The sequence below is a fragment of the Budorcas taxicolor genome, chromosome 17, assembly GCF_023091745.1.
Source record: "Budorcas taxicolor isolate Tak-1 chromosome 17, Takin1.1, whole genome shotgun sequence".
NCBI lineage: Eukaryota > Metazoa > Chordata > Mammalia > Artiodactyla > Bovidae > Budorcas > Budorcas taxicolor.
In genome coordinates, this window is record NC_068926.1 from 908157 (window position 1) to 1166234 (window position 258078).

At 39.5% G+C, this 258078-nt stretch overlaps 2 protein-coding genes across 2 annotated transcripts; both read left to right on the plus strand.

The window, feature by feature from the left end:
* The first annotated feature begins 35635 nt into the window (after positions 1–35635).
* KLHL2 (kelch like family member 2) lies at positions 35636–198928 on the plus strand. Its single transcript, XM_052654745.1, has 15 exons — positions 35636–35711; positions 49138–49263; positions 77179–77285; positions 100569–100690; positions 129649–129811; positions 168257–168366; positions 173939–174055; positions 175740–175889; positions 181552–181669; positions 192196–192393; positions 192789–192890; positions 194424–194552; positions 195175–195315; positions 197160–197303; positions 198638–198928. Exons 1-15 carry the CDS (start codon positions 35686–35688, stop codon positions 198664–198666), a joined length of 1782 nt encoding a protein of 593 aa, XP_052510705.1. The 5' UTR covers positions 35636–35685; the 3' UTR covers positions 198667–198928.
* Positions 198929–214016: 15088 nt separating this feature from the next.
* Positions 214017–226699, plus strand: MSMO1 (methylsterol monooxygenase 1). Its single transcript, XM_052654869.1, has 5 exons — positions 214017–214271; positions 219772–219920; positions 220825–220951; positions 222758–222912; positions 225769–226699. The coding sequence occupies exons 1-5, from the start codon at positions 214017–214019 to the stop codon at positions 225962–225964; spliced, it is 882 nt and encodes a 293-aa protein (XP_052510829.1). The 3' UTR covers positions 225965–226699.
* Positions 226700–258078: the final 31379 nt, after the last annotated feature.

Here is a 258078-nt window from a genome sequence, read left to right on the forward strand (position 1 = left end):
ATTCCTTTCCCAATTTGGAACCAGTCTGTTGTTCCACGTCCAGTTCTGACTGTTGCTTCTTGACCTGCATACAGGTTTCTCAGGAGACAAGCAAAGTGGTCTAGTAGTCCAATCTCTTTAAGAATGTTCCAGTTTATTGTGATCCACAATAAAGGTCAAAGGTTTTAGCACAGTCAATGAAGCAGAAGTAGGCGTTTTTCTGGAATTCTCTTGTTTTTCCTATGATCCAACGGATGTTGGCAATTTGATCTCAGGTTACTCTGCCTTTTCTAAATCCAGCTTGAAAGAAGTAAAAGTGTTAGTCACTCAGTTGTGCCTGATTATTGTGATCCCATGGACTGTAGCCTGCCAGGCTCCTCTATCCATGGGATTCTCCAGGTAAGAATACTGAAGTGGGTTGTCATTTCCTTCTCCAGGGGTTCTTCCCAACCCAGGAATGGAACTCAGATCTCCTGCATTGCAGGCAGATTCTTTACCTACTGAGCTATGAGGAAGGTCAATCTGGAAGTTCTCAGTTAACTTACTGTTGAAGCCTTGCTTGGAGAATTTTGAGCACTATTTTGCTAGCGTGTGAGATGAGTGCAATTGTGTGGTAGTTTGAACATTCCTTGTCATTGTCTTTCTTTGGGATTGGAATGAAAACTGACCTTTTCCAGTCCTGTGGTTACTGCTGAGTTTTCCAAATTTGCTGATATATTGAGTGCAGCACTTTAACAGTATCATCTTCTAAGATTTGAAATAGTTCAACTGGAATTCCATCACCTCCACTAGTTTTGTTTGTTGTGATGCTTCCTGAGCCCCACTTGACTTTGCACTCCAGAATCTCTGCCTCTAGGTGACTGATCACACAGTCGTGGTTATCTGGGTCATTAAGATCTCTTTTGTATAGTTCTTCTGTGTATTGTTGTCACCTCTTATTGATATCTTCTGCTTCTGTTAAGTCTATTCCATTTCTGTCCTCTATTGTGCCCATTTTGTGTGAAATGTTCCCTTGGTATCACTAATTTTCTTGAAGAGATCTCTAGTCTTTCCCATTCTATTGTTTTCCTCTATTTCTTTGCTTTGTCACTTCAGTTCAGTTCAGTAACTCAGTTGTGTCCAACTCTTTGCGACTCCATGGACTACAGCACACCAGGCTTCCCTGTCCATCACCACTCCTGGAGCTTGGTCAAACTCATGTCCATTGAGTCGGTGATGTCATCCAAACATCTCACCCTCTGTCGTCCCCTTCTCCTCCTACCTTCAGTCTTTCCCAGCATCAGGATCTTTTCAAATGAGTCAGCTCTTTGCATCAGGTGGCCAAAGCATTGGAGCTTCAGCTTCAGCATCAGTTCTTCCAATGAATATTCAGGACTGATTTCCTTTAGGATGAATTGGTTTGAACTCATTGCAGTCCAAGGAACTCTCAAGAGTCTTCTCCAACATCACAGTTCAAAAGCATCATTTCTTTAGCGCTCAGCTTTCTTTATGGGCCAACTCTCACATCCATATACGACTACTGGAAAAACCATAGAATTGACTAGATGGATCTTTGTCAGCAAAGTAACGTCTCTGCTTTTTAATATGCTGTCTAGGTTTGTCATAGATAAACTGCAGTCCATGGGGTTGCAAAGAGTCAGACACCATTGAGTGACTGAACTGAACTGAGGTTTGTCAGAGCTTTTCCTCCAAGGAGCAAGTGTCTTTTAATTTCAAGCCTGCAGTCACCATCTGCAGTGATTTTGGAGCCCAAGAAAATAAAGTCTGTCACTGTTTCCACTGTTTTCCCATCTATTTGCCATGAAGTGATGGGACTGGATGCCATGATCTTAGTTTTCTGAATGTTGAGCTTTAAGCCAGCTTTTTCACTCTTTCACTGTCATCAAGATTACTTAGGAAGGTTCTCTTATCTCTCCTTGCTATTCTTTGTAACTCTGCATTCAGATGGGTATATCTTTCCTTTTCTCCTTTGCCTTTCATTTCTCTTCTTTTCTCAGCTGTTTGTAAGGCCTCCTCAGACAAGGACATTGCCTTTTTTTCATTTCTTTTTCTTGGGGATAGTTTTGATCACCACCTCATGCATGGTGTTACAAACCTCCATCCATAGTTCTTCAGGCACTCTTTCTATCAGATCTAAACCTTGCATGTCCCTTGATGTCACATGTTTTCTCTGGGAATTTCTGTATATTTTAATTTTTTCTGTATATTTAAAAAAATTTTTTGTACATCTCTATCATGTTTGAATTTTGTTCATAATGAACATGTATCATATTTTTAAAAATGTAAGCTAATGTTTCATATTTTGACCATAAATGCAACTTCTTTCAGCATGGCATGCATGTGTTAGAAGTCTTCACAGGTATAGAAGCAGTGATTATATCCAAGCCATTTCTCTTTTAAAACACTCTTAGTCTAACATACACACTACCATGTGTAAAATAGATAGCTGCTGAGAAGTTGCTGTATAACACAAGGAACCCAGCCTAGTGCTCTGTGATGACCTAGAGGGGTGAGATGGTAGGGGTGGGAGGCTCAGCAGGGAGGTGATATAGGTATAATTATGGCCAAATTGCATTGTTGTATAGCAGTAATCAACACAACATTGTAAAGCAGTTTTCTCCCAATTAAAGAATAAATTTTTAAAAACACCTTTAGTCTAAAGAAAAGTATGAAAAAGCTCACAAGGTAGAAGAGATATTGGGAGGGATTTAGTACAGAGTGGTTTGTACCAAGTCCAACCCTGTATTCAACAGCATGGCTTCAGAGAGTTCACCTAGCATCTGTGTATCCCTTTAAAACAGTCTATCACCAAAATATCACATTTATTCTCAAAAGTGACATTCACTGTTCAAATTAAATCTCTTGAATTGGTACATATTTCTGTGATGAAATATCTAAAAACAAGGTCAGGAAAAGGATCACTGCCTCTCATGAAGGAAACTTAAATTTGCAGTCAGAGGACAAAGGTATCAGAGAACAAGGAAACAGTATCAGGAAATAGTATTGGGTGAGGTCAAATACATAGCACAACATTGCTAGAAACAAGATTTGGTAATGGAAGTATCAAATATATTTCAAGAGGGCATTATGTTCCAGAGGAAATAGAATAGATTTAGAAGTAGATTTGGTTTTCCCTTCCCTGACCTGAAGCATTTCTAAGCACTAAAAGCTGTTAGGTAAGATCTCCATAGTATTGGAAACAATAAATGATTTATGCTTTATGGTTCACACATATTTATTTGGGAATTTTTTCCATGTAATGATGCCAACAGGCATCCTCTAAGAAAATGTTGTGTTAAGCACCCTTGACACTATATAGATTGAGTTAAATTTTACTTTCTATTACAATCTTGAGAAGTTCTAGGTTCTTGCTGTTTTGATTTCTACTCCAGTTTCAGCACTTTTTCACTGATTAGTTTGGATATACTCTTATTTCTAGAACTTGGTCAGTCCAATTAAAAAATAAAAGAGAAAGCAAGAGAATTGCCTTACTCCACAGTTCAGTTCAGCTCAGTCGCTCAGTCGTGTCCAACTCTTTGCGACCCCATGAATCGCAGCACGCCAGGCCTCCCTGTCCATCACCAACTCCTGGAGTTCACTCAGACTCACGTCCATCGAGTCAGTGATGCCATCCAGCCATTTCATCCTCAGTCATCCCCTTCTCCTCCTGCCCCCAATCCCTCCCAGCATCAGAGTCTTTTCCAATGAGTCAACTCTTCACATGAGCTGGCCAAAGCACTGGAGCTTCAGCTTTAGCATCATTCCTTCCAAGGAAATCCCAGGGCTGATCTCCTTCAGAATGGACTGGTTGGATCTCCTTGCAGTCCAAGGGACTCTCAAGAGTCTTCTCCAACACCACAGTTCAAAAGCATCAATTCTTCGGCGCTCAGCTTTCTTCACAGTCCAACTCTCACATCCATACATGACCACTGATAAAACCATAGCCTTGACTAGAGGGACCTTTGTTGGCAAAGTAATATCTCTACTCTTCAACATGCTCTCTAGTTTGGTCATAACTTTCCTTCCAAGGAGTAAGCGTCTTTTAATTTCATGGCTGCAGTCACCATCTGCAATGATTTGAGAGCCCCCAAAAATAAAGTCTGACACTGTTTCCACTGTTTCCCCATCTATTTCGCATGAAGTGATTGGATCAGATGCCATGATCTTCGTTTCCTGAATATTGAGCTTTAAGGCAACTTTTCACTCTCCTCTTTCACTTTCATCAAGAGGCTTTTTAGTTCCTCTTCACTTTCTGCCATAAGGGAGGTGTCATCTGCATATCTGAAGATATTGATATTTCTCCCAGCAATCTTGATTCCAGCTTGTGCTTCTTCCAGCCCAGCGCTTCTCATGATGTACTTTCTTCAATTTAAGTCTGAATTTGTCAATAAGGAGTTCATGATCTGAGCCACAGTCAGCTCCTGGTCTCGTTTTTGTTGACTGAGTAGAGCTTCTCCATCTTTGGTTGCAAAGAATATAATCAATCTGATTTCGGTGTTGACCATCTGGTGATATCCATGTGTAGAGTCTTCTCTTGTGTTTTTGGAAGAGGGTGTTTGCTATGACCAGTGCATTTTCTTTCTCCACAGGAGGGCAGTAAGGGTTAATGACATAACTGATAATCATTTTTAGGAGAAAGGAGGAAAATGCTATGTATGTGCTTATTGCATATTGATAACTAAAAGGAAAAATATAGGCCCATAAACAAAAAGCCTGTGTAAACTTTAATACTTTCAATGTTTTGAATTCATAGACAAATTCAATTTATATGCTTTACCAAGGAAGGTGAGAAAAGAAAAAAATAATAATAATAACACCTCAGCTTTAGAAACACCAATGTTCCCAAGGTCACATGAATGCTAGGAAGGCAACCTTACCACTTTTTTTCAATATTGCTCAGTCTTATCCATTAGTCACTAACTTCTGGGTCTCACTTTTTTAGAAATGTGTATAAGCAGTTTACTATAAAAACTGAAATGCAGAACCACATATTTTGAAAAAGGGATTGAAAATAGAAAACTCATTTAGACTAACCAAAGAGCTCTCTAAATTCCATTTTGCTCTACTGGAAACACAAGGATTATTGTGAGTTGCTACTTTTTGTTACTTACAAAATTGAAAGTCATTACTGCAAGGTTCTAGTACCAACTGCAGAGCATCTAAGAAATCTGAACATTTTCCCCAGGGACCAACTAAGTTCCTAGTTTATTACCCCAACTCTTGGTTCAATGCAGTTTGAGGTGTCTACAACAATTTACTCCTTAGAATTTCTTTTCAGTTTCGGCAGATTTACTAATCAAGCTCCAGGGAGCAGCAGAGCGGCAGCAAGTGATCCTCAAAGAGGGCCATGTGGGAGGGTGTACAGTCAACCCCCACGTTCTTCACTCAGAGCTGGCTGAGAAGGTTTAGGTGTATCTAAGTGGGGGGAAATTCAATTATAATTTTATATCTAGGGAAAATACATCTACTCTTTAAATAAGACTAGAGAATGTAAGACTCTGGAAAAACTAGATGTATAGATTTTAGAAGTTTGAGAAGCATTAACAAATACTGAACATTATTTATTTATTTATATTTTTGACTGTGCAGGTTCTTCGTTGTGGGCTTTCTCATGAGGGCTTTCTCTAGTTGTGGTGAGCAGACGCTACTCTCTAGCTATGGTTTGAGGGCTTATTGTGGTGACTTCTCTTCTTACAGAGCCTAGGCTCTAAAGCCTGTGAGCCTGTGAGTTTCAGTAGTTGCAACATGCGGGCTCAGTAGTTGTGGTGCAGGGGCATAGTTGCCCCACAGCATGTGGAATCTTCCCAGAACAGGGATCAAACCTATGTGCACATTTGTAGGCAGTTTCACTGAACCACTACCGAAGTCCCAACAGTGAACAGTATTGTCAAAGAAAGAAGGTTTTAAAAGAACTGGTCATTTAGCCAGAATCTTAAGAAAACTTTCTTGTTAGAAGAGGTGACAGAGCAATGAGGAAATCTCCAGTACCCGGCGTTCCAGTTCCCTCCCCTCCCACGCCTGTCTGCTCACAGCAAGCTGTGAATTTGGAAGGCAGAACTGCAACTTGATTAGCTTCAATCAAGGCCAAGTTCAGTTGAAATCATGGCACTGTGCTTCAAAACCGAAACACAGAAACACAACCCTTGCCAAGTGGTCATTCCAAAAGGTTGAGGGTTTTAAATGTGCCTAAAGGTGACTGGGAAAGTAAAGATGACAAAATAAGGAGAGAGGGAGGGAGGGACAGACAGAGAAAGAGAAACAAAGAGAGGCAGAGAGAGAAGAGGTGGGAATGGGGAGAGCTGTGTGCAAGAGAACAATCAAGCTCAAGAAGAGAGGGAGAGAAAATTAAAAATTTGTATTGAATTTTACATTTATGAAGAAACAGAATCTCTAACAATAGATCATCATACAGTTAAGTGTATAGTAATCAATAAAAAATACTGTTCACTATAATGCAAAGAACTTTAGCACTTTAAGGTAACAAGTCTACAGCTGCCAGAAACTAGAATTACAAACAGTGTTCAAAAGCATGTATTATTTGGAGATAAGCAGAAGAGCAGGCACACACACATTTTCACGCTCTAACCACAGCAATTTCTCTGAACTGCTAGAGAAATACAGTCTTTGGAGAACAAACAGGGACTCTATGCATATACACCATGGAGGAACACACTCTGAGAGTCACTTCTAAAAGGAAAACCCTCATATTTTGGGGGATTCTCATGACCTTTCTTTGCAGGCTATGTGGTATAGCTAGGTCACTGTACAGTGATGCCTGTTGGGGATGACTTATTTAGGTTAAAATATGCTCCTTTAAAAATCACCCATAGGTGGGTAAAGTTACTTACTATCAGTTCAGTTCAGTCGCTCAGTCGTGTCCAACTCTTTGCGACCCCATGAATCGCAGCACGCCAGGCTTCCCTGTCCATCACCATCTCCCGGAGTTCACTCAGACTCACGTCCATAGAATCAGTGATGCCATCCAGCCATCTCATCCTCTGTCATCCCCTTCTCCTCCTGCCCCCAATCCCTCCCAGCATCAAAGTCTTTTCCGATGAGTCAACTCTTCACATGAAGTGGCCAAAGTACTGGAGTTTCAGCTTTAGCATCATTCCTCCCAAAGAAATCCCAAGGCTGATCTCCTTCAGAATGGACTGGTTGGATCTCCTTGCAGTCCAAGGGATTTCCACTATTGTATAGTACTGGGAACTTGACTCAATACTGTGTAATGACCTATATGGGAAAAGAATCTTAAAAAAAGTGGACATAGAATATGTATAACTGACTCACTTTGCTGTACACCTGAAACTAACACAACATTGTAAACCAACTATGCTTCAATAAACACTTTTTTACAGAGAAAAAAAAAAAAGAGTCTTCTCCAACATCACTGTTCAAAACCATCAATTCTTTGGTGCTCAGCCTTCTTCACAGTCCAACTCTCACATCCATACATGACCAGAGGAAAAACCATAGCCTTGATTAGACCGACCTTAGTCGACAAAGTAATGTCTCTGCTTTTGAATATGCCATAACTTTTCTTCCAAGGAGTAAGCATCTTTTAATTTCATGGCTGCAGTCACCATCTGCAGTGATTTTGGAGCCCCCAAAAATAAAGTCTGACCCTGCTTCCACTGTTTCCCCATCTATTTCGCATGAAGTGATGGGACCAGATGCTATGATCTTAGTTTTCTGAATGTTGAGTTTTAAGCCAACTTTTTCACTCTCCTCTTTCACTTTCATCAAGAGGCTTTTTAGTTCCTCTTCACTTTTTGCCATAAGAGTAGTGTCATCTGCATATTTGAGGTTATTGATATTTCTCCCGGCAATCTTGATTCCAGCTTGTGTTTCTTCCAGCCCAACGTTTCTCATGATGTACTCTGCATAGAAGTTAAATAAGCAGGGTGACAATATACAGCCTTGATGTACTCCTTTTCCTATTTGGAACCAGTCTGTTGTTCCATGTCCAGTTCTAATTGTTGTTTCCTAACCTGCATACAGATTTCTCAAGAGGCAGGTCAGGTGGTCTGGTATTCCCATCTCTTTCAGAATTTTCCACAGTTTATTGTGATCCACACAGTCAAAGGCTTTGGCATAGTCAATAAAACAGAAATCGATGTTTTTCTGGAACTCTCTTGCTTTTTCCATGATCCATTGGATGTTGGCAGTTTGATCTCTGGTTCCTCTGCCTTTTCTAAAACCAGCTTGAACATCAGGAAGTTCACAGTTCACGTATTGCTGAAGCCTGGCTTGGAGAATTTTGAGCATTACTTTAATAGCGTGTGAGATGGTTGCAATTGTGTGGTAGTTTGAGCATTCTTTGGCATTGCCTTTCTTTGGGATTGGAATGAAAACTGACCTTTTCCAGTCCTGTGGCCACTGCTGAGTGTTCCACATTTGCTGGCATATTGAGTGCAGCATTTTCACAGCATCATCTTTCAGGATTTGAAACAGCTCAACTGGAATTCCATCACCTCCACTAGCTTTGTTCGTACTGATGCTTTCTAAGGCCCACTTGACTTCACATTCCAGGATGTCTGGCTCTAGATGAATGATCACACCATTGTGATTATCTGGGTCATGAAGATCTTTTTTGTACAGTTCTTCTGTGTATTCTTGCCACCTCTTCTTAGTTATTCAGAAATGTTGTCTGGAAGACTCAGGTGAATCAAAGTCTGATTTACAAAGTTATTTTTGAGATCTACAAGTTTGTATTTTAAAGGTCCCCTGGAACATATGCTAATTTCCACAAAACTTCCAAGGAAGGTATTCTTGGGAATTTTTTTTAACACATAGATAAAAGTCATTTCAATTTGCTGTCATTTACATGCAAATAGTTGATGCTAAAGCTGAAACTCCAATACTTTGACCATTTCATGCGAAGAGTTGACTCATTGGAAAAGACCCTGATGCTGGGAGGGATTGGGGGCAGGAGGAAAAGGGGCAACAGAGAATGAGATGGCTGGATGACATCACCGACTTGATGCAGATGAGTTTGGGTGAACTCCGGGAGTTGGTGATGGACAGGGAGGCCTGGCGTGCTGTGATTCATAGGGTCGCAAAGAGTCAGACACGACTGAGTGACTGAACAAACTGAACTGAACATGCAAATAAGTGCTGCCACACAATATCAAGGGTGCTGCATCTTCTGAAAGAAGGCTAATAGTGCCCTCCAGAATTTTTTTCATTAATTTACTTAGCACACACTTTCTTCAGAAAAAGTAAAAAGCTTGTGGCCTTGCCATCGTTGAATTATTTCATCTTCTTTTTTTTTACTTTAATATTTATTTGTTTTAATTTTTATTTTTGCTTTATTTTACTTTACAATACTGTATTGGTTTTGTCATACATTGATATGAATCCACCACGGGTGTACATGCGTTCCCAAACATGAACCCCCCCTCCCACCTCCCTCCCCATAACATCTCTCTGGGTCATCCCCGTGCACCAGCCCCAAGCATCCTGTATCCTGCATCAGACATAGACTGGCGATTCGTTTCTTACATGATAGTATACATGTTTCAATGCCATTCTCCCAAATCATCCCACCCTCTCCCTCTCCTACAGAGCTCAAAAGTCCACTCTACACATCTGTGTCTCTTTTACTGTCTCACATACAGGGTTATCATTACCATCTTTCTAAATTCCATGTATATGTGTTAGTATACTGTACTGGTGTTTTTCTTTCTGGCTTACTTCACTCTGTATAATCGGCTCCAGTTTCATCCATCTCATTAGAACTGATTCAAATGTATTCTTTTTAATGGCTGAGTAATACTCCATTGTGTATATGTACCACAGCTTTCTTATCCATTCATCTGCTGATGGACATCTAGGTTGTTTCCATGTCCTGGCTATTATAAACAGTGCTGCGATTAACATTGAGGTACATGTGTCTCTTTCAATTCTTGTTTCCTTGGTGTGTATGCCCAGCAGTGGGATTGCTGGATCATAAGGCAGTTCTATTTGCAATTTTTAAAGGAATCTCCACACTGTTCTCCATAGTGGCTGTACTTTCATCTTCTTAAACACTAGATTTCTTTAAGGAGATATTACTGGTATCCTCTTTATTACCTTTATCACACAAGAATGGTAGTTGTGTCATGTCTACAAACCTGGTGGAAAGCAGTCCAAATGGCAGTTCCTTACAATTTGATTAGCTATTTCTAGAATATTCATTGAAACATTAAACAAGATTTGGGAAAACTTTGTGGGTTTATTTTGCTAATGTATATTTGCCCTTCTTCAGGGGATCTCCCAACCCAGGGATCAAACCCAGGTCTCCCACATTGCAGGCAGATTCTTTATCAGCTGAGCCACAAGGGAAGTCTTAATGAATATTTATCTGATTCTTTCTCCACATAAGCACTGTATTGAGAGATGGTGTAGACAAAGGTAAGAATCCAAAACGTTCTTTGGAAGTGATGAGAACAAAGTAAAGCTCAGTAAGGCTGGAGGGGGAACAGGACCCACCCAGCAAAGCACAGGCTTGAGCAATTCCCCCCACATACATTTACATAAGCTGTAATCATTTCATTATTAACGTAAAGAGGATAAATGGGAGCAAACGGAGGAAGACAAAATGTGGCATAAAATGGAAGGCAGGTGGGAAAAAGCACGGTTAGCTGTAATCTGAGGAAAAGGCAATGGCAACCCAGTCAGTACTCTTGCCTGGAAAATCCCACGGACGGAGGCTGCAGTCCATGGGGTCGCTAAGAGTCGGACACGACTAAGCGTCTTCACTTTCACTTTTCAGTTTCATGCATTGGAGAGGGAAATGGCAACCCACTCCAGTGTTCTTGCCTGGAAAATCCCAGGGACGGGAGACCTGGTGGGCTGCCATCTATGGGGTCGCACATAGTCGGACACGACTGAAGCGGCTTAGCAGCAGCAGCAGCAACAGCCGCAGCTGTAATCTGAATGGCACACTGGAACAAAAGCTGAGCTGAGGGAAACCTTCCATACTCTCCACTCCTCATTTTTATTTTATTTACTTACTTATCATTATTTTTAAGCATTTATTTATTTACTTGACTGTTGTCGGGTCTTAGTTGCAATGTGCAGGCTCTCTAGTTGTGTCCTGCTGGTTACAGAGCACTGAGTTCGTTTGTTGTGTTCCACGGAGCTTAGTTGCCCCTGCGGCATGTGGGGTATTCGTTCACTGACCAGGGGTTGAACCATGTCCCTGCACTGGAAGCCAGATTCCTTTTTTTCTTAAGAACTTTTTATTGAATGTGTTACTAAAGAGCTTTAGTCAAAAAGACCAAAGCCCATGTCATCATCAGACTCTTCAGATTCTTCTTTCTTTGCTTCCACATTTTTCTCCTCAGCTGGGGCAGCAGTGGTGGATAGGATATGTCCATCAGCCCCCACAATGCAGATGAGGCTTCTGATGTTGACATAGGCCAAAGCTCTTGCAAACAAGCCTGGCAGAAAAGCTCAGCGTTTACACCAGCTGCTTTAATGAGGGTATCGATCTTATTCTCCATGACCATCACCTCATTGTTGTGCAGAATGAGGGCCGAGTAGATGCAGGCGAGCCCCAAGACCTGGACCATAGTGCGAGTGAGGGCTAGGTGGGGGCTGCCAGGTGCAGTGCTACTCGCCAGTTGATGTGAGGACCTCGCCCCCAAACGATGGAAGCTTCCTTGGAAGGACTGAAGACCTTAGCAACAGCGGAAGAAAGCTGAAAAGTGGATTTTTCTTTACCAGTCGGCCACCAGGGAAGTCCCAGTCCTCATTTTTAAGAGTCATGATACTGGATCTTGGGGAGACAAGAGTCACAAGCTCACACCACAGCAGAAGGAGATCTTTATCTCTCACCATTCAACTCTGAGTGGAAACCCCACCCATCGTTCAAGGCTCAATTCAAAAACCATCCCTTCCTCCTTTCTCTTTCACCTCTGAATCTCCACAGATCACTGAACTCTGGCTCTAGAAGAGCAACAGTTTTGTGTTGCTTGTCCTGGAGTCCTGTTGTTTTTCCCCTTGTTCTGGGCTCTTCTCCCCTGAGGCCCACTGGTGCTGGAGGAGAAAACCTTACATCTCCTTCAGGACACTACTGATGTTTGTGCAGACAGGAAGGCTGTTCTACATAGAGAGCTGTCTTGCTCCAGAAAAATAATGAAATGTGTCTTGGCCCCATCCCTTTTTCCTTCTTTTCAGTAAATGACCTTCATAAATGTCTCTCTATTCCTATGAAGTTGGCTGGAAGCTTAAGGTTTTCCCTCAGAGGATCAAAAAAGGGAAAAAATAAAATGAAATCCCGGGATGTACGGGAGACCAGAAGCCAGATGCATTCAGCGCTTCTCTGGTTTCCCCTCTGAGTGACAGGCAGTCGCAGACATGTCACGACTGCTTGTGTCACAGGGCCACAGCAGTCATGTGTAGTGACTGACAGGGAATTTAAAGGTAATAAAGGAGCATCTATAATTTTTTTCCTATTATAATTATGCTAAAAAGAACTCATTATGAAATCATGTTTAAATAGAAGATGGCTTATACCTAAAGGAGGAATTAACAGCTCAAAAAACGAGATGTCTTCTCTTGTCACTGAGCCTTTGTGAATTTAGAAACCTTGACAAGTGAGTCACTGAAAAGTCCTAAGAGGTAACATTGTTAATCTGCCTCTTCTCCCGAGAAATTAGACATGAGAGACTAGAAATAAAAACTCAAGTCCACCACCTATTAAATTTCTGAAGAAACTAGTGTCAGAAGTGTAGGGTAAGGAAATTAGAGAAAGTGAGGTTCGGAGAAAGAACAAGTCCAAGACCAGCACTTTACAGGAACAGATCACCTTTAATGAGGGGAGAAGAGGCAGCAGTCAGATTAGTGAGCTGCTACACTAACCCAAGAAAAGAGGAAGTATATATGTGGAAATCTACTGTCTTAAGGGGGCCTGTTCTTCTCCAAGGTTGTTTGAATTAGTTATCTCTTGAACGGCTGGGGCAAGGAATTCTGGAGATTGGCCACAGGCTGGGACCGGCTGGGAGCTGGGCATAATCAACCTTAATGTCCATTTTTTTCCTTCAAGTGAGAAAGTTCTTTGTTTTGCATTGAATGGTGGGGAGGACCCCAAGGGGAGTTTTAACTCCAGGCTATTTTGAGCTGTGTAACTTTCCTTCAAGAAAAGTGACAGAGAAAAATGAAAATAAAACAAATGAGCAGATCTGATTCCAAGAAATAGTGCTTTAGTTGCTGCAAAGCCCTGGAAAGCAAAGTTGGATTATCACTTCCTTGAGGAAGAAGCTGTGTTCTGTTCACTGGTGAATTTCTTGTTTGCTAGGCAGCAGAGAGGAGGCACTCAGTAGATGTCTAATGCATCAGAATCTTTGAGGCACACTTGGTCTAGGAAAGGCTAGGACATGCCTGTGTTCTCTCCCATAGCGAGCATTTCTGAGTCTCTGCCAATCTTTTCTGTTCTGGGCACTTCACAGAAAAGCAGATGCCCTCAGTCTTTTGTACTATCTATTCTAAGCCTGGGTCTCACAGTAATTTATTTCCCTTCTTTTTCTGCAGTGAAAAAGTGACAACTTCTCTGGCAAGCAATGTCTTCATTGCCACTAATGATGACAAATCAAAAGGTCAGCAAGGCCCCTGTTTTTCAGGCCTACTATTGGGTTGACAATTTGGATTTAGTTGGTAAATTGCCTATTTACCAATTATTTAGTTGGTAAATAGTCTAACTACCATTGGTTAGACTACTATTGGTTAGAAGTGATTCTCAAGTTTAAGGGTTTTATTCTCAAACCTTGGAGCATCGGAAGTCAGGAAGAACCCTCTGATCCAAATGCTTATTCCTCCTGTTCCTGTTATGGATCTCTGCCTTTCACACCAGTAGAGCCAGGCAGCTCTGTCTAGAGAGCCTATTGCTTTTTTAAAAATAAGGTATCCATGATCAGAAAATCAACATATTTTATTGTTAATAGTGATGATAGAGAATTTTCTCATCCTGTTATCTATCCATTCACCTGAGGTCACAAAGAACACGTCTTGAGATATTTAGCAGATTATGACAGGGCCTGTGTTTGAAGGAAGAAAAACCTTGCATTCAAAATAATTTTGTTTTTAAGCCTTCCAATCATTCATCTTACAGCTATGCTAACCCTCACTGAGTACTCTAGAGGATCTTTAAGTGATGATGCCCTGCACAGCCATGTGGGGCACAGCCCACCCATGTACACTTGGTATTAATCTCCCCACCTTCTGGATCCCTGGAAGCGGGTGTGTGGTGTGGGCGTGTTTCGTGTGTTTGACATCTATAAATACACTCAGAGCTGCTCGGAGCTGCTCACTGGTATTTCAGCACATTCACTATTCCCAGTTTTTACATATACCCACACCCTCATAAAAAGGAGTAAAGCAGGATTTTATTTTTACTGTGATGGCCATGACTCCAGATAAATTGCTACAAAACCAGATGTCACTTTTATTTTATTTTTAAAAAATTAATTAATTTATTTTAAGTGGAGGCTAATTACTTTACAATATTGTAGTGGTTTTTGCCATACATTCACATGAATCAGCCATGGGTGTACATGTGTTCCCCATCCTGAACCCCCCCTCCACATCCCTCCCCAAAGTTGCAGGATATAAAATTAACAAACAGACATCACTTTTAAATGTACCCCTTTTGTCTGTAGAACGATGAGACACGTAAAGAACATTCAGCTCTCACTGTATTCCCTTCACCTTCCTTGGTGCTGGCTTCCATTTATGCCTCCACCTGCCTCTACAGTTGGGTTTGAGGTTTGTTCTTCTCTCAGTCTGTAACCCTGCTTCCATTTTTTGGCTAAAGCTTTATTCTCTCCTTTTTCTCAGGTATCCCACTTGCAAGCCCTCTGGTCATTGCAGCCCAGACCTCCATCACAGTCACACTGACCTGGAGAGTGTTCCAGGCCCATCACCCCCTGGACCCACTGCCTGGTTTCTCCTCAATCTCTGGAGCTAGACTGGGTCCAGACTTTGGCCTTGCTTTCTGTATGGGGTATACAACACATGTTGGCTTCAGTTTCCTCATTTGAAAAATGGATATATTAACAAGACATACCTCTTGGAGTTTTTAATAAAGACTGGTAGATCACTGTTCAGTTCAGTTCAGTTCAGTTGCTCAGTCATGTCTGACTCTTTGTGACCCCATGAATCACAGCATGCCAGGACTACCTGTCCATCATCAACTCCCAGAGTCCACCCAAACTCATGTCCATTGAGTCGGTAATGCCATCCAACCATCTCATCCTCTGCCGTCCCCACCTTCCTCCTGCCCTCAATCTTTCCCAGCATGAAGGTCTTTTCCAATGAGTCAGCTCTTTGCATCAGGCTGCCAAAGTATTGGAGTATCAGCTTCAGCATCAGTCCTTCCAATGAACACCCAGGACTGATTTCCTTTAGAATGGACTGGTTGGATCTCCTTGCAGTCCAAGGGACTCTCAAGAGTCTTCTCCAACACCACAGTTCAAAAGCATCGATTCTTGGTGCTGGTACTGCCAAACCTAGTGAGTCATGCCTCCCTGAACTCATGCCTTTGTGAGATCCCCTGTTATATTGATTTGGTTTCACCACGTGGCCTTTTTGGCCGAAGACAGAAGCAGAGGCTTGATCAGTATGTGTACATTGTGTTTTTACACTCTCTCGTTTGCTGCTTTTTTGAATTCAGCCACTGCTTGGAGAAGCCTGGGTAGACTTGCTGGTTGATGAGAGACAACTGTTCAGCTAACCCACCCCCATCCCACCTTCCCTTGGTCAACTACTAGACATATGAATGAGGCTATTTGGAACTAGTCAGTCTGGCTAACTTGCCAAGTGATTGTAAACACATGAATGCTTCCAGGTGACCCTATATGGAGCAGAGATGAATTTTACTGACTAAATCCGAATTGCCAACCCACAGAATCTTTAGCAATTAAGTGATGATTGAGTTATTCAGTTTTGGAGCAATTTCTTATGTAGTAATAGTTAGCTGATACAAAGATAAATGAGTTTTTCTATGGCACATAAAAGGTATTTAGAGAAGTGTGTGGGACAAGGTTTGTGCTTATGTCAGTAGTTAGCCATACTGGTGATCTTGGAGGCTTGTGAATGTGCTTAGCCTTGTTATATTCCTGTGCCTTTGCACATGACTAAAACTTTCATGTCTGCATTCATTGACTGCCTACTTCCTCCTGGTCCCTTGAGCAGAGGGATATTAAAAATGTTTAAGAATTGGTATGGTATGGGTAGCAAGCAATCAAATGTGAACCACTTGAATGTCAAGACTGTCTTTGAATCTCAGTTCAAACATCTTGCTGCCTGAGTTACTAGAGCACTTCATCAGATTCCCCTGTTTCTGCTGTCATGTTCCCCATCCAGTAGTTTGTTCTCAACAGAGTCATCTTTTAAAATGTAAATGATCCTTTAAAAAGATAAGTCAGATTATGTACCCCTCTCTCAAAACTGGGCAATGGTTCTTGGGTCTCTCCAAGTAAAATGTAAGGTCATTAAAATGTCTAAGCCCTCTGCTCTCGACCCTTACCTCCTGACATCCTCTCATCTGCCTGCGATGCTTACACTCTGCAGCAGCTACACTGGATGCCTTCTTCAAAGCTGCCTACATTAGGGACTTTGTTTTAGCAGTTCTTTCTTCCTGGAACCACTGTCGCAAAGGAACTATGCTTGCCTCTACCAAGTCTGCTCAAATCTTACTTTCTCAATGTAACCTAAGCTGAATCTCTTAATACTGCAACTTGCTCCTACGTATCAGGTTACACTCCCACTCACCCCTGTACCCTACCACCTTTCGTATCAGTCAGTGATCCACTAGTGGAGCAGAACCAGAAGGAGAAATATATCTAAGGAGCTGGCTTCTGCAACTGTGGGGGTTGGCTAGGCAAGTCTGAAATCCACAGGGCAGGCTGTCAGGAAGGGCAGGCTAAAACTTGTCCACATGAGCCAAAATTGCAATCCATTAGGGGAATTTCATGTTCTTAGGAACACCTCCGTTCTGCTCTCGTGGTCTTTCAGCTAATTGAATCAGCCCTACCCAGATTATCTAGGAAACCATATAACTAAGGACTACCCTAGCCAACTGTCCCATAATATTGACAAGCACACCTTCTAACACTGTATATAATTTTCTAATTTTTATGTCAATTGTCTGTCTTCTCTACTAAAAATAAATTCCATGAAGGTGAGAGGCCTTTGTTTTGCTTGCTGATGTATTCCACAGTAAATATTCAAAAGGTATTCATTCAATGAAATAACATCACACCCTTAGGAAGTCTTCTCTGACTACCTGCTGTCCATCCCTCCAGAGACACTCACATCCCCTAAATAAGGTGTGGTTTTTCTTCTCATTGACCTAAAGTTAGTTAAATCCATTCGCTTCAATCAGACCAGTCTAACCTCCATATAAGATAGAGCACCAGAAATAACTAAATATCTTATGGTTTTATTTATTTAACTTCTCTCTTTGCTCACATTGGTTTCTTATTTTCTATCTATTCCTTTAGCTTTCTTCTACTTCCTTTCCCTACTCTGCTTTGACAAACTGGGAAAAAATACAAAGAAGGATAGTTACAGTTAAATGTACATACATAAAGAATCCCTTGGACTTCCCTGGTGGTACTGCTGCTGTTGCTGCTGCTAAGTCACTTTAGTCGTGTCCGACTCTGTGTGACCCCATAGACAGCAACCCATCAGGCTCCGCCGCCCCTGGGATTCTCCAGGCAAGAACACTGGAGTGGGTTTCCATTTCCTTCTCCAATGCATGAAAGTGAAAAGTGAAAGTGAAGTCGCTCAGTCGTGTCCGACTCTTAGCGACCCCATGGGCTGGTGCCTACCAGGCTCCTCCGTCCATGGGATTTTCCATACAAGAGTACTGGAGTGGATTGCCATTGCCTTCTCCACCCTGGTGGTACAGTGGTTAAGAATTCACCTGCTAATGCAGGGGACATAGGTTCAGTCCTGGCCAGGGAAGATTCCCCATGCTGTGGAGCAAGTAAGCCTGTGTGCCTCAACTACTGAACCAGTATGCTGCAACTACTGAAGCCCATGTTCCTAGAGCCTGTGCTCTGAAATAAGAGAAGCCACTGCAATGAGAAGCCCATGCACTGCAAGTAAAGAAAGTCCACATGCAGCAATGAAGATTCAGGGCAACCGAAAATAAATAAATGAATAAATAATTTAGGAAAAACTAAAGAACCCTATGCACAAAGCCAAAGGCAGTGTTGAGTTGTTAGACACTTTCACCTGCAGAAATAGTTAGCAGCATGCATCCATAGTTTTACCAGCACTTATTAAGCACCAAATATATCAGACATTGTATAAAATATTGAGACCACAGAGGGATAAGTCAAGGTATCTGCCTTCAAGTTGTTTACAGACTTGTTCAGAATGATGAAGCAATATCCTAGAGACTGAATCTAGCCCTTATTCATTATTAGTTCAACTTACACATTGGTGGTCTATGTGGTATTTAATATTTAAATTAGTTATTAACATTGGAAAATTAGAGGATCTCACATAAAAATAAGAATTTGGGGCTTCCTTTGAAATGTGAGAGGATATAGAAACATTGGCAATAGCTGCTCAGATCCAAGGAGGAACTCCTTGAGTGCTCCATCTTTAGTTCTCCATCTTTCCTACCATTGTTATTCTACACCAAGGGCAGATGCCAGGTCCTATTATCTTGCTCTTGGCCTGATCTGGTCATTTAGGTTAACTTTCTGGCTGCCTGTGGGCATTTGTGTTTTAGATTGCTAGACCAGTGGGTTGCATTTGATTCAGTTCAGTTCAGTCACTCAGTCGTGTCTGACTCTTTGTGACCCCATAGACTACAGCACACCAGGCCTCCTTGTCCATCACCAACTCCTGGAGTTTGCTCAAACTCATGGTCATTGAGTCAGTGATGTCATCCAACCATCTCATCCTGTTTTCCCCTTCTCCTCCCACCCTCAATCTTTCCCAGAATCAGGGTCTTTTCCAATAAGTCAGTTCTTTGCATCAGGTGGCCAATGTATTGGAGTTTCAGCTTCAACATCAGTCCTTCCAGTGAATATTGAGGACTGATTACCTTTAGGATGGATTGGTTGGATCTCCTTGCTGTCCAATGGACTCTCAGGAGTCTTCTCCAATACCACAGTTCAAAAGCATCAGTTCTTTGGTGCTCAGCTTTCTTTATAGTCCAACTCTCACATACATACTTGACTTCTGGAAAAACCATAGCTTTGACTAGACGGACCTTTGTTGGCAAAGTAACATCTCTGCTTTCAATATGCTGTCTAGGTTGGTCATAACTTCTCTTCCAAGGAGCAAGCATCTTTTAATTCATGGCTGAAGTCACCATCTGCAGTGATTTTGGAGCCCAAAAAATAAAGTCTGTCATTGTTTCCATCTATTTGCCATGAATTGATGGGACCGGATGCCATGATCTTAGTTTTCTGAATGCTGAGTTTTAAGCCAACTTTTTCATTCTTCTCTTTCACTTTCATTAAGAGGCTCTTTAGTTCTTCTTCATTTTCTGCCATTGGGGTGGTGTCATCTGCATATCTGAGGCTATTGATAGTTCTGCCCACAATCTTGATTCCAGCCTGTGCTTCATCCAGCCCAGTGTTTCTCATGATGTACTCTGCATATAAGTTAAATAAGCAGAGTGACAATATACAGCCTTGACACACTTCTTTCCCTATTTGGAACAGTCTGTTGTTTCATGTCCAGCTCTAACTGTTGCTTTCTGACCTGCATACAGATTTCTCAGGAGGCAGGTCAGGTGGTCTGGTATTCCCATCTCTTTCAGAATTTTCCACAGTTTGTTGTGATCCACACAGCCAAAGGCTTTGGCATAGTCAGTAAAGCAAAAGTAGATGTTTTTCTGGAAGTTTCTTGCTTTTTCAATGATCCAACAGATGTTGGCAATTTGATGTCTGGTTCCTTTGCCTTTTCTAAATCTTGCCTGAACATCTGCAAGTTCATGGTTCATGTGCTGTTGAAGCCTCGCTTGGAGAGTTTTGAGCATTACTTTACTAGCGTGTGAGATGAATTAAATCATGCGGTAATTTGAGCATTATTTGGCATTGCCTTTCTTTGGAATTGGAATGAAAACTGACGTTTTCCGGTCCTGTGGCCACTGCTGAGTTTTCCAAATTTGCTGGCATATTGAACACTTTCACAGCATCATCTTTGAAGGTTTGAAATAGCTCAACTGGAATTCCATCACTTCCACTAGCTTTGTTCATAGTGATGCTTCCTAAACCCCACTTGACTTTGCATTCCAGGATGTTTGGCTCTAGGTTGGTGGTCGCACCATCATGATTATCTGGGTCGTGAAGATCTTTTTTGTATAGTTCTTGTGTATATTCTTGCCACCTCTTAATATCTTCTGCTTCTGTTAGGTCCATACCATTTCTGTCCTTTATTGTGCCCATCTTTGCATGAAAAGTTTCCTTGGTATTTCTAGTTTTCTTGAAGAGATCTCTAGTCTTTCCCATTCTGTTGTTTTCCTCTATTTCTTTGCATTGATCATTGAGGAAGGCTTTCTTATCTCTTCTTGCTATTCTTTGGAAGTCTGCATTCAAATGGGTATATCTTTCCTTTTCTCCTTTGCCTTTCACTCTCTTCTATTCACAGCTATTTGTAAAGCCTCTCAGACAGCCATTTTGCCTTTTTGTATTTCTTTTTCTTGGGGATGGTCTTGATCCCTGCCTCCTGTATAATGTCATGAGCATCCGTCCACAGTTCTTCAGGCACTTCATGTATCAGATCTAACCCCTTGAATCTGTTTCTCACTTCCATTGTATAATTGTAAGGGATTTGATTTAGGTCATACCTGAATGGCCTAGTGGTTTTCCCTTCTTTCTTCAGTTTAAGTCTAAATTTGGCATTTGATTATACACTATTAAACACTCTTTAACACTTCAAAATAATTCTGCTTCTAAGATATAATTTGATATTCATAACAAATCTCAGATATAGGTAGGCCAAGCATTGTTAGTTCCATTTTTCACAAGATGTAATGAAACATTGGAGAGGTTGATTTACTAGTCTGGGCTTTAAAGATGGTTCTAAAATTTAAATTTTCTGGTGAGTCATCTGAGGCATTTTACAAAGGTATCTCACCCCCTCCTCAACTTTCCTCCCTACAACACTTCAGACTGAAGTCGTTGAAGGTTGGGGAAGGAAGAAGGATTAACACAAAGTTAAAATTGGAATTTTGAATATTACTTAAGACTGAGCTGTGGCTTACTAGCACTATGATTGACTGAAGGATTTTTTATTTTCTAAGAGTGATGGGCCTATTTAATGCTTCATGTAATGGCAAGAAAAGATAATATCAATGAAAACATATTGAAAAGGACAAAAATTGCATTTTCCATATAATTAAAGTGCGTCATATTTTTTCAACTTACTCATTATGCACAGAGATGCATGCACAACACAACACACATGTGCACATTTTTCTCCTTGCACATGCCTAGAATCATTCTATACAGAATATTTTGTAACTTCTTTTTTCCTTCCAACAGTGTTGCTTTCTACAACATTAAATAGTCTTATCTTGTAACAATTTTAATAGTCCTATATAATATGGTGGTATTATAGTATTTGGCCAGTCACTCTTTGGTCAATTTAAATTTCCAATTTATTATTGTATGAAATACTGATTTAATATTCTGACAGATGACTTATTATGTGCATCTGTGATAACTTAAGAGTAGAACTGCCATCACAAGACACATCTATTTTTAAAATATTTTTGATACATGTGTAATATATATTCGACAAAGCCCTTCCTTCTAAAATCTCCCAACAAGTCTTTCCACTTCAGCTGAAAAAAATCTCACTAAAGTAATGCTTGCATGTTTAATTCCTTGTTAAACAGCCTCAGTGTCTTTTAGCTTATTAGATCAATTTTAAAACCAACCCAACTCAGGATTTGGGAAAACACCTTGCCTTGCCTGTCCAACCTCATCTCAGTTCAGTTCAGTCGCTCAGTCGTGTCCAATTCTTTGTGACCCCATTAATCGCAGCATGCCAGGCCTCCCTGTCCATCACCAACTCCCAGAGTTCACCCAAACTCATGTCCATCGAGTTGGTGGTGCCATCCAGCCATCTCATCCTCTGTCGTACCCTTCTCCTTCTGCCCCAGCATCAGAACATTTTCCAGTGACTCAACTCTTCACACGAGGTGGCCAAAGTACTGGAGTTTCAGCTTTAGCATCATTCCTTCCAATGAACACCCAGGACTGATTTCCTTTAGCATGGACTGGTTGGATCTCCTTGCAGTCCAAGGGACTCTCAAGAGTCTTCTCCAACACCACAGTTCAAAACCATCAATTCTTCAGCGCTCAGCTTTCTTCACAGTCCAACTCTCACATCTATACATGACCACAGAAAAAACCATAGCCTTGACTAGACAGACCTTTGTTGGCAAAGTAATGTCTCTGCTTTTTAATATGCTGCTGCTGCTGCTAAGTTGCTTCAGTAGTGTTTGACTCTATGCGACCCCATAGACGGCAGCCCACCAGGCTCCCCCGTCCCTGGGATTCTCCAGGCAAGAACACTGGAGTGGGTTGCCATTTCCTTCTCCAATGTATGAAACTGAAAAGTGAAAGTGAAGTCACTCAGTCCTGTCCGACTCTTAGCGACCCCATGGACTGCAGCCTACCAGGCTGCTCCGTCCATGGGGTTTTCCAGGCAAGAGTACTGGAGTGGAATGCCATTGACTTCTCCATTTAATATGCTATCTAGATTCAATTCCAGTTAGGGCAGATCTGTTATTTCTGCCAGATCCACCAACTGTTTTTTCTTTCCCTGTATGAGGAAACCGGGCTTCCCAGGTGGTGCTAGTGGTAAAGGACCCATCTGCCAGTGCAGGAGATGGAAGAGAGATGGGTTTGATCACTGAGTTGAAAGATCCCTGAAGTAGGAAATGGCACCCCACTCCAGTATTCCTGTCTAAACAATCCCATGGACAGAGGAGCCTGGCAGGCTACAGTCTACAGAGTCAAACACGACTGAAGTGACACAGCACATTTGGAAATTGCTTCCTTTCTTCTCCACTAATACAAATCCTATATGTCTCCCCAAACCCAGATCAAGTTATACATCTTCCAGAAAGTGATTCTGGGATAATTTCACCCCCAAATTATCTTTTCACTCATGAATCATATTCCCCTATAATTTTAGGTATGCATATCTCATTTCCTCAGGGTGGGCAAGTTATTCCCAGACAGGTTATTTTTTGAATATACCCCCAAAACAAACAAAGCTATGTGCTGAATCTTTAAAAGGACTATAAAAGTATAGAATAAGTTATTGGAGAAAATTCTGAAATATTGCCTGAATGCCATTCAATTTGATCATACTCCCATACGAAATTGGATGAATAAATCTGGTGAGTTTTCAAAATGGCTTCAGCTATCTTTTCCTAATAACATGACTATAACAAGTTTTTCAGGAAATATAAATAATTTTTAGCTAGTCATTTGAAGGACACTTTCACTTATTTGCAAAAGTTAATTGGCATTAAATTCAGTATAAGAGAAATCTCTCAATGATGATTTAATCACCACAATTACAAAGTAGTTAGTGGTGGCCATATGACATGGATTTTGAAAACCACATAAGTGAGATTCTATTGTACAAAGATGTTTTAATTCACAGATTATGATACAAAATAGAAATAATGAATTTTAAATTACTCTAGACAGTGAACATTAAAAAAACTTTAGTTCATTTAAAAATACATAGATTATTTTGATTCCACCTCCCCAAAGTATGGTACTTCACTGTTCCAAAAATACTACACATTCAAATAAACTGTAATTATGAACATATATAGCTTCTTACAGTTAGAATTTTAAAAGTAGATTGTGCTAAAAAAATGCAAGTTACTGCAACATTTAAATATGCTTTAAAGTAAACATTATAAATAGGCATGCTATTACTAGCGTTTTAGGGAAGTTTAATCAGAAACCAAAACACAAAAGAATAAAATTTCAGTGGCTCTTGACCAACATAAAATGAACAGATATTCACCAAATTCATCTCTTCAAGACCTTCCTCACATCCCGAATTTGAAAGCAAAAGCCTTCTTTTTAGATGATGTAACTGGGATGAAAAAATATGGAGAGAAAAATTACAGATTGAAACAAAAGATGTGAAAAAAGAAATAGTGAATCTAGAAACACTAAAGATTTCTGGAAATGTAAATCTAATTTTAAAAAACTAATTTTTACTGGGGAAGTAGTGATTTTGAATCTTGCTCCCTCAGGATTAAAGTAAAAATAAGATTTCCAAAAGAGTATGTTTGCTCTGGTGAGAGAAGACGAGAAAATTATCTGTGGCACTAAGATGCAATGGAGTGTTTATCTGGCAGGGTACTATTTGATTCATCAGCCAAACTTCTGATGTTCACAATCTTCCTATTCACTGATGCTTGAAATTAGCATCAGTTAAAATCCTGGATGCACGGGCAGCTGGCAGCTCAGCTCCCCCTGCCTGGGTCCTAAAGCTACAGCAAATTGGCAGTAAGGCTTCCTTAGCAGGTGCTAACAGGCTAAATGTTACCACACAGCATGATTCCATCTATGTGAAGCAAACAAATACAAACCCATGTATTTTTATATGTACCACACACATATGTAACTGTGTTGAAAAGTGTTTGAAAATATATATAAAATTGTTAATATGTGTAATCTCTGTTTACACAGAGGATTTGAGGAGAGGTAGATGGATACTTTCACTTTATGGTGTGAATTTTAACCATAAGAATGTAATCATGTATTATTTGCACAACTTTAAAACTTAAAAATTAAGAAAGCAACACTGGGATGCCAACCTATGTAGAGACATGACTGAGTGAGAATAGTTCTCACTTTCACTTTCCTTATTTCCAGGGAGAACTGATTTTATGCTTCCAAAAGTAAAAAGAAAACTAACACATACATGTAGTTTATAGCTGTTAAAATGCACATTGCATTAACTTGAGTTAAAATGTATATTTTTGGAGGTAAACTTTTTGGTTGGTATACACAACCATGCCAGTTTGTCCATCCAACAGTATTGCTGTGGGCATACTATTTGCAGTACTCTTCTAGGCCCTGTGGGTTTAGCAATGACTAAGAAGACAAAATCCATACTTTCATAGATATTACATTCCAAGGGAGAAGTTAGGCAATAAATGAAAAAATAAGTAGAACACATAGTTTGTCCAGTGGCAGTAACAGTTCTGGGGAAACATGAAACAAGAAAGGAATATAGGGAGTGCTGTGCAGAGGTAGCTGAAGTTTAAAACATGTCATCAGTATCTCCCCTGACTTGCATAGAAAGCAAGTTGATATAATACATAAGATTGCCTGAGTCATTTTGCCTCAGAAAATATGACTAGGAATATTTTTTTCTTGACTTAATTTTAGTTGGCTTTTAACAAAGACTTCAAACTGGCACCTTAGGTTCATTTTTAGTTCAATGAAGAATAGTTCTCATACACATGCAGTATGGATTCAATTCTATTCCTTGGGTTGGATCCTTACCAAAATCTTAAGAAGAAAAATGAAGAAATATGGATGCCTCAAGAATTGACTAACCACTTAGATCCTGCATTAAACATGCTTCTCTGCATCCAGAAGCTGACTAGTACCAGATTAAGAATGAGAAAGGATTTCTTGGCAAAGGATCTTTACTTGCAAAAATAATTCCAAGACTTGGGCTAAGCTCAAATTTTAGGATTTATGTGGAAACTCAAGACTTTTCTTTTCACATTACCATATGAACAAATTGAACAACAACAAAAAAAATACAAGCTCTTAGAGATTTGGTTTCAAAAGGTCTAGAGTTTAAGAAGAATATTTTTCCTCTCTCTCAGAGTGGTCCTTTATTAAACCATTCCTTTGATAATGTTATACAGAAATACCTCTATTAATGAAAAGGACATACACTTTACTGTCTAAAATGTTGTTATTGAAATAATGTAAAATGCACTGGAAAGCATTCTAGGAGGAATAAGACTAGGAGATAGGGTATAAACACATTATTTGGCTAAAATAATAGCAATATGATATGAAACAATACCAATATTACCCCCTTTGTGTTATAGTGTAATCCACTAATCATTCTAAGTGATACTAGATAACTTCGAAGTTTGGTTAGGGATGAAGAGAGTCCTGCAGATGGTGAGGGTCACAGGTGATAGATATATGGATGCCAAAAGGAAAAAAAAAAAGGGAACACTGGAGAAAAGGAGAATGGCAAAAATACCCCTTATTTCACAATTTAGCTTAGGGTCCATGCTATTAACAGTTGTAAGTGATGGACAAACAGAAACTGTGGGTAGAATAGTATGTGTGTGTGTATAACTTGAGATGAATGACACCAAGCTCATAATGCTTTGCATAATTTGTCAAGCGCTTTTACTTGCTTTTTCTTCTTCCAGCATTGTTGACTGTGTAGAAAGATGTTTGTGATGTTTCAGTTCAGTTCAGTTGATCAGTTGTGTCCGACTCTTTGCAACACCATGGACTGCAGCATGCCAGGCTTCCCTGTCCATCACCAACTCCCGGAGCTTTCTCAAACTCTTATCCATCGAGTCAGAGAACCCTTCCAATCATCTCATCCTCTGTTGTCCTCTTCTCCTCCTGCCTTCAGTCTTTCCCAGCATCAGGATCTTTTCCAACGAGTCAGTTCTTCGCATCAGGCGACCAAAGTATTGGAGCTTCAACTTCAGCATCAGTCCTTCCAATGAATATTCAGGACTGATTTCTTTTAAGATCAGGTTTGATCTTCTTGCTGTCCAAGGGACTTGCAAGTCTTCTCCAACACCACAGTTCAAAAGCATCAATTCTTCGGTGCTCAGCTTTATTTATGGTTCAACTTCACAACCATACATGACTACTGGAAAAACCATAGTTTTGACTAGATGGACCTTTATGATGTTTAGTCCTGGGTGATTATATAATGAGGTATTACATCACCAGAATACATAAATAGATACCATATAACTATATACAAGTAAAAATAGATTAAGCAAATTTCCTGTTCTTAAAAAAGTGCAGAGAAATTTCTTACCTGATATACATTAGTGTGAAGTCTATTTGGGGATATTTCCTGTGCCAGTTCTAACAGATTTCCAATTGAACTTTACAGCAAACAATTTGCTTTCATTTTTCCAGGAATGTCTGATACAGGATAATGGGCAGGTGTGTTGTGCTGGAAGTAACATTGATATCTTATAGATTACAAAAACAAGGAAGTAACATTTGTAGAATAAACTGGACTCATAGCAATGAAAGATTCCTTCAATTAAAGATTTTCTACTGGTCTCGAGCAGACTAACATTACCCCATTTAACACCACAAAGCCTGTAATAAATACCTTCATGTATTCAAAAATCCATTTGAAAAAAAGCAAAGTCTCACAAGAATAATTTGAAATGCCTCATAATATATTCTGTACACTAAGCTGCTTCCAAATCAAAAGAATAAAAGCAAAACCCTGATTTAAAATTAGAAAAGCAACTCAAGTAATGCATTTTAGACTAACCCTTTCGGATAAAAAATAAGACTTCTTAGAACATCTCCATCTTCTTTAATATGCCTTTTGTTTGTTTGTTTCTGTCCATGTGGCTTGGGGGATGTTGATTCCCTGACCAGGGACTAAACCCATTCCTAACCACTGGATCACCAAAGAATCTCCTAATATCAGTTTTGAATGAGTGATGCTTTTCATTTTGCTGCCTTTACACTGGTATTCCTACAAGGACTCTTACTGTTTTATATTCTTTGGTGAAATTAAGTCTTTACAGGAGCAATTCTTCGCTTCCAGATTCCGCTTCCAGATTCTTGCCATGTGACGTCTGTGCTTGCCAGATCATGTCATTAGTTCCACTGAACCGTCTGATTTGACTTAGCAGCTACTGTCGCAGACTTGTTCCTCTGCATGGTTGCATCTGTGGCTCAGCTGGTAAAGAATCCGCCTGCAGTGCAGGAGACCTGGGTTCGACCTCTGGGCTGGAAAGATCCCCTGGAGAAGGGAAAGGCTACCCACTCCAGTGTTCTGACCTGGAGAATTCCATGGATTATACAGCCAGCCTATGGGGTCACAGAGTCACACATGACTAAGCAACTTTTTCACTTTCACTTTCAGTTTAGTTCAGTTCAGTCACTCAGTCTTGTCCAACTCTTTGCCACCCCATGAATCGCAGCACGCCAGGCTTTCCTGTCCATCACCAACTCCCAAAGTTCACTCAAACTCACGTCCATCCAGTCGGTGATGCCATCCAGCCATCTTATCCTCTGTTGTCCCCTTCTCCTCCTGCCCCCAATCCCTCCCAGCATCAGGCTTTTTTCCAATGAGTCAACTCTTCACATGAGGTGGCCAAAGTACTGGAGTTTCAGCTTCAGCATCATTCCTTCCAAAGAACACCAGGCTTGATCTCCTTTAGAATGGACTGGTTGGATCTCCTTGTAGTCCAAGGGACTCTCAAGAGTCTTCTCCAACACCACAGTTGAAAACCATCAATTCTTTGGCTCTCAGCTTTCTTCACAGTCCAACTCTCACATCCATACACGACTATTGGAAAAACCATAGCCTTGACTAGACGGACCTTTGTTGACAAAGTGATGTCTCTGTTTTTGAATATGCTATCTAGGTTGGTCATAACTTTCCTTCCAAGCAGTAAGCGTCTTTTAATTTCATGGCTGCAGTCACCATCTGCCGTGATTTTGGAGCCCCCAAAATAAAGTCTGACACTGTTTCCCCTGTTTCCCTATCTATTTCCCATGAAGTGATGGGACCAGATGCCATGATCTTAGTTTTCTGAATGCTGAGATTTAAGCCAACTTTTCACTCTCCTCTTTCATTTTCATGATGAGGCTCTTTAGTTCTTCTTCCTTTTCTGCCATAATTGTGGTGTCATCTGCATATCTGAGGTTATTGATAGTTCTGCCCGCAATCTTGATTCCAGCCTGTGCTTCATCCAGCCCAGTGTTTCTCATGATGTACTCTGCATATAAGTTAAATAAGCAGGGTGGCAATATACAGCTTTGACACACTTCTTTCCCTATTTGGAACAGTCTGTTGTTCCATGTCCAGTTCTAACTATTGCTTCCTGACCTGCATACAGATTTCTCAGGAGGCAGGTCAGGTGGTCTGGTATTCCCATCTCTTTCAGAATTTTCCACAGTTTTTTGTGATCCACACAGTCAAAGGCTTCAGCATAGTCAATAAAGCAGAAATAGATGTTTTTCTGGAAGTTTCTTGCTTTTTCCATGATCCAGCGGATGTTGGCAGTTTGATCTCTGGTTCCTCTGCCTTTTCTAAAACCAGCTTGAACATCTGGAAGTTCACGTACTGCTGAAGCCTGGCTTGGAGAATTTTGAACATTACTTCACTAGTGTGTGAGATGAGTGCAATTGTGCGGTCGTTTGAGCATTCTTTGGCACTGCCTTTCTTTGGGATTGGAATGAAAACTGACCTCTTCCAGTCCTGTGGCCACTGCTGAGTTTTCCAAATTTGTTGGCATATTTACCAGTGGTATATTCTAATTACTTCCATTCACTTTAGGTAATGGTTACTAATATAGCACCTGTTCTATTTCAACAGTATAATAAGTGAATAGACTTCTATATTGATAAGATCTCATCCCTCTGTGGGGGAGTCAAGAGCTCATCTAAATAAAAACTGGTAGGTGGTTGGAGCTAATAACCTGAGAAGGGAGTCAAACACTTCATGCCAATGGAAATGGGGATAGGAAGTCTTTGGTGGTCTTGGCCTTTTTTAAAAAAATAAATTTTATGTTTTTATGGAATCATAATTGGTTTACAATTTTGTTTTCTGTCAAATCTCAATATGAATCAGCCATAGGTATACATGTCCCCTCCCTTTTGAGCCTCACTCCCATCTCCCTCCCCATGCCGCCCCTCTAGGTTGATACAGAGCCCCTGTTTGAGTTCCCTGAGACATGCAGCAAATTCCCGTTGGCTATCTATTTTACTTATGGTAATGTAGGTTTCCATGTTACTCTTCCCATACATCTCACCCTCTCCTCCCCTCTCCCCATGTCCATAAGTCTATTCTCTATGTCTGTTTCTCCATTGCCACCCTAAAAATAATTCTTCGGTACCATCTTTCTAGATTCTATATATGTGTTACTATATGATATTTATCTTTCTCTTTCTGACTTACTTCACTCTGTATAATAGGCTCTAGGTTCATCCACCTCATTAGAACTGACTCCCTTTTATGGATGAGTAATATTCCATTGTGTATACATACCACAACTTCCTTATCCACTCATCTGTCGATAGACATCTAGGTTGCTTCCATGTTCTAGCTATTGTAACTAGTCCTGAAATGAACATTGGGGTGCAAGTGTCTCTTTCAATTCTGGTTTCCTCAAGGTATATGCCTAGGAGTGGAATTGCTGGGTCATATGGTGGTTTTATTTCTAGTTTTCTAAGGAATATCCGTACTGTCTTCCATAGTGGCTGTGTCAGCTTACATTCCCACCAACAGTGCAAGAAGTTTCCCTTTCCTCCACACCCTTTCCAGCATTTATCATTTGTAAACTTTTTGGGGGTGGCCATTCTCACTGGTGTGAGATGATATCTCATTGTAGTTTTTATTTGCATTTCTCTAATAATGAGCAATGTTGAGCATCTTTTTATGTGTTTGTTAGCCATCTGTATGTCTTCTTTGGAGAAATGACTATTTAGGTCTTTTCCCCACTTTTTGATTGGGTTGTTTTTCTGGTATTGAGTTATATGAGCTGCTTGTATATTTTAGAAATTAATCCTTTGTCAGTTGTTTCATTTGCTATTATTTTCTCCCATTCTGAGGGTTGTCTTTTCACCTTGTTTATAGTTTCCTTTGCTGCACAAAAGTTTTATGTTTAGTTAGGTCCCACTTGTTTACTTTTGTTTTTATTTCCATTACTCTAGGAAGTTGATCATAGAGGATCTTGCTTTGATTTATGTCATCAAGTATTCTGCCTATATTTTCCTCTAAGAGTTTTATAGTTTCTTCCAAAGCATTTGGAAGTCTTTGGTGGCCTCATAATCTTTTACTTCAGAAAATGGTGAAACTGACATATAACGGAAAACATAATAAAAGTCTCCCCCCAACCCGCGACAGATGGATTTGTGCCCATCTTGCTGAGGTTTGTTTGTTTTTCTTGTGTTTGGTGAGATGAGGTTAACTGTTGAGACTGTATCTGTCCAAGGACCAGTTTTGTGCAGTTATTTGTCCCATACAAAGATGAAAATGGAAACTGGGCTCATAAATTGCTACTTCTCTTAAACATGTATGCTTATGTCTGAAAGTCAAAGGTCCCATCACTTTTGTCTTTTCAGAAAACAACAAAGGTTCGGTATAAACTAACAAATTTTCAAATTGCTTCAAGACTCACAGATGAGATATTGAGCTGTGGACCTGGTTCTTGCTCTTCTCTGCAGGGAGTGGAGTCAGGGCAGAGAACTGAATTAGGAAAATGGACCATCTTCAAATGCACAATGACCATCACACTAGGAATACTAGAGCATGTGGGCTGATGTTTAACTCTTAGCAAGCTTAAGAATAAAAAGAAAATACTCTTTCTCAGGCCTATGAATTTAGGGATGGGTGTGAAAGAGAAAAGGTTTGAGTAGACATTTCACATGCTAGCTGAACTGGATCCTTAAGAAGCAGAAAATTGTACTGGAAAAAACAGAATTGTACCAGACATAATTCAGGGGAGGATGTGAAACTGGCTATGGTTTGGAGTTGTGTGCTCACTTGTCAGATAGATATAGCCTCACTTTTCAGTATTTACTTGTACCTATAACATTATTTTGGTGGGAAGACACACAAGCATTAGAAGAATTTTATGTTTTTGTTTTGTCCTGAGAGAGCTCCTAAAATGGCTGATTGAACAGTCCTGTTCACTCTGCTTGCATGTAGAAGAAGAAAGTCAGACTAAAGGTTTGATCAAATCTAAGTTAGTATGTATCTCTTGGGTCTAGCACTTAACCTCAGTTCCCAACTGAATCAAGTATAACTGATAGTAATGTAAATGTGTAGAAATAATGATAGCAATGATAGCCAAAGAATGTTCAAACTAATACACAACTGCACTCATCTCACACACCAGCAAAGTAATGCTGAAAATTCTCTAAGATAGGCTTCAACAGTACATGAACTGAGAGATTCCAGATGTTCAAGCTGGATTTGGAAAAGGCAGAGGAACCAGACATCAAATTGTCAACATTTACTGGATCATAGAAAAAGCAAGAGAATTTCAGAAAAACATCTACTTCTGCTTTATTGATTAGGCCAAAGCCTTTGACTGTGTGGATCACAACAAACTGTGGAACATTCTTAAAGAGATGGGGATACCAGACCACCTGACCTGCCTCTTGAGAAATCTGTATGCAGGTCAGGAAGCAACAGTTAGAACTGGACATGGAACAACAGACTGGTTCCAAATTGGGAAAGGAGTACTTCAAGGCAGTATATTGTCACCCTGCTTATTTAACTTATATGCAGAGTATGTCATGTGAAATGCTGGCTGGATGAAGCACAAGCTGGAATCAAGACTGCCGGGAGAAATATCAATAACTTCAGATATGCAGATGACACCACCCTTATGGAGAGAGTGAAGAGGAACTAAAAAGCCTCTTGATGAAAGTGAAAGAGGAAAGTGAAAAAGCTGGCTTAAAACTCAATATTCAAAAAACTAAGATCATGGCATCTGGTCCCATTACTTCATGGCAAACAGATGGGGAAACAATGGAAACAGTGACAGACATTATTTTCTTGGGGTCCAAAATCACTGCAGATGGTGACTGCAGCCTTGAAATTAAATGATGCTTGCTCTTTGAAAGAAAAGCTATGACAAACCTAGACAGCGTATTTAATAGCAGAGACATTACTTTGCTGACATAGGTTCGTCTAGTCAAGGCTATGGTTTTTCCAGTAGTCATGTATGGATGTGAGAGTTGGACCATAAAGAAAGCTGAATAATGAAAAACTGATGCTTTTGAACTGTGGTGTTGGAAAAGACTCTTGAGAGTCCCTTGGACTGCAAGAAGATCCAACCAGTCCATCCTAAATCAGTCCTGAATATTCATAGGAACGACTGGTGCTAAAGCTGAAGCTCCAATGATTTGGCCACCTGATGTGAAGAACTGACTCCTTAGAAAAGACCGTGCTGCTGGGAAAGACTGAAGGTCGGAGGAGAAGGGGACGACAGAGGATGAGATGGTTGGATGGCATCACCAACTCAATGGACATGAGTTTGAGCAAGCTCCGGGAGTTGGTGACGGACAGGGAAGCCTGGCGTGCTGCAATACATGGGCTCCCAAAGAGTCAGACAGGACTGAGCAACTGAACTGAACTGAATGATATCAATGAAGATTTATGAAATGATTCCATTATACACAGTGCCATATACTTATAATAGATTATTTTAATTCTTACAATGACCTTATAAAGCAGGAAGTTTTTTTTGTTGTCGTTTTTATTTTTTTTACTTTACAGTATTGTATTGATTTTGCCATACATCAACATGAATCCGCCACGGGTGTACATGTGTCCCCAATCCTGAACCCCTCTCCCACCTCCCTCCCCATACCATCTCTCTGGGTCATCCCAGTGCACCAGCCCCAAGTATCCTGTATTGAACCTAGACTGGCCATTTGTTTATTATACATGTTTCAATGCCATTCTCCCAAATAATCCCACCCTCTCTCTCTCCCACAGAGTCCAAAAGACTGTTCTATACATCTGTGTCTCTTTTGCTGTCTCGCATACAGGGTTATCGTTACCATCTTTCTAAATTCCATATATATGCGTTAGTATACTGTACTGGTGTTTTTCTTTCTGGCTTAGTTCACTCCAGATATCTAAATGTCTACACCTATCCACACATGGATACTTAATGGACACCTCAGATTTAACTATGTTTAAATCAGAACTGACAAATACTCCCCTCTCCACATAAAATCTGTTTCTTCTTTATTTTCTCAATCTCAGTAAATGTCAACTCCACTCTCCTAAGAGCCCAGAACAAAACTTGAGATCATCTTTCACTCTGGTCTCTTATACTCATGTTTAATCTATCAGTAATTCTGATCTGCTTTATATTTTCTGAAAAAACAGAATCTATAAACTTCTATCACTTTGATCATCCCAGCAGGTAATTTTTTGTTTGCTTTCTTGGATCTGTGGCTCATATAGCAACAGAAGAATCAGCTTACACATAAATGACTAACCCTGTGCACTTATCACTCAGCAACAAAAATTAACATTTTTGCCATCTTCTTTCCTCCATTCCCTACCCTCCCTTTTTTGGTGGAGGATTTTAAAAAAAATCCCAGCAAAGTCATTCTTTTAGTGATCAGATCACCTTGCTCACAGCATTTGTTTCTCTTTCCAATAAAAGCTGAAATCTTTTCAAAGGCCTACCAGGGGGACTACACGCGGGACACCATCTCCTTCCACTGTCTCCTGTCCTGACTGCTCAGATGCCAGAGAGGTCCTTAAACCTTAGTATCCTCTGGAAGGCTTGTCACAGCACAGGCTGCTGGGCTTCATTCTCAGAACTTCTGATTCAGATCTGAAATGGGCCTCGAGAATTTGCCTTTCTAACAAGTTCCCAGATCCTACCACTGCCCAGCGGCATACTTGGGGGACCATCAGCTGCACTGTACTTTCATTTCTTCAAGGTCCAGGAGTCTTTGCACTGCTCTTCCCTCTTCCCTGAGGCACTCTGATTTACTCAAGATTCGCTTTCTTCCATCTCTTCTATATGACATATTTTGAGAGGCCTTTCCCTAGTGGCTCAGAAGGTAAAGCGTCTGCCTGCAATGAAGGAGACCTGGGTTCCATCCCTGGGTCAGGAATGATCCCCTGGAGAAGGAAATGGCAACCCACGCCAGTACTCTTGCCTGGAAAATCCCATGGACACAGAAGCTTGGTAGACTACAGTCCATGGGATCACAAAGAGTCGGACACGACTGAGCGACTTCACTCCTTGACCACCATTCAGCTTCCGGTCTCACCTGACTATTCGGTATTCTCATGGCAGGCAGGTGCGCGGGCACGGATACCTAATTTTTCTCTGCATCCCATTACAGTGCTGTAGATCTCTCCCAGTAAGTGCAACGAGGGGATCACAGCCTGAGAAGTGAGGCTCCAGTTCCTGCTTGGGACTCTGGACAGGCGAGCCATTTCTTCTTGCCTCAGTTTCACTATCTGTAAAGGAAGGATCGGCTACGCCCACTCCTCCCGCCTACCTGGCGGCAAACTGCGAGAGGACAAAACAAACGCGCCTGTGGAGTGGAGCAGTCAGGGAACGCCAAACGCCGGGACCACGCGCTTTCCGGCCGGACCCCGCCCTCACGTCTCCCGCTCGAGGGTTCGGGCAGGAGAACCCACCCTGGGAGCCCACTCTGCAGCGGCAGGAAGAGGCGGGGCGGGGTCTTGAGGGCGCGTCACACCCGGAAGTGCCCTCCTGCCGCTCCGCCCCCAGCATCGCCGGCAGGCGGAGAGCGCCCGTGAAGTGCGGCTGCAGAGCTGGGCCGGCAAGCGGGGCCGCTTCTGGAGCGGGTGCCGGTGCAGGCGCGGGTGCGGGGCGGCGGTGGGCTGGCGCCCGGGCGGATGGGACGCGGCGCGACGGGCGGGCGGGGCAGGCGTCCGCAGCTGGAATGGTGCTGGCGGCGGCGGGCGCCGTAGAGCTGAAGCCCGAGAGGAGCCGCCATGGAGACGCCGCCGCGGCCTCCCGCGTGAGTGAGCGGAAGGGCAGCGGGCGGGGCCGTAGCGGCCGGGCCGGGCGGCAGGCGGAACCCAGCTGACCCGCGGGCGGGGCGTCGCCGCGCGGGGCTGTAGGGAGGGTCCTCCGCTGGCTAGCTGGAGCCCAGTGAGGGCCGAGCATCGGCGGGATGGAGACACAGGATGCGCGCGAGGCCGTCGGAAAAGGAAGCTGCAAAGTACAGACACCGGTGCCGAGAGGAATTCCTTTCAGCTTGCCTGTTTCCCCCAGTTCCTAGCAAAATTCTGTACGAGGAGCTTGCACATCGCTCGGAAAAAGCTGAACCGTGGCTGTACAGGGCATGTGACCTCTTTTACCTGGCACAGCAGAAAATCATGTCCAGAAATCACAGCATCTTCTGTTTCTCTGGCACCTTGGGCGAATTAGTAATGTACGACCTGCCAGGCACAGGTGTCTTTTCCTTGGTACCCAAGTACATTCAAGACCTGCAACAAAATTGCTTCCAAAATAAGCTGAACAGTTACTTGGGAGACATTGAAGAAACTGCGTTATTCAATACAAGATTTTTCTTTTAGCATTTTGTTAAAAGTGGACTTATTAATCTCCAGGAATTTTGAACATTTCAAGTTTGATTTACTTTATTTAGTTTAATCTTTATAAAGGGACAAGAGCCCTTTGAATCTGAGGTTTCAAACCGCCAGCAGATTTCTTCTGAGGAACCATGTATCTTTTTATGACCGCTTATTCTTGGAGCTTTATCATTTTTCATTTAGATTTGGCCAGCTTCACTTCAGGGCAGTTGTACAACAGCAGCCTTTTATAGCTATTTGGCAGAATGCCAGCTAAATTTGTTTTGGGCTGAAAGTTTGTTTGATGTTGAGTCCTTTTAGGAGAGCTAATAGAATTCTGAAACTACAGTTTCTAAAAATGCCTTACAGAATTTTTAGCTTGAGTAGAACCAGGTCATGGGGATTAAGGAGTACCTGAGACTCTTGAATTCCTGGACTGGTAGGAACAAGAGCTCAGTTGCTTGATGATGGTTGTGGCTTTGAGGACTTTGTGATATGTTCATGTTGTTCAGCAGGTTTGGGAACACTCCTGAACCTCTAGGAAACATGATGGTGGTTGTTAGCATCAACAATGTGAGCATAGCGTCAGCACATGGGTTCTGCTCAGGCTCAGAGGCATAAAAGGAATTGCTACCTGACTGTAGACAACACATGGTATAAAGGATATCTTAAGTAGGGTATTATTTGCCATAAACCTGCCCCGTTTATATCAGTTCCCTGCAGACCCTGTTTTGCTTTGGTAGCAAAGTGAACTAAAGGAAAGAAAAAGGGTACCTTAGAATGCAGACGAGAAAAAGGTTTGGGAAAGCAGGCTCTGAAGGGAGGAAAAGAACATTACACATCATTTAAATATAAATAATGAAAAATGAAATAAATGTGTGCGTGCAAATACTGATAAACTGAATCTAATACAGATCAACTAAGCAGAATTTTGGTGTCCAGCATAGTTCTTTGCTATTAAGGCTTCATCAGTAGAGCTGCAACAATGAGAGGCTGAGATGTAATGGAAAACCAAGGGTGAAAAAAAGTTAAAACCAAAAAACTCCTTTCAGTCATTGGTGGCTTAAGTTGGTAGACTTTTATTTCTGTTCATTTAATGATAAATAGAAATAGGTTTTATTTTCATTTGGTCTATCTAGGAATACTATAATTCCAGAACTGGAGTGTTTTTTACCTTTCTGTACATCAAAAATAGTTTTTCTTCCCACCCTTGGCCTCTTTGCCTACGCTCCCAATAACTTTGTTTTTTCTTTGGCACTGACTCATGGGTGCTGGATTTGAGAAATGACAGTTCTTAGGGAAGGAACTTTGCTGGGCCTCGCTGTGCTAGAACTGGGCTAGGAGGCCAGTGTCGGTTATTGAGAGGGCTCAGCTTTTCATAAGGTTAGATTTTTAGCCTGAGCTTAAATGCAAAGAAAGTTGGTTGATGGGGACCTACGTGCTTTGGATGATGTGGTTGGAAGCGGGGACTCACATCCTCTTTGTATGAATGTCTTTTTATTTGTGCAAATATTTGTTTCTCCAAATATTTGAAATGCCTGTCTCTACCTGGTACTGAGTATTATACTTTTGCTTGTGATTTTTTTTAACAACCAGTTTTGCATCATTTTCAAATCCCACCTTGCTCCTTTTCAGTCTGTTACGTCTTGGAAGGTTGGAGGCGACTGTGTCCAGGTCTCTGGTTCTTTTAGATGGGCTTGTTGAGATTTAGGTTTTTTTTTTCTTCTCCTCTTTCTACTCCTTGCCTTCAAGCTCTTCTCATCCTTTTTGATTCTCATGTTGATTGTCATGGACTTTATATCTCTGTTTGTTGTTTTTTGCATCCTTGAGTATATGTGTCTTTTAGATTCTGTTATATTTTTGGGTCTGGGCAATATTAAAACCATGGGATATTTGCCTCTGATTGAACCTGAAAAGTGTTCAACTGAAATTTATATAGGTTAGCAAATGAGTCGTCTTAAGCAGTACTGAGATGTGTGAAAGGAAGTGTAAGCTGATCACCCCTGACCTCATGAGTGTTTTATACATTTCTAGCCTTTATAGTTATTTTTGTGAAGATTTTTATAATCACTAAGTTGAGGGAAGACTATGAGTATAGCACAGAATGCATCCCTTTGAACTAACTGAAAAGTTTTCTTGGCCTTCCTTTCTCTACTGACCCTCTTTCACAAGTTGGCTTTTTCCCTACAGGCTTTGTTTTTTTCGCTTTTTCTTCATGAAGCTAAGTAAACATGCCTCAGATATACAACTGTACCTTTTTTCAGTTGATTCCACATCCCTGAAAGCTCTTGAACATTAGAGATGTTCAGCATAGGCAGACTAACATCTTGTTGACTGTATTATGAGGGATTTGGGAAGCCAGAAAATCAGTTGAATTAGAGCAAAGGTTCTCATATTTTTGGACTTCACTGACTGAAATTTCTCAGATCCTAAAAGCAGATGATGTGAAAGTGCTGCATTCAATATGCCAGCAAATTTGGAAAACGCAACAGTGGCCACAGGACTGGAAAAAGTCAGTTTTCATTCCAGTCCCAAAGAAAGGCAGTGTCAAAGAATGCTCAAACTACTGCACAATTGCACTTGTCTCACACGCTAGTAAAGTAATGCTCAAAATTCTCTAAGCTGGGTTTCTACAGTATGTGAACCATGAACTTCCAGTTGTTCAAGCTGGATTTAGAAAAGGCAGAGGAACCAGACATCAAATTGCCAACATCAGTTGGATCATTGAAAAACAAGAGAGTTCCAGAAAAACATCTACTACTGCTATTGACTATGCCAAAGCCTTTGTGTGGATCACAACAGACTGTGGAACATTCTTAAAGAGATGGGAGTACCAGACCACCTTACCTACCTCCTGAGAAATCTTTATACAGGTCAGGAAGCAACAGTTAGAACTGGACATGGAGCAACAGACTGATTCCAAATTGGGAAAGGAGTATGTCAAGGCTGTATATTGTCACCCTGCTTATTTAACTTCTATGCAGAGTACATCATGAGAAATACTGCGCTGGATGAAGCAAAAGCCGAAATCAAGATTGCTGGGAGAAATATCAATAACCTCACATGTGCAGATGACACCACCTCTGCGGCAGAAAGTGAAGAAGAACAAAGAGGCTCTTGATGAAAGTGAAGAAGGAGAGTGAAAAAATTGGCTTAAAACTCAACATTCAGAAAACTAAGATCATGGCATCTGATCCCATCGCTTCACATCATGGCAAGTAGATGGGGAAACAGTGACAGAGTTTAATTTTGGGGGCTCAAAAGTGACTGCAGATGGTTACTGCAGCCATAAAATGCTCCTTGGAAGAAAAGTTATGACCAACCTAGACAGCATATTAAAAAGTATAGATGTTACTTTGCCAATAAAGGTCCATCAATCAAAGTTATTGTTTTTCCAGTAGTCATGTATGTATGTGACAGTTGGACTATAAAGAAAGATGGTGCTTTTGAACTGTGGTGTTAGAGAAGACTCTTGAGAGTCCCTTGGACTGCAAGGAGATCTAACCAGTCCATCCTAAAGGAAATCGGTCCTGAATATTCACTGGAAGGACTGATGCTGAAGCTGAAACTCCAGTACTTTGGCCACCTGATGCGAAGACCTGGCTAGTTGAAAAAGACCCTGATGCTGGGAAACATTGAGAGTGGGAGGAGAAGGGGATGACAGAGGATGAGATGGTTGGATGGCATCACCAGCTCAATGAACATGAGTTTGAGTAAACTCCGGGAGTTGGTGATAGACAGGGAGGTCTGGTGTGCTGCAGTCCATGGGGTCATAAAGAAAGAGTCAGACATGACCGAGCAACTGAACTGACTGAGAAATTTAAAAAAAAAAATTGGAGTCCGACATAGAATTGCTAAGTTTTTTGGTTTGTCAAGTTAAAAAAAAAGTTATAATTATCAACTATCATCTTTTTGTAAAAGAAAGGACGTTTTAGCACCTCTCCCCAAAGATAAAGAAGGACATAATCTCAGACTAAAGGATACCTCTTAAATTGAATACATGTAGTTTTATGACACTTCCCTGGTGGCTCAGTGGTAAAGAATCCACCTGCCAGTGGAGGTTTGATCCTTGGGTCGGGAAGATCCTCTGGAGAAGGAAATGTCAACCTCCTCCAGCATTCTTGCCTGGGAAATCCCACGGGCAGAGGAGCCTGGTGGGCTACCATCCATTGGGTTGCAAAGTCAAACATGACTTAGCGGCTAAACTACAACAACTTGAGGGAGGTTTTTTTTTTTTTTTTTTCTTTCCATATTTATTGGATGCCTTTGGTGACCAAGCACCCAGTGAATATTCCCAAAGAAATATCTCAGAAAACAAAACAGTCTTTTTCCTCATGGTTGAAACTGACAGTAAACAAATATATGATACAGTTGCTCCAGAGTGGGTGTCTGAGTACTTTGTGTTATGTGCTTTTCTCTCTCACATTACAGGCTGTGGGCATTTGCTACAGTATTGTTTTGACCACTGATCCTGTCTTGAAAAACAGGCCCTTGCTCCCTCTGACACTACTTTTTCTTGGTTTCCTGCTCTTGTTTTTAGGTTGTTAAATGAGATTTACTTAATTTTATTACTTTATTTCATTTAATCTTGACAGTAGCCTACCTTATTAAGTGTGGAAGTGAAGTGGAAGTGAAAGGTGCTCGGTCGTGTCCAACTCTTTGCGACCCCATGGACTATACAGCCCATGGAATTCTGCAGGATAGAGTACTGGAGTGGGCAGCCTTTCCCTTCTCCAGGGGATCTTCCCAACCCAGGGGATGAACCCAGGTCTCCCATGTTGCAGGAGGATTTTTTACTAAGTAGATCTCGTTACTTTTCAGGGGTTAAATTACATTCCTAAGCTTATCAAATAGAGGAGAGACTGTGACTCTTAATTTCTCTCTCATCACTTTTTTGGCTTACAAGGCTTCTGTTCATTGGCAGTAACTGTTTCTCACAGATACAGACCTTGGCCAGTTCTTCTTTTCAATCAACTATTTATCAGTAAGTTGTGGCTCTTTCTGTGTCTTAAGCCTGATCTATAGATCTGTGCCTCAGTTTTGAATTTTGAGGTTCTTACTGTACACTTATCCTTAGCACATACATCAGATTCAGCACGTCTAAAACTGAGTTTTCATAATCTTTTTCTCAAATTGACTTCCCTTTATAACATCTCCACTTACTCAATGGAATAAGCATTCTTTTGGTCCTGGATACCCAAAGCCTTGAAACGGTCTTTGATTTCTCTTTCTTTAATTATCCTCCACATTTTATCACCTCCCAGGAACTGAACATTATTGGTTTCAAGTGTCCATTCTGATTGCTTATACTCTGATGATACTCAGGATTTCATCCCTTGATACCTGGATTGTCTCTCATCTCCTTTGAGTTCACCTACTGTTTTGACTGCCTAACATCTAGAGTCAAGTCAAAGACTTTACAAAACCAGGTATTGTAAAGACTTGAGGTATTGTAAAGACTGAGGCCAGGAAGTCTCAGCCCTCCAACATTTTGGCTTATCTTATATATTCAAAATCATTTTGTGCCTTAACCTCCTAGAGTAAACTCTGCCTTATCATAGGCCAGAAGTTTGCAGCATTTTCCTTAGAAAAGCAACTTAGAAATCCCCTAAGTTGGGTGAACTCCAGTAGTTGATGATGGACAGGGAGGCCTGTCGTGCTGTGATTCATGGGGTCCCAAAGAGTCGGACACGACTGAGCGACTGAACTGAAGGCCCAGATGGAGTCCTGTCCTGTTTACTGTTTATAATTGGTAGCCCCTATGTTTTTGGGCTCCAAAATCACTGGAGATGGTGACTGCAGTCATGAAATTAAAAGACGCTTATTCCTTGGAAGAAAAGTTATGACCAACCTAGATAGCATATTCAAAAGCAGAGACGTTACTTTGCCAACAAAGGTCTGTCTAGTCAAGGCTATGGTTTTTCCTGTGGTCATGTATGGATGTGAGAGTTGGACTGTGAAGAAAGCTGAGCGCCGAAGAATTGATGGTTTTGAACTGTGGTGTTGGAGAAGACACTTGAGTCCCTTGGACTGCAAGGAGATCCAACCAGTCCATTCTAAAGGAGATCAGGCTTGGGTGTTCTTTGGAGGGAATGATGCTGAAGCTGAAACTCCAGTACTTTGGCCACCTCATGCAAAGAGTTGACTCATTGGAAAAGACTCTGATGCTGGGAGGGATTGGGAGCAGGAGGAGAAGGGGACGACAGAGGATGAGATGGCTGGATGGCATCACTGACTTGATGGATGTGAGTCTGAGTGAACTCTGGGAGTTGGTGATGGACAGGGAGGCCTGGCGTGCTGCAATTCATGGGGTGGCAGAGTCGGACACGACTGAGCGACTGAACTGAACTGAATCTTGCGCTTGTGTACTGACATCGTGCTGTTCCCTGGTGGTTTCTGAAGTGCCTCCTGGAGAAGGCATCTGTGTTTGGCATCTTTTGTATTCCTCACTCTGCCTAGTATAGGGCATTAGTGGGTGTCTAGGCAGTGCTTCCCTACTCGATTTATTAACAGTGGTGGTGTGGTTTGGAGTATTATCCGTAAGTTTTAATTTAGTGTTACAATTAAGAATGAGGAAGGCCAAGAAAATTCTTAAAAATATATCTCATGCTTAGTTTAGCTTCTAACCCCAACATTTTTTGTAACTATGTGTTTATTTTCACATAGTATTTAGTGTTTTTAAGGCTCCCTGAGGCTTGTAGGTGAGGTATTACTATCTTCGACTTCCATATGATGTTTATTAGACAGATTTGTAGAATATCAAAACCTTATTTTTTAAGTACAGAGTCTAAAGCCCAGAGAGGCGAAGTGACTAATCCAAGGTCACTTGGTTAGTATCTGGCACAGGCCAGGACTGTGGTTCATGTTTTCTAGCTGATGTTGCGCCTCTTCTAGTGCCTTTTCAGTCAAATGTTGGAAAATGTAGCCCAGTCAACTGAATTGCCAAGTCATATTGCTGCCCTCTTACCAACCAAGTGATGGTAATGGGAAAAATTGCAAAAGATAGGTCAGAAATATGAGTGATAAAAGACATGGAAATATTTGAAATGGATCATCAAATTCCTCCCAATTTTAGTATCTCACATATATCCCACTCTGACAGTAACTTTGTTAGTTGTTTTTAATACATTATTTAAAACAAGACTGATCTTGCAGAAGGCAGGGGTTTTTACCCTGGTCACTTTTCTGATAGTAGTCACTGTCAGGGACAGAAAGTGCTTGCTTGTTCTTTTGTTTGTCATGTAGGTAACAGAGAAAGTGGGAGAGGGAGCAAGGTTGAACTGACTGAAGCACAGCACTTTACAGCTCTTATTGTCGTTTGGTCTGAGAGCTTCCTTCACCTCTCCACCTAAGAGTCTGATTCACATCCTGTGGGTGTTTTGCACACCATATCCTGGGGGAGTACAGGGCAGTATGTAAGCCTCCATTCTGTCCTCCAGGAGGGTCAGCACTTTGCTTTAAGTGGTAAGCCGTTTTAGTAAAATTGGGCATTGTCAACTTTTCTGGACTTTTTCTTTCTCAGTCTGGGAAATTGGAAACATAACTTAGCAATGTATCTACTATGCTAATGTATTCAGTGCCTTTGTTACGATATCTGTAAGGTGTTCTGTGACTGCATGGGAGGTGTTTTTTAATCACATGATGCTTCATAATCAGTTCTAAAGGTCTCCGTCCTGAAGGTCTATCTCAAGTTCTTAGATGTCTGTAGGGCAGATGTTAACATTATTTGGTAATGTGAGGATATGTTCATAGATTACGGATAGTCTGCTGAGTGTGTACCTAATAAAAGTTTAAATTCTAAGCACTTGAAGGAAATTGGCAGAGTATGTTTTTTTGCCTGTACCTAATTGCAAAAACTGAAAGCACAACTCTACCACAAACCAAAATGTTTCCGGTGGAGAAAGCCTTCTTCCACTTTTACAGCCTCTAAGTAATATGGTGGTTATTTGGGTGAGGTGAAGGATGTGAAGGTATTTTGTTGGGAAACTATAGGTGGCATAACATATGTTAAAATGAGAGTTATGGTTGCGTCTCTACTTCTCATATCCTGAACTTGTTATGGGAGCAGTGTTCTTATGGTAATCAGCTTCTGAATGCAAGTGTACTTAGAAGACAGAGAAAATAGAAGAGCTATAAAGTAACGGACAAACTTCATAGCAGTACAGCATGGATGGTGACTTTGAAAACAACAGCTTCTGATGTGAACTTGGCAGAAATTTGTGAGTAATGGTGGGTGACACTGCAGGCAGGGGAATCTTGCAGCTTTTGAGGCGAACAGGCAAAGAAAAGAGCAAAGGTAGTGGCCACCTAGGAGCTGAGTGTTTGTCTTGAACGTGAAAATGTTTGGTCCACTGGTAAATTTTTCAGCTGCATCACTCACATGACTTACAGCATTATTCCCACCAAAAAAACCTTGAAAGCGTAAACAACCACTGTTTCCTAATGTGTTTGTTCTCAATCTGAGATGATTGACCTGTGGTGGGAGGTAAGTGGGTGGTGGAGCATATTACATCATTCCCCCCCACTTTTTTTTAATTATACATAGCTGCCTTTCACCTCTATTCCTGGAGATGCTGTCATTCTGGTATACTTAGACCTGTAAAAGGGACTTGCCTGAATCTTCACAGGAAGAAGGATGATTATGTGTAGTTTAGAAAAATTGCTTGGGTCATGTAGTCCTTCTATCCCCTCCATCCTCCATTGGAAAATGCTGCTGCTGCCACTAAGTTGCTTCAGTCATGTCCGATTCTGTGCGACCCTATGGACAAGAGCCCACCAGGCTCATCTGTCCATGGGATTCTCCAGGCAAAAATAGTGGAGTGGGTTGCCATTTCCTTCTCCCTGGAAAGTGCTATTCCAGAACAAATAAAATGCATCTAAGGAAACTATGTTATTTCACAGATTTCCTCAAAATTTTTGCAGTAGACTTAAACCATTGCTTGATTTTGGAATCCTGACTGTTTGAAGGAGACAACCCATATAAAAGTCTTTATTGGCCTCCTCTCTGAGAATCAGTTATTGGCAGTAGTATGCTTTTAAGCAGAGTTAGAAAGGTGGTCTGAGAAGCCAAGCTTGCCTACAACTGGGAGTTTGTAGAAGAGTTAGTCGTGGAAGTAAGGCTTCAGGATTGTCTGTTAGAAGTGTTCTGGGATCCAAACCCTTGAGAACTCAACAGTTGTAGAGTATGTATTGTAACAACAGGCTGCTGGGTAATTTTAACACTGGTTATGGGATGTGGATTTGGGGGAAAGTCTTAAAAGTGAAAGAACTTTGAAAAAGTATCTCCTTTAGACACTTTAAAGGTTTTCATAGTGAGGAGCTCTTCTGGAAAAGGTTAGCACTTTGCTTCTCAAGGGAAGCAAGGAGAAGGTGTAACTGCACTTCTGTGTGTGTATGCTCAGTTGTGTCCGATTCTTTGTTATCCCATTGACTTTATTTTTTTGGGCTCCAAAATCACTGCAGATGGTGACTGCAGCCATGAAATTAAAAGACGCTTACTCCTTGGAAGAAAAGTTATGACCAACCTAGATAGCATATTCAAAAGCAGGGACATTACTTTGCCAACAAAGGTGCGTCTAGTCAAGGCTATGGTTTTTCCAGTGGTCATGTATGGATGTGAGAGTTGGACTGTGAAGAAAGCTGAGCGCCAAAAAATTGATGCTTTTGAATTGTGGTGTTGGAAAAGACTCTTGAGAGTCCCTTGGACTGCAAGGAGATCCAACCAGTCCATTCTAAAGGAGATCAGCCCTGGGATTTCTTTGGAAGGAATGATGCTAAAGCTGAAACTCCAGTACTTTGGCCACCTCATGCGAAGAGTTGACTCATTGGAAAAGACTTAGATGCTGGGAGGGATTGGGAGCAGGAGGAGAAGGGGACGACAGAGGATGAGATGGCTGGATGGCATCACCGACTCGATGGACGTGAGTTTGAGTGAACTCCGGGAGTTGGTGATGGACAGGGAGCCCTGGCATGCTGCGATTCGTGGGGTGGCAAAGAGTCGGACACGACTGGGTGACTGAACTGAACTGACTGTAGCCTGCCAGGCTCCTCTGTCCATGGAAATTTTCCAGGCAAGATTACTGGAGTAGGTTGCTATTTCCTACTCCAACTGCACTTATAATGTAACTTAAAAGGTAAACCTTTCCCTCCTATTTGACTGCTTCCTAGTGGGTGTTCCTCTTCTATATTTGTAGTTTTAGACATGTTGTGTTGTTTTCTGTTACTCAGTTCTGCTTCTGAACCAGAGACCATGTGACACAAAATCGAACAGGAATTAGAAAATTGTGGACAGGAGTTTAGTGTCAGAAATGTAGACCTCTGGCAGGGTTCTGCATTTGAAAGGGACTTTCAATATAGACAACACTTAAAAGAAGCAGTGTTATTCCTTAGTTATTCCTTTAAGCTTTTGAATAAAATCTTTTCTTTGCAGAGTTTCTGGAGTACATTAGAAAAGCAAGAGCTAAAAATAGCTTTAAGAAAGCAGCAATATAGACATTGGTTGTTGAATGGTATCTGTCTTAAGGTGAATTCTTAAATGCAGTAAGTTTTAATTCCAATTTCTTAGCAAATATAAATACTCATGACTCTTAGTGATATTCTTTATAGGGCAGAGTTGCTTTTGTTTCCATTGTGAACATTGAAAGGCCTTATGTGATAGTTTTGCCAGTCCTCAATATTGTATTTTCCCTCTGTTGTAAGCTTAAGTAATTAAACTTGAAGCATATATAAATATCGTCAACTTGCTACATATGTGGGTATTCAGTGTTACATGGTAAGAAAGTTTGTGTAGGTTGGATGTATCTACACAATTTTCCCTTTTCCTACTGTTTTCTTAATACAGTAGTGGTAGAAATGGCATTATGAGAATATGTCTCATACTATTAGGAGTGTCCCCACTTTCCTCCGTCAGATCTAGATATTCTTTCTCTCTTGGCTTCTAGACTTCCTAGCTCTTTCTCTTAGGCCAGGTGTAATTCATCCTTCTGTGTGTTCACACACAAACATGAGGCCTCAGAGTAGACACACACACACACACACATATACGAGGCCTTGGAGTAGACACGCAATCAGCGCTCCATTCTCTAGCCCTGCTCTCACATGCTGGAACATGTGAGGTGCAGAGTGGCCTTTTTGCTCTAGTTATTTCTTCCATCTTGGCCATTTCCCACCTCCTGGTCCTTGTTCTAATCTCAGTTCTCAATTCAGCCTGCCCTGATCACCCTAATACTGTAAGTTCCATCACGCCCATATTACTGACTCTTTAACCGACATATTTTCTTTTTTCCATAGTTCTTATTTTCTAGCATGCTGTTTACTGGTCTGTTGTGTATATCATTACCACCCCCCACCCCCACCCCACCCCCCCCGCCCCCAACTACAAATTCCATGAAGCCTGGAATTTTTGTTCTGTTTATTGAAATGTTCCTAGGGCCTAGTGCCTAAAATAGTGCTTGGTACATAGTGCCAAAAATTAGATGCTGAAGTAATAAAATAATATTTAAAGAATGAATTATCGTTAGGAAAGGAAGTGGCATGAAGAGAAATGGTGCAATACTAATGATGTTTGCCTTTTGTTCTGTGTGTGATGTATATAGAAGAATGCATTTTTGGGGGCTTAATTTAGTATCCTAATATTTTTATTTAATAGCTTTATTAAGGTATAATTTGCATACCATAAAATTCAGCCATTATAATTGTCAGTAAATTTCTAGAACTGTGCAACCATCTCAAAGAGTTCCTTGTGTCTACTCATATGTGGTTAACCCTTCCCACAATGACATCCTGATTTGATTTGTTAATTTTTTGGTTCCCAGATCTTGAAATAATAATTTACACAGCCATACTAATAGCTTTCTCCTCTTAACAAATTCCATATAACTATGGAATTAACTATCCACTGCTTAATGCAGGAAATGGTATCTAACATTAGTGAAAAGAATGGACTTGAGAGTCAAACTGGCCACACTGTTATCCAGCTCTACCATTTATCAAGTTGCCCAGATTATTTTCTGCCTCAGTCTCTTTATGTTTTTTGGTGATAGTAATTAGCTTACAGAGTTATGAGGATTAAAGAAACAATGAAAAAAATATATAGTACAGAGGCTGCCTATAAGTTAATACTCAGTAAAGAATTAAAGTAGGTCTGAAATATATGTTGTAAATAACCTTGCAATAGAGAACCAAGTTCAGTTCAGATTCTAAGCTTCTGAAGTATGTACAAAATATGAACCAGTTCCTGTCTTGGTTTGTAAATAGGCCTACTGCAGAATGTAAAAAGCAGGTTAATTTCGAACAGGGAAGATCATTTCTCAGCGTTTCTTTTGAAGGTATCTGGAGAAGGCAATGGCACCCCACTCCAGTACTCTTGCCTGGAAAATCCCATGGACAGGGGAGCCTGGTAGGCTGCAGTCCATGAGGTTGCTAAGAGTCAGACATGACTGAGCGACTTCACTTTCACTTTTCACTTGCATGCATTGGAGAAGGAAATGGCAACCCACTCCAGTGTTCTTGCCTAGAAAATCTCAAGGATGGAGGAGCCTGGTGGGCTGCCGTCTATGGGGTCACACAGAGTTGGACACGACTGAAGCGACTTAGCTTAGCTGAACCATTTTACTGAATTTTCTGTGCTCATCTTTGAGAGAGTTTTGACACCAGGGAGGTAATTACCTACTTTTTTGGTTAAAATCACAGTGACCATCAGAAAGTGTTCTGAATTGTCGTTTAGTCCTATGTTGGAATATACTGTGAGACTTCCTCTAAGTAAGTGGGGGAGAGATGTGTTCATTGTATCTCTTGTAACCTGATAAGTCTGAACTAAACTGTCTTTAATAAGATCTTTTCCTGTGTTTTGTTATTTTCTCTTATGTACAGATGCACAAATCAGGGTCATCAGAAGCCTCTCGATTCAAAAGATGATAATACTGAAAAACACTGCCCGGTGACAGTGAATCCTTGGCATATGAAGAAAGCTTTTAAAGTCATGAATGAACTAAGAAGGTACTATTACTTTAACATATTTTTATTTTTCAGTTGTGTATAGGGGTACCCAGGTGGTGTTAGTAGTAAAGAACCTGCCTGCCATTGCAGGAGACTTAAGAGATGTGGGTTCAGTTCCTGGGTCAGAAAGATCCCCTGAATAAGGAAATGGCAACCCACTCCAGTATTCTCGTCTGGAGAATCCCATGGACAGATGAGCCTGGCAGTCTGCAGTTCATAGGATTGCACAGAATCAGACTGACTGAAGCGACTTAGCATATAGCACATGGTGAATATATTCCCTGTCCCTCATTATTGCTTTGTTTGCTACAGAGAACATTTAAAGCTTTTTCTGCAAGTTTTTAAAGGAAGGAAAAGAGCAAGTAATTTATCAGAAGTGTGAATGGTATAAGGCTGCTCTGTCCAATATGGTAGCCACTAGTCATATTTGGCTAGTCTGTTTGAGATGCTCTGTAAATGGAAAATACATAATGGATTTTCAAGACTTATTACCAAAAAAGTGTTAAATATAAGTTTTAAAAATATTACATTTAGAAATGATTTTTATTATTCTATAATATTGGATATTTTGGATTAAATAGAATTCTACTTCTATTAAATTAATTTCAGTTGTTTATTTTTAAATGGGATTACTAGAAAATTCTGACTTGTATTACATTTCTGTTGGACTGGCTAGTCTAGGGTTTCTAACTTATCATTGCAAAGCATATGAAAAAAACCTTAATTAAAATTTTTTAAATTGAATGGTTAATTTATAATGTTATTAGTTTCAGGTGTACAACATAGAGACTCAACAGTTTATAGTTTATACTCCATTTAAAGTCTACAGAGTAATGACTATATTTCCCTGTGCTGTACAATATGTAGGCTAGCCATTTTATACATACTAGTTTGTATTTCTCATCCCCTACCTCAGTCCCTTCTCTCCCCTCCTTTTCCCCACTGGTAACCACCAGTCTGTTCTCTATACCTGAGTCTGTTTTTGTTTTGCTATATTCACTAGTTTGTTTTCTTTTTTAGATTCCACATATAAGTTCAGTTCAGTTCAGTCGCTCAGTCGTGTCCAACTCTGTGACCCCATGAATCGCAGCACGCCAGGCCTCCCTGTCCATCACCAGCTCTGGAGTTCACTCAGACTCACGTCCATCGAGTCGGTGGTGCCATCCAGCCATCTCATCCTCTGTCATCCCCTTCTCCTCCTGCCCCCAACCCCTCCCAGCATCAGAGTCTTTTTCCAACCATGTAGAGTATTTTTCTTTGTCTGACTTACTTCCCTTAGCTTATATAATACCTTCTAGGTCCATCCATGTTGTTGTCAATGGCAAATCTCATTGTTTTGTATGACTGAGTAGTATTCCATTGTGGGGTCTTCCCTGGCGGCTCAGTAGTAAAGATTCCACCTGCAATGCAAAAGACATAGTTTGATCCCTGGGTTGGGAAGATCCCTGGAGGAGGAAATGGCAACCCTCTCCAGGATTCTTGCCGGGAATATCCCATGGACGGAGGAGCCTGGTGGGCTACAAAGAGGGTTGCAAAGAGTTGAACGTGACTGAGCACAGACATATATATCACCACCATCCAGTATTCCACTGTATAGATAAAACACATCTTCTTTATTCATTCAACTGTTACGGACACTTCAGTTGCTTCTGTGTCTTGGTTATTATGGGTAATACTGCTGTGTACATTCAAATGCATGCATTTTCAAATTAGTGTTTTCATTTTCTTCAGATGTGTACCCAGGAGTGGACTTGCTGGTAGTTCTATTTTCAAGTTTTTGAGAAACCTCCATATTGTTTTCTATAGTGACTGTATCAAGTTATATTCCTACCAACAGTGTAGGAATGTTTCCTTTTTTCCACATCTTTGCCAACAGTTGTTATTTGTAGACTTTTTGGTGGTAACCATTTTTACAGGTGTGAAATGATATCTCACTGTGGTTTTGCTTTGCTTTTCTATGAAAATTACAGATGTTTAGCATCTTTTCATGTGTCTTTTGACCATCTGTATATTGTCTTTGGAAAATGTCTATTCAGACTTTCTGCTCATTTTTCAATCAGGTTTTTGATATTGTATGAGCTGTTTATGTATTTATGTAAATGATAACAGCTTATCAGATGTATCATTTGCAAATATGTTCTCCCATTCAGCAGGTTGTCTTAGCATTATGTCAATGATTTCTTTTGCTGTGAAGTTTTTGAGTAAAATTAGATCCCATTTGTTTATTTTTGCTTTTGTTTCCTTTCCTTAGAAAACAGATCCAAAAAATATTTCTACAGTTTGTGTCAGAGCCTATGTTTTCTCCTAGGAGTTTTATGGTTTGGGGTCTCTATTTTTTAGTTTATTTTTGTGTGAAGTGTGAGAAACTGTTCTAATCTCATTCTCTTACATGTTAACTGTTCAGTTTTCCCAGCACCACTTGTGGAAAAGACTGGTTTTTATACTTTATGTATTCCTCCCTCCTTTGTTGTAGATTGACCACAGATGCACAACTTTATTTCTGGACTCTTTATTCTGTTCCATTGATCTATGTGTCTGATTTTGTGCCAGTACCATGCTGTTTTGATGATGATAGGCTTTTAGTCAGGGAGTGTGACACTTCCCGTTTTGTTCTTTTTTTTTTTCCTCAAGAGTGCTTTGGCTGTGCAGGGTCTTTTGTGGTTCCATGTAAATTTTAGGATTATATGCTCTAGTTCTATGAAAAATGTCATGAGTAACTTATAGATTGCTTTTGATGACGTGAACATTTTAATAATATTAATTCTTCAAAACTTACGTACATGGGATATCTTTTATTTCTTTATATCATCTATTTCTTTTTGTTTTGTCAGTATTTTATAATTTTCAGAGTATAACCTTTTTACCTCCTTAGTTAAGTTTATTCTTAGGCATTTTATATTTTTGGTGTGATTTAATTTAATTAGTTTATTTTTACCTTTAAAAATAAAGATAATTGCTTTACAATCTTGAGGTGGTTGTGCTACATCAACAAGATTTAGTCATATATATATATGTATATATATATATATATATACACACACACACATATATATGTGTACCCTCCCTCTTGAGCCTCTCTCAAACCTTCAGTCCAGCCTTCTAGATTCCCACTAGTTGTCGATTTAATGCGTAATACTCTATATATGTCAGTGCTGCTTTGCCAATTTGCCCTCTCTCCTTCTCCCACTGTGTCCACCAGTCTGTTCTCTACATCTGCATCTCCTTTTCTTCTCTGTAAATAGGTTCTTCATTGGTACTGTTTTTCTAGATTCCATATATATGTGTTGATATATGATATTTTTGTTTTTTCTTTCTGATGTAATTCACTCTGCATAACAGGCTCTAGGTTCATCCATCTCACTATGGCTGACTCAAATTTGTTTTTTTTATGGCTGAATACTGTTCCATTAAATATATGTACCATGTCTTATCTAGGTTGCTTCCATGTCCTGGCTACTGTAGATAGTGCTGCAGTGAACATTGGGGCACATGTGTCTTTTTGAATTATGATTTTCTCAGGGTATATGCCCAGTAGTGGTATTGATGGGTCATATGGTAGTTTTATTCCTAGTTTTACAGGAATCTTCATATTGCTCTCCATAGTGGCTGTGTCGATTTGCATTCCCACCAACAGTTCGAGACTTCCCTTTTCTCCACATCCTCTGCAGCATTTATTGTTTCTAGTTTTTTTTGATGATGGTCATTCAGATTGGTGTAAGGTAATGTAACCTCATTGTAGTTTTGATTTGCATTTTTCTAATAATGAGTGATGTTGAGCATCTTTTCAAGTGTTTATTGGCCATATATATGTCTTCTTTGTGAGATGGCTGGATGGCATCACTGACTCGATGGATGCGAGTCTGAGTGAACTCCGGGAGTTGGTGATGGACAGGGAGGCCTGGCGTGCTGGGATTCATGGGCTTGCAAAGAGTCGGACACGACTGAGTGACTGAACTGAACTGAACTGACTGATGTCTTCTTTGGAGAAATGTCTGTTTAGGCCTTCTGCCCACTTTTTGATTGGGCTGTTTGTTTTTCTGATAATGAGCTATATGAGCTGCTTATATATTTTAGAGATTACTCTTTTGTCAGTTGCTTCATTTGTAATTATTCTCTCCCATTCTGAGGGTTGATTTTAATCTTTTTTATTGTTTTCTTGGCTGTGCAAAAGGTTTTAAGTTTAATTAGGTCCCATTTGTTTATTTTTGTTTTTATTTCCATTACCCTAGGAGGTGGGTCAAAGAAGATACTGCTATAATTTATGTCAAAGCATGCACTGCCTATGTTTTCCTCTAAGAACTGTATAGTTTTTGACCTTACATTTAAGTCTTTAATCCATTTTGAGTTTATTTTTGTATATGGTATTAGGAAGTGTTCTAATTTTATATGTAGCTATTCAGTTTCCTCAGCACCACTTATTGAAGAAACTTTTAATTCATTGTTGTATTAATGCCATTTTTATCAAAGATTAGGTGCCCATAGGTGTGTAGCTTTATCTCTGGGCTATCTTGTTCCATTAGTTTGTATTTCTGTTTTTGTGCCAGTACCATACTGTCTTAATGGCTGTATCTTTGTAGTATAGGCTGAAGTCAGGAAGCTTGATTCCTCCAGCTCCATTTTTCTTTGGCAAGATTGCTTTGGCAATTTGGGGTCTTCTGTGTTCCATGTAAGTTGTGAAATTTTTTGCTTTAGTTCTGTGAAAAATACCATTGGCATTTTCATAGAGATTGCAGTGAATCTGGATTGCTTCAAGAAGTACAGTCATTTTCATAATATTGATTCTTCCAATCCAACAACATGATATATCTCTCCATCTGTTTGTATTATCTTTGATTTATTTCATCAGTGTCTTACAGTTTTCTGTATACGGATCTTTTGTCTCTTTAGGTAGATTTATTCCTAGATAGTTTACTCTTTTGTTGCAGTGGTGAATGAAATTGTTTCCTTAATTTCTCTTTCTGATTTTTCATTGTTAGTGTACAGAAATGCAAGGGATTTCTCTGTATTAGTTTTATATCCTGAGACTTTACTGCATTCATTGATTAGCTCTGGTAGTTTTCTGTTTGCAAACCTGGGGTTTTTCTATGTGTAGTGTCATGTCACATGCAAACAATGAGAGTTTTACTTCTTTTCCAATACAGATTCCCTTTATTTCTTTTTCCTCTCTGATTGCTGTGTCTAGGACTTTTCAAAACTATATTGAATAACACTGGTGAGAGTAGGCATCCTTGTCTTGTTCCTAATCTTAGAGGAAATGCTTTCAGTTTTTCACCAGTGAGAATAATGTTTTTGTGGATTTGCTTTATATGGTCTTTATTATATTGAGATAGGTTCCTTCTGTGCCAATTTTCTGAAGATTTTTTTTTTTAATCATAAATGCTGGTTGAATTTTGTCAAAAGCTTTTCCGACATGTATTGAGATGATCATGTGTTTTTTATCTTTCAGTTTGTTCATATGGTGTATCACATTGATTGATTTGTGTATATTGACAAATCCTTGGATGCATGGGATAAACTCCACTTAATCATGTTATATGATCCTTTTAACATGTTGTTGGATTCTGTTTGGAGGAATTTTGTTGAGGGTTTTTGCACCTATGTTCATCAGTGATGCTAGCCTATAATATTTTCATGGTATCTTTGTCTGGTTTTGGTCATCAGGATGATGGTGGCCTCATAGAATGAGTTTGGGAGTTTTCCTTCCTCTGTTATTTTCTGGGACAGTTTGAGCAGGGTACATGTTAGTTGTTTTCTAAATATTTGATGGAATTTACCTGTGAAGCTGTCTGGCCCTGGGCTTTTGTTTGTTGAAAGATTTTTGATCATAGATTCAATTTCAATGCTTGTGATTCATCTTTTCGTATTTTCTATTTCTTCCTGATTCAGTCTGGAGAAGGAAATGGCAACCTACTCCATTATTCTTGCCTGGAGAATCCCATGGAAAGAGGAACCTGGCAGGCTACTGTCCATGGGGTTGCAGAGTCGGACATGACTTAGCTGCTAAACCACCATGACCACCTGATTCAGTCTTGGAGGAATATACTTTTCTGATAATATGTCCATTTCTTCCATGTTGTCCATTTTATTGCTTGTAGTAGTCTCTTATGATCTTTTGTATTTCTGTGTTGTCTGTTGTAACTTCTTTTTAATTTTTAATTTTATTGATTTGAGTCTTCTTTTTTATTTTAATGAGTCTGGATAATAGATTGTCAGTTTTGTTTATCTCCTGAAAGAATCACATTTTAGTTTTAGTGACCTTTGGTATTGTCTCTTTCATTTCTTTTTCATTTATTTCTGCTCTGATGTTCATGATTTTTCCCCTTCTATTAAAAGGGAGTTTTTTATTTTTCTTGTTCCTGTAGGTGCGAGGCTAGGTTGTCTATTTGACATTTCTCTTGTTTCTTGAAGTAGGCCTATATTGCTGTGAACATCCCTCTCAGCACTGCCTTGATTCACATGTTTTCAGTTGTTACGGTTTCATGGTCATTTGTTTCCAGGTACTCTTTGATTTCCTCTGATGTCTTCAGTGATCTCTTGGTTATGTTATTCAGAAGTGTATTGTTTAGCCTCCATGTGTTTGTGTTTTACAGTTTATTTACTCTAGCTGATATTTAACCCTATAGCATTGTAGTCAGAAAAAATGCTGGATGTAATTTCAGCTTTTTTTAATTTAGCCAGACTTGATTTGTGATCCAAGATGTAATCTGTTCTGGAGAATGTTCCATGTGCACTTGAGAATAAAGTGAATTCTGTTATTCTCAGATGAAATTCTTGTAGATGTCAATTTGGTCTAACTGGTCCAATGTGTCATTTAATGTTTGTGTTCCCTTATTAATTTCCTGTCTGGATAATTTCCATTGGTGTGAGTGGGGCATTAAAGTCCCCTGGTATTACTGTGTTACTGTCTTACTTCCCCTTTTATAGTTGTTAGCATTTGTCTTAATGTATTGTGGTGCTCCTATTTCTTCTTTGCTTGATTGCTTGATGATTATGTAGTGTCCTTCCTTGTCTCTTGTAATGATCTTTGTTTACCTATTTTATCTGATGCACGTATTGATGCTACATTGTCTTTTGTTTTCCTTTTGCATGGAGTCTTTTCAGTCCCTCACTTTCAGTCTGTATGTGACCCCACCAGCTCTGAAGTGGGTCTCTTGTAGACAGCATATAGTTCTTGTTTTTGTTTCCATTCAGCCAGTCTGTCATTTGGTTGGAACATTTAATCTGTTTAAATTTAAGGTAATGATATATATGATCCTTTTACCTTTCACTATTGTTTTGGGTTGGTTTTCGTATTCTTTTTTTTTTCTTGTGTTTCCTCTCTAGAGAAGTTCCTTTAGCATTTGCTTTAAAGCTGGTGTGGTGGTGCTGAATTTTCTTAACTTTTGGTTATCTGTAAAACTTCTGATTTGTTCATCTAATCTTCATGAGATCATCGTTGGGTACAGTAATCTTGGCTGTAGATTTTTTTTCCCTCATCACTTTAAGTATATCCTATCACTTCATTTTGGCCTGCAGAGTTTGGTTGAAATATCTGCTGTCTTATGGGGATCTCCTTATATGTTATTTATTGCTTTTACTTTTCTGCTTTAATATTTTTTCTTTGTGTTTAGTTTTTGTGAGTTTGATTAATATATATCTTGGCGTGTTTCTCTTTGGGTTTATCCTGTATGGGACTCTGAGCTTCTTGGACTTGGGTGGCTATTTTCCTTTCCCATGTTAGGGACCTTTTAGACTGTTATCTCCTCAGATATATTTTTTCATTCTCTTTCTTTTTCTCTTCTTCTGGTATCCCTCTAGTTCAAATGTTGGTGCATGTAATGTTGTCCTAGAGGTTTCTGAGACTGTCCTCCTTTCTTTTCATTTGGTTTTCTTTATTCTGCTATGCTTCAGTTATTTACACTATTCTGTCTCCCAGATCACTTACTCATTCATTCACTTACTCATTCTTCTTCCTCACTTATTCTGCTTTTGTGAAGGTTTCCTGATTGAGTGAACTAGTTCCTGTGATCTAGTGCTTTGAGCTGGATACTGTCTCTCTGAAGGGCAGTGCTGTTTCCATTGTTGTGTTTTGGGATATCTGTGGGCTTGATATGTCTGTGGGAAGCCTATCTGCTAATGGGCAGGGTTGTGTTCCTGTTTTGGTAATGATTTGATGTGAGGCACCTGGCTTTGGAGCTTGCTGGCTGTTGGGTGGGCCATGGTCTTAGTGTTGAGATGGAAACCTTTGGGAGAGCTCTTGCCAATTAATATTCCACAGGGTTGGGAGTTCTCTGGCGGTCCAACATCCTGGATTTAGGTCTCTCACTTTCAACGTCCAGACCCAACGCCTTACTATAGCACCAAGACTCTGCAAGCTGCACAGCACAGAAGAGAAGAAGAAAGAAAGGGACTTAAAAAAAGAAAGAAGAAAAAAAGAAAAAAAAAAGGAAGCCAACAATCATACAAGGAACAGACAAAACCCTGTGAGAAATGGTCAAAGAAATAGCTAAATAAACTCACACACTCATAAACACACACTCACAAGGAGAACAGGGGAGAGAGAGAAAAAAGAATGGAAACAGGAACCAAAAAATGAAAGAGAACAGTTAAGTCAATAAATCCATAAGTGAAAACAAATACTTAAAATTAGACTAGCAAAAACACCAAACCAAAAACATGGGTAACAATGCAGTATCATGAGAGTACTGTAAAAATAGAAATAAAATGATTTTAAAATAGACACATTTAAAAGAGGAATACGTAAAACCAAAATTAAAGGAATAATGAAAAAGAAGTAACAATGGAACAGTATGAAGAAGAAAAATTATTTATGTATACAGGGAGAGAGTGGTAGTAAGAAAAATGTCCTCCGTTGTCCTCATCACACAGTGAGCTCCCTCCAATCTGCCGACTCAGGAAGCCTCCAGTGTTTCTAGGAAGCTCTCTGGACCTGCTGTACCTGCTGTGGGGTCACCTCAGACTCAGTTCTGGTCTTACGGCAGCTTGTAGTTGCTTCCAAAGTCTGCAGTTGGCCCCAAAGTCCACAGGCTCAAACTAATCGTGGAGATTTAATCTGCTGTACCTGTGGCTTCAGGAAGGAATTCCTTTCCTCTTAGATCACACAGCCCCTGGTGCTCAGCTTGGATTCTGGACCCGCCTCTGCTTGTAGGCTGCCCTCCTCTGTTTCCTGCACAAATGAGAAGGGCTGAAAGTTGCTACTTACTAGGGTTCAGTTGTTTACTTGGGCTGAGGAGATGGAGGGGTGCAAGACACACATTTGGGGTTTGTGGGGTGTGCCTGCTGTCCGCTGATTCCCGAGGGAGTTTGCCAGTCTGAGGCAGGTCATGTGCTCCCTCAGGGCAGTTGGCCCTGTGTCGTGGGTCCCTTGGCAGAGCATATCTTCATAGGCTCCCAGGAATGTGTGGATAATGACCTGTGCCTGCTCATAGCTTGGGTTTGGGACTGCAGTGGTGTCTTTTCCATTGGCCCTGGTACTCTTGGTGGTGGCCAAGTGGCCTGCATTCCTCCTCTGGGATTACAAATTGAAGTCATGGCTAGTCCTGCCTCTGGTGCTCGTTCCCTTCTTTGGTGGCAGCTAGTCAACATTTCTACCTCTGGGGTTGCAGTTCATAGCCATGGCTTCTCCCATCTATGACACTTGCCAAGACCAGGTCCTCCTGTCTTTGTGCTGGCAGAGCTATTGTGTCCCTGTGACAATGATCCCTTGCTTCTCCAGCAGGTTCAGGCTTTTCCCTGGATTCTCAGCTTTGCTGTACTACCCTCTTAAGAGTATCTTCACAGCAGTCAGCTCCAGTCCTCTTCCTGGAACCTGACCCCTGAAGCCTAACCCTCAGTACCCAGCCTCCTCTCACTAGTGGCCATGTAGACATATGTTTCAGGCTGGAAAGTGCTGGTCAGCACTGATGTCTGTGCTGAATTCTGTTTTGCCTTTTAAGCACCTGCTGTTGCACTCCCCTCTGAGGCTCTGAAGTTCTCCTAGTTTGTACTTGAGAGGGGGGTTTCCATGTGTGTGGAAACCTTTCCTTCTTTATGCTCCCTCCCCAAGGCCCAGGTCCTCGTCCCAAATTCCTTTGTCTCTTTTTCTTTTATCTTTTGCTGCTGCTGCTAAGTTGCTTCAGTCGTGTCCAACTCTGTGCAACCCCAGAGATGGCAGCCCACCGGGCTCCCCCATCCCTGGGACTCTCCAGGCAAGAATACTGGAGTGGGTTGCCATTTCCTTCTCCAGTGCATAAAAGTGAAAGTGAAGTCGCTCAGTCGTGTCCGACTCTTAGCGAGCCCATGGACTGCAGCCCACCAGGCTCCTCCGTCCATTGGATTTTCCAGGCAAGAGTACTGGGGTGGGGGGCCATTGCCTTCCCTGCTTTTATCTTTTACTCTGCCTCATTCTGTGAAGATGGGCTGTGAAGTCTGTGTTCTTCTGCCAGAGTTCAGAATGTGTTTTGAAGGAGTTGTTCATATGCAGATGTATTTTTGATGTGTTTGTCTGGAGGAAGGTGGTCTCATCTTACTCTTCTGCCATCTTGAAAGTACCCCCTCAACTGTATTTGGACTGGAGGTATGGCACTGTCTTGTGTTCAGGTGCCCCCCACCACACACACACACACACATGCATATGTTAACATCTTAATGCCCAGTACTTCAGAATGTGTTTGTTTAGAAACAGGAATGTGTTTGTTTAGAAACCAGTCATTCAGTATAACTGGTGTCCTTATTAAATGGAGACTGGTGTGATTTTAAATGAGTTTATTTTCTTACTTTCTCTGTCTGATAGTTCATTATTAGTGTATAGAAAAGCAGTAGAGATATCTTCTTTCCTGCAACTTGACTGAATTCATTTATTTTAATGTTTTATTGGTATTGAGACGTTAGGGTTTTCTATGTATAGTATCATGTCACCTGCAAGTAGTAACAGTTTTACCTCTTTCCTTCCAATTTGGAATCCTTTTATTTCTCTTTCTTGTCTAATTGCTGTGACTAGGATTTACTATGTTAAATAGAAGTAGCATGAGTGAACATTCTTGTCACTAATTTTAGAGAAGCTTTCAGCTTTAATCATTGGCTAAAGATTTATTGTAAATGGCCTTAATTATGTTGAGATATGCTTTTTTACCCACTTTGCTGAGTTTTTTTTTTATATTGAATGGATGTTGCATTTTGTCAAATACATTTTTTTTTGCATCTATTGAGGTGATCATGTGAATTTTATCCTTCCTTTTGTTAATGTAGTATATCGCATTGAGTTATGGATATTAAACCATCCTTGCATCCCTGGAATAAATTTCACTTAATCATGGTGTGTGATCCTATTTTTATTGTTGAATTTGATTTGCTAATACTTTGTGAGGATATTTTGCATCTATATTCATCAGAGATATTAGCTTATAATTTTCTTTTTTTGTAGTGTCTTTTTCTGGTTTTGTTATCAGGGTAATGGTGTCCTCATAGATTCAATTTGGGAGTGTTCCATTCTTTTCACTTTTTTGGAATAATTTGAGAAGCATAGATGTTAGCTGTTTCTTCTTGCTATATTTGGTAGAATTCTTCTGTGAAGCCATCATGTCTTGGATTTTTTTTTTTGCTGAAATTCTTTTTTTTTTTTTTTTTTTTTACAGATTCAGTTTCACTGTTGAAATTGTCTGATTTTTCTTAATTCAGTCTTTGAAGGTTGTATGTTTCTAGAAATTTGTCCATTCTACTGGGTTATCTAATTTGTTAGTATATAACTACTTTTAGTATTCTCTTAAGATCTTCTGATATCTCTGTGTTATGGATTGTTATTTCTCCTCTTTAATTTTTTATTTGGATTCTCTCTTGGTAGTGAGCCTGGCTGGAAGTTTCTCAATTTTATTTTCCTTTAACCAAAAAAAAAAACCCAAAACCAGCTTTTGGTTTCATTGGTTTGTGTGTGTGTGTGTGTGTTTGTCTCTGTTTTACTCAATATTTTCTCTGATCTTTACTATTTCTTTCCTTATGACTTTGGGCTTTGTAATTCTTTTTTTAATTCCTTTATGTGTAGATTAGGTTGTTTTCTTGAGTAAGGCCTGTATCACTATAAACTTCTTAAAACTGCTTTTACTGCCTTCTATAGATTTTGGGCCTGGCATGCTGTGAATCATGGGGTCGCAAAGAGTCGGACACAACTGAGCGACTGAACTGAACTGAACTGATAGATTTTGGGGAGTTGTGTTGTGTTGGTTTCTGCCAAGCATCGACATGAATCAGCCATAGATTTACCCATGTCCCCTCCCACTTGAATATACCTCCTACCTCCTTCCCCATGTAGTTGATTTCTTGTGTCTCACTATTCTGGTCAGAAAAATTGCTTGGTTGGGTTTGTATCTTGTCAGAGTTTTAAGACTTGTTTTGTGGCCTAGCATGTGATCTATCCTAGAGAACATTCTGAAGAATGTGCAATTTGGTGTTTTGGATGGGATGTCTTTCAGATACCGATTACATCCAATGTGGTATTTAAGACTGCTGTTCCCTTATTGATTTTTTGGTCTGGATGATCTGTCTACTGATGTCAATCGGGTGTTACTGTATATTATCATATCTCCCTTTGTGTCTGTTAATATTTGCTTTATATATTTAAGTGCTCCTGTATTAGGTGCATATATGTTAATGCGTATTACATCCTTTTCTTATAATGATTTCTTTATTATTATATAATGCCATCCTTTGTCTTTTATTATAGACTTTGTTCTGAAGTCTGTTTTGTCTGATATCAGTCTTTCTACCCCTGCTTACTTGTTTCCATTGCATGAAATATGGAAAAGTTTTTAGACAGAAAAATATAACTCTTTCGTTAATGATGGTCGTGGTAGTGTTAGTGATTTTAGGCAGTAGTGACCTGCCCATTGCTAAAGTATTTTCAAATACTTGAGTTGCTACAATGAAAAGAGTGACTTTAAGTGTTGAATGAAAAATGAGTAGCTTTTTTAATTAGAAGACTGAAGTATGAATGAACCATCTTGGTATTATTTTCCTAGCATTTTGTGAAAGGTATATATTTTCCCATCATTTCCTTTGTGAAAGCACCTATATTTGAAAGCTTGGGCTAAGAAGGGAGTGACTTAAACTTTCCTTTAATGTATGTGCTGTGTTTTGAAAGGCAATCCTTTCTTTTGTTCCATCATTTGTTAGCTTCTTCTTTAATTAAGTTCATGATTCAATGAATATTCATCTGCTGGGTGTTGGAGATAACAATGGTGAGCCAAAACAGACATGGCTGCTGCCTTCATGGGGCTTATGATTGATTATAAGCAGCAGGCATTAATGAAACAATCATACAGATAATTTACTGCAAATTTTAATGGCAATAACTGCTACAGTGAGGGCTGTGAAGATAGATAACAGTGGTCAGGGAAATATTCCCTGAGAGGATAAGAATAATTGTGCTGTGATCAGAAGGAAAAGAGAAATAAGGAAATGAAGTTAGGCATGCTAAGTCATTTCAGTCATGTCTGACTCTGCGACCCCACAGACGGCAGCCCAACAGGCTCCCCCTGTCCCTGGGATTCTCCAGGCAAGAGCACTGGAGTGGGTTGCCATTTCCTTCTCCAGTGCATGAAAGTGAAAAGTGAAAGTGAAGTCGCTTAGTCGTGTCCGACACTTCGCGACCCCATGGACTGCAGCCCACCAGGCTCCTCTGTCCATGGGATTTTCCAGGCAAGAGTACTGGAGTGGGGTGCCATCACCTTCTCAGGAAGTTAGGCATAGGGAATGGCAATATCCAAGTCTTGTGGTGGGAGAGAGCCAGGCTCCTGTGGGGCTAATGGGTAGCTGGAGTCAAATAGGTGGGGTATCATGGCAAGAGAGGAGGCTGGGTGGGTTCGTGAAGGCCAGCATTCTTAGAGCTTTCTGCATTTCTGTCTTTTATCAGGAGTTGCCATGGGAAGAGCCATTGTAGAGTTTTAAGCAGGGATGTGGCATGATCAGATTTGTATTTTGAACAAAACACACTGGCTGCTAGGTGGAGAGTGGATTGGAGAGAGAAAGATGAGGGAAAGTTATTGTATATTTGATTTGTTTCCTAGTGCTGCTCTGACGTCAGTTTCAATCAGTAAGTTTTCATTTAGTTTTAGGGTGAAAACATAGTTGGAATAATCCAGCAGGTCTGGCCCTGCTGTTTCAGTCAGTCTGGTTGGGAAAATAGTTACTGGGATATAAAATGTGGTAGTTATTAAATGACATTGAAATAAAAGTAAGAAAAATAGTGTGGTTATGTTGAGACATTTTTTTCTTTGAAAAGTCTATAAAGGTTGACTGTTAATAGGCCTATTCCTCTTACCTTTCCGCCAGCTCCTATGGAATTGGTAGCCTGGTTTTTCACTTACGTGTGTGTAGGCCCCTGTTGACGAAGGTCTGACTCACTTAACTACAGGGAAGGCCACACCTAGCTCACCTTCCCCTGAGGAAGATGACCCAAGTTTTGGGACAGTCTTTGGCCTTGCCAGTTGTTTTACCTCTTTGAGCCATAACTATATGAGGGGAGTGGATGGAATGTAGTCTCAGTTTCATTGCTTCCCTGACATTTTCTTACCCTGTGAGGTTTTTCTCCTGTTTCCCTGCAGGTTGTATGGTGCCCTTGTCTTGTTCAAGGATTGTTTAGCTTTACCCTTCATTCAGTTGTTTGTCCCATTTTGGCAGTGAACTGTGTGGCTGTGGACAGTATGCTTGTGTTCTTTGTGTTGTACCATTTCAGTAGCTAGCATATAAGTAGGGTAATAATTGGTACTGGTTTTCAGAAAGAAAGATAAGCTTTGAATAGCTGAATTTGACTGCCAGGTCCACAACAAGGATTGTTTAGATGAAATCACTGACCACTAGTGTTTTAAAAAATGAACTCTCTTTGTGGCTCATTAGAAATTTTTTTTTTTAAATGTCTTTCCCTTTTCTTTTACCCCTTATTGCCAATTTTATATAATTCTTTAAAAATTCAAGAGGTCTATTGCTTGTACAGCTGAAAATCTTTAGTTATTTCCTATTCTTGCATCAACTTCCTGCTGCCAGAAATGGGTAGCTGAGAGTAGTTTCCAGACATCTGGGAAGGGAGAGCTTCTTGTTCTCACCATTCTGCTTTTGGGCTGACACTTCTAATAGGTAGAATATCAGCTGTACACTGGGGTGTTTCTATGAACATTTGACTGATGAAAGTGAAGTTTTAGAAGTAAAACTCACCTCACTGTTCTTCCAGTTATACTTGGTGTAAGGTATGGTTGTAGAAATAGGAGGACCAGGAGTAAGTTATAGAATTTTAATTTAAGTTTAAGTTAAGAATTATAATTTAAGCTTATAAAAGTGAACTGTTACCTTTTCTTTAAACTAGTTTTTCATTTCTTTTACTTCAGAGGCCCAGATAGAGCCTTATGTCCTATCTCAATATGAGCTTGAATAACTCAAAATTATTTCATTTAAAAACCCTGTGGTCACTTCTAAACAGTGTATTCAATAAGTACTTATAGATATCTAGTTCTCCTTTGAAGTCAGCTAGCATGCCTGGAAGGCTTTGTGGGAGCCAGAAGAGCCAGTGTCTGACATTGCCCATGCCCCTTGTGCAGGAGATATAGAGAAGAGAATGAGGTGGTGGAAGATTGTGTGCAAAATGTGGGTTCTGAAGAGGGTTCTCACAAGAGAAATTCGCAGAAGTGATTTTGGCGGGGCCTGGTAGGGGTGCAGTAGGATTCATAAAAAGTACTGGAGAGGAAAGGCAGTTCCTGGTCTAGATAATTGCACAAACTAGGGTCGGGCCAGAGGTATCTTTTTTGGTAAAATGCATCAAAAAGAGTTCATGCTGGGGAGTCTGTAGAAAAGGTCAAAATTATGGCAGGCTTAAATGGTGATTTATTGGGACTTGATTCCAAGGGCAGTGGGAATCAGTGAAGGTTTCTGAGAAAGGGTGTCACATTGTAAAGCTAGTGATGTCAGAAGAACAGCCTCTCAGTGTAGTGAAAGTTGAGTCTGGTACAGTAACACATCTCTGGTGGGGAAGTCAGCTCTGTACATTTCCAGGACGTGGCTTGGCAATGGGAGGAGTTTTTCAAAGCACTAACACACTAACATTTTCGAAAGCAAAGCAGTAAACCTTTACAGAGTGCTTAACATACGCAGCAGAGTGTATTGGGCCTACAGAGTAGACAGAGACAAGCTGTATCCCCAGTATACCTTTACTCGAGGACATTACACTGTGAGCTTTTTGAGGTGACCAGAAGAGAACTCTTGGATTTAATGTTTTGCATTTAAAATAAAGAAAGCAAAAATGACTGTCTTCTGCTGCTGCTGCTGCTAAGTCGCTTCTGTTGTGTCCGACTCTGTGCAACCCCATAGGTGGCAGCCCACCAGGCTCCCATGTCTCTGGGATTCTCCAGGCAAGAACACTGGAGTGGGTTGCCATTTCCTTCTCCAATGCATGAAAGTGAAAAGTGAAAATGAAGCCGCTCAGTCATGTCTGACTCTCAGCGACCCCGTGGACTGCAGCCTACCAGGCTCCTCCGCCCATGGGATTTTCCAGGCAAGAGTACTGGAGTGGGCTGCCATTGCCTTCTCCTGACTGTCTTCTAGGATATGGGATTAGACTGGACTTGCATTTTAAAAGTTTCAAAGAGTATTAGTGGGAGCCAACCTATTACTGAGAAGGAAGTTAATATCCTTGGGCCTCTGTGGTGGCTCACTGGTAAAGAATCTGCCTGCTAAGCAGGAGATGTGTGTTTGATCCTTGAATCAAGAAGATCCATTGGAGGAGGAAATGGTAATATACTACAGTATTCTTGCCTGGGAAATCTCATGGACGGAAGAGCCAGGCGAGCTATAGTCCCTGGGGTCTCAAAAGAGTTGGACATGACTTGGCGACTGAATAACAGCAACAAATATTGATCCTTAAGTTACATTTAGGAGTTGAAACTTTTTAGTAAATCACTGGAGCAGTTTGAATGTTTGCCTGTATATCACACAGAAGTTGTAAATATTTAATTGTTCAGTTATAATAGCAGTTTTACATTCTAGAAGATAGGATAAACATTAAGAGCCTGAGGTCTCTCTTAAGGGATTGGTTATTGTAGTTTTCCCTTAGGACGTTAGACATCCTGGACACAGATCACTACTAAGATTGTATCTGTTTTGCTTCTATGAAAACACTCACTGAGTTGTGGCTCTTCTTTGGTTATTTGTACTTTGTTTCTTAGGTCAGAAGTGAATTAAACAGTAAACTGAAATGAGGCTGGCTTTCTTTCGCTTCATAGCTTTATATTGCGTATTACTGTTTTTTAAAAGGTTTTAGGAAATTGCACAGAGTGTGAATTTTTTTTATTCCTAACTTATATGTGTGTGTGTGTATATATATATATATATGTTTCTACAGTAAAACATTATCAGCTTCTTTTGTTTTCTTGTTGTACTAAAGTAGAATATAAAACATTCCTTAAAGGATAGAGTAGTTGGGAAGAGCCCTAACTCAAGCAAACTCATTTATTTAAGAAAATTTAACAGACATTTTGAAGCTAACAGTCTCAAGTTAGCTTATAATCTTCTACAATGTATCTTAAGCACATGTGATAGATTTCCTATTAGGTGGTATTTATTGACCATGATAGAATCATTAAACAATTCAAAGATGTGAAGAATGGATGGTAGTGAGTGAATTTGCTTTTGTTTTTGTCTTCTTTTTTGTGGCATTGCTGATTGCACACCAGCATGCTTCAGGGTTTGCCTTCAGATTCCCCTCCTAAGTCAGAAAACTGGAAGATCTTACCTTGATTGTTTCTCATTTGAATTATAGCTAAGAGTATCACCCCTTAGTGAAAGAGGAGAGTGAAAAAGTTGGCTTAAAACTCAACATTCAGAAAATGAAGATCATGGCATCCAGTCCCATCACTTCATGGGAAATAGATGGGGAAACAGTGGAAACAGTGTCAGACTTTATTTTTTGGGGGCTCCAAAATCACTGCAGATGGTGACTGCAGCCATGAAATTAAAAGACGCTTACTCCTTGGAAGGAAAGTTACGACCAACCTAGATAGCATATTGAAAAGCAGAGACATTACTTTGTCAACAAAGGTCCATCTAGTCAAGGCTATGGTTTTTCCAGTGGTCATGTATGGATGTGAGAGTTGGACTGTGAAGAAAGCTGTGTGCCGAAGAATTGATGCTTTTGAACTGTGGTGTTGGAAAAGACTCTTGAGAGTCCCTTGGATTGCAAGGAGATCCAACCAGTCCATTCTGAAGGAGATCAACCCTGGGATTTTTTTGGAAGGAATGATGCTAAAGCTGAAACTCCAGTACTTTGGCCACCTCATGCAAAGAGTTGACTCATTGGAAAAGACTCTGATGCTGGGAGGGATTGGGGGCAGGAGGAGAAGGGGATGACAGAGGATGAGAAGGCTAGATGTTATCACTGACTCGATGGACTTGAGTTTGAGTGAACTCGGAGTTCGTGATGGACAGGGAGGCCTGGCGTGCTGCGATTCATGGGGTCGTAAAGAGTTGGACAGGGCTGAGCAGCTGAACGGAACTGATCACCCCTTCATGGATCACAGCTTTGTTGTGGTGAAGGGGCTTATGTAAGTCAGTGAAGCTATGAGTCATGCTGTGCAGGGCTGCTACTGCTACTGCTGCTAAGTCGCTTCAGTCATGTCTGACTCTTTGCGACCCCATAGACGGCAGCCCACCAGGCTCCCCCATCCCTGGGATTCTCCTGGCAAGAACACGAGTGGGTTGCCATTTCCTTCTCCAATGCATGAAAGTGAAAAGTGAAAGTAAAGTTGCTCAGTCATGTCTGACTTGTAGCGATCCCATGGACTGCAGCCCACCAGGCTCCTCCATCCATGGGATTTTCCAGGCAAGAGTACTGAAGTGGGGTGCCAGGCTCCCTAAGATAAACGGGTCACAGTGAAGAGTTCTGACAAATCATGGTCCACTGGAGGAGGTAGTAGCAAAACACTCTTGGATTCTTACCAGGAGAACCCCATGAACAGTATGAAAAGACAAAAAGATATGACAGTGGAAGATGAGCCTCCCCAGGTCAGAAGGTGTGTGGTATGAGGAGGAAGGAAATGCCATGAAATGATGGGCCCGGATACGATGATCTTAGTTTTTTGAATGCTGAGCTTCAAGCCAGCTTTTTCACTCTCCTTTTTGTCCTTCATCAAGAGGTTCTTTAGTTTCGCTTCACTTTCTCCTTTTAGAGTGGTATCATCTGCCTATCTGAGATTGTTGATATTTCTCCTGGCAAACTTGACTCCAGCTTATGCTTCTTCCAGTCTTGGATTTCATGTAATGCATTCTGCATATAAGTTAAATAAGCAGGGTGACAATATGCAGTCTTCTCATACTCCTTTCCCGATTTTAAATCAGTCAGTGGTTCCATGTCTAGTTCCAACTGTTATTTTTTGTCCTACTACAGGTTTCTCGGGAGACAGGTAATTTGGTCTGGTACTCCCGTCTTTTTAAGAATGTCACACCGTTTGTTGTGATCCACACAGTCAAAGGCTTTGGCATAGTCAATAAAGCAGAAGCAGATGTTTTTCTGGAATTCCCTTGATTTCTCCATGATTCAACAGTTGTTGGCAGTTTAATCTCTAGTTCCTCTGCCTTTTCTAAACCCAGCTTGTTCATCTGGAATTTCTCATTTCAAGTACTGTTGAAGCTTAGCTTGAAAGATTTTGAACATAACCTTGCTAGCATGTGAAATGAGCACAGTTATACAGTAGTTGGAATATTCTTTGCCATTGTCCTTCTTTGTGATTGAAATGAAAACTGAACTTTTCCAGTCCTGAGGCCACTGCTGAGCTTTCCAAACCTGCTGCTATACTGAGTACAGCACTTTAGCAGTATCAACTTGGGATTTTAAATAGCTCAGCTGGAATTCTGTCACCTCCACTAGCTTTATAGTAATGCTTCCTAAGGCCCAACTTGACTTCATACTCCAGGATGTCCAGCTCTAGGTGAGTGACCACACTATAGTGGTTACCCATGTCATTAAGACATTTTTTGTATAGTTCTTCTGTGTATTCATCACCACTTCTTATTCTTTTCTGCTTCATAGTTCCCTTACTGTTTCTATCCTTTATTGTGCCCATTCTTATATGAATGTTCCCTTGATATTTCCAGTTTTCTTTAAGAGATCTGTTGTCTTCCGCACTCTGTTGTTTTCCTCTATTTCTTTGCATTGTTCTCTAAGGTCTTTTTATTTTTCCTTGCTTTTCTCTAGAATTCTGCATTCAGTTAGGAATATCCTTCCCTTTCTCCTTGACTTTCATTTTTTTTCTCAGCTATGTGTAAAGACTTCTCAGACAACCACTCTGCCTTCTTGCATTTCTTTTTCTTTGGGATGGTTTTGGACACTGCCTCCTGTACAATTATGAACCTCTGTCCACACTTCTTCAGGCACTCTGTCTACCAGATCTAATCCCTTGAATCTATTCATTAACTCTACTGTATAATCATAAGGGATTTGATTTAGGTCATATTTGAATACCCAAGTGGTTTTCCCAACTTTCTTCAACTTAAATCTGAATTTTGCAATAAGGAGCTCACGATCTGAGCCACAGTCAGCCCCAGGTCTTCTTTTTGCAGACTGTATAGAGGTTCTCCATCTTCAGCTGCAAAGAGTAGAGTCAATCTGATTTCAGTATTAACCATCTGGTGATGTCCATGTGTAGTCATCTCTTGAGTTGTTGGAAGAAGGTATTTTCTATGACCAACATGCTCTCTTAACAAAACTGTGTTAGCTTTTGCTTTGCTTCATTTTGTACTCTGAGGTCAAACTTGCCTGTTCTGGTTATCTCTTGACTTCCTACTTTTGTATACCAATCCCCTAAGATGCAAAGCACATATTTTTTGGTGTGAGTTCTAGAAGGCATTGTAGATCTTCATAGAACCAGTCAACTTCAGCTTCTTTGGCATCAGTGGTTGGGACACAGACTTGTATTACTATGATGCTGAATGATTGCCTTGGAAATGAACCAAGGTAATTCTGTCATTTTTGAGAGTGCACTCAAGTACTGCATTTCATACTCTCCTGTTGACTCCAAGGGCTACTCCATTTCTTGCTCCCAGTAGTAGATACAATGGTCATCTGAATTAAATTTGCCTTTTCCCATCCATTTCAGTTCACTGATTTCTAAGATGTCAACGTTCACTCTTGCCATTTCCTGTTTGACCATGTCCAATTTATGGACCTTGATTCATGGACCTAACATTCCAGGTTCTTATACAATATTGTTCTTTATAGCATCAACTTTCCTTTCACCACCAGGCCCATCCACAGCTGAACGTTATTTCTGCTTTGGCCCAGCTGCTTCGTCTTTTCTGGAGCTATTACTAATTGCTCTTCACTCCTCATTTTCCAATGAGGTGTACTCATTGGAAAAGACCCTGATGCTGGGGAATGTTGAAGGCCAAAGGAAAGGGGCAGCAGAGAACGAGAAGGTTAGATAGCATCACAGACTCAGTGAACAGGAATTTGAGCAAACTCCCAGAGATAATGGAGGATAGAGGAGCCTGGAGTGCTACAGTCTATGGGGTTGCAAAGAGTTGGGTACAGCTTAGTGACTGCATAGCAGCAACAGTAACAGCAGGAATATCTAGCTCATATTTTATTTCATCAGATTTTTAAAATAATTTTTAATGAAGATGTTCTCCTTGTACATATTTTCCTTTTTCTGCACGTAGTTTTTTCATCACACATGTTCAGAACTCACTTCTACCATTACTGTTTCGTCTCTGTAAAATCCTCATGTTTCCACTTTGCTTCATCCCTATTTTTCCTGTTGCTCATATCTTCTTTCACTTTATTTCCAATTATTGGTGTTTTTTTTTTTTCCACTCTTAACTGTGACCAAGTATTCTTAGACGTCCTTAAATCTGGATTCTTTACCTTCCTTTCTCTACAAATACTCAGTAATATGCTTCTTGCCACATCTTCCTGTGACTCTGTTTTATCTCTTTTCCCTGTCATTCTGCTCTCATGTTCCTCTGTGAAACTCTCTATTCTGGGATCCTTTTCATGTTTAAGGCACTTTCTAAATCACTGACCGTAGTTGGCCATCACCCTTTCTTATTTTGCTTTGAAATCTCAGCAGGTACAATCTCTGCTGTTTTTCAGGCCTCTGAATGTGGTGGTGAACCAGAAGCTAGGTTTTCCTTGTGCATCATTGCTACAGAAATTCCCATTCTAACCATCGTTGTTTTAAGGAGAAAAAGTTGATGGTGGTACCACTTGTTACGGAGTTGTGTTGCTCTTTAAGATTATTGACATTTTCGCTAGGTTGCATCTCACTTGTCTGTTGAACCACATTATCAGTTATAGGAGGTTTGGTTAAATATGACTAATTTAATTAAAACAGCTTGTTTTTCTATCTCACCTCCCCTCATGCTGAGCAGCCAGCATTTGATGAAGCAGCTGACCAGCTCTGAGTCTGGCTCATCCTGTGCACCTGAGAGAGAAAGGTGGACAGATGCTATGTAATCTCGCCACCATCCCCACCTCCAGTAGAAAGTAAATTCTTGTTTCCTGAAACTACCAATTATTTTAGATACCTCAGAGCCTAATGGCACATTCTAACTTTTAAGAAGATACACATTCAGTTCAGTTCAGTTCAGTTGCTCAGTTGTGTCCGACTCTTTGCGACCCCATGAATCGCAGCACGCCAGGCCTCCCTGTCCATCACCAACTCCCGGAGTTCACTCAGACTCACGTCCATCGAGTCAGTGTTGCCATCCAGCCATCTCATCCTCTGTCGTCCCCTTGTCCTCCTGCCCCCAATCCCTCCCAGCATCTAAGTCTTTTCCAATGAGTCGACTCTTTGCATGAGGTGGCCAAAGTACTGGAGTTTCAGCTTTAGCATCATTCCTTCCAAAGAAATCCCAGGGCTGATCTCCTTCCGAATGAACTGGTTGGATCTCCTTGCGGTCCAAGGGACTCTTAAGAGTCTTTTCCAGCATCACAGTTCAAAAGCATCAATTCTTTGGTGCTCAGCTTTCTTCACAGTCCAACTCTCACATCCATACATGACCACTGGAAAAACCATAGCCTTGACTAGACGGACCTTAGTCAGCAAAATAACGTCTCTGCTTTTCAATATGCTTTCTAGGTTGGTCATAACTTTTATTCCAAGGAGTAAGATACACATTAGTCCACTCTTATCCAAGGTTTCGGTTACCGTGGTCAAACTGTTCTGGTAGTGTGATGGTATTGTTCTGCCTGCTCCAGCTTGAGATGAGACTCACCCCTCTGCCCAGTGTGTCTCAGCCATTCGTCACTCAGCAGCTCTCTTGGTTGTTAGGTTGACTGTTGCAGTGCTTGTGTTCAAGTGACCCTTCTTTTACTTCATAATAGCCCCAAGTGCAGGAGAAGTGATGCTGGCAATTCAGAAATGCCAAGTATAAGCTGTAAAGTACTTCCTTTAAGTGAAAAGTGTAAATGTTCTTGACTTAAGAGAAGAAAAAAACATCATATGCTGAGGTTGCTAAGATCTGTGGTAAGAATGAACCTTCCATCTGTGAAATTGTGAAAAATGAAAAAGAAATTTGTGCTAATTTTGCTGTCACACCTCAGACTGTGAAAGTTATAGCCACAGGGCATGATAATTGTTCAGTTAAGATGGAAAACACACTAACTTTGTATAGTAAGGTATTTTGAGAGAGCTAGAGTACATTCACATAACTGTTATCACAGTATAGTTATTGTTTTATTATCACTCGTTAATCTCTTACTATGCTTAATTTGTCAATTAAACTTTATCATGGGTATGTATGTATGAGAAATAACAGTACATACAGGTTTCAGTGCTATCTGCGGTTTTAGGGATCCATTGGAGGTCTTGGAATGCCTTCCCGATGGTTAGGGAAGGCTTCTGTATATACAGAAATAATAGGATTTTCTAGTCTTAGGAATTCACTCCTTTGATACCTGAAAACCAAAGAGTGTGTTGATATATTTGGGTATGATTTATTTTCAAAGGAATTTTTTTCCTGAGAAGGACCATTTGTTACGATGTTTCACTTGGGAGATGAGTATCTATCTTTTTTCTGTGTCATTTGAGTTTTATATGAGGCCTGTGTAACCCTTGTTCTTCTCCAGACTTGAGCTTCGAAGTTATTCTCTTTCCAAAGCTTTCCTGGGCTTGGCTTGTGTTAGGGCTTGGCTTGTGTGCCGTGTACTCCAACCTCCAACACTTGCCCTAATAGCTGTCAATTCATTTTGTAAGTGTCTGTTGGCTTGTCTCTTTCCCATCCTCCAGGGTAGATTCCTTACTGTCATGGGCATTGTCTTATTTATTGTGGTAAACGTGTGGTAAATATGTTATTGCTGGAATTGAATACTAAAACTAACCATGTCTTTGATCTGTAATGTGGCATTACACTCCATGTGACCTATCCCAGGTTGTGACTTCATAATGGTTTGCCTTTGTTTTTATCTTATTAGTTAATTAACTGACATTGTCCTTGGTGCCCTGTATGCACTTTAGATATTTGATGAATGAGTGAATAAATGCAGATTTTACTAATTAGCGACTTTATTTATACCTTCATTCTGAAAGACTTTAATTTTTATAGTCAATTGCCTCATTAGATTTCACATAGTAGAAATATAAACTCACCATGTATGCTTTGGGTATGGGTGGCTAAAACAAATTTCTGTTATTTTTATTGCTGGATTTTATTTGTAGTTCTCTTCTCCTCATCCAAAGTCATTCAACTTCTTGTGAGCATGCACACTTGAAAGGAAAAGGTAAGGGCCACGTTCAGTAGACACAGATTGGCTGAATGATAGGAAGATTGGTCAAATCTCTCTTGTCTGCAAGTAATGTTTTAAAAATATGTTATTGCTGGAATTGAATACTAAAACTAAGCGTGTCTTTGATCTATAATGTGGCATTACACTCCATGTGACCTATCCCAGGGTGTGACTTCATACTGGTTTGCCTTTGTTTTTATCTTATTAGTTAATTAACATCAGCTAATAAGCTACTATTATACCTTGGTGGCTCTGATGGTAATGTATCTGCCTGCCATGCAGGAGACTCGGTTTGATCCCTGGGTCAGGAAGATCCCTGGAAAAGGGAATGGCTATCCACTGCAGTATTTTTTCCTGAAGAATTACATGGACAGGGGATCCTGGTGGGCTATACTCCTTTGGGTTGAAAAGTTGGACACAACTGAGCAACTAACTGATATTAATTACCTTACCAGTAGCCGGTAAGGCCAAGATAATTATATGATAAAAGGTTTGGATCAATGAATAATTATAATTGAAGCTGAATGTAATTATGTGATTTTGAGGTGTTCAGTATAATTCCATTTAAGTTCCATCTTGAAACTGGAGCACTAGGAAGGATTATTGACAAAAGGAAAAGAGACATAAAGATGAAGTTGGCTCACGTTTGAGCTGTGTGCAGATGGTCATGGTGGGAAACCTGGGTGGCTCTGCTCACCCCAGCATCACTCTTCTTCTCAAATGCTCTTTTTGTGCCACACTCCCCGTGTTACTTTGCTACTTCAGGTCTCCGTCCAGTAGCATCTGCTCTTCTCTCTGTGTGAGATTCTCTTTCTTCTCTCCATCCAGGTAACACTTATCTGTGATTAGAACTCAGCTAAGTGCAGTAGCTGCAGGGTGCCTTTTCTAACCCCAAGTCTGATTTAGATGACTCCCCTGTTCTAGTGTCTTCACTCTGGCACTTTCTACTTTGTTCTGTAATCCTTGCATCGTCAGACCTTTCTGCTAGTCTCCTTAAGGGCAGAGAAGATCTTGCAGTGCTTCGTTGAATTTGATTTCTAACTATTTTTGTAGTGGTAGTGCTAAAAACCTACTAAAACTGGGCCTTTTGTAAACTATATATTGAATTCTGCATCATATCTGGTGTACAGTATGTCTAATAAAAAATGGCTGTTGTTTATACTTTCTATTCCTTGTTTTATTCAAGCTTTAACAAGTCTTAAAATCACATAGGTTTAGATGATTTTGTAAACCAGACTCCTTAGATTTGAATCCTGGCATTGCCACTAGTGGTGACTTTAGACTGCTTATTCATCTTTACCTTGGTTTCCCCAGCTGTACATGTTAAGGGTAGAAATTACAATAACATGGACCTCATAAGACATTGATCGGAGAAGGCAATGGCAGCCCGCTCCAGTACTCTTGCCTGGAAAATCCCATGGAGAGGAGCCTGGTAGGCTGCAGTCCATGGGGTTGCTAAGAGTTGGACGCAACTTAGCAGCAGCAGCAGCATAAGATATTGATAGGGTCTAAGTGAAATTATACATGTGGATGGAGCTCCTGCATAACATCTTCCTGAAAAACCACTGACTTCCTCTTGCTTACTTGAGAACCCATGGAATTCATAGACTTGCAGAGTGGTTTCAACTGCTCAGAGTGTACTGTGGACTTTGTCAGTTTTCCACATTGATCTGGAGGAATTTCAGAGAGTGATGTGCCACCTCTGGAGCCTAACAGGCAACTTGCCTTGTGTCTCATTATAACCCATGCTTCAGTTTACAGGGCACAGTGAGCTTATCACTGGGATGCTGTCCTCACTGGGGCTGGGTTGGCCCCTTTTCTTACAGTTTCTTCTGTACTTGGAGGGAATGCAAGTACCGGTAGGATCTTCAGAAGTTTTGGTGTGAACTCGACAGAAATAGGGCTTCCCAGGTGTCTCAGTGGTAAAGAACCCACCTGCCAATTCAGGAACCGCAGGAGATGCAGGTTAGATCCCTGGATTGAAAAGATCCCCTGGAGGAGGAAATGGCAACCCACTCCACTGTTCTTGCTGAGATAATCCCATGGACAGAGGAGCCTGGTAGGCTACAGTCCATAGGGTTGCAAAGAGTTGAAAACGACTGAATCAACTGAGCTCACACAGCACAGCACAGAAAGAAGTTTGAAAGTGGTGTGGAAATGGATCACTCAAAGACTGGGTTAAGCTCCTGTGAAAATGTTTCTTGTAAGCTTCAGAAATTGCAGAAGCTGGTAGGTACCCTTGTGGGGAATGAATGGGGATAATTGAGCAGGAGGCCTAGTGTCACCTAGGTACACTATACTCATGAATTCAGTGTCAGGATATTTGAGGTGCAGAAAGGACTTTGGGCTCATCACACCTTGTTTCAGTCATCAACAACGTGATAGCCAGTAAGGTTGGTGGAGTCCTCTTCTTTTTTCTGAAATCAATGCCAGCAAAGATTTTTCTCAAAAAGATATTCTGTGATATTCTTAATTAGCTGGAGCATTTCATCTAGCAGCTTATATAGCTTGTGAAAAGTGTTTACTGCATGTTTTTGAATGCATTAGAATGCACATCCATTGAAATGGATGTTTTAGAACTGGAAGTGTAATTATATGTACTGAATAACTTTTAAGGTAACAAAATGCTTTTTAATTTTATGTGTGGTAATATTTTCTGACTTTAAAGAATGAGATGTTTTGTACTGGAAAATGTTCTGATTAAGTTAACCTTCAAATGCTCAAATGGCTTTGATGCAGCAAGTAGTTGAATATAACTTTACCTTTGCTTCATGACCCAGGACATTTCCTGTTTCTGTATAGTTTTGGTACTTTGACCCAATTTAGTTTCTATGTGTGTTTTATTTTGTCTAGTCTTAGTGTCATACCACCATCTGCCACTTCTGTTGATGCAGTTCTTAATATAAACAACTTTCCCTTCATACTCGATTGATAATTTGCTGCCAGTAACTTTCATTAGGTTGAGATAACAAAAGCAAAAATTCTGAGTGAGGGCAAAGGCATGTTGGCCTGTGTCATGGCTGTTTTATTTGTGCTTCATGTTTGGGAACTCCTTTTTAAGGATGGCAGTTTTTAGTTAAGTCTTCAGAAAATTGGGCTTTCACTGTAAAAGTTTTGCATAGGATGTTCAATACATTTACTGTTGTTATCATTTAAATTTTTTCTCTCTCTCTTGTAAACAGTCAGAATTTGCTGTGTGATGTCACAATTGTGGCCGAAGACATGGAAATTTCTGCTCATAGAGTGGTGCTGGCTGCCTGTAGTCCTTACTTTCACGCCATGTTTACAGGTATGAAATGTTTTGGTTATGGACGTTTATAAAATGTATACAGATTTGGGCTTTTCTTTCCACATTTTCTTTTTTCACTTATTTTTGGCTGCATGCAGTCTTCCTTGCTTCACGAGGGCTTTCTCTGGTTGTGGTGAGAAGGGGCTGCTCTCATTGCAGTGACGGGCGACTCATTGTGATGGATTCTCTGGTTGCAAAGGACAGGCTCTAGGCACCTGGGCTTCGGTAGTCGCGGCACACAGGCTCAGTGGGTGCAGCTCGCAGGCTCTAGAGCATAGGCTCAGTAGTTGTGGCACATGAACTTAGCTGCTCCATAACATGTGGCATCTTCCCGCACCAGGGATCAAACCCTTGTCCTCTGCATTGACAGGCAGATTCTTACCACTGTGCCACCAGGGAAGTCCCAGATTTTATTTTCTTATTAACATTTTATTGTTATGAAATTAATCATTGTAGTAGAAGAAAATGGTATTGTTTTGTTTTAAATTACTCTTCATCTTTGTTTTACATTATTATCATGTTGTGTACATAGCGTGTGTGCATTAGATACAAGTACAATTTTATGCTCAGCCTCCCCCTTTTGCATTTATATTTGCATATATTGGCTAAGTTTGCCTCCTTGCAGTTTATAAGAGCTTTTAGCACTTTCCTATTTTGACGAAAGTAAATTGCTTTTACTGTTCTGCATTTCTTCAAAGGATTTTCACATTTGCCTCACCACTGTTTATAGTGAACAAATAAATGTTTAGTAAATGCCTTTTGATTCAGCAATATAAGAAAATAGAGTGTATACTTAGTTACAAAAATACATAGAATAATTTTAGTATTTCGGACAAAAAAAGTAGTTTACTCATGCCACACTCGAAGCTGTTAAATTCATTTTTCTGTCTTCAAACCCTTTAAAAAAATACAGTTGATGTACAGTATTTTGTTTTAAGAGCACTGTTTAATGATTTGGCATTTGCATGCTTTATGAAATGGTCAGATGATCACTATATGAGCCTTTTAGCCACATATCCCCACACAGAATCACTATAGTATCACTGTCTTTATGTTGTGTATTACATCCCCATGACTTTATTCTTTTCATAATTATAGGTTTATATCACTTAACTATTCACCTAATTCTCCCCCTTTCCACCGTACTCACCTGTGTCAGTCTCCCGTTTGTTCTCTGTGTTTGTTGATTCTGTTTTCACTTTATTTTGTTTGTTTTGTTATCTTTGATTTCACATGAAATCATGTAGTATTTGTAGTCTCTGACTTATTTCACTTACATGATATCCTCTAGGTATATCCACGTTGCTGCAAATGGTAAGATTTCATTCTTTTTTATGCCTATTCGTATTTCATTGTATGTATACCATATATTCTTTATCCTTTTATCTATCAGTGGACAAAGGTTGCTTTTATATGGTCGCTATCGTAAGCAGTGCTGCAGTGAATGTAGAGGTGGACATATTTTTCCAGTTACTGTTTTTGTTTTCTTCAGGTGTGAAGAAGATGGAATTGGTGAATCATATGGTAGCTGTATTTTTAATTTTTTGAGGCACCTCCATACTGTTTTCCATAGTGGTTGTACTAGTTTACAATCCTGCAAACAGTGCACAAAGGTTTTTCTTTACATCTTCACCAATATTTCTTATTTGTTAACTTCTTCAAAATAGCCGTTCTGACAGGTATGATATAGATCTTCTTCTGATTTTGATTTGCATTTCCCTGGTTATTAGTGATGCTGACTACCTTTTCATATGTCTGTTGGCCATCTGTATGTCTTCTTTGGAGCCATGGCTATACAAGTACTCTGCCCATTTTTATTTTTATTTTTGATGTTCAGTTGTATGACTTTTTTGTTTATTTTGGATGGAAACTCCTTATTGGATGGTTCATTTGGAAATACTTTCTTTCACTTGGTAGGCTGCCTTCCTAGTTGTTGATAGTTTTCGCTGTGCAAAAGCTTCTTAGTTTCGTGTAGTCCCATGTGTTAATCTTTGCTTTTGTTGCCCTTCCCTGAGGAGAGAAATCCAATAAATATTGCTTTGATCATACTATCTTCTTTCCTCTAGGAATTTTATGGTTTCAGGTCTTACATTAAGTCTTTAATCCATTTTGAGTTTATTTTTGTGCATGATATTAGAAAGCAATCCAGTTGGATTCTTTTGTATGTAGCTGTCCACTTTTCCCAGCATCATTTGTTGAAAGACTGTCTACTCCCCATTGCCTTCTTTGTTGGAGATTAACTGACCATTTAAGTTTTGATTTATTTCCGTACTCTCTATTTAGTTACATTGACCCATGTATTTTTCCTTTTTTTGTACTAATACCAGACTATTTTGATTACTGTAGCTTTGTAATATAATTTAAAGTCAGGGAACATGATACCTCCCTCTTTGTTCTCCTTTCTTAAGATTGTTTTGGCTGTTTGGGGTGTTTGCAGACAAATTTTAGAATTATTTGTTCTAGTTCTGTGAAAAGTATCATGGGTATTTTGATAGGGATTGCATTGAATCTATAGATTACTTTAGGATTTATGATCATTTTAACCGTATTAATTCTTCAAACCCGTGAGCATAGTATTCTTTCCATTTGCTTTTGTTGTCTTTAGTTTCTTTCATCCATGTCTTATAGCTTCAAAGTACAAGTTTTTTGCCTCTTTGGTTGTATTTATTCCAAGGTATTTTATTCTTTTGGATGAAATTGTAAATGTGATCAGTTTCTCTTTCCGATAGTTTGCTATTAGTGTATAGAAACACAGCATGTTTCTGAATGTTACATTTTTATTCTAGATCTTTACCGAGTTTATGTATTAAATTAATTCTGATAGTTTTGGGTAGCATTATTAGGATTTTCTATATATGGTCATGTCCTCTGCAAACATTGACAGTTTTACTTCTTCTTTTCCAATTTAGATTCCTTTTATTTGTTTTTCTTCTCTGTTTGCTGTGGGTAGAACTTCCAAAACTATGTTGGATAAAAGTGGCAAGAGTGGACATCATTGTCTTGTTCCTGATTTTAGAAGAAATGCTCTCAGCTTTTCACCATTGAGTATGATAACTGTGGGCTTGTCATATATGGCCTTATTATATTGAGGTAGGTTCACAATATATATATTGTGCTCACTTTCTAGAGAGTTTTTTTTTAAATCATAAATGGATATTGAATTTTATCAATAGCTTTTTGTGCATCTGTTGATATGATCATATCATTTGTATTCAGTGTATTTAAGTGGTATATCTCATTGATTGGTTTGTGGAGTATTAAATCATCTCTAATCCTATGTCTCTAGGATAAAGTCCACTTGATACAGTGTATGATTCTTTTGGTGCATTGTTGATTTCGGTTTACTAATATTTTGAGAGTTTTTGCACCTGTGTTCATCAGTCATACTGGGCTGTAATTTTATTTTTGGGGTGGTGTTTTTGCCTGTTTTGGTAGGGTGATGCTGATCTTACAGAATGCATTCCAAAGTATTCCTTTGTCTTCAGTTTTTTGGCATAGTTTGAGTTGGTATTAACTCTTTAAGTGTTTGATAGAATATCACCTATTGGTCCTGGATTTTTTGTTGGTAATTTTCACAATTATTGGTTCAGTTTCATTACTGGTAACCAGTCTTCATATTTTATGTGTCTTCCTGATTGTCTTTGGAGATTGTATATTGCTTGGAATACATCTATTTTAAATTGCCCATTTTGTTGGTTCACAGTAATATCTAATGATCTTTTGTATTTTTGTGGTTTCACCTGTAATTTCTCAATTGTCTATTTGGGCCCTGTCTTATGAGTCTGGCTAAAGAGTTATTAATTTTGTGTATCTTTTCGAAGAACTAGCTCTTCCATTGATCTTTTCTGTTTTTTAGTCTTTATTTTTGCTCTGATATTAATTATTTCTTTCCCTCTACTAACTTTAGGTTTTGTTTATTTTAATTTTTCCAGTTCCTTTGGGTATAAGGTTAGATTGCTTTGAGATTTTTCTTATTTCCTGAAGTAGGCTTGTATGACTGCAAACTTTCCTCTTAGAACTGCTTTTGCTGTGTTCCATAGACTTTGGATTATTGTGTCATGTTTGGATTGTGTTTCATTTTAATTTGTCTCCAGATTTTTATTTCCTTTTGATTTCTTCAGTGTCCTGTTGGTTGTTCAGTGGCATATTGTTTAGACTGCATGTATTTGTGCTTTTTCATTTTTTTTCGTATTGATTTTTCTTCTCATAATACTGATATGATTTCTGTCATCTCAAATTTATTCAGATTTGTTTTGTGGCAACATATCCTGAAGAATGTTCTTTGTGCACTTGAATGAGTATTCTGCTGCTTTTTGCTTATGTTCTGATTGAGCCCAGGTCTCCTGTGTTACAGGCAGATTCTTCACCATCTGAGCTACCAGGGAAGCCCATATTCTGTATATACATAGAAAATTTATCTAGTCAAATGTGTTATTTAAGGCTAGTGTTTCCTTACTGATATTTTTTCTGGATGATCTGTCCGTAGATATAAATGGAGTGTTAAAAGTCCCCTACTGTTATTGTAATCCTGTTGGCTTAATTTATTTAGGTACTCCTGTGTTGGGTTTCCCAGGTGGCACTAGTGGTAAAGAAGCCAGTGCAGGAGACATTAGAGATGCACGTTCAATCCCTGGGTTGGGAAGATCCCCTGGAGAAGGGCGTGGCAACCCACTCCAGTATTCTTACCTGGAGAATCCCATGAACAAAGGAGCCTGGTGGGCTACAGTGCATAAGCTTGCACTGAGTCAAACACAACTGAAGTGACTTAGCATGCAGGCACGCATGTTGCGTGTGTATACATTTACAGTTACTATATCTTCTTGGGATTGATCCCTTGATCGTTAGGTAATGCCTGTCTTTGTGTCTTGATAACATCTTTGTTTTAAAGTCTGTCCTGTCTGATGTACATCTGCCACCCCAGCTTTCTTTTCATTTGCATTTATGTGGAGTATTTTTTCCATCTCTTCACTGTTAGTCTGGGTGTATCTTTAGATCTGAATTAAGTCTCTTGTAGGTAGCATATGTGTGTGGTAAGTTGCTTTAGTTGTGTCTGACTCTGTATGACCCTGTGGACTGCAGACTTCTTGGCTCCTCTGTCCATGGGGATTCTCCAGGCCAGAATACTGGAGTGGGTTGCCATGTCCTCCCCCAGGGGATCTTCCTGACCCAGGGATTGGACCCGCATCTCATGTCGCCTGCATTGGCAGGCAGGTTCTTTACCACTAGCATCACCTGGGAAACATACAGATAGGTTTTATTTTTTTAATCTATTCAGCCATTCTGTCTTTTGATTGGAGCAGTTTGTTTATTTTCATTTAAACTATTGATGTATATGTAGTTCTTGCCATTTTGTTAATTGTTTTCTGGTCATTTTTATGGTTCTCTTTTGTTCTTTTTCTTTAATATTCCTATTAAAAATATCATCTAATTAATTTTAAAATTTTATTTATTTGTTTGTTTCTTTGTTGTGGCTGTGGTTGGTCTTTTCTGCTGTGTGTACTTTTCTCTTGTTGCAGCGAGTGAGGTCTGCTCTTCATTACTGTGAAAGGTCTTCTTGGTTTCTCTTGTTGCAGGGCACGGGCTTTAGGGCATGAAGGATTCAGGTGTTGTGGCAAGTGGGCTTAGAAGTTGTGGCTCATGTGGGGTGGTTTTACAGCATATGAGGTCTCTTCCTGGCCCAGAGATCAAACCCATGTCTCTTTCATTGGCAGGCAGACTCTTTGCCACTAAGCTACCAGGAAATCCCTGATGATTCTCTTTTGTTATTACCATAAGGTTCATATATAACAACCTGTGCGTGTATATATGTGATTATTTTAAATTGAAGATCTCTGCAGTTCTAATGCATTGTAACTGCCCTGCATTTTTATTTCTACCTCCCTTTATTTAATGTTTTTTATGTCATATTTTACATCTTTTTGTTTGTATATCCCTTAACTATTTATTGTAGCTATAAATTATTTTACTGTTTTTGCCTTTTTACCTTCCTTCTAGCTTTTAAGTTGATTATCTACTACTTTTACTATTTGTTTGCCTTTACATGTGAGAATTTTCATGTTTCTGTTTGGAGTCTTTCTTTTTCACTTAGAGAAATTCCTTGAATTCATTTCTTATAAAGTTGGTTTGGTGGTACTGAGCTCTCTTAGCTTTTGCTCATTTGGAATACTCCTCCTCTTCCCCTTCAAATCTGAATGAGAGCCTTGCAGTTAGAACATTTGTGGTATAGATTTTACTGTTTCATTACTTGGAATATCATGGCACTCCTGGCCTGCTAAAGTTCCTGCTGAAGAGTCAGCTGACAGTCTGGGGTGTTCTCTTGCCGCTTTTTAAGATTTTCTCTTTCTCTTTAATTTTTGCCATTTTAATTACAATGTGTTGTGGTGTGGACCTTTTTAAGTTCCTCTTGTTTGGGATTCTTTGCTTCCTCTCACTGAATGTTCATTTCCTTCCCTAGGTTAAGTAAGTTTCACCTGTTATTTCTTCAAGTAACTTCTCTGCCCTTTTCTGTCTTTCCGGTATCCCATAATACGAGTGTTAGTATGCTTGATGTTGTCCCAGAAGTCTCTTAAACTACTCATTTTTTTCAAATTCTTTTTTTTTTCCTGTTCACCTTGGATGATTTCCACTACTCTGTCTTCCATGTTTCTATTATACTTCTCTGTATCATCTAAAATACTTTTTCTTCCAGTTTCTTTTTTATGGGTATTTAATCTTCACGTCTGTTTGGTTTATTTTTATATTTTCTAACTCTTAAAATTCTCACTGTGTTCATCTAATTATTCTCCCACATTCATGGAGCATCTTAATGATCATTAATGAGAACTCTTTATCAGGTAGGTTGCCTGCCTCCATTTCTTTTAGTTCTTTTTCTGAAGTTTTGTCTTATTCCTTTGTGTAGAGCATATTTTGCTCTCTCCTCATTTTGCCCAATTTTTTGTATTTATCAGGTAAGTTGGTTATATTTCTGGATCTTGGAGAAGTGGCCTTATATAATTGACATCCTATAGGGCCCAGTAGCTTGCTCCCCTCCTATTTCAGAGCTGTATGTTCTTAGGGTGCCCCCTATATGGACCATGTGACTCCTCCTTTTGTGGTGGGAAGAGTACTGTGGGCAGTCTGGTAGGCAAATTCCTGGTTCCTGGCCTGGGTGGCTGCAAGACTGTGCCCTGCATAGTGGCTGTAGTCAGGCTGGAGGTTGCATCGGCTTCCCATGAGGCTGTCTGCATGACCCTGGTTGGGCCACAGGGCTGCTGCCAGCTTGCTCGTGTGCAGATAAGCCCCTGGAGCAAATAGTCTATAGGGTGAATCCCAAAATGGCATTGCCAGCACCAGTGTCCTTGTGGTAGAATGACATCCCCAGAATGGTTGCCACCAGCATTGGTGCCCTCAGGGTGATCTCTTGCCTCTTGGGAGCCTCTCTAAGATCAGTATATAGGTCTAGCCCAGGCTTCTTTCAAACTACTGCGTCTGTCCTGGGTCTCTGAGTGTATGAGATTCTCCACATCCCTGAAGCAGCTGAGTCTGTTTCCTATAGCCTTCTTGCTCTCCTGCATTAAGGCCCTTCTGGCCTTCAAAACAGGATGTTGTAGTGGCTTGTCTTCTTGGTGTAGGATTCCTGAGCTGGGGACCCTGATGTGGGGCTTGGAACCCTTGCTCTTTGGGGAAAACCTCTGTAATTGTGATTATACTCTTGTTTGTGGGTTGATTATTCAGGTGAGTTAGATCTTGACTAGGTCTTGTCATTGTCCCTTCTACCCTTCTCATTGTGGTTCCTTCTCTATGTCTTTATGTGGGAGATATCTGCTAGTCTTCAGGTCATTGTCATTTATAGCTGCTCTGTGAGTAGTTGTAATTTGGTGTGTCTGTAGGAGCTGGTGAGCTCCAGGTCTTCCTACTCTGCCACCTGGCCACATCCTCCCTTAACTTCATTCTTAAGAAAATAAAAGCTAAACATCCAGTATAGTACTGTTCAAGAAAATGAAGTTATTATCTTTTCCAACAATTAGCTTATAATCTTAGATTATTAATAGAACAAAGAAATGCTTATAAATACATAGTTACACAAAAAAGCACAAATGTAAATCTATTCATACTTTAGAAACTTAAATATTTCCTATGCCTAACATTTTGCTAGATACTTTAAGGGGTAATAAACAAAATTAGCACACTTTTTGTACTGGTAATTTATTAATATCATTGGAGAAATAAGTTGTACACACTTTATTTTTATGTTTTTTTGCTTTTTGTCAAAGGGTGGTTTATTAGAATGGTCAAGGTGCAAGTGTTGAACAATCCAAGCAGACTAACAGCATGACATGTATTAACAGATGTGCACACTTTAAATACATAATAGTTTGTGGAAGATCTGTTCAGAGCAGTAATAATAGATAGTGAGGACTGTGATGAACAGCATTGAGAGATGGGGATCTGACATTTCCTGAAATGTAATGAGTACAAAGGGTTTATATGCATTTAAAAAAGTGCAGAGGCAATGTGGAGAGAATAGGCTTGGTGTTTTGAGAGTAGTGAGGACTCTGGAGACCACCTCACTTTTCAGCCTGTTAGATTTTGTTGTTCCTGAACTGAGTTAAATAATCAAGAATGTAAGAAAGGGGACTTCCCTGGTGGCCCGGTGGTTAAGATCTGCCTGCCAGTTCAGGGAACACGGGTTTGATCCCTGGTCTGGGAAGATTCTGTATGCTGCAGTGGTGCCTTAGCACCACAGCTCCCGAGCCCACACTCTAGGGCTCATGTGTGGCAGCGGCTGAGCCCATGCGCTGTGACTACTGAAGCCCACACACCTAGAGCCTGCGCTCTGCAACAAGAGGAGCCATCGCAACAAAGACCCAGTTCAGCCAAAATAAATAAATGAATAAAATGAATTAATTATAAAAGAGACAAACGTAGGAAAGACAGTAGAGGGGTTGTAAGCCATATTGGGCAAGTGATTTGGGGATGGTGCCTTTAACTGAGGCTGATTAGAAAAGTTAGAGAGGGACTAGTCACATTTTTATGTCCTAATTTCACTTCAGTGAACATCTTATTTATTACTCCTGGAGACTTTTTCCAAACAGAATTTCTAGGTTTGTAAAAGCAGTATTTGATCTGCACTGTGTTGGCCTAATTTAGGAGTTCCCTAGTAAAGTGCCTTCCTTCAAGTCCTTGTTAGAATTACTGAATCTGGGATCATTAGTCTCTTCTTCAGTTTTGGCCTCAATTTTCCCTTTTGGAAAATGAGGATAATAATATTACTTCCTAGGATTCTTATAAAGATTATATGAGATCATGTATGTTTGTCCTTTATTTGGCACATAGAAAATGTTCAATTAAGATTGGCATTTTCATGGTTATCATTATTATTTTTTACCCTTAATTCCTAAAGGTTGTTGTAAGGGTAAAAGATTGAAAATGTCTTAAAGTAGATGTCTTTTAATAAATATTTTATTTTCCAGTTACAAAATGTAATAATTAATTAATTAATTTTTTTTGTAATGATTAATTTAAAGTTACAAGATCAGAGTGAGTTAGTTTCCTTTCCCTTCAAAAGATGACATTTAAGAGTCTCCAAACTCCCTGAGCCTTTTGACATCCAGAGACATGGATGCTAGTGATGGGAGATCTCATTATGTCTCTGTTTTTCTTCCCGGTTTACTTTTTAATCTAAACTACATTTCAGCTTCCCTCATTTCTTTCTTTCTTCCATCCTTCCTTTTTTTTTAACTGAATGATTCTCACCTCTTCATATTTTAGTTGACATGTAATTTTTGAATTTTGCCTAATGATGAGGATGGGACCCTGAAGATGTTTTGATTCTATAAGTATTCCTAATGTCTGTCTCAGTTAACTGGTAGCTGGGTACTTCTTGCAGTTCAGCCTGTTTCTGCCTGAGAATACTTGGTCAAATCTTAGATTGCTATGCCAAGGTGCAAAATGGGAATACTGTGTTAATTTCTGGCACATATAAAATATGAATTGAGTACCTTGATTGTGACTTTTACCATTTTATTGAGGCATATTTTACATTGTAATTTTCAGTGATTTTTAATAAATTTACTCAGTAGTACTGCCATCACCATAAATCAACTTTATAGCTTTTTAGTCCCTACCTAATATTTTTGAGGCTCATCCATGTCATAGTATATATATCATCAGATTGTTCCTTTTTACTGCTAAGTAGATTCCACTGTATGAAAACAGCACATTTTGACTATATATTTACCAGCTGATGGACATTTAGATTGTTTCCAGTTTCTAGCAATTATGGCTCATGCTGCTATGAACATTCACATGTAGTTCTTTGGGTGGACACAAATTTTTATTTCTCATGGTGGTAGATACATATGTGTGGAATGGCTGGTTATGTGGTAAATTTATATTTAACTTTTTAAAAATTGCTATATTATTTCCCCAAGTGACTGCATCATTTTACATTCCTACATTATGTATAAGTGTTTCCATTATTCCACTTCCTTACCAACATTTGTTACTTTTTTTTTTTTTTTCCAGTTGTGGTCATTCTAATGGATGTCAAGTGGCATCTCTTATAGTTTCATTTGCACTTCCCTGATGACTAATGATGTTGAGCATCTTTTCATGTACTTGGTAGGCTAGAATTTTATGGTTCTTTGGTAGTAGATATTATTTACCTTTCTGGCAATCTTTGTTTATTTTCTTCTTTTGAATCCACTAAATAGCAGTTTGGCAGAGATTAGGTAAAATAAGACATGGAGATTTGGTCTGAGGGGTTTAGTGTACATATATTTAAGATTTGCTAGACTATGAACCCATTGTTTGTCTATTTTCCTATATGAAGTCTTACTGTATTTATATTATCTTTCATAAAAAGTATGAGGAGGCCCACAAGTAGACCTTGGCCTGCTTCCATGCTGTTACGCGCTGTGATGTTTGACTCCTCTGGCTGAGTGATCCGCTATACACAGACATGTCTGCAGTGGCACAGGGCTACCCTGTACTCCTCTTGTTCCTTGTGATTTGCCTGTTAGGAAATGGGGACTCTGCAGATACTCTTTTTGGCCCTTGTTTTTCATCTCCCTTAAACTCTCAGTAAAATTTTCATTCAAATTATATCACCTAAAAAAGAATTCTGTTGCTCTTCGTAGTTCCAAGTATTCTGGTAGAAGAAGGGAAGTGAAAAGTAATTCTGTGATGTATCATTGGTTTTTCTTTTGTGAAGTTTAGATTAAGGCCAGGTTGTTTGTTACTTGAAAAAGAATATATCAAATTGATTTCTTGTGTTTTTATTCATTTATGTATCTTTTTTTGCTTGTTTTGTTTCGGTTGGTGGCATGCAGGATCTTTATTCCATGACCAAGGATCGAACCCATGCCCACTGTAGTGAAAGTGAAGTCTTAACCACTAGACCACCAGGGAAATCCTGGGTTCTTGTGTTTTAAAATTACTAGCTTGTGTACAGATGTGGCATTTAGAATGCCCTTTTCCTTAACACATATATTTGAGGCTTCTTTTGTGCCACCACAGGCTAAAATATCTGAAATCTAGTGGGAAATAGGAAATTATTTTCATTCTTCTTTATGGGGGAGTGCTTTTTGATCATTTCTTTTGTCACATTGAACATCATTTAGCAAGGTAAATTAAAATAGGAAGAGAGATTATCATTTGTGTAAGATGTGAGTTTTTTTTTAAAGTTGCAAGCATGGTATACTTGTCTTAAGATTTGTGCTTTCCTTCATCAGTTCAGTTCAGTTCAGTCGCTCAGTCGTGTCCAACTATTTGTGGCCCCATGAATCGCAGCACACCAGGCCTTCCTGTCCATCACCATCTCCCGCAGTTCACTCAGACTCACGTCCATCGAGTCAGTGATGCCATCCAGCCATCTCATCCTCTGTCGTCCCCTCCTCCTCCTGCCCCCAATCCCTCCCAGCATCAGAGTATTTTCCAATGAGTCATCTCTTCACATGAGGTGGCCAGAGTACTGGAGTTTCAGCTTTAGCATCATTCCTTCCAAAGAAATCCCAGGGCTGATCTTCAGAATGGACTGGTTGGATCTCCTTGCAGTCCAAGGGACTCTCAAAAGTCTTCTGCAACACCACAGTTCAAAAGCATCAATTCTTCAGTGCTCAGCCTTCTTCACAGTCCAACTCTTACATCCGTACATGACCACTGCAAAAACCATAGCCTTGACTAGAGGGACCTTAGCCGGCAAAACATATCTCTGCTTTTGAATATGCTATCTAGGTTGGTCATAACTTTTCCTCCAAGGAGTAAGCGTCTTTTAATTTCATGGCTGCAATCACAATCTACAGTGATATGGAGCCCCCCAAAATAAAGTCTGACACTGCTTCCACTGTTTCCCCATCCATTTCCCATGAAGTGATGGGACCAGATGCCATGATATTCGTTTTCTGAATGTTGAGCTTTAGGCCAACTTTTTCACTCTCCTCTTTCACTTTCATCAGGAGGCTCTTTAGTTCCTCTTCACTTTCTGCCATAAGGGTGGTGTCATCTGCCTATCTGAGGTTATTGATATTTCTCCTGGCAATCTTGATTCCAGCTTGTGCTTCTTCCAGCCCAGTATTTCTCATGATGTACTCTGCACAGAAGTTAAATAAGCAGGGTGACAGTATACAGCCTTGACGTACTCCTTTTCCTATTTGGAACCAGTCTGTTGTTCCATGTCCAGTTCTAACTGTTGCTTCCTGACCTGCATATAGGTTTCTCAAGAGGCAGGTCAGGTGGTCTGGTATTCCCATCTCTCTCAGAATTTTCCAGTTTATTGTGATCCACACAGTCAAAGGCTTTGGCATAGTCAATAAAGCAGAAATAGATGTTTTTCTGGAACTCTCTTGCTTTTTCCATGATCCAGTGGATGTTGGCAATTTGATTTCTGGTTCCTCTGCCTTTTCTAAAACCAGCTTGAACATCAGGGGGTTCACAGTTCACGTATTGCTGAAGCCTGGCTTGGAGAATTTTGAGCATTACTTTACTAGCATGTGAGATGAGTGCAACTGTGTGGTAGTTTGAGCATTCTTTGGCATTGCCTTTCTTTGGGATTGGAATGAAAACTGAGCTTTTCCAATCCTGTGGCTGCTGCTGAGTTTTCCAAATTTGCTGGCATATTGAGTGCAGCACTTTCACAGCATCATCTTTCAGGATTTGAAATAGCTCTACTGGAATTCCCATCACCTCCACTAGCTTTGTTCGTAGGGATGCTTTCTAAGGCCCACTTGACTTCCACATTCCAGGATGTCTGGCTCTAGGTGAGTGATCACACACATCGTGATTATCTGGGTCGCGAAGATTTTTTTTGTACAGTTTCTTCCATGTATTCTTGCCACCTCTTCTTAATATCTTCTGCTTCTGTTATGTCCATACCATTTCTGTCCTTTATCGAGCCCATCTTTGAATGAAATGTTCCCTTGGTATCTCTAATTTTCTTTGAAGAGATCTCTAGTCTTTCCCATTCTGTTGTTTTCCTCAATTTCTTTGCATTGATTGCTGAAGAAGGCTTTCTTATCTCGTCTTGCTATTCTTTGCAACTCTGCATTCAGATGCTTATATGTTTCCTTTTCTCCTTTGCTTTTCGCTTCTCTTCTTTTCACAGCTATTTGGAGTACTCATTGAGCACCTTCTGTGTGCTGGGTGTTATCCTAGGCTTTGGGGAAAGGAAGAAGGGTTAGACAGAGAGTAAACAATGTTTCTTATATTGCTGACTGCTGTGAAGAACATTAAATAGGGTATTGCACATAAAGTGCATATGACTTTAGTCTGCATATGACAGAGAACTCCCCTTAAGGTGGTTTAAATAGCAAGGAAATACATTTTCTCATAACTAGAAAGTGAGCTGGTCACCAAGGATCCTCTTCTGTCTGTCTTATCACCAAGCTGTAGTCACTAAAAATTTTATCCTTTAATTGCTTCCCCCATGAATACAAGATGCCTACCAGAGTGGACCTAATATCTCAAGGAAGGAAAAGGGTTATCTCTTTCCTGTTTTCTTTTAGGAAGTAGGAGACCAGCAAACTAGAGCCAAATTGGCAGGGAAATGCAGGTACCATGTTTGCCTTAGATTAGTTGTAGAATTGGGGAATTTTGTACCATACCACCATAGCCAGTGCCTGGCAGGGGCATTCGGGTCATCTTGCTGGAAGGAAGATACCAATATGTTGGTAGTGTCTTTGTAACCTAAAAGTGAAAGAGCAATAATGATTGGAGGGGTTGACACATGTAACTTGAAGAGTAATGGATTTTATTTATTAAATGTGGCTGTAATTTGTCATTCGAGTCTTAGTGTTTCAGCATAGTATAAAGTCTGTATTATACTTTTACTATTTTCTCAATTTTTTGTGTGCTAAGCAGTAACTAATGTTGGACTCATATGCACTTTTTATTGATCCTAGGATTTGCCCTCTTAAATCTGTTCACTTCTTAGAACTTCAGAATGGGTAAACACATTTCTCAGTTTGTTCTGGGCTTCAAGAGTCCTGATTAAGGTCCTTGAGATGGAAATGTTTCCATCCATATGTATATCTGTAAATGTTTACAATTTGGAGATCTTCATTTCTTTTCTCAAGAAAAGTACAGTGTTCACTAGTGAAAGTGCTTAGCTCAACCTGTATAGTAACTTTTCAGTAAATATTTGATGCCTGAAATCCTTCAAAGCTAGAACACAGTAACTTTAGTGTTACTGGGTTGGCCAAAAACTTCCTTTGGTTTTTAAGTAAAAATACTGAATTGGCTAAAAAGTTGGTTTGGATTTTTCTGTTAAGATTTTATGGAAAAGCCTGAATGAACTTTCTGGCCAACACAGTAAAACACACATTTTTCATTTTTACCAAGATCTTTATGAACAACGTCATCACTGTTTTGTTCCATTGCTGTTGTTCAGTCGCTCAGTTGTGTCCGACTCTTTGTAACCCTGTGGACTACAGCACACCGGGCTTTGCTGACCTTTAGCATCTCCTGGAGTTTGCTCAAACTTGTGTCTGTTGAGTTGGTGGTGCCATCCAGCCATCTCATTCTCTGCTGTCCCCTTCTTCTGCCTTCAATCTTTCCCAGCATCAGGGTGTTTTCTAATGAGTCAGCTATTTGCATCAGGTGGCCAAAGTATTGGAGCTTCAGCATCAGTTCTTCCAGTGTATATTCAGAGTTGATTTCCTTTAGGATTGACTGGTTTCATCTTACAGTTCAATGAACTCTCAAGATTCTTCTCCAGTACCGCAGTTCAAAGACACTCAGCCTTTTTTATTGTCTGGTTTTCATGTCCATATCGGAGAAGGCAGTGGCACCCCACTCCAGTACTCTTGCCTGGAAAATCCCATGGACGGAGAAGCCTGGTGGGCTGCAGTCCATGGGGTCACGAAGAGTCGGACACGACTGAGTGACTTCACTTTCACTTTTCACGTTCATGCATTGGACAAAGAAATGGCAACCTACTCCAGTGTTCTTGCCTGGAGAACCCCAGGGACGGGGGATCCTGGTGGGCTGCCATCTATGGGGTCGCGTAGAGTTGGACACGAGTGAAGCGACTTAGCAGTAGCAGCATATCCATATAAGACTACTGGAAAAACCATACTTTTGAATAGATGGAACTTTGTAGGCAAAGTAATTTCTCTGCTTTTGAATATGCTATCTAGGTTTGTCATTGCTTTTCTTTCAAAGGATCAAGCGTCTTTTAATTTCAAGGCTGTGGTCACCATCTGCAGTGATTTTGGAGCCCAAGAAAATAAAGTCTTTCACTGTTTCCATTGTTTCCCCATCTATTTGCCATGAAGTGATGGGACCTGATGCCATGGTCTTAGTTTTCTGAGTGTTGAGTTTTAAGCCAGCTTTTCTCACTCTTCTCTTTCACTTTCATCAGGAAGCTCTTCAGTTCCTCTTGCTTTCTGCCATGAGGGTGGTGTCATCTGTATATTTGAGGTTATTGATATTTCTCCCAGCAATCTTGATTCCAGCTGTGCTTCATTCAGTCTGGCATTTCATATGATGTACTCTGCATATAAGTTAAATAAGCAAGGTGACAATTACAGCCTTGACATACTCCTTTCCCAATTTTGAACCAGTCTGTTCATGTCTGATTCTAACTGTTGCTTCTTGACCTGCATACAAGTTTCTCAGGAGACAGGTCAGGTGGTCTGGTATTCCCATCTCTTTAAGAATTTTCCACAGTTTGTTTTGGTCTGTACAGTCAAAGGCTTTAGCATAGTCAATGAAGTAGAAGTATGTTTTTCTATAATTTTCTTGCTTTTTCTATGATCTAGTGGATATTTGTAATTTGATCTCTGGTTCCTCTGCCTTTTCTAAACCCCGTTTGTACATCTGGAAGTTCTTGGTTCAAATACTTTTGAAAGATTTTGAACATTACTCTGCTAGCATATGAAATAAGTGCAATTGTGCGGTAGTTTGAGCATTCTTTGGCATTACCTTTCTTTGGGATTGGAATGAAAACTGACCTTTTCCAGTCCTGTGCTCACTGCTGAGTTTTCCAAATTTGCTGGCATATTGAGTGTAACACTTTAACAGCATCATCTTTTAGGATTTGAAATAGCTCAGCTGGAATTCCATTACCTCCACTAGCTTTGTTCGTACTGATGCTTCCTGTGGCCCACTTGACTTTGCATTCCAGGGTGTCTGGCTCTAAGTGAGTGTTCACACCGTCCTCGTTATCCGGGCCATCAAGATCTTTTTTGTATAGTTCTTCTGTGTATTCTTCCCACCTCTTCTTAATATCTTCTGCTTCTGTTAGGTTGATACTGTTTTTGTTCTTTATTGTGTTTACCTTTTCATGAAATGTTCTCTTGGTTGGTATTTCTAATTTTCTTAAAGATAGCTCTAGTCTTTCCCATTGTTTTGTTTTCATCTATTTCTTTGCATTTTTTGCTTAAAAAGGCTTTCTTATCTCTCCTTAATAGTCTCTGGAACTCTTTGTTCCATTATCCTCTGCCATTTCTCAGACAATTTCATAATTCCATCTTCAGGAAACTTTATCTTTTTGAGTGAAGAACTGTTCCAGATGCCTTTTACAGTCTTCCAGGGAATTGAAATTTTTTTAATTAAGAAAATTTTGTAAAGACTAAAATAAATGGACATCTGAAGATGCAGTATCTGATGAATATGGCAGATGAATCAGAAATTCTCAGCCAAGCTGTAACAGTTTTTGCCTGGTCATCAAAGAAACACACGCTTATGTATTATTATCCTAATGGGATATTATGCATTTTCTGTTGACTTAATTCCAAATGCTTTTCTTCAAGTGTTGCTTTCACTTTCCCGTCTAGTTGGAAACAGTACTTGTTGGAATTAATCATTTGGTTTTCTCCAAGGAGCTCATAATAGAGGATTCTCTTTCTATCCTACCGTATACACAGCATCACCTTCTTTGGATGAACATTGGCCTTTGGTGTGGTTAGTAGTGGTTCATTTCTCTTGCCCTATGATCTCTTCCATTCCACATTCTTGTACAGTATCCACTTTTCATCACTCATCACAATTTGTTTTAAAATTGGAATGTTTTTGTTACATTTCAGTAAGAGAATTGCAGTGGAAATATTGCCAAGAAGGGGTTTTTTTTCCACTTAACTATGTGGGACCCAGACATCAAAAAATTAATATAATGAAGCTGGTGCAAATGGTTTTCAGTGCTTAGGTTGGATATTTTTGACAATATTGATTATCTCCCATGTGATGTAACATTGATTATATTCAGTTAATGTCTCGATCAATTTCAACTGGTCTGCCCAACTGTGAGACATAGTCCAGCAAGCAATCTCCAGCACAAAACTTCATGAATCACTTTTGATAAACTTGCTGAGTCATAACACCTTCTCTATACATTGCAGAAATCTTTCCTTTTTTTTAGTTGAATTTCAGTTGCAATAATATGCTGAAAGTGTTCCTTTTTTCAGTATTAAAATGGCTATACAATAATTCACCAATTTTAATGGTTTTTAAAATGCATGCTGATATGATAGCACATATATAATACACAATACTATACTATACTGTATGTGCTTAGTCATGTCTGACTTTTGCAGCCCTGTAGACTGTAGCCTGCCAGGCTCCTCTGTCCATGGGATTCTCCAGGCAAGAATACTGGAGTGGGTCACAATACACAATACAAGCTAACAAAATTTTTCAAATGAAATTAAAGACAACTAAGTGCTACTAGAGCCAGCTTACTGAAAAAACTGGACAAACTTTTAGGCCAACCCAGTGCTAATTGTGTTGAAAGGTGCTACACTTCAAATTGGCACTTGTTTTACTTTTCACTTTTCTAGTCATTTATTTATCCAGCCATTATTTATTGGATATCTACCATAGGTCAGGTATTGTGGGATACAGAGGTAAGAAAGATTATTATCTGTACTCTCAAGAGGCTTAAGAATCCAGGTGGGGAGAAGCAGATATTAGTATGACAATGGATTTGTAGGAGGTAGCCTAGGGTAAGAGCCTAACCTAGCCTTGGGTCATCAGCGGATAAGCCTACTAGGAGAGGTTCCAGCTGAGTCTTGAAGACTCTGTGGGAGTTAGCCTGGGGAATGAGGGCATAGGGGAATGGATGATGAAGCTTGACAAAGACAGTAAGGTAGGAAGTTGCTGGATGTGTGTGGAGAACGATACAAAGTTCCTTCCTTATATAAATTAAGACTGGAAGTGGCAGAGAGAAGACTAGATGGTGAGGCAGGGGTGGAACGTGGACAGGGCCTCCATGGTTTAAACGGGAGGAGCTGGAGGCTTTGAGCATCACAGTCAGTGGTGTGGGGTGCGTCTTACAGCAACACCTTAAAAACTATAACATGAAAAATAGCTTGGCAGAGAACTGATAATTGTTTAGTCATACATATAAATTAAAGTCAAATTGGCTTTTGTCTCAATTGTGCCCAAGTCCTGAGAAATGAATTTACTCCTTGAGGACTAAGTACACGGCTTTATGCTTCTGTGACTCCAGGCCTTGTGGGCTTTTGCACATCGCCGGGGCCATAGAGGTGAATTAAGAGTGGCCTTTTGTTAAAGTCCAGGTAGGAATTAGGAAAGTATTCTCATGTTTGTCACAAAAGAACTTTTAGATGACACAAATCCTGTCTAGCTACAAGGTCCAGAGAGAGTAGGACAAAGGAAGATGCCTTATATGTAAGTTAAGAATTATGTTTCCGTATTCTTTGCTTTCCCCCTTTTCTGAAAAGGAAAAAGAAGTGCTGAGGCAGAGACACATAGCCCAATACCTTGTCTTCCTGCCATTTAGCATGTAACAGAAGCATATCATTAACTTTCTCTCTTCCTTTATAATACCACTGGATGTTTCACCCCAGGAGGTAGCATAGTAATTTTTCAGATATTTTAGCTCTTAGGAGAGTAGCTGTTTTTTGAGATCTTGTGAAAGGTAATCTCCAAGGAAGCAGGTAGTTAAATATGTGTACTGTGCTCAGTTGTGTCTGACCCTTTGCGACCCTATGGACTGTAGTCCGCCAGGCGTCTCTGTCTATGAAATTTTCAAGACAGTAACACTGAAGTGGGTTGCCATTTCCTTCTCCAGAGGATCTTCCTGACCCACAAATGGAACCTGGGTCTCCTGTGTCTCCTGCACTGGCAGGTGGATTCTTTACTACTGAGCCACCTGTCTCTTTCCAGTGTTTGAAGTCTGCAAAAGAATTTTGTATAATTACGGATTTCTCTAGGCTTTTATGATAGTTTATGGTACAGTATAAGCTCAGTTCAGTTGCTCAGTTGTGTCCGACTCTTTGCGACTCCATGAACTGCAGCATGCCAGGCTTTTCTGTCCGTCACCAACTCCCGGAGTTTACTCAAACTCATGTCCATTGAGTCGGTGATGCCATCCAACCATCTCATCCTCTGTTGTCCTCTTCTCCTACCTTCAATCTTTCCCAGCATCAAGGTCTTTTCAGATGAGTGAGTTCTTCACATCACATCAAGTATTGGAGTTTCATCTTCAGCATCAATCTCTCCAATGAATATTCAGGACTGTTATCATTTAGGATGGACTGGTTGGATCTCCTTGCAGTCCAAGGGACTCTCAGAGTCTTCTCTAACACCACAGTACAAAAGCATCAATTCTTCGGCGCTCAGCTTTTTTTACAGTCCAACCCTCACATCCATACAAGAGAACTGGAAAAACTATAGCTTTGAGTAGATGTAGGCAAAGATAGTACAGTATACTGTACCTGAAAAAGAAACAAATTTTCAAGAAATCTGGAAGCCATTGTGTTGTTTTTCTAACAGGCAAGGGATGATGGCACTGTTTTCATACTGCTTTTATCTTTGATGCTGAAAGCTTGGCTTCTCTGTACAGAGGTGCCAAATCAAATGTCAGAGTTTTGGGTGAAGTAGAGAAGAATTGCTTTATTGCTTTGCCAGCAAAGGATGACACAGTGGCCTCATGCCCACAAAACCACGTGTTGCTTCCTGGGAAAGAGAGAAATTCTGTAATAATTGTTCAAAGAGGGCATTATCAGTCCATGGACATTCTGATGGGTTGGTAGTGAGATTAGTAGGAGTCAGCATCATCAAACTTTAGGTTCAACTGGTCTGGGATCTCCATGCTTGTGGGCGGCATACCATCATTAATCATCTACTTCTCCCACCTGAAGGGAATTTCAGTATCTGCAAAATAGCTCAAAAATATTGTTGTGTGTATCCTTTGATGTGGAAACAGGACCTTGCCCCAAGGCTGCTCTTGACTGTTTGACCTCCCTTCCATAATTAACAACTGCTTGAATCTGCCCATTGGTACTCAGGGAAAGTCATGGAGGCTGTATAAAGGCTGTTTCTATAATGAAAGAAATGGGGAACAAAAAGGCCTTGTGACCAGGAGCCCCACAGGACCCTGCACGGTATCAAAACCTGATGAATGTAGAACTAAACGTTTTTGCCAAGGTGTCCCCTAGCGCTCAACACTATTTTTAGACTGTCTCGTTTTTGACTGAGTTTTCTTTCACCACTGCTTATGTCTTCGTATTCTTGGGCCATTATATGTCCATGCATGTGTGCCCAAGCCTGCTTCTAGCTCTTCATAAGTCCCCTGGGTTTAGAAGCAATCCCTTCTCTTTTCTCCTACTCCATTTCTTTCCATAAGAGAGCATCTTATTTATGATCCCTAAATGCTTAGCTAGTTCAGTGGGTAGTAGGAAGGAGGTCTTGTACTAAGTCTTTAGTGCAGTGATGTAGGAGGCATCTGGCTTTAGTAATAAATTGTTGTTGTTCAGTTGCTCAGTCATGTCCAACTCTCTATAACCCCATGGACGGCAGCATGCCAGGCTTCCCCGTCCTTCAGCATCTCCCGGAGCTGCTCACACTCATGTCCATCGAGTCGGCGATGGCATCCAAGCACCTCGTCCTCTGTGGTCCTCTTCTCCTGCCCTCAGTCTTTCCCAGCATCAGGGTCTTTTCCAATGAGTCAGCTCTTTGCATCAGGTGGCTAGTGTATTGGAGCCTCAGCTTGAGCATCCAGTGAATTCACTTCCGGTGAATATTCAGGCCTGATCTCCTTTAGGATGGACTGGTTGGACCTCCTTGCTGTCCAAGGGACTCTCAAGAGTCTTCTCCAACACCACAGTTCAAAAGCATCAATTCTGCAGTCCTCAGCCTTCTTTATGGTCCAGCTATCACATCCATACATGACAACTAGAAAAACCATAGCCTTGACTAGATAGACTTTTGTCGGCGCAGTAATGTCTCTGCTTTTTATTATGCTTTCTAGGTTTCTTCCAGGGAGCAAGTGTCTTAATTTCATGGCTGCAGTTACCATCTGCAGTGATTTTGGAGCCCAAGAAAATAAAGTCTGTCACTGTTTCCATTGTTTCCCCATCTATTTGCCATGAACTGATGGGACTGGGTACCATGCTCTTAGTTTTCTGAATGTTGAGCTTTAAGCCGGCTTTTTCACTCCTCTTTCACGTTCATCAAGAGGCTCTTTAATTCCTGTTCACTTTCTGCCATGAGGGTTATGTCATGTGCATATCTGAGGTTATTGATATTTCTCCTGTCAGTCTTATTCCAGCTTGTGCTTCATCCAGCCCAGCATTTCAGATGATGTACTCTGCATAGATTTTAAATAATCAGGGTGACAGTATAACACCCTTGACATACTCCTTTCCCAATTTTGAACCAGTCTGTTGTTCCATGTCTGGTTCTAACTATTATTTCTTCACCTGCATACAGGTTTCTCAAGAGGCAGGTAAGGTGGTCTGGTATTCTGTATCTTTAAGAATTTTCCACAGTTGTGATCCACACAGTCAAGGTGGTATGGAAATTACCTCAGGATTAAGTTGCTACGTATCACAAGCAGGAATGGATTTTGGGCTAGAATGCCCTTTGACAGTTGCCTTGGTTGACTCACCTCTTTAAAAATCCCTCTTTTGTCTTGCATTTCCTTGGCATTTTGTATAATTTGTGTTCTGATTGTGTCCTGCCTGAGAGGTGTGTCCTTCCTGAGGGCAGGGGCAGGCCCTGGAGTGCTTGTGAGTGAGTGCTGTGAACCTGGCGGTTAGCCTCAAGGGGTAACACTGTGTTCTAGTCATGAGTCGAAATTCAAAAGGGAAAGAAACTGCTTTAAAGCATTGTCAACTAAAAAAATGCACACATTAGAATTTGAAGATTCTGTTTTATTCATTGGACTTTTGGAGGACTTTTGGAGCCCAGGGAGTAGCCTCTCAGATTTTTCTGAGGGAATGATCTGAAGAAATAAGAGAGGAGCCAGGATATGGAGGAGTTTTTGCAAAAATAAAAAATAAAAGAAACAGGTAGTTGGAACACCTAAAGCTGAAAAACCAGACAAATCAATTTAGTGCTTTTCTGTGTATGGGAAGATACACGAGTCTGGGCTCATTGAAATAATTCCTTTATTATATATTAGTTTGCCTGTTTTTTTTTTTTTTCCCTCATTCTGAATTCCCTCATGGTGTACAGTCTGGGGTGGCCTGCAGTGACTGATGGCTGCAACATCCTTTGTTGACTGATACGGCAGATGACATTCTTTATCCGAATGGACCGAAAAATGGCATGGACAGATCAGGCTGTGAATCTGTAATGCCACAGGTGTTAAGAGTTCATGCAGTTGGACACGTGGCATGTTCATCACCATGATGTAATTTTCAGGTATAAGTGGTTAACAGAGGTACCTTGTATGGTTTGTTCAGGTAAGCTTTTACGGGAGGTTAGGGAATGTTGTAGGTTTGCTGAAGGGGCTGACCATTTTGCCTACTGAATACAGTGAGTGGCTGGCCATCTGCCTGGCCTTGGTCTTCCTGCTGGGTGTCTGGTGCAGTGTCAACAATGCTCCTTATGTTTTAGGTGAGATGAGTGAGAGCCGAGCAAAGAGAGTTCGCATCAAGGAGGTGGACGGCTGGACCCTGAGGATGCTGATTGACTATGTTTACACGGCAGAGATTCAGGTGACAGAAGAGAATGTACAGGTAAGGGTGACAGCTCATACCATTTGGTTCTTTACACAGGCCAGTTTTGTAATGCAAAAGAGCATACCTATACATAGATACTTTGTATTGTGAAGTGGACTGTCTCCTGCCATATCAGTAAACAAAGTGCCACAGCTATCTGAGATTCTGGCGCTCTAATGTGAATTTCTAAGCGATTCTGGCATGCAGCAGCCGTGAATTCCTGAGCTTCCTGATAAGCGGCCCCACTCCCTGCACAAGGAATTTAAGGATGTCAGTCATCAGCAATTACAGCCCTCCTGGGTGAACCAGAAGGCCCCAAGGGAATTCAAGAGAGAGAGAAAAAGATCTCAGTAAATATGCTGGATGCTGCCCCAGATAGCTGAGATGCATATGAAAGGCAAGACTTCAGTAATCCCAGACTCTTGCACCTTCCCTACATAGAAGAATGCTAAATTCCTTAACTTGATATCTGGTTTTTCTTACTTACCAATAATCTTTGATGTTCAGACTGCCTGCCCCTTTGTGGCAAACTTATAGATAGCCTGACTCTCTCCCTCCTGCCTCCTTGGAGCAGTCTCTCAGGGCTACTGAGACGCTGCCTCCTATATTCCAAGTCCTAAATATTCCCACCAAATAAAATAACTCTAAAATAACTCTACTTTGAGGTTCTGACTATATTTTGTAGTCAGCAGTACCAAAGTAACAGAATTTGTTGTTATAACTGTATTTTTAAGAGAATGATTATAGCTTTTTAATAATGTTTCTGATTTCAGTATCTTTACTTAAAGTTCTAAGACACGAAGCCTTTAGTTCACTGAATGACGCTTGTTCTTTTATGAAAACATGACATGTTCATTCATAAGTACTGGTCAGTGCTGCCCACATTTTCCATTATTTCCTGGAAGGTTAAGTCTGTAAAGGGTGTTTCTGATGCCCAAGAGCCTTCTTACTTCTTTGACAATTTCAGCATCCTCTGTTAGTGATGCTAGAATTCAGCTAAAATTTGACATTGCATCTCTCTTACTTTCTATAAAGAATGAATATTTTGTATGTATGATGCAAATGTTTAATACAGGTGTGTGTGGAGTAGAAAGTAAAAGTCCCTGTTTAAAACTATACTTCTCTTTGTACTTACCCATCCCACGCTCTGTGATTTACTTTCTTTCCCTAAAGGTTAGGCTCTGTTTGCTGTTAATCTTTAAGACTGTTTTCTGTGCAGTTACACACACACGCATATATAGGTTTCTTGACAAAAGTATATTTTTACTATACCTGCTGTTCTGAAACTTGCTCTTTCACTGAGCAAAGTGTCTTGAAATTCTTTGTGTCAATACATATGGGTCCAGCTCCTTTCTTTTGTGGGATGTCCCATGTGTTAGTTAGCATACATGATTTTTCACCTTTACAAAAAATGTTGCAGTGAATGAGCATTTTAATATTTGCATTAAATTTCATGGGATAGATTCTTCAACATATAATTTCTGGGATCAAAAAGTACATGCATATTTTGATTTCTGATAGATGTGCCAGACTGCCATCTAAAAGTTTGTATTTATTTATACTCCTTCCAATAGATTGACTGTGTTCTGAGGATAGCAAAAAGAACTAGGGCTAACTTCTTAAGAAATAATCTCTATAAATTCTACTTGCACAAATAGGAAATCTTTTGTTCTTTGTAATTTTGTTCCTATGTAATTATGGCATAAGAAATATGCCACAGAATATTTTAGTTGGGAAACTGAAAACTTTGCACTTTAACTTGTTAGGACATGGTGTTATTAAATTTTAAATATTGGCAGTGGTAAGGCCTCCTGGTAATCCTTCCTAGATAGCCTCAGTAAACCTCTGCTTGGAAGTCCCATTCATAAGGTAAAGCATTTGAAAAGCCTTGGTTGAGCCTGAAGTCATATATAAAGGTGTGAATCACATGCTCTGTCAACATTTTTTTAAACATGGAGGAAATGTTAGGTACATGTTATCTCATTCTGATCTTTTCTGTACCAGTAATGCTGTTTGCTGGATTCTGGGGCATTATTTCAACAAGAACCCTGATCTTGGGTTTCTTTTGTCCCTTCTTTTATTAGCTTGAGTGCGGAGTCTCATTGTGCCCTGTATCTGGCCTTCAGAAAATGAGTTACTGATTGGTTTCTTTGATTCACATAATGTGTCACCTGGGTAAAATTACAAAAGATGGTTTAGGCCTAGAAGACTGGACTGTGTGAATTCAGCCCTGAATGCTATTTGTAGTAATTCTTGCAGTAAAGACATTGGCGTGTGAGGAACTGGGAACACCTTTCATGTTTCTTTTAATAGCTGTCACGTTCCAGTCCTGCAGTGTTAGTCATCACATCTCTCAGAAAACCTCTTGTCCTGCTAATTTTCCTTTGTGTGTATTGCTGACTCTTAAAGGAATACGTTCAAAGAGTTGTATTTGTTGTATTGTTTTGTTGTTTTTTGGAAGAGGGATGTAGGGGTATCTTGGTATATAAAGCCTTATTTTACGTTCCATTGAAAAATACTTGTTTTGGAAAAGTCAGTTTGGAAATAAAGTTGGTTAAAATAAGCTACCTTTTCCGTAACAAGTATTCTTAAAAATAAAGTACAAAGTAAGGGCTTAACTATTGAGATATGCTAAACTGCTGTTTCCTCTGTTTTGTGTATTTTTGTCTGTCTGCACTTTGGAGATCTTTCTTCTAAATGCTTTTCACCTTAAGGAAAGAAACAATTCTGGGGAGGTATATGGTGTTCTTATTAATGTGAAGCTGGAGTTTTCAATGGTCCTAACTAGAAGCTCTGCTCTGAGTATATCTGCCTTGAAAGTGCTGGCAGTGGGGATAGAACTTTCTGTAATTCAAAGGTTTACTGTTGTGGATAGATTTTCTCATGAGACCTAGAATCATATCTTTTGTCAGGTAGGTAGGTAAACTTCCTTTTGTACATTTCTCTTTTAGTAATAAAGTATAGTCTTAGGATAGAAGGTTTCTTAGTATTCTACTTTGGGATTGCATGTTTCATATAGAATCATACCTAGTGCCATAGAATGCTGAGCAACTGACTCTTTACAGCTGTCTTTACAGAGTCTGCTGGTGACAGGGCAGGACCATAACCCTGGTTTCTGTGATTCCTACTTAAGGGTCACTCCTGTAATACCATACAGTCTCCTTATTATGCAAATTTAAAATATAAAAAAAAACTGTTTGAAGTGAAAGTTGTTAACTTTGAGTTGGAATGAGGAAATTAAGTAGTTTGAAAAACTAAGTGAGGAATAAATGTCACTTTATTATATAAGTATTAATAATAGGGTTTTAAATTTTGACTGTTTAAGGTTTCCTGATTTTTTTTTTTTTTTTGGTATTGCTGTTGCTTTTTAAGTTTTCAAATTTTGATTTTGACTTTGAGTAGTTGCTTTTGATTATTTTACTAATTTAAGTCAAGTGAATTTTTTTAAGAGAAATAAAAGGAGAATATTTTACCATGACCACAGTTTTAGTTGAACTTTTATTTGCTGTTGTTGCTGTTGAATAATTTAAATTACTTGTGTCTAGAGTATCCAATCAAATTTTATAAACTTTATAAATCTGGGAACAGAGAAAATGCAGCCAAAGGCTTTTAAACATTTTTGGGGTCATGGAATCTTTGAGAAGCTGATGAAAAACTGTGAACTTTTTCCCAAGTAAAGTTTACTAAAGCATATATGCACAGAGTTTTGCATACATGTTCAGAGAATTCTTATACTTTGTCTCCCCTTATCTCCTCCACTGAAAATACTTGACTCTGTGTGTGTGTGTGTGTGTGTGTGTGTGTGTGTGTGTGTATGAAGGGTTTTTACATGGGTTTATTTTCAGTTGTATGCTAGGCATTTTACATATGTCTTTGTTGATATTCATCAGCATAGTAGATAGGTATTACTACTCCATTTGTCAAATGAGGAAGCTCAGGAGGGTTAAGTAATTAGTTCAGCATCACACAACACCTATTAAGTTGCCATTAACTACTAGTGTTACTTTAAAAAGTTTGTGAATTCAAAAATAAAAGCACATTTATAACTGAAAAAAACCTTTTTGTATCCCCCAAATTATTGAAGGTTTTGTATTCTTCATTTGATGTGTTGATTAACATGTTGAAGAATCCTAAAGGATACTGACTTTTTAAAAGCATTCACTTCATTGCTAAATTTTTGGTTTTGTTACATGCATTTTTACTTCTCAGCTTTTGGGTATTTGTTTTGACTTGCTAAAGGTAGATAAGAGTTTTTCACTTGATTTAAGTGTGAAAAACTAAGGTAAGGCTCTTAATAGACAGTGCCAATGTAAGTAAATGATTTTGTTCCCAAATTAATATTATGAGAGTTTGTCTACATGTTTTGTCTACAATAAAACTTTTATCATACCAGAATTTAAGAAACATCTGATATAATTTTGAATGGATTGGTTTTAAACAGTTCATGAAACTTGTGTATTGCATAAACTGAAATTATTTGAGATAGAAAAGCTCATCCCTTTTCAAAAGGAACAGAATTTAAGCAAGAGTTTTTCAAGAGAAACACATTGGAATGTTTAACACAACCTCAGTACAATAGAGGGAGAAGGCAATGTCAACCTACTCCAGTATTCTCCCCTGGAAAATCCCATGGATGAAGGAGCCTGGTAGGCTGCAATCCATGGGGTCACTAAGAGTTGGACACAACTGAACAACTTCACTTTCACTTTTCCTTGCATGCATTGGAGAAGGAAATGGCTACCCACTCCAGTGTTCTTGCCTAGAGAATCCCAGGGACGGGAATTCCTGGTGGGCTGATGTCTATGGGGTCACACAGAGTCGGACACGACTGAAGCAAGTTAGCAGCAGCAGAAGCAGCAGCCGCAGTACAATAGAAAATTGAACATGGTTGTGTCCATTTTCTTGGTAGTGTAGACTAGGATGTCTGTTTGAGATCAGAAGTGTCAGTGGTGTGTCAGTATCGAGGCTTTTACTTGAGGGAGGGAGCCTTTTACTTCAGCCTTTTACTGAAAGGAGGGAATTACAGGAAGGGCTTCCACGGTAGGTAGGATGCCTGTTGATACAGTTGAGCACTTAATCAAAAAAAGGCTGTTGAAGTGGAGAAATTATTAAAGAGCACTTGTTTACCCTAAATATTTAACCCCAAACATGTTACTATGCAAATTATGCCAGTATTTTGTTGCAAAATTAAGTACAGCCAGCTGCTTGGAGAGACACATGCTTGTTCTTAAAGTACAGCAAGAACTGGGAAACTTGAGGGCTTCCCTGGTGGTCCACTGGTTAAGAATCTGCCTGCCAGTGCAGGGACACAGGTTCCGTCCCAGGCCCGAGAAGATTCCGCATACCATGAGGCAACTAAGCCCATGTACCACAACTACTGACCCTGCAGTCCAGAGCCTGTGAGCTGCAACTGCTGAGCCCACCTGCTGCAGTTACCAAAGCCCTCTCGCCCTCGAGCTTATGCCCTGCAACAGGATGTTGTTGTTGTCCAGTCGCTCAGCCGTGTCTGACTCTTTGCGACCCCATGGAGTTCAGCAGGCAAGGCTTCACTGTCCTTCTCCATCTCCTGGAGCCTGCTCAAACTCATATCCATTGAGTTGGCGATGCCATCCAACCATCTAGTCTGCTGTCATCCCCTTCTCCTCCTGCCTTCAACCTTGCCCAGCATAAGGGTCTTTTCTAATGAGTCGACTCTTCTCATCAGGTGGCCAAAGATTTGGAGCTTGAGCATCAATCCTTCCAGTGAGTATTCAGGACTGATCTCCTTTAGGATTGACTGGTTTGATCTACTTGAAGTCCAAGGGAATCTCAAGAGTCTTCTCCAGCACCATACTTCAGAAGCATCAATTCTTCGGTGCTCAACTTTCTTTATGGTCCAACTCTCACATCCATACATGACCACTGGAAAAAATATAGCTTTCCTTATATGGACTTTTGTTGAAAAAGTAATGTTTCTGCAAGAGGATAAGCCATGGCAATGATAAGCCCGTGCACTGCCCTCCACTCGCTGCAACTAGAGAAAGCCTGTTGACAGTAACAAAGACCTAGCATGGCCAAAAATAAATAAATAAAATAAAATTAAAGTTAGAAAAAGAACTGAGACACTTGAAAAGAAATTTCAGTGCAAAGTCATCTTCGGACTATAGACATCTCTGACATTCTTCACACGTCTAATTTTATTAAAATTTTTTTTTGTGGTAACGTATTGATCAAACCATTCTAAAGCAATCAAGTTAGATTTCACAGAAAAGCACTCTTTTTACACTCACATTTCATTGGATTACATACAGTTGTTTACATTATTTCAGTAACAAGTGCATATGTTCCAAACAGATCTAAGAACATGCATGTGTTGATGTGTTGTCAGCTGAGAGGAAAGGTAGAAGAAGTGTGCAAGCCTGTTCAAGTGCACAGAGGGCTGGAAGAGTTGGTCAGTCAGGCCACTAGTTAAGTGGGGGTTGGTAAAGGATACTCTTTCTATATTTCTGCATTGGATAGATGAACACTGAGATGAGATGCCTGTTGATGAAAATTTATTTTAAAATGGACATTGAAGATATTCTATCAGTTAAACAGACATTGACAGAATATCTGCTGAGTACTCTGGCCTGTGCTTATGGTCCTGATGCTACAAGAAATGAACAGGGAACAGAAAGCATAATAGAGTATAGACTTTAAGCTGGATTCGAATCTTGGGTTTACTATTTAAACACCATGTAACCTTGTTCAAAGTCCTTAACTTCTCTGACCCTGTCTGCAAAAAGGGGATGATTCTGTTCTTTCTTATGTAAGAGCTTGGGGAACACTGTGGTTAGATAACTGGTTTATATAGAGGTGAAACATGCTGGGACTTCATTAAAAGTCCAGTTTGGGTTGAGGTTTAAGCCAGAAATGAATGGAACTAGGAATAAGGGTGCTGATCCGGGGTGGCACAGGGGCAAGTACTCGATAAATATTTCTTCAAGTTGAGAGTGGTATGCATTCCAGATTGAAATGTTCAAGGTTGAGTGGTAAATTCAACTATGAATGAGACATCACAGGATGCATGGCAGTGGGGTCTTGTGGTGGTGATCCCTGCTGTTAGACTGATGACAGTGTCTTTGATCCAGAAAGAGCTGCCCTGAGTGAACAGTGATTCAAGCCTGCAGCTTCTGGGTTCTAGCTTGTCTGGAAAGAGGCTTAGTAAGGTCTAGGCATTTATTATGACCAGAGCTATGTAAGGGTGGTATTGTCATGTCCGTATTCCCATTAGGGAACAGACTGTAAACATAGAATCTGGGACTATGGTCAGTCTTATGGGGCTTTAGGGCCACACGTGGCTTAGTAAGCCTGAGGGTATGTTGGGGAGCCTTCTATATTTAGAACAGCAAGTTTAATGACAGACCATAATCACTGATTAGGTTACTAATAAATTTTGCAGTCTTGATCAGGATTAGTTTAGGATTGAAGTTGAAGATCTAAGCCTTTTACCATCTGCAGCTAGACCAGGCTAGTTCACATAAGGATTAATAAACCATTTTACTGCTGTTCATGCATGACTTGCTCTTTCCTTTTCATTCTTCTAAGGTGTTGAGCTTGCTTGTATTTTCCACTGCTGGCGTTGATTCTGATAAGTTTCAGTTTTCAATAATAGTTCATTAAAAATCTATGGAACATCTGTTTTATGCCAGATAATGTTCCAGGAATTGGCGATGCAATACCAAGCAAGACAGACAAGGCTCCTGTCCTGAGAACCTTAAACAACCTATTACTTTACAGCTAATTGGGTGTTTCTAGTGACTATAGATGTGTATAGTGTCCAGTGTACATCACTTCTAAGATCTAGGTCCCTAGCGATAGCATTAGTAATCAGAGGATTGTGTAGTTAATATGGAATCACAGAGAAGTCGCAGGGGGCAGCGGGGTTACTTCTGATCGCTAAGAGAGGGCTATAATGAATTGTCATCCCACTATCAAACATACATTTCTAGTAAGGAATATTGATTGAGTGCCATCAAGTCTAATGTATCTCCACCCTGTGTGGTATCCAGAAAAACTTCTCTTCAGATAACCCACTTCTGAACATTTGATATTCTAGTAGTTGTCTTTCCTACCCTCACACTCGAGAATGTGGCCAGTTTGGTATACCAGCCACAGTTCTTACTTAGGCCAAAATTGCAACCAGAGGGCAGAGGACTAGTATTTTTGATCTCTTATTTGTCACCAGATGGAAATTAAATAATGTTTCTACAATTAATGACATTGTAAGAATTGTTGGGAAAATTTATTCTTCATTCAGTCACTCAGTTGTGTCCGACTGTTTGCGACCACATGGATTGCAGCACGCCAGGCCTCCCTGTCCATCACCAACTCCCAGAGTTTACTCAAATTCATTTCCATTGAATCATTGATGCCATCCAACCATCTGATACTCTGTTGTCCCTTCTCCTCCTTTCTTCAGTCTTGCCCAGCATCAGGGTCTTTTCAAAAGAGTCAGCTCTTTGAATCAGGTAGCTAAAGTATTGGAGTTTCAGCTTCAACATCAGTCCTTCCAATGAATATTCAGGACTGATTTCCCTTAGAATGCACTGGTTGGATCTCCTTGCAGTCCAAGGGACTCTCCAAGAGTCTTCTCCAAAACCATAGTTCAAAAGCATCAATTCTTTGGCGCTCAGCTTTCTTTATGGTGCAACTCTCCCATCCATACATGACTGCTGGAAAAACCATAGCTTTGACTATATGGACCTTTGTTGGCAAAGTAATGTCCCTGCTTTTCAATATGCTGTCTAGGTTGGTCATAGCTTTTCTTCCAAGGAGTAAGCGTCTTTTAATTTCATGGCTGCAGTCACCATCTGCAGTGATTTTGGAGCCCCCCAAAATAAAGTCTGACACTGTTTCCCCATCTATTTCCCATGAAGTGATGGAACCAGATGCCATGATTTTAGTTTTCTGAATGTTGAGCTTTAAGCCAACTTGTTCATTCTCCTCTTTCACTTTCATCAAGAGGCTCTTTAGTTCTTCACTTTTGCCATAAGAGTGTATCATCTGCATATCTGAGGTTATTGATATTTCTCCCGGCAATCTTGATTCCAGCTTGTGCTTCATCCAGCCCAGCGTTTCTCATGATGTACTCTGCATATAGGTTAAATAAGCAGGGTGACAATATACAGCCTTGATGTACTCCTTTCCTTATTTGGAACCAGTCTGTTGTTCCATCCTAGATCTAACTGTTGCCTCCTGACCTGCACACAAATTTCTCAAGAGGCAAGTCAGGTGGTCTGGTATTCCCATCTCTGTAAGAATGTTCCAGTTTGTTGTAATCCACACAGTCAAAGGCTTTGGCATAATCAATAAAGGAGAAGTAGATGTTTTTCTGGAACTCTCTTGCTTTTTTGATGATCCAGTGGATGTTGGCAATTTGATCTCTGGTTCCTCTGCCTTTTCTAAAACCAGCTTGAACGTTTGGAAGTTAACAGTTCATGTACTGTTGAAGCCTGTCTTGGAGAATTTTGAGCATTACTTTACTAGCATGTGAAATGAGTGCAATTGTGTGGTAGTTGGAGCATTCTTTTGCATTGCCTTTCTTTGGTATTAGAATAAAAACTGACCTTTTTCAGTCCTGTGGCCACTGCTGCATTTTCCAAATTTGCTGGCATATTGAGTGCAGCACTTTTGACAGCATCATCTTTTAGAATTTGAAATAGCTCAACTGGAATGACATCACCTCCACTGGCTTTGTTTGTAGTGATGCTTCCTAAGGCCCACTTGACTTCACATTCCAGGATGTCTGACTTTAGGTTGGTGATCACATCACCGTGATTATCTGGGTCTTGAAGATAATTTTTGTATAGTTCTTCTGTGTATTCTTGCCATCTCTTCTTAATATCTTCTGCTTCTGTTAGGTCCATACCATTTCTGTCCTTTATTGAGCCCATCTTTGCATGAAATGTTCCCTTGGTGTCTCTAATTTTCTTGAAGAGGTCTCTAGTCTTTCCCATTCTGTTGTTTTCCTCTATTTCTTTGCACTGATCACTGAGGAAGGCTTTCCTATCTCTTCTTCCTATTCTTTGGAACTCTGCATTCAAATGGTTATATCATTCCTTTTCTCCTTGCCTCTTGCTCTCTTCTATTCACAGCTATTTGTAAGGCCTCCTCAGACAGCCATTTTGCTTTTTTGCATTTCTTTTCCTTGGGGATGGTCTTGGTCCCTGCTTCCTGTACAGTGTCACAAATCTCTATTCATAGTTCTTCAGGCACCCTGTGTATCAGATCTAATCCCTTGAATCTATTTTTCACTTCTACTGTATAATCGTAAGGGATTTGATTTAGGTCATACATGAATCGTCTAGTGGTTTTCCCTACTTTCTTCAATTTAAGTCTGAATTTGGCAATAATGAGTTCATGGTCTGTGCCACAGTCAGCTCCTGGCCTTTTTTTGGCTGACTGTCTAGAATTTCTCCATCTTTGGCTGCAGAGACTATAATCAATGTGATTTCCGTATTGACCATTTGATGATATCCATGTGTAGAGTCTTCTCTTGTGTTGTTAGAAGAGGGTGTTTGCTATGACCAGGGTGTTCTGTTGGCAAAACTCCTTTAGCCTTTGCCCTGCTTCAGTTGCTCAGTCGTGTCCGACTCTTTGTGACCCCATGGACTGTAGCTTATCAGGCTCCTCCGTCCATGGGATTTTCCAGGCAGGAGTGCTGGAGTGCGTTGCCATTTCCTTCTCCAGGGGATCTTCCTGACCCAGGAATCAAACCCGAGTCTCCCGCATTGCAGGCAGACAGTTTACCATCTGAGCCACCAGGGGATCCCTCATTCTCTACTGCAAGGCCAGATTTGCCTGTTACTCCAGGTATTTCTTGACTCCCTAGTTTTGCATTCCAGTCCCCTATAATTAAAAGAACATCTTTTTTGGGTGTTAGTTCTAGAAGGTCTTCTAGGTCTTCATAGAACCATTCAACTTCAGCTTCTTCAGCATTACTGGTTGGGGCATAGACTTAGCTTACCATGATATTGAATGATTTGTCTTGGAAATGAACAGAGATCATTCTGTCGTTATTGAGATTGCATCCAAGTACTGCATTTCAGACTCTTTTGTTGACTATGATGGCTACTCAATTTCTTCTAAGGGATTTTTGCCCACAGTAGTAGATATAATGGTCATCTGAGTTAAATTCACCCATTCGAGTCCATTTTAGTACACTGATTCCTAAAGTGTTGATGTTCATTCTTGCCATTCCCTGTTTGACCACTTCCAGTTTGCCTTGATTCAAGGACCTTACATTCCAGGTTCCTATGCAGTATTGCTGTTTACAGCATTGGACTTTACTTCTATCACCAGTCATATCCACAGCTGGGTGCTGTTTTTGCTTTGGCTCCATCTCTTCATTCTTTCTGGAGTTATCTCTCCACTGATCTCCAGTAGTATATTGGGCACCTACCGACCTGGGGAGTTCCTCTTTCAGTGTCCTATCTTTTTGCCTTTTCATACTGTTCATAAGCCTTATGTCAAAATAATTTATAAAATAATTTCCTCTGAGAGAGACTGTAACTATACTCATAACCATGGTGTACGCTTGGTTACAGTCATATTTGAGATCTGCCCTTAGTTATTTTGATTGATCATTTTCTATTCTCAGCCCCACATGTGGAAGTTGCCCAAATACTAAAGGAGTTTAGTAAAGGAAAGCTCATCTCCAAGGTGAAAAAACATCTACTGAATAGTTTACCAGATGTTAACAGTGGCATTTTAGCATAAAATTATTTAGTGAGTATATAATACTGCATATTTAAAATATCGTTGAACAACTTAGAAGATAATAAGGAACCTGTAGATTGACTCTCTGCTGGAAACTTCATGGGTCAATGGACTCTTGATAGTTTTCCTATTAGAATTCAAAGCTGAAATCTTGAACTCATTATCGACTTCAATAATGGCTTTGAGTAAGACGTTACGTTTTCAGTCTGATGTACAGCTATTAAATGAGGCTAATAATGATTCACTACCTCATAGACATGCTGTAAAATGTCACCGCTAACACTTCTAAAAATACTAAGATGCTCTATGATGTTAGTCAGGCTTCCTAGGTGGCTCAGTGGTAAAGAATCTGCTTGTTAATGTAGGAGACATGGTTTGGGAAGGTCTCGTGCTAAAGTAAATGGCAACCCACTGCAGTATTCTTGCCTGGGAAATCCCATGAACAGAGGAGCCTGACAGGCTACATACTAGACGTCTCAAAAGAGTCAGATAAGACTTAGTGACTAAACAACAACAATGGATGTTAGCCAGAAAATTCAACAGCAGTAAAAGGACTTGAGTCCTTGAGGAGAAACTCATTTGAGATTGTTTGGGATCACTGTACAAAAAGTGCTCATGTCATCTTTCCCTTACTCTTTATATTTTCACTCTTTATAATCAGCGTATATTTGTGATCCCCTCAAATAAAGATTCATAATTTACTATTGATTCTTCTCCACCCAACAAGTCTTGTATATTTGGATTAGTGTGGAGATAGCACTCTGGGGTGATTGCGGTACTGTTTTCTATCTTTGGTTTATAACAGCCTTTTCCATTGGTTTAACTGTGGTGGCTGGAGTTACTTATAGCAGAATCTATGGAATGCTTGCTGTTTTTCCATTCAAATTCTGTTTCTCTTAGGAAATAGAGAGTAAGTGCCTTGTGTCTAAAAGGATTTTTGGTAGATGATATGCTTGGAAAACATGATTAACACTTAAAAAATAGTAAAAATGTGTTGAATCAAACCTTTAGGGTTAGTGGTTGTTTATGGTATAGCAATGGAAGTCTTATGGGAGTGAATTTATCTGACATTCTAATACCTAGAAATCTGTTGACTTAGTATTTTATCACTTTACTGGAATAGTGATACTTTTAGTTTATTGTTATTATATAGAGGCAAAACATGGTGAATTTCTTTAACATTAAAAATTACTGTAAGGAATCTGCACACCGTTCTCCATAGTGGCTGTACTAGTTTGCATTCCCACCAACAGTGTAAGAGGGTTCCCTTTTCTCCACACCCTCTCCAGCATTTATTGCTTGTAGACTTTTGGATCGCAGCCATTCTGACTGGTGTGAAATGGTACCTCATTGTGGTCTTGAGTTGTATTTCTCTGATAATGAGTGATGTTGAGCATCTTTTGATGTGTTTGTTAGCCATCTGTATGTCTTCTTTGGAGAAATGTCTATTTAGTTCTTTGGCCATTTTTTGATTGGGTCATTTATTTTTCTGGAATTGAGCTGCATAAGTTCCTTGTATATTTTTGAGATTAGTTGTTTGTCAGTTGCTTCATTTGCTATTATTTTCTCCCATTCCAAAGGCTGTCTTTTCACCTTGCTTATAGTTTCCTTCTGCTGGGCATACACACCGAGGAAACCAGAATTGAAAGAGACATGTATACCCCAGTGTTCACCGCAGCACTGTTTATAATAGCCAGGACATAGAAGCAATCTAGATGTCCTTCAGCAGATGAATGGATAAGAAAGCTGTGGTACATATACACAATGGAGTATTACTCAGCCATTAAAAAGAATACATTTGAATCAGTTCTAACGAGGTGGATGAAACTGGAGCCGATTATACAGAGTGAAGTAAGCCAGAAAGAAAAACACCAGTACAGTATACTAACACATATATATGGAATTTAGAAAGATGGTAATGATAACCCTGTATGCGAGACAGCAAAAGAGACACAGATGTAGAGAACAGACTTTTGGACTCCATGGGAGAGGGAGAGGGTGGGATGATTTGGGAGAATGGCATTGAAACATGTATACTATCATGTAAGAAACGAATCGCCAGTCTAGGTTCGATACAGGATACAGCATGCTTGAGGCTGGTGCACTGGGATGACCCAGAGAGATGATATGGAGAAGGTGGTGGGAGGGGGTTCAGGATTGGGAACTCATGTACATCCATGGTGGATTCATGTCAATGTATGGCAAAACCAATACAGTATTGTAAAGTAAAAAATAAATAAATAAAAATAAAAATTACTGTAAAATTTTAAATTACTTACAGTTGAGTTTTGAGCTTATGTATTAGTTGCGTCCAACTCTTTGCATCCTATGGACTGTAGCCCACCAGGCTCCTCCATCCATGGGATGTTTTCAGGCATGAATACTGGAGCGGGTTGCCATTTCCTTCTCCAGGGGATCTTCCCAACCCAGGGATCGAACTCAGGTCTTCTGCATTGCAGGCAGACTCTTTACCATCTGAGTCACCAGGGAAACTTGAGTCTGATCTTAGTTGTATTTTGTTGTGTTTTTAGTTAGAACTCCATAAGCCTCATAATTTTAATCAAAATATTTGACTAGTGAGAACATCCAGTTTTTAGTTATGCCAGCTAAATTATGTTTTACTCTATATACGTTAAGATACAGAACAGATAAAGAACTTATTCAAAATTTAATAGGAAAAAAAATCACTGGGGTCAGCTAGCTTGAGAAAATCTAGAAGCTTTATTATAAGAACATCCTATAGAACTAGAGGGATATCACACTTGAAGTGGTTTGTTAAGTTCTTGTTTGGAGAAAAGCTAGTTACTCCAGAAGCATTAGTAATTATGTTATTTATTATAGCTTCATATCATTGAAATATATAATCTTTGAAGATTGTCAAAACAGTTGAATCATTGTGAAGATGTCAAAACAGTTAAATCATTTTGCAGTTCATGTTTCAAGAAGTTTCATGTGGTATATACGAGGTATATATCTTCATGAATAAAAAATAAGTCTACCCTGATTATGATTTAGCATCTTATAAACAATATTGAATAATTTGAGCAGGGATGAGATAAATTAGAAATAAGTCAAAATCCTTATCATGTGGGTTTTTTTTCCCTTGACCTTTGGCTCTTGTTTCGGTATGGAGCCTGCATGGGAGATAGCATGTTTGCATCAGGCATGTGGCAAGTGTGAGGGAAAGGTCTGTCTCACCAAACCAGTTTAGGTGCTTAGTCTGGAGTTCTTAATTTATCTATGTTTCTGGCGTATTTGGTTTGAGATAAGCCAAAGGTTTTATAAACCCTAGCATTATTTACATAAAATTTTTTACCTTTTGAACCTTGTTAGTAAAATTAATGTGCTCCTCTAGTTTAAGTGTACTTGTGCCTTCCCCTAGGACGTATAAGTTACAGTTGTTTTACTTTGTGTCACTAACATGTATTTATAAGCTGCTGTTTTAAATTAACTTTATAATAACTAGTGTAGAAATTTGGTCATGTAAATATGTTTGATTTTTGGAGAGGGGTTACATTCTTATTTTAGATTCTATCAGATAGGATTATTATTTTCCATTAAAAAATGTGTTTTATAATTTATAAAAACCTTCCATTGACCTTTGGTTAATCTCAGCATTTGCTTTAAGCAATCATTTTCCACCACTTCGTGGGCTATAGCTTACATTCCATGGATTTTAACTTTTCAGTTTGCTAAGTTTTAACAAATGCATATGCCACACCCAGATCAAGATATTGAGCATTTATAATTTCAAGCCTCTTCCCTGTAAATCCCTCACCCCAAATCTAGGGTGATATGATTTCTATTATAACATTAGTTTTGCCTATTGAACTTCATATAAATAGAGTCACACAGAATGTACTCTTTTGAGGGTGACATTTTTGGCAGAACATAACATTTGTGACAGTCACTTAATTAGCACACATTCCAGTAGTTTGTTTCTCTTTATAAATATGCCGAGTATTCTGTTGTCTGTATTTATCACAGTTTTCCATGTATACAGGTAAGGGCTTCCCTGGTGGTTCAGATGAAGAATCCACTTGCAGTGCAGGAGACCTGGGTTCCATCCCTTGGTCAGGAAGATCCCCTGCAGAAGACAGTGGCTACCCAGTCTAGTGTTCTTGCCTGGAGAATTCCATGGACTGAGGAGCCTGGTGAGCTACAGTCCATGGGGTTCCAAAGAGTTGAACATGACTGTGCAACTAACACTTTCACTTTCACCATGTTGATGAACATGTGTTTAAAGTTTTTTGGCTGTTATGAAGAAAACTTAAAGCATTCTGATAAGGAACAGTAACAATAATGCTACAATTTAAGTGCTATTTGGGGTCAGGTAGAAGCTATGATTAAGATGGATGGTGTTACTTAATTGCCTATTAAATATGTTTTTTTTTCCCCTTTGGTTTGCTTCACATGTGCTTTCTTATCATGTATTTTCTCCCTTTTCCTTCTCCAACAGTGATTTAATTTTATTTTAGAATCTCTTCTTATGTCTAGGCTTTGAGAAACAAAGTTGAGATATGATGTATGAATATTGATTGCAGACAGAGTTGAGAAGAGAGAGTATAGAATAATTTCTGATGAAAAATAACATGTACCTGAAAAGAGTTATTTATTTAAGGATTAAGAGTGTATTATGTGAGAGAGAGTTTTGATTTAGCATTATATTTAGCAAAAAAAAAAAAAAAAAATCTTTAATTAGCAATCTCTTCAGCGTTGAAAAAAAATCCCATTGAAATAAATTTGGTAGTTTTTGGATCTTCTGAATAATATAAAACAATTTAGAGAGATGATGGAAAAGTAATAGGCACAGACAAAAGGAGCAAGAAGGAGAGGAAGAGGAGGGTGTAGTGTGTAAGTGAGTCATGCTGTGCCATCGCATGACCCCGTTGCTTTTCTTTTAGGACAGAGATCTTGCTTAAGGCCTTACTTATTTTATTACACATGTGAAATTGCTCCCCATTAACTATTTTGTGGAACCTACTGAACAGTAATGGTTGGATAAAATACTTTCCCATTTTAATCAACATTACAGATTTTGGAACAAGGAAGAAATACTTGTTGGTGGAAAAATAATGAACCCTTGGTAAAGGACTTCTCAAATGGATCATATTGAGATTTTCATTTTTCACTTAAAATTTCCCGATTTTCAAGCACATTTGAGTGAAAGTTTAACCCAATCCTGTATTTATAATGCTTTGGATGATTGTTTGTTTGTAGGCCAGATGACTGACTCACAAAAGAGACAATGAATATAAACCGTTTTGACAGTTATATTTGGTAGTTAATTTGGTGATTATCATTCATAGTTGTAAATATATGCAGCACCTTTGAAAAGTCAGAATTTTCCTTAGTCCCCGATGTTAAGAGATAGTCTGTTCTTTGAGTTAACTGATAATCTTGGCCTTTTAAACTTGTTTCTATTTAATTACAAAAAAAATTTTTTTGAGGCCCACTGGTGGCACTTGTCAAATTCCTGTTTTCTTGTTTAGGTAGTGACTTGAGGCCTCAACCTCACAGCCATGATTTAACCAGCTTAAGTTCTGGTTTTGAAGGTAATTATTTGTAAAATTCTGAGGTTGTTGAAAGGAAGAATCTTGGAGGATCTGATGGAGATACAGAAGAGAATTTTGACCTATAGGAGTAAAACATACGTTCAGTTTTTCGAGAGATCAGCAGTCATGTTTTTTTGTTTGTGTTGGTTTTAGAGAGGAGAGACTAAAGGAGAGGAGATTAAAGTGGATTAATTCTGAGTAATGATAGGAAAACTGGAATGAAATATCCATTTTGGAAGAGGGGGTTACCTGCCTTCTGTGTTCCAGTTACTTTGCTAAATGTTGAAATGCTGACCTCATTTAGTTTTTGTAACATCCTGGACAGAGGGTTGTTTTTTTCTTTTTTTACACATCAAATAATTGCAACTTTAGTTTGACTTTCTAGGGTGACACAGTGAGTATGTTGCTCATACACCCTTCAAGGCCAGAGTTCTCTGACTCTGGAGCTTGTGAGTAGTTTCCATTCTCCATTCTTTTCATATAACTCCATTCTGCTCCTGAAGCTGTACAGGAACTCAGTAACAGATTGGGGATTAATATCTAGGGCTCCTAAATGCTGTCATACCTGTGAACTTTAGACTCGAGATCCAGAGACCACTGTGAAGGGGAGAAGAACTTGAGTGATGGAAACTCCACATGCCCCTTCTAAATGTAAGCACTCCCTTTTAGAATCCAGGTTCTAGGGTGGCTGATCACTTCCCAATCCCTGGAACTTAGACTAGTGATTGGTATTAATTAGAAGCTTGATAAACAACCATCAGATGAATAATGAGGGAATGCCTGTAAGATAGGTTGGCCCTGTGTGATAAATAGAGGCTGAGACAAGCAAGAAGTCCTGGCAGGACAGGAGGAAGGTACCTAGGAACAACCATTCTATATCTTCTGAGCACAATTTTAGTTTCTTGGAGAAGTAGTCAGTGCATCGTATTGTAGGGTCCACTGGGATAACAGCCCTAGATAGAGGCATCTAGGCATCACGTGAACTAGAACTGGGTCTGGACAGCGGAGCATCAGTGTCCAGGGCCACATCAGTGTGGGCAGAAATAAATGTCCAGTGGATTGAGCTGCTTAATTAGAGCTAAGACTTTCTCTGTGCTTAGATTCAGATCCAAAGCTGCCAATTTTGCAAATGATGGATGCAAGGGCAGGAAGGCAAGCTGGCATTGGAAGGCCCTCTTTATTTATTCCACTGTGTGTCAGGAAAAATGAATCATGTGGGAATGTTCAGTGTTTTGTTTGTTCAACACTGTCTTATGTTCCCTTGAGATCAAAGCAAATGTAATTGATGTCCATTAAACTCTTTCTAATGTGACTGTAGGTTAAAGCTGTAGATTCATTTACTTTTATAATAAGATTGTGAAAGTGAAGTCGCTCAGTCGTGTCTGACTCTTTGCGACCCCGTGGACTGTAGCCCACCAGGCTCCTCCGTCCATGGGATTCTCCAGGCAAGAATACTGGAGTGGGTTGCCATTTCTTTCTCCAGGGGATCTTCCCCTGGACCCAGAGATCGAACCCGGGTCTCCCGCATTGCAGGCAGACGCTTTAACCTCTGAGCCACCAGGGAAGCCCATAATATGATTGTATCTTATTGCAAATATTTTAGAAATATTAGTGTGTTCAACCATTATTAGTCTTCATTGTCATTGATTATAATATTTCATTACGTGAGTGTAGCCTAATTTAGCAAATTGCTGTACTATTAAACCTTTAGTTTTCCCCCCCATACTCTAATAAACAATGCTAAAGTAGAATTCATGGATATAGAGCCTATTTCTTTTTTTGAACTGTTTTCTCAGGGTAGAATCCCAGAACATACTTTCAGGGCCAAAGACTTTAAACTTTTATTTTTTTGGTAACTCTTGATAACTGTTCCCTATTTCCTTTCTTAAAGAACTGACTAGTTTACAGTGACAGCAGAAATGAGCTAAGGGCCAAGGCTTACTATACCTTGACTTGAATGTTTGATGTTAATCGTTTTTAATCAATAGTCATGAAATACTTTCATTTTAATTTATATTTATTTGATGGCTAGTGAGGTATCAAATATATTTCCTATTTTTGTATATTGTGTTGCTTTTCTCCAAATTGTCCCTGATTATATCTTTTACTTTTAGAATATTTGATATGAAAAGAAAGCAATTTTATGTCTATTGTGAATGATCTGGCATAGAATGTCATCTTGTGAGGGAGAATAAATTGTAGCATTTCGTTGTAATGGGACTGAATGTTCAAAGAACAGAAGCCTTGAATCAGCGCTAATGTGCTACTCCGGTCGTGTCAGGCAGTGTTGAATGGTTGACCAATTTTTTAAATTTTTTCAATAACTCTGCAGGCTGATGCTATCTTCATTGTAAATTTGAGCCAGCAGCCATGAAAAGGGTAGTATAAGAGGGACTTTCATTCTGTCTGAAAGCTGTATTGCTCCCATATTTTTTTTGTGTGTGTGCTCCCTTTGCCTTTCCCCCTCATTTATAATATCATTGGAAATGACATCAGTTACAAATATGTTCTGCATAAGAGTCAGCTGCTTGTAAAACTTTTACCTCTGGAAGAAATTTTTCCAGGAAGGTGATATGTTATTAACTCTAAGTAGGAATTAATAATAAGATGTTTTTTCTTTTGACCCTGCTGGCAGTAGCTCTCCCAAGGGATGAAGCTTGGGTATGGGATGTACTGGGAGGTGAGGTAGGTGTATTTAGAGAATGAAATGAAACACTTAGCAGGAAAGACAGATTGGGGTGTAAAATCTTAGCTGGGTGCACAGAGCAGAGAGCTGGCTGCCTGTGACCCAGCTTTAGGGCTTTGAGACATAGCAGTGCATATGAGGGGAAGCCCTGGTGGCTCAGTGGTAAAGAATCCACCTGCCCATGTAGGAGACGTAGGAGACGTGTGTTCGATCGCTGAGTGGGGAAGAACCCCTGGAGAAGGACATGGCAACCCAGTCCAGTATTCTTGCCTAGAGAATCTCATGGACAAAGGATCCTGGTGGGTTTCTGTCCAGGGGGTCACAAAGAGCTGGACACGACTGAGTTACTGAACACACACACAGCACAGTGCGAATGAGGTGGCAGGATGCCAGAGACAAACATTTCCTGTTTCAAAACTGTCCCCAGCCAGGCCTACATCCCACAAAGAGGAAGGAAACTTTCTTCTTCCTTCATTGCACCTACTGCCCCCTGAGGTCATAGCCATCAAGAAGTAATGTTCATTGCTATTGTGATTTGTAACTGTTTTTAATACTGTTTCTATGAATAAATGTGCAAGGTGTGTCACATAGCCAATTACAAAAATAAAGTTGTGGCATATGACTTACTTGTAACTTGGGGACTAAAGGGAGATTTTAATTTTTATTTTTTTTTTTAAATTCTAATATTAATTTTTCAGCTGTGCTGAGTCTTCATTTCTGCACATGGGCTTTCTCTTATTGCAGCCAGTGGGGTTTACTTTGTTACAATGCACAGGCTTCTCATTGTGGTGGCTTCTCTTGTTGCCGAGCATGGGCTCAAGGGCTCTAGGGTGCGTGGGCTTCAGTAGTTGTACCTCCTGGACGCTAGAGCACAGAATCAGTAGTTGCGGTGCTGCATGTGGAATCTCCCCAGACCGGGGATGGGACCCATGTCTATGTTATTGGCAAGCAGACTCTTAACCACTGGAAACAAAGTAAAAGTGAAGTTGCTCAGTTGTGTCCAACTCTTTGTGACCCCATGGACTGCAGCCAACTAGGCTTTTTGGTCCATGGAATTTTCCAGGCAAGAGTACTGGAGTGGGTTGCCATTTCCCTCTTCAGGGGATCTTCCCGACCCAGCGATCAAACCCGGGTCTCCCGCATTGCAGGCAGACAGACGCTTTACCTTCTGAGCCTCCAGGGGAACTGCCTTAACCACTACCTTAACTACTGGACAACCTGGGAAATCCCAGATTTTAGAAGAGGTATGCTAATGAAAGTTATAGGTTATATTTCTTAATGAGGCTTTTTTAGTCTAACAACATACAGCTTCTTTAACTTTGGGGATAATTTCTACCCTCTGCTCATGCCCTTTGGATAGCTGTTTTCCTTGTTTTCACATTATTCCTGGCATACAAGGCCCTGGCACTTTAAACAAACAGGTTCATCTGATATGGTTATAAGATGGTTGCAAAATTTATAAAAATTTGCTTTTTGGCAGTGCACTAACTGTAATGTTAACACTGACTGAGCTGTGAGCATCATATAAGCATCATTCTCAGACATCTGGAAATCTTACATCTATGGAATAATCAGACCCTGTGGTAGTGTCTTCTAAAAATCATCCCTTAAAGGCTCAGGATTTAAAAGATTTACTACATAAATTATTTCACTCTATAGAGTAGGTGCCCAAGCCAAAAATAAACTGCATATCCTAATACAAGCAGAAGGCGTGTACTTGTCTAAGCAAGACGTCTTATATGTAATTTGGCTTGTCAGATAATGTGAAGTAGGATGGAAGCTTCTTACTTTAAAATGTGCAGCTGGTGTAAGATGTCATATGGGTGCTAACTGTTTGGCTTGAGTGTGTTTAGTGTCTGATGTTCCACTTGTCTTCAGGAATCAGTGGTAGCTTTCCCCCTACTTTTGTTCGTTACAGAAAACATCTCCACAGTATAAGATGTTTAGGCTTTATGTGTCTCCATATATTGGAAATCAATATATCTAGATGGAAAAATTTTTTTCTGCTTAACAAAATGATAACATATGAAGTTAAGTTTATTTAATCAGCTATCATGTTCCTCTGAGCACTTATAGAGATGCTATTCATATGAACAAGAAGAGGAACGTGTAGAACCTCTTAAGGCCCTACAAAACACTAGCTTGAGAAAGACTAAAGGTCTTTTAACCTCACAGTACTCAGAGGACAGGCCAAACTGTGGTAGTCCCTAGTGAGTGTGGTAGTCACTAAATATGTAACAGCTCCCCTTACAATTGTGAGATTGGCTAGAATTCTAGAGATCCAGGAAGGCATTTCTTTCTTTGGCTGCATTGGGTCTTAGTTGTGGCAGGTAGGATCTTCATTGCTGTGTACAGGATTCTCTAGTTGCAACACGCAGGCATTTCTGTAGTTGTGACTCGCAGGCTCAGTTGTTGCTACGTGGCGTGTGGGACCTTAGTTCCCAGACCTGGGATTGAACCCATACCCTCTGCATTGGAAGGTGGATTCTTAACCACTGGACCACCAGGAAAGTTCCCAGAAAGGCATTTCTTTACTTGCTTCTCCCTGACTTTCATTAGAATGTGACTGTTTAAATGGTACAGATTTACTATTGAAATTTTAGAAAATAGAAATCAAAAGAAGAAAATAGAAAAGCCTCCATACTACTGTTAACCAGAGGTAATCCCAAATAACAGTTGTGGACTATTCCTCTAGTACTGTCTTTGTGATCATGTATATGTGTGCTTACAAAAAGGGGACTGTTTAAAAATTAGATTTTTTTACACTAAATATATTAGGAACAAATGTCCTAGTCATTAGCTGTTCATCTCTTTTAATTCAGTGGGCCCTCCATATCTTCAGGTTCCACATCTGCTGATTCAACCAACCACAAGTTAAAAATTTGAAAAAACACAACAAAACCAATTTCAGGAAGTTCTAAGAAGCTTTCTGCTGGCAGCTACTCACATAGCATTTCAGTGAGATGTTGTTGGCCTTTCAAGTGCCTGACATAGTAATTACTCAGTAAATGGAAGCAACTGCAAGAATGCAATTGAAGTGATTGTCATCTTTATTATTGTTGTGGTTGTGTCCTATACTTTTGCAGCACTATGGACTATAGTCTGCCAGGCTTCCCTGTCCATGGGATTTCCCAGGCAAGAATAATAGAATACATTGCCATTTCCTTCTTCAGGGGATTTTCCCAGTCCAAGGATCAAACCCACGTCCCCTGCATTGGCAGGCAGATTCTTTACCACTGAGCTACCAGGGAAGCCCTTCGTCTTTATTTTACAAAAAAGTGCAGTATTGCAGATTTAGAAATTAGACAAGCACTTCATACTTACAGATGGGTATGAAGGTAGTGGAAAGAACACTAGACCAAAGAGTTAGTGAATTTGAATATATCCCTATTCCCAGATGGCGCAGAGGTAGAGACCCTGTCTGCCAATGCAGGAGATGCAAGTTCGATTCCTGAGGTGGGAAGGTCCCCTGTAGGAGGAAATGGCAACTCACTCCAGTATTCTTGCCTGGAAAATCCCATTGACAAAGAAGACTGGCTGGCTACAGTCCATGGGATTACAAAGAGACATGATTTGGCGACTAAGCAATTATAGCACGCACTAGCTGTCTTCTGACAGGCTGTGGAACTTGGTCAGATCTTTTGGCCTCTCTAGGATTAAGATTCTTCATCAGACAAATTAGGAGGGTTGATTTGACTTGATCCCAAAGCATCCAGCTCAGAGACAGTCAGCTGTTTGATTCCCATTGTGGGTTATGGCATCTGTAAGTTGAGTGTGTTTTGTTTGGTTGGTTTTTTAGCTGGTCACTTTTCCTGTTTTCATCATAAGTGACTGATGGTCACCAGGGATCATGTTAGTAAACCTGAGCCAATTGTTATTAATAATTGTTTTTGAAGCTGTATATGATTAATTTAATAATTATGAGCTATTGAAATTTTAGTTGTCCAACTCTTTGCGACCCCATGCACCCCAGGCCTCCCTGTCCATCACCAACTCCCAGAGTCCGCTCAAACTCATGTCCATTGAGTCGGTGATGCCATGCAACCATCTCATCCTCTGTCATCCCCTTCCCTTCCCGCCTTCAGTCTTTCCCAGAATCAGGGTCTTTTCGAAAGAGTCGGCTCTTCGCATCAGATGCAGAAAGTATTGGAGTTTCAGGTTCAGCATCAGTCCTTCCCATGAATATTCATGACTGATTACCTTTAGGATGAACTGGTTGGATCTCTTTGCTGTCCAGCGGACTCCCAAGAGTCTTCTTCAAAACCATATTCAAAAGCATCAATTCATCGACACTCAGCTTTCTTTATAGTCCAACTCTCACATCCAAACATAACTACTGGAAAAACCATAGCCTTGACTAGATGGACCTTTGTTGGCAAAGTAATGTCCCTGCTTTTTAATATGCTGTCTAGGTTTGTCATAACTTTCCTTCCAAGGAGTAAGCGTCTTTTAATTTCATGGCTGCAGTCACCATCTGCAGTGATTTGGAGCCCCCCCAAAATAAAGTCCTGTCACTGTTTCCACTGTTTCCCCATCTATTTGCCATGAAGTGATGGAACCAAATGCCATGATCTTAGTTTTCTGAATGTTGAGCTTTAAGCCAACTTGTTCATTCTCCTCTTTCACTTTCATCAAGAGGCTCTTTAGTTCTTCACTTTTGCCATAACGGTGGTATCATCTGCATATCTGAGGTTATTGATATTTCTCCCGGCAATCTTGATTCCAGCTTTGCTTCATCCAGCCCAGCGTTTCTCATGATGTACTCTGCATATAAGTTAAAGAAGCAGGGTGACAGTATATAGCCTTGACATACTCCTTTTCTTATTTGGAACCAGTCTGTTGTTCCATGTCCAGTTCTAACTGTTGCTTCCTGTCCTGCATACAGGTTTCTCAAGAGGCAGGTCAGGTGGTCTGGTATTCCCATCTCTCTCAGAATTTTCCATGGTTTTTTGTGATCCACACGTCAAGTTTTGGCATAGTCAATAAAGCAGAAGTAAATATTTTTCTGGAACTCTCTTGCTTTTTTGATGATCCAGCAGATGTTGGCAATTTGGTCTCTGGTTCCTGCCTTTTCTAAAACCAGCTTGAACATCTGGAAGTTCAGGGTTCATGTACTGTTGAAGCCTGGCTTGGAGAATCTTGAGCATTACTTTACTAGCATGTGAAATGAGTACAATTGTGCAGTAGTTTGAGCATTCTTTGGCATTGCCTTTCTTTGGGGTTGGAATGAGAACTGACCTTTTCCAGTCCTATAGCCACTGCTGAGTTTTCCAAATTTGCTGGCATATTGAGTGCATATATTAAGTGATACTTTGACAGCATCATCTTTTAGGATTTGAAATAGCTCAACTGGAATGCCATCACCTCCACTAGCTTCATTCGTAGTAATGCTTCCTAAGGCCCACCTGACTTCACATTCCAGGATGTCTGGCTCTAGGTGAGTGATCATACCATCGTAATTATCTTGGTCGTGAAGATCTTTCTTGTACAGTTCTTCTGTATATTCTTGCCACCTCTTCTTAATATCTTCTGCTTCTGTTAGGTCCATACCATTTCTGTCCTTTATCGAGCCCATCTTTGCATGAAATGTTCCCTTGGTATCTCTAATTTTCTTGACGAGATCTCTAGTCTTTCCCATTCTGTTGTTTTCCTCAATTTCTTTGCATTGATCAATGAGGAAGGCTCACTTATCTCTCCTTGCTGTTCTTTGAAACTCTGCATTCAAATGGCTATATCTTTCCTTTTCTGCTTTGATTTTTGCTTCTCTATTGAAGTTTAGTCCTAGTAAAATTGTATCATAAAACTGAGGCAGTTTGAAGGATTTATTGATAAAAGGAAAATACATAAATTTATTTTCTACATTTTACTAACATTTATGGTGTGTATTGCCACCATAATAACTCCAAGTGAATTTCTAGCCATGTGGGCAACAATTAAGGTAACTTTTATATCCCTGGCCTACATTACTTATTATATCCTTTCCAGATCTGGAATTCAACAGTTTTATGAGTTTCAGTCTCCTGTTGGATAGGTCTAGACTTGGTAGTCATGAAGTTGAAATTAGGGAAGCAAAATAAGTTTTTAAAAGTCTACTATAGCTGCTTTTTTAATATAGATATATGTATAAATGTGAGTGAATATGTATAGGTTACCGTGTATGTTTGTGTGTTCAATTGCATCTGACTCTTTGCAAATCCATGAACTATAGCCTGCCAGGCTCCTCTCAGCATGGAATTTTCCCAGCAAGAATACTGGAGTGGATTGCCATTTCCTCTTCCAAGGGATCTTCCCAACCCAGGGATCCAACCTGCATCTCCTGCATTGGCAGCTGGATTCTTTACCACTGAGCCACCTGGGAAACATGTATGTTAGCATAATATCCACCAGTTGCTAATTTTTTTTCATGTAAGAATATATCTTAGAAATTGTCCTATTCATATAGCTTTCTGATGATTGTATACAGAGTGTTCCATCGAATGGATGAACACCAGTGTTTAACCAATCTCCTTATGGTGGGTATTTAGGCTTTTTTATAACTTCTGCTATTACCCATAATAATACTGTAATGAATGTTGTGTGTATGTGTGAGCTTTTGTGCTTATGTTAGTGGTTAGTGTATCTGTGCTTCCCTGGTGGCTCAGATGGTAAAGCGTCTGTCTGCAATGTGGGAGACCCGGGTTCGATCCCTGGGTCAGGAAGATCCCTGGAGAAGGAAATGACAACCCAATCCAGTACTCTTGCCTGGAAAATTCCATGGACAGACGGGGTCGCAAAGAGTTGGACACGACTGAGCAACTTCACTTTCTTTCTTCAGTGTATCTGTAGGTTAAATTGCTGTATTGGAGGATATGTGCATTTGTAATTTTGATTAAATATACAGATTGCTCTTCATGAAAATTGAACCAGTGTACACACTCACCAATAATGTGTGGGTGAACTTGCTTCTGCTTGCCTTCTCTCCCCCTCAAGGATTCCTGTCTTCTGTATTACAAAGCAATTTGCATTATACTATATTACACTATGTTGTCTCTGGGAAAATGCTGATTAGATGGGTGATCATTACCATTTTTACAGGTTTCACAGAGATTGAATTTTACACAGAAGACCACTTTCTTAATATATGTATTTGCTGAATTAAATGGCCGTGCAGTTAAGCATCATCTAATGTACTTTATGTTGCTTCAGAGCATAATTATACCAGTGTAGAAAAACTCCAGTTTGCAAATTGTCAGCCTTCCATGGAGATTTATTCCCATAACATAATGAAGCACACTATCCATATTATGGGAAAGATTTGAGTATAAACAAAGTTTTTGTACTTTATTTCTCCTATTCAGAAAGAAAAGGCGTTATCACCAGATACTGTTCTCATAATTTTCAGAGAAAAGTTATTTAGTTGGTGGAGGTGAAAAACACAAAAAGTCGTCCTCTTCATCCTTAATTCACGACTGTTTGACTGTATATGTGGACACACACACAGTTTTTAGCTCGGAGAGTTAAAGCTGCTATGGTTCCTTTAAGAAAATAAAGCAGTTTGTATTACAGAAAGACAGGGATGCACTTTTTCTCTTCTACATTTAGGACTTACTGCATACATTTAGGAAAATTTTGAAGAATATTTAAAACTACTCTCTTTTCTCATTTTCTTTTTGGGCTGCAGCTTGGAATATGTGAAAATCAGTTCCTGAAGGAACTTAGAGCTTACTTAATTTTTATGCTAATATGCCCAGGTTACCTTTTCTAAAATTGACTGTTGTTCTAATAGTGCCCCCCGCCCCCTACCTTTTTGGCTTTTATAGAAGGATTTGCCAGCTTCTTTTTTATGAAGTTTTCCAATTTGACTTTCCAGTTATGGTCCTTTACATAGCATTGTACTAATTTATGTACAAGTAAAAATATTTCCATTATTGGCCTATTTGAAAAGTAATTGTGTTGGATATCATATTTATAGTGAAGACACTGGCTAAATCCCAAAGAATAACCTAATTAATACAGAGTCTTATGGAGATACTGAAATAAAAATATTAATTAAAAAGTTATTAGATAATGACTCCTTTTGTTTTCTTTTTTAACACATGTATTTCAGAGAAGTTGCTTACATTTAGCCTGTTCAGTTTTAAATTGTTCTACCCCACTAAGGAAAGTAGTTTGTGGTGTTACTTAGTGGAATAACAAAAAGATGAAGCTTTGGTGTGGGCTTTCCTTGTGGCTCAGACAGTAAAGAATCTGCCTGCAATGTGGGAGATCTGGGTTCAATCCCTGGGTTAGGAAGACCCCCTGGAGGAGGACATGGCAAGCCACTCCAGTATTATTACGCTGTGCTCACCCCTTCACAAATCATTGAATCTCATGACTACTCACTCTAAGGGAAGAAAGTCATTTTCATGGAACCATAGCACCCCCTGCTGCTAAGTCGCTTCAGTCGTGTCCGACTCTGTGCGACCCCATAGACGGCAGCCCACCAGGCTCCACCGTCCCTGGGATTCTCCAAGCAAGAACACTGGAGTGGGTTGCCATTTTCTTCTCCAATGCATGAAAGTGAAAAGTGAAAGTGAAGTCGCTCAGTCGTGTCCGACTCTTAGCGAGCCCATGGACTGCAGCCTACCAGGCTCCTCCATCCATGGGATTTTCCAGGCAAGAGTACTGGAGTGGGTGCCATTGCCTTCTCCATAGCATCCCCTAGCAGCCTAATAATTTATGTTTTTAAAATTCAAAGGAACATTTGTTTAGATCTATGAAAAGAATTGTTAATCTAATATAATGTGATGTCTTTTATATTCTTGTGACCAAGAAGAGACCTTGAAAGATTCCATAGAAATTATGGGGATTGGAAGGAGGCATCATCCTTTTTGCAAATAATGGTTACATTACTTGTCTATGGGATGCTGGGGTCTGGGTGCAGATATTGAGCTGTGGCTGAATCCCTGAGCTCTCTGTAGACACAATGAAGAGTAAACTTCTAGCCAGTCAGCTAAGCATGCTCACTTGTGTTACAGGTACTTCTCCCAGCAGCTGGTCTGTTACAGTTACAGGATGTGAAGAAGACTTGCTGTGAATTTTTGGAATCTCAGCTTCACCCTGTCAACTGCTTAGGAATCCGGGCTTTCGCTGATATGCACGCATGCACAGACCTCCTAAACAAGGCCAACACCTATGCAGGCAAGTGGAATAAATCTTGACTGAATTTGAGACAGGAAGAATCTGAAACTCTTGATTTCTAATATGATTCTATAGTGATTTCTGGAAATTTGTCTCATGTTTTTGGATCTGCACATTAAAAAAATACATTTAAAATCTTTTACTGGTATTATAGCACTGCATAATTGAAGCATACTCATAGAGTTCTGAATTTTAAAGAAAAACATAAACTGTTCATGATATTAGGCCTAAATGATAGAGTAGATAATTTAATGCAAATATTGAATCCCTATGTTTTTCTTTCACACTGTCAAATTAATAGGGTTATAAAAAAGTATTTACATATGAAATTAAGTCATTTAATTCTCATTTTATCCCTGCTTTTTGCAAAGGATCCAAGAAAACAACTTGTGGCTTTTCTTGTATCCAGGAAAACAACTTGTGGCTTTAGTTCAGTTTAGTTCAGTTGCTCAGTCATGTCTGACTCTTTGCGACCCCATGAATCACAGCATGCCAGGCCTCCCTGTCCATCACCAACACCCGGAGTTCACCTAAACTCACATCCATCGAGTCGGTGATGCCATCCAGCCATGTCATCCTCTGTCGTCCCCTTCTCCTCCTGCTCCCAATCCCTCCCAGCATCAGAGTCTTTTCCAATGAGTCAACTCTTCACATAAGGTGGCCAGAGTATTGGAGTTTCAGCTTTAGCATCATTCCTTCCAAAGAACACCCAGGCCTGATCTCCTTTAGAATGGACTGGTTGGATCTCCTTGCAGTCCAAGGGACTCTCAAGAGTCTTCTCCAACACCACAGTTCAAACGCATCAATTCTTCGGCACTCAGCTTTCTTCACAGTCCAACTCTCATCCATATACGACTATTGGAAAACCCATAGCCTTGACTAGACGGACCTTTGTTGGCAAAATAACGTCTCTGGTTTTGAATATGCTGTCTAGGTTGGTCATAACTTTCCCTCCAAGGAGTAAGCATCTTTTAACTTCATGGCCGCAATCACCATCTGCAGTGATTTTGGCTTAAACATTTTCAAAGCAATGAAATCTACTTGACTGTGAGTAGAGGAGAAATGCTGACTCCAACTAGAGGCAGCCCTCTGCTTAGATTAAACGCTGGTTTTCAGGACCTCCTGGTGGCATCCTCTCCCTATAGTGGGCGGAGGCCTACGGCTGTCCAGTCACAGAGCAGATTATTGCCACAGCTTTGGGTGTAGCTAAAGTACATAGGAGTAACCTATAATTTATTTAGCTCTGAGTTTATAAACATTTAAAAAATTCATATTAAAAATGATTATTAAGTTTCTAATTAAAAAAAAGAAAAACATTTTTAGATGATAAACCTGGTGAAAGATACAGTCCACATCTCCACCCTGTATCTGTGAGACACAGTAGGAGCAAGTTACTAAAGAACCTTCCAAGACTGCTGCCCCTTAGTAAATTGTAGGGCCCCAACTTCCTGTACCCTTCAAATGCAAAAGCCCCTCATCTAAACTCTACTCCACTCTGCCTACTCTGATAACTAAGGAACATAGACACAGGCAAAGCAGAGTATCTGACAGGAGCTTTATTTTTAGAATCCCTATTGCATTTATCAAAGAAATAGTAGTACAAAGTGGTTAGTTGGGGAAAAAAAAAATTCTGCAGTAAACCATACCAGGTCCAGTAATTTTGAAATTTATAGAGTTCTCTGGTGTGGCCTGATTGGCTTAATTACCCTCTGTAAAATTGTTTCAGTGGGAAAATGTGATCTGAGTCCCGGAATCCTTAATTACAGATAAACTTTTAGAATATAAATTCTGTAAGTTGGAGAATACATATAACATGTAGCAATATTCATATAGTTATTTTGAGTGGGATGAGGTATTTTAAGAAAATCCAACACAAATTTGTATTTATTGATGTGTTCTCCAGTGCAGCCAATTCTGTTCTTCAGCTAAATAGAAATCCATTAGACCCGTTAATTGCTAGACATAATACACCTGTTCTAAGTGATTTATATTATGAAAGCCAAGGAGGCTTTGTGCATTTTTTTTTTGGGTAGTTTTTTCTACATAAAGCAATCTCTAGTTAATATCTTTCTTGGACTGCTAGTTGTCCTTCATACTTGATAAATGTTATTGAGTTTTAAGAGATAGAAAGAGAAGGAATAAAGTAAGATTAATGCAAAAAATTTCCATACATAGTTCTCATGCTGTGGTAGAGCTCTTAGTTTTACTTACATCAGAACCAACTCACTTAACTGTTTAAGAAGACAATAATATTTTATTATTTCTTTTCTCTTCTTTACAGTTTTAAATTTATTGTATGTAATTTATGACAGAATGTCAACAATTTTCTATTAGAATTACAACACCTCTACATCTTAGTATACAGACTCTTTCTACATAATTATGCCAAGAATTTTTTATGAAAAAGTTATCACTTTCAACAAAATTACAAATAAAATTTGATTTATCATATTTACACACTATAATTTTAATAAAAGTCTTATTTTAAAAGATGTGCTGATTTTCATACCATGCATCTGAATCTTAAAATTGTGCAAGTTTCTAAGTAACATTTTACAGCATCTTTTATTATGAAAAGTTGCAACCATGCAAAAATAGAGTAGTACTCACTACCCAACACAGAGTTGTCAATTCATGAATAATTTTATTTTAACTACACGCTTCTTGACTTCTCTCTCCTATGTTCTTATTTTTTATGTAAACTTTTTAGTGCAGACAAGTAAACATGTAAAGTATGCAAATTAGACATCTACAGCTTAATGAATTTTTGAATCCTTGTATTATTTTGGAGCAATTCAGTCATATTATTTCATCTACATATTTCTTATACTTTTAAAGAAATAAAATTGCGATGACCAATTTCATAAGGCAGAGGAACCAGAGATCAAATTGCCAACATCTGCTGGATCATGGAAAAAGCAAGAGAGTTCCAGAAAAACATCTATTTCTGCTTTATTGACTATGCCAAAGCCTTTGACTGTGTGGATCACAAGAAACTGTGGAAAATTCTGAAAGAGATGGGGATACCAGACCACCTAACCTGCCTCTTGGGAAATCTGTATGCAGGTCAGGAAGCAACAGTTAGAAGTGGACATGGAACAACAGACTGGTTCCAGATAGGAAAAGTTGTACGTCAAGGCTGTATATTGTCACCCTGCTTATTTAACTTATATGCAGACTACATCATGAGAAACGCTGGACTGGAAGAAACACAAGCTGGAATCAAGATTGCCGAGAGGATTATCAATAACCTCAGATATGCAGATGACACCACCCTTATGGCAGAAAGTAAAGAGGAGCTAAAAAGCCTCTTGATGAAAGTGAAAGTGGAGAGTAAAAAAGTTGGCTTAAAGCTCCACATTCAGAAAACGAAGATCATGGCATCCGGTCCCATTACTTCATGGGAAATAGATGGGGAAACAGTGTCAGACTTTATTTTTGGGGCTCCAAAATCACTGCAGATGGTGACTGCAGCCATGAAATTAAAAGACGTTTACTCCTTGGAAGAAAAGTTATGACCAACCTAGATAGCATATTCAAAAGCAGGGACATTACTTTGCCGACTAAGGTCCGTTTAGTCAAGGCTATGGTTTTTCCAGTAGTCATGTATGGATGTGAGAGTTGGACTGTGAAGAAGGCTGAGCGCCGAACTGTGGTATTGGAGAAGACTCTTGAGAGTCCCTTGGACTGCAAGGAGATCCAACCAGTCCATTCTGAAGGAGATCAACCCTGAGATTTCTTTGGAAGGAATGATGCTAAAGCTGAAACTCCAGTACTTTGGCCACCTCATGTGAAGAGTTGACTCATTGGAGAAGACTCTGAGGCTGGGAGGGACTGGGGGCAGGAGGAGAAGGGGACGACTGAGGATGAGATGGCTGGATGGCATCACGGACTCTATGGACGTGAGTCTGAGTGAACTCCAGGAGATGGTGATGAACAGGGAGGCCTGGCGTGCTGCGATTCATGGGGTGCAAAGAGTTGGACACGACTGAGCGACGGAACTGAACTGACCAATTTCATATAGTCAGGCTGTTTCCATAATTTTGGTGTTTTGATAACTAGCTGCAGGAAACTTTCTCAAGTAAATGTGCATGCGTACTCAGTCACTTCTGTCATGGCCAACTCTTTGCAACCCTGTGGACTATAGTCCATCAGGTTCCTCTGTCCATGGGATTCTCCAGGAAAGAATACTGGAATGGGTTGCCATGCCTTTCTCCAGGGGATCTTTCCAACCCAAAGATCGAATCTATGTCTTCTGCATTGCAGGCAGAATTCTTTACTCACTGAGCCACCCGGGATGCTCTTTCTACAATAAATAATCCAGTATAATACTAAACTGAAGTAGTTGTTCTTCATAGTGAAAAATCTGAATGTTGTTTTTATCTTAAGCAAACAGAAGGTAAAGAGTTAACACAGGAAAATGCCTAGAGTTCTCTTTTTCTGCCATAGTAATTGTTTTTCAATCCCTTCGTCATTTATTTTTACAATTCAAGTACTTATGTGTCCAGAAGGCCTACCCAGACACCTAAATTGCTTTCAGGTTCAAATTAGAACATGTGAATAGATCTAGGAGAGTGAAGGTATTTCCATAACGGTGGTAATAGATGGAAGTTAAAAAGTTAACTTTTTTCCCCCTCTCCTAGGCTTTTAAGTAGGGTCTGAGACATACAGGCAAGAAAGAAGGAAAGGAAGAAATAAAGAGCAATAGCAAGTTAATGCATATAGAAGTCCATACACACATGGAAAGAAGGAGGGGGCAAAAAGAAGGTTGAGAGAGAGGGTGGGAAAGTGAGGAAAGTTGCATGACCTCAGGCTACTTTCTGATCCAAGGTATCACTGTGTGTTGAGACTGAAGTATCCTTATCCTCTGAAAATTCACCAGGGCTCTGGGCACAAGATCTGCATCATTCCTTTCTCTTGGAGATTGGGAATGAGCTCTGTTGTATTCATTATAGTTAAATTGTGCAGGTATAATAGAAGAGTGAAGATATTCTATGGGAATCTCTGTGAATGGTGCTTGTTTTTCTTAGTATCAGCATCTTTAGAAAAAGGAAAAATGTGGGAAACCAGGTGGAGAAGGTAGGAGGTCTGAGCAGTGCAGGAGAGTCTGCTCTGCCCAGCCTGGTACCCACCCCCCTCCCTTAGTTTCAGTCCCAGCCCCACGCCCTGGCCCACGCTATTTCTAGGGTTGTGAACAGCCTCAAACCATGAACAATCAAGGGTCACCAGACCAGCCAGGCAAAATGACCTGCATATTGAAGCCTGGTGTTCTGGACTGTAATCAACCTTTGTTATGTTCTTGAGTGGTTGTTTTCTTAGCTAAAAAGCTGTATGAAATTATTTTTGCTGTATACCTAACAATGAAAACTTTCACATCTTCTTCAAGAGTGTGGACTTGTTTGGAGAATGCTGGTTTATGGACTCTTGTTTCTGATGTGTTTTGAGTGATGTCTATATTTAACTCATTCCCCAAATCATTAAGACTTTGAGCTTTTTTTGCTGGACTGAAAATATAGAGGAGACAAAAACTGAACTTACAACTTCAGGTGCATTTTAATAGTCTCAGTAAAAGATGGTTTTGGAAGTTAGATTTTAATTTGAAATACAAATTTTATTCAGCCTTTATTGCTGATAAACAAAAGTTACCAGTGGTTGAATTGTGAGAATTTCTAACAAATTTAAGGGAAGCAATAAATTCCAGATTCTTAGTCATTCCAACATCTCAACACTCACCACACTAAAAATCTGAGAAGCTGCTCAATATATATTCTAACTGACCTTTGGGGAAGTATTTACTATCATTTTCAAACCAGCTGAAACTCTGAGGAACCTGGCATTCCTCTGTAACAAAGCTGTCTGTGAAGAAGTCCCTTTCTCCTGTCTCTGACATGCTTTCAGTTTATTTCTCATTCTCCTTGCACTTAACCCTATTGTCTGTTTGTATATCCTAGGCCTGTCCATGAACCCCATACTGCCTTACTTTAGCCTTCCCACTGTGCTTGTGCGATGATCAAACATTTTTATATGCCAGCTGTTTTCATGTGTGCCCTCTCTCCCGTTATCTTAAATGAAGCTTTGCTTTTTCCCATACCTGTATGTTGGGGGCAGACTTCTTTAAGTGGCACTTCCCCTTAAAGAGAGTGACTCACCAGGAACGTGGGTAGGAGGGTAGACTTCCAGACTGTTCCTCTCTCACTGCCACCATCCTCAGTTCTGCACTGGCTCGCTGTCAGTCTGCAGCACTCTCTCTGCAGCCTGTTTTCTCTCTATGCCTTCAGGCCTCCATTGTTTCTTCCCTCTGCACTTCATTTCTCTTGCCGCCAGCAACTTCAAACTCTGTACTATTATCTCTACTGAGACTCCCTCTTCCTACCTCCTTGTGAATACTGTCTTTCTTCCATAAACCCATTTGCCACACAACTCTAGGGCATTTTGAACCTTGTTCCCATGTGGAGCTCCAGGGTGTCAGCCTTTGTGGTGACCACAAACTCTGACCGATGCTGACCATTTCCTGCCCTCATGCTCTTGCATTTCTTTATACATCTGTGTTCTCTGGCCCCAATTCTTCCAGTCATCTCTTGGCTGCTGAGCTTAGACCCAGTAGTCAGCCCTTTCAAAACTACCGTCTGTGTGCCTGGTATTGTCTGAACTGCTGTGGATGATAACAGGTTCAGTGTGATTTACCCTCTGATTCCAAGGAGTTTATTGGCCAGTAATAGTCAGCTCACACCCAACTTTAGTATATCCAGATTATGCTGTATTCTCTGTGAGAGCTGATCCCGTGACATTTTCTTCTGCTGTCAGTTTCCATTAGTCATTTTTCCATTTCTATAATTTAGCCTAGGAATCACTACTTGGGGTAAACATCGGTCAAAATAAACTCATGATTTTGGAAACAGCCCTCTTGAAATAAACTTGAGAGAGTGGTTCTAATAATAGTGTCACCAGCCTTGACTTTGTGATATGCATAATAAAGAGTAGATGGAGATTATTGAGAGTCTATTGCTATGTTAATGTACTCCTTGGAAGAAAAGTTATGACCAACCTGGATAGCATATTCAAAAACAGAGATATTACTTTACCGACTAAGGTCCATCTAGGCAAGGCTATGGTTTTTCCAGTAGTCATGTATGGATGTGAAAGTTGGACTGTGAAAAAGGCTGAGCGCAGAAGAATTGATGCATTTGAACTGTGGTGTTGGAGAAAACTCTTGAGAGTCCCTTGGACTGCAAGGAGATCCAACCAGTCCATTCTGAAGGAGATCAGCCCTGGGATTTCTTTGGAAGGAATGATGCTAAAGGTGAAGCTCCAGTACTTTGGCCACCTCGTGCGAAAAGTTGACTCATTGGAAAAGACTCGGATGCTGGTAGGGATTGGGGGCAGGAGGAGAAGGGGACGACCGAGGATGAGATGGCTGGATGGCATCACTGACTCGATGGACGTGAGTCTGAGTGAACTCCGGGAGTTGGTGATGGACAGGGAGGCCTGGCGTGCTGTGATTCATGGGGTCGCAAAGAGTCGGACACAACTGAGCGACTGAACTGAACTGAACTGAACTGAAAGAAAATTCTTCCTTTGGAAGATAATGAAAGCATTTGATGTGCACCACTGCTTGATTGTTTGCTGACTTAAATGACAGCTCTTAAAAGAATTAATCATTTTTATATTCTTAAATTCATTATAGTCCTCATTTATGTCCTAGTTAACTGCATGCAGTCTGTTTTGCTTTGTTGACAGTTTTTCTAGCTGAGATGAGTTAGTTGTTCTCAGGTTTCACCAAATTATGTGTTAATGGGAACTGCTGGAGATACATATATGGACTTTTTACCCCCTAGAAACTAATAGTATTCAGAATGTAAGACTCATGGAGCGCTAGCACTAGTTGGGAACTTAGCAGTTATCTAGTCTAACACTTTAATTGTATTAATTAAGAAAATGAAGACTAGAGATATCTTTATTTTCCCCAGAACACTTTCTCAGAGGTAAGCTGTATGTGGACTTAAAATACTGTTGTTATCCAGGCACTTAACCTCATTTTTCAGATAGGATTCTGCCCTGGATGGAATATAGAGGAATTATACGAACCCCTCGGAGAAGGCAATGGCACCCCACTCCAGTACTCTTGCCTGGAAAATCCCGACTGAGCGACTTCACTTTCACTTTTCACTTTCATGCATTGGAGAAGGAAATGGCATCCCACTCCAGTGTTCTTGCCTGGAGAATCCCAGGGACGGGGAAGCCTGGTGGGCTGCCGTCTGTGGGGTCGCACAGAGTTGGACACGACTGAAGCAACTTAGCAGCAGCAGCATATGAACCCCTCATGGCATTTAATTTTGATCAAAAGGTTCTTGTTGTGTAGAAATCAGGTATGAAGACTACTTTGTTTCTTATCAGAGGGTGCAAAACAAAAAGAACTTTGGGCTTGTATTGTAGACTTCATCAGCTTAATTTGGGATGAGTGACTTGAGCCTTTTAGACCTGGTGTAATAAATCCTGGTGACTATCTTCTCTCATTTCTTGACAAACTTATTTTATTTGTAGGAGGGAATCAAACAGGAAAGTTCAGTTGCTCTATAGAGTGAAGAGATTTCTTATATATAAGGAAGAATGCTTGTGTACATTAGATATGTATAATATATATGTTTAATATATATTGTATGGCTATAGCATAGTTAATACTGCTGGGAATCATGCTCATTTGAGAGAGAAGGAACTGATCATCAAATGGCAGTGTGGTTACTGGTTGGCTTTACTCAGTAGCAAAGGAAACTAGTAGAGGCAAATCACTAATACCACAATAAAAGCTCTGTGCTATAAACAGAATAATCTGTTAACATATGGGTGGGAGGACTGGAAAGAGTCAGTGAGGTTGGTAACAGAATTAGGGTAGTGAAGATAGAGAGAAGATTGTGGATCTTGGAACTGACCCTGGATATGAGTACAGGAAATAGACTAGACTCTGAAATGTTCTGCCCCTCAGCTTTACATTTAGGTAAAGCTTTGTAGATACATTTCAGTGTGTGCACATGTATTGCCAATGTGCAGTAGCTGCTCAATTTTACTATACCTTACTGAGATACAGAAATCTGAACAACAGTTCATTTAGTGAAAAAGAAGAATCTCTTACTTCAGCTTTATGACAAGTAAGGAAGGAAGGAAGTGAAGTTGCTCAGTTGAGTCTAACTCTTTGTGACCTCATGGACTGTAGTCAGCAAAGCTCCTCCGTCCATAAAATTCTCCAGGCAGGAATACTGGAGTCGGTTGCCATTTCCTTCTCCAGGGGAACTTCCTGACCAGGGATCGAATGTGGGTCTCTGGGTTTGTAGATTTCATGGTAAAGAGTTTGCAGGCAGACTCTACAATCTAAGCCACCAGGGAAGCCCTTTTGAAAAGTATTTGGCTTGTATTGCCCAAACCAATCCAAAGATATTAGGGTTTTCATTGATCGTGGATTCAATAGCAATCACAATAGCAATAGCAATAGTAATGTAATTGTATCTATAAAGATGTAAGGTGATTATCTCATTCTCTTCCAACCAGGTCAGATCATATCTATGAAATTGAGCTCATTTTCAATTGCATGTGTTAAGAGAGAGTGATGAACTGAAGCACTGAATTCAGAGCCAGGATGATGTTGAAGACCTGAAATTATGTTTTACAAGTAGTCAAAAGAATTTGTAAAATTCTGGAGAATATAATGTTCTCTGTAAAAGTTTGAGGGAATTTCATGAGAGAAAGAGCTTAACCTTGTTCTGTGGTAAGTATAAGTAGAATCAGTGTTAAAAATTAAGGAGAAAGATTTTAGTGCAACATAAAGATGCTTGTAATGAGTGCTCAAGGGTGATGTGGCTGCTTTGCTCTCTGCTGATGTCTGCAAACGATAGCCAGATAGCCATTGAATGTGAACCTTTTAGAGATTACTCTTTCATACGGAAGTTGTGGTCAGGTCCCTTGTGTCACTGAATCTTAAGGCATGACTTTCCAGAGTCACTATTGAGGATTCCCAGGATTTGAGAAGCAATTTATTTTAGAGGTTATAGAGAGGAAGGGATGGAGGAAGAGGAAGAGAATATTGGGTACACAGTTTTAGATTTTACAGTGTGAGCATACATAACACTGCTGAACTATATACATACTTAAACATGGGTAAGTATGACTATACAGCCAGCAAAAACAAGACCAGGAGCTGACTGTGGCTCAAATCATGAACACCTTATTGGCAAATTCAGACTTGAATTGAAAAAAGTGGGGAAAACCACTAGACCATTCAGGTATGACCTAAATCAAATCCCTTATAATTATAAAATGGAAGTGAGAACTAGATTTAAGGGACTAGATCTGATAGACAGAGTGCCTAATGAACTATGGACAGAGGTTCATGACATTGTACAGGAAACAGGGATCCCCAAGAAAAAGAAATGCAAAAAAGCAAAATGGCTGTCTGAGGAGGCCTTACAAGTAGCTGTCAAAAGAAGAGAAGTGAAAAGCAAAGGGCAAAAGGAAAGATATAAGCATCTGAATGCAGAGTTCCACAGAATAGCAAGGAGAGACAAGAAAGCCTTCCTCAGCGATCAATGCAAAGAAATTGAGGAAAAGAACAGAATGGGAAAGACTAGAGATCTCTTCAAGAAAATCAGAGATACCAAGGGAACATTTCATGCAAAGATGGGCTCGATAAAGGACAGAAATGGTATGGGCCTAACAGAAGCAGAAGACATTAAGAAGAGGTGGCAAGAATACAGAGAAGAACTGTACAAAGAAGATCTTCATGACCCAGATAATCACGATGGTGTGATCATTCACCTAGAGCCAGACATCCTGGAATGTGAAGTCAAGTGGGCCTTAGGAAGCATTACTACGAATGAAGCTAGTGGAAGTGATGGCATTCCAGTTGAGCTGTTTCAAATTCTAAAAGATAATGCTGTGAAAGTGCTGCACTCAATATGCCAGCAAATTTGGAAAACTCAGCAATGGCCACGAGATTGGAAAAGGTCAGTTCTCATTCCAACCCCAAAGAAAGGCAATGCAAAAGAATGATCAAACTACCACACAATTGTACTCACACGCTAGTAAAGTAATGCTCAAAATTCTCCAAGCCAGGCTTCAACAGTACATGAGCTGTGAACGCCCTGATGTTCAAGCTGGTTTTAGAAAAGGCAGAGGAACCAGAGATCAAATTGCCAACATCTGCTGGATCATCAAAAAAGCAAGAGAGTTTATTGACTATGCCAAAGCCTTTGACTGTGTGGATCACAACAAACTGGAAAATTCTGAAAGAGATGGAAATACCCGACCACCTGACCTACCTCTTGAGAAACCTGTATATAGGACAGGAAGCAACAGTTAGAACTGGACATGGAACAACAGACTGGTTCCAAATAGGAAAAGGAGTACGTCAAGGCTGTATATTGTCACCCTGCTTATTTAACTTATATGCAGGGTACATCATGAGACGCTGGACTGGATGAAGCACAAGCTGGAATCAAGATTGCCAGGAGAAATATCAATAACCTCAATATGCAGATGATACCACTCTTATGGCAGAAAGTGAAGAAAAACTAAAGAGCCTCTTGATAAAAGTTGGCTTAAAGCTCAACTTTCAGAAAACAAAGATCATGGCATGCAGTACCATCACTTCATGGAAAATAGATGGGGAAACAGTGGCAGACTTTATTTTGGGGGGCTCCAAAATCACTGCAGATGGTGATTGCAGCCATGAAATTAAAAGACGCTTACTCCTTGGAAGGAAAGTTATGACCAACCTAGGTAGCAGTTCATGGGGTTGCAAAGAGTGAGACACAACTGAGCGACTGGACTGGACTGAACTGAAAAATGGTTAAGGTGGTAAATTATCTTATGTTTTCACTACAATATAAAGAGGAGGGACTAGTGAGGAATCAACTGTGACTGAGACTATTTAGCCTTGGAGTCAGTGTGGGTAACAGAGCCATTGCTACCCGAAAGAAACACGAGAGGTCAGGCAGGTGTCTGGAGGAAGGTGTAGATGGGTTTTAGTCTTGATTGCTCAAGGGACAACCAGCAGTGAAATGTGTTATCAATTTAGAGGTTCTCACCCTTGGCAAGATTATTAGCAGTAGCCAAAGACAGCTTGGCCAGCAGAAGACCTTGATTTGTTTTGAGGGAGACAAATCAGTAGACTCAGCCAGAGCATCTTTGTTGAGCTTCAAGCCAAGAAGTGAAGCAGTGCCATCAATGGAAAGATGCATAATGATTAAAAAACACCACAGAACTCAAAACAGATGAAAATAAGTGATCTAAGGCAGTGAATAATGTGAATCTTACAAAACTGCTTTTATATGTTGCAGGTGCATGGTATAGGGGTGGATCTATTTGTTTAAAAGAGCCATGACAGTTAGACAGATCATATAGAGACTAAAGATAGCTGGAAATTCATTTATTGGGGTTTGGGAGAGAGGTTGAGTCTGTGAACAACCATACTGGGATGACAGTTGACAATAACTGGGACACACACAAATGTGGATGGAATGATTAAAGGAGATTGAACAGAAAATGAAAAGGGATGTCAGGGCAGGCAGGACCATAGGTAACATCTAGTTTTAGGGAACTGTTAGAGACAGACTGAGTAGTTAGAAAGCGTTATAAAATCCAGGCTAGGAGAGAGAGTTCTTAGGGTGGAACACTGCACAGGGGTTGAGACAGATTATACTAATCTCTATAAAAGAACTTCCAAAGAACAATTGGATGGGAAAGGGGGCTAGAGGTCGTATTACCACAGACAAAGGTGTGCATGCATCAGTATATAGAGGCGTCAGTACTAAGGTCTGCCTTAAAGAATTTTGGTGTGAAGGCCAGCAAGGTAGGGCAGTGGCCCAAGTAGGGGAGGATAGGAGATGTTTGTTCACTGAAGTGAACACAATAAAATGCATTAATTCCCTGTACCAACACTTTTCTTTCTCACTGGGCACAGAAAGTAGTTAGGCTTACTTTGGTGACTTTTTTTTCCTTTTGTTTTTAAAATTTCAATCAAAAGTATTTTCACATGGTTAAAAACATTTTTTAGTCATGAACATAACACATCCCTCATTCTTGTCTTCCCTCTCTATGCACCAAATATCCTGTATCCATTCACAAATGAAAATATTTCTGTGGCAGCTGTGGGATCCATCACCATACATTAAGGGACCCAGAAGGAGCCTTTCCCACTGTGCGTTAGGCAGTAGGAAGGCAGACCTTGGTCCTGGCTGTGGTTTCAAGTGATCTGTGAATCAGTTTTAGCCCCTCTTGACTGCAGTCTGGGGGCACCCAGAGAACACTGACCTAGACTGTTCCCCACAGATGAGGGAGCTTCTGTGGAAGCCTAGGTTTCCAGAGGAGACAATTTAGCATTCCAGTGGAGCAAAAACAATATCAACACATGTTTGGACATACTGAAGAGGCTGAAAAAGGCAGTTTGACTTCACCTGTGTCCCCTCACCGATGTGGCAGCACAGCTTAGTGCCAGGAGAAACCTTCCTTCTTTAGTCCATGATTCACAAATGAAGGAGAGATAAAGATTTTCTCAGACACAGAGGCTGAGGGAGTTCATCACCACTGGTTCTGCCATAAAAGAAGTGTTGAAAGGAGTTCTTGTAGCTGAAATAAGAGGATGCTAATTAATAAAATGAAAATGCATGAAAATATACATACAACTAACATAAAATGAAATAACATGAAAATATATAAAAGTATAAATACAACACACTGGTAAAGGTAAGTATATAATCAAATTAAAAATACTCTAGTTCTTTAAAATGATGGTATAAGATTAAAGAACAAGTGTATTAAAATTAACTGTAGCTACAATAATTTGTTAATGAATATAAAATATAAAAACAGGTAAACCATACATCAAAATACATTAAAGGTAGATGGGAGTAAAAGGATAGTTTTGGTATCTGATTAAATTTGTCATTAGCATAAAGTAGATCGTTACATCAATAAGGTGTTCTATGTAAGCCTGGAAACCACAAAGCAAAACAAAAACCTAAAGTAGATACACAAAAGATGCACCACTACAGAAAACCATCAGTTTACTAAGGAAGACAGTGAGAGAACAAAGCAACTGTAAAAACAGCCAGAAAACTGTAAGATGGAATTTGTAATATCTTATCTATCAATAATTTTGCTAAATATAAAAGGATTGAATTTTCCAGTCAAATGGCATAGAGTGGTGGGATGGATTTAAAAAATTAAACAAACAAAAAGTAATATATGGTACTTACCAGAGACTTACTTCAGCTTTGAGGACACACACATGGGCTCAAAGTGAAGAGATGAAAAAGATACTTCATACAAGTGAAAGCCAAAAGAGTACAGGGGTACCTATACTGATGTCAGATAAAATAGACGTTAAGCCAAAAATGGTAATTAGAGGCAGAAAAGGTCATTATATAATGATAAAGGGTTCAATTCATTGAGAAGATATAACAGTCATAAATAAATGTATACCCAACTTTTGAGCACTGAAATGTATTAAATGCTAAAAGGTCTGGAAAGAAACAGACAACAATAAAATAATCTTAAGGGACATCATTACCCCACCTTCAACAATGGGTAATATCTAGATTATCAACAAGGAAACTAGACTTCAACCAAGCTTTAAACCAAATGGACCTAAAAGATATATTCTTCTCAAGCACACACAGAATGTTCTCCAGCATGGACCATAGGCTAGATCATAAAGTGAGTCTTAACAGATTTAAGAAAATTAAAATCATACAAGTATTCTTTTTGACCATAGTGGTATAATACTAGAAATCAGTAACAGAAGGAAATTGAAAAATTCACAAATATGTGGAAATTAAACAACACAGTCCTGAACAACCAGTAGATCAAAAAAAGGAAATTTAAAGAAAACAGCTAAAGAAGGAGAAATCAAAAAGAAAATTGAAAAATATCTTGAAGCAAGCAAAAATGAAAATGTGCCATACCAAACTGTCATTTCAGTTCAGTGGCTTAGTTGTCCGACTCATTGTGACCCCATGGACTGCAACTCACCAGGATTCCCTGGCCGTCACCAACTCCTGGACCTTGCTCAAACTTATGTCCATTGAGTCAGTGATGCCATCTAGCCATCTTTTTCTCTGTCGACCCCTTTGCCTACCTTCAGTCTTTCCCAGCATCAGGGTCTTTTCCAATGAGTCAGTTCTTTGCATCAGGTGGCTGAAGTATTAGAGCTTCAGTTTCAATATCAGTCCTTCCAATGAATATTCAGGACTGGTTTCTTTTATGATTGACTGGTTTGATTTCCTTGTAGTCTAAGGAACTCTCAAGACTCTTCTCTAACACCAATTCAGCAGCCTCAGTTCTTTGGCTCTCAGCTTTCTTTATAGTCCAATTCTTACATCCATACATGACTACTGGAAAAACCATAACTTTGACTAGATGGACCTTTGCAGGCAAAGTAATATCTTTACTTTTTAGTATGCTGTCTAGGCTTGTCATAGCATTTCTCCCAAGGAGCAAGCATCTTTTAATTTCATGGCTGCAGTCACCATCCATAGTGATTTTGGAGCCCAAGAAAATAAAGTCTCTTACAGTTTCCATTGTTTCCCTATCAATTTGCCATGAAGGATATGGTTTTTCCAGTGGTCATATATGGATGTGAGAGTTGGACTGTGAAGAAAGCAGAGCACTGAAGAACTGATGCTTTTGAACTGTGGTGTTGGAGAAGACAGTTGAGAGTCCTTTGGACTGCAAGGAGATCCAACCAGTCCATCCTAAAGGAGATCAGTCCTGGGTGTTCATTGGAAGGAGTGATGTTGAAGCTGAAATTCCAATACTTAGGCCACCTCATGCAAAGAGTTGACTCATTGGAAAAGACCCTGATGCTGGGAGGGATTGGAGACAGGAGGAGAAGGGGACGACAGAGGATGAGATGGCTGGATGGCATCACTGCCTCGATGGACAAGAGTTTGAGTGAACTCTGGGAGTTGGTGATGGACAGGGCAGGGAGGCCTGACATGCTGTGATTCATGGGGTTACAAAGAGTCAGACACGACTGAGTGACTGAACTGAACTGATGGTACTGGATGCCATATTAGGTTTTTGAATCTTAAGTTTTAAGCCAGCTTTTTCACTGTTCTTTCACTTTCATCAAGAGGCTCTTTAGTTCCTCTTCACTTTGCCATAAGGGTGGTGTCATCTGCTTATCTGAGGTTATTGATATTTCTCCCGGCAGTCTTGAATCTAGCTTGTGCTTCATCCAGCCCGGCATTTCTCATCGTGTACTCTGCAGGGTGACAGTATACAGCCTTGACATACTCCTTTCCCAATTTGAAACCAGTCCATTGTTCTGTGTCCATTTCTAACTGTTTTTTCTTGATCTGCATTCAGGTTTCTTAGGCAGCAGGTAAGGTGCCTAATTCCCATCTCTTTTAAGAATTTTCCACGGTTTATTGTGATCCACACAGTCAAAGGCTTTAGTGTAGTCAATAAAGCAGAAGTAGATGTTTTTATGGAATTCTCATGCTTTTTCCATGATCCATTGGATCTTGGCAATTTGATCTCTGGTTCCTCTGCCTTTTCTAAAACCAGCTTGAAAATCTGGAAGTTCTCAGTTCAGGTACTCTTGAAGCCTAGCTTGGATAATTTTGAGCATTTCTTCGCTGGCACATGAAATGAGTGCAATTGTGCAGTTGTTTGAACATTCTTTGGCATTGCCTTTCTTTGGGATTGGAATGAAAACTGACCTTTTCCTGTCCTGTGGCCACTGCTGAGTTGTCCAAATTTGCTGGCATATTGAGTACAGCACTCTAACAGGATGATAGTGGCATAAATATAGACACGTGAACCAATGGAGCAGAATCGAGCACTTGGCAATAACTCCCTCATATATAGCCAACCAGTATTTGGCAAGGAAGGTGAGAATATTCAATGAGGGATGTAACATGTCTTCAGTAAATGGTGTTGGAAGAATTGGATACTTAATGAAATTGGACCCCTATCTTACATTACTTCAGGAAATTAAGTTAAATAGGTTATAGACTTATACATAAGACCTGAAACTGTAAAGCTCCTAGATGAAAACAGAGTTTTTGTGAAACACATTGGTGTTGATAGTGAGTTTTGAGATATGGCAAAAAAAAAGAAAAAATTACTACATAGAACTTTATAAAAACCAAAAAGCTTCTGCACAACAACAGAAACAATTAACAAAATGAAAAAGCAACCTACAAAGTAGGAGGAAGTATTTGCAAATCATGTATCTGTAAGGGATTGATATCTAAAATATAGGATGATCTCATACAATCCAGTAACAAAACATAATTACTATTGCCTTTTGAGTACATGAGATTTATTCTGTTAGCAGTTATCAACTGTGTAATGTCTTGTTGTTAATGGTAATCACCATTCTATATGTTAGATCCCCAGAACTTATTCACCTTATAGCTAGAAGGTTGTCCCCTTTGACCTAACCCCTTCAAGCCCTGTTAACTGCTCCAATCTACTGTTTTTATATTGCTTTGACTGTCTTAGCTTGCACATATAAGTGATATTTGTCTTCATGAGACTTATTTCACTTAGCATGATGCCCACAAGGTCCATCCAAGTTGTTACAAATGGCACAGTTTTCTTCTTTCTTCATAAGTTGTGTGTGTGTGTGTGAGTGTGTGTGTGTGTGTGTGTGTTTATCACATCCTTTTTCATTTGTTTGCTAATGGACTCTTCAGTTGTTTCCATATTCATTGGAAGACTGATGCTGAAGCTGAAGCTCCAGTACTTTGGCTACCTGATGCGATGAGCCAACTCACTGGAAAAGATCCTGCTGCTAGGAAAGACTGAGGGTAGGAGAAGGGGACAACAAGAATGAACTGGTTGGGTGGCATCACCGACTTGATGGACATGAGTTTGAGCAAACTGGGAGACAGGATAGGTCAGGGAAGCTTGGCCTACTGCAGTCCATGGTGTTGCAAAGAGTTGGACACGACTGAGCAACAACAGTATGTTCACTGTTGTGAATAACACCGCAGTGAACATGATAATATAGATATCTCTTCAAGTAGTGATTTCATTTCCTTCAAATATATACCAGCAGTGGGTTTGCTAGATCATATGGTAGTTCTATTTTTAATGTTTTAAGGAACCTCCATAGTGTTTTCCACAGTGGCTGTACCAGTTTACCATTTCCATCAGCAGTGCAGGAGGGTTCCCTTTTCTCCACATCTTCACCAGTACTTGTCTTTTTGATAGTAGTCATTCTAACAGTTGTCAAGTGATATCTCATTGTGGTTTTGATTTACATTTTCTGATGATTAATGATGTTGACCATCTTTTTCCTTTGCTTGTTCACCTTTTGTATATCTTCTTTGCAGAAACATCTGTGCAGATCCTCTGCCTATTTTTAAATCAGATTTTTGGTTTTTTTTGCTGTTCAGTTGTAGGAGTTATTTTTATATTCTTAATATATTACACCTAATCAGATATATGATCTGCAAGTATTTTTTCCCATTCCAGTAGGTTGCTTTTGCACGCTGATTATTGTGTCTTGATGCACAACATTTTTATGTTCAGTACAGTCCCATTTGTCTAGTTTTGTTTTGGTTTCCTGTTCTCTTGTTGTCATATCTAAGAAAAAATTGCTAAATTAAACATCATAAGGTTTTCACCTGTGTTCTGTTTTAGAGTTTTATAGTTTTGGGTCTTTAGGTTTAGGAACTTAATCCATTTTCAATTAATTTTGGGGTATGTTATAAGATTAGAGCCCACTCTCTTTCTTTTGCATGTGAGTATCCAGTTTTTCCCAACACTATTTTTGAAGAAACTGTTGTTTCTTCTTTCAGTGGTCTTGGTATCCTTATCAAAGATCATTTGGCAGTATACACAAGGGTATTGAAAGGTATACACTGAAGAGTACACTATGGAGGTTCCTTAAAAAAGTAAAAATAGAACTACCATATGATCTAGCAATCCCACTGCTGTCACCCTTGTCTGTCATCACCTTCACCCCCATCCCCTTGTAGAGGTAATTATTAGTATTAGTTTTTGAATTTTATGTTCTGTTTTGTGGAGATGAGGGAAGTTAGATAATCTATGTACATGGTTCGTATAACAATACAGCACACACCTTTCTTGCTCCCTAGCCATCTTTGTGGCTGCTCTTGGTTGGGGGCTTCCTGCTCCTAAGGTAGAAAGATGGAGGCCACAAAGAAGATGTAAAAGTCACTGGAGTCAATCAATGCTATGCTCCAGTTGGTTATGAAAAGTGGAATGTATGTAGTTAGGTACAAGCCGACTCTGAAAATGTTCAGAAAGCAAAACTGGTCATCCTTGGGCCAACAACTGCCCAGACTTGAGGAAATCTGAAATACAGTACTATGCCATGTTGGTCAAAACTGGTGTCCATTACTGCAGTGGCTGCCTCTTGAGAAACCTATATGCAGGTCAGGAAGCAACAGTTAGAACTGGACATGGAACAACAGACTGGTTCCAGATAGGAAAAGGAGTACGTCAAGGCTGTATATTGTCACCCTGCTTATTTAACTTATATGCAGAGTACACCATGAGAAGTGCTGGGCTGGAAGAAACACAAGCTGGAATCAAGATTGCCGGGAGAAATAGCAATAACCTCAGATATGCAGATGATACCACCCTTATGGCAGAAAGTGAAGAGGAACTAAAAAGCCTCTTGATGAAAGTGAAAGTGGAGAGTGAAAAAGTTGGCTTAAAGCTCAGCATTCAGAAAACGAAGATCATGGCATCCGGTCCCATCACTTCATGGGAAATAGATGGGGAAGCAGTGGAAACAGTGTCAGACTTTACTTTTTGGGGCTCCAAAATCACTGCAGATGGTGACTGCAGCCATGAAATTAAAAGACACTTACTCCTTGGAAGAAAAGTTATGACCAACCTAGATAGCATGTTGAAGAGCAGAGGCATTACTTTGCCAACAAAGGTCCGTCTAGTCAAGGCTATGGTTTTTCCAGTAGTCATGTATGGATGTGAGAGTTGGACTGTGAAGAAAACTGAGCGCCAAAGAATTGCTGCTTTTGAACTGTGGTGTTGGAGAAGACTCTTGAGAGTCCCCTGGACTGCAGGGAGATCCAACCAGTCCATTCTGAAGGAGATCAGCCCTGGAATTTCTTTGGAAGGAATGATGCTAAACCTGAAACTCCAGTATTTTAGCCACCTCATGCGAAGAGTTGACTCATTGGAAAAAACTCTGATGCTGGGAGGTATTGAGGGCAGGAGGAGAAGGGGACGACAGAGGATGAGATGGCTGGATGGCATCACGGACTCCATGGCTGTGAGTCTGAGTGATCTCCGGGAGTTGGTGATGGACAGGGAGGCCTGGCGTGCTGCGATTCATGGGGTCACAAAGAGTCGGACATGACTGAGCGACTGAACTGAACTGATATGTAAACAGTGAGTGGGAAGCTGCTATAAAGCACAGAAAGCTCCACCTGGGTGCTCTACAAGGACCTGGGAGGGGTGAGTGGGGGAGTGGGAGGTTCAAGAGGAAAGAGATAAATGTAAACATACAGCTTATTTACTTCATTGTAAAGAAGAAACTAACACAACAGTATGAAGGAATTGTATTTCAATAATTTTTTATTATTGAGTGCAGCACTTTCACAGCATCATCTTTCAGAATTTGAAACAGCTCAATTGGAATTCCATCACCTCCACTAGCTTTGTTCGTAGTGATGCTTTCTAAGGCCCACTTGACTTAACATTCCAAGATGTCTGGTTCTAGATTAGTGATCACATCATCATGACTATCTGGGTCGTTAAGATCTTTTTTGTATGGTTCTTCTGTGTATTTTTGCCACCTCTTCTTAATATCTTCTGCTTCTGTTAGGTCCATACCATTTCTGTCCTTTATTGAGCCCATCTTTGCATGAAATGTTCCCTTGGTATCTCTAATTTTCTTGAAGAGATCTCTAGTCTTTCCCAATCTGTTGTTTACATATGGTGATGTGTATATGTCAATCCCAACCTCCCACTTTGTCCTACTCTACCCTCCCTCCCCCAACCACATGTCATTTCTCTAGGTCTGTGTCTCTATTCCTGCCTTGGAAATAGGTTCATCTATACCATTTTTCTAGATTATATGTGAAAATGTTAGGTGCTCAGTTATGTCTGACTGTGGCCCCATGGGCTTAGCCCACCAGGCTCCTCTGTCCATGGGATTCTCTAGTCAAGAATACTGGAGTGGATTGCCATTCCCTTCTCCAGGAGATCTTCCTCACCCAGGGATTGAACCTGGGTCTTCCACATTGCAGGCAGATTCTTTACTGTCTGAGCCACCAAGGAATATATATCCATTAATATATGATACTTGTTTTTCTTTTTCTGGCTTACTTCACTCTGTATGACAGACTCTAGGTCCATTTATGTCTCTACAAATGACCCTATTTCTTTCCTTTGGTGGCTGAGTAATAGTCCATTGTGTTTATGTACCACAGTGTCTTTATCCATTCGTCTGTCATTGGACACTTAGGTAACTTCCATTTCTTGGCTATTGTAAATAGTGCTGCAGTGATTGGGGTACATGTGTCCTTTTGAGTTATTATTTTCTTGGGGTATATACCCACTAGTTGGATTGCTGGGTTATAGGGTAGTTCTGTGTTCAGTTTTTTAAGGAACCTCCATACTGTTCACAGTAGCTGTATCAGTTTGCCTTCTCATCAGTGGTGTAAGAGCATTCCCTTTTCTCCACACCCTCTATACCATTTATTGTTTGTAGACTTTTTGATGATGGCCATTCTGATCCATGTGAGGTGATACCTCATTGTAGTTTTGATTTGCATTTCTCTTATAATTTTTGATGTTGAGCATCTTTTCATATGTTTGTTGGTCATCTGTAAGTCTTCTTTGGAGAGATGTCTATTTAGGTCTTCTGCCCATTCTTTGACTGAGATGATTATTTTCTTGGTATTGAGCTCCATGGGCTATTTGTATATTTTAAAGATTAATCCTTTGTTTGTTGCTTGCTTTGCAAATATTGTCTCCCATTCTTAGGATTGTCTTTTCATCTTGTTTGTGTAGAGCTTGTGTGGGGAGCCTAATTCCTCCAGCTTTAGTTTTCTTTCTCAAGGTTACTTTGGCTATTTGGTGTCATTTGTGTTTCCATACAAATTTTAAAATTATTTATTTTTAATTGAATGAAAGATTCTTTAAATTCTGTCATGCTTTATAGTTTTCAGAAGTTTCCCTTCCATAACAAAATACCGTAGACTGGGTGACTTAAGCAATAGAAATTTTCTTCCTCATAGTTCTGTAGACTAGGAGTCAAAGATCAAGCTTCCAGTAGGGTTGGTTTCTGGTGAGACCTCTCATCCCAGCTTATAGATAGTCACCTTCTCACTGTGTCCCCACATAGCATTTTCTCTGTGCATGTCCCTCTTTTTATAGCAACACTAGTCCTATTCATTTAAGGCTCCCTTGTTACCTCATTTAAATTTAATTACCTCCTTGAAGGATATATCTCCAAATTTGAGGGGGGGGGGGCGGCACAGTTCATTTCACAGGAACAATCCATAATGTTCAACAATGAGCCAAGAGATATCCTAAAGTGATGGCAAATGAGTAGTTAGAGGGAAAACTGATTCAGTTAACCATCAGCTAAGTTTATTAAGTACAAATAGAGGTAGATCAAAGAAGTTGGTATAAAAATACAAAAATGTGTGTAATGGCTTTATAAGATGGGCTTGTTTTTTTACTGTTGTTATATGTCATATAAATGCTATACTGAAAGTAGATTTCCAGACAAATATATTTTGCTCTGAAAGAGCCTTGGGTAAAGGCCAGGTACAGCTTGTGTAGTAAAGATTTGAACCTCAGACAGAGAAATGTCTCTCCTTTGCCTCAGTTTCTAGGAGGTAATCTCTAGACCCTTGGAATGTTATGCTGATAGGAATGTCTCTGTTTACTCCAGGGCCTTGTGATAGTAATTATGTAATTAGATAGTCAGATAGTAATTTTGTGATTTTGCCTGGGGCCTCAGAGCCACACCCACAACTTAATGAAGGGTGTGGGCTTTCAGTCCTGCAGCTTGATTTCCTCAGGATTGGAAGCTGAGATGGTCAAATCAGCCCTGATGGGCAGGCAACTATGCATGCAAGATATTTAACGCTATTGACACCAAGGCTTGGTTGGGTTTCCTGTTTGGCAACAGTTCATGCTTTTTTCACACATCATTACCAGGAGAATCATGCTGTCTTGATTCTATGAAAAAGACAATTGGAAACTCTGAATTTTTAGCTTTCTGGACTCTTCCCTATATGCTTTTTCCTTTGGCTGATGTTAATCTCTATCCTAAAACTGTAAGTAACACACATGTGCACATTTACACACACATACAAAAAGTTTCCCACAAATGTTTTTATATAATAACCTTTTTCTCCCTACCCTTCCCCCGTTCTCTCTCCCCTCTGATAACCACTAGTTCTCTAAATCTGTGAGTCTGTTCCTTTTTGTTTTATTCACTAGTTCGTTGTATGTTTTAGATTCCACATATAAGTGATACCATACAAGATTTATCTTCCTTTGACTTACTTTACTAAGCATAATGCCTTTCAGGTCTATTCATTTTTCTGCAAATGGAAAATTTTTGTTCTTTTCTATAACTGAGTAAATTCCATTGTGTGTGTGTGTGTATACATACAAATATATAGATATATATATACACACCCCACATCTTCATCCACTCCTCTGTGGATGGACACTTAGGTCACTTCCATACCTTGGCAATTGTAAATAATGCACTCTTGAACATTGGGGTGCATAGATCTTTTCAAATGAGTGTTCTTGAGGTTTGTTTGTTTGTTTGTTTGTTTTTGGATATTTACCCAGAAGCAGAATTGCTAGGTCATATGGTAGTTCTGTTTTTAATTTTTTGCAAAACCTCCATACTGTTTTTCACAGTGGCTGCACCAATATACAATTTACATTCCACCAACAGTGAGCAAGGATTCCTTTATCTCTACACCTTTGCCAACATTTGTTATTTGTGTTTTTTTTAATGATACTCTTTCTGACTAGTGTGAGCTGATACTTCACTGTGGTTTTGATTTGCATTTCCTAATGATTAGCAGTGTTGGGTATTTTTAATGTGTTTATTGGCCATCTGTCTTTTTTGGAACAAAGTTCAGTTTTTATGCCCATTTTTAATTGGATTTGTCTTTTTGATGTTGACTTGTATCAACTGTTGATATATGTTGGATATTAACCCCTTATTGATCATATTATTTGCAAATGTTTTCTCCTACTCAGAAGGTTTTTAGTTTGTTGATGGTCTCATTTGCTGTCCAGAAGCTTTCAAGTTTAATTACGTCCCTTTTGTTTTAGCTTTTGCTTCCTTTGCTTTAGGAGATAGATCAAAAAAGAAATATTGCTGCCATTTATGTCAAAGAGTAATCTGCCTATTTTGTTTAAGTAGTTTTATAGTGTCATTTCTTACATTTAGATCTTTAATCTATTTTGAGTTTATTTTTGTATGTGGTGTTAGAGAGTGTTAATTTTATTCTTTTACACGTAGCTGTCTAATTTTCCCAGAACCACTTATTGAAGAGACGTTTTCTCCATTATTTATTCCTGCCTCTGTCATAGATTAATTGACCATCAATGTGTGGGTTTCTATGCTCTCTCTTCTGTTCCACTGATCTCTACGTGTTGTTGTGCCATAGCATACCATTTTGATTGCTATAGCTTTGTAGTGTAGTCTGAAACCAGGGAACATTATTCTTCCAGCTCTGTTCTTTTTTCTCAAGATGGTTTTGGCTATTTGGGGGTCTTTTGTGTTTCTATAGAAATTTTAAAATTATTTATTCTAGTTCTGTGAAAAATGCCCTTTTGCTTTAATAGGGATTACATTGAATCTGTGGACTGCCTTGGGTAGTATGGTCATTTTGGCACTATTCTTCCAATTCATGATCATGGCATATCTTTCATCTGTTTGTGTTGCCTTTCATTTATTTCATCTGTGTCTTATAGTTTTCCAAGTACAGATCTTTTATCTCCTTATCTTTTCTGACCTCAATACTATGATATTAGACATTAACTACAAGGGAAAAAACTGTAAAAAATGCAGACATATGGAGGCTAAATGGTAAGCTGCTAAACAATCAATGGATCAGTGAAGAAATCAAAGATGAAATAAAAAATATATATATCTGAAGATAAATGAAAATGAACACACAGTGATCCAGGACCTGTGGGATACAGAAAAAGCAATTCTGAAGGAAAGTTTATAGCAATACAAGCTTACCCAGGAAACAAGAAAAGTTTCAAATAAGCAATCCAATCTTACACCTAAAGGAACTAGAAAAAGACAAAATCCAAAGTTAGTAGAAGGAAAGAAATCATAAATGGTAGAGCAGAAATAAATAAAATAGAAGCTAAAGGAAAAAAATAGAAAAGATCAATGAAACTAAAGCTGGTTCTTTGAAAAAGCAAGCAAAACTGATAAATCTTTAGCCAGACTCATCAAGAGAAAAAGAGAAAGGACCCAGATCAATAAAATCAGACATGAAAAAGGAGAAATTACAACCAGCACCACAGAAATGCAAAAAAATCATTATGAGGCTACCTCAAGGAACTATATGACAGTACAATGGATAATCTAGGAGAAATGTGGAAATTCTTAGAAAAGTATAATCTCTCAAGACTGAACAAGGGAAAAATAGAAGATATGAACAGATCAATTACAAGTAATGACATTGAATTTTTAAAACTTCTAGAAAACAAAAGTCCAGGACCATATGACTTTAGAGGTGAATTCTGTAAAACACTTAGAGAAGAGTTAACACCTGTCCTTCTCAAGCTGTTCCAAAAAATTGCAGAGGAAGGAACACTTCTAAAGTCATCCTGTGAGGGCACCTGAAACCAAAACCAGACAAAGATATCACACACAAAAAAGAGAATTACAGACCAAAATCACTGATGAACATAGATGTAAAAATCCTCAGCAAAATACTACCCAACCAACTCCAATAGTGCATTTGTAGTTGTTCAGTCATGTCTGACTCTGCGACCCCGTGGACTACAGCACACGAGGTTTCCCTGTCCCTCACCATCTCCTGAAGCTTGCTCAAACTCATATCCTTTGAGTTGGTGATACCATCCAACCATCTCATCCTCTGTCGTCCCCTTCTCCCCCTGCCTTCAATCTTTCCCAGGATTAGGGTCTTTTCCAATGAATCGGTTCTTCACATCAGATGGCCGATGTATTGGAGTTTCACTTTCAGCTGAAGTCCTTATTAGTACCATCACATCATAAAGAATGGATGCTTTCAACGTTTTTAGCTTGATACTGAATAAATTGGTTAAACTTTAAGGTTGGTAGGATCATCCAGAGCAAACACAGGCTGATAAGAAACAATATGAAGATACCCTGGCACCTCAGTAATAAAGAATCCGCCTGTCAGTGCAGGAGACACAGGTTCAATCCCTAGTCCAGGAAGATCCTATGCTTCAGAGATCTAAGCCTGTGTGTCACAGCTACTGAGTCTGTGCTCTAGAGCACAGGAACCATACCTACTGAACCCCACACACCCTAGAGCCCGACCATGAGAAGTCTGCACTGCAACTAGAGAGCGGCCCCCACTCCTTGCAACTAGAGAAAAGCCTTCACAGAAACAAAGACCCAACACAGCCAAAAATAAGCAAATATTTAAAAAAAAAAAAAAAAGACTTTAAAGCACAAATGAGGAACAACAAAAAATCCCAATAGGAACTGGAGACCAAGGCTTCAGAATATATAAAGTAGCAGATTGTTGGCAATGTCAAGTATAAGCTGTTTTGGAAACAGTTTAGTGAAGATTGTGTCAGGGATAGTGGCCCTAGGATATCCCCAAGTCCTGTTGGCCTGTGGGATGATCAGGCCAGACAAATTGTGTAAATTGCTGTGGGTAGGTAAGTGGAATCTTCAGGTTTAGTGGGAAAGATCAGTAAATGCTCACGTTCAGTTCAATTCAATTCAGTCGCTCAGTCGTGTCTGACTCTTTGCGACCCCATGAATCGCAGCACACCAGGCCTCCCTGTCCATCACCAACTCCTGGAGTTCACTCAGACTCACGTCCATCGAGTCAGTGATGCCATCCAGCCATCTCATCCTCTGTCGTCCCCTTCTCCTCCTGCCCCCCATCCCTCCCAGCATCAGAGTCTTTTCCAATGAGTCAACTCTTCACATGAGGTGGCCAAAGTACTGGAGTTTCAGCTTTAGCATCGTTCCTTCCATGAACAGTATGAAAAGGCAAAATGATAGGATACTGAAAGAGGAACTCCCCAGGTCAGTAGGTGCCCAATATGCTACTGGAGATCAGTGGAAAAATAACTCCAGAAAGAATGAAGGGATGGAGCCAAAGCAAAAACAATACCCAGCTGTGGATGTGACTGGTGATAGAAGCAAGATCCGATGCTATAAAGAGCAGTATTGCATAGGAACGTGGAATGTCAGGTCCATGAATCAAGGCAAATTGGAAGTGGTCAAACGAGATGGCAAGAGTGAATGTCAACATTCTAGGAATCAGCGAACTAAAATGGACTGGAATGGGTGAATGCTCACGTTAGGTGACATTAAATTAAAAATATTTTTCACAGGACAAACTTTTCTAATCAAAGACATTTAAAGTGTCCCAGAGTGCCTTTCAGTGACTAAGCCAGAATTCTAGTGTTTCTGGGCACATGTGTATTACAGAAAGAGTTCTGTCATGCTGCCTGTCAATTAATACAGCAGAACATTTGAAGATTGATACTATTCAATAGAGTTCAGTTCAGTCGCTCAGTCATGTCCAGCTCTTTGCGACCCCATGAACCACAGCATGCCAGGCCTCCCTCTCCACCACCAACTCCAGGAGTCCACCCAAACCCATGTCCATTGTGTCGGTGATGCCATCCAACCATCTCATCGTCTGTCGTCCCCTTCTCCTCCTGCCCTCAATCTTTCCCAGCATCAGGGTCTCTTCAAATGAGTCAGCTCTCCACATCAGGTGGCCAAAGTATTGGAGTTTCAGCTTCAACATCAGTCCCTCCAATGAACACCCAGGACTGATTTCCTTTAGGATGGACTAATTGGATCTCCTGGCAGTCCAGGGGACTCTCAAGAGTCTTCTCCAACACCACAGTTCAAAACTTGCTCAAATTCGTGTCCATTGAGTCCATGATGCTGTCTAACCATCTAATCCTCTTGCCTTTGATCTTTCTCAGCATCAGAATCTTTTCCAGTGAGTCAGCTCTTTGCATCTGGTGGCCAGAGTATTGGAGCTTCAGCTTTAGCATCAGTCCTTCCAATGAATATTCAGGGTTGATTTCCTTTAGGATTGACTGGTTGGACCTCCTTGCAATCCGAGGGACTCTCAAGAATCTTCTCCAAAACCACAGTTCAAAAGCGTCAGTTCTTTGGTGCTCATCCTTTATGGTCCAACTCACATCTCTACATGACTACTGGAAAAACCATAGCTTTGACTATACAGACATTTGTTGGTAAAGTAATGTTTCTGCCTTTTAATATACTCCTAGGTTTGTCATAGCTTTCCTTCCAAGGGGCAAGCATCTTTTAATTTCTTGGCTGTAGTCACTGTTCACAGTGATTTTGGAGTCCAAGAAAATAAAATCTGTCACTGTTTCCACTCTTTTCCATTCTCTTGCCATGAAGTGATGGGACCAATGCCATGATCTTCATTTTTTGAATGCTGAATTTTAAGCCAGCTTTTCACTCTCCTCTTTCACTCTCATCAAGAAGCTCTTTAGTTCCTCTTCACCTTTTGTCATTAGATTGATATCATCTGCATGTTGAAGTTTTTGGTATTTCTCCTGGCAGTCTTGATTCCAGTTTGTGATTCATCCAACCTGTGGCTTTTCATGATGTACTCTGCATATAAGTTAATAAGCAAGGTGATGATACACAGCCTTGTCATTCTCCTTTCCCAATTTTGAACAAATCTACTGTTCCACGTCCAGTCCTAACTGTTGCTTCTTGACTCACATATAGGTTTCTCAGGAGACAGGTCAGGTGGTCTGGTATTCCCATCTCTTTAAGAATTTTCCACAGTTTGTTGTGATCCACACGGTCAAAGGCTTTAGTGTACTCAGTGAAGCAGAGGTAGATGTTTTTTCTGGAATTCTCTCACTTTCTCCATGATCAAATGAATGTTGTCAATTTGATCGTCCCTGTTTCTTCCAAACCCTGCTTATACATCTGGAAGTTCTCGGTTTGCATACTGCTGAAGCCTAGCTTGAAGGATTTTGAGCATAATCTTGCTAGCATCTGAAATGAGCACAATTGTATGGCAGTTGGAACATTCTTTGGCATTGGCCTTCTTTAGGATTGGAATGAAAATTGACCTTTTCTAGTCCTGTAGCCACTGCTGCATTTTCCAAATTTGCTAGGATATTGAGTTCAGCCCTTTAACTACATCTTCTTTTAGGATTTTTAATAGCTCAGCTAGAATTCCATCACCTCCACTAGCTTTGTTCCTTCCTAGTGAAGCTTTCTGAGGCCCATGACTTCACATTCCAAGATGTCCAGCTTTAGGTGAGTGACCACAGCATTGTGGTTATCCAGCTCATTAAGACATTTCTTGTATAGTTCATCTGTGTATTCTTGCCTCCTCTTCTGCTTCTGTTAATGTCCTTTCCATTTCTGTCCTTTATTGTGCACATCCTTGCATGAAATGTTCCCTTGATATCTCCAGTTTTCTTGAAGAGATCTCTAGTCTTCTCATTCTATTGTTTTCCTCTATTTTTTGCCCTGTTTATTTAAAAAGGCCTTCTTATCCCTTCTTGCTATTCTCTGGAACTCTGCGTTCAGTTGGGTATATCTTTCCTCTTCTCCTTTGCTTTTCACTTCTTTTGTTTCTCCTTCTCCCTTGCCTTTCACTTCTTTTCTTTTCTCAGCTATTTGTAGAGCCTCCTCAGACATCCACTCTGCCTTCTTGCATTTCTTTTTCTTTGGTCACCGCCTCCTCTACAGTGTCATGAACCTCTATGCATAGTTCTTCAGGCACTCTGTCTGTCAGATCTAGTCCCTTGAATCTGTTTGTCACCTCCACTGTATAATCATAGGGGATCTGACTTAGCTCCTACCTGAATGCCCTGATGGTTTTCCCTACTTTCTTCAATTTAGGCCTGAATTTTGCAATAAGGAGGTCATGATCTGACCCCCAGTCAGCTCTTTTTGCTGAGCTTCTCCATCTTTGGCAGCAAAGAACATGATCAGTCTGATTTCACTATTGACCATCTGGTGATATCCATGTGTAGAGTCATCTTTTTGGTTGTTCAAAAAGGTTGTTTACTATGACCAGTGTGTTCTCTTGACAGAACTCTTGTTAGCCTTTGCCCTGCTTAATTTTGTACTCCGAGGCCAAACTTGCATGTTGTGGGTATCTTTTAATTTCCTACTTTTGTAGGAATCTTTTGATGAATCTTTTTTGGTGTTCTAGTATGTGTTGTACGTCTTCATAAAACTGGTCAGGTTCAGCTTCTCTGGCATCAGTGGTTAGGACATAGATCCATTTCAGTATTCTTGCCTAGAGAATTCTATGGACAGAGGAGCTTGCCAGGGTATAGTTTATAGCGTCAAAAAGACATGACTGAAGTGGCTTAATACACACTGTGTTGAATGGTTTGCCTTGCGAACGGGGGTTGCAGCCGAGTACTACATTTCTGACTCTTGTTGATTATGAGGGCTACTCCATTTCTTCTAAGAGATTCTTACCCACAATAATAGATATAATGGTCATCTGAATTATTATAAAAGTTGCCCATTCCTGTCCTTAGTTCACTGATTCCTAAGATGTTGATGTTCATTCATCTCCTGCTTGACCGCAGCCAATTTACCGTGATTCATGGACCTAACATTCTAGGTTTTTATGTAGTTTTGTTTTTTATGACATCAGACTTTACTTTCACCAGCAGATACATCCACAACTGACTGTTGTTTCTGCTTTGGCCCAGCCATTTCATGCTTACTTGAGCTGTTAGTAATTGCCTTCCAGTGGCATATTGGACACCTTCCAACCGGGGTGGGGAGACTCATATTGCAATGAAATATCTTTTTGCCTTTTCATAGTGTCCATGGGGTTCTCGGTGTAAGAATGTTAGGCTGGGCTGCCATTTCCCTCTCCAGTGGACCACATTTTGTCAGAACTCTTCACTATGACCAGACCGTTGTGGGTACTACTAATGAAGAGTACCTGATGAGTTTAGAGCCCAAACTTGACTTTGGATACGTTACTAATGCCCTTGCTTCAAAGTTTATTAATGAATAGTTATTTGTTTTTAAAAAGTCACCCGGTTTATTTTTTTAGCAAGTCCATTGTTTTGATTGATGAGGCAGAGGCTAGAGTAACCCATACAGTCTTGATTTGGAAAAGTAATATATTTGTTACTATTAGGGATTTTTTTCCCATGTGAAAAGTATGTAGAGATAACCTCTGTCTTTGATTCAGATTTTTAAATTATAAAAGGAACTTGGTGTAAAATCACTGCAGACCTATATTTGGAAGTGAAATATTTTATGATTAGGAAGTAAAGAGGTTTATATCCACTTGCCTTTTATTCAGTAGCTGTTATACATTTATCTTTGAACTTCCAATTTGTTATCACAAGCATTTTAAAGTTTATATGCTGTTTGCCAGATTTTTGCCAAAATGAATTTATTTGGGAACTTTAAATACAAAGGATCTCTTTGTGCTTTTTTTTATGTTCCTTTGAAACACAGATCCAACCACTGAAAAAAGGTTTTCCTTATTTCTTTATAAGGAAAGTATAAAAACTTCTGAAATAATTTTTTTGTGTCAACTTATTTCGAGATCATGAAAATTAGGATTTTATTTTAGGTGTAGAAATGATCTTTGTAATTAATCATGATGGTTTATTAAAATCTATAATCCTATTAAATATTTCATGCTAGGTTTTGAAGTACTGTTGTGAAGTAATATGCTATAGAGACTAGGTATCTCTTAAAATTGGTTATTTAAGTTTAATCTCTAGTTTGTAGTCTTTCAAATACCAATTTTACTTTTCTTCCATTGACTTGATTTATTACAGATTCAGTTACAAAGTATTCATTTCTGTTTTTCTTTATTAGTACGCTCTTTTTTCAGTAACATTTGTTAGAGCAGTTGTAGGTTTATAGACGAAGAGAGGGGCAAAGCAGAGTTCTTCCTGTGTCCTCTCTCTTCTTACAGCCTCTGCTATTTTCAACATCTTACATTAGTGTGGTATATTTGTTATAGATTTTGAGCCAGTATTAATACATTATTATTAACTGAAGACCATAGTATTTATTATGGTTTGCTCTTTGTGTTGTATATGCTGTGGGTTTTGACAATGTATAATGACAGGTATCCACCATTATCCTTAAAGGCAGAGGTTCTTTTCTCAGCTCTGTCTAGTCTACTAATAAGCTCATCAAGGACATTCTTCATTTTTCTTATAGTGTTTTTGTTTTCTAGCATTTCTTTTTGATTTTTTTTCTTAGACATTTCCATCTCTCTGTTTACTTTACATATCTATTCTTTCATGCTGTCTACTTTATCCAGTAGAGCCCTGAGCATATTTATCATGATAGTGAAAGTTAAAGTGTTAGTCACTCAGTCGTGTCCAGCTCTTGAGACTCCATGGACTGTAGCTCGCCAGGTTCCTCTGTCCATTGAATTGTCCAGGCAAGAATACTCGAGTGGGTTGCCATTTCCTTCTCCAGGTGATCTTCCCAACCCAGGGATTGAACCCAGGTCTCTTGCATTGCAGGCAGACTCTTTACCATCTGAGCCACCAGGGAAACCCTGAATTTATCATAGTTGTTAAATTGTGTTTTAAGTTCCCAGTTTGATAAATGCAGCATCCCTGCCATATCTGGTTCTGATGCTTGGTCTGTCTCTTCAAGTTATGTCTTTTGCCTTTTGGAATGCCTCATAATTCTTTTCTTGATAGCCATATGTGATAACACCCAGTGAACTGCTATAAACAGGCCTTTAGAGATCTGGCAGTGAGATGTGGGGAAAGAACCCTTCTATATATGACTAGAAGGGTTTGTTAGTGAGCTTATGGCTCTGGACTGAGCTTCACAAATGTTTTTCTGGTTTCTTTCTCCCTCCTAGGTGGAACTGGTTGGACAGAGTAGGCTGGAGTTGGGTGTTTCTCTAACTTTAATCAATAGGCTCTGGTTAACTAGATACTCCTGAGGGCAGATCTTGTTAATGTAGCACATCAGAATGAGCACAGGCCTTAGCAGGCAGCCATTACTGTGCATCATTATTCCCCACCCTGTTACTAGGCAACAAGTCTTACTCAGCCATTGGTTGGTGCCGCCTCACTGCCCCCTCCCCACCCCAAGCAACCAACTGTCCTGCCAAGCTATTGGTCAGCACCACAGTGGGCCCTGCCCACAAGGAACTGTCAGTGAGGGACCATTAGGGAAGCGATTCAGCCAGGGTCAGTGGTGTGGTGGTCATCAGGTGGAGAGTGAGGTAAAAGGCAGATTCAGGCCTTCTCCTGGAGGCCCTCCAGCTAACCCAGCCTTGGGCCAACTGGTGAGCTGGCGGGCCCAGGGAGCAGGTTGGACACTCTGTCTTGCAGGGCTCCAGAGCCCTCACTCAAGCCCTCCATGCCGAGGCCCAGGCCTTGAGGCAGCAGTGAACCTGTCTGTGACCTAATAGCAGTGCCCGTTTGCCTGGGTCACAGTCTGTGAGACCTGGTCTCCCCTACTTGGGCAGCCTGAGGAGACTGAGGGCCAGTTGGGTTGGATGCCCGGCTCCCTCAGGGGTGGTGACAGGTGGGCAGAGTGTGGGGAACCTGGCCCTGAGGAGCTATAGCTGAGCTCTGTCTGCCTCCTCTTAACCAGGACTGGGACCTTGGAGGGTGAAAGTTGTGCCTTGGGACTTTGCCCTTTCTTGTCAGGACAGAGTAACATTATTCTGTTAACAATAAACAAATAACATTCGTTTGGTAGAGATTTACAGGAAAATCATTACTGGACCATGACCTGACCTCAAGAGCAAAGGATCTGACACCAGGAAGTTTGCAACAACTAACTTCCTATCCCTCAATTTTTGCTTTTAAAGAGGCTTGCTAAAAGCTTTCAATAACTTTGTGGTTCTTAGGGTATGAGCCACCCATCTCCCTGTATGAATCTGTAATAAACTTTTCTTAGTTCCAGACTCTTAATGTTTTATTATTGATAGGTCTCTCTCTGCATCAGACACACAGACTTGGCGATTCGGTAACATTAAGAACACAGTTCAGTTCAGTCGCTCAGTCGTCTCCGACTTTGCGACCCCATGAATCGCAGCACACCAGGCCTCCCTGTCCATCACCAACTCCCGGAGTTCACTCAGACTCATGTCCGTCGAGTCAGTGATACCATCCAGCCATCTCATCCTCTGTCGTCCCCTTCTCCTCCTGCCCCCAATCCCTCCCAGCATCAGTATATTTGGGTATTTCAAAATTGTTTCGTTTCTCCTCGCCCTACGGAAGCTACAGGGGGTTCTTGTCTCATATTTACTGTGGAAACATGTTTGAGCTTCTGGAGGAAATCTCCCAGGATTGTAGAATACCACTGTGACTGGGTCCCCATGGAGTTTTTAACGCTTAAATCTCCACACTGAGATTTTCCTACACTTGCACCAGTTCCCATACGGTTTCCGCTTGTGAGTCTCTGCTCCAATCAACTGCATTTCCCTGTATTCTCCTTTTGATGTCTTCAGTCTTGGGGACGTGGTTTGCCTTGTGTTTTCTACAAGGGAGCCAACTATTCATTTTTATGGTATGTTAAAACATGTACTTGAATCTTTAAAAAAAAAAAAAAAACCTTTGAAATAAATTGCTAGTAGAATACAATTAATTATAAAGACCTAGAAAATGCCTACAATTCCTGGCAGATTTTTACTGTAGAACATATGTATCACAATATAGTATAATTGAATCTTTACCATTTACCATGTGCATGTGTGCATGCTCAGTTGTTATCTGACTCTTTGCGATCCCTTTGACTGTGTGTAGCCCAGCCAGGCTCCTCTGTCCATGGAATTGTCCAGGCAAGAATACTGGAGTGGGTTGCCATTTCTTTTATAGATGCTTATTTATAAGCTATTAAGGTATTTAATTCTCACAGGAGTCTTTCTTTTGTAAGGTATTTTTATTATCCCCATTTTACAGTTGAGGAAGCCAAGATTTAGAGAAATACATGCCCAGAGTTTTACAAGCTAGCACATGGCAGAGCTGGGATTTGAAAACCACATTTCCTTGTGAGTTGACACTTTAAAATGAGAGCTGGGTATGGAGGAAAGGATACTTTGTAAATGATTATTCATTTATTTATTTACTTTTAAGTTTTTAAGTTAGTGATTGTGTTAATAGTCCTCTCTTCCCCTTTGGAGGAATGAGTATATTTGTGAAATCAAAGAAAGGTGTTTTTTTGTTTGGGTTTGTTTTTTGTTTGTTTGTTTGTTTGTTAGATTTTTAAAGAATTGTTAATCTCACTGGTTCTGGAAGGGAGTTGAGGATATAAAATAGTATATAACTTGATCCCCAGATAAGTTGCTTACATAGTATTCAGAGCTATCTATGAAAGTAAAAGAGAAAGTGTTAGTCACTCTGTTTTGGGGGTTTTTTTTTGCTTATTGTAAATAGCTTGTTGTTTTTTTTTGTTTGTTTAATTTTACTTTACAATACTGTATTGGTTTTGCCATACATTGACATGAATCCGCCACAGGTGTACATGAGTTCCCAATCCTGAACCCCCCCTCCCACTACCCTCCCCATATCATCTCTCTGGGTCATCCCAATGCACCAGCCCCAAGCATGCTGTATCCTGTATCGAACCTAGACTGGCGATTCGTTTCTTACATGATAGTATGCATGTTTCAATGCCATTCTCCCAAATCATCCCACCCTCTCCCTCTCCCACAGAGTCCAAAAGTCTGTTCTCTCCATCTGTGTCTCTCTTGCTGTCTCGCATACAGGGTTATCATTATGATCTTTCCAAGTTCCATATATATGTGTTAGTATACTGTATTGGTGTTTTTCTTTCTGGCTTACTTCACTCTGTATAATCAGCTCCAGTTTCATCCACCTCATTAGAACTGATTCAAATGTATTCTTTTTAATGGCTGAGTAATACTCCATTGTGTATATGTACCACAGCTTTCTTATCCATTCATCTGCTGATGGACATCTAGATTGCTTCTATGTCCTGGCTATTATAAACAATGCTGTGATGAACATTGGGGTACACGTGTCTCTTTCAATTCTGGTTTCCTTGGTGTGTATGCCCAGCAGTGGGATTGCTGGGTCAGGCCAATATCACTGATGAACATAGATGCAAAAATCCTTAACAAAATTCCAGCAATCAGAATCCAACAGCACATTAACAAGATCATACACCATCACCAAGTGGGCTTTATCCCAGGGATGCAAGGATTCTTCAATATCTGCAAATCAGTCAATGTAATTCACCACATTAACAAACTGAAAAAGTAAAAGCCATCTGATTATCTCAATAGATGCAGAGAAGGCCTTTGACAAAATTCAGCATCTATTTATGATTAAAAACTCTCTAGAAAGCAGGAATAGAAGGAACATACCTCAACATAATAAAAGCTATATATGACAAACCCACAGCAAACATTATCCTCAATGGTGAAAAATTGAAAGCATTTCCCCTAAAGTCAGGAACAAGACAAGGGTGCCCACTTTCACCACTACTATTCAACATAGTTCTGGAAGTCTTTTCCATAGCAATCAGAGCAGAAAAAGAAATAAAAGGAATCCAAATTGGAAAAGAAGAAGTAAAACTCTCACTGTTTGCAGATGACATGATCCTCTACATAGAAAACCCTGAAGACTCCACCAGAAAATTACTAGAGCTAAGCAATGAATATAGTAAAGTTGCAGGATATAAAATCAACACACAGAAATCCCTTGCATTCCTATACACTAATAATGAGAAAGTAGAAAAAGAAATTAAGGAAACAATTCCATTCACCATTGCAACAAAAAAGAATACTACTTAGGAATATATCTACCTAAAGAAACTGAAGACCTATATATAGAAAACTATAAAACACTGGTGAAAGAAATCAAAGAGGACACTAATAGATGGAGAAATAAATCGTGTTCATGGGTCGGAAGAATCAATATAGTGAAAATGAGTATACTACCCAAAGCAATCTACAGATTCAATGCAATCCCTATCAAGCTACCAGTGGTATTTTTCACAGAGCTAGAACAAATAATTTCACAATTTGTATGGAAATACAAAAAACCTCGAATAGCCAAAGCAATCTTGAGAAAGAAGAATGGAACTGGAGGAATCAACCTGCCTGACTTCAGGCTCTACTACAAAGCCACAGTCATCAAGACAGTATGGTACTGGCACAAAGACAGAAGTATGGATCAATGGAACAAAATAGAAAGCCCAGAGATACATCCACACACCTATGGACACCTTATCTTTGACAAAGGAGGCAAGAATATACAATGGAGTAAAGACAATCTCTTTAACAAGTGGTGCTGGGAAAACTGGTCAACCACTTGTAAAAGAATGAAACTGGAACACTTTTTAACACCATACACAAAAATAAACTCAAAATGGATTAAAGATCTAAATGTAAGACCAGAAACTATAAAACTCCTAGAGGAGAACATAGGCAAAACACTCTCTGACATAAATCACAGCAGGATCCTCTATGACCCATCTCCCAGAATACTGGAAATAAAAGCAAAAATAAACAAATGGGATCTAATTAAAATTAAAAACTTCTGTACAACAAAGGAAACTAGTCACTCTGTTTTATCTGACTCTTTCAACCCCATAGACTGTAGCCTTCCAGGCTCCTCTGTCCATGGGATTCTCTAGGCAAGAATACTGGAATGGCTTGCCATGCCCTTCTCCAGGGGATCTTCCCAACCCAGGAATCTAACCTGGGTCCCTTGCATTGCAGTCAGACTCTTCACTATCTGAGTCACCAGGATAGCCCAGAGCTATCTATATCATAAACCAATTCTGTTTTTTTAAATAGTGCTCATATATTCAGACTGATCAGCTTTTAAGATATGTTTGTTTAGTTTAGTCTTCAGTTTTTAAATAAAGCAGCTTCCTCTCCTTACATCCTTATGTTCTGAAGCCCTCTGATATTTTACATAATACATTCAAATGTGTAATACATCATGCTGTTTATCTGATTTTACAAAAGGTTTTATAAATTCAATACTGATAGTCTTATTAACACATAAGGAATAGATGTTTAACTCTAAAATACCCCCTAATAAAATAAAAGTAGTCCATCTGAGTGTACAGTCAGGTAGACTTCCTGCCTGGGCTGCCACTGAGTTTGTTTGAGTCGTTACTAATTACTAGTCCTCACTTACGAAATATACTTGGTTTTCTCATTCATAGGTTAGATTAAGAAAACCCTCTTCTTTTCTAAGTAGTTTGAAACTATGATAATAGAATCGATTCTCTTTGTAACCTCCAAACAGAACAACATTTTGCAGATGTCGTCCTCAGTGAAGAATTTCTCAACCTTGGCATTGAACAAGTGTGCAGCCTAATCTCAAGTGACAAACTTACCATTTCTTCAGAAGAGAAGGTACGTGTATTTTTCTTTTTCTGGTGTACAGTGACATACTGTTTTTCCTTTTATTATTTTTTTTTTTTTTGCTTTGTTTTGTGACAGCCAGTTATCTTTGATCAGAAGTTAAGAAACTCAGTTAATTGACTTGCTGGTTGTGTAAATGACTGTCTTCTCATTCCATAGGAGCTTCCCTAACTATTTAGACACTGAAGTTTTGTACTGGACACAACAGTAAGAGCTTGCACACATTAAACTGTCTGAAACAAAGGACATTTTGGGAACTTGATTTCTTGTCACAGCTTAGATAGATACCTGGAAGAATAGTGATCTAAAACATAATATTCTTAAACCAAACTGATTTCATCATCTTGTGAGTTGGAAGATATCCAGATGGCAAAGCTTAACTGGTTCCACACTGAGCTTCTTCCTTTAGACTGGGCCCTGCAGTTTACACAATATTCTCCCTGTGTTTTCCTCCCCCACTTCCAGAGCCATGTGCAGTTCCTTTGTCTGTGTATAGCCTGTCTCTCCAAATTTGAAGTTGCCTCTGTCAGCCACCTGCACCTTTCATATCAGTGGAGAGAGAAGCTTCTCAGTGGCTTTGATTCTTTGGATAGACTTTATACCTTGTGCAAATCAGGACACAAAAGTTTATGCACAGGCTGTGTTTGGAAGAAGTGAAACTTTAGTTTTTCTTTTTTATGCTTTGTTGTATAAACTTTAGTTCTCTTCCTCAAGGATATTCATCCTGTTTGGGGGCAAGACACATTTCTCATAATAGTTACCAAATGAAAAAATACGTGAATGTCATGAAATGTATAATCTTTTAACATCCCAGAAGTATAGAGGAAGACACTACTATTCATGTTTAATAGATGTGCGTTGAGTTTCTCCTCTGTACCAGATATTGCTATGGAATTCTGGATATAAGAAGGTTGACAACATAAAATTTTTAGTTATGACCAGCAGAACAACCAGTGAGGTAATAAATGATCACAGAACGCTGTAGAGGATCCATTAGGAGCATGTAATCATTCCTTGGATAGAGGTTGGCATTTAGCATGACTCCAGTGTATGATCCAAGTTTTTTTAAAGTGAGTATGAGTTTTCCAGGGAAACAGGATGGGTAGGAGTGAAAAGGGCAGCCCAGGTAGAGGGAACAGAATATGTAAATATAAAGAGATGTGAAAGAATGATTGCATTTGGTTGGTTTTTAAGACTAGAGTTTATCATATATCTTTCTAGTTTATACTGTAGTGCCTATACTGGAGAAGGCGATGGCACCCCACTCCAGTACTCTTGCCTGGGAAATCCCATGGATGGAGGAGCCTGGTGGGCTGCAAAGAGTCGGACACGACTGAGCGACTTCACTTTCACTTTTCACTTTCATGCATTGGAGAAGGAAATGGCAACCCACTCCAGTGTTCTTGCCTGGAGAATCCCAGGGACTGGGGAGCCTGTGGACTGCCATCTCTGGGGTCGCACAGGGTCAGACACGACTGAAGCAACTTAGCAGCATCAGCAGCATAGTGCACATGCAATACAGAGTGTTTGTGTGTAGACACAGAGAGTGTGTGTAGGCACAGAGAGTGTGTGTGTGGGCACAGAGTTTGTATGTGTGTAGGCACAGAGAGTGTGTGTTTGTGTAGGCACAGAGAGTGTGTGTGTAGGCATAGAGAGTGTGTGTGTAGGCACAGAGTGTGTGTGTGTAGGCACAGAGAGTGTATGTGGGCACAGAGTGTGTGTGTGTGTGTGTGTGTGTGTGTGTGTGTGTGTGTAGGCACAGAGAGTGTGTGTGTAGGCACACAGACTGTGTGTGTGTGTGTGTGTGTGTATAGGCACAGAGTGTGTGTGTGTGTAGACACAGAGTGTGTGTGTGGGCACAGAGTGTGTGTAGGCACAGAGAATGTGTGTGTTTGTAGGCACAGAGTGTGTGTGTAGGCACAGAGAGTGTGTTTGTGTGTAGGCACAGTGTGTGCATGTGGGCACAGAGTGTGTGTGTGTGTGTAGGCACAGAGAGTGTGTGTGTGGGCACAGAGTTTGTATGTGTGTGTTTGCACAGAGTGTGTGTATGTGTGTAGCACAGACAGTGTGTGTAGGCACAGACTGTGTGTGTGTGTGTAGGCACAGAGTGTGTGTGTGGGCACAGAGAGTGTGTGTGTGTAGACGGAGAGTATGTGTGTGGGCACAGAGTTTGTATGTGTGTGTGGGCACAAAGTTTGTGTGTGTGGGCACAGAGTGTGTGTGTGTGTGTGTGTAGGCATGTGTGGGCACAGATTTTGTGTGTGTGTGTCGGCACAGAGTGTGAGTGTAGGCGCAGAGAGTGTGTGTGTAGGCACAGAAAGTGTGTGTGTGTAGGCACAGAGAGTGTGTGTGTGTGTGTGTGTATAGGCACAGAGTGTGTGTGTGTAGCACAGTGGCTGGAGACAAGATGGGAAACGACATAAAATACTTCCTGAGACTTGTTAAAGAAAATTGACTTTATTCTGGTGATAAAGAACATCTGAAGAGTTCTTAGCAGTAGGAGAATACCATAATACCTACCCTGGAGACAGGTCATCGGAGAAGGCGATGGCAACCCACTCCAGTACTCTCACCTGGAAAATCCCATAGGCGGAGGAGCCTGGTAGGTTGCACTCCATGGGGTTGCAAAGAGTCAGACACGACTGAGCGACTTCACTTTGACTTTTCACTTTCATACATTGGAGAAGGAAATGGCAACCCACTCCAGTGTTCTTGCCTGGAGAATCCCAGGGACGGGGGAGCCTGGTGGGCTGCCGTCTATGGGGTCGCACAGAGTCGGACACGACTGAAGCAGCTTAGCAGCAGACATGTCATGGATACTATTCTGGTTTTCTACTACTACATAACAACCTCACCAACCATTTTCTTAGGCTCACGATCTGCAAACAGAATTCATCCAGGGCACATGGGGACAGTTTGTCTGTGCTCTTCAGGGCCTGGGGCTTCAGCTGGATTGGCTTGACAGGTGGCATGGTTCTAACTGGAGCCACATACCTGAGGCTTCAGTCCCTTTGCACATGGCATCTTGTGTGTCTGGAACACCCAGGATAGTTCCTTCACTCACTTGTCTGGCTCTTGGGCCAATTGTTGGCTGGTTTTATCCCACCCACTTATTCTTTGTAACTGGCTTGGGTCTCTTATGGCATCTCACCACCAGCATCTGGCTTCCCCTTAAAAGGAGCATTTCAAGACACCAGAACAAATATGACTCCATAATACTGCCTCCACAACCTTCCCTGTTGGTTTCTCAGGGCCAACTTAGATTCCTGTGTGTGAGGTTACTATATAAGGTGTGGATACTAGAGAAATGGTTTTACTAGGGACCATTTTTAGAGACTAGCTCTAAAATGGTGATATGCATAATAGATCAGAAGTTGGGTGAGGATCAGATGGGAGGACGCTGAAGTTACCAGTGTGCGGTAAGATCTGGTTGGTGTAGGGTTGTAGAAAGAAAGGTGGAGAAGAGAGAGCAGAACCAAGAAATAGCAGATAAAATTGGCAGGACCCTCTTAATCTCTAGCATCTGGCACATAAAGGTACTTGTGGACTGAATGAATTGAAGAGGCATGTTAATTGTAGTGTAGATTATTTTTAGTGTCTTGCTCTGTACTTGCAGTACAATAACCTAATTTTTGCTCCCCAGTTATTCATTTGCTGCTGCTGCTGCTGCTAAGTCGCCTCAGTCGTGTCCGACTCTGTACAACCCCATAGACGGCAGCCCACCAGGCTCTCCCATCCCTGGGATTCTCCAGGCAAGAACACTGGAGTGGATTGACATTTCCTTCTCCAGTGCATGAAAGTGAAAAATAAAAGTGAAGTCACTCAGTCGTGTCCGACTCCTAGCGACCCCATGGACTGCAGCCTACCAGGCTTCTCCGTCCATGGGATTTTCCAGGCAAGAGTACTGGAGTGGGGTGCCATTGCCTTCTCTGAGTTATTCATTTACATATCATCAAACATTTTCTATAACCCTTTAAAGATTATTGGGTTATATTTTCATCAGTCTGGAAGGAAATTATGTGGTTAAATACAATCTTCTTAATAGCTCATTAACTTTCTCATAGGTATATGTTTAATGTCCTTATTATTTAGATTTTTAAGATTTTAAATATCACATTTAATACATTCTAGTATTATGATGAAAGAAAGTTAATCTGTTCTGCAGATTATTTGGAAGTATGTGGTCCAGCATTTTGCAAACCCAGAGTAAAAGCCAAAAATGCTAAGAGTAGATGATTGTTATTCCAGGTATCACTTTGCTTTATTATTTTGGGTGCTTTATTCAAAAGGGACTTTAGATTTTAATCTAGTAGAACCAAGTTCAGTTTGGAAAGGTTGTCAACAATGAATTAGATCATATATCTTCAAATTTTCACCTCTGTCACTGAAGTTCAAGAAGATTAGATAATGTACTTGGTGAAATACATAGTAAATACCCAGCGAAAAGTACTCACTAAATAGGTAAAAGTACTAAACATACTTATTAAAGTACATATTTAATTAAAAGTAGATCTACCATATGATCCAGCTGTCCCACTTCTGAGTGTATATCCAAAGGAAATGAAAACAGTCTTGGAATATCTACATTCCCCTTTGCCTGTAGCATTTTTTACTATAACCAAGACGTGGAAACAACTTGAATGTCCATCAGTGGCTGCATGGATAGAGTGGTGCTAGAGTGAAAAAGCTGGCTTAAAACTCAGCATTCATAAAACTAAAATCATGGCATCCATTCCCATCATTTCATGGGAAACAGATGGGGAAGAAGAGAAAACAGTGACATTTCATTTTCTTGGGCTCCAAAATCACTGCAGACAGTGACTGCAAACATGAAATTAAAAGGTGCTTGCTCCTTGGAAGGAAAGCTATGATAAACCTAGACAGCATATTAAAAAGCAGAGACATTACTTTGTGGACAAAGGTCCATCTAGACAAGGCTATGGTTTTTTCAGCAGTCATGTATGGATGTGAGAGTTGGACCATAAGGAAAGCTGAGCACCAAGGAAGTGATACTTTCTAATTGTGGTGTTGGAGAAGATTTGAGAGTCCCTTGGAGCGCAAGGAGATCAAACCATTCAATCCTAAAGGAAATCAACCCTGAATATTCCATTGGAAGGACTGATGCTGAAGCACCAGTATTTTGGCCATCCACCTGATGTGAAGAGCCAGCTCACTGGAAAAGATCCTGATACTGGGAAAGATTGAAGGCAGGAGAAGAGGATGACAGAGAATGAGATGGTTGGATGGCATCACCGACTCAATGGACATGAGTTTGAGCAAAGTTTAACAGGTTCCACACTGAACTTCTTCCTCTAGACTGGCCCCTGCAGCTTACACCTGGGGAGATGGCGAAGGACGTGCTGCAGTCCATGGGTTCACGAAGAGTTGGACACAACTGAGTAACTGAAAAACAACAGCATCGTCATGATTTGAAAAACTTCAACCATGGATAAAACTTGGGTGTCTTAGCATGAGTGTTATATAAAATGTAATCTCCTTGTATTTTATTCAGATACCGTGGTATATAACTCATTACTTTTCTTTCCCTCATATTCTCTGCAAGGTATTTGAAGCAGTAATAGCTTGGGTGAATCATGACAAGGATGTGAGGCAAGAATTTATGGCTCGGCTGATGGAACATGTACGGTTACCTTTGCTTCCTCGGGAGTACTTAGTTCAGGTAAAAGTATTTGCAGAACACATAAGTATGCACTAGCACCATGTCACTGGGGCAACAGTGTGTAGATTCTCGTTACAGAGTGGTAACCGGGCATAGGGCAGTAAATATACCTCATGTCCTCGGCAACTGCTACCTCTTGGGCTACTTCCCAGTCTTAAAGTTTGCTTCTCCCCAGTGTCTGATTTGCATAAGCAAGTACTGGAGCTTGTGAAAGCATTGTTTGTGGTGATGTAAGTACATGCAGAAACGACATCTGTAGTTCTGTGTCATTTCTGCATCTCTTTTGCCTTCCTTCTGTTAGCCTCCTCTAATTAGTGAATGGAATGGAATAGAATGGAATTCTAAGCTGAAGAAAACCGGGTTATTTGAAACAAATAGCAATAAATGGATTTTTAGTAGTCTCTGAACAATTTTAAATTTACTGTTTTATTATTAGCATTCCTTTATACTAGGATCATTTCAACATTTTAATTTATTTATTTTTTATTTTTTTTTCTCAGTTATTAAGCTACTTTTTTTTTTCTCTTTATTTTTTATTTTTTTTTTTACTTTACAATACTGTATTGGTTTTGCCATACGTTGACATGAATCCGCCACGGGTGTACATGAGTTCCCAATCCTGAACCTCCCTCCCACCACCCTACCCGTATCATCTCTCTGGGTCATCCCAATGCACCAGCCCCAAGCATGCTGTATCCTGTATTGAACCTAGACTGGTGATTCATTTCTTACATGATAGTATGCATGTTTCAATGCCATTCTCCCAAATCATCCCACCCTCTCCCTCTCCCACAGAGTCCAAAAGTCTGTTCTCTACATCTGTGTCTCTTTTGCTGTCTCACATACAGGGTTATCATTATCAACTTTCTAAATTCCATATATATGTGTTAGTATACTGTACTGGTATTTTTCTTTCTGGCTTACATCACTCTGTATAATCGGCTCCAGTTTCATCCACCTCATTAGAACATTTTAATTTATAATTGAAGCCATCCAGTGAAACTTTTTTTTAAAATTATTTGTTTTTAACTGGAGGATAATTGCTTTACAGTGTTGTGTTGGTTTCTGCTATTTATCAATATGAAGAAACATTTCTTATTCGCATTAGATCTGAACATTTTAGAATTGTTTGAAGCTTGTTTACTTGTTGTCGTATATCATTTGTACTCCGCCTTTAAGAAAATGAACAGAAAAAAAAAGAAGAAACCTATCCTGCATTTGAGGATAGGGATAGGAGGGACAAGATTTATTTGTGGTATAGGCACATTGTTATAAAGTTTTTTGAATCCCTTTACTGGATATTTTATTTCAAGGTTTAAAAGATTGTCTTTATAATATTACCTCCCCTGCTTAAAGGACTCATTATCTCAGTTTTCTAATTTTTCTTACTGTGTGGCTTAAACTATTTCTTAATTTGGCTTAAAGATAACAAATAGATGAATATAGTACTACTAAAGATTATTCTGTAACTGACATTGAAGTATATGATTTTCATTGCAGTTCTTTATTATTTATATGTTTTTCTCTGCAGACCAGATAGTCAAGCATTTTTTTTTAAACTTGCCTCTGTAACTTTTAGATTGAACCAGAAGATAGTTATTCTTTTTTCTTCTTCTTTACTTGTTTGTCATTTTCACATGAATTAGCTATCCCCTCATAGGGTGAGTCTGATTTCTTCTTTCAGAGGGTTGAGGAAGAAGCACTGGTGAAGAACAGCAGTGCTTGCAAAGATTACCTCATTGAAGCTATGAAGTACCATCTGCTACCAACAGAGCAGCGTATATTAATGAAGAGTGTCCGGACCCGACTGAGGACACCCATGAACCTTCCCAAAGTAGGATCTGCTGTTCATACCTGTTACTACCTCATCTGAAAGGCCCATAATGAGGCTCTTAATTTATTTTACTCATCTGAATTTCCATGTACCCAGGAATTCATTGTAGTATATGTAATTCAACTTCTTTTTTGATTTTGTCTGTGGAGGGTGGGCATTTTTTGACTCATTTAATCTTTATAAACCACATGATATTGCTCTTCTGGAATAGAGGCAACTGGTATTTATCCCTTCTGAGTTTCTTCAGCTCTAGCTAACAGCAGAGAGGATAATCAGAATATGTAGATCTAAAGATTTCTTTGTAAGCTACATGTTTGTGTGATAAGTGAAAACTGAGTAGTTTCACAGAATTGCTTACAACTAAGGATGCTAGCTTGTTCCTTTTGTTGCCTCCTATTGTCTGTTGTGTACAAATAGTACACAGTTTGATGGTTCACTCACATATCATACATAGCCATTTCAGTGTAGATTTCCCAGATGTCTTCCCAGATCTCCAGTGTTCCTAAATTTCCCGTGTGAAAGTTTGTATTCTATCTTTATCTTTTTAGTTGAAGCCATTCATTTCTTACTGATTAAATTTTCTTTACAGATAACCCCTCATTTCTGTCTTTCTGTTTGCAGTTTCTTCTGCTCTGCGTGCATCTTTATAGTACTAGGAGGCCAGCAGTTTAAGCACCATTTTGTGTATGGTCTGATCAAAATGATCCATACATAGTATAATACTTTTATTTATGTATTGATTTCTAGCTCTCATGTGTTTGGGGGCAATGATGGATTAAGAAATAAGAATCAATCTGTTATCTATTGTTTTCTTACATCATCTTTAGTTATTTTTATATTTCCATTAAATTATATCTTTTATATTCTTTCACTTTAATAATTTTATTTAGTATTTTTTCAAAGTTTTTTGTTTTTTGAGTCTACATTTTAGTTGCTTCAAATCCATATTAGTAGTGTTTTTCTGTTTTGCCCAGTGTTAAGAGTTCTCAACTTAGAACTGATTGTTTTGCCAGTGTGCTACTCCCTCCTTTTTTTTCTAAATTATTAGTAAATATTTTAATTTAAAATGGACTTCCTGGTGATTCCTCGTTAGAAATACCTACTTACCAATATAGTCCATTTATAGGAAGTGTCAGTCCACATTATTGTATTTATTATCTAAACCAAAAACAAGTAATTTGGCAAATAGCATCTGATGAGATCTAGGATCATATAGATTCAAATTTAGCATGATTTTTTTTTTTAATGTCCCTCTGTGTGTTACTCATCATTTCATAGGCTCCTAGAAATTTGAATGCTTTTCTCAAAATATTCTAAAGTTTTAGTAAAAATTATTGTCACTTAAAAGATATTTGCAAGGCACTCACTTCCTACCCTATTTTGAAAATTGGTATTTGCCGTTTTTAAATTTTCTGATCTCTCCTCAGTTCTCCAAGATTTTTCAAAAATAATTGTAAGTGGCTCAGTAAGTACATTAGCTAGTTCCCTTAATACCTTAGTATGCATGCCATCTGGGTCTGCTGATTTTATAAGTGTTTACATTTTCCAAATACCTTTTACCTCCTTTTATAAGAAGTCATCTCTATTAAGTCTTCATTACTTCATATCTGTCCATATTGTTTGGTGTCAGTTTTTGTTCTTACCAAAAAATACAGATTTATAGAAGCCATCTATAGCCTTAGCCCATTTGAATTATTATTTCTTTTATGCTGGTCTTTTTAACTTCCTTCTAAAAGGTTTGTCTTATCTTTAATACTTTTTAAACATTTCATTTTTTTAAAAGGTCTCTTCTTAACCTGTATATTTCCTTAGCTGGCATCTTTAGCTTTGCTGTCTTTAGCTATGCCTTAACCTTTAGAGTGAAAACTAATTCTCTTCTAATTTCTGTAATAAGCATGCTACTTTTAAAAACATTCTAAAGAGTTCTTGGTGAAATCCTGTCAATTATTTTCTCTTTTGTGATCATCTATTCAGTTGACACTGTCTCTAGGCTCTTCTCTGCCAAGGGGTTTGGATGGCCCTCCCAACTGTATTAAACTTTGGATTTCTCAGTTCTTTAGCTTTGATTTCATGGTGGGTATGCTGATCCATGAAGGTTCTATTCTGCTCTCTCAGGGTGACTGGAGAGTAGGGCGGCACACCTAACAGGTAGCAGGGAGATATACTGCTGCTAGTTTTGTATTTGCATAGTCTCTCCTGAAAGTTTATTTATCTGCACATATTTTTGAAAAGTGCTTCTACTGGATGCTTTTACAGTAGCACTGTTTGTCATTTTAGAGGGGCTATATTCAAGATTAATTCTAACTAGATAGTTAAGAATGAGGCAACATGATTAACAGTAATGATGCATTTTATTATAATCACAATAAGACACATCAGACAAAATGTGGTGGCAGTCCTGGAATAATAGATAATATGTCTACCATGACAGTGACTTATTAGTCTCTGATTCTGTGGACTCATACTTATTTGCATAAGATAAATCTTTTTATAGCTCAGACATTAGTTTTGTATCTTCAGTAAACCGTCTTGGGAATGTGTAAGGCACTCTTGGATTTGGACAGTATAATGAAAAACTGTGTATGTTTTGCTACTATATGTTATTGTTTAGTTCAGTCTCTCAGTTGTGTCCGATTCTTTGTTACTCCATGGACTGCAGCATGCCAGGCCTCCCTGTCCATCACCAACTACCAGAGTTTACTCAAGCTCATGTCCATTGAGTCGGTGATGCCATCTAACCATCTCATCCTCTGTTGTCCCCTTCTCCTCCTGCCTTCAATCTTTCCCAGCGTCAGGGTCTTTTCAAATAAGTCAGTTCTTCGCATCAGGTGGCCAAAGTATTGGAGTTTCAGCTTCAGCATCAGTCCTTCCAGTGAATATTCAGGACTGATTTCCTTTAGGATAGACTGGTTGGATCTCCTTGCAGTCCAAGGGATTCTCAAGAGTTTTGTCCAACACCACATTTCAAAAGCATCAATTCTTCGGCACTCAGGTGTCTTTATAGTCCAACTCTCACATCCATATATGACCACTGGAAAAACCATAGCCTTTACAAGACGGACCTTTGTTGGCAAAGTAATGTCTCTGCTTCTTAATATGCTGTTGAGGTTGGTCATCACTTTTCTTCCAAGGAGCAAGCGTCTTTTAATTTCATGGCTGTGGACAGTATCTGCAATAATTTTGGAGCCCCCCAAAATAAGTCTGTCACTGTTTCCACTGTTTGTCAATAGTTGTATTGTGCGGGCTTAGTTGCTTCTCAGCATGTGGGACTTTAGTTCCCTGACCAGAGATCAAACCCACATCCCCTGGATTGCAATGAAGATTCTTAACCACTGAACCACCAGGGTTAACAATAACCATTGAACCACCAGAGTTAACAGTAACACCGCATGTTATTGTTAGCTTCTTTTTTTATTTGGAACCTGTATTTTTGTAAATGCTATCATATTATTTCTGTCTGTTTTTCTTTATTTTACCCAGGATATCTAAATTTGATATTTCAGGAGGCAATTTAAACTAATATTTAATAGGTGAAGAAAATGAAAGAACAAAGTTTAATTGATCTACATTTCAAGATGCTCACTTGATTTTGTGTAACTAACTCCCTACTTCTTACCTTCCTTAAATATGTCATATTTAACTTTTCCATACACATGTCTTTGTAGTTTTCTATTCCTTTATATTAGCATAATAAGTATGGTGTTTCTCATGTGAAACCAGCTGTCTTTTACAAACAGTTGGGATGTCAGAATCATGACACACTTTTGATGGTAGTAACACTGTCTCTTGATCTCATACAAATATCCCTGCTCTCGTCTTCCCATTAAACATTCTTCCTTTCCTGGCTATCTCTGATTTTCGGAGTTCCAAATCCTCAACCCATTTTACTTCTCTTGGGTGAGTAAAGGACAGATATTACTACCTTTCTCTGTAATCAGTAGCACATTTTCCCTTCCCATTTTTGATCTACAAGAAGTGAACTGTTGCATGGAAATCATAAGATTCATAGTTGCGAATCATGAAATCTATTCAACTATTTTGTTTCTCAAGGATTTTTTGAAAAGTATTCCCTTTAGAGATTTTTTTTAACTGTAACCAAGCCTCTTGTAGCTATTGTGTAACTGCTGGGCAGAGTTTAAAAGTTTAAGCACAGATAGATCTTGTATAGATCCCTAGATACAGGATTGATCTTACTGTCTGTTGCACCTCTGTGATTTCACAACTTTTCCCCCTCCCTTTTTTTCCTTTAGGAATAGTAAGGAAGGGTAATGCAGATTTTCTTTGTTAATTCTGCCTTTTATTTATTTGCATTCAACACTAGGGGAATGACAGGTCTAAAAAAACTTATATAATTGTGCTGTATCTGATCTTTTTAAGACCTTTAAAATTCTTTCTCCTTTCCTGTAAATTACTAGAATAAGCTTCTTTTTGGAAATAGGACTTACTTTGATTTCTATATACCCATCTTTCTATAGTTTTAAGTACCAGTAGGTCATTGTTCAGTCAAGGTGCAAACTTCCCCTTTTTGTGTCTATGAATCATTCCACCTTCTGTTTGAGTTTTTGTTTCTTTTGAACATTCTTTTTCCTGTGGTTATCTAACTTTTTGCTTGAAAAGTCCCTGCCGTTCTTTACAGTGTTCTACTTGTGACATCATTAACTTTTACATTCTTCTGAATTGACAGCTATCCAAAGTGTGCTCATTTATATTCATTAAAAGACAAACACATTGATTGCTAAATCCCATCAGTCTAAAGGTTCTCCCCGCTCCAGGAAGTTTTCACTAAATTACGGCTACATTTCATTTTCTGATCAGGAATAGCAGTTAATGTCTATAATCATATATAATTGTATATTATTCTTGAACTACTTTAGAATCTTGTCTCCCTAGTGAAATCTATAAGCTCTTAGGGATAGAGACCATGTCTTATATTTCTTATATAGAACACCTTAGCACAGTTCTGATTAAACACAGATGATAGACACTTAATAAATAGTTGGTGAATTGAGTTGACCTCACTTATTCTCTGCTCATTCATTTGTTATGATTTCTAGTATCTCCATTATCTGGCCTCTTGTTTGTTTTATTTGTGGGACATCCATGGAGATCTCTTTACTTGATATCTAGGAATCTGTACTCTCTCGTGAACTTAAATTTAATTAGTGCTCCTTTTTCAGTAGTGTTTTTTTTCTTCTTCCATCTTTCTTTTAATACCATACTGTCCTCTTCACCTCATCTACCCACTAACATAAATTTCATTTTGTCTGCTCTCCTAGGTTGTGGAGATCTAATCCCTGGTCATTACAAAGCTGGGATCTAGTTTATAGCAAGCCCTATGACATACTGCAGCCTTGCCAGTGCTGATTGCCTGCTGTTTTTGGCTTAAATACTGCTTCTGCTTGAAGGATCAGAAACTTATTTTAGTTTCTGATATCCTTATTTTTGACTAAATGTGCTAGAAAATAGAATTGTAGTTCTAACATATGTGTGCCCCCTTGGTGATGTTTATTAAATGTTTATTAGGTGGTTGTTTTCCCTCAGCTCACCCTACCATCTTCATCCTAATACTCTCCATGTCATTGTCTTTGTATCGGTAAGACATTTTAAATCCCTGAGTATGCAGTAGTTGTTTGTTCAAGTGCTTATACTTCTGCCCTTCCAGTTAATGGTGGTGGTTGGGGGCCAAGCACCAAAGGCTATTCGAAGTGTGGAATGCTATGACTTCAAAGAAGAGCGATGGCACCAAGTAGCAGAATTGCCTTCTAGGAGATGTAGAGCAGGTAAGCATGATGCATTGTGATCATTTCCCTGTTGCTGGGTCATTGGGAGTTTCCTCTCAGGTCTTATCTTACTAACTAGAAGAATCTATTGGAAAAACTTTAATTAAAATAGCTATGTGATTAAACAGTGATTCAGGAGCCTCATACAACTCACAAGACTTTGGTGGAGTTAGCAGCTTCTTTCTTTAATTTACCTATTTTTCTGATTCTAATGTAAGGTGGAGTATTAGCAATTTGCTGGACATTTTCCTAGTTACCTTTGTTGAAGTATTGAGAAGCAATTCTTTAGCTTGGGACACTTATTGCTAAGAAATTCCTAACTTGGCTATAATCCACAGTTGCTTTCTTCCAAGCTTCTGCTTTTCAAGCATTTGTTGAAATGGACCTTAATTTAGCCAAAACTGCAATCAGAAAAAGACGTTTGCAATTTCTAAGAATTCTTTCTGAGACTCAGACCTGGATCTGTAAATTCATGTCTCCCAGTGCAAAATGAGTTGTAAGCGTAACAGAACATTTCTATTGTGGTAGTCCTTTCGCAGTACATCCTGGAGCTCGTTATATAAGAGCATAGATTTAACTCATTCCTTTATATCTGTCTAGTATGTTGGAGAGGGGGTTCTGGATGTAGTATAATTTTTACTAGTTTTTAATTGAACATTAAAATTGTTTTTAATCTTTCTTTATGAACAGTGCTGCAATTCCTTATACATATATCATTATGTATGTGTGCTAATAGATTTTAGTTGGATAAAACTCTAGAAATGGAATAATTATTAAAAGGGTCTCTTAAGATAGACTAATTATTATTTCCACTAACAGTAAATATGAAGGTACTAATTTCCCTACATACCCAATGAAAGTGAAAGTCCTCAGTCCTGTCCAGCTCTTTGCAACCCCATGGACTATATAGTCCATGGAATTCTCCAGGCTTCCCAACCCAGGGCTTGAACCCAGGTCTCCCACATTGCAGGCAGATTCTTTACCAGCTGAGCCACAAGGGAAGCCCAAGAATTCTAGAGTGGGTAGCCTATCCCTTCTCCAAGGGATCTTCCCAACCCACAAATCAAAATGGGGTCTCCTGCATTGCAGGTGGATTCTTTACTAACTGAGCTATCAGGGGAGCCCCTATAATACCTTATAATTAAATGTTTGAGTTTTGCAAGCTGGTAGGTGAAAAATTCTTTCACATCTAGTCTGCACTTCTATTTTGAGGAAAGTTAAACATCTTTCTAAATGGTCAGTTCATGGTTTCATGATTTTTGCCATTGTTTTATTTTTGATTTGATATGTTAAGGAGAATAGCCCTTTTTTCCTGTCAGTTGTGGTGTGAATATCTATTTGTATTAATCTTTTGACTTTATTTGCATTATTTTTGTGTTATTTTTGCCATGTAACACTATTACTTTCTATATGTTCCTGTACCATCAGAATTTTGTCCTTGTACTTATGGATTTCTTTCTTATATAGAAAAGCCTTATTCAAAAATTATTTGTGTGTATAATTCATAGTATTAATATCTTATATAGCTGTGATAGTTCTCAAAACTTAAGAAATCAGTATTGGTATATTACTATTACCTAAGCTACAGGCCTACTGTATTTTAGTTTTTTCTGTTAATGTTCCTATTCTGTTTCAAGACCTCACATTGCATGCATGCATGTATTTATAATTGAAGTAAATATAGTTGATTTACAATATTGTGTTAGTTTCAGGTATACAGCAAAATGATTCACTTACATTTATCTTAAGACTATTTTCCATTATACATTATTGCAAGATACTGAATATAGTTCTCTGTGCTATACAGTAAATCCTTGTTGCTTATCTACCTTATGTGTAGTAGTATGTATGTGTTAATCCCACACTTCTAATTTATTCTTTTCCCCGTTTCCCCTTTGGTAGCCATAAGTTTGTTTTCTGTGTCTGTGAGTGTGTTTTGTATGTAGATTTGTTTGTATCATTTTTAGACTCCACATATGTGATGTCATATAGTGTTTGTCTTATGACTTACCTCTGTATGATATTCTCTAGGTTCATCCATATTGCTGCAAATGGTAGTATTTCATTCTTTGTTATGACGGAGTAGTATTCCTCTGTATATGTGACACATATTAAACCAATCATCTGTTGGTGGACACTTGGTTTGTTTCCATGTCTTTGCTATTGTAAATAGTGCTACTCTGAACATTGAGGTGCATGTATCTTTACAAATCACAATTTTCATCTTTTCCAGATATATGCCCAGGAGGGGGATTGCTGCATCATATTGTAGTTTGCATTTTTAGCTTTTTAAAGAAAACTCCATACCATTTTCCACAGTGGCTACACCAGTTTACATTCCCACCAATAGTGTAGGAAGGTTCCCTTTTCTTCACATCCTTTTCAGCATTTATCATTTGTAGATTTTTTGATGAAGCCATCTGACCACTGTGACATAATACTTCACTGTGGTTTTGATTTGCACATCTCATAATCTCAGATGTTGAACATCTTTTCATGTGCCTGTTTGGACATCTATTTATCTTCTTCAGAGAAATGTCTATTTAGGTCTTCTGCCCATTTTCTGATTGGGTTGATTTTTTTTCTTTTTGTATTGCCTTGTATGAGTGGTTTGTATATTTGGGATATTAACCCCTTGTCAGTTGTACCATTTGGAAATGTTTTCTCCCATTCCATAGGTTGCCTTTTCATTTTGTTGATGGTTTTCTTTGCTGTGATTGTGTTTGTGATGGTTTCCTTTGATTCCTTAAAAATCAAAATTTTTAAGTTTTGGCCACCTCATGCAAAGAGTTGACTCATTGGAAAAGACCCTGATACTGGGAGGGACTGGGGGCAGGAGCAGAAGGGGACGACAGAGAATGAGATGGCTGGATGGCATCACTGACTCGATGGACATGAGGTTGAGTGAACTCCGGGAGTTGGTGATGGACAGGGAGGCCTGGCATGCTGCAGTTCATGGGGTCGCAAAGAGTCGGCACGACTGAGTGACTGAACTGAACCAAACTGAGGTCCTGTTGTTGATATTTGCTCTTACTTCTTTTGCCTTGGGAGACTGCTCTAAGAAAATACTGCTGTGATTTATTTCCAAGAATGTTTTGCCTGGTTTTTCTTCCAGGCATAGCATGGCTTGCATTTTGGTTTTTAAACCATTTGTGTTTATTTTTGTAGGTGGTATGAGGGAGTATTCTAATTTCATTGATTTACATGCAGCTGTTAAGCTTTCCCAACACTACTTGTTGAAGAGACTCTCTCTTTTCTATTGCTTAGTGTTGTCTCCTTTGTTGGATTAATTGACCATAGGTATGTGGCTTTATTTCTGGGCTCTCTATTCTCTTCCATTGATATATATGTCTGTTTTTGTACCATTACCATAGTGTTTTGTTTACTGTAGCTTTGTGGTTTTGTATGATGTCTAGAAGAGTTACACCTCCAGCTTTATTCTTTCTCCTCAGTATTTCTTTGGCATTTCTGGGTCATTTATGGTTCCATATAAGTTTTAGTATTGTTTGTTCTAGTTCTCTGAAAACTGTACCGAGTATTACAGATTGCATTTAATGTGTAAATTGTATGGTCATTTTAGCAATATTATTTTTGTAAGAGCAAGAGATTTCTTTCCAATTCTGAATCATCTCCAGTTTCCTTCATTGTTGTTTTATAGTTTTCAGCATATAGATCTTCTGCCTCCTTGGTTACACTTATTCCTAGGTTGTTGGAATTTCAAATGGGACTTATCTTTTAAACTTTGTTTTTCTGATATTTCATTGTTTATGTAAAGGAATGCAACAGATTTCTGTGTATTAATCTTGTATCCTGCCATGCTGTTGAGTTTATTTAATAGTTCTAATAGTTGTTTGTGGAATCTTAAGGGTTCTCTATAGAGAATGTCACATCATGTGCAAATAATGACAGTTCTTACCTCTTCTCTTCCTATTTGGATACATTTTATTTCTTGTCAGACTGATAAGACTAGGACTTCCAATACAGTATTGAGCAGAAGCGGTAAAAGTGGGCATCCTTGTCTTCTTCCTGAATTTAGCAGGAAGTTTTCCAGCTTTTCACTGTTGAGTATTATGTTTGCTATGGATTTGTCATAAAGGACTTTTATTATGTTGAGATATGTTCCCTTTATACCCACGTTAATGAGATTTTTTGTCGTGAGTAGATGTTGATTTATTAAATACTTTCTCTGTGTCTATTGATATGATCATCTATTTTTTTGTTGTTGCTTTTGTTAAATGGTGTATCATATTGATTGATTTACTTACCTTAAACCATCCTTTTTAACCTGGAATGAATGCAACATCAATATGATCCTTTCTCTGTATTGCTGGATTTGGTTTGCTAATATTCTGTTGAATAATTTTGTATCGATATTCTTCAGAGGTACTGGCCTGTAATTTTCTCTTTTTTGTAGTATCTTTGTCTAGTTTTGGTATCAGGATGATGGTGCCCTATAGGATAACTTTGGAAGTATTCCTCTCTTTGGAATAGTTTGAGGAACATAGATAAGCTGTATGGTCTGGACTTTTGCTTGCAGGGAGTTGTTTTTATTACAGATTCTATTATTATCTGTTCCTTCAGTTTTGGCTGAGCTTTTCAGGTGGCTCAATGGTAAAGAATCTGCCTGTAATGCAGGAGACGTGGGTTCAGTCCTTGTATTGGGAAGATCCCCTAGAGAAGGAAATGACAGCCCACTCCAGTATTCTTGCTTGGGATATTTCATGGACAGAGGAACCTGGTGGGCTACATATAGTCCATGGGATCACCAGAGTTGGACATGACTTACCGACTAAACAGCAACGTGTTTCTTGAAACTTTTTCATTTCTTCTAGGCTGTCCAGTTTGTCATTATGTAAGTGTTCACAGTATTCTAATGATTTTATTTTTTTGTATTTCTGTGGTTGTTATTTCTCTTCTTTTACTTCTTTGTTTGTTTGTTTATTTGGATTTGCTCTCTTCTTGTTGAACCTAACTAGAGATTTGTTGATTTTTGCTTATCTTTTCTAAAAATCAGCTCTTGGCTTTATTGATCTTTTCTGTTGTTTTTCTTTTTAATCTTCATTTTCTTTATTTCCTCTCTAATCTTTGTTATTTTTCTTTCTACTAACCTTGAGTTTTGTTTATTCTTCTTGTCCTAATTATTATAGTTGGTAGGTTAGGTTGTTTGAATTTTTCCTTGAGGAACTGCTTTTACTTCATCCCATAGGATGTAAGGTTGTGTTTTCATTGTCCTTTGAGTCAAGGCATTTTCTGATATCTTATTTGAGTCTGTCATTGACCCATTGGTTTTTTAGTAGTATGTTGTTTCATCTCCATATGTTCATTTTTTCCTCTGTTTTCTTTCTGTAGTTGATTCCTAGTTTTACACTATTGCAGTCAGAAAAGATACATGAAATAATTTCTGCCCTCTTAAATTTGTTGAGACTGGTTTTGTGACCTAGTGTGTGGTGTATCCTAGAGAATGGTCTGTGTATACTTCAAAAAAATGTAACATATGTCTTGGGTATTTTTGGATGTAGTGTCCTATAGATATCAGTTAAATCCAACTAATATGTTGTATCATTTATGATCCCTCTTTCCTTATTGATTTTTTTTGTCTGGAATGTCTGTCCATTGATAGCAATGGGGTATTAAATTTTCCTACTATTATTATATTCCTGTCAATTTCTTCCTTTATGCCTGTTAGTATTTTTTTTTAATTTTATTTATTTTATATTGGGTACATGTATCCTCAGAATTTTTCCACAGTTTATTGTGATCCGCACAGTCAAAGGCTTTGGCATAGTCAATAAAGCAGAAATAGATGTTTTTCTGGAAACATCTTTGACTGTGTGGATCACAATAAACTGGAAAATTCTGAAAGAGATGGGGATACCCGACCATCTAATCTCCCTCTTGAGAAATCTGTATGCAGGTCAGGAAGCAACAGTTAGAACTGGACATGGAACAACAGACTGGTTCCAAATAGGAACAGGAGTATGTCAAGGCTGTATATTGTCACCCTGCTTATTTAACTTATATGCAGAGTACATCATGAGAAACGCTGGACTGGAAGAAACACAAGCTGGAATCAAGATTGCCGAGAGGATTATCAATAACCTCAGATATGCAGATGACACCACCCTTATGGCAGAAAGTGAAGAGGAACTAAAAAGCCTCTTGATGAAACTGAAAGAGGAGAGCGAAAAAGGTAGCTTAAAGCTCAACATTCAGAAAACGAAGATCATGGCATCTGGTCCCATCACTTCATGGGAAATAGATGGGGAAACAGTGGAAACAGTGTCAGACTTTATTTTTTGGGCTCCAAAATCACTGCAGATGGTGACTGCAGCCATGAAATTAAAAGACGCTTACTCCTTGGAAGAAAAGTTATGCCCAATCTAGATAGTATATTCAAAAGCAGAGACATTACTTTGCCAACTAGGGTCCGTCTAGTCAAGGCTATGGTTTTTCCTGTGGTCATGTATGGATGTGAGAGTTGGACTGTGAAGAAGGCTGAGCGCCAAAGAATTGCTGGTTTTGAACTGTGGTGTTGGAGAAAACTCTTGAGAGTCCCTTGGACTGCAAGGAGATCCAACCAGTCCATTCTGAAGGAGATCAACCCTGAGATTTCTTTGAAAGGAATGATGCTAAAGCTGAAGCTCCAGTACTTTGGCCACCTCATGCGAAGAGATGACTCATTGGAAAAGACTCTGATGCTGGGAAGGATTGGGGGCAGGAGGAGAAGGGGACGACCGAGGATGAGATGGCTGGATGGCATCACGGACCTGATGGACATGAGTCTGAGTGAACTCCAGGAGATGGTGATGGACAGGGAGGCCTGGTGTGCTGCGATTCATGGGGTCACAAAGAGTCGGACACGACTGAGTGACTGAACTGAACTGAACATGTATTCTCTTTCAGTATTGATCCCTTTATTATTAAATAATGTCCTTCTGTGTCTTTCGTTAGGACTTTTAAAGTCTATTTTGTCTTATATGAGTATTACAACCTCTCCATTCTCATCATTTACATTTGCATGAAGTATCTTTTTTCATCTTTTCACTTTAAATCTCTATGTCTCTCACACTGAAGTGAGTCTCTTTGTAGACAACACAGTGTAATTTCTTGTCATATTTTTCATTGTTGTTCATTCTGCCAATCTATATGTCTTTTGATTAGTCCATTGATATTTGAAGTAATTATTGATAGGTATGTACTTATTAGGACTTCCCCAGTGGCTCAGCAGTAAAGAATCTGCCTGTAATGCAGGAGACTCAGGTTCAATCCCTGGCTTGAGAATATCCCCTAAAAGAGGAAATGGCAATCCATTCCAGGATTCTTGCTGGGAAAATCCCATGGACAAAGGAGCCTGGTGGGCTATAATCTGTGGAGTCACTAAGAGTTGAATGCAATGAAGCACGTACACAGAGAGCTGTCAAATCCCTGTGTAGACTGTGTAAGTCCAATATTTTTGGTGTGAGGGCTGTTTCTGGTCTGTATGCCAGCCACATCTCTCCTCAGAATGTGCTGGCTGTTAACCCTTGATAAGGGGATGTGATTGGAGTTGTTGTGTCCAGAACCTGCTCTAGATGTTGAGTGGGGCCTCCTCTTTTCTTCTTGGCTGTCACAGCCTTGTCAGGGGCAGGATCTGCCCCCAGTTGTTTGAGTAGAAGCACTGAGGCTCAGGCTCAATATGGTGCCATTGCCCTTGCTCTGTCCCAAAAGAAGTGAGCTCTAGAAGCAAGTGAGGACCATATGGTCACAGTGTGAACCCCTGTGCAGTCATTTGTGGTTCTGCCTAGAAACAGCCCATGGTCATGTCCCTTTCTCCATGGCATTCATCCCAGATCTATTGCTAAGCTATGGTGTGTGGTGTGGAGTGGGCTGGTGCTAGGGGCCAGGGTGCTGTAGCTGCAGGAATCAAGATGATTGTGCTGCTGCTGATACTTGGGCTGCCTCTGTGACAGGCCTCTCCCAGGATCTATCTGCATTAGATCTGGCTCCAAGCTTCAGTGTCAGATGGGCAGAACCAGAGTGCTCCATCCAGAAAAGGATCCCCTGTGTATTACCCAGGGGCTGTTTCTGTGTTTGTGTTTCACATGTTTCCGTGGTGTCACCCAGTGTATACACCAAGACTGTCTGCTGCCCTCATGGTGTGAGTGCTGACAGTGGGCTCTGAGATTGGATAAGACCATACACAAGGCCGTCCAAGCTGTCTCTGTGCAGATAGACTGAGTCCTCAACCTGGGCCCATCTGCCCGAGATTCAGCATCTAGCTGCTGTGCGTACTAGCATCCCCACCCATTGTGCATTTTAATTTAGACAGGGAAGCATGGTGAGGTTGCGGCGATCAGCTCCAGGGTGTCTCTGCTCTGATTGCTAGTAAAGCAGCACCCGTACACTCCTCAAGAGCAAAGACCAGGCCCCTTTGAGACAGTCTGGGACCTGGAATATGGCATCCTTTACTGTAGTGCTTGTATCTGGAAACACCTTTAGCAGCAGAATATAAAGAAACTCTGATGGTAGTTTAGTTGCCAAGTCACGTCCAACTCTTGCGACCCCATGGACTGAAGCCTGACAGGCTCCTCTGTCCATAGGATTCTCCAGGAAAGAATATTGAAGTGGGTTGCCATTTTCTTCTCCAGGGGATGTTCCTGACCCAGGAATAGAACCCAGGTCTCCTGCATTGCAGGCAGATTCTTTACTGACTGAGCTATGAGGGAAGCCCACTTCACACATGCATAGTCAGGGCACTTATGAACAAGGCTAAAACACAACTGCCACTTCCGACATGCTGGGAGCAAAAGCAGGGCCCTGCACACAACACTACCAAGGGGTGGGCAGACCATCTAAGTTACATGCCCTGTGCACCCCACCGATCCTCTCTCACCTTCACACCATTTAAGAAATCAGCTCTCATCTCTTCAGGGAGTGAGCAATGGAACCTGTTACTTGTTTTTGCCCCCTTTTGCTAAGCACATATCCCAGTAAAGGCCTGCCTGAATTCCTGATCTGGCCTCTTATCAATTGCTATTTCTTAGAGAGTCCAGGAGCCCACATCTGTAACACCTTCAGCCCCTCTATCTGTCCTATCAGACCTTGCAGCAAGCAAGGGGGGCTCCCCAAGACAAGGTCCTGCCCATGTGAATCTTTCGGTCTTTACAGCTCCCTCTCAGGTGTGCTAGGCCTGTCCTGCCTTTTTTCCCCCATCCTCCTTGGTTACATGGAAATTTTCCTTGCAGCTTTGGTTGTAAAAGAGATTTCTTGCCAGTTTCCAGTCAGTTTTCTGTGAGAGTTGTTCCACATGTAGATGCATGTTTGATGCATTTGTGGGTGAGATGAGCTCCATTTCCTCCTGCTCTGCCATTTTGATCCTTGTAATATTGCATTTAGTTGTCATGTTTTCTTAATCTCTTCAGACTTGTGATAGTTCCATAGTCTATATTTTCATGCCCTTGATTCTTTTGAAGAGCACTTGATCAGATATTTTGAAGAATGTTTTACAGTGATACTGCAAAGTGTGTAAGATTTATTAACCTTGAAATAGATGTTATTTACTCTAGTGGTTTGGGAGTTAGTCATAATCCCTTCAGGATTAGTGGTTTGGGGAAGGCCTCATAGAAAATATGGAACTTTCATTGGGTTTTCCAACTTGAAGAGGAGCTTCTCAGAACAGGACAGCAGCACGAAAAAGTTTGGGTAGGTGAAGAAGTGGTGAAATCCAGAGTCTGCAATTTAGTTTCTCCACCTAGGGAACCCCTAGCACCTCACTAGCCCAGGGGCTAGCAAACTTTTTCTTAAAGGACCAGAGAGTAGTTATTTGTGGCTTTGTGGGTTATATAATCTTTGTCACAACTAATCAGGTGCCACCATAGTTGAAAGCAGCATGATGAATATCTGGAGCTATATTCCAATAAAACTTTATTTATGGATACTGAAATTTTAATTTTATGTAACTTTTCATGTATCATGAAATATTCTTTTCTTCTTGACTGCTTTTCAACCATTTAAAAGTGTAAAAATCATTCTCAGCTCAGTGAGCTTCTACTGAAATAGCCTGCTGGCTATAATTTGCTAACCCCAGATTTAGCCCACTAACATGATAAACTAGAAGCACATTATGCAAATTAAATATAAACATGTTCAGGTAGTTGGAAAATTCTTGCTCGTTGTTTAAGTCTGTGTATATCTTTGAAAAAGTCAGGAGTCAAAGTAATACCTCAACCCATGCCATTGCATTTTTTCATAGCAGAAAGGAGCACAATCTAGTTGTTCTGTATTCTCAGTAACGAACAGTGTTTCTTAGGACCTATTCAGCCAAGCTTCTCCTTAGGGGAACTTAAAACCTGACAACAGTTTTAGACTGTTTGGAATGCAGTCTTTAGGTGGTGGCAGTGTTCTTGCCTGGAGAATCCCAGGGATGGGTGAGCTTGGTGGGCTGCCGTCCATGGGGTCGCACAGAGTCAGACACGACTGAGTGACTTGGCGGCAGCAGCAGCAGTTGGGTTGCACACTCACTATTAACTGCTGTATTTCTTTTGCAGGGATGGTTTACATGGCTGGACTCGTTTTTGCTGTTGGTGGCTTTAATGGTTCCTTGAGGGTCCGCACTGTGGATTCTTATGACCCTGTGAAAGATCAGTGGACCAGCGTTGCTAACATGCGAGACCGGAGAAGCACTCTGGGGGCTGCTGTGTTGAATGGACTGTTATATGCGGTGGGAGGCTTTGACGGGAGTACAGGCAATTTTCTTTCATCTTTTCTAAATTACTGTTAGAAATTAACATAGCAATCATATTTATGGAACAAGGCCTGGCATAATTAGGAGTCAGTTGAGTGTTTTACTAGGTATTATAAATGTATGTTTAAAATTTCCATCCAGAATGCCTTTAAATGATGTTAAGAGTGCTGAGTATATGTTTTTCTCATGCTTCAGTATCAGTCATCTTCTCAAGTTTAAAGAGACAGTGAATGTCAGTAGCTTGTATAGATGTTCTTTAGAAAAGAAATTATTTCTCTTCATCATATAATTGGATGTTAGCTCCTTTTAAATATAAACAACTGAAGTATTTCCCTAGTGTATATATATAAGGAACCTGAGGAGGAGATGAAGCACATTGTGCTTTGTTCATTACAGGGCTGTCCTCTGTGGAAGCATACAACATCAAGTCTAATGAGTGGTTCCACGTGGCTCCCATGAACACGAGGAGGAGCAGTGTGGGTGTCGGTGTTGTTGGAGGTGCGGGCAATCTTCTGGTGGTTAAGAGTGTTTCTTCCAGTAACCCAGACCCCAGTTTTCTAAATGAGCAAGCAAATGATTTTAAAAGGGAAACATACAGTGGTTATTATGAAATGTTAGTCGTCCTTTTTTGCCTGCCCCCTGGCCTCTCTCTGTCCTCCCTCCCTCTTTTTCTCATCTCTTTGTATAACGTATATAAAATTATTAACTGATCTTAGTATAATCATTTGGGAACCAAACCAGATGGCATGAATATGAAGTTTTACATCTAGAGAAGGACTGTTTAACTTTTAAGTGATGGGTTGCCACAGTTATTTGTGTACATGATACTTTGTTCCCCCAAAGAATTAACACAGTAAGTATGAATTTTTTTATTCATTGTGCAGATTTGTGGCTTCCCACCTACCTCTCCATGGTGGGTATAATTCTCTGCACTGACTTTTTTTTTAACCAGATTTATTGTATTTTAATTCACGTACAATACATTTTACTCATTAAAGTGTACAATTTGGTGTGCACCTGTCATAACAGTTAAATTTAGAACATTTTTATTACCCCCAAAGCAACCCTATTGCCCTCGGTTATTACCCACTTCCTGCCAGCCCTTGGCAAACACTACCCTACATTCCTGTCTCTGTATAAATTTTCTACTTACGGACATTTTCATATTAATGAAATTATAGAGTATGTTGTCCTTTTGCAGCTGGCTTCTTTGACTTGGCATAATGTTCAAGGTTCATTTGTGCTGTAACATTTACCAAGGCAATGGCACCCCACTCCAGTACTCTTGCCTGGGAAATCCCATGGATGGAGGAGCCTGGTGGGCTGCAGTCCATGGGGTCACTAAGAGTCAGACACGACTGAGCGACTTCACTTTCACTTTTCACTTTCATGCATTGGAGAAGGACATGGCAACCCACTCCAGTATTCTTGCCTGGAGAATCCCAAGGATGGGGGAGCCTGGTGGGCTGCCGTCTATGGGGTCGCACAGAGTCGGACACGACTGAAGTGACTTAGCAGCAGCAGCAGCATTTCTTTTTATTAGCAAATAATATTTCATTGTATACTGTACTGAGTCTTAATATTACTTTTTTAAAATGGCAACCCACTCCAGTATTCTTGCCTGGGAAATCCTATGGACAGAGGAGCTTGACGGGCTACAGTCCATGAGGTTGTAAGAGTCGGACACAACTGAGCACACATACACACATACAAGATAACTTTGCTATTTAATTTGGTTTTTTAGGATATTGTTCACTTAGCAATTAGTGTTATCCAAAGATATAATAAATGTACTTTCTTTTTGTCAGATTATTGATGAAAGTGTTAAATTAATATCATATATATTGTACAGATCTTTATAATGTGATTTGGTAACTCCACCTATCACCATTAGGCAAGATTTTAAATAGTTCATAAAAATCAGTAATACTTTAAAGGTCAACTCTGCTATCATGGAGGAAAATTCAACATTTCATGACTTGGAAAAATAGCTGTTTATGAATTTGACTTTCTTTGTGATTCCATGTTTAGGTCTGCTGTATGCCGTTGGGGGTTATGATGGAGCTTCACGTCAGTGTCTCAGCACAGTAGAATGCTACAGTGCCACAGCAAATGAGTGGACCTATATAGCGGAAATGAGCACTAGGCGGAGTGGAGCAGGTGAATAGGAACCTCACTCAGCTAATTGAAACACAAAAATGATGGAGAAGAATTAAACAAGTGAAATAATGACATCTCTTTATATTATCAGAAAATATATACTAATTCTAGTGTCACTGTTAAAATGTCTTTTGCATTATACAGGTGGAGTGGTAGGTAGATGCACTTAAATTCACTTTGTAAAATTTCTCACGTGCTTCTTCTGTTTTACTTAATTATTCATATTGTTTGGCATTACTTTTAGGTTTTTGTTTTTGGTGCTTATTGGAGAACTTGCTTAATAATCAACTCCCTTCATATCCATTTCTTACAGATTTAATACTCTTAATACTGATTTCCTTTTATCATGAAAGTTGTTTTCAAAAGGGTTATGTTGTAAAGGACTTCCCTCTCTGTTTTCACCTACACATTATTTTTACTGTATTTGACAATAACAATAGTTCTAAGATTCTCATTTGTAATTATTTTCATTTCCATTTTCTATGTTGAATGCTTTTAATACTGATTTTTAATATGAATAATTTCAGAAGTTTTATTTGCAAGTCATTTGAATAAACCCTAAAATGTTACAAATTTCCTGTCCCTTTTACTCTACTATAGGTTGTTTTTTTATGTTTTATAGGTGTTGGTGTGTTAAACAACTTATTGTATGCTGTAGGGGGTCATGATGGCCCTTTAGTACGGAAAAGTGTTGAAGTGTATGATCCTGCCACCAACACATGGAGACAGGTAGCAGATATGAACATGTGCAGAAGAAATGCAGGTACATGGCTAGTTTAAGATAATGAAATTTGTATTGAATTGTATTCAGAGTTTTACTGGTATCACTGTGTATTTCCGTTGTTCTTCTACTGATCTGAGTTCCTAATAGATTTGCCCTGTAAAGGCAGAAACTCACAATGATCCTAGGCAGTAAATGCCAAGCATGATGTGGGGCATGCACTTTAATGTCATCCTTCCATCAGAGCTTACTTTTTGGTGATGACCATAAATACTAAGTTAGAAAAAGAACTCTATGTATTACTTGGATTAATTCTTTTGTACCACAGACATTTTTGAATGTCTGCCTGCATCATATTTTGGAGTTCAGTTTTCAGGGACTTCAGTCTAGTTAAGTAAATACTTATACCAGATTAAAAAGCTGGTTGTTTATCTGAATCTGGAGGGGAACCTAATGAAGGCAACCACAATTTAATACAGTTCAGGGTTTCTAGAGAATGGAAAAGCTAAAACAATAACAACAACAGCAATTTTAAGAAACCTGAGGTCTTTAAGACCAGGGAAGTACTACCTTAAAAAGAAAATCCATGGAAGGGAAATAGAAATGGACAATAGATTCAGGATAACTAGATAGTCTTTTGGGGAAATGCTCATCTTCTTAAAAATGGCATTGTCTTCATGCCAGGTCCTATAATCAAAATAAACCTGATGATTCTCAGAAACTGTGTACCATTGACTGATGTTGCAAGATGCACCTTCCATCACCCCAGAAATTCTCTTCCTATTTCTGTTTACTTTAAATGGGATCACTAAGGAAGATAAGTATATGGGACTCCAAGAACTCACTCAGCAGAACAAAATATATAATTCACTTGACCTTGTACCTCATCCAATCAGTTGTACTAGGTGAAGTACTAAAGCTCTCTCAGCTATGGATAGTCCAAAACTAGTAAAACCCCACAAATCTGGGCCCCAGCACATGTGAAGTTAGAAAAGCATATGTGTTTATGCTTCTGGATTAGGAAATTTATTTGCAACAAGAGCAAGAAAGCTGAAAATAACTTTAAAAATCTATCAGTAAAAGACAAATGAATTACGGTAGTATCATACATGAAATACTGTGCAGCCATTAAAAATAATATAAATCTGTATTTATTAACTTGAAGAAATATCCAGGTATATATTGTTTGGTGTGAGTGTGTAAAAAATAGTTTATGTAGCATTAGCTACTTTGGGGTTAAAAAAGAGTCTGAGAATATATGCATAGAAAAGAGCCAAAATTTCAGTACTTGGGATTCTAAGTGGTAAAAGATTAGTGGTGGTCTTTTCTTCTTTGTACTTTTCTATGGTTTTGAATTTTTCCAAAAAAGAAAAAAAACATAGTATTCTCATAATAATTAAGTAAATAATACTGTTCTCCCTTTAAAGGAGATAAAATAATTAGCTAGTCAGTATAACAAAATTCAGAATCATTTTTACCTTCTACAAATATATATATTTATTATTTTCTCTTTTTCCTTAAGATTTCCTTAGAAGCTGACTTTGGGAGAATTACTAAACTTCTTTGACTTTTAAATTTTCTACTGTTTTTAATAAAGTGGGAAATAAAATAGTTTCTAGCATATAAAGTAAGGTTATTGTGAAGATTAAATGAAATAATGCATATATAGAGCAACTGCTGTATAAGTAACTTGAGTAGAAGCTGACAGTTGATATTAGAGAAATTCCTCACATAAAGGAATTCTTTTCAGCTTTCCCCATCTTCTCTTCCTGCCTCTTACACAGAAGTAATTGTATCTGGATCACTTGACCAGACACGTTCAGAGCCATTTATAGTCATCCAAATTTTTAAAATAATTGTTTTCTCTCTGTTTAATTTTTTTAAAGGAGTTTGTGCAGTTAATGGTCTGTTATACGTAGTTGGAGGGGATGATGGTTCCTGTAACTTGGCATCAGTAGAATATTATAACCCAACAACTGATAAATGGACAGTTGTATCATCTTGTATGAGCACAGGGAGAAGTTATGCAGGTAATGATTGTTCAGTTTTCTTACAGTCTTCTATTATAATACAAAATCATTATGACTTTTCCATTAAGAATGTTTTTCTCATATAAGAAGAAAGTCTTTTCTCAAAGTATATCTTCTTATTCTCAAGATAATTAATGTCAGATATGTATGTTCTAAAATAAGGTACTAGTATTCTTTTGTCATTCTGTAGTCATTTGTATTCAAAATTACGAATGTTTCCATTGTAGAAGGGAATTCACTATGTAGCAAGGCTTTAATTACTCAGATATCTTAAAGATATGGGGGCTTCCCCAATAGCTCACTGAGTAAAGAATCTGTCTGCAATGCAGGAAACACAGTTTCGATCCCTGGGTTGGGAAAATCCCCCTGGAGGAGGAAATGGCAAGCCACTTCAGTATCATTGTCTGAAAAATCCCATGGACAGAGGAGCCTGATAGGCTATAGTCCAAAGGGTCTCAAAGGGTCAAGACACGACTGAGCAACTCTTCACGCATACTAAAAGAAATCTCCCTTGGCAGGGCTCCATGTGATGGTAATATGGTGAGGCTACAGAGTAATTTTTTTTAAGCACAGCACTGATTGAATTATAAAATAATCATTTTGGTCCATTCTCTTCATAAGAAAAATGGTAATACTCTTTAATAATATGAGTCTTTAAAAATGCTGCATATGAATTTTCTGATATCTATATTTATATTACTTTAAATATTAGAATGTTTCAGTAACATTCTAATATTGATTTACTACTGGAGAAAAAAGAAATTTATACTAATTAACCATCACTGTTATTTATGTATCATCCAAAACAACATGTAATAGAACTATATACAGTAAGCTTCCCAGGATAGCATTTGTCAAAATTATGTAAAATTTTTTAAAACAGCTTTAGTGAGATATAACTGACAGAGAATAAATAGCTTATATTTAAAGTATACAATTTTATTAGTTTTTACATATATATGAAACTGTCACCACAATCAAGATAATGAATATTCATCACTCTCACAAGTTTCTTTGTATCCTTTTTAGTATTAGGTGGACCTTAGTATTTCTTGAGTAAAGTTGTTTTCCCTTCATTATATAACTGTGAAGAGCAAAAGATGACTTCTGGATTAAATAGTCTGACATAGTTTTGGTACATAATTTTTAAACAAAGATTTCAGTGTCATTTAGATTAAAATGATAGTAATATTAAAGTTTCTTAGAGATTTTGAAACATCATGATCTGTTCAGTCCTTGTCACTTAAGTTATAATATAAAAAAATTCAAGATTTTCTCAGAGATGCAGAATGCTTCCTGTGACTTCAGTTTTATTTCTTTGTTTCTTTGTTCAGGGGTCACAGTTATTGATAAACCATTATGAGCCTAAAGGACATTTTCGGCACATTTACACATGAGAAGCAGACTTCAACAAGTACTTCTGAAGTGACTGAGAGTCTAGCACTTCTCCACTTGTAGCTGCACGTTAAGTCTCTGCAGAGGATAAGATCATCTGCCTCTCTAGGCCTCAGATACTGAAGATTATTTTTGGTAGATGCACCGTGTAGGCTTTTTCTGCAGTGAGCAGCAGCTGACTGAATTTTAATAAGAAACTTGGATTGCAGTATTATTCTGTAGTCTTTGGACAACAGTTGCTTTCACAAACAGTAGTTATCAACCTTGAATAACTATGGATTATTTTGTGAAGGGGGGATAAAGTAATGTGTTCTTGTAAAATTAAATTTCATCTTTATTCCTTCTCCTGAAAAATCTGTATGCACAGGAACTGAAAATCTTTGAACAGGTATTAAACTCTGTGTAAGTATATAAACTAGTTGAGGGATAAAACCGTTTGCTTTTATAAAATATGTTTGATTACATGAGTATAATAAATTGTATGCATATAAATGTGTGTCTATATGCTTTCCTTTAAATATGTTTGAAAAGATGTTTGCAACTTTATTATACTATTTATAATTGGCACAGTACTTTGAATTATGCCAGTACTACATTGTAAAACAGAGTTGTATTTTTTGATATTTAACAATGCTTAACACTTTAAAATGCCACTTCTGAGGAATGAACATGGTGTAACACACTTGAATACTTGTGTGATGCCAAACTTTTTAAAATAAAATATAAATTATGCTTATTTATTATTTTGTTTGGTTTAATATTGGTCATGTTTTGTTGTGAATTTCAAATTTTTTTTCTTAACACTTTGGCATGAACATTATTGCAGGTTTTTGATGAATATAATGAATGTATGGAATTCAACTGAATTTGCATGCTCTTAAGAATTTTTTCTGTGTGTATAAATTTAGCTGCTATTAACAGAAGAGAGAACTTTCTGTGAGTAGCCATATACATTGATCAGATAGTTTTTCTGAGATCGTCAATTAATCTCACCTTAAAAATGACCAAAATATGTCTTTATTGAATTAACTTTGAATAAAAGTTTGTATATTATTTCTTTCACGTTGTCCTTGATTTTTTTCTAGTTTGTTATTTAAAAAGTTGCCTGTTCACTTTTTGTATTCTTCTATAAAATTTGCATTTTCTACTTCATAAATCAGTATTTAAAATTTGTTGTCAAAGAAACATACAAGGCAAGTCAGTTAAGTCACTGAAAACTGTTCTCCAAGAAAAAGCTACCTTAATTATCAAGGAAAACATCTCCCAAGAATTGGGAAAACTGAGACATTCATAGTGTTCTCTCCCTAATATGGGCAGGACACAAGATAAAAGTAAAAGAAATAGCATTGAATCAAAAGGAAGTCAAAGAAAAAATATCTACTCTGACACAACTGAGAAATAAATTGTGGTTTTGATACCGAATAGAAGGAATTGAGGAAATGGACATAGGGAAGTGGGGTGGATACCTGAGGGGCTGAACACAGGAGGAAGAGATGGGATGGGGTCATGGGATATGATCGCTGTTCCTCAGGGATTTAGAAGGTAGTAAGCCTGAGCTTTTGCCAGAATAGTCAATAAGAGGAGAGAACTATACCTGTGATGAAAGTTCTGTTTAGTTAATAGAGTCACATTTAAACATAGAACCACCTTTATTACCAACTTAGTTGAATTTTCCATTGTAAGTGGAATTTAAATAATTAGGAAAAGCAAAAGCCTGTGCTCACCTTATGAAAATAAATTTATGCATTAGTGTTGCTCCAAGCACATCCATAGTCAACAAACATGTTGAGGATCTAATGAACTTGGAACACAACGATTTCAGAAAGTGGCACCAAAAAAAGAGTCATTATCTCTCCTGATCACTTCCAAACACTAATATTCCATGAATTAGTCAATTAACGATTTATCTAAAAATTTTTAAAGCTTTTCTTAAAATATAATCTACTAAGTGACAAAGTTCTAAATACTTAGCATGTCAGATACCTCTTTATCTTTTCTCCTCTAAAGATTTAATAAGCTCTACAGTTCAGTCAGTTCAGTTCAGTTCAGTTGCTCAGTCGTGTCCGACTCTTTGTGACCCCATGAATCGCAGCACACCAGGCCTCCCTGTCCATCACCATCTCCTGGAGTTCACTCAGACTCATGTCCATCGAGTCCGTGATGCCATCCAGCCATCTCATCCTTGGTCGTCCCCTTCTCCTCCTGCCCCCAATCCCTGCCAGCATCAGAAACTTCCAATAAGTCAACTCTTCGCATGAGGTGGCCAAAGTACTGGAGCTTCAGCTTTAGCATCATTCCTTCCAAAGAAATCCCAGGGTTGATCTCCTTCAGAATGGATTGGTTGGATCTCCTTGCAGTCCAAGAGACTGAAGAGTCTTCTCCAACACCACAGTTCAAAAGCATCAATTCTTCAGTGCTCAGTCTTCTTCACAGTCCAACTCTCACATCCATACATGACCATGGGAAAAACCATAGCCTTGACTAGACGGACCTTTGCTGGCAAAGTAATGTCTCTGCTTTTGAATATGCTATCTAGGTTGGTCATAACTTTTCTTCCAAGGAGTGAGCGTCTTTTAATTTCATGGCTGCAGTCACCATCCGCAGTGATTTTGGAGCCCCAAAAAATAAAGTCTGACACTGTTTCTACTGTTTCCCCAACTATTTCCCATGAAGTGATGGGACCAGATGCCATGATCTTTGTTTTCTGAATGTTGAGCTTTAAGCCAACTATTTCACTCTCCTCTTTCACTTTCATCAAGAGGCTTTTTAAGCTCCTCTTCACTTTCTGCCATAAGGGTGGTGTCATCTGCATATCTGAGGTTATTGCTATTTCTCCTGGCAATCTTGATTCCAGCTTGTGTTTCTTCCAGTCCAGCGTTTCTCATGATGTACTCTGCATATAAGTTAAATAAGCAGGGTGACAATATACAGCCTTGACATACTCCTTTTTCTATTTGGAACCAGTCTGTTGTTCCATGTCCAGTTCTAACTTGCTTCCTGGCCTGCATACAGATTTCTCAAGAGGGAGGTCAGGTGGTCTGGTATTCCCATCTCTTTCAGAATTTTCCAGAGTTTATTGTGATCCACACAGTCAAAGGCTTTGGCATAGTCAATAAAACAGAAATAGATGTTTTTCTGGAACTCTCTCGCTTTTTCCATGATCCATTGGATGTTGGCAATTTGATCTCTGGTTCCTCTGCCTTTTCTAAACCCAGCTTGAACATCAGGGAGTCCACGGTTCACGTATTGCTGAAGCCTGGCTTGGAGAATTTTGAGCATTACTTTACTAGCATGTGAGATGAGTGCAATTGTGCAGTAGTTTGAGCATTCTTTGGCATTGCCTGTCTTTGGAATTGGAATGAAAACTGACCTTTTCCAGTCCTGTGGCCACTGCTGAGTTTTCCACATTTGCTGGCATATTGAGTGCAGCACTTTCACAGCATCATCTTTCAGGATTTGAAACAGCTCAACTGGAATTCCATCACCTCCACTAGCTTTGTTCATAGTGATGCTTTCTAAGGCCCACTTGACTTCACTTTCCAAGATGTCTGGCTCTAGATTAGTGATCACATCATCATGATTATCTGGGTCGTGAAGATATTTTTTGTACAGTTCTTCTGTGTATTCTTGCCACCTCTTCTTAATATCTTCTGCTTCTGTTAGGTCCAGACCATTTTTGTCCTTTATTGAGCCCATCTTTTCATGAAATGTTCCTTTGGTATCTCTAATTTTCTTAAAGAGATCTCTAGTCTTTCCCATTCTGTTGTTTTCCTCTATTTCTTTGCATTGATCACTGAAGAAGGCTTTCTTATCTCTTCTTGCTATTCTTTGGAACTCTGCATTCAGATGCTTATATCTTTCCTTTTCTCCTTTGCCTTTTGCCTCTCTTTTCACAGCTATTTGTAAGGCCTCCCCAGACAGCCATTTTGCTTTTTTGCATTTCTTTTCCATGGGGATGGTCTTGATCCCTGTCTCCTGTACAATGTCATGAACCTCATTCCATAGTTCATCAGGCACTCTATCAGATCTAGGCCCTTAAATCTATTTCTCACTTCCACTGTATAATCATAAGGGATTTGATTTAGGTCATACCTGAATGGTCTAGAGGTTTTCCCTATTTTCTTCAATTTGAATCTGAATTTGGTAATAAGGAGTTCATGATCTGAGCCACAGTCAGCTCCTGGTCTTGTTTTTGTTGACTGTATAGGGCTTCTCCATCTTTGGCTGCAAAGAATATAATCAATCTGCTTTCAGTGTTGACCATCTGGTGATGTCCATGTGTAGAGTCTTCTCTTCTGTTGTTGGAAGAGGGTGTTTGCTATGACCAGTGCATTTTCTTGGCAAAACTCTATTAGTCTTTGCCCTGCTTCATTCTGCATTCCAAGGCCAAATTTGCCTGTTACTCCAGGTGTTTCTTGACTTCCTACTTTTGCATTCCAGTCCCCTATAAGGAAAAGGACATCTTTTTAGGGTGTCTGTTCTAAAAGGTCTTGTAGGTCTTCATAAAACCGTTCAACCTCAGCTTCTTCAGCGTTACTGGTTGGGGCATAGACTTGAATAACTGTGATATTGAATGTTTTGCCTTGGAAACGAACAGAGATCATTCTGTCGTTTCTGAGATTGCGTCCAAGTACTGCATTTTGGACTCTTTTGTTGACTATGATGGCTACTCCATTTCTTTTGAGGGATTCCTGCCCGCAGTAGTAGATATAATGGTCATCTGAGTTAAATTCACCCATTCCAGTCCATTTTAGTTCGCTGATTCCTGGAATGTTGACATTCACTCTTGCCATCTCTTGTTTGACCACTTCCAATTTGCCTTGATTCATGGAGCTGACATTCCAGGTTCCTATGCAATATTGCCCTTTACAGCATTGGATCTTGCTTCTATCACCAGCCACATCCACAACTGGGTATTGTTTTTGCTTTGGCTCCATCCCTTCATTCTTTCTGGAGTTATTTCTCCACTGATCTCCAGTAGCATATTGGGCACCTAATGACCTGGGGAGTTCCTCTTTCGGTATCCTATCATTTTATCTTTTCATACTGTTCATGGGGTTCTCAAGGCAAGAATACTGAAGTGGCTTGCCATTCCCTTCTCCAGTGGACCACATTCTGTCAGACCTCTCCACCATGACCCACCCGTCTTGAGTTGCCCCGCAGGCATAGCTTGGTTTCACTGAGTTAGACAAGGCTGTGGTCCTAGTGTGATTAGATTGACTAGTTTTCTGTGAGTATCGTTTCAGTGTGTCTGCCCTCTGATGCCCTCTTGCAACACCTACCATCTTACTTGGGTTTCTCTTACCTTGGGTGTGGTGTATCTCTCCATGGCTGCTCCAGCAAAGCATAGCTGCTGCTCCTTACCTTGTATGAGGGGTATCTCCTTACCACCGCCGTTCCTGACCTTCAACATGGGATAGCTCCTCTAGGCCCTCCTGTGCCTGCTCAGCCACTGTTCCTCGGGTTGCTCTTCCTGGCCACCGGCCCTGGCCTCAGGCGTGGGTGGCTCCTCCCAGTTGCCGCCCCTGGCCTCGGGCTCGCAGTGGCTCCTCAGGGTCACCGCCCCTGGCCTTGGGTTCGAGGTGGCTTCTCTCGGCAGCCCCTGACCTCAGGCAGCCCCTGACCTCGGACGTCGGGTGTCTCCTCCCGGCCGCCACTGGCCTTGGATGCTGGGTAGCTCCTCTCGGCCACCGCTATACCATAAAACAGTTTGCCAAGATTCAGTAACTAGATTCATAACTCTTGATTTCAAAGGATTTGAATTTATTCCCCTCCCCTCCATGCCAGTCTTTATCTCTCCAGTTTGAAACATCTTGTTTTCTTCTCTTCAAGCTTATAAATGTGTTCCTGGCTTGTTCGATTTTGTCCAGAAAAGAGGTCAGAAGTCTTATCCTGCCAGAGGAACCACGACATATGAGCAGAGTTCAAGGCTAGTTCCATGAAAATATATTTTAAAGCAACTCTGCTCCTTGCTCCACTTGACTCTGCACCTTCGTAACTAAAAGCAGTGATGATTTGGGTTTAGGTAAATGATGTGTATACTTTCACTTCCCTTCCCATTAACTCTGCTATATGATTCCTTGTTTTTATTACCATCCCTATAGATAGCATGAGGACCCATGTATTTATCGTCTCAGCTGTTGATGAGTTAGCATAGTACATAGTGATATAATGGATTAGCCTGCCTCTTGTTTCAGTTTGTTGAACAGATTCCCTCCTACTGGCTTATATGGCTGACTGTGTCTGATTTTGGAGAGAAGGGTAGATGGGACTGTGGAATCACACTCTGAATCAAGTTTCTGGCATTCTAATTCTGGCTTCACAATTCTAAAGCAAAAAAAAGCAGTGTAAGTGTTGCAGGGCTTGCGGGCATAGGAATCAGATGGCTCTGAGTTTGCATCCCCTTCTCTCAGTTACTGGTTCTTCTGGTGGCTCAAGCAGTAAAGAAACTGCCTGCAATGCAGGAGACCTGGATTCAGTCCCTGGGTGGGGAAGATCCCCTACAGAAGGAATGGCAACCCACTCCAGTGTTCTTACCTGGAAAATTCCATGGACAGAGGAGCCTGGCAGGCTGCAGTCTGTGGGGTCACAAAAGAGTCCCAACAGCTGAGCAATTAACTTTTCTGTCAGTTGCTAATTGTAAGTTTAAACACATTTCTTAACCTCTGACTCTTAGTTTGTGTTCTCTAAAATGGCAACATAAGTATCTGTATCTTAGTTTTTTTTTTTTTTTTAATGTTGTGTTTCAGACCAGCTTCTTCACTGTCCTCTTTCACCCTCAAGAGGCTCTGTAGTTCTTCTTCACTTTCTGCCATAAGAGTGGTATCATCTGCATATCTTGAGGTGGTTGATATTTCTTCCAGCAGTCTTGATTCCAGATTGTGATTCATCCAGCCTGGCATTTCGCATGGTGGACTCTGCATATAAGTTAAATAAGCAGAGTGATAATATACAACCATGTTGTACTCCTTTCCCAGTTTTGAACCAGTCTGTTCCATGTCCGGTTCTAACTACTGCCTCTTAATCCGCATATAGGTTTCTCAGGAGACAGGTAAGGTGGACTGGTACTCCTATCTCTTTTAAGAATTTTCCACAGTTTATTGTGATCCACACAGTCAAAAGTTTTAGTGTAGACAGTGAAGCAGATGTTTTTCTGGAACTCCCTTGCTTTCTCCGTAATCCAAAGAAGTGGACACAACTTAATAACAACAACAAAAAAAAACAACGAAAGTGTATCACTTACAAGGTTATTGTGGAGTTTGAAAGAAATGATGTATAGTGTGCTTGAAATACCAAAGACCCTCAATGTTGTTGTTTAGTAGTTAAATTATATCTGACTCTTTGAGACCCCCTGGACTGCAGCACACCAGACTTTTCTGTATCAGCACTCCTCCACCACTATCTCTTGGAATTAGCTCAAACTCATCCACTCCAGTGTTCTTACCTGGAGAATCCCAGGGATAGGGGAGCCTGGTGGGCTACCATCTCGGGTCGCACAGAGTCAAACATGACTGAAGCAACATAGCAGTAGCAGCAGCATGTCCATTGAGTCAGTGATGCCATCCAACCATCTCATCCTTTGTCATCCCCTTCTGCTTTCAATCTTTCCCAGCATCAGAGTCTTTTCCAATGAGTCAGTTCTTCACATCAAGTGGCCAAAGTTGAGCTTCAGCATCAGCCCTTCCAATGAATATTCAGGGTTGCTTTCCTGCCAGGAGCCACCACGGGAGATCCCACCCATGACAATGTCATGTGGAAGAGAACTGTTAAGCAAGGCTTCAGAACTCAACGGGCTCCCTAGGCTTTCTCGAGCATCTACCCCAAAACCAGAATCTGTCTGTTTTACTATTTCATGACTTTCACCAACTCCTCTGACATTAACAGGGGTCTGTTCCTGACCACCTTTCTCTGGAGAAAATCAACTTAGGGCTATAGCTAATAAGTCTCCTGGACATGAGAGAAATATTTCAAATCAAACCCCCTCTGTTAGCATTTTAGCTTGCTTGGCAGGTATATCCAGACTCTTGCAGCTACGCATGTGATTATTTACATCCTCCCAACTGTGAGAGGCATGGAAAGCCTAAAACATAGAGCCTTTTAAAGAGTTAAAAGTTATTAGACTAGTGCTAATGTAGGATTTCATTATTGGGCCAATGCTTGTTGCTAAGTTTCCATATCTCTTATCCACTGTGCACCTGGGAGTGCATTAGTTAAGATAGTTGAAAAGTAAAAAAAACAAGTGTAGCCTTGAAATTAACCACATCAGACTTTTGAGCTAATTGGTTCTTTCTTGTAACTCACTGCACCTTTGCTTCGTGAGAATGTAACTTTGTTTAATACTTTTTGAGGTTGACATAGATTAGAAATATAAGAAAAAACATTTCAAGGGAAAATAAGTTTTCTGGTTGAACAGCCTTTATCAAAAGAGGGTCATAAAATGTTCACAGGCCTCCAAGGCCAGAAGATAATGTACACAATATTGTTTATGGGAAAGGTTTGCAGAAAAATCCTGGTTTCGATAAAGACAAAACAGATGTAATGTTTGGGCTGACTCTATATGACTGCATCTTTCATTTCCCTCTATGTATAAGACAAGGTATAAAAGTACCTTTTAATAATAAAGCTATTGGGCCTCGCTTGAAGAAGCTTGGTCACCCCGTGTTTTCCCTTTTGCTCTTTTTTTCTCTCTTTCTTTTTCAGGCTGATCCCTTGAAGCATAAAGGCTCCCTGCGTTCACTTATCTGCCTGGGTTTCTAAGACCTGAACCAGAAGACGTTCTGCGTCTTCACTCCCTCGGGAGACCGGGAGGCATCTGTGGCCTCCGTGAACAGGGTGAACTTCCTGTCTCAAAGTTTTACCGGCTTTCTATGTAAACCAAGAACTATCAGCCTCTTTCTCTCCTCTATTTTCTTATCTACAATATTCTTTCCTTCTCTCTCTCTAAATCATCCGCCGATGCCGTTTTTCCTTCAGGTTCCCCTGGATCCTGCAGGGGCTGGACCCCGGCAGTTTCCTTTAGGATTGATTGGTTTGATCTCCTTACAGTCCAAGGGACTCTCAAGAGTCTTCCCCAACACCACAATTCGAAAGCATCAATTCTTCCGCACTCAACCTTCTTTATGGTCCATGTCTGACATCTGTACATGACTGCTGGGAAAACCAAAGCTTTGACTATATGGAACTTTGTCAGCAAAGGGATGTGTTTCAATAAATTACCACTGCTGTTGAAGTTCTCTAAACCACCCATTTCTTTTTTTTTTTTAATTTATTTTTTCACTGAAGGATAATTGCCTTACAGAATTTTGTTGCTTTCTTTCAAACCTTAACATCAATCAGCCATAGTTATACATATATCCCCTCCCTTTTGGACCTCCCTCCCATCTCCCTCCTCATCTCACCCCTCTAGGTTGATACAGAGCCCCCGTTTGAGCTAACCTCCTGTTTGAAGAAGCCTCTCATTTCTTCACTGGAAGGAACTGAGATGAGCATATTTCTGTTCTGTTTTGTTTTTTGGAGTTATATCTATGTTTCCTTTCAGTTCTAAATCTCCAAGATTTAAAATAATCATTTGACCCTTTCACATACTTGCATCTTCTCTAATATTAAAAATAATATATCTTTAGTAAGCAGGACTCTAAGTCAGGGATAATAACCGACTTAGTACTACTGAGCACTTCCTGTATTCCAGATACTGTGCAAAGGGCTAACATACAAGTCACATTTATTGTCATAAAAAAACTATTATAATACCCACTTTAATAAGTACTGGTTAAAATTTTGAGAAGTGAATTATCTAAGAGCACACTGCTAATGAGTGGCAAAGCCTGGTAGGTCTGACCCCATGGCATATGCTCTTAATCCTCCCTTAACAGAGTGCAGCACGTTTAGGCAGAGGTAAAAGTAGGCAGCACCCCAGTCACACCCACAGCCTCAGTCCATGGGACAGCGGGTGGTGGGGGTCTGGAGCTAAGCGGGCCAGTCAAAGGAATCCTAAACTGGGTTGCGAGTCTGGGCCGTTATACTTCCCCTGGGAAGAAAAATGCTTCATGGGAAAATGGCTTTACCCATTCTCGGTTACTGACGGCCTGCTTCAGTCCTGAAGAGACCTAGGCTGTGCAACACAGCATCTACCCCAGGATACAACAGGCCTCCTGAAGACAGAGCTCTGAGCACTCAAGGGACAGATCCCATTTCTATCCATTTGATATGACTTTTCTGTCATGATACTTTACAAAGGACGTGGGTGTCAAATACATGGGATAGTTAGATGAATGGGTTGAGGGATTTCCTAAAGCAGATGGCACCTGGCCTGTTAGGCACGAGAATCAGTCTGATCACAGCCATGAGAAGCGACAGCGTCCCGTTTGCACAGTCCTGCATAGAAAGTGCCTTCAACGAGAGCGAGTAGTGCCCTTGTGCAAATTTTAAAAGGCTCTCTTAAGCGAAAGCTTAATTTCGTGGATTACCCCCATCCGTGCACACCTCTGCATCCCCGTAGGGGCGGGAGGCGGCCGACCCTGGCAGCAAAACCAACTGCTGCGCCTCGTCTCTTCTAAACCTTCGACTCTTGGCTTCCCGTCCTCAAACAGGAATCGCGCTGCATTTGGAGTTCCCCATTTCCCACGTACATACAGGTGTTATCTAAAGACGCTGGGGATGGGACGAGAAAGAGGTCTAAACTTCAGCCGCAACAGAGTTAAAGCGGCGCCAGTGAATACAGCGCATAGTAAAGATTTCAGGGCCGGCGCGCCTGCAAACTCCCCGAGTGCGCATGCTCTTGGAAGGGGCGCGGGTGCTGGGCGGGGCTGAGGTTGCTAGGCGACGTCTCAGGGCCTCGCGTCAGCCTAGGCTGGCTGGCGGACCAGCTACTGGCCTGACGCCTAGCTCTCACGATCCTCACTCCATCTGAGCAGCCAATGGCCGCGCTTCCAGTGCCGCGTTCGCTCGAGTCACACGATGCCGGCAGCTGCCTAGGCCAATCACGGCTCTCAGAAGGCGGGGCGGAGCCCACGCAAGCCAATAACGGCGGAGGAGCCCGTCGACTCTCGAGTGGTAGCGCCTAGCGCAGCTCTGGAGGCGGCGGCTGGAGACTGGGTGGCGCGCAAGGTGAGGGACTGGGGTGGAGGGTCCTCGGTTGGTTCCCGCGTACAGAGGCCGGGACGGACGGCCTGGCGGCAGGTATTGGTGAAAACGAGGGAAATCTCTTAATGTCGGAACCAGGCAGTGGTCACAGCACAGAGTGACAGAGTGACCAGAGTTCTACAAAAGGAAGAAGCAAGATCTGTTTGTATGCGCGGCGGGGCGCGCGGGTGGGAAGGGCGTCCTGGAAGGGTTCTAAAGGGTGAATAGCAACTGGGCAGAGGGCTATACCGGCAAGAGATGCTGTTTCGTGGCCAGAGAGGCCCGAAGCGGAGGACAGTCAGAGACCTTGGTGTATCAGTACGGAGTGTGGGGGCGAAAAGCTGAGAGTAAAGGAGAGCAGAGGCCCAGGTGTTTCATCTGTGGGGAGGCGCTCCCTGAAACTTTAAAGGTCTACAGAAGGGCTGAACCCTGTCTGCTGTTTGCATGAATGCTGGCGTCGTGTTTTAGAGGGAGGGTTTACGAAGGGCACACTTGGAGGTGCCAGGCGTCCGGGCCGGGCAAAGGCCAACAGGCACTGCTGGCAGGTCTCAGAGACAGGGAAACTTCAAAGTTTCTAGGGGGGGATCCACAGACAACTACATTTTTTTTTTTTCTGAGTCTGTAGCAGACCTCAAGTCAATCCAATTGTGCAAGGATGAAAAAGAGAAAATTCACTCGTTATTTCCCCTCTCCTCTCTTCCTTAATACCTATTTTTTGCTTCTGTTCAGTTGGCAGTAGTGTATCCTTTTCCCTCCCTTAAATCTAGAGAGTAAACTCCTGAATGTTAATTAAAGCAGTTGTTTCTAAATTGGGAAGTGTTCGAAAACTTAATCCAGGCAGCAGAGATAGAGATCTGGAAAATACTGTCCTAGATGACTAAGTAGATAGTGGCATCAGTTCACCAAGTTAAGTAGGTAGGGAGGGAGTATGTGGGAAGGGTTGCAAGGAGTAGTGGCCGAATTTTGGGACATGTTGACTTTGCCATGCCTCCAGACTGCCTAAATTGGAGATGGCCAGTATACTTTGGATAATCAGAACCTGGGGTTTTAGAGAGAGAGAGAGGATATCAGCATATTCTCACAACAGGGAACAGATATGATCACTCCTGACACTGTAGAATAGTTGGAAGGAGTAAATCAAGCATCTCTGGGAAACTGTTCAGCCTCAATTCTTGAGCCTTTCTTTCTCAAAAGCTGTACCACAGACATACTAAATGGGAAAGTGCTGTATCTTTTCTTATCTCCTGGTTGAGTCTCTAGAACTGATATTTCTTCTGCTCAAAACCGCCCATCGACCCCATCCCGCCCACTTTACTCTCTTTTAATCTAGTTAAATTAGATTTAACTGCCTTCCCTCCACACTCCAGGTTTGAGTTTACATGCTTCTTTCTCTAGTATCTGTTCCCTGGGCCTCTGTGTTTTATATTTCCAACCTTTTATTGTTCTTATCACAGATGTTGTGACAGTGTTGTTACTTCTTTGTATTCCTCCCTAGATTTTGTGATTTGAATAAATCATATTTATTTATCAAGGGTGAGAACAGCAGGAAGCACAGTGGCTGCAAATAGTACCACATGTTAAATCAGAGTGAATACATGTGAATCCCAAGAAGCGAGAAAGGCGGGTATATCAAGGTGAGAAGTATCAAATTTTCCATAAGGGCCAGATAAAATAAACTCCAAAATATTTTTGTTGGATCTGGCAGCTGGGAAACAGTGATTTTATTAAGAGTAAATTTAGTACATTGATTAGAATACAAAACTGATTTTAATTGCTAGAGAATGGATGTGAAATCTGAAAATGAAGACAGCCTATATGGAATACTCTTTCAGGAGGCTTGGGTGAACTTTGAGAATTATTCCTCTCTTACTATACCATTTATTGTGTGCTTTATTATTTAGGATCACAGTATGATATAATGGATGAGAGCACAGACTCCTCCACTTAGTGTTTTTGTAATTTGGGAAAATTAATCTTTCTAAACCTCAGTTTTTATCTGTAAAATGAAAATAATAAAAGTGCCTACCTTGAAGCTATGGTAAGGAGTAAAGTCTATAATATAGAGAGAGCATGTGACACTGTTAGAAGTTAGTGGTGTATATAAAGCGCATAATAATTGTTAGCTTCTTATAGCTTATGTGTCTCCTCAACATAAGTACTTCACATGTATCATTTCTTGGACTCTTTAGAAGAACTATATTGTTATTCCTTATTTTTTCAGCTTTATTGAGGTTCTGTTAGCAAAATGTACATTGTGGTTTGATATACATGTACATCATGAAAAGATTCCCATCATCTAGTTATTGTTATTATTTATATTTTGCAAATAATAAAACTGAGGCTTAGAGAAGTTACTTAACTTGCTCAAGGTCGCACAGCTAGTAAGTGGTGTTGATTCAACATTATTAGATTTGGAATCTGCCCGCAATGGAGGAGACCCAGGTTTGATCCCTGGGTTGGGAAGATCCCCTAGAGAAGGGAATGATTGCCCACTCCAGGGTTCTTGCTTAGAGAATTCCATGGACAGAGGAGCCTGGCACGCTACAGTCCATGGGGTCACAAAGAGTCAGACACGACTGAGAGACTAACGCTTTCACATTTTCATGTATTATGCATTCAAGACATACTTAACTTTATTTTATTTTTTTATATTTCTAGGCTATGCAGTTCATCTGTGAGTTTTTTTCAAATTGTCACAAATCTCCCCAAGTTTTTCCAATTTGTTTTTTGAAAAAAAACTAAGTCTAAGTGGACCTGCCTGCACAGTTCAAAGCTGTGTCATTGAAGGGTTGGCCATAGTTGAGTGGGTTATGGGGTGGTGCTCTAAGACAAAGGAGCATTTTAAACAATATTAAGAATGCTTTTGAGGTTTAATATATTTATTTTTAGAGTGGCCCATCATAATTTATAAACAAGGGACATCAGTGAACATTTTTAGGAAAGTGACATTCTTTATAAGTTTCTCTGTTTTTTGATTTGGTGACCTATTAAGCTTATTTATAAGTGAACATACTCATGAAAAAATTAAAATTATAAGAGGTATAAAATGGAAGGTAAATTTTTTCTCCTCTTCATAACCCCTCCCTACCATGTATGCATAGGCATTTTCTATTTGTGTGTTTCTCCTATGTATATATGTGTAAAGTGCATAGATAAAGACATAACCTTTTCACAAAAACATAGGTAAGGCTCTTCCTATACATTCTGCAACTTGCTATTTCACTTAGATGTCTTTCTATGTAGAATATGTAGATCTTCCTCCTCAGTCTTTGGAAGGACCTGATAGAATTTATTTAATTCATTTCTTGTTGATGGCCCTAACATCTTGCTGTATTTTTCTTTGTTTTTGCTATTGTGAGCAATGCTTCCTTCAGTCTTAGTGTGCTCATCTTTGTGTACTTAAGTGAGAAAATTGCTGGCTCAAAAGGTGTATTCGTTTTGAATTGTAATAAATACTGTGGTTTTTTTCCTTAAAGAATGAACTAATCCTCCCATCAACAATGTACAGTGATGCCGGTTTCCCCAAAGTGTTACTGCTAGGCGCTCTGTGAAACTAAATTTTTGTTTTAGGATGCATTTCCTATTTGAGTCAAACTGAGCTGTTTATTTGCTTAGTATTTGTATTTATTTTTCTGTGAATAGTCTGTCATTTTTCTATTGGGTTTTTAGGCTTTTTCTAAAGCACTCATTGTAGCCCTTTGTCATAATTCTTGGAAATATTTTTTCCAGTTTGTTGTTTGATCTTTGACTTTATTGTTGTCTTTTTATTCCCAATTATAAATATTTAGTATTTATGTAGTCATATTTGGTAGACTTTTTCTAAATAGGTTCTTTAGTGATACTTTTAAACCCAGCTATTGGTCTTTGAAATTACAAGTTTTTCCTGAGAGACCACACTGATAAGTCTCCTTAAAGATGGCTTGAAATTTCTTATCCACTATTTTTTAGATATTTCTCTTGAACGTTAACATGTGGCTTTTAAATCCTATCTACAAATGGAGGTGGTGATGACATCCTGTAGACTGGTGTTTTTAATCATGGGTTTAGGACCTGAGAGACTGGCACTCCTTTAGCAATTTAAAAATTAATCAGAAGCATTTTAAAACCTGTTATCTCATAATTTTGTTGTTTAGCTTGCTTATTTACTTATTTATTTATATTTACAGAATAATAAGGCTGTCTGCAAAGATTTGAAAAATGGCAACAAATGAAAGTATCAGCATCTTTAGTTCAGCATCCTTGGCTGTGGAATATGTAGATTCACTTTTGCCTGAGAATCCTCTGCAGGAACCATTTAAAAATGCTTGGAACTATATGTTGAATAATTATACAAAGTTCCAGATTGCAACGTGGGGATCTCTCATCGTTCATGAGGTCCTTTATTTCTTGTTCTGTTTACCTGGATTTTTGTTTCAATTTATACCTTACATGAAAAAGTACAAAATTCAAAAGGTGAGTATAATGGACTTGCACTGGAGTATTATCATTAGTCTTGTTGAATATTTTTAAAGTAAATATAATTTGTAACTGAAAATAGACTGTACATCAGGGCTGTCCAACAGACACGTAATGAAGCCGCATACATAATTTCCTACTAGAATATATTAAAAATAACAAAAGGGGGGGAATAATGTTCACAATGTATTTAGTTTAATCCAGTAAATCTCAATTATATTTCAGTAAGTAATCAAAATTAAAAAGTATTTAATGGGATATATTGTGTTCTTATTCTTAAAATAAGTGTTCAAAATTTAGCATATATTTTACACTAATTTCAGCTCATCTTAGTTAAGACTAAGTGTATTTAAAATGTTCAATAGCCACATTTCTAGTTGCTACCATATTACACAGCACAACCCTAGATCATTACTGATAAGGTTTCAGAAAGAATTTGTTGAATTGTGCCTTCAATAGATGTGATGTTTATCTAATTTGAGTTTATAAGTTTTAATTAAAAAAATTTTTTATTGAGTTATAGTTGATATACAATAAATTAGTTTCAGATGTTAGTTTCAATGCTGAATCACAGCACTGTGATTCGGAATTTTTGTACATTATGCTCCACCTGACATTATTAGGAAATACTGGCTACATTCCCTATGCTATCCTTGTTTTGCTGTGCTTAGTCACTCACTTGTGTCCAACTCTTTGCAACCCCATGGACTGTAGCCTTTGAGGCTCCTCTGTCCATGAGTATTCTCCAGGCAAGAATACTGGAATGGGTTGCCATGCCCTCTTTTAGGGGATCCTCCCAACCCAGGGATCAAACCCAGGTCTCCCATATTACAGGTGGATCCCTTACTGTCTGAGCCACCGGGGAAGCTAACAAGGGAAATAACAACAGGGAAGTAACAAGGAAGTAAGAGCCTTGTTACTTAACTATTTTATATGTAGTAGTTTGTACTTCTTCTTTTTTTAATCTCCTACCTCTATCTCACTCCTTCCCTCTTACTCCCTGCTGGTTGTAACCTCTAGTTTGTTCTCTATATCTGAATCTATGTCTTGTTTTATTCATTCGTTCGGGTTTTTGTCTCAGATCTAAGTGATAACATACATATTTGTCTTTCTCTGACTTATTTCACTTAGTATAATACCTTCCAGGTCTATCCACGTTGTTGCACTGGCAAAATTTCATTCTTTTTAATGGCTGAGTAGTCTGTTGTGTGTATATACCCCCGTCTTCTTCCACCATTCATCTGTTGATGGACACTTAGATTGCTTCCATATCTTGGCCATTGTAAAGAATGCTGGTGTGAATGTATGGTGTGCTTGTATCTTTTCTAATTAGTTTTTTTTGTTTTTTTCAGTTATACACCCAGGAGTGGAATTAATGGGTCATAAGATAATTCTATTTTTAGTCTTTTGAGGAACCTCCATACTGTCCACAGTGTCTGCACCAGTTTACATTTGTGCCAACTGTGTACCGAGGTTCCCTTTTCTTCACATCCTCACCAACATTGGTATTTGTAGTCTTTTTTGATAATAGCCATTCTGACAGGTGTGAGGTGATATCTCATTGGGATTTTTATTTGCATTTCCTTAATGATTTGTGATGTTGAGTATTTTTTCATGTGTGTATTGACCATCTGTTTGTCTTTGGGAAAATGTTCAAGTCTTATGCTCATTTTTATATCAAATTATATGAGCCCTAATCATATGTTTTAGATATTAATCCCTAATCAGTCTTGCAAATTAAATAACTTGCAAATATTTTGTCCCGTTCAATAGTTGCCTGTGGTGTCAGGAGTTTCCTTTGCTATGAGAAACATACTTTAAAGTTTAGGTCCCATTTGTTTGTTTTTGCTCTTGTTTCCTTTGCTCTAGGAGACAGATCTAAAAAGGTATTATTGTGATGTGTTGTCTTCTATGAGTTTTATGGTGTTCCCATACAAATACTAAAATTATTTGTTCCAGTTCTAAAAAAAATGCCAGTGGTGTTTTGATAGGGATTGTATTGACTCTACAGATTACCTTGGGTAGTGTGGTCATTTTAATAATAATTCAATTCAATAGAACAGTTCTTCCAATCTAAGAACATGATGTATCTTTCCGTTTGTGTTATCCATTTGTGTTTCTTTCATCTGTGTCTTAAGAGTTTTTTGAGTACAGATCATTTATCTCTTTAGGTAGGTTTATTACTAGGTATGGTATTCTTTTTGCTGAAATGGTAAATGGGATTGTTTCCTTAATTTCATTGTTAGTGTATAAAAATCTATTGATCGAGTTTTATATATTAATTTTGTATCCAACAACTTTACCAAATTCATTGGTAAACTCTAGTAGTTTTCTGGTGGTGTTTTTAGGATTTTTCATGTCATCTGCAGACAGTGACAGTTTTACTTCTTCCTTTCCAATTTGGATTCCTTTTGTTTCTTTTTCTTGTCCTATTGTTGTGTCTAAGACTTCCAATACTATGTTGAATAAAAGTGGGCATCCTTATCTTATTCCTGATCTTAGAGGAAATGTTTTCAGGTTCTCACCGTTGACTGTGATAGCTGTGGACTTATCATCTGTGGCCTTTATTATGTTGAGATATGCTCCCTTTATACTCACTTTATGGAGAAGTTTTATCATATATAAATTGTAATTTTTGAATTAGCTAGAAGGGAATCTTATTCCTTCGTGAGTATTATTTTGCAATTCACTACAATCCTTAATGTCTCAACTCTTCAGTGTTGTTAATATGCTAAGACTTTGATCAAGAGTGTTAAAATTTTGTTTTTATTCTAAATATAGCATGTTTTTCTGCAGCATTCATGTCATCTTCCAAAAAATGATGATGTTCCTAACTTCTCAGTATTTGCTTCAGTACACTAAGTGTTTCTTGAGAGCTTGCGTACATGGTACATCTTCTCAGGTTTAAACATAGGGAAAATAATGAACGCTTGTAACTAAAGAGTTTGACACAGTTCTCAGGAAGGAGTCTGTACCATATTGTTAAAGAAAGAAAGAATTTATCAGCACTTAGTAAACCTATAATAGTTTCTAATGCTTACTATTAGCTTTTTTCAAAAAGTCATGCCAAACTCAGACTCGGACACACAGTCTTGATGTAAAGTAGGCCTTTTGGGAATGTTCATCTAAAGGTTGCACTCACTGAGTTCATGTCTGGTGGCAGTCAGCACACATCCTCTGTAATTAGTCTCTTCACTTTGTAGCCTCTCCTGGTGAGTCTCACTTTAAGCAACTATTAACATTGATCCTTTTTGGGGATACTGCATGGGTCCAGCTGCTTGTGGACTCCAGGTCAAAGGAGGGAAGAACAAAGAGTAAAGGGAGAAGGAATTAAAAGGGCTGTGGCCTAAAGGAGAGTATCCTGTTACTGTAAATAAAGGACACAATATTTCCAAAATGCTTTTTATAAAAAGGCCTGCTTTGAAAGGCAGAATTGTGTTTGAGTGTCTTAAGTTCTCATGCATGTTTGGAATTCTGACTGCAATGGGTCACCCACTGCATTATTTATGGGGCTGATTGGTTGGTTGTATGACTATCCAGGCCAAACTATCCCTCTCTGCCTTCTGCCCTCTACAGTTGACTCACTGGCAGAGGTGGTAACTTTTTCAGAGAGAAAGGCCTGTTTCAGTTAAGATTTTATGAAGACTCCAGAGAAAAATGTGGCAAAAGAAAGGACAAGCAATAATCTAGTTTACAACTAGTTACTTATAAACAGATCGAAAGCCTTCAAGTCTGTGCTTAGCATGTGTTTCTTGAGTTTCACAACCATTAAAGTCCCTGCTTTGAGATTTTTTGATAATAAAATTAACTGAAGATTAATCAATACAAGTTTTCAAAATATAAAGGGATTTAAAAAACAAGCCATTAAGTCAGTATAAGTTAATTACAGATTTATGCATTTTGAAGGCAGATACCCTGAAACACTGACACTGATGGAGCAACACCAAAAATTCTGCTTTGAAATAGAATAGACAGTTAATGTACATGCTTGCTAGGGGGAAGGGTGATATTCACTTCTGTGAAAGTAAAGAAATAGACCTTGCAGGATTTTTTTTTTCTTTATGTCATACATCTTAATAATTCTCTAGAAATTTTCCTCAAAGATTTATACATTAAAAACATTCTTTCTGAAACCTGTGACCCTCATAAATGTAAATCGTGATTTTTTTTAAGTTATAACTGATTTCTTTTTCTGTTAATTTCTACAGCTACATCAGTGTTAGATTCTAGCCAAGATGTCACCAGTTAGTTAAACATAGTTCTTTGGAGAAAAGAGTGGCTTTTCCCACCCAAGCCAGAATCTTTCATTTATTTTGTCCCCAGTCACAGACTGGAAGTTCAGAGGAGCAAGGTCAGATCATGCTCAGAGCAGAAATAGAAAATTATGAAGTAATCTTGCCTAATTCCTTCATTTTATTGTTGAGACTGAGATGTGAGCTTCACAGAGACCCTGAGGTTAGAACCAACTCTGACTGATTACCAGTTGAACTCTTCCTTTTTTGTCAGGGAAGGAAGCTCTTCTAAAGAATTTCAGGAACAATACTGGAACCGTAGATTTTAGTTAGTCCCAAGTTCTGCTAATAACTGCCTATGTGTTCCTGGGCAAGGTGGTTGACCTCTGGGCCTCTGCTGAGGTCCGTGGTTTCCATTGCAGATTTCTGAATTTAGGGGTAAGGGCATTTAAAAGAGCAAAAACTATTTATTATTTACTATCTTTTTGTAAAACCCACAAGCACTTCTTAACTAAGTACAGCCCTTTGAATTGAATACATATTCACTTTTCTTTATGGCTTGCTGAGCAAGTTGATAATCCTGATGGGGTTTTGTGAACATTTCTCTGCATTGATCATTTGCTCATTTGACTTTAATCTGTGAACTTCATCTGTGGCCAGTAGCTCTCCATTCTTTGGGAACCACGGGACACATTTGTTTCTGGAGTTCTTTCAGCTCAGAGTTGCTAATTCTGTCAGTGTGTATGAAGAAAAATGCACTTATTTCTGGGAGTGAAAACCACTGAATGGTGTTGCCTGCCTGTGTAGTAAGGCTTTCAGTGCTGTGTGTATAGCTCCCTCAGCAATTGGGAGAACTCAGCTGTGATTGTAGCATGACACACGTCTTCATCTCTGGAATTCCTGATAAAAGTAAATGATCCGTGGGCAGCAAAAACAGGACTTACTTATTCTGTAGTGTTGCTTAAAGATCATTTGGACCATTATGCCTGAACCTGAGTTTTGACAATTTCTTCATCTTTTTATAGTAGTGATAATAGTTTGTCAAGAATTTAGAATGTTGGGGGTGAGTGTTATAGTTCCTGGGCCTTAGTTACTGTAACTTAGCAATTATAATACAGAATCTACATAACATAGGATTAATTAAATAACAAATTTCAGGTTCCATATAGACATTAGAGAAAAAGCTAAGAATTTACTTTTAGTTTTCAGGTGAAACTTCTGATAGCAGAGGCTAATACTAAATGTTTTAATTTTTTTCTCCATAGGATAAACCAGAGACATGGGAAAACCAATGGAAATGTTTTAAAGTGCTTCTCTTTAATCACTTTTGTATCCAGCTTCCGTTGATTTGTGGAACTTATTATTTTACAGAGTATTTCAGTATTCCCTATGATTGGGAAACAATGCCAAGATGGTATGTAGATAAAGATTTGATTTTTATACTCAGTTATGGTTTATCTTTCAATTAAAATATCTTTAGTATTACGTTCTTTCTTCATTTGGTTAATGTTTGTTCTTAACTTGGAAGTAAATAAAATATAGAAAACTATAGTAGAAACTTGAAATGTTCCCATTTTTATGTGTTTCTATATTTTAATATCTTTATTGGAGAGTGAGTTTCTTACATCAGAAGTTTCTTATAACAGAAGTTATATGATTATGTACAGGATACGGAGGCTTATACCAAGAAAAAATATATTTTAAGTCTAAAATGAAAAAAATGAGTGTAAAGTTTATAAAAATTTTGTCCATATAGACACACATGTATATATATATATATATAATCTGAGCATAAGTATTTATGTTCAAATAATTTTTGTATTCTAGCTTTTTGTTCTGACTAAACCTGAATAGATGTACAATATATAGATATGTGCTTATCCTATTACTGTATATGCAACATATAAGAGAATTTGTGTATTTGTTCCTATATAAATAAAATATTTTTGCCCATTGCACTTAATGCTTCTTTTTGGCAGAAGAAAGTGATTTTACTATTAAGAGTAGTAAGTCCTTTATCAGTGTTGCTCTTTGCCTAGAAATTTTGAGTTTTGTTTCTTAGCTCTGATTTTATAACTTATTATTTTTTTAATTTAATTAGAATTGGTATGGTGGTCAGCCTCTTTAACCCTTCTTCAGGTGGTATCATATATCTAGCTTGTATCTATATGTATTGTTTTGATAATTTTTTGATCAATATAACCAGTTAAATCAAGATAGTATTTGATTTTATGCAGTGTCCAGCAGTGATCCTAGGTAAAAGTCTAGAATGTTTTAGTAAGTTATTTTATCCTCATTACGGTATTTTCATCTTAAAGGTACATGCTTTTGGCAAGATGTTTTGGCTGTGCAGTGATTGAGGATACTTGGCACTATTTCTTACATAGGCTTTTACATCACAAAAGAATATATAAATATATTCATAAAATTCATCATGAGTTTCAGGTATGTTAGAATTATCTTTAATATATTTTTTACTCTTTGAGGCAAAAATGTTATTTTTTTAAAGAATCTGAACTTAAAAAAATTGTCAGTGATGTCTTTATTTCATTTTCCTTTGGCATAATTGTTTAGAATACACACACACATAAACATGAACACAAAGCTAGTTCTACAGATTTTTTCTAGTATCCTAATTTCGTGGTAAATTGAGGCCTGAAAGAAAAATATTCATTTTTGTATTTTGATTGAGAGCACTGTACCCACACAGCTGGGTACCTGGCAGTTTGATGGAGGCTCTAATACTGTTATGATCATTTAAGTGAGACCCCAAACAACAAACCTTGAATCATTAAGTTTTTAAAACAATTTTCAACTTAGCTTTAATGCTTTTCCACCTGATTGCTAACTTCTTCCCACAAAACAGGGATTTTTTTTTTTTTTTTTATCAGAAGTGCTTTGTAGTTAGCTTTGTCAGATTTGTTTCATTGGTATGTTCTGCATTGATCCTGATTACCTGATATGATAAATCAAATATCCCTTTCTTGGCAGAACAAATTCAGGTGCATAAATCACATGTAGAATTCAAGCCAGTTGTTTTGATGCCTTTATCGCAAACCATTAAAGTAGATCATATTAAGGACATCCCTAAGCCTTTTAATATTTGGTAAAAACAGAGAGATATCTTTATTGAGAATTACTGTTAATGTTTATATAGGTATGACTAGATATACAGTTCACCTGTAATATCCATGGGTTCTGAATCCATGAATTCAACCAACTGAATGAATATGCACATCCTCTGGACACCCTCATTGAAAATATTTGGGAAAAAAGTTTCATAAAGTTCCTAAAGGCAAAACTTGAATTTGCCTTGAATGAGCAACTATTTACATAACATTTAAATTGTGTTCACAACAATTACACAATTACATAGCATTTATATTGTATTAGGTCTTGTAAATAATCTGTAGATGATGTATATGGGAGGATGTGCATAGGTTATGTGCAAATACTGCCAAATACTGCCTTTTTATTAAAGTTTGGTGTCCATGGGGGTCCTTGAACCAATCCCTTTAGAATACTGAGGGATGACTGTATTATCATAACATATAGAAGGGATATAGTTTTATAAAATGATAAGCACAAATAAATTTAGAAAGATGGTAATGATAACCCTGTATGCCAGACAGCAAAAGAGACACAAATGTAAAGAACAGACTTTTGGACTCTGTGGGAAAGGGAGAGGGTGGGATGATTTGGGAGAATGGCATTGAAACATGTATACTATCATGTAAGAAATGGGGAAAAAAAAAGAATATTAAAGAAAATAAATAAAATACGTGTATATATTAGTCAGGGTTCTTCCAAGAATCAATAGGAGATACATACACACAGATTTATTTTAAGGAACTGGCTCATGCAGTTGTGGGGGCTGGCAAATCTGAAATCTATAGGGCATCTAACTGGAAATGCAGGAGAGACTTGATGTTGCAGGCCTGAATCTGAATTCCTATGGGCAACAGGCTGGAAAGCACACAGGTTTTCTGTACTGTAGTCTTGAGTGTTCCTTCTTTCCTTGGGAAGCCTCAGTCTTTGCTTTTAAAGCCCTTAGCTGATTGAATGAAGCCCACCTGCATTATAGAGGATCCTCTTTACCGATTTAAATATTAAATATTGATCACATCTAAAATAGACCTTCACACCAAATCTAGACTGGTGTTTGACCAAGCAACTGGACACCATGGCCTAGATAAGTTCATACATAAAATTAACCATTACAATATATTAAGCAGTTCTTACTTATTTTAGGCTCCATTTGGAATGGAAGCTGAATATGCACATCCTCTGGAAACCATAATTCTTGGAACTGGATTTTTCATTGGAATCGTGCTTTTATGTGACCATGTTATTCTTCTTTGGGCCTGGGTGACTGTTCGTTTGATAGAGACTATTGATGTCCATAGGTAAGGTTTGGTTTCTATTCAGGTAGAAGGTATCATAAAATATCCTTTCTTCATGGTCATAGATTATCTTTCTTATTTTTTTAAATTGAGATGTAATTGACATATTGTGTTTTAGGTATACAGTGTAATGGTTTGATATATATATTGCTGATCCATCTTTATACATTGTTACAATTTTTTTGTGTGTGTGTAATGAGAACTTTTAAGATTTACTCTCTTTGCAACTTTCAAATTCACAGGACTGTTGACTTCAGCCTCTATGCTATTCATTACATGCCCAAGGCTTAGTCATCTTACAGTTGGAGGTTCATACCTTTGACCACTTTCACCCATTTTACACACTCGTAGTCATTGTCATAGATTATCTTTTCTAAGTAGACTAATAGTAGGAGAAGTTAAACCTTGTTAATGTTACTGTTTTTAAGAAAACAGGAGAATATAATCGTTGGGGATAAGTTCAAATAATAGACTTATTTTTTGCATTCTTGTCTATAACTGTTGTCATTTTTATGATGAGAGTATATTCATGTATTATTTGGGAAAACGAAACGAAATTTTGGAAGTGCTGCAAAACTGCCCTCCCAAGGGCCCCTCTTTACATGCCCAGCAGGAGCCGGCAAGAATGCTTTCCCTGCTTCTGATACCTTTTCCAGCCTGGACATGACAATATCATTAATCTTGGTTATTAGGAGAGCAGAGAACCTTCAGGGTTGTGATCTGCATTCCCCAGGGACTGGTGAGGCTGCACGCCTGTATGCTTGTTGACAAGTTATTTTTTTCTTTGAATTAGCATTTTATATCACTTGCCTACTTTTTGTTAGGTTATATGTTTTATAACCTATTATGAAAAAGTGAAAGTGTTAGTAACTCTTGTGTCCTAGTCTTTGTGATCCCATGCTGTGTAGCCCATGAGTCTCCTTGGTCCATGAAATTCTCCAGGCAAGAATACTGAGGGATGGAGTGGGTAGCCATTCCCTTTTCCAGGGAATCTTCTCAACACAGAGATTTAACCCAGGTCTCTCCTGCATTGCAGGCAGATTCTTTACTGCCTGAGCCACCAGGGAGACTTATAACATTTTGGTTCATGTGTAAGCTTTGTTCAGTTCAGTTCAGTTTGGTCTCTCAGTCATGTCTGACTCTTTGCAACCCCATGGATTGCAGCACGCCAGGCTTCCCTGTCCATCACCAACTCCTGGAGCTTGCTCAAACTCATGTCCATCATGCCATCTAACCATCTCATCCTCTGTCATCCCCTTCTCCTCCTACCTTCAATCTTTCCCAGCATCAGGGTCTTTTCTACAGAGTCGGTTCTTGAATCAGGTGGCCAAAGTATTGGAGCTTCAGCATCAGTCCTTCCATTGAATATTCAGGACTGATTTCTTTTAGGATTGACTGGTTTGATCTCCTTGTAGTCTAAGGGATTCTCAAGAGTCTTCTCCAACACCTCAGTTCAAAAGCATCAATTCTTCAGCGCTCAGCTTTCTTTACGGTCCAACACTCATATCCATACATGACTACTGGGAAAATCATAGCTTTGACTAGGTGGACCTTAGTTGGCAAAGTAATGTCTCTGCTTTTTAATATGCTGTCTAGGTTTGTCATAGCTTTTCTTCCAAGGAGCAAGCATCTTTTAATTTCATGGTTGTTACATGAAATTACAAAGTAGGTAACTTTGTTATATATGTTGTAAATATTTTCTCTCCCATCTGTCATTTCAATTTTAATTCTTGATGGTACTTTTGCAGTAATGAAGCTTTAAATTTTTATATAGTAAAATCTATCAGTTTTATTTTTTTTCTGGCTTTTGGATTTCATGCCTTGCTTGAAAAGCAAGTTTAATGTTCCTGAAACACTGTTGAAAGAAATGTATTTGTGGTTTTAATAAAAAAATTGGTTAAATAGTGTAATTCAGGCCAGCAATTATTTTATTCTTCTGTAATGACCCTAAAGCTAACCTTTACTTGAAAAAAAATACTGAAACATCCAGCCTTCACCAAATAGAACACTTCTGTACATTTCTGCCCACCACTGACAAATATTATGTGCATATTTCACATGCTTCCTTTGTATTGATTAGAAGGCATTTTTTGGTAAATTATTTCTATCTAATTCCTTTTCAAATGCCTAATACAATACCCTAATTGATTATTTAAACATGATTATATATTTTTTGAATTTTGGGGGGAGCTTTTATTTCATCTGTGAAAGCAGAATATGAAATTCTAGAAATTATTTCTGAATCATTAAAATAGCAAAATTAATGCTTCTAATCTTAGGCAGAGAAGTGGTAGATGATGTGTCCTTTTTTTCTTTCCATTGCTCCTTTCTATTTCCTTCCTTCTCAGCCTGCTCAAGGGAGGGAAGGATTGGGGTGGTTCAGAATGGTATAATTGTAGATACCAGATTTTAAACTTGTAGTTAGAAATAAAGAAGTTGCAAAACAGTAATCCTCAGATTTAACCTTTGTAACGCTTGGTACTAATTTTGTATAACTTTTCCTAAAAGACATACGTAGTATTATGGGTGTTACAAACTTTGGTAAGCAAATTCCTCTAAAACAGAAAAAATTCATGAAAATCTGTGTCTAAGAATTCATTACTATAATCCTTCCTTCATCTCCTGATTGTAATATTAATATTAAATTCTATAAATTGTTCAAGTTTTTCTTTAATTACTGAAAGTGGTTTCTAGAGTATGTACCATTTGCTGTGAACTTTTATAAATATGTCAGAAATAAGTGACTTACGTACAGTGGAATGTTATTTGAATGGTTAACAAGCATATTATGGTCAATGAACAAGTTGATTATTGATGGTGTATTTACTTCCTTAATAATCTTTATCATTTTCATTTCAGTGGTTATGACATTCCTCTCAACCCTTTAAATCTCATTCCTTTTTATGCTGGTTCTCGGCATCATGATTTCCACCACATGAACTTCATTGGAAACTATGCTTCAACATTTACATGGTGGGACAGAATTTTTGGAACAGACTCTCAATTTAATGCCTACAATGAAAAGATGAAGAAAGTTGAGAAAAAGACTGAATAAGCATCTCATATAAACCTTCCGGAAAATATGCATTTCCTGAATTGAAGCTAGTAGCTAACATTGCTTCTGGGGAGCAGAAATATACATATGACTTGGCCACTAAGTGATTTAAAAGAATATTAACAACTTTTAATTAATTTCCTAGTGGGAGCTTTCATATATTTAAATACAGTTTTCCTGAGGAAGTTTTAAGGGCCATTTTGCTAACTTACAGAAAGGATTTAAGTAATGGAAGGAGTATTAATTGAAGTCTTTCCCCCAACATTGTACCATAGGCGTGAAGCCAAAATTCGTCTTTAAACCTTTTAAATATATAGTGGCCATTTCAGGAACTCTTGGTAGTGGTGTTGGCCTCCTGTTGAACTTTAAATACCTTTTTGGAATTTGCATAAAAATCAAATGCTATGGATTGAACTATACCAGTCTGTACAGTATGAGTGAGTGCCAAATCCAGAATAGCCAGTGCCAGGAATTTCTTCTTATCTGGAGCTGACCAGTTTGAAGTGACTCTTTGGGAAGTCCTTTTTGATTACAATGTACCACTGTTATCTATAAATTAAGGCATTTATGAATTGATGTAAGACTATTTTAGTCTAAAGGTTTTCAAGTTACTTGAACTTTTTTAAAAAATTGAGCTTTATTTCCGCTATTTACCCTTTCATTTTTGTATATCAAGTTTTCTTTGTACTTAAAGCAGTGTCCTGAAACTGTGTACTGGCTTGCTGTATTTGCACTTGGAGCTATTGAAATAAATGTGATTTTGTTTGATTATTCCATTTCCAATTTAAAACATCGTTTGTCAACCTTTTATTTATTCTTATCAGGAAAAGTATAAAAATCACTATTGTTTTGTAACAAAAGGAATAGTTTTATCTTTTTAAATGCTTCATTTCTTAAACTTTTTGACAGTTTCAACATGCATTTATCAGGCTATTGTGGGGAATTCTGTTGACCTAATAAAATGGAGGATATTGAATCAGCTCTTTACTCCACCTAGAAAAAATACAGATGGAAGAATAGAGACAAACTTTATAGGGCAGACTTAATTTCAAGTAGGTAGCCCAGGGGAAAAAAATCCACCTGCCAGTGCAGGAGACATGGGTTCAATCCCTGGGTTGGAGACATCCCCAGGAAAAGGAAATGGCAGCGCATTCCAGTACTCTTGCCTGGGAAATCCCATGGACAGAATAGTGAGGTGGGTTACAGTCCATGGGGTCGCAAAGAGTCACATGACTGAGCACACATGCACCATTTTTTTGTTTTTATATACAGTTAAGAGGTTTAAATAAGGACTGAGAAAGTTGCAGCTGAGACTCTGGCTGTTGTTTGGTTGCTATGTCGTGTCCTACTCTAACACCATGGACTGCAGCATGCCAGGCTTCCCTGCCCTTCATTATCTCATGGAGTTTGCTCAAATCATGTCCATTGAATAAATGATGCCATCCAACCTCTGTTGTTCCCTTCTCCCGCCTTCAGTCTTTTCCAGCATCAAGGTCTTTTCCAATGAGTCGGCTCTTCACATCAGGTGGTCTAAGTATTGGAGCTTCAGCATCAGTCCTTCTGATGAATATTCAGGGTTGGTTTCCTTTAGGGTTGACTAGTTTGACCCCCTTGCTGTCCAAGAGACTCACAAGAGTCTTCAACACCACAGTTCGAAAGCATCATTTCTTTAGTACTCAGCCTTCTTTATGGTTCAACTCTCACATCCATACATAACTACTGGAAAAACCATAGCCTTGACTAGATGGACCTTTGTCCACAAAGTAATGTCTCTGTTTTCTAATATGCTGTCTTGGTGTATCATAACTTTTCTACCAAAGAACAAGCGTCTTTTAATTTCATGACTACAGTCACTGTCCAAAGTGACTTTGAAACCCAGGAAAATAAAAGTCACTGTTTCCATTGTTTCCCTTTGTATTTGCCGTGAAGTTGTGGGACTCGATGTCGTACTCTTAGTTTTTTGAATGTTGAGTTTTAAGCCAGCCTTTTCACTCAGCTCTTTCATCTTCATCAGGAGGCTGTTTAGTTTCTCTTCACTTTCTGCCATTGAATTGGTATTATCTACATATCTGAGGTTGTTGATATTTCTCCCAGGAATCTTGATGCTAGCTTGTGATTCATCCAGCCTGGCATTGCACATGATGTACTCTGCGTGTAAGTTAAACAATAAGTAGAGTAGCAATATACAACCTAATGTACTCCTTTCCCAACTTTGAACCAGTTGGTTGTTCCATGTCCAGTTCTGTTGCTTCTTGACGTGCCTACAGATTTCTCAGGAGGCAGGTCAGGTGGTCTGGTATTCCCATATCCTGAAGAATTTTCCATGGTTTGTTGTGATCCACAGAAAGGCTTTGGCATAGTCAATGAAACGGAAGTAGATGTTTTTCTGGAATTCTCTTGCTTTTTCTATGATCCAACAGTTGTTGACAATTTGATCTCTGGTTCTTCCACCTTTTCTAAAGCCAATTTGTACATCTGCAAGTTTTTGTTTCATGTACTGTTGAAGCCTAGCTTGAAGGATTTTGAGCTTTATCTTCCTTGAATGTGAAATGAGTACAATTGTATGGTAGTTTGAACAATCTTTGGCATTGCCCTTTGAGACTGTAATGAAAACTGACCTTTTCCAGTCCTGTGGCCACTGCTGAGTTTTCCAGATTTACTGACATATTGAGTGCAACACTTTAAGAGCAACATCTTAGGATTTGAAATAGCTCAGCTGGAATTCAGTCACCCACACTAGCTTTGTTGGTAGTAATGCCCACTTGACTTCACATTCCAGGATGTCCAGCTCTAGATTTGTAACCACACAATAGCGGTTATCTGGATCATTAAGACCTTTTTTGTACACTTTGGTGTATTCTTGCCACCTCTTCTTAATCTTTTCTGCTTCTGTTAGGTCCTTAGCATTTCTGCCTTTATCATGCCCATCTTTGCATGAAATGTTCCCTTGGTATCTCAAATTTTCTTGAGATCTCTCATCTTTCCCATTCTATTGTTTTCTTCTGTTTCTTTTGTTCACTTAAGAAGGCTTTCTTATCTCTTCTTGGTATTCTCTGGAACTCTGCATTCAGTTGGGTCTATCTTTCCCTTTCTCCTTTGCCTTTCACATCTTTTCCCAGCTATTTGTAACGCTTACTCAGACAACCATTTTGTTTTCTTGCATTTCTTTTTCTTGGGATGGTTCTGGTCACCACCTCCTGTACAGTATTACTAACCTCCATGCATAGTTCTTCAGGCAGTCTCAGATCTAATCCCTTGAATCTTTTTGTCACTTCCACTGTATAATCATAAAGGATTTGATGTAGGTCATACCTGAATGGCCTAGTGGATTTCCATATGTTCTTAAAGTCTGAATTTTGCAATAAAGAGTTTATGATCTGAGCCACAGTCAGCGCCAGGTCTTGTTTTTGCCCACTGTATAGAACATTTCCATCTTCAGCTGCAAAGAATATAATCAGTCTGATTTCAATATTGACCCGTCTGGTGATGCCCATGTGTAGAGTCATCTCTTGTGTTGTTTGAAGAGGGTGTTTTCTATTACCTGTGTGTTCTCTGGGCAAAACTCCTGTTAGTCTTTGCCCTGCTTCATTTTGTACTCCAAGGCCAAACTTGCCTGTTACTCCAGGTATCCCTTGACTGTCTACTTTTGCATTTCAATTGCCTATGATGAACATCTTTTGGTGTTAGTACTAGAAGGCCTTGTAGGTCTTCATAGAACTGTTTGACTTCAGCTTCTTTGGCATTAGTTGTTGGGGCATAGACTTGGATTACTATGGTATTTGAATGGTTTGCCTTGGAAATGAACCAAGATCATGCTGTCGTTTTTGAGACTGTACCCAAGTAATGCATTTCAGACTCTTTTTTTAACTATGAGAGCTACTTCATCGCTTTTAAAGGATTCTTGCCAACAGTAGTAAATATAATGTTCATCTGAATTAAATTAGCCCATTCCCATCCATTTTAGTTCACTGATTCCTAAAATGTCGATGTTCACTCTTGTCATCTGCTTGACCACGTCCAGTTTACCTTGATTCATGGCCCTAACATTCCAGGTTCCTATGGAATAATCTTTTTTACAGCATTGGACTTTACATTTTCATCAGACTTTACTTTCACCACCAGACAGGGCATCTTTTCTGCTTTGGCTCAGCCTCTTCATGCTTTCTGGAGCTATTTATCCACTCCTCCTCAGTAGCATGGTGGATGCCTACAGACCTGGGGGGTCACTTTCCAACCCTCCCCCAACGTGTGTGTGTGTGTTTAATAAGTTTGTTCTTAACTCTCAAACAACAATTTTGAGGCTGTACCTCAAACTATGCTGTTTAGTTGTAAGGTATCTAAGGGAATTCTTTTATCATCTACTTTCATTCCCTAATACTCTTGGAACACAGGGGTCTGAACTAAGAGTAGAGTGACACCTCCTGTTGAAAATGTTGCTAAATACTTTTAAACAACTTGTTATGTTCTAATTCTCTTTTTATACTAGATAACTTTTACTGTGAATTGTGGTTGATCTCACTTATTGCTCTGGAATGTAGATGCCTTTTTTTTTTTTTTTTTCTATTTATATGTGAACAAATTGTCTCAGAGGTGAAGTTAATCCGGATGTATGGGGCCAGACTTTCGACTTTAGAAACCATGATTGTGGCCACCATATGCCCACACTGCAGACTTGCATCTTCTAGAAAATCTCAGAAAATGCTTCCCAGAATTTCCCCCTTATGCACAATTTTTTTGAGAAGACAGATGCTTTGAAAGGAAAGAAAAAGTTCTAAGCCAGTAGCCATCCAGAAACAAAGACTCATTAATAGGCACTTCAGTACAAATGAATTTTTATATGATTTACTGACCAGACTTCTTTTAAGATTACCTGAATTAAGCTATATTTTTTTAGCACTTGACAGTGGGATAGAAACAAATAAATATGAAGACTGCCAAGTCACTTCAGTCGTGTCCGACTCTGTGCGACCCCGTAGACGGCAGCCCACCAGGCTCCCCCGTCCCTGGGATTCTCCAGGCAAGAACACTGGAGTGGGTTGCCATTTCCTTCTCCAATGCATGAAAGTGAAAAGTGAAAGTGAAGTCGCTCAGTCATGTCCAACCCTTAGCTACCCCATGGACTGCAGCCTACCAGGCTTCTCCATCCATGGGATTTTCCAGGCAAGAGTACTGGAGTGGGGTGCCATTGCCTTCTCCGAATATGAAGACTAGAGTACAAAAACAATGTATAGATCTGTCTAGAAAATAAGGGATTCTTTGTTTCTTAGATTATCTATTTTTAATTTTGCTGAAGTAGTAATTTGAAAGCTTAAAATTAATATAATTAAAATGAGGGTGTAGGATATGCTTAGAGTTAATATCTCTGATGTTACAATTAATTAATATTTTGAGCTTCCCTGCTAGGTCAGTGATAAAGAGTCTGCCTCCAACACAGGAAACCCAGGTTTAATTCCTGGGTAGGGAAGATCCCCTGGAGGAGTACAGGGCAACCCACTCCAGTATTCTTGCCTGGAGAATCCCATGGGCAGAGGAGCCTGGTGGGCTACAGTCCATAGGGTTGCAAAGAGTCAGACAACACTGAAGTGACTGAGCATGCATGCAATTAGTATTTTACTCTTTTCTCTATAATCTGGCTAAAGATATTTTAACCTTTGGAAAAGCTTGGATCTGCAATACTTAAATTCCTATCTCAACTTCTAACTAAACTCTCACATAAAGCCTAGGGCTTTTAAATTTCCCAAGTTGGAGAAAGACTCTGTTCAAAGTCTTCATGCATGAATGCACAGAAGGCTGTATATTTGTCTCTGAGGATTTAATCCCAATCTATTATTTGAAAAGATCAAAATCTTCCAGCTAATTATCAGAAGAGTGAGCTATGCCTTTGGTCAAATAGATGCTGTGGCAAGTGATTGTCAAATGCTGATGTTCTCCCATAAAATCACCAGAGGACTGTGGTAAAACGTCTTAGGACACACTGAGTACTGTTGTGCTCCACATGTTGAAAGGAAGAGGATGTAAGAGGGTAGAACCCACTATACAAAATGCTACTTTCAAACTATTGAAAAAATAAACCTAGGGAAGGGTGGAGCTCACTGTGCAATTAGAGGCTCAGAGCCTAGGCTATCTTCCCAGTAGACTTGCTCACAGGAGAATGAACCCAGCACCAGGCAGGACTGAGCCATGGCCTTGTCCCTTTGCTCCAAGTAACTGGTCCACTTCCTGGAAAACCTTTCCCTCTCCTGCTACTCTACATCAATTTCCTCATCCTGAAATGAGGATGATAACGTTTCATAGGCAGTTTGTGAGAATTGATTAAAATGTTTCATGTGAAGTACATGTTGCTGTGTGCAATAAATGTTAGCTATTGTGTTATAGGTTCCCGCCATGTTTTCTAATTGAACCAGCTCCAGCCCCCTCCCACCAGCCCTGACTCCCTCACTGAGGTCTTGTGCTGCTTCAGAGAAGGGCAGCCTCCCACCCTTCTCCCGCCTCCCCATTCTGGATCTCTAACTTCTGTCTCTCATGCCTCAGCACATTCTGCCTTGGGTTGCTACCTCTTTTAATCCAAAGATTTCTATGTACTTTCATTCTCCTGTAACATTGTTCCTGCTAATCTCTTTCTGAGCCTTTAAGAGGTTCAGTGAGGGTTATTAATAAGGTCAAAGTCATGCAGGTCATGAGTGACTGCAGAGCTGGAACCTTGCTATTCTCCATCTTTCCTCCCATATCCTCTGTACACCTGGCATGATACCTTGTACATGATAGGAGATCAAGAAATGTTTTACTAATTAAAAAGGGGGAGACTATTGTAATAGGAACTTAATATAGGATTTGCCAATTATATTGCCATTTAAACAATTCAGAGTGTTTTAAGTAATAAGAGCCAGTAGTGGGGGTGCAGGAGGGGAGTGAGGGATGTTTGAAGTGCATAACAAAACCAGAGCTAGGTGTGGGACTGCTTGGGCCAGCTGAAGTCTTTGTGCTAATTCTTCAGGATCCTAAAGTTTGATATCACGGGTACAAATTCTCATGGAGTATGCAGTTTGATGTGCTCTTTTAGGGAACAAGTTACAGATTAGAGGGCATATGTGTGTGTATTTAACTTGACAAAAAATCCTACCTAACTAAGATCATGGTATCTGGTCCTATCACTTCATAGGAATAGAGGGGAAACAGTGGAAACAGTGTCAGACTTTATTTGGTGGGCTGCTCCAAAATCACTGCAGATGGTGATTGCAGCCATGGAATTAAAAGACACTTACTCCTTGGAAGAAAAGTTATGACCAACCTAGATAGCATATTCAAAAGCAGAGACATTACTTTGCCAACAAAGGTCAAGGCTATGCTGTTTCCAATAGTCGTGTATGGATGAGAGTTGGACTGTAAAGAAAGCTGAGTGCCGAAGAATTGATGCTTTTGAACTGTGGTGTTGGAGAAGACTCTTGAGAGTCCCTTGGACTGCAAGGAGATCCAACCAGTCCATTCTAAAGGAGATCAGTCCTGGGTGTTCTTTGGAAGGAATGATGCTAAAGCTGAAACTCCAGTACTTTGGCCACCTCATGCAAAGAGTTGACACACTGGAAAAGACTCTGATGCTGGGAGGGATTGTGGGCAGGAGAAGGGGATGACAGAGGATGAGATGTCTGAATGGCATCACCAACTTGATGGACATGAGTTTGAGTGAACTCCGGAAGTTGATGATGGACAGGGAGGCCTGGCATGCTGCAATTTATGGGGTTGCAAAGAGTCGGACACGACTGAGTGACTGAACTGAACAAGAAAAATGTAGCGGGGTGGTCCCAAGATGGCAGAGGAATAGGATGGGGAGACCACTTTCTCCCCCACAAATTTATCAAAAGATGAGTTGAATGTTGAGCAACTTCCACAAAATGACTTCTGAACACTGGCAGAGGATACCAGGTACCCAGAAAGGCAGCCCAATCTCTTCAAAAGGAGGTTGGGCAAAATATAAAAGATGAAAACGCAGACAAAAGATTTAAGGATGGACACCCATCCAGGGGAGGGAGCTGTGAAGGAGGAGAAGTTTCCACACAGTAGGAAATCCTCTTACAGGCGTGTCTGTGGGGAGTTTGGAAATCTCAGAGGGCAACATAACTGGGAGGGGAAAAAAAAAAAAACAAACCCACAGAATATGCACCTAACCATAACCACTAGTGAAGTCAGAGAAGTGACACAGATGCTCGCATCCACCACCAGCAAGTGGGGGCTGGGCAGGGAGGCACAGGTAGCATCATTGGTCCTTAGCTTAAGGACCGGGCCTGAATGCCCTGAGGACTATCTGAGGAAGCTAATGTGAGATAGCAACCCAAACTGTGGGATAGCCACAGAGACAGAAAAAAAAAGACCTTTGTGAGAAAGGCTGTCATGCCGCACAGTGACCCCTGGCACATTCACAGAACAAAGGAGTGAGCAAATACCCAAAGAGAGCAAGCCGGCTGCCATAGAGGGAGGGCCCTCCCTCCCCGGAGGCAGAAAGGCAGGCGTGTGACAGCCCGAGCCAGAAAGCAAGAGGCTACTGCAATCTTGGCCCCAGAGACTGCATCTTCCACCAAACTCTGAGCAGGCTGCCAGTTGCTAACCACATCTTCCTGGATACTAGTCGGTTCACATCTGCCAGGAGTGTCACAGTATGAGATCAGCTCCCCAGAGGAGACACATGGCACACCTGGGACTGTGCTTTCGTGGTGCACCTGGGAACTGAGCAGCTGGGACAGGGGAGGTGTATATGATGCACAAACCACTTGCTCAACAAGCACCCAGTCGCTGAGCTGCTTGCACCTTGGAAGAGCACAAAATGCACAGCCCATCGGGGTCTGTGCCCTTGCAGAGCACCTGAGAACCTGAGCAGCTTAGAGCTGGTAAGTGCACAAGACACAGGGTCCACTTGGGACAGTGCCCTTGCAGAGCAGGCTGGAGCCTGAGCAGTGTGGACCTGGGAAGTACATGCTGCCTTGGGCTGTGGCAAACCCAGTGTGGTCCATCCACTCTGAGCACTCCCCACAGATGCCAGCAGTATTTGTTGGCAGTGTCCCTCCCTCCCCACAACACAACTGAACAACTGAACCTAAATAAGTGGCCATGCTTGCTCCCTCGTATCAGGGAAGAAATTAGACACTGAAGAGACTTGCAAACAGAGGAAGCCAAGATAAGCAAAGAAGGGGGAACCACTCTGGAAGTGACAGATGCAACAGACTAAAACCCTGCAGTTAATGCTGAGACTGTGCATTTGATGGACACCTATAGACCTTGAGAACAAGTACAAGCCAGAACAAAGGACTGTCTGGCACTGAACCAACCCCACACTGCCCACCACAGCTCCAGAGAAATTCCTAGATATATTTTTACTATTATCACTTTTTAGTTTTTAAAAAAAATTTAGTTCTTTATTACTCCTCTAACTTTCATTCTTATAACCTACTATTCTTTCAAAAAAAACCCTGTTTTTTAAAACAAATTCCATATTTTTTTTTAATTTTTGTGATTGATTTTGTTTTGTATTTTTATATTGTATTTTTGAGAGTCTAACCTCTATTCTAGGTTTTTAATCTTTGCTTTTTGAGATTTGTTATCAATTTTGTACCTTAAGAACCTAATCTTCAGTATCCATTTTCACTTAGGGATTTGATTACTGTCTTGATTGCTATCTCCCCTTTTGACTCACCCCTTTCTCCTCCAGGTCACCTCTATGTCCTTCCTCCCTCTTCTCTTCTCTGTATAACTCTGTGAATTTCTCTGAGTGTCCCAGGCTGTGGAGAGCCCTTAAGGATTTGATCACTGGCTAGATTGCTCTCCCCTCTTTTGATTCCCCCTTTTTTCCTCCTGGTCACCTCTATCTCCCTCCTCCCTCTTCTCTATATAATTCTGTAAATATCTCTGTGTGTTACTGGCTGTGGAGAATTGTTTCACCATTAACATAGTGGTCTTATATTCTGTGCTGTATGGATGGAAAAGTCTTGAGTTTACTGTAAGAGAAGGACTGAGCCAGAGGCAGGAGGCTTAACTCCAGAACTTTAGAACATCAGAGAACTCCCGACTCCAGGGAACATTAATAGACAAGAGCTCACCCAAAAGTCTCCATATCTACACTGAAATCAAGCTCCAAACAGGAGGCAACAAGTCCCCGTGAAAAACACACCAAACTAATTATCCAGCAAAACAGGAACACAATCATGAACATTAAAAGATGGACTGCCCAAAGCTATGCCAAACACATGGATCCCCCCAAAACTTGCTACTGGATGCTTCATTGCACTCCAGAGAGACAAGATCCAGCTCCACCCAGCAGAACACAGACACAAGTTCCCACAACCAAGAAACTGTGACAAGCCACTGGTCCAACCCCACCCACAGGGAGCAGACTCCACAATTAAGAGGAACCACGAAGTTCCAGCCTGCAGAAAGGGAACCCCAAACACAGCAATCTAAGAGAAGGCTGAGAAATATTCAGCATGTGAAGGAATGTGATAAAACCCACCAAACCAAACAAAAGAGGAGGAGATAGGGAGTCTACCTGAAAAAGTATTCAGAACAATGATGGGTAAAGATGATCCAAAATCTTGAAAACAAAATGGAGTTACAGATAAATAGACTAGAGACAAAGATTCAGAAGATGCCAGACATGTTTAACAAGGACCTAGAAGAAATAAAGAAGAGTCAATCAATAATGAACAATGCATTAACTGAGATTAAAAGCACTCTGGAAGGAACCAACAGTAGAATAACTGAGGCAGAAAAGAGGATAAGTGAGGTGGAAGATAGAATGGTGGAAATAAATGAAGCAGAGAGGATAAAAGAAAAAAAGAATTAGAAGAAATGAGGACAACCTCAGAGACCTCAGGGACAATGTGAAATGCCCCAACATTTGAATCATAGGAGTCCCAGTAAAAGAAGACAATAAGAAAGGGCACGAGAAAATACTTGACGAGATAATAGTCAAAAGCTTCCCTAAAATGGGGAAGGAAATAGCCACCCAAGTCCAAGAAACCCAGAGAGTCTCAAACAGGAGAAACCCAAGGTGAAACACCCCAAGACACATATTAATCAAACTAACAAAGATCAAACACAAAAAGCAAAATATTAAAAGCAGCAAGGGAAAAGCAACAAATAACACACAAGGGGATCCCCATAAAGATAACAGCTGATCTTTCAATAGATATTGTTCAGGCCAGAAGAGAATGGCAGGATATACTTAAAGTGATGAAAGAGAAAAATTAAAACCAAGATTACTCTGCCCAGCAAGGATCTCATTTAGATATGGAGGAGAAATCAAGAGCTTTACAGATAAGCAAAAGCTGAGAGAACTCAGCACCACCAAACCAGCTCTTCAACAAATGCTAAAGGATCTTCTCTATACACAGAAACACAGAAAAGGTTTATAAAAATGAACCCCAAACAACAAAGTAAATGGTAACAGGATCATACTTATCAATAGTTACCATAAATGTAAATGGATTAAAGGCTCCAACCAAAAGACAAAGACTGGCCAAAAGGATACAAAAACAAGACCCCTATATATGCTGTCTACAAGAGACTACCTCGAACCTAGGGACACGTACAGACTGAAAGTGAGGGGCTGGAAAAAGATATTTCATGAAAATGGAGACCAAAAGAAAGCAGGAGTAGCAATACTCATATCAGATAAAATAGACTTAGAAATAAAGACCGTGATAAGGACACTACATAATGCCCAAGGTATCAATCCAAGAAGAAGATAAAGCATTTATAAATATATATATGCACCCAGCATAGGAGCACTGCAATATGGAAGGCAAATGCTAACAAGTATCAAAGGGGAAACTAATAGTAACACAATAGTGAGGGACTTTAATACCCTACTCCCACCGATAGCTCAACCAAACAGAAAATTAGTGAGGAAACACAAGCTTTAAATGATACAATGGACCAGTTAGAGTTAATTGATATCTATGGGCATCTCACCCCAAAACAGTAGATTTCACCTTTTTTCTCAAGTGCACACAGAGCATTTTCCAGGACAGATCACATCCTGGGCCATACCTAGCCTTGGTAAATTTTCAAAAATTGAAATCATTTCAAGCATCTTTTTGATCAAAATATGGTAAGATTAGATGTCCAAAATCGCTACAGCCATTAAATTAAAAGATGCTTACTCCTTGGAAGAAAAGCTATAACCAACCTAGACAGCATATTAAAAAGCAGAAACATTACTTTGCCAACAAAGGTCCGTCTAGTCAAATCTATGGTTTTTTAAGTAGTCATGTATGGATGTGAGGGTTGGACCGTAAAGAAAGCTGAGCACTGAAGAACTGATGCTTTTGAACTGTGGTGTTGGAGAAGACTCCTGAGAGTCTCTTGGACTGCAAGGAGATCCAACCAGTCCATCCTAAAGGAAAGCAGTCCTGATATTCATTGGAAGGACTGATGTTGAAGTTGAAACTCCAATACTTTGGCCACCTGATGTGAGGAACTGACTCACTGGAAAAGATTGAAGGTGGGAAGAGAAGGGGACGACAGAGGATGAGATAACTGGGTGGCATCACTGACTCGATGGCCATGAGTTTGAGCAAGCTCCTGGAGTTGGACAGGGAGGCCTGGAATGCTGTAGTCCATGAGGTCACAAGGCATTGTACACAACTGAGCGGCTGAACTGAACAGGAGAAAAAACTATTAAAAATATAAACATATGGAAGCTAAACAACAAACTTCTGGATAACCAACAGATCATGGAAGAAATAAAAAAGGAAATCAAAATATGCATAGAAACAAATGAAAATTAAAGCATAACAACCCAAAATGTACGGGATTCAATAAAACCAGTGCTATGAGAGAGGTTCATAGCAATATGAGCCTACCTCGAGAAACATCAAATAAACAACCCAACTTTACATCTAAAGCAACTAGAAAAAGAATAACAGAAGAACCCCAAAGTTAGTAGAAGGAAAGAAACCATAAAAATCAGAGCAGAAACAAGTGAAAAAGAAATGGAGGAGACTATAGCAAAGATCAACAAAACTAAAAGCTGGTTCTCTGAGAAGGTATCTAAAATAGACAAACCATTAGCCAGACTCATCAAGAAAAAAAGTGAGAAGAATAACATCAATAAAATTAGTCATGAAAATGGTAAATCACAACAGTCAACACAGTAATACAAAAGATCATAAGAGACTACTGTGAGCAATTATATGCCAATAAAATGGACAACTTGGAAGAAATGGACAAATTCTTAGAAAAGTATAACTTTCCAATATTGAACTAGGAAGCAACATAAAATCTTAACAGACCCATCACAAGCACAGAAATTGAAGCTGTAATAAAAAATATTTCAACAAACAAAAGCCCGGGACCAGATGGCTTCACAGGTGAATTCTACCAAAAATTTAGAGAGAAGCTAACACCTATCCTACTCAAGCTCTTCCTGAAAATTGAAGAGGATGGTCAACTCCCAAACTCATTCTAAGTGGCCACCATCACCCTATTACCAAAATCAAACAGTTCAGTTCAGTTCAGTCGATCAGTCGTGTCTGACTCTTTGCGACCCCATGAATTTCAGCATGCCAGGCCTCCCTGTCCATCACCAACTCATCGGAGTTCACTCAAACTCATGTCCATCAAACAGAGATGCCACAAAAAAAGAAAATTACAGGCCAATATCACTAATGAACATTGATGCATAGATCCTCAACAAAATTCTAGCAAACAGAGTCCAACAACATTAAAAAGATCATTCATCATTACCAAGAGGGCTTTAGTCCAGGGTTTGAAGGATTCTTCATTATTCACAAATCAATCAATGTGATATACCATATTAAAAAACTGAAAGATAAAAAGCATATGTTTATCTCAATAGATGCAGAAAGTCTTTGACAAAATCCAACACCCATTTGTGATAAAAGTTCCAGAAAGCAGGCAAAGAAGTAACATACCTCAATGTAACAAAAGCCATATATGACATACCCACAGCATACATTATCCTCAAAGGCAAAAAATTGAAAGAATTTCCCCTAAAGTCAGCAATAAAGCAAGGATGCCCACTCTCACCACTACTCTTCAACATAGTTTTGGAAGTTCTGGCCACAACAGTCAGGGAAGAAAAAGACATAAAAGGAACCCAAATTGGAAAAGAAGAAGTAAACTCTCACTGTTTGCAGATGACATGATCCTCTGCATAGAAAACCCTAAAGACCCCACCAGAAAATTACTAGAGCTAATTGATGGATATAGTAAAGTTGCAGGGTATAAAATTAATATACAAAAATCCCTTGCATTCCTATACACTAGCAATGAAAAAAAAAAAAAGACATATTAAGGAAACAATCCCATTCACCATTGCAATGAAAAGAATAAAATACTTAGGAATAAGATTTATCTAAAGAAACAAAAGATGAAAACTATAAAACACTGGTGAAATAATCAGATATGACACAAATAGATGGAGAAATATGCCATGTTTGTGGGTTGGGAGAATCGATAGAGTGAAAATTAGTATACTACCCAAAGCAATCGATAGATTCAATGCAATCCCTATCAAGCTATCAAAGGTATTTTTCACAGAACTGAAACAAATAATTTCACAATTTATATGTGAAAGACAAAAAACCTCGAATAGCCAAAACAATTGTGAGAAAGAAGAATGGAACTGTAAGAATCAACTTTGCTGACTTCAGACTATACTACAAAGCTACAGTCATCAAGACAGTATGGAACTGGCACAAAGACAGAAATATAAATAAATGGAACAAAATAGAAAGCCCAGAGATAAATCCATGCACCTATGGACACCTCATCTTTGACAAAGGAGGCAAAAATACACAATGGAGAAAAAAGACAACCTCTTTAACAAGTGTTGCTGGGAAAACTGATCAACCATGTGTAAAAAAATGAAACTAGAACACTAACACCATACACAAGAATGGATTAAACTTAAAGTGGATTAAAGATCTAAGTACAAGACCAGAAGCCTTAGAGGCAAACATAGACAGAGCACTCTCTGAGATAAATCACAGCAAGATCCTCTATGACCCATCTCTCAGAGTAATGGAAATAAAAACAAAAATAAACAAATGGGACCTAATTAAACTTAAAAGCTTTTGCACAACAAAGGAAACTATAAGCCAGGTGAAAAGGCAGCCTTCAGAATGGGAGAAAATAATAGCAAATGAAACAACTGAGAAAGAATTAATCTCTAAAACATACAAGCAGCTCATGCAGCTCAATACCAGAAAAATAAATGACCCAATAAAAAAGTGGGCTAAAGAACTAAACAGACATTTCTCCAAAGAAGACATATAGATGGCTAACAAATACATGAAAAGATGCTCAGCATCATTCATTTTCAGAGAAATGCAATGAAGCACCATCACACACAGGTCAGAATAGACGCCATCAAAAAGTCTACAAACAATACTAAAACCTATCATACAGAGTGAAGTGAGTCACGAAGAGAAAGATAGATACCGTATTCTAACACACAAATACGGAATCTAGAAAAATGGTACTAAAGAATTTATGTACAGGGCAGCAACGGAGAAACAGACATAGAGAATAGACTTATGGACATGGGGAGAAGGGAAGAGAGGGTGAGATGTAAGGAAAGAGTAACATGGGAACTTACATTACCATATGTAAAATAGATAGCCAACAGGAATTTGCTGTATGGCTCAGGAAACTCAAACAGGGGCTCTGTATCAACCTAGGGGGGTGGGATGGGGAGGGAGATGGGAGGGAGGTTCAAAAGGGAGGGGATACATGTATACTTATGGCTGATTCATGCTGAGGTTTGAGAGAAAACAGCAAAATTCTGAAAAGCAAATATTCTTCAATAAAATAATAAAGTATTTTTTAAAAGTCTATAAACAATAGATACTGGAGAGGATGTGGAGAATAGAGAACAAAATAGAAAGCCCAGAGATAAATCCATGCACCTATGGACACCTCATCTTTGACAAAGGAGGCAAAAATACACAATGGAGAAAAGACAACCTCTTTAACAAGTGTTGCTGGGAAAACTGATCAACCATGTGTAAAAAATTGAAACTAGAACACTAACACCATACACAAGAATGGATTAAACTTAAAGTGGATTAAAGATCTAAGTATAAGACCAGAAGCTCTAAAACTCTTAGAGGGAAACATAGACATCTTCCACTGTTGGCTGGAATGTAAACTAGTTCAGCCACTATGGAGAACAGTGTGGAAATTCCTTTAAAAATTGGAAATAGAACTGCCATATAACCTAGCAATCCCACTGCAGGCCATACACACCAAGGAAACCAAAATTGAAAGAGATATATATACCCCAATATTCATTGCAGCACTGCTTATAATAGCTAGGACATAGAAGCAACCTAGATGTCTGTCAGCAGACGAATGGATAAGCAAGTTATGGTACATATACGCAAGGGAATATTACTCAGTTTAAGAAAGAGTGCATTTGAGTCAGTTCTAATGAGGTCAATGAAACTGGAGCCTATTATACAAAGTGAAGTAAGTCCGAAAGAGAAACACCAGTATAGTATACTAATGCATATATATGGAATTTAGAAAGACAATAACAACGTGAAACAGCAAAAGAGACACAGAGGTAAAGAATAGACTTTCTCTCACTATGTGAGAGAAGGTGAGGGTTGGATGATTTGAGAGAATAGCATTGAAACATGTATATAACCATATGTAAAATAGATGATCAGTGCAAATTCAATGTATGAAGCAGGGCACTTGGGATGGGGTGGGGAAGAAGGTGAGAGGGGGGTTCAGGTTGGGGGTACACATGTGCACCCATGGCTGATTCTGTCAATGTGTGGCAAAAAACCACCACAATACTGTAAAAATTAGCCTCCAATTAAAATAACTTAAAAAAAGAAAAATATAAAACTTTATTTCATCTTTCGGCAGATTTAAGCAAGACTACTTGTATTCCATGAAGAGTCTCTGAGCTTTCTCTTGCTAGAAAATAACTCATCTGCTAGTAATAGAAGAAGGTAAAGAGGAAGCCATGAGAATCAGGCAGGGGCTACTCCTGAGGAATAGGTGGAACACCATTAATACCTAGGGGGCTTCAGAACCACTCAATGCTTGCCCTTCTTCATCAAGGTAAATCCATGTACAAGGTGGGAAATGAATCAAATAGCCCTGCTGAAAGGGAATTGAATCCCAATATAGATGAGGAGATATTTCATCAAGTGTGTAATAGCTTTAAATGAACTATGAAATTACCAGCTTCAAATGAGTTACATTTCTAAGAAGGGGAAGGATTTGCAAACATGATTCTAAAACCACTTTAGATGATCAGGCAGCACTCTGTTTTTTCAGACTTTGTCTCTTTCTTTAGGTTGAATTCAGTTTCTCCAGAGAAGAGTCTCCTAATCTCTGCATTGGGAAGAATATGCCCCAATTTCATCCTTCTGAGGATCAGCTATGGAAAAGGGACTTAGAATCCATGAGTTCAGCAAAATGCCTCTGTTCTCAGCTGTATGCCCACCTCACATGAGGCCTCTCCAGTTCAATTTCTATTCAATTTCTCCAGAGAATAATCTGCTCCCTTTGAGGGATGTCTGTGGGGAGCTAGGGGAAGAAGCCTGTGACATAAAGCCTTTGTGAACAGAGTTCTGAATAGAGATTGCAATGCTGTTGTCACCATTTTTCAGTACTGTGTTAGAGGGTTTTAACTGAAATACATCATGCAAACAAAAACCCACAGCTTGATAAGTGATCACATTTATGCAGTCACTACCTAGATCAAGAACCTGACTAGCTCATTATCACTTTTGACCAGGAATATAGTTAGATTCTTATGGGCTTCCCTGATAGCTCAGCAGTAAACAATCTGCCTGCAATGCAGGAGCCACAGGAGATGCAGGTTTGATCCCTGGGTCCAGAATATCCCCTGGAGAAGGGCATGGTAACCCACTCCAATGTTCTTGCCTGGAGAATCTCATGGACAGAGGAGCCTGACAGGCTACAGTCCATAGGGTTGCAAAGAGTTGGACACAACTGAAGCGACTTAGCATGCACACGTAGTTAGATTTTTACCTGGTTTAACAGCAAAATACAAATTATCTTGATTAGTGAAAGTTTCTGTGCTGTGACAGGAAACTTTGCAGTGGTCTTTTCCTGTTAAACTCATATATCATTCATTTGGATAATACCATTGAAGGCGAACTTATCAAATTATTGATCAAGACAAAGGCAAAAAGAAAAGCTAACACTTTGTTTTACATGACAGACTCAAGAACCAATAATTTTTTTGCTTTTAAGTTCAGCTGTTCAAATGGAAGCTTAGAGTTACAGATTTAGATAAATAGCAATATATATCTGAAGAACTTATAGAGTTTTAGTAGAGTACAAGCACTAACCTACTCCAATGTTAAGAAAATCTGAAACTGAATTATTGGCCAGCCCAAACTTCAGAGAGAATAATCAGTCATCTCATTGACTGCTTGGTTGACAGCACCTGGAACAGTATATCATGATTACTATGGTACATTTTGATTCAAAATGATAACCACGAAGGGCTTAAGACCCAGCAATAATGACACCAAAATAGTGTGAGTGAATGTAGAGACCTAGTCTAGAGCTGCTTTATCAAATATGAAAGTGACCGGCTACATATAGCTACTGATGCAGTTGACAGCATAAATTATAGAATATGTTCATCATTACAGAAGTTCTTTTAGAAAGCACTGATTGATTACAAAAGGACTAAATACAAATTTCTCTGTAGAAGAGGCTGAGGCATTCTTTATTGCTTCAGAGAGAAGAACTTTACTAAGAAATAAAGTTATTGAATTCTTTTTTAATAGCTCAAACTTTGAAAGTACTTTATAGCCATCAGAGTTTGTTGCTTGCTTCTTCCTTGACGGTTTAGGCAGCAGCTGTCGCTGCTGCTAAGCCACTTCAGTTGTGTTCGACTCTGTGTGACCCCATAGACAGCAGCCCACCAGGCTCCTCCATCCCTGGGATTCTCCAGGCAAGAACACTGGAGTGCGTTGCCATTTCCTTCCCCAATCATGCATGCATGCTAAGTCGCTTCAGTTGTGTCCGACTCTGTGCAATCCTATGGACAGCAGCCCACCAGGTTCCTCTGTCCATGGGGTTCTCCAGGCAAGAATACTGCAGTGGGTTGTCATTTCCTTCTCCAAGGCAGGAGCTATAGGATCATTAATCAGTATTTCACAGAAGAAATTCCTGAGATGAGGGAAAATTTGAACAGGGTTGTTTCCAATGATACTTCCAGCTCTGCCCATGATTCTAATGGATATATTTTAACTTATTGTTATAATCATTTTTATATGGTTACAGGGTTTTATCTCAATTGATCCTACTTGTACCATTCCAATCAGGTCCATACCAAGCTGCTCAGCCCTGCAAAGAACCTTATGCTCTCTTGCCTCTTGGCACTTTCATTTTCTCTTCTTGATGCCTAGAACAGTCTTTCATCTCCCAGAACTTTGGTCCTCTACACCTGGCTAATTCCCATGCATTCTGTCTCAGATCAGGCATTTCTGATGATCATTTTCTGATCTCTTCTTTCCAAGTCTGATATGGGTACTTTTCTGATGTACTCGGCTCTGTTCTTTCCCTACCATGCCACTAAGCATATTGCATTGCAAAGGCCAATTTGCTTGTCGGTAAAATTTCCCTCAGTGACTGTTGTAGTGGTTATTTTACTCACAGTAGCCTTCTCAGTTCCTACACAGTGTCTGGGGGTACTAGGAAAGCTAAATAAAATGAAAATATGACTATTTTCACTGAAACCAGAATAGATTGACAAAAGTGCTTAGAAGAAAACTGATTTCAATGTAAATATTAAGTGGATGAATATTTAGTCATTGTTGAACAAAATGACACCACCCTTATGGCAGAAAGTGAAGAAGAACTAAAGAACCTTTTGATGAAAGTGAAAGAGGAGAGTGAAAAAGTTGGCTTAAAGCTCAACATTCAGAAAACTAAAATCATGGCATTGGGTCCCATCACTTCATGGCAAGTAGATGGGGAAACAGTGGAAACAGTGGCTGACTTTATTTTTGGGGGCTCCAAAATCACTGCAGATGGTGACTGCAGCCATGAAATTAAAAGACACTTACTCCTTGGAAGAAAAGTTATGACCAACCTAGACAGCCTATTCAAAAGCAGAGACATTACTTTGCCAACAAATGTCTCTCTAGTCAAGGCTATGGCTTTTCCAGTAGTCATGTATGGATGTGAGAGTTGGACTATAAAGAAAGCTGAGTGCCAAAGAATTGATGCTTTTGAACTGTGGTGTTGGAGAAGACTCTTGAGAGTCTCTTGGACTGCAAGGAGATTCAACCAGTCCATCCTAAAGGAAATCAGTCCTGGGTGTTCATTGGAAGGACTGATGTTGAAGCTGTAAGTCCAATACTTTGGCCACCTGATGTAAAGAACTGACTTATTGGAAAAGACCCTGATGCTGGGAAAGATTGAGGGCAGGAGGAGAAGGGGACGACAAAGGATGAGGTGGTTAGAAGGCATCACCGACTCAAAGGATATGAGTTTGAGTAAACTCTAGGAGTTGGTGATGGATAGGGATGCCTGGCGTGCTGCAGTCCATGGTGTCGCAAAGAGTTGGACACAACTGAGCGACTGAACTGAACTGAAGAGGATTTCTCCCAGAAATACCAGTTCAGTTCAGTTCAGTCTCTCAGTCATGTCCAACTCTTTGCAACACCAAAGACTACAGCACGTCAGGCTTCCTTGTTCATCACCAACTTCAGGAGCTTGCTCAAACTCATGTCCATCAAGTCAGTAATTCCATCCAACAATCTTATCCTCTGTCGTCCCCTTCTCTTCCCACCTTCAATCTTTTCCAGTGACTCAGTTCTTCACATCAAGTGGCCAAAGTATTGAAGTTTCAGCTTCAGCATCAGTCCTTCCAATGAATATTCAGGATTGATTTCCTTTAGGATGGACTGGTTGGATATCCTGGCAGTCCAAGGGACTCTCAAGTGTCTTCTCCAACACCACAGTTTGAAAGCATCAATTATTTGGTGCTCAGCTTTCTTGATGTTCCAACTCTCACATCCAAACATGACTACTGGAAAAATCATGAATTTGATGAGATGGACCTCTGTTGGCAAAGTAATGTCTCTGCTTTTTAATATGGTATCTGGGTTGGTCATAGCTTTTCTTTCAAGGAGCAAGCATCTTTTGATTTTATGGCTGCAGTCACCATCTGCAGTGATTTTGGAGCCCCCCCCAAATAAAGTCTCTCAATGTCTCCATTGTTTCCCCATCTATTTACCATAAAGTGATGAGACCAGATGCCATGATCTTTTTTTTTTTTTTTGAATATTGAGTTTTAAGCTAGCTTTTTCACTCTCCTCTTTCACTTTCATCAAGAGGCTCTTCAGTTCCACTTTGCTTTCTACCATAAGGGTGGTGTCATCTGCATATCTGAGGTTATTGATTTTTCTCCCAGCAATCTTGATTCCAGCTTGTGTTTCATCCAGCCCAGCATTTCACATGATGTACTCTACAGATGAGTTAAATAAGCAGGGTGACAATATACAGTCTTGACATCTTCCTTTCCCAGTTTGGAACCAGTCTGTTGTTCTACATCTGGTTCTAACTGTTGCTTCTTGACCTGCATACAGATTTCTCAAGAGGCAGGTCAGGTGGTCTGGTATTCCCATCTCTTTCAGATTTTTCCACAGTTGCTCCACAACTGTCAAAGGGTTTGGTGTAGTCAATAAAGCAGAATTAGATGTTTTTCTGGAACTCTCTTGCTTTTTCTATGATCCAATGGATATTGGTAATTTGATCTCTGGTTTCTCTGCCTTTTCTAAATACAGCTTGAACATGTGGAAGTTCTTGGTTCACATTCTGTTGAAGCCTGGCCTGAAGAATTTTGAGCATTACTTTGCTAGAGTGTGAGATGAGTGCAATTGTGCAGTAGTTTGAGCATTCTTTGGCATTGCTTTTCTTTGGGCTTGGACTGAAAACTGACCTATTCTAGTCCTATGGCCACTGCTGAGTTTTCCAAATTTGCTGGCATATTGACTGCAACACTTTAACAGCATCATATTTTAGGATTTGAAATAGCTCAGCTGGAGTTTCATCACCTCCATTAGCTTTGTTTGTAGTGATATTTCCTAAGGCCCACTTGACTTCAGACTCCAGGATGTCTGGCTCTAGGTGAGTGATCACACCATCATGGTTATCTGGATCGTGAAGATCTTTTTTTTGTATAGTTCTTCTGTGTATTCTTGCCACCTTTTCTTAATATCTTCTACCTCTGTTAGGTCCATACCATTTCTGTCCTTTATTAAGCCCATCTTTGCATGAAATGTTCACTTGGTATCTCTGATTTCTTGAAGAGATCTCTAGTCTTTCCCATTCTATTGTTTTCCATAATTTCTTTGCACTGATCCCTGAGGAAGGCTTTCTTATCTCTTCTTGCTATTCTTTGGAACTTTGCATTCAGATGGGTATATCTTTACTTTTATCTTTTGCCTTTAGCTTCTCTTTTCTCAGCTACTTGTAAGGCCTTCTCAGACGACCACTTGGCACATCCCAGAAATATAAAGGTTAGTTTAACACTCCCAAGCCAATAAACATCATGTTAATAGAATAAAAGAATAAAAACCATCTCAATGGGTGGAGGAAAAGTTATTCTACAAAAATCCAGCAGTATCATGATGAAAACACTCAACAAACTGGCACTAGAAGAGAAATACCTCAACCTGATAAAGGGCATCAATGCAAACCCTACCAAACATCTACCACAGCTAGCGTATTAATAATGAAATACTGATGGCTTTCCCTGTAAGATCAGAAACAGAACAAGGATGTCTGCTCTTGTCATTTCTATTTGTCATAGTAATGGAGGCTCTGGACAGGCTAATTGAGAAAGAAAAAAAATAAAAGTTATCTAGATTGGAAAAGAAGATGTAAATTTACCATCATTTGCAGATGGCATAATCTTTTATTTTAAAAAGTCCTCAACTAAAACTAGTTAGGATAACTAATTAATTATAACTAGTAATTATAACTATTAGTCAATTGAAAGTAATCAGAATAATGATCCCATGGACTGTAGTCTGCCAGGATCCTCTATCCACGGAATTCTCCAGGCAAGAATACTAGAGTGGGTAACCACTCCCTTCTGCAGGGGATCTTCTTAACCCAGGGATCAAAAATGGGTCTCCTGCATTGCAGACCGCTTCTTTACCATCTAAGCCATCAGCGAAACCCTTTAATAATAACAAAATGGGTTTATCTAGGATGCAGAGTACAAGAAAAATATACAGAAATGAATTATCTTTCTATGCACTAATGAAATCAAGCAGGACCCTGAGGGGCCCTCCCATGTACAAAAGCCCTTCTTTGTTCCCTGTTTCTTGTTTGCAGAGAAAGGCTTTAGTCTCCCAGGGGGATCCCTCAAGCCACAAAATTATAGCTCAAGAATTAATGATGGCCATTCTCCCAAATCCAATACAATATTGTAAAATAACTAGCCTCCAATTAAAATAAATAAATTTAAATTTAAAAAAAAGAATTATGATTGAAAAGATACAGACATATATGACAAAAATAGCAGTTAGGCCAAGAGAACTGCTAACAATTTAAACAGTGAAATCAGTCATATGACAATCACAGAATCTTTAGTTTTCCCACTGAAAGACGTAGACAACACTGTCAGATAGATACACATTCCTAAGCTGTTTTGCACAGTTCAAGAGGCTAGAAGCTGAGATCAGGTATTGCCAAAGTTGATTTCTTCTGAAGTCTGTTCCATGAGCGACATTCTGAGGGAAAGTCTGTTTCACTCCTGTCTCCCAGGTTGTGGGGGTATTCCAGTCTCTGGTGTTCTGTGATGTATATTGATAGATGCATCCTTAGATCTATGCTTTCACATTCACACAGTGTTCTGTGTGTGTGTTCACGTCTATCTTTTTGTCTAAATTTCCCCTTTTTATAAGGATACCAATCCTATTGGATTAGGAAAGTGAAAGCAAAAGTGAAAGTGATAGTGTGGCTCAGTTCTGTCTAACTGCTTGGTACCCCATGGACTGTAGCCCACCAGGCTCCTCTGTCCATGGAATTCTCTAGGCAAGAGTACTGGAGTGAGTAACCATTCCCTTTTCCAGAGGATCTTCCTAAGAATCAAATCCAGGTCTCCTGCATTGCAGACAGATTCTTTACCATCTGAACCACCAGGGAAGCCACTGGACTAGAGCCTTACCCTAATAAACTCATCTTAACCTGATCTTCTTCAAATACCCTATTTCCGACCAAGGTCACATTCACAGATCCTGGTGGTTAGAACTCCAAATTCTTTTGTGGGGGGGAGCATTACAATGCAGTAAGAAACAACTAAGACATTATTATTTTCTTTCTTTTTCTATTTCTTCTAAATAGAGGCCAAGATGTAAGAATCTTGTTTCCTTCTAAAAAAAACCTCACTGAATTCTCCTTTTAAGACTTTAAGACTGTAACACAGAGAGAAGGTATTCTCCTTTTTAACCTCCTGTTAGCTTGAATACTTACTTAGAAGAAGCAGAACTTTTCCAGATGAAATTTCAGAATGTTTCTGTGTCCTTCAGTGACCTTAAAAGTAATTTAATTTAGTTACCTTTTCTAGACTTGAATTTCCTTTATGTAATGATAGACATGAAACAGGGCTTGGAACTGGGACCATCCGATTCCAAGAGCAATTCAAGTAGCTCCCTTTCCAACTGGTGACAGTATTTTGCTTGAAGCCCTGCAGTCTGAGGAAAGGGCATAAGAACTGCAGTGTTCCCTGGTTTGGAGCCAGTTTATTGTGCGGTCTGTCTGTGTGACCTTGGGTGGTTGCTTAACTGAGAGTCTTTGTTTCTTTGTGTATAAAATGAGACTATTATTGCTTACCTTGCACAGTTCAGTTCAGTTCAGTTCAGTCACTCAGTCCTGTCTGACTCTTTGCGACCCCATGGATCGCAGCACCCCAGGCCTCCCTGTCATTCACCAACTCCTGGAGTTCACTCAGACTCACGTCCATCGAGTCCGTGATGCCATCCAGCCATCTCAGCCTCTGTCATCCCCTTCTCCTCCTGCCCCCCATCCCTCCCAGCATCAGAGTCTTTTCCAGTGAGTCAACTCTTCTCATGAGGTGGCCAAGGTACTGGAGTTTCAGCTTTAGCATCATTCCTTCCAAAGAAATCCCAGGGTTGATCCCATCCCACTTAAGGTAAATACTATAGGCTTTGCAGAAATATCGCACTTGGTTGCAGTGTTATATGACAGAAGTCATATGTACTATGTTTTCTCCTTAAAAGAATAATCAAAGGTCTAAGTTCTGACACACTACTCTCTATGAGAATTGGAAGTTATGTGCTAACATATTTAAAGTTGGCACTGATAATCTCCATTTTTATAGAAAAAGATACTGTAACAGGTCAATAATGAAATATTTAACAAAAAGGGCTATATTAAAGTCTGCAATCTTCTGGTTGGAAAATTTGATGAAAAAAATTAAATATCTCTTCCTTTATTGTTTTTAATTGGAGGAAAATTGCTTTACAGTGTTGTGTTGGTTTCTGCATACAAGAAAACAAGTCAGCCATAATTATACATATACCCTCTTCCTCGTGAGCCTCCTTCCCCTCCCCATATTATACTCCTCTAGATCATCACAGAGTGCCAATCTCAGCTTCCTGTGCTATACAGGAACTTCTCACAAGCTATCTAATTTACACACTATTCAGTTCAGTTCAGTCACTCAGTCGTGTTCGACTCTTTGTGACCCCATGAATTGCAGCACGCCAGGCCTCCCTGTCCTACACCATCTCCCAGAGTTCACTCAGACTCACGTCCATCGAGTCAGTGATGCTATACAGCCATCTCATCCTCTGTCATCCCCTTCTCCTCCTGCCCCCAATCCCTCCCAGCATCAGAGTCTTTTCTAATGAGTCAACTCTTCGCATGAGGTGGCCAAAGTACTGGAGCTTCAGCTTTAGCATCGTTCCTTCCAAAGAAATCCCAGGGTTGATCTCCTTCAGAATGGACTGGTTGGATCTCCTTGCAGTCCAAGGGACTCTCAAGGGTCTTCTCCAACACCACAGTTCAAAAGCAACAATTCTTCAGCGCTCAGCCTTCTTCACAGTCCAACTCTCACATCCATACATGACCACTGGAAAAACCATAGCCTTGACTAGACGGACCTTAGTCGGCAAAGTAATGTCTCTGCTTTTGAAAGGACTATCTAGGTTGGTCATAACTTTTCTTCCAAGGAGTAAGTGTCTTTCAATTTATGGCTGCAGTCACCATCTGCAGTGATTTTGGAGCCCCCAAAAATAAAGTCTGACACTGTTTCTATTGTTTCTTCATCTATTTCCCATGAAGTGATGGGACCGGATGCCATGATCTTCGTTTTCTGAATGTTGAGCTTTAAGCCAACTATTTTGCTCTCCTCTTTCACTTTCATCAAGAGGCTTTTTAGCTCCTCTTCACTTTCTGCCATAAGGGTGGTGTCATCTGCATATCTGAGGTGACTGCTATTTCTCCCGGCAATCTTGATTCCAGCTTGTGATTCTTCCCGCGCAGTGTTTCTCATGATGTACTCTGCATATAGGTTAAATAAGCAGGGTGACAATCTACAGCCTTGACATACTCCTTTTTCTATTTGGAACCAGTCTGTTATTCCATCTCCAGTTCTAGCTGTTGCTTCCTGGTCTGCATACAGATTTCTCAAGAGGCAGGTCAGATGGTCTGGTATTCCCATCTCTTTCAGAATTTTCCATAGTTTATTGTGATCCACACAGTCAAAGGCTTTGGCATAGTCAATAAAGCAGAAATAGATGTTTTTCTGGAACTCTCTTGCTGTTTCCATGATCCAGCAGGTGTTGGCAATTTGATCTCTGGTTCCTCTGCCTTTTCTAAAACCAGCTTGAACATCAGAAAGTTCACAGTTTCCATATTGCTGAAGCCTGGGTTGGAGAATTTTGGGCATCACTTTACTAGCGTGTGAGATGAGTGCAATCATGTGGTAGTTTGAGCATTCATTGGCATTGTCTTTCTTTAGGATTGGAATGAAAACTGACTTTTCCAGTCCTGTGGCCACTGCTGAGTTTTCCACATTTGCTGGCATATTGAGTGCAGCACTTTCACAGCATCATCTTTCAGGATTCGAAATAGCTCAACTGGAATTCCATCACCTCCACTAGCTTTGTTCATAGTGATGCTTTCTAAGGTCCACTTGACTTCACATTCTAAGATGTCTGGCTTTAGATGAGTGATCACACCATTGTGATTTTCTGGGTCATTAAGATCTTTTTTGTACAGTTCTTCTGTGTATTCTTGCCACCTCTTCTTAATATCTTCTGCTTCTGTTAGGTCCATACCATTTCTGTCCTTTATTGAGCCCATCTTTGCATGAAATGTTCCCTTGGTATGTCTAATTGTGTTGAAGAGATCTCTAGTCTTTCCCATTCTGTTGTTTTCCTCTATTTCTTTGCATTGATCACTGAAGAAGGCTTTCTTATCTCTTCTTGCTATTCTTTGGAAGTCTGCATTCAGATGGAAAGAGATGGCAAGAATGAACGTCGACATTCTAGGAATCAGCATACTAAAATGGACTGGAATGGGTGAATTTAACTCAGATGACCATTATATCTACTACTGCAGGCAGAGATCCCTTAGAAGCAATGGAGTAGACATTATGGTCAACAAAAGAGTCCGAAATGCAGTGCTTGGATGCAATATCATAAACAACAGAATGATCTCTGTTCATTTCCAAGGCAAACCATTCAATATCATGGTAATCCAAGTCTGTGCCCCAACCAGTAACGCTGAAGAAGCTGAAGTTGAATGGTTCTACCTTGCACAGTTAGCTAAAAAAAAAAAAAAAAAAAAAAGCTTTTTTAAAATAGCAAAGTACCCAATATGAAACAGAAACAAGACCAACAAAAAGCTGCAAATTAAACAAAGCAACTGAGATTTGATTTTCTAAATTAATTGACCAATGTTTCTCAAATGCATCATCAAGGAAATGAAAAGTTTGGAACCAATACTTATCCTTTTCATTGCAAGTTCTGTTTTCCCATAGACACACCAACTGAGCTTTTTTTTTCTTTTTTTCTGTAAAGTGGTGGGTAGATATACTCACTAAATTAAATAGATGTAAGTATAAAGTGCACATTTAAAGTAAAAATAATTATTAGTTCACAATACTATAACTAAGCAAATTTATTAAAAATAAAACCCTGAAAAATTTGTCTTCAACTCTTTTTTACTTCCTTTTCCCACTGCTTTGTTCTTGCTGTGCAGCACATGAGATCTTTATTCTCTGATCAGGGATTGAACCTGAGTCCCCTGCAATGGAAGCAAGGATATCTAACCACTGAACTTCCAAGAAATTCCTGGTATTTCTTCAATTTAATTGGAAATTTTATGTTGCAATAATGTTTTTCAGCCATTTTGTCAGTTTTTCTTATTTTAGTCCAAAGAAATCATGTTTTATTTTTCAGGATCTCTTATAACACTGCAAAAATGAAAGTGATGTTCCTTCTATGCTGAATTGAAGGCATAAAATAAGTCTGGAACTAAATGGTCTAGGTGGCTATTCCCCCAGATGATTACACTGACAAAAGTGAATAGTCTTCTTAAATTGTGTTCATTCTATTCCACTTTATTTTTACCTTCCCTCCCTCCTTTCTTCTTTCCCTTCCTTTCCTCCTTTCCCTTCCCTTACTTTTGCTGCTTTTAATTCAGCGTATTTAAGTTGCAACAAAGGGGGAACTGATCAGTTCACCTACTCAGGACCTTCTAGTCAGTGGACTACATTCCAGATTCCCTTTGGTTTCAGGTGTATTTCTACACAAACTGACTGAAGTAATAGTGAGAAAGGGGTCCTTTCTCAAGCTCAGAACTCTATTCCTCTTGGATCTGCATACATTTATAACCATGAGCTGCTTTCTGTGGTAATGTGTTACAGCTTAGTGAACATAGATTTTGAGCAAGTTGATTTTGAATTGATAAGGCTTAACTTCACTGGTGGTATCTGTTATCAACTAAGACACAGAGCTTGATGTTTAAGAATTTATATATTCTTTCAGGAAATTTTTACTTAGTTTTAATTATATATCAAACTCTGCTAGGCACTAGGATACTCTAGGAGGCATGAGAGAGTGATTCCTGTCTTCATAAAATGTATAGTAAAAGGAAGATTAAGGTTGATTAAACAAGTTTTAATAATTATGAAAGAGCTCTGAAAAGGAAGAGAGGCACAGGGAACTTTGGGGACACAGAGTAGCAGGATTTCTTGCCTGATGAAGGCTGTTAGAGAAGGTTTCCATAGAAAGTAATGTTTACCTGAGACCTGAATGAATGATGGCAAGTTACCCAGGAAGAGGGGGGAGGCAGGGCAGGAGGGGATGAGTCATCCAAATCAGGGGGCCTTGTGCTAAGATCTGGTGGTGAGACTGTGGATTACATTGCCATCCACTGTGAGAAGGATGGAAGCAGTAGGTGAAGGTCAGAGAGAAAAACCTCGTTTGTGCTTGGGAAGTGTTTTAGGCAGAGGAGCTTGCCCGTCCCTGAAGCCAGTAACTAGAAGTCAGTTGAGTGGAAAGATAATCAAGGGATGTGCAGTCATGTTTCATCAGAGCACCTGTTACCATCACTGATTCCCTCTTTCCTCTCCTATGTAATCCCATCAGTTCAAGGTACCATTTATTTGGTGCTGTTGCCCAGAGCCCATTGGCTGCCCAGCTGAGCCTGGGCCAGTCATAGACATCCAGGGGTAGATGTTAAATGGTTAACTAAATAGCAGAGACTGGGAGGCAGCCTGAACAACATAAGGAGATAAAAAATAGCTTCTATGAGCTCTGTGTTAATCAGGTTTGTATTCTTCACTGACCACATTCCACCAAGGTTGCCCAGAGCCCATTGGCTGCCCAGCTGAACCTGGGCCAGTCATAGACATCCAGGGGTAGACGTTAAATAGTTAACTAAATAGCAGAGACTGGGAGGCAGCCTGAACAACAGAAGGAGATAAAAAATAGCTTCTACGAGCTCTGTGTTAATCAATTTTGTATTCTTCACTGACCACATTCCACCAAGTAACTACCAAGCACATGGTTCTAAATAAAATTTTGTCCAGTGAATAAATGAATTTAAAGCCCTACAGTACTGCATGGAAATAAAGCCATGTTTCTTTACCATCCTGCTTTTATCACTTCCTGTACATATAAACTTGTACTAATTATTTATGCTCTCTACACCTTTGGAGAAGGAAATGGCAACCCACTCCAGTATTCTTGCCTGGAAAATTCCATGGACAAAGGAGCCTGGTGGGCTACAGTCCCTGAGTCACAAAGAGTTGGACACGACTGAGCACTTGTCAGCAGCAAACCTTAGTCTTCTTATTTGTAAAATGCAATAAAATGATGAAAGATTAAAGCCAACAATTAGTACAGTGTTTAGTTCAAAGATTTTATATATTGAGACTACTAGAAATGATATTCTTCTTTTACAGGTAAATTGGTTATTTCCCTAAAATCTTTAAAGTCTAAAAGACATAAAGTTTTTGTGGAATTAATTTAAAATGTTAGGACATGTCTCACTTTTCAGTAAATATTTATCATCTTCTTTATGGATTAGATTTTAGCCTGCCATCAAGACGCTCACCTTCTCAAGGGCAAAGAAACAACTCAAGTAAAAAACATCAACTTTTGCTGAGTGTGAAGAGAGAAATGAGCCCACAGCCTGACAAGTGGTAATAGGGGTGCCTGGGAGATCTAGGAGACGAGATTGTAGGGAGAAGATAGGGGAAGGAAAGGAGAGAGGGGAGGGAGAGGTGATGGGGGAGGGAAGACACAGGAGGGATGTGCTGTCCACATCTGTGCATTTTTGATTTCTGAGCAACTTAGCTCACACCATAAAGATCTTATTTATTTACAAGACTGATTAATTTAAAACATTCAAAAATTTATAAGATGGCCAACTTATAAGTGCTGCACTCAATATGCCAGCAAGTTTGGAAAACTCAGCAGTGGCCACAGGACTGGAAAAGGTCAGTTTTCATTCCAATCCCAAAGAAAGGCAATGCCAAGGAATGCTCAAACTTCCACACAATTGCACGCATCTCACATGCTAGCAAAGTAATGCTCAAAATTCTCCAAGCCAGGCTTCAGCAATATGTGAACCAAGAACTTCCAGATATTCAAGCTAGATTTTAAAAAGGCAGAGGAACCAGAGATCAAATTGCAGGCATCCATTGGATCATTGAAAAAGCAAGAGAATTCCAGGAAAACATCTATTTCTGCTTTGCTGACTATGCCAAGGCCTTTGGCGATGTGGATCACAACAAACTCTGGAAAACTCTTAAAGAGATGGGAATACCAGACCACCTGACCTGCCTCTTGAGAAATCTGTATGCAGGTCAAGAAGCAACAGTTAGAACTGGATATGGAATGATGGAATGGTTCCAAATTGGGAAAGGAGTATGTCAAGGCTGTATATTGTCACCCTGCTTATTTAACCTATATGCAGAGTACATCATGAGAAACACTGGGCTGGAAGAAGCACAAGCCGGAATCAAGGTTGCCGGGAGAAACATCAGTAACCTCAGATATGCATATGACACCACCCTTATGGCAGAAAGTGAAGAGGAACTAAAAAGCCTCTTAATGAAAGTGAAAGAGGAGAGTGAAAAAGCTGACTTAAAACTCAACATTGAGAAAACAAAGATCATGGCTTCTGGTGCCATAACTTCATGGGAAGTAGATGGGGAAACAGTGGAAACAGTGTCATACTTTATTTTTTGGGGCTCCAAAATCACTGCAGATGGTGACTGCAGCCATGAAATTAAAGGGTGCTTACTCCTTAGAAGAAAAGTTATGACTAACCTAGACAGCATATTCAAAAGCAGAGACATTACTTTGCCAACAAAAGTTTGTTTAGTCAATCTATGGTTTTTCCAGTAGTCATGTATGGATGTGAGAGTTGGACTATAAAGAAAGCTGAGCACCGAAGAATTGATGCTTCTTAACTGTAGTGTTGGAGAAGACTCTTGAGAGTCCCTTGGACTGCAAGGAGATTCAACCAGTCCATCCTAAAGGAAATCAGTCCTGAATATTCATTGGAAGGACTGATGCTGAAGCTGAAACTCCAGTGCTTTG

What these genes read in the sequence shown, in the direction of transcription:
- KLHL2 (XM_052654745.1), top strand. Translation starts at nt 35,686, where the DNA reads ATGGAGACGCCGCCGCGGCCTCCCGC. An exon ending in CCATTTCTTCAGAAGAGAAG is followed by an intron (nt 168,367 to 173,938) that starts GTACGTGTATTT and finishes ATTCTCTGCAAG; the next exon opens with GTATTTGAAGCAGTAATAGC. An exon ending in CACCCATGAACCTTCCCAAA is followed by an intron (nt 175,890 to 181,551) that starts GTAGGATCTGCT and finishes CTGCCCTTCCAG; the next exon opens with TTAATGGTGGTGGTTGGGGG.
- MSMO1 (XM_052654869.1), top strand. Translation starts at nt 214,017, where the DNA reads ATGGCAACAAATGAAAGTATCAGCATCTTTAGTTCAGCATCCTTGGCT. An exon ending in TGGGAAACAATGCCAAGATG is followed by an intron (nt 219,921 to 220,824) that starts GTATGTAGATAA and finishes TTCATCTTAAAG; the next exon opens with GTACATGCTTTTGGCAAGAT. An exon ending in AAATTCATCATGAGTTTCAG is followed by an intron (nt 220,952 to 222,757) that starts GTATGTTAGAAT and finishes TACTTATTTTAG; the next exon opens with GCTCCATTTGGAATGGAAGC.